The 278,310-nt window shown below is 35.7% G+C and overlaps 40 protein-coding genes, 1 long non-coding RNA gene, 1 other non-coding gene and 1 pseudogene across 60 annotated transcripts in view; 19 read left to right on the top strand and 24 right to left on the bottom strand.

Moving 5' to 3' along the window:
• Nucleotides 1-1,287, top strand: part of LOC111783377 (cell division cycle protein 123 homolog) — a 1,370-nt gene extending 83 nt beyond the window's left edge. Inside the window, exon 1 of the mRNA XM_023664304.1 lies at nt 1-1,287. This exon is cut by the window's left edge and continues 83 nt beyond it. Coding sequence (XP_023520072.1) covers nt 1-1,009 — 1,009 coding nt within the window. The 3' untranslated portion in view covers nt 1,010-1,287.
• Nucleotides 1,288-1,639: 352 nt separating this feature from the next.
• LOC111783375 (DNA damage-binding protein 1a) lies at nt 1,640-11,175 on the bottom strand. 2 transcript variants are annotated; one of them, XM_023664303.1, is made up of 20 exons: nt 11,159-11,175; nt 10,851-11,073; nt 10,156-10,204; nt 9,600-9,659; nt 9,398-9,489; nt 8,794-8,845; nt 8,569-8,631; nt 8,316-8,365; nt 7,960-8,035; nt 7,220-7,429; nt 6,990-7,096; nt 6,770-6,878; nt 6,230-6,430; nt 5,887-6,102; nt 5,102-5,212; nt 4,263-4,538; nt 3,570-3,850; nt 3,025-3,376; nt 2,654-2,938; nt 1,640-2,526 (listed from the first exon to the last, which is right to left on the bottom strand). In XM_023664303.1, exons 2-20 carry the CDS (start codon nt 10,952-10,954, stop codon nt 1,945-1,947), a joined length of 3,276 nt encoding a protein of 1,091 aa, XP_023520071.1. In that variant the 5' UTR covers nt 10,955-11,073; nt 11,159-11,175; the 3' UTR covers nt 1,640-1,944. The 2 variants fall into 2 exon arrangements, with proteins under 2 accessions (XP_023520071.1, XP_023520070.1); XM_023664302.1 differs by lacking the exon at nt 11,159-11,175 and having other exon boundaries at nt 10,851-11,152.
• Nucleotides 11,176-12,695: 1,520 nt separating this feature from the next.
• On the bottom strand, nt 12,696-14,164 carry LOC111783374. Its single transcript, XM_023664301.1, has one exon. The coding sequence runs from the start codon at nt 13,871-13,873 to the stop codon at nt 12,923-12,925; it is 951 nt and encodes a 316-aa protein (XP_023520069.1). The 5' UTR covers nt 13,874-14,164; the 3' UTR covers nt 12,696-12,922.
• Nucleotides 14,165-15,306: 1,142 nt separating this feature from the next.
• On the bottom strand, nt 15,307-16,599 carry LOC111783373 (glucan endo-1,3-beta-glucosidase 13-like). Of its 2 annotated transcripts, none has more exons than XM_023664299.1 (4): nt 16,473-16,599; nt 16,028-16,357; nt 15,609-15,639; nt 15,307-15,513 (listed from the first exon to the last, which is right to left on the bottom strand). In XM_023664299.1, the coding sequence occupies exons 1-4, from the start codon at nt 16,528-16,530 to the stop codon at nt 15,414-15,416; spliced, it is 519 nt and encodes a 172-aa protein (XP_023520067.1). In that variant the 5' UTR covers nt 16,531-16,599; the 3' UTR covers nt 15,307-15,413. The 2 variants fall into 2 exon arrangements, with proteins under 2 accessions (XP_023520067.1, XP_023520068.1); XM_023664300.1 differs by having other exon boundaries at nt 15,307-15,510.
• A 12,725-nt stretch (nt 16,600-29,324) lies between these two features.
• Nucleotides 29,325-31,425, top strand: LOC111782539 (protein kinase PINOID-like). The gene is made up of 2 exons (XM_023663304.1): nt 29,325-30,108; nt 30,407-31,425. The coding sequence occupies exons 1-2, from the start codon at nt 29,513-29,515 to the stop codon at nt 31,221-31,223; spliced, it is 1,413 nt and encodes a 470-aa protein (XP_023519072.1). The 5' UTR covers nt 29,325-29,512; the 3' UTR covers nt 31,224-31,425.
• Nucleotides 31,426-36,363: 4,938 nt separating this feature from the next.
• LOC111782578 lies at nt 36,364-37,411 on the top strand. Its single transcript, XM_023663350.1, has 2 exons — nt 36,364-36,503; nt 36,559-37,411. The coding sequence occupies exons 1-2, from the start codon at nt 36,401-36,403 to the stop codon at nt 37,392-37,394; spliced, it is 939 nt and encodes a 312-aa protein (XP_023519118.1). The 5' UTR covers nt 36,364-36,400; the 3' UTR covers nt 37,395-37,411.
• Nucleotides 37,412-37,516: 105 nt separating this feature from the next.
• LOC111782579 (BAG family molecular chaperone regulator 3-like) lies at nt 37,517-39,882 on the bottom strand. Its single transcript, XM_023663351.1, has 4 exons — nt 39,281-39,882; nt 38,844-39,099; nt 37,948-38,094; nt 37,517-37,804 (listed from the first exon to the last, which is right to left on the bottom strand). Exons 1-4 carry the CDS (start codon nt 39,553-39,555, stop codon nt 37,667-37,669), a joined length of 816 nt encoding a protein of 271 aa, XP_023519119.1. The 5' UTR covers nt 39,556-39,882; the 3' UTR covers nt 37,517-37,666.
• Nucleotides 39,883-40,754: 872 nt separating this feature from the next.
• Nucleotides 40,755-42,638, bottom strand: LOC111783387 (annotated as a pseudogene).
• Nucleotides 42,639-46,774: 4,136 nt separating this feature from the next.
• LOC111783313 (tyrosine/DOPA decarboxylase 1-like) lies at nt 46,775-49,276 on the top strand. The gene is made up of 2 exons (XM_023664235.1): nt 46,775-47,453; nt 48,232-49,276. The coding sequence occupies exons 1-2, from the start codon at nt 46,805-46,807 to the stop codon at nt 49,086-49,088; spliced, it is 1,506 nt and encodes a 501-aa protein (XP_023520003.1). The 5' UTR covers nt 46,775-46,804; the 3' UTR covers nt 49,089-49,276.
• Nucleotides 49,277-53,184: 3,908 nt separating this feature from the next.
• Nucleotides 53,185-55,033, top strand: LOC111782666 (phospholipase A1-Igamma1, chloroplastic-like). Its single transcript, XM_023663464.1, has one exon. The coding sequence runs from the start codon at nt 53,322-53,324 to the stop codon at nt 54,912-54,914; it is 1,593 nt and encodes a 530-aa protein (XP_023519232.1). The 5' UTR covers nt 53,185-53,321; the 3' UTR covers nt 54,915-55,033.
• A 9,141-nt stretch (nt 55,034-64,174) lies between these two features.
• On the top strand, nt 64,175-77,278 carry LOC111782545 (auxin response factor 6-like). 3 transcript variants are annotated; one of them, XM_023663311.1, is made up of 15 exons: nt 64,175-65,342; nt 65,642-65,754; nt 65,930-66,028; nt 70,704-70,760; nt 70,848-71,003; nt 71,085-71,169; nt 71,287-71,377; nt 72,104-72,268; nt 72,347-72,469; nt 72,633-72,708; nt 72,807-72,951; nt 73,086-73,752; nt 75,950-76,391; nt 76,493-76,683; nt 76,804-77,278. In XM_023663311.1, the coding sequence occupies exons 1-15, from the start codon at nt 65,300-65,302 to the stop codon at nt 77,000-77,002; spliced, it is 2,652 nt and encodes an 883-aa protein (XP_023519079.1). In that variant the 5' UTR covers nt 64,175-65,299; the 3' UTR covers nt 77,003-77,278. The 3 variants fall into 3 exon arrangements, with proteins under 3 accessions (XP_023519079.1, XP_023519080.1, XP_023519078.1); XM_023663312.1 differs by having other exon boundaries at nt 73,086-73,828; nt 76,026-76,391; XM_023663310.1 differs by lacking the exons at nt 75,950-76,391; nt 76,493-76,683; nt 76,804-77,278 and adding exons at nt 74,296-74,486; nt 74,607-75,081 and having other exon boundaries at nt 73,086-74,194.
• LOC111783741 lies at nt 66,774-66,909 on the top strand. The gene has a single exon (XR_002813423.1). It is a non-coding gene; the product is annotated as a small nucleolar RNA Z247 (small nucleolar RNA).
• A 1,999-nt stretch (nt 77,279-79,277) lies between the features above and the next one.
• LOC111783503 lies at nt 79,278-81,314 on the bottom strand. 2 transcript variants are annotated; one of them, XM_023664431.1, is made up of 3 exons: nt 80,765-81,314; nt 80,009-80,074; nt 79,278-79,929 (listed from the first exon to the last, which is right to left on the bottom strand). In XM_023664431.1, exons 1-3 carry the CDS (start codon nt 80,939-80,941, stop codon nt 79,447-79,449), a joined length of 726 nt encoding a protein of 241 aa, XP_023520199.1. In that variant the 5' UTR covers nt 80,942-81,314; the 3' UTR covers nt 79,278-79,446. The 2 variants fall into 2 exon arrangements, with proteins under 2 accessions (XP_023520199.1, XP_023520200.1); XM_023664432.1 differs by having other exon boundaries at nt 80,906-81,314.
• An 805-nt stretch (nt 81,315-82,119) lies between these two features.
• Nucleotides 82,120-89,853, bottom strand: LOC111783719 (putative hydrolase C777.06c). Of its 3 annotated transcripts, none has more exons than XR_002813404.1 (11): nt 89,517-89,853; nt 88,821-88,956; nt 87,651-87,778; nt 86,800-86,947; nt 86,608-86,713; nt 85,459-85,517; nt 84,779-84,814; nt 84,592-84,701; nt 84,231-84,292; nt 82,479-82,661; nt 82,120-82,375 (listed from the first exon to the last, which is right to left on the bottom strand). XR_002813404.1 is itself a non-coding variant. In XM_023664637.1 (10 exons), exons 1-9 carry the CDS (start codon nt 89,708-89,710, stop codon nt 84,235-84,237), a joined length of 975 nt encoding a protein of 324 aa, XP_023520405.1. In that variant the 5' UTR covers nt 89,711-89,853; the 3' UTR covers nt 82,120-82,661; nt 84,231-84,234. The 3 variants fall into 3 exon arrangements, 1 of the variants encoding a protein (XP_023520405.1); XR_002813405.1 differs by having other exon boundaries at nt 82,544-82,661; XM_023664637.1 differs by having other exon boundaries at nt 82,120-82,661.
• Nucleotides 89,854-100,010: 10,157 nt separating this feature from the next.
• Nucleotides 100,011-103,453, top strand: LOC111782633. The gene is made up of 7 exons (XM_023663415.1): nt 100,011-100,565; nt 100,916-101,406; nt 101,515-101,582; nt 101,739-101,792; nt 102,625-102,714; nt 102,816-102,992; nt 103,103-103,453. The coding sequence occupies exons 1-7, from the start codon at nt 100,102-100,104 to the stop codon at nt 103,145-103,147; spliced, it is 1,389 nt and encodes a 462-aa protein (XP_023519183.1). The 5' UTR covers nt 100,011-100,101; the 3' UTR covers nt 103,148-103,453.
• Nucleotides 103,454-104,381: 928 nt separating this feature from the next.
• Nucleotides 104,382-105,594, bottom strand: LOC111782601 (transcription termination factor MTEF1, chloroplastic-like). Its single transcript, XM_023663382.1, has one exon. It carries the CDS (start codon nt 105,428-105,430, stop codon nt 104,528-104,530), a length of 903 nt encoding a protein of 300 aa, XP_023519150.1. The 5' UTR covers nt 105,431-105,594; the 3' UTR covers nt 104,382-104,527.
• A 465-nt stretch (nt 105,595-106,059) lies between these two features.
• On the bottom strand, nt 106,060-113,111 carry LOC111782733. 2 transcript variants are annotated; one of them, XM_023663526.1, is made up of 8 exons: nt 112,971-113,111; nt 112,174-112,423; nt 111,381-111,504; nt 110,829-111,172; nt 109,020-110,721; nt 108,447-108,688; nt 106,579-106,664; nt 106,060-106,506 (listed from the first exon to the last, which is right to left on the bottom strand). In XM_023663526.1, exons 1-7 carry the CDS (start codon nt 113,024-113,026, stop codon nt 106,593-106,595), a joined length of 2,790 nt encoding a protein of 929 aa, XP_023519294.1. In that variant the 5' UTR covers nt 113,027-113,111; the 3' UTR covers nt 106,060-106,506; nt 106,579-106,592. The 2 variants fall into 2 exon arrangements, with proteins under 2 accessions (XP_023519294.1, XP_023519293.1); XM_023663525.1 differs by having other exon boundaries at nt 106,060-106,664.
• A 2,352-nt stretch (nt 113,112-115,463) lies between these two features.
• Nucleotides 115,464-121,838, bottom strand: LOC111782947 (CBL-interacting serine/threonine-protein kinase 23-like). 5 transcript variants are annotated; one of them, XM_023663802.1, is made up of 16 exons: nt 121,003-121,838; nt 119,984-120,046; nt 119,769-119,840; nt 119,548-119,655; nt 119,357-119,437; nt 119,108-119,161; nt 118,905-119,030; nt 117,927-118,016; nt 117,506-117,625; nt 117,308-117,433; nt 116,987-117,103; nt 116,734-116,790; nt 116,578-116,652; nt 116,186-116,262; nt 115,714-115,740; nt 115,464-115,596 (listed from the first exon to the last, which is right to left on the bottom strand). In XM_023663802.1, the coding sequence occupies exons 1-16, from the start codon at nt 121,204-121,206 to the stop codon at nt 115,572-115,574; spliced, it is 1,422 nt and encodes a 473-aa protein (XP_023519570.1). In that variant the 5' UTR covers nt 121,207-121,838; the 3' UTR covers nt 115,464-115,571. The 5 variants fall into 5 exon arrangements, with proteins under 5 accessions (XP_023519570.1, XP_023519569.1, XP_023519573.1 ...); XM_023663801.1 differs by having other exon boundaries at nt 115,714-115,747; nt 116,187-116,262; XM_023663805.1 differs by having other exon boundaries at nt 115,714-115,747; nt 116,187-116,262; nt 119,769-119,853; nt 121,003-121,054.
• A 10,207-nt stretch (nt 121,839-132,045) lies between these two features.
• LOC111783367 (endochitinase EP3) lies at nt 132,046-134,040 on the bottom strand. Its single transcript, XM_023664295.1, has 2 exons — nt 133,629-134,040; nt 132,046-132,511 (listed from the first exon to the last, which is right to left on the bottom strand). The coding sequence occupies exons 1-2, from the start codon at nt 134,026-134,028 to the stop codon at nt 132,105-132,107; spliced, it is 807 nt and encodes a 268-aa protein (XP_023520063.1). The 5' UTR covers nt 134,029-134,040; the 3' UTR covers nt 132,046-132,104.
• A 2,209-nt stretch (nt 134,041-136,249) lies between these two features.
• On the bottom strand, nt 136,250-139,559 carry LOC111782679 (signal recognition particle 14 kDa protein-like). Its single transcript, XM_023663475.1, has 4 exons — nt 139,403-139,559; nt 137,212-137,305; nt 137,001-137,110; nt 136,250-136,647 (listed from the first exon to the last, which is right to left on the bottom strand). The coding sequence occupies exons 1-4, from the start codon at nt 139,403-139,405 to the stop codon at nt 136,498-136,500; spliced, it is 357 nt and encodes a 118-aa protein (XP_023519243.1). The 5' UTR covers nt 139,406-139,559; the 3' UTR covers nt 136,250-136,497.
• A 3,093-nt stretch (nt 139,560-142,652) lies between these two features.
• LOC111782811 (probable inositol transporter 2) lies at nt 142,653-146,743 on the top strand. Its single transcript, XM_023663615.1, has 5 exons — nt 142,653-143,004; nt 143,097-143,167; nt 144,142-144,585; nt 144,659-145,258; nt 145,908-146,743. Exons 1-5 carry the CDS (start codon nt 142,869-142,871, stop codon nt 146,379-146,381), a joined length of 1,725 nt encoding a protein of 574 aa, XP_023519383.1. The 5' UTR covers nt 142,653-142,868; the 3' UTR covers nt 146,382-146,743.
• Nucleotides 146,744-148,460: 1,717 nt separating this feature from the next.
• On the bottom strand, nt 148,461-151,025 carry LOC111782812 (F-box protein At5g46170-like). The gene is made up of 2 exons (XM_023663616.1): nt 149,362-151,025; nt 148,461-148,898 (listed from the first exon to the last, which is right to left on the bottom strand). Exon 1 carries the CDS (start codon nt 150,597-150,599, stop codon nt 149,382-149,384), a length of 1,218 nt encoding a protein of 405 aa, XP_023519384.1. The 5' UTR covers nt 150,600-151,025; the 3' UTR covers nt 148,461-148,898; nt 149,362-149,381.
• A 5,795-nt stretch (nt 151,026-156,820) lies between these two features.
• On the bottom strand, nt 156,821-163,519 carry LOC111783359 (ornithine aminotransferase, mitochondrial-like). Its single transcript, XM_023664284.1, has 10 exons — nt 163,083-163,519; nt 162,310-162,418; nt 161,811-162,041; nt 161,375-161,534; nt 160,903-160,958; nt 160,544-160,696; nt 158,703-158,800; nt 158,443-158,523; nt 158,116-158,349; nt 156,821-157,180 (listed from the first exon to the last, which is right to left on the bottom strand). The coding sequence occupies exons 1-10, from the start codon at nt 163,226-163,228 to the stop codon at nt 157,027-157,029; spliced, it is 1,422 nt and encodes a 473-aa protein (XP_023520052.1). The 5' UTR covers nt 163,229-163,519; the 3' UTR covers nt 156,821-157,026.
• A 405-nt stretch (nt 163,520-163,924) lies between these two features.
• Nucleotides 163,925-167,708, top strand: LOC111783348. Its single transcript, XM_023664274.1, has 2 exons — nt 163,925-164,060; nt 167,257-167,708. The coding sequence occupies exon 2, from the start codon at nt 167,279-167,281 to the stop codon at nt 167,615-167,617; it is 339 nt and encodes a 112-aa protein (XP_023520042.1). The 5' UTR covers nt 163,925-164,060; nt 167,257-167,278; the 3' UTR covers nt 167,618-167,708.
• A 111-nt stretch (nt 167,709-167,819) lies between these two features.
• LOC111783347 (protease Do-like 5, chloroplastic) lies at nt 167,820-170,926 on the bottom strand. Of its 2 annotated transcripts, XM_023664272.1 has the most exons (8): nt 170,603-170,922; nt 170,346-170,498; nt 170,194-170,256; nt 170,000-170,089; nt 169,004-169,126; nt 168,650-168,737; nt 168,370-168,444; nt 167,820-168,148 (listed from the first exon to the last, which is right to left on the bottom strand). In XM_023664272.1, the coding sequence occupies exons 1-8, from the start codon at nt 170,819-170,821 to the stop codon at nt 168,042-168,044; spliced, it is 918 nt and encodes a 305-aa protein (XP_023520040.1). In that variant the 5' UTR covers nt 170,822-170,922; the 3' UTR covers nt 167,820-168,041. The 2 variants fall into 2 exon arrangements, with proteins under 2 accessions (XP_023520040.1, XP_023520041.1); XM_023664273.1 differs by lacking the exon at nt 170,194-170,256 and having other exon boundaries at nt 170,603-170,926.
• A 4,843-nt stretch (nt 170,927-175,769) lies between these two features.
• Nucleotides 175,770-176,474, bottom strand: LOC111783708. 2 transcript variants are annotated; one of them, XM_023664627.1, is made up of 2 exons: nt 176,141-176,474; nt 175,770-176,062 (listed from the first exon to the last, which is right to left on the bottom strand). In XM_023664627.1, exons 1-2 carry the CDS (start codon nt 176,454-176,456, stop codon nt 175,782-175,784), a joined length of 597 nt encoding a protein of 198 aa, XP_023520395.1. In that variant the 5' UTR covers nt 176,457-176,474; the 3' UTR covers nt 175,770-175,781. The 2 variants fall into 2 exon arrangements, with proteins under 2 accessions (XP_023520395.1, XP_023520396.1); XM_023664628.1 differs by having other exon boundaries at nt 175,770-176,032.
• Nucleotides 176,475-177,599: 1,125 nt separating this feature from the next.
• Nucleotides 177,600-180,758, top strand: LOC111782676. Of its 2 annotated transcripts, none has more exons than XM_023663472.1 (8): nt 177,600-178,040; nt 178,250-178,294; nt 178,388-178,517; nt 179,141-179,210; nt 179,291-179,339; nt 179,769-179,866; nt 180,243-180,381; nt 180,488-180,758. In XM_023663472.1, the coding sequence occupies exons 1-8, from the start codon at nt 177,696-177,698 to the stop codon at nt 180,632-180,634; spliced, it is 1,023 nt and encodes a 340-aa protein (XP_023519240.1). In that variant the 5' UTR covers nt 177,600-177,695; the 3' UTR covers nt 180,635-180,758. The 2 variants fall into 2 exon arrangements, with proteins under 2 accessions (XP_023519240.1, XP_023519241.1); XM_023663473.1 differs by having other exon boundaries at nt 179,147-179,210; nt 180,488-180,684.
• A 767-nt stretch (nt 180,759-181,525) lies between these two features.
• LOC111783479 (protein TIFY 5A-like) lies at nt 181,526-182,416 on the bottom strand. Its single transcript, XM_023664410.1, has 2 exons — nt 182,052-182,416; nt 181,526-181,961 (listed from the first exon to the last, which is right to left on the bottom strand). The coding sequence occupies exons 1-2, from the start codon at nt 182,177-182,179 to the stop codon at nt 181,670-181,672; spliced, it is 420 nt and encodes a 139-aa protein (XP_023520178.1). The 5' UTR covers nt 182,180-182,416; the 3' UTR covers nt 181,526-181,669.
• Nucleotides 182,417-187,227: 4,811 nt separating this feature from the next.
• LOC111783358 (probable 9-cis-epoxycarotenoid dioxygenase NCED5, chloroplastic) lies at nt 187,228-189,222 on the bottom strand. The gene has a single exon (XM_023664283.1). It carries the CDS (start codon nt 189,209-189,211, stop codon nt 187,445-187,447), a length of 1,767 nt encoding a protein of 588 aa, XP_023520051.1. The 5' UTR covers nt 189,212-189,222; the 3' UTR covers nt 187,228-187,444.
• A 7,511-nt stretch (nt 189,223-196,733) lies between these two features.
• Nucleotides 196,734-199,080, top strand: LOC111783043 (F-box/kelch-repeat protein At1g30090). Its single transcript, XM_023663917.1, has 2 exons — nt 196,734-197,253; nt 197,334-199,080. Exon 2 carries the CDS (start codon nt 197,618-197,620, stop codon nt 198,830-198,832), a length of 1,215 nt encoding a protein of 404 aa, XP_023519685.1. The 5' UTR covers nt 196,734-197,253; nt 197,334-197,617; the 3' UTR covers nt 198,833-199,080.
• A 3,836-nt stretch (nt 199,081-202,916) lies between these two features.
• On the top strand, nt 202,917-203,464 carry LOC111783630 (protein TIFY 5A-like). The gene is made up of 2 exons (XM_023664548.1): nt 202,917-203,087; nt 203,178-203,464. The coding sequence occupies exons 1-2, from the start codon at nt 202,932-202,934 to the stop codon at nt 203,367-203,369; spliced, it is 348 nt and encodes a 115-aa protein (XP_023520316.1). The 5' UTR covers nt 202,917-202,931; the 3' UTR covers nt 203,370-203,464.
• Nucleotides 203,465-205,492: 2,028 nt separating this feature from the next.
• Nucleotides 205,493-208,515, bottom strand: LOC111783351 (piriformospora indica-insensitive protein 2-like). Its single transcript, XM_023664276.1, has 2 exons — nt 208,474-208,515; nt 205,493-207,260 (listed from the first exon to the last, which is right to left on the bottom strand). The coding sequence occupies exon 2, from the start codon at nt 206,927-206,929 to the stop codon at nt 205,538-205,540; it is 1,392 nt and encodes a 463-aa protein (XP_023520044.1). The 5' UTR covers nt 206,930-207,260; nt 208,474-208,515; the 3' UTR covers nt 205,493-205,537.
• A 3,709-nt stretch (nt 208,516-212,224) lies between these two features.
• Nucleotides 212,225-212,815, top strand: LOC111783530. The gene has a single exon (XM_023664457.1). It carries the CDS (start codon nt 212,225-212,227, stop codon nt 212,813-212,815), a length of 591 nt encoding a protein of 196 aa, XP_023520225.1.
• A 564-nt stretch (nt 212,816-213,379) lies between these two features.
• Nucleotides 213,380-226,290, bottom strand: LOC111783061 (cullin-4-like). The gene is made up of 17 exons (XM_023663937.1): nt 225,812-226,290; nt 224,848-224,963; nt 224,355-224,701; nt 222,133-222,313; nt 220,818-220,940; nt 220,425-220,712; nt 219,662-219,787; nt 219,409-219,510; nt 219,215-219,268; nt 215,403-215,509; nt 215,249-215,309; nt 215,036-215,167; nt 214,747-214,884; nt 214,556-214,636; nt 214,383-214,463; nt 214,061-214,141; nt 213,380-213,759 (listed from the first exon to the last, which is right to left on the bottom strand). The coding sequence occupies exons 1-17, from the start codon at nt 226,185-226,187 to the stop codon at nt 213,646-213,648; spliced, it is 2,508 nt and encodes an 835-aa protein (XP_023519705.1). The 5' UTR covers nt 226,188-226,290; the 3' UTR covers nt 213,380-213,645.
• A 2,412-nt stretch (nt 226,291-228,702) lies between these two features.
• On the top strand, nt 228,703-230,409 carry LOC111783062 (glucan endo-1,3-beta-glucosidase 11-like). Its single transcript, XM_023663938.1, has 4 exons — nt 228,703-228,932; nt 229,023-229,312; nt 229,382-230,110; nt 230,253-230,409. The coding sequence occupies exons 1-4, from the start codon at nt 228,890-228,892 to the stop codon at nt 230,340-230,342; spliced, it is 1,152 nt and encodes a 383-aa protein (XP_023519706.1). The 5' UTR covers nt 228,703-228,889; the 3' UTR covers nt 230,343-230,409.
• A 3,326-nt stretch (nt 230,410-233,735) lies between these two features.
• On the top strand, nt 233,736-236,026 carry LOC111783579 (calcyclin-binding protein). The gene is made up of 5 exons (XM_023664506.1): nt 233,736-233,998; nt 234,273-234,410; nt 234,525-234,764; nt 234,854-234,913; nt 235,714-236,026. The coding sequence occupies exons 1-5, from the start codon at nt 233,888-233,890 to the stop codon at nt 235,816-235,818; spliced, it is 654 nt and encodes a 217-aa protein (XP_023520274.1). The 5' UTR covers nt 233,736-233,887; the 3' UTR covers nt 235,819-236,026.
• A 1,365-nt stretch (nt 236,027-237,391) lies between these two features.
• On the bottom strand, nt 237,392-239,062 carry LOC111782673 (gibberellin 2-beta-dioxygenase-like). The gene is made up of 3 exons (XM_023663470.1): nt 238,580-239,062; nt 238,128-238,473; nt 237,392-238,037 (listed from the first exon to the last, which is right to left on the bottom strand). Exons 1-3 carry the CDS (start codon nt 238,978-238,980, stop codon nt 237,774-237,776), a joined length of 1,011 nt encoding a protein of 336 aa, XP_023519238.1. The 5' UTR covers nt 238,981-239,062; the 3' UTR covers nt 237,392-237,773.
• An 11,136-nt stretch (nt 239,063-250,198) lies between these two features.
• Nucleotides 250,199-254,508, bottom strand: LOC111783284 (nuclear intron maturase 1, mitochondrial). Its single transcript, XM_023664206.1, has 3 exons — nt 252,108-254,508; nt 251,883-251,957; nt 250,199-250,718 (listed from the first exon to the last, which is right to left on the bottom strand). Exon 1 carries the CDS (start codon nt 254,321-254,323, stop codon nt 252,239-252,241), a length of 2,085 nt encoding a protein of 694 aa, XP_023519974.1. The 5' UTR covers nt 254,324-254,508; the 3' UTR covers nt 250,199-250,718; nt 251,883-251,957; nt 252,108-252,238.
• A 1,151-nt stretch (nt 254,509-255,659) lies between these two features.
• LOC111783109 (protein REDUCED WALL ACETYLATION 3-like) lies at nt 255,660-262,143 on the top strand. Its single transcript, XM_023663994.1, has 17 exons — nt 255,660-255,941; nt 256,071-256,120; nt 257,022-257,116; nt 257,513-257,650; nt 257,746-257,802; nt 257,881-257,953; nt 258,317-258,475; nt 258,951-259,100; nt 259,247-259,502; nt 259,956-260,071; nt 260,204-260,290; nt 260,387-260,475; nt 260,588-260,650; nt 260,746-260,802; nt 261,091-261,187; nt 261,291-261,448; nt 261,764-262,143. The coding sequence occupies exons 2-16, from the start codon at nt 256,091-256,093 to the stop codon at nt 261,444-261,446; spliced, it is 1,623 nt and encodes a 540-aa protein (XP_023519762.1). The 5' UTR covers nt 255,660-255,941; nt 256,071-256,090; the 3' UTR covers nt 261,447-261,448; nt 261,764-262,143.
• Nucleotides 262,144-263,172: 1,029 nt separating this feature from the next.
• Nucleotides 263,173-265,103, top strand: LOC111782550 (probable purine permease 10). The gene is made up of 2 exons (XM_023663314.1): nt 263,173-263,610; nt 263,784-265,103. The coding sequence occupies exons 1-2, from the start codon at nt 263,508-263,510 to the stop codon at nt 264,896-264,898; spliced, it is 1,218 nt and encodes a 405-aa protein (XP_023519082.1). The 5' UTR covers nt 263,173-263,507; the 3' UTR covers nt 264,899-265,103.
• Nucleotides 263,512-266,434, bottom strand: LOC111782551. Its single transcript, XR_002813143.1, has 3 exons — nt 266,203-266,434; nt 265,789-266,000; nt 263,512-263,597 (listed from the first exon to the last, which is right to left on the bottom strand). It is a non-coding gene; the product is annotated as an uncharacterized LOC111782551 (long non-coding RNA).
• Nucleotides 266,435-272,446: 6,012 nt separating this feature from the next.
• On the top strand, nt 272,447-274,258 carry LOC111783268 (purine permease 21-like). 4 transcript variants are annotated; one of them, XM_023664183.1, is made up of 3 exons: nt 272,447-272,548; nt 273,019-273,627; nt 273,714-274,258. In XM_023664183.1, exons 1-3 carry the CDS (start codon nt 272,512-272,514, stop codon nt 274,232-274,234), a joined length of 1,167 nt encoding a protein of 388 aa, XP_023519951.1. In that variant the 5' UTR covers nt 272,447-272,511; the 3' UTR covers nt 274,235-274,258. The 4 variants fall into 4 exon arrangements, with proteins under 4 accessions (XP_023519951.1, XP_023519952.1, XP_023519953.1 ...); XM_023664184.1 differs by having other exon boundaries at nt 272,450-272,548; nt 273,022-273,627; XM_023664185.1 differs by having other exon boundaries at nt 272,493-272,548; nt 272,692-273,627.
• Nucleotides 274,259-275,130: 872 nt separating this feature from the next.
• On the bottom strand, nt 275,131-277,866 carry LOC111783310 (chlorophyll a-b binding protein of LHCII type I, chloroplastic-like). The gene is made up of 3 exons (XM_023664231.1): nt 277,617-277,866; nt 276,624-276,969; nt 275,131-275,386 (listed from the first exon to the last, which is right to left on the bottom strand). The coding sequence occupies exons 1-3, from the start codon at nt 277,820-277,822 to the stop codon at nt 275,243-275,245; spliced, it is 696 nt and encodes a 231-aa protein (XP_023519999.1). The 5' UTR covers nt 277,823-277,866; the 3' UTR covers nt 275,131-275,242.
• Nucleotides 277,867-278,310: the final 444 nt, after the last annotated feature.

Here is a 278,310-nt window from a genome sequence, read left to right as displayed (position 1 = left end):
GCAAGAAGAAGTTAATCGCTGCCAAATTCAAGAATGGTATCCAAAATTCAAATCCTTTTCTATCAAAACCCTAATTCACGAGCTTCCAGAATCTTTCGTTCAGTACCTTCTCGACGATTCTGGGCCTTTCCTCCTTCCACTTTCCATCTCCAACGAGGATGCTCTTCCTAACAGAGTCGTTAATCCCGAGGATGAAGAGGATTACCAGTTGAAACAAGGATCCGATGATGAATCGGAGCAATCGACTTCTCCTCCTTCGTTTCCGGAGCTTGAATCTGACGTTAAACAGTCGATTTTGTCTCTTGGCGGTTCCGTCTTCCCTAAGTTGAACTGGAGCGCACCGAAAGACTCTGCGTGGATTAGCTCTACCGGAACTTTGAAGTGCTGTTCGTTCAGTGAGATTGCGCTCTTGCTTCGATCGTCTGATTCTCTTGTTCATGATCTCTGTCACGCGTATGATTCCTGCACCGACAAATCGTCGTCGAGGCCGTCGAGATTCTTCCTTGCGCTGCGCAAGTGGTACCCGTCACTTCGGCCAGAGATGGAGTTTCGTTGCTTCGTGAGGAATCGGGACCTGGTTGGCATTTCCCAGCGTGAGGTCACAACGTTCTATCCTGCTTTAGTGGAGAAGACGGAGAGCCTGCTAGAAGTCATCCGAGAATTCTTCATCGACCATGTGAAGTCAAGCTTCGAATCGGAGAATTACACGTTCGATGTGTACGTGACGAAAAATGAAGCTGTTAAGATAGTGGATTTCAATCCATGGGGTGCATTCACACTTCCATTGCTGTTCAATTGGGAGGAATTGGAGGAGCAGAATGAAGAGGTTGATTTCAGAATCGTCGAGAGCCGGAGGGCGGTGAGGCCAGGATTGAAGACTGCGGTTCCATTCGATTACTTGGACACGAGCCCGGGAAGTGGTTGGGACCAGTTTTTGAAAAATGCCGATCAAGAATTGCAGCAGCAAACCAGGGATGATGATGATGGATTGAATCCCCATCTCCATTGAAGAACATGAATGAGCTTTAAATTTGTTTCCTATTATTGAAATGAGGAAACGGAGACATGTTTGATAGGGTTTTGTTCTTGTATTATGGCCTTAAGTAAGTTTAATAACCCAAAGTCGGAGAACAATTTGAGAGCTTTTTGCATTTTAGACAAAATGCAAAAAATTGAAAAGGTTATGTGCTAGTGTCGCAGTTGCATGATAGCGGGACAGTGATTGTGCGTCAAAACTGTGTGAAATGTGTGATATTTGGACTTAGCAAACAATGTTGGTCTGCTCAAGACTTTGAGTCTCGTGTGAGAAAAATGTTTTAAAAAGAATGTTATATAAGCTAAAAGGGAATATAAAAAGAATGTTATATAAGCTAAAAGGGAATATATCATATCATGTCGAGTAGAAAGAATAAGAAGAATGGATATAATTAGTCACATTCCCTATAATACGTTTTGGTATATTTTTATATCAATTTTGACATAATTTTGATGATCGGTCATACACTCCTATATTGACACAACAAAAAAATAGTAATATTCTATCTAACATGAAGTCAAGTAAAAGGGGTTTATAATGAGTATACAACTATAGACAACACGTCCAACGGACATCAAACAAAGACAAGAACATTAAAGCTGGTAGTTATCAAACTAAAGCTGCTGCTTTCACCAAATATTGAAAATAAAGTTTGCATAAATTCCAATACTGAAGTTGCCAAAGGTCTTTTAGCATCTTGAACACTATGCTTTGGGATAAAGCAGAGCAGAAGAACCGGCTCTATGAACAAGGATGAACAAGATAAACAGCACATCAGTATAGGATTCTTGTACCAAAAGACTAAACACGGGTAAACCCAACAGTGATCTCAAATCCAAGCGTGTAATTCTGGGGAGATCAGAAACAATGAATAAATAAAATTGATTTGAAGTGCAGACCCGTTCGAATCAATGTAGCCTTGTCAACTCTTCTACTCTCTTGCAAAGCTCCTCAGCCGAAACGCCCATTGCCCGAGACACATCTTCCATTTTACTGCGGTTGAGGTCAAGGAACGACTCTATTAGATCTCCGTCCAAGAAATTTTTAGCTTCTGCAGTTCTCTTCTCGTTGTTGAAAGACCTCCACTGCTCATGGCTTAGTCCTCCCACACCCTTAATCACTTTCCTCAAGATGGATTGGAGTTTCTCCAAGAACACGTATTGCTCGCGAGGTAGTGAAGCGATGACCCCAATTACGCCATTGACAGAGCCAAAAATAACGGTTGGAATCTGACCCACTTCGGAATCTGGTAAGCGCATTACAAGAGAGCCATGTCGGAACCGGTTAACAAATTCACCAAGGTGGTATTCACCAACCACCTCTAGGCGGCTGCGCTCCTCGTCAGTTGCTCCTTCGCTGTTCTTTCGAACAGTGAAGAGGTTGAAGTAATTTTCAGCACCGAGGTAAATGTCGTCGTCGAGAATTTCAACTGCTGACATCCAATTTGCATTGTAGTCACGAGCTCTCTCCTCAATAGCACCTTCCTCATGCTGGTGCAGAAGTAACAACAATCAGCATTCAGAATTACACAAACAAATAAAGCTACCAAATTTATGCTTCTCTTTTGTTCTTGCAGCTAAATTGAAGACGAGCACGAGTTACGGGATAGTGTCTAACCTTGTAGATTAACAGGGATATGGACTTCATCAAATCTCCGACAACAATGAAATCGCCACGAGTTTGCACATAGAGAGCAAGTATGTGTCCATGGTGCCCACATTCAGATTGTAACTCACGAGTACCGTCATCTCGAAGTGTCCATTTGTATAATTGAATTTTTTGGTTAATAGCAGCCAGCAACTTTCCATTGAAAGCATTCAAGGAATAAACAGATCCCTTGGTTTCCTTCTCAGCAATAAGCTGTAGCTTACCTTCCTCCACAACAAACACCAATATCCGGCCCTGGAATTGAGAACAGATAACAAGAGATTAGAATAGATATAAAGCTCCTACTCTCAGGTTTTAAAATATACAGCCCGTGCTAATACCTTGGTTGGTTCGTTTTCTTCCGGCATAACATATGCAGTTCCAACACAGTAATACACATTACTATCGTCTGAGAATGAGCAACTAAGAATAGAACACCCATACTCATAAGTGTCAAGTGCATAGGTTGAGATGGACTCAAAGGTTTGGTCATCTAATAAGCGAATAAAATGCATTTCAGTGTCTTCGGTGCCCGATTGGTTATATCTCAGACTGCAAATAGCAAATGTTCTGGACTGCTCCTGATGGCAAATACGGCGTGCATGCTCCCCAAGCGGGATAGAGCGGATATGAAGCTTTTGAATATCATCGATGGTGCCGATTGTGAGTTCCCCTTCTTTTGCAATTGCAAGGCTGATAACCAAAACAAGAATAGTTGGGACAAAAAGGCATTAACCGACAATCCTCGAACTTATTTCTACACATCGTATTACTTTTAAACAAAATTACAAACAAGTTCATAAAATTTTAGAGACAGATTCTGAAACTTGAGAGCCCTACATACAGAGACTGAAATTCTTCAGCAAACAACACAACCAAGAAGTACCTGTCAGGAAAAGCAGCAGAGTTGAAAGGACACATATGGCTAACTTCCTTCAGATTAACATTGCTGTAAAGTAGTTTCTTGTTACTGCTATAAATGACTGTAGGTCTATCTGATGCAGCAAATACATGTGTAGCATTCTTGGACGAAAAGGTACGGAGTGTTATAGGTTGGGTTCCAAGAGAAACCTTTTTCCTGTCCATTAGCTCACAAGCATTTGAATTTGTGTTCAATATAAAGTTCAACAGATGACCATCTCCAAGAGCGCACAGCAAGTAAGATATCTGAAAACAAAATGACACACAAACTTCATAAACAGAAAGTAAGCAAGTCCGCAAGTTATTTCCTTAGAGCTCGAGGATAGTGTTCAACATAATGAATAGATCCAATTCAAGTTAGGTCGTAAACGTCAAAAAATTATTGGATAACATGGGTTTTTAGTTAGCATAGGCAAGACTTGATAATACAAAATCTTCAATTAACACAGGATAAAATCTAAAGAAATAAAATTCCCTCCGGCCAAAAAGTAGGTGACACGATTCCATAATAAGTTTCGGAATACATCAAGAGCATGAATCTTCTTCCATCCCACAACAACTCGTCCATTATAATAATCATTCACATTACAGAAGCAGATTTGACCTAACCAAACCAAATAAACCAAGGTAGAAACAAGGGAAGAGTAAGCACACATACCCCTTCAAAAGTACAAAGAAGAACTGAACGAGGTATTATCTCTCCTCCCAAATGTTCCTTTGTAAGGAGATTCAGGTCAGGTAGCGAAAATATTCTGACACTTATATCTGTCCACATTCCAACTGCAGCAAGCTGACTATAATTTGGGTTGTCACCAATTGGGTTGATGTCGAGACAGGAAATCTCATGCTCTAACTGTATATGTTTCTTTTCAACCAATAATCCGTCGCAAATTTCTAAATGAACTAAAACACCACCGCCTGTTGCCAATAAAACCTGGTGTTTAAGAGATAAGAAATCATTAATCACCTTTTCTATAAATGACAAGACTTAATATTAGAAAACATAGTATTAAAAGATAGAAACATGTGCGAGATAGATATGTACAATTTTTAAGAGTTAAAATGCATACCTAGAAGAAGGATCGTTTTGCTGATGGTTCTCATATTGTACTAGCTTGCACAACTTTAAATATTTTGCTAAGAATCTAAATTTGAACATGCTTCAACAAATGTAATCCAAAAGAAGATGGTAAAAAGCATATCGATGAAAATGATGTAATCTAAAAATCACTATTCCTGACAAGCCTCTCTGTATATTTGTTCTTGTAACTGGGAAGTTGAGATGTCAAAAGCCCAAAATGAAGGACTTTCATAACTCGTCGACCACAAAAGTTTCTCTGAGTTTCTATTTTGTAATAATGATTTTTCCCTTAAATAGCTATCCAAAGTTGAGGCATAAAGGGGAACAGCAAAACGGCTTGTGCAACACTTCCACAAAATTCATTCAAGCATAAAGAGAAATGACTTAATTAAAGTGACAAAAATAAATTAACACACCTGGGAAGCATTAGCAGTGGCAACATTGATTGAGTAGTTAGATGGTGCATTCCATTCATTGCGAAGTTCTCTAGTGGTAGAACTAACTAATCTTACAGAACTTGAAGTAACCTGACATAGCATTTGCTTGTAATTAGCAGATATCTCAAGTTCAAACTTCAGTGATTGAGGAAAAAAAATCCAACATCTAAGAAAGCAATATGATAGAATTTAGATGATACATGGGAAAGAACCAATTTTGACCATCAGCTGGATTCATCATTGCATACACCATTAAAACGGCAATGAAGAATGACCAACCATGAGAAATATATCTGGGTAAGTATGTAAATAAAAGTGACAGACATAATCAATTTCCAATTAGGATTATGTAGGCCTGATGAGCTAAGAGTCAAGAGGAATTGTTTTTTAGACATTGACCCATTCCTGCCTCCAATCACAAATTTATAAAATATTGTCAGTTTTAATGTCATAATTACAGGAAACTAACAAAATATATGTTCGTCTTACCACATGACATTGAATCACAACCTAAGTAAAACGTCTTTCAGCTTGATTAGAATTTTAATTTAAAAAAGAACACCGCAAGGCATTCCAGACCCTGTCCCCACCAGATTTTGTTCAGACGAGAGATGACTTGGAGTATAGGCCAGGGACAGGGGTTTCAACATGCACCTATTAGAAACAGTGATTAAAGAAATCCATGTATAACACCTAACCAAGTAATTTTTAATGAAAAATTGCCAGTTTAGTCAATTCTTTAGTTACTCAGAGAAAAAATTTACCTGAACAAGTTGATTAAATAATGCATCATGGCAGAACAGTGTCTGCACTTGGGAGTTGAAACCTTCTATCTCTGTTTCCTCCAATTCATCCTCAAGATTCATTGCCAAAATTCTAGTTTCACTGATAAAGCTTACAACGAGAAATGTATCAAATGGATCATCAGTAGAAGATCTCAATGACCACATTCCTTTTATTCCTTGAAGTTCCACAGATGCCTACAAAGGCCACACATAATTATCACATGACATCCATCTGGATTTTCGTGACATGAAACAGAGAAATTTGTATGGATTGAATGAAGATTTATCACAAACATTAACATAACTGATAAAATTGGCAAACCTGTTCGTTAATTCCAATTCCGTTGCGAACTACACGAAGAGAACCGTCCTTATAAGCACCAGAGCAGGTTACAACCTGACCTTGGCCTTGCCTCTCAAGGTCTACCACACAAAAATCAACAATAGGCCCCAAGTTGACATACCTCTCCAAAACTTCTACATATGATCCTTTGGCATCAGGTTGTACATTTAGCTTAACAAGCTGCATTTGCACCATCACACAAAAATATGTTATCATCTATCCAACAACCCAAACTAATTACCCATTTCAATGTGCGCTATGCCAAAAAACTATCGAACTGTATATAACTGAGATGGATACATCATATCAATCCCTGTATGCATTCTCAGTCAATCAGTTGTATACATTCCTATCAAATTCGGAGGTAGCACCGACCTATGTTGGGCAACATCCCATAACATGAAAATATTCTAGTTAAAAAGTGATGATGAGTCAAGAATTTAGAGCAAAATCTATAAGAATAGTTTTACCAAAATTTACACTAGAGAAGGTTGATAGATACATTTATGTCTACCATACCTGAGAATCCCCATAGCTTGACCCAATATATACAAAAGCGTTATCAAGATATGATATGGTAGAGGCAATAGATGTTTCCCCCAACAATTCAATCTTAAGTCCAGTAACCCTACAAATAGATACAAATGGAAAGGTCAAGATCCACAGAAACAAACATGAAACTTTGAACAATTAAGGATGTCACGAAAACGCCATGAAACTTTGAATAAGGATTAGTTACCTTTCTTTTTCATGAGTTATGACAAGAAGGTGAAGTAGACCAGCATGATCACCAAGCAAGTACCTTGAACCATCAGCATCAACCCTTCCATATGCTCTGGTGATGGACTAGAAGTGAAAAACTTATAAGAAAGTAGGTCAAGGAAAAAAGGTATCAAAAGTCACAGCTTAGAACTACAGAGATTTAGTATTAGATATCTAAAATACTAATAAATTTTAGCAACAGCATACAGGTCTAATAGGTATTGCTTTAAATGCTGTGGCACTGCAGTAAACAATTGTCTCCTCTCCAATAATGATGACACCACACAGTGGTGGAGGCACAGGTATCAGGACAGCAGCCCCATTATCGAGATTGTTCTGGGACCATGGACCTTCAACAAAATCCTTATCCTTTAGAACAACCTCATAGGTTTTAACATGCCTAGCATCTTTGTTATCCTGAAAACATAAAAAAGAACAGTAAGCACCACAAAATCTTGCCAAGGTACATTAGAACATGTGGATAAAATATGTAANAAAAAAAAAAAAAAAAAAAAAAAAAAAAAAAAAAAAAAAAAAAAAAAAAAAAAAAAAAAGAAGCTGCCTCTTTATTGCGCCTATCACACCGAGTTCTTCAAGTAGACTGTTCACTCAAATTATGACAGAAACAACAGAAGACCATAAACGTCCCCTTAGGAAATGATTTTACAAATCTCACCCATCACAGCCAGCATCATACCACACGCAGGCTTGTTCAAGATGTGTTTTGCATTGTGCAATAATTAAAACCAACCAACCAAGACATGAAAATATTTCAACCACTTTCATCCCAAACAGCATTATATACCTGCAAATTTTTTCTACTAACGTTGTGTTATCTTCAATTCATAGTATACATGTAGAGATAGAGAGAGAGAAAACTGAATAGAAAAAAAAAATTTAATCCATTACCTCTGTTATAAGGGAGATGAGAAAGGTAGAATAGATACCTGGTAAAGAACTACAATTGTAGGCCTTGAACAACCATAAAGAAACTTGATATCCAAAACTTGAAGTTCCTCAAGCCTGAAATAAATAGCCACAAAAGAATAAGCAGTAGCCAAATGAATCAAGACAACAAAACCTTACCTTACCAACTAACAAAATAAATAAACAAGAAACGTAACAAATTATCACACAACTATCACTAGTTATTTCATAAATAATAAGTTGCACAAAACAGGAATAGATGGCAGATGTAGAGAAAATAATGGCAAAAAATAACCGCCTCCCCCCCAGGAATGTCTTGATTTTATTTGAAGGAAATTTCATAATTAACCCAAGGCCAGTAATCTAAATTGAGTACCTAATGTTAAATGCTTCTTTGAGCTGTCCTTTATTGTCAAAAGGAATTACCTGGCAAAAGAACAGATGACTTTGTTCATAATCCAAAGTGGTCAAAGTGTAACAGATATTTGAAAGCCATGGTGAGTATTTCGTGAAAAGCCAGAACATAACAGGTATTTGGAAATTGAAAACTATGTTGAGTGTTTATTTGAAAAGTCCCAACACAAATAAAAGACAAGGATATCTCATTGACATCTATTAAAATTACACACCTTGAACAAGCCATCATATAAATGAAGTCCAATCAATCTACAGTCTGGGTCTATAATACCAATCTGCAGATGAAAGAAAAACCATAACCAAAACATGAAAGAAACTCTTCACATGTTCTGAACTGTGTTGAAATACTATAAACTTGTAAAGAAAAAACTAATAAATTAGAAAACATGACAAAACAAATGAGCAACAGTTTGAAATGAATCCTAGACTGGAGGTACCTGACCACTGTCAGTAGGACGCCCAATGCGATCTGAGACGTCCCCCATTGCCCTGCCAGACATGCCAAAAAAATTGTAAAGATAGAACACTTTGAAGCATATTACATATACAACAATCCAAGTTTAATAAATTTTATTGAGCAAGTAGAAAATTAAAATTTCATTTTAGGCCTATTACTCATATTCTAACTTTCTTCAAGGATCAATGGATTAGGCCTATATCCACGGAAGTAATATTCTGATCAATTATACAAAAAATAAAATCTTTTTGGTAGGATGCAATTTCAATCTATTATTTAAAATAACTAAATAAATAACTCAAAAGACATTTAATAATCAGAGATACGAGAGTCTTTATTAATTATTAGACACATCCAAAACTTGCAGAACTTCTTAAATCCCACTTCACAAAATGAAAGAAATGTAAATAGGAAAGCAACATGCTCTTTAGGTTTTTTTATAGTTTAAACAAACGGACTCGCATGAAAAGAAGATAATGAAAAAAACATGAAACTAATTTACAAAAACTAGAATAAATACAATCACATTAAAGGAAGAATAAAGGGGGGAGGATGGGGAAAAACAACTATAGAAGTACTTGAACCTTGTAATAAGCTCCGAACTCTCGGTATCCCATTGAAGAACACAGAACTTGTACCGCTCAGTTGCTATGAAAAGAAAATCTTGTGCTTCCCCCTATTTAATACATGGAAAAGAAAGTCACAAAAAAAAAAAAAAAGAAAAAAAGAAAAAAGGAAATGTACATTGAATATTGATAATCAGGGCTTGGAAAAGATATAGCTCACGTGTGGGCGAAAAAGTTCCAGTGTTGCAATCCTCCCGTATATTGGAACATCCAACATAGGCTGCAGAGAAGATGCAGCTAGTGAGGATGGACCATGTGACCAAACCAAGGTACACAACTTCAAAATAGTATTCATTCAGAGCTTTCAATCCTTGCACTTGTGGTGAGTAACTCAGAAAAATTGATAAATCATTTCTTTCTTTCATATGACCCTTGTATTTGTCACATGAAGTATGAAAAGTTTTATACAATATCGAAAACTTCGTACCATTACTAACCAAATGAAGTAGGTGGCAGTTTCATGGTTCAAAATGGGCAATAACTATTGATAACTTGACGTAGATATAAACTTATATGGACTATATCGTTTCATATCAATTGACATAACTTATTTCAACTTCAAACTAAGATAAATGAGCATATCATAAATAAAAGTTTTAGGAATCAAAAATTCAAAGCCAAAAGGAGAAAAAGAAAAACTGAAACTCTTGAAATTGAAAAATCTTCAGTTCCCTATAATTGAATCGTTAAAGAAGCAAGAGAAAGAAGGGTGATACCTGCAGGCCTTGAGCAGTAAGCAAATGAATTTCTATGCGGGTACATTTCCTGAGACCAAAATTTAGGTGTGTATAACTTAATCCGCATCGCATTTCATTCTTAAAGTAAGTCACAACGACAATAAGAAAGCCTTATACGACAATGAAATCAAATAACATGAACCCCGGCCAATCTGAAGCATCTATGGTAGTTGTTTCATTCTGAAAATTGAATTATTAAACCGAAGAAACCCAAACACACAAAAAGTCTACCGTGTACATACCAAAAATAAACCAGGAAACCATAGACCGGGCCAAATGGAGAAGGAATTCATTGTACATAATGACGAACAAACGAGTATTAGCGGAAATTAAGAAGCCTAGAGAGTAAGAAACTGAATTTCTAAACTTGTTGGGCCCAATTTGAGAAGCATAAACCCTAACTCGTGGAAAAAAAAAAAAAAAACATATTTCCGACTAGCTTGGTTTATTACCAATTTCCATATGATCTGCATAAACCCTAGCTCCTATTTCGACTATCCGCACAAAAAAAAAAACTCAACTGACCAAAAAAAAAAAAATCGAACTTGGTACGATAGAATCAACAGATTAAGATAAGAACATACAAACAGAACATGTGATCCAATTCAAGCCCTTCAAAAAGAACCGTATGAGTATGAATTAGAGACGGTGAAAGTAGAGAAAAGGAGGCATACGCTATAATGAGGTTGAGCTCCTGGGGGCCGGTGAAGTTGCCGACGCAGGAGTGAGTGACGTTGGTAGGTTTGTGAGCGGTGACGACATAGTTCCAGACACTCATCTTTAACCTATGAAGGTTGCGATTGTTCCGTAGGCCAAAACCCTACCTAACAGTTGCCGCTCGATAATGGCTCTTTATTGTGCGTTACAGAGAAAATGGCCGGACGGCTCAGCCGACGCCTACAGAAGAAGTAACTACCAAATCAGCGATCAGAGGTTTCAGGCGAGAAGAAAGAACCAAAAGAAAAAGTATATAAGAACTAACAAATTAAGTTGTCATCAATGAAATCATACGGAAAAAGAAGGTTTATATATATATATATATATATATATATATATATATATATAATTTTTAACCATATTTGAGGGCTAAAATCGTCTGACTTAAACAAAAATTTGAATCGTTACTCCGTCGTCTTGATCATTGTTATATAGTTCTATATCTTCATTTTCGTTTAAATAGTAATATTTTTTTATTAAATTTTTGCACTTTTTATATTTTATCTACTTATTTAGAGAATAATAATTTTTATTTAGGTGATTTTGAGTCGATTTTAAATACAATCCAAAGAAAATGGATATATATATGGAGTAGTTTCTACTCTAATGCAATTAGGGTTTTCCTATCCTTCTCCATTGCTTCGACCCGAGGAAGGTTGGCTCTCCAATGCGAGAGGTCGACAAGGCTTTTGTGGTAACGAGTTGGGAGGTCGTGCATTGGCTCATAAGATCATTTGACAAGAGTATTATTGGTTAATATTGGACAACAACTAGAAGGCATTCAAGTGGAAATGTTACAAGCATCGGTGCTTTGCCAACATACCTCGACAAACTCTTGACTCACTGAGCACATGCGTGGTCTCCGCATAGTTGGGGTATTGATCTTCTTGGATTGTTACTCCCAAGGTACTCAATTCTACGCAACTAAGTACAAGAGCCAGGTAGTACGTTACTACAATGCTTACATAAAGCTACAAAGATTTAAGATAAGGGTTTCATCTTTTAGAAGGTCATTGTCACAACGTGCAAGTAGACTAGGTGAGCCCTCAGGCCAACCTAGGAAGGATCGTACAATATGACCATGCTTGGCAATGACACTTATCGTTTAGGAGACCTTTGTGATTAGGACTATCGCTTCCCTAGACTGTCAAGCACCTCATACTAGCATTACTTAGCATTCTACTTGTTGTTCGACTTAAATATTTTTTATTATCGAGAATGAAAGAGCGACCCTTGAAAACTTTCTTATCTCTACCATTGCTCCGTACTGCCTTAAATTAATCGACTAAGTCTGCAAGGGCTCCAAATTGCCTTATAACGAAGCCACTCAACCCTAGGCTAGTGAGATAAATGTCAAAGAGGTTGAGTCAAACAAACAAAACGTGTGATAATATAAAGTAATCAATCGACTAAGCTTGCAAAGGTTGCGAAAGCCACTAGACCTTTGACACGCGTTTGGGCATGTGGGTGGCTATGAATTGGTTATCCAAAAGATGACTTAACACGAGCTGAGAAAACAATGACAAGAAACCTAGAACCAATTCACGTATTTTTAAAATATTGAAGGACTAAATTACAACACCTTCGTAAATTTATACCAACGAAGGTAATCTTTTACAAATATAGATAAATCAAGCATTACACACGAGTAATAAAACCACTAATCAAGAGACTAAAAACATAATTAATATATATTCTAAAGTTTAGGGATATTATAATATAAGTTGATTTTGTGTAACAAGGTTTAATTATTAATGAAATTAATGACGTCATAATTTAAATAAATTTCTACACATTAAATAAGATAAATTGGATTACATATGAATCTAATCCACGAAACCAAACGCTCCAGATACATTGTCAACTGTCATGATGCATGGTCAATCAATACATACATACATGTGTACTATGTAGAAGGCACGTGACATGCACGGTATAATTAAATGAATGAATGAATCAATTAATTAATTAATTAATTAATTAATTAATAGGCTAGTTTTGGAATTAATTAATGTAATTATTATTTAAATTATTCCAATTTCCACGCATAAAGGAAAAGGCAGAACTCGGACTGGTGAGACGAATTCATGCTCCGAGTCGAGTAGTAAATACTGCCGTCGTCGCTCGGCTCCAAGCCGCCGCCGCCGCCGCCGCCGCCGCTGCCGCTACCTTCCATGTCGCTCTCGGATTCCGGTGGGGCGGGTTTGAAAATGAACAATCCGTGACCCGTACCCGGATTGGTGAAAAGCCAATCGTGGACGTCCCAGAGGACCTGAACCGATCGCTGGTTGACGACAACCGTTTGATTGCCGCGAAATTTCCACTGCAAATTCTTGACCTGAACCAGAACGATGCCGTCGATGCTGATCCACATCTCGGGATCTTTAGCGCCGGAGGAGGAAATCTCGACGACAATATCGCATTCCTTACGGCGATCGTCGAATCTAGCCCTAGTGGAAAAGCATTTCTTAGCGAACACGTTTTCCTTTTTGTAAATCAAGAACGCTTCAACGAGCGCAGGTCTGGATTTGGTTCTTTTGTAGGCTTTCTTCTTGTAATCGCCTAAGAGCAAGACGACTTCCTCTTCGGCGACTAAGGCGACGTAGAAATCGGAGTAAGGTTCAGGTCCGGAGGAGAATTTGGCGGAGCGGACATCCCAATAAATGTCGATTTGACATCCGTCTAAATCTAGGGATTTGTAGCCCTTTTTGCTCCAGAAGTTCCAAGGCTTAACGTCGATTTTGTAATTGCAATGGAAATCGCCTCGGAGACTATGGATGGTGACGTTTAAGGTGTGGTTCATGAGATTCTTGCACCATAGAACGGTGACGTTGCGCCAGAATCCGGCGATGTTGGCCTGGTAGAAACAGGTGACGGTGCTCTGAGCGGTTTTGGTGGTGATTGGTTCTTCGGTGATTTTCTCGGCTAATGGAGGGGGATTAGAGAGGGATTGGGAGCGCATTGAGCGGCTAAACGACATGGCTGGAAGTGGAAGAAGAACAGGAACAGAGGAACAATTGCATGGAGGAGGGATTGGGAATGATTCATTCAAGCTTGGATTTGGATTTGGATTTGGAATTGGAATTGGATTTGGATTTGGAGTGGCTGATTTCTTGGTTTGGTTCTGGTTTTTGGGGGAAGAAAGGGGATATGACAGAGTGAAGATTAGGGTTTTGTGGAGAAATTTTCTGAAGCTCTGAGGTGGAGAAGGAGGAGGGAGGTTACGGGGGAAGAAAGGGGATTGACCTTTGACAGATGTTTTTTTTTATTTTTTTATTTTTTTATTTTTTATTTTTTTATTTTTTATTTTTTATTTTTAATGTTTATCCATTTCATCCTAAAATTGCAGCTTCTACTTTTTACCTACTTTTTCCACCTCAAATCTCAAAATTTTCCTTCTAATTTTAATTTTTTATTTATAAATAATTTAGATTAACAAAATCCAATTTAAACCGTATGAAATTAATCAAAGATTAAAACTATACATTAAACTTCAAATAAAAATTAATATATTCTTCTATAAAATCAAATAGTTTTGGATAGGAATTATTAATACTGTGTTTAAAAAATATTTTAAATTTTTTAAAGATTTAAAAGTTTTTTAAAAATTACCCAAAGTTTCATTAAATTCTTAATTTTTTAAAAAAAATTAAAAAAAATTGCAAAAAACACGTTGAACTTATTTTTAAAATTTTAAAATAACAATATTACCTTAGTCTTTGTGCTATATTTAAAAAATATTCATTAATTTTAAAAAACAACATAAAATAATTTGAAAAAAAACATTTTAAATTTTTTTTATCGTTAATATATGAACAACGAGCGTCTTATAGATTATTTCCAAACTTTTTAATATTATTTTAAAAGCTCATTGTATTTTTGAAACATGATACTAATAGCAATGATATTTTTTAATTTTTTAAAAAAGTTTTAAGTATTTTTGAAATAATCTCCAAAGTTAAAAGAGTTTTTTTTAAATATTTTAAAAATTAAAAGAGTATTTTTGAAACTCTTTTAAAAATTTAAAGGTATTTTTAAAACACTTCTAAATAAAAATTCAAGAATATATTTTAAACTAATATTAGTAATTTTTATTCAAAACTAACGGGAACACTATTTTCTTTTAAAAATTTAGAGATATTATTGAAATTTTATAAAAATTGCATCTTTAAAAAAAAAAAAAAAGTTTTTCTTAGTATATTCAAAGCCACTTTTAAATATTCAGCCAAGAAAATTAAAAAAATAATTTAATGGGCTAAAAATAACACTCTAAATTATATATATATTATATATATAAAAGAAAGAAAAAGAAAAAAAAAAAGAAAAAAAATGAGAATAATGTTGAAAATGGTAGAGAGAGAGAGAGAGAGAGAGAGAGAGAGAGGATTCCTAAACCATAGACAAAGAGAAGAATAAAAATAAAAAGAAAATTTACAATTAACTAATGTTGTCTGCTTTCACCACCTGTCCTCCCTTAATTAACTTAATTAATCATACTTAACCCCTAAGTACCTTTATTATTAGCTCCCTAAATACAAATTAAGAATAACCACCAAAATCCCACAAATCTTGTCTAGACGCCTTCCACTCTTCTTCTTCCCTTCTCCAGATGCTGACCTGCTTCAACTCAAATAATTATAAACAAACCCTCATTATTATTTTACACTTCATTTTAAAATAATAATTAGTTAATTAATTATCATTATTATTATTACCTCGATGCTGAATAGTCACATTTTCCATAACCTGTACAAACAAAACAAAAAAAATCCATTCTTTATAAGGGTGTGAGAAAACAGTAAGGTTTAAGACACGTAAGGGGCGAAAATAGACAATATCTACTGGCGGTGGATTTGGGGCTGTTACAAATGCTATCAGAGCAAGACACAGGGTGGTGTGCTAATGAGGACACTAGACCCCTACACGAGTGGATTGTGAGATTACACATCAGTAGAGCTAGACACGAGGTAGTGTGCGAGTGAGGATGCTGACCCCCAAAGGGATGGATTATGAGATTCAACGTGAGCTAGAGAGGGAATGAAACATTCATTTATAATGGTGTGAAAACTCCTCTCTAATAAACACGTCTATAACCCAGCAAAGCCAATGTTAAACATAAAGAGAGAGATATTACTTGGATCTTTATTAGTCAAAGTGGCAGAGCCACCGAAATTGCAAGCCATATCGGAGTTGGCATTCTGTTTATAGAAGCGATTGAATGCATAAGAAGCATGAGACAAGAGCGTGTCGGGTTGATAGCAAGGGCCCCCCTTTTGAATGGCTCGGCAATCCGCTTTCCCCAATCCACACGCCCAATCCAGCGCATTCTGCAGATCGATCTGCGAAACTCCAGGCTTCGCCACGCACCACGAACCCCCCTCTGCACCCGTCGCGTTCCCTTCCGACGGCGTCCACGTCCTCGTCACTGGCACACCCGCCGCCGCCGCCGCCGCTGTCACCTCCCCTAACAAAACCCACAACACTTGAGAGTCAATATTCGGCTGCAAAAACAGAGGCCGTTACAAGACCCATGCTCTGTTTCAGATAAAGATGAGATTTTGATTAGAAAAAAAACATACCCAGAAAGAAATGTTGGAGTAGAAGGAGGATCTCCAAAACCCAGATTTTTGTTCTCATTTTTTCTTCCTATTTTTTTGTTTATGGGTTTGAAGCAAGCTGAAGGGGGTGCAAGTTTTAAATGCAAGTTTTTTTTTTTTTTTGGGTGAAGAATCATTGGTTTCTTCGAGTGAAGTTATCTTCTTTTTCTCTCTTTTAATTTTGGAATTTTTGTTGTTTTTTTGTTTTTTTGTTTTTTTTTTAAATAATGGAGATGAGATTTTAACATTTATGGAGAAGCTAAGGAGCTGCTTTTGGACAGAACTACAGCAGTGGATTCCATCAGCCCTTCATCCAAGCTTTTTTCACAAGCTGGTTTCCTTTGTACAGTGTAATCTTCCTTGTTCCTTCCACTTTTCATAGATTAACACGAGTTATTCAACATGTTTTATCTTTTAGAAAAATTTATAAGAGATCATCCAACATACAATGAAGTTCTTATGGTTGAGTTACTGAAAAGAAAGGTACACATGATTGGTATAAGTAGTTCAATTCTTTTAAGTTTTTCTTAATCAATCTATCGTTATGATCACTCTAATTTAAATGTGATTTTGGTTCATTTATTTACTTAGAGGCGTCCGTCTTTCTGTTTGATGTATGAAGCTCATAGATAATGTTTGTTTATTATCATCTCCGCCCATAATAACTTCCAAATATGTCTTAGACGTCTCTCCATCGTACAAATGTTTGATCTGGAACAATGATATTATTTTGTGAACATACGACCACGAAAAAGATGAGGGCAGGATTACCGAAAACTCGGCATTCAAGCGTCTTCATTCTTGAACCTATTTAATTTCGTTTGGAAAATATGGGTATACAAAATCTAAAAAATCTGTGAGTTCCCAATTTTAAAAAAAAAAATCTTGTTGTAGGTGCCTCTACTAAGATATGACAAGTCAGGGGGAGGGAGAAAGACTTCTTCGTCCGGTTAGTTATATTCTTAAGGATATTCAGTAATAAATTATAGTCTACCATATATATTATATTTGATATTTTATTATAAGGCAAATATCTAATATTTGCCTTATTACCATAGGTATCTTTCCCTTTATTGTTATTTATATTTATTACTGTTTCTATATCCTTGTAATTTATTTGATTATAAATAAGATAACTTTCACACTATTTAGGTATGGTGGATTAATCAAACATTCATATGGTATCAGAGCCATTTTGGTTTAGCAACCCGGATCCTTTCTTTTCAATGGCTTTTGAAATCTTCTACTGTTCTTCTCCACCACCACTGCTGGCTTTGACGCCGCAGGGGCAGTCGTCATGGCTGCCACATGCAGAGCCGATTGATTACTCTTCGGCTCCACCCTTTTGACCTCCAAATCATCCTTCGTCATACTTTGTACATACAACCTCACCTTTTCCAAACATAGCCTCTTTCATTTTCTTTCCAATTTTCCCTTCATCCTTCACATAAACCCTAATCTTAGGATCTTCATCAGTGTTCTCTTTGAAAATATATAGAATCTCGATAAGCCCATCGACCTTATGCAGAGGTTTACCTTTGGAATCTGGGCGCCGCACTGGCCTCTTCGCCAACCAAGTTGCCGCCCCCCTTCTCGCCAAAATTGGCTCATTTGCCCAATGTGGCTACTCTTCCGGCTTCAACATTGTCTTTGTCCCTTGCTCTAGATTTCCCCTTCTACTTCTTGGGGTTAAACATATTCTCACTAGAGCCAAGGCAGCATCGTCGCTAAGCGACAATCCCTCTTCGTGAGTTAGACATATTCTCGCCGAAGCCAAGACATCATCGCCACTGAGTGGCGATCCCTCTGCAATTTTCGATGGCCAAGAAAGTGTTTCTCTACGCCTCCTCTGAACCAGGTTGTTGACATCTTGACGAAAAGTGTTTCTCAACCTCTTTGAATTTTTTAGATCCAAGCTTCACGTTCGTTCAAATCCGACGCTCAGCTTGCGGTGGGGTGTTAAGGATATTTAGTAATAAATTATAGTTTACCATATATATTATATTTGATATTTTATTATAAGACAAATATCTAATATTTGCTTTATTAGCATAAGTATCTTTCCCTTTATTGTTATTTCCATTTATTACTATTTCTATATCCTTGTAATTTATTTGATTATAAATAAGATAACTTTCACACCATTTAGGTATGGTGGATTAATCAAACATTCACATATATGCTGTGTATTATCAACGATTTTCACAGAAAGTGGTAAGATGATGAATTCTAGAGCAGCATGGAGCGAAAGCTCTCCGCTGGCCTTAATCATTTTCCGATCATTTTAAGCTCTCGGGTCGAAAGTTTTAGGGCCGTAAACAACTCAAGTCTCTTTGAAAAAGAAAAGATTGAGCTTTATTGAGCAGCGTTCTCTTCTTAGAGTATCCTTAAGTTTTCTTTTCGATGCTTAAGTCGTAAAGTGAACACATGAAATAAGATTTAGTTTGGGAGTGACGAATGAACTTAGTTTCAAAAGGATCGAAACCAGACCCATTTGGGACAATTTCGAGTAGGTTGACCATGAAAAAGTTAAGGTTGACCTTGCATCTCGAACTTTAGTCGAATATGGTTTTATACTGTGATAATTATCTCTCTATCTAATTTTAATTTTATGAAATTATTGTGTTATTTAACAATAATTTATCATTTTCACCGTTAATTGTTGAACATAGCCCACCAAAAATATTCAATTTTAATGGATTGGGCTTTGGGCCTAACTTTGAGATGTTGGGCCTTCCTAGGCCCTTCCCCCATCCCATTTACTCTTTGCCACGTCACCATACCATACCATACTTTAAGTGTCACCCCGGACCAACACAAGTCCTTTCAACATGTTTTTTAAAAATCTCGGAGGATCACCAACCCATTTGACAAAGCAATCTTAGACCATCGAAACCTAATACAATTTCTTAACTTTACTAGAAGTTGCAAAACCAAAAGTTCTGCATCGAACTTCAACCCCTAAGAGTTGGCCACGAGGCAACAACTTTTAGAGGCAAAAGGCCATGGGGAGATATCGTCCGTGATCCATGAATCTCTGATCGAGAAACCATATTCAATCTTCGTGGCTATTCTACGCTCTTTAAACATTTTAAACTTAGCACACTGAAAAATCTGAGTAAGTAAAGGAAGGAGAATCAACCGAGACCCGTTAATAGCGACGAGCAAAGAACAAACTGGGCGTTTGAAAAAAAAACAAAGACAAACAAAACTAAACACGCTTAACTTTAGAGGTCACGTGCTTAAACCTTCAGGGAAAAAATGCAACTTGTTGATATATATATATAGTAACTATCAATTCTTTTAAACTGATATGATATCGGTTCATTCATGCATTCATTCTACACATGGACATTACAATGTCAATCATCGTCATTTAAAAACTAAAATAAAATAAAATCCAAATAATTGATGTCATGAACATCCCGAACACAATAAAACATTACCATTTTTGTTTGTCATGATTATGAAAATAGGTTGAATGGGAAGTAAAGACAAGAGGATTTTTATTTTGGATTATGCTTTAATTATCACAAAAATATAATTATATTTTCGGATATTTAAAAATTAAATGAAACCAAATAATTGCTACCATCCTTGTCTCTCACCAAATTCTTTTTTTTTCTTAAATTATTCATTTTTAATTATTTAAGGTTTCAATTTTGTATCCAAATTCAACTTGTGTTCTAACATTTTTTTTTTTAATTATTATCAAATTAGTTATCAAAATCATCTTTGATTTCTCATTTATTTTAATTTCGTTAAAATATAATTTTGGTTCGTTGTAGTTCGAGATTTATTCTATTTTAGTCCTTCTACTTTCATATATTTAAAATTTTTGTAATGATCCGAATTTTCAACGCTAATCAAATTATTATATTGGAAAACAACTTTAATTTTAGAAGAAAACTCAGTCTACGATCACACGCCTATGTACCTCCGACATGAATATATAAATACTTAGTAAGTAGCTCATTGAGTATATTCATTTCAAACAAACCCATATGTTCATAGCTCACTCATGACACACGGGAATAGAAATCAAGTCACAAACTATATGAGTTAAAATGATGTTTTAACAATGTGAGATCCCACATGGATTGGAAAGGGGAATGAAGTGTAAGAGTGTGGAAACCTCACTAGTAGACGCGTTTTAAAAATCTTAAGGGAAAACTTAAGGAAGACAATATTGGCTGGTAGTGAGTTTGGGCGGTTTCCAATGGTATTAGAGCCAAACTTCAGGTGGTGTGCGAGCAAAGACGCTGGCCTACAAAGCGGGTGACTTGTGAGATCCCACATCGACTGGGAAGGGAAAGAAGTACAAGGGTGTGGAAACCTCTCCCTAGTAGACGCGTTTTAAGAACTTTGAGGGGAAATCCGAAAGGAAAAGTCTAAAAAAGACAATATTTGCTAGTGATGAGCTTGAACTGTTACAAACAATGTCGTGGTTGATTCAACTTTTTTTTTTTTGGGTTATTTTTTTAATCAAATTGTGAATAGATTCCATGAGATGGGGATCTCAAGATCTCCAAGTAAAAGCTTTACCATTAAAAGTAAGCTTTGAAATGACCAAATCCAATTGCTTATAAACTATATAATAAATATTCCAAAACAACAAAAATAGATATGAATCAAACAAAATCATAATAAGTCTTTGATGGGTTTTCTTTATTGCTCAAGTTCCAATGAATCATTGAAACTTAATCCATGTGGTTGTTTATCTAAATTAGTCAACTCCAAATTAATTATACTTATTTGAACAATAAGAACGATAAGAACTTATAAACACGGCTACGTTAGTATAATAGTAAAAGTTGTAATTACTCGCTTTTTAAGAGATTCGAGCTATAGCTGACTCAGAAGTTTGAAAAGACATGATGATTTAAACCGTTTAAAACGTGCATTCATTATCGTACAAATTCGAACAAAATTTTGATTAGTTATCTATTAGTCTTGTTCATTATCCTCAACAACCCACTTCATTGATACTCGAAATGCAACTCTATCGCATGTTTCAATTCATACTTCTCATCATACTGTTATGAACATTGTAGGCTTTTTAATGTAAGAAGACGACCCTCATGCTTGCCAACGGTTGTTTACCTACGTGGTTTCTTGCTCTCCTTCAAACAATATCACAACTAGAGAGTGGTTAGATACCCGCAAATCGCACCCACAAGACTCTCACAGAAGGTTCATGCTGTTAGATAAACACGACTCTCCACAATGGTATGATATTGTCCACTTTGAGCATAAGCTCTCATGGCTTTGCTTTGGGCTTCCCCAAAAGGCCTCGTACCAATGGAGTTAGCATTCCTCACTTATAAACTCATGATTATTCCCTAAATTAGTCGATGTGGGACTTCCATCATCCAACACATGCATCTTCACAATTCATAATCATAAGGAATTAAATGTGAACCCTAATAGTCTCCTAATAGTCTCCAAGCCAACATAACCAGTTCTAAAAATGTCATACAAACCATCGGGAATCGACCTAGATTATGATTATGGGTTAGTTTGCAAACCCTTAATCGTCTTCATATAACAACATAAGCATATCATTCACGAAATATATCATCAATAAGAATATAATAAGATATTCTAATCATAGAAAAAATGTAGCCATTAGTTAGATAATTAGATAATATAATGAAATAATAATAATTTAATAAAAGGTATTTAAATTATAGTTGAAGTAGACACAAAGACAAGCAATGTGAACAGCTTTGGGGACATAAGGCATATGCTATATTTTTTCATACTACCAAGAAAAATATCTCAGATTCCTTTTCTTCAAATAAATAAATAAATATTTAATAAAATTTATTTGATAATCTTAAATATAATTAATCACTAATAAAAATAAATGTAAAAAAAAAAAAAAAAACGAAAAAGTATATTATATTATTAAATAAGGTAAGTTTGGGGTAGATTAATATTAAAAGTTGATGTCATGATTTTGAACTACAAAACTATATAGTATTAAATATAATATAAGGTTTTGAATGTGTAAATGTGACAAATTATGCCTAGGTGTTTGCCTATCAAAACACCGGGAATATTGGCTCTCTGTTTTCTTTTTCTTTTTCTTTTTCTTTTTCTTTTTTTTAATTAATTAATTAATTAACACTAATCAATAATTAATTATTTTGTTCCTTTGATTTTATAGTATATTGACATTGCCATTCCCTAGGCTTCTAGAAGAAGCCATTTTTAGGGTATTTATAAAAAAAAAAAAAAAAAAAATACATGTCTTCCTCTTTTATAATATTAATAATAATAATAATAGGATGAGGGTATAAATTTATTTATTTAATTAATTAAAAATTTAATATTGATTTTTTTTTTCTTTAAACCTCTTTTTGGCAAGCTTTCTAAAAAGAATCGTGAGTTATCTTCAGATCTTGGCAACTTTTTCTTTTATTTCTTTAATAATCTTATTATTTTTAAGTTAATTAGATTTATTATAAATTTAATATTTAGAAAAAAAAATCAATTTGAGCATAGTTTAGCTGATTAAGACATATATAAGTATAAGTCTCTTGTAATTACTCGTGGTCATGTTACCAACATACTTTGTCCTCCTAAGACAATTTTGAAGAGATCACCCAACATAAAATTGTTATAAGCAAAACACGTTTAACCACAAAAAAAATGTAGAATATTGGATCTTTAAATAAACTTAAAATTAAAAATAAATTAATAAATTTAGCAAAAATTTCTAAATATTTTTCTAAGAGTTAAATATGAATAAATCCAAAATTTAAATATGTAAAAGTAAAAAAAATTTATTAGGATATATATTATGGAATTTTGATTTTTAAAATAATTTATGGGTGGAATGAGTTGTTTGGTTTTCTTTTTTCTTTTTTTCTTTTTTTCTTTTTTTCTTTTTTTCTTTTTTTCTTTTTCATTTTTAAGTAATTTAATGATAATGCATTCACGTTGAATCTTAATACTTTTAAGATATAATTAATTTATGATAATTGAAATTAAAGTTAGAAAATGAAACCATTCCAATTCCAAAATTTATTTATTTATTTATGAGATTTTTACAATATGTGTTCAAAATTTAAAAGACAAATCGAATATTATTAGGGATTTGTTTTAATACATATCTTTTTTTCTCTTTTATTTGTCTATTCTTTATAACACAATTTTGTCAATATTTATTTTTCCTAAATTATTTTTTAAAAGTGTCTTTATAATATGCTCGATTTACTGATTTTGTGATTGTCACGCGTAAGTATCAGCAAAGGTATTTTTTAAGCAACCAATTTCAAGCAGAAATAACTATGATATCCTACATCAGTTAAAGAGAAGAACGAAACATTTCTTATAAGGGTGTGGAAACCTCTCTCTAACAAACACGTTTTAAAACCTTGAGGGAAAGCATGGAAGGGAAAGCCCAAAGAGAACAATCACGGCTAGCGGTGGCTTGAGCTGTTGTTACAAATGGTATCAGAGCCAACACTGGGCGGTGTGCCAATGGGGACGCTGGGCCTCCAAGGGGGTTGGATTGTGAGATCCCACATTAGTTGGAGAGGAGAACGAAGCAACCCTTATAAGGGCATGAGAACCTTCCCCTAACGGATGCGTTTTAAAACCTTATAAGGAGAAACTTAAAGAAGAAAAAATCGGACTTGAACTATTACATAATGGTAACAAAAATTTCTTGAATCACCAAAGTTTTAGGGTTCATAAAGTTTTTGTTGCTTTCTAGTTTTTGAAATTACCGCTATCAATTATGACTTGTAGTAAGATCTAAGAAACAATCTCACTAAGAGAATCAAAATCTCGAGTTTTTCTAGTTCAATAACAAATTGAGATTCGAACATCTAACCTCTTCGTAAAATAGAATCGAAACACTATCAAGAGAATTGAGATATTGCCTTTTTTTTAATCGAAATCTAAATATTTAACCCAGATTAATTTTCGGGTTTGGTGAGTTAAACGAGAATTTCATTACATGATTGAAAGAACCAGTCCAATTGAACTGATTAGATTTTTTGAACTCCTCTCGACACCGTCCTTACGAATATTATCAATCATCATTTCACAGTTCTTTGACAAGTGCGATGTACTTATGCTAGCACTCAACCAACCTAAGCAAACTTCGAATAGACATGACAACACGTACAATGCCATGTAACTTTCATCATTCCCAATTCGGTAAAGACTTGATTTGACCACACACACTACTCGACAATACTTAAAAGAAACCCTTAATCAACAATGTGGTCCAAGAAAAAGGCTCGAGCTAGTCTAGAACTTCAAACTCTCTAACTTATAATACTGTATTATTAGGTTTAGGAGACGTCTAATCCTCCTAGTAAGAAACTAAGTACGAGGCTATGTCTTTTTATCGTCTCTCGACACGTCATGGACGATCTTTGTTCGAATCTTGGAGTTGAAGCTAGAATTAGAGAGGACTACAAAGTAAATTCATCGAGAATTGAAGGACCCATAAGAAAAGTTATTGTTAGATGAAAGTGGGAGAAGCCCATGTGTGCAAATAGTGAAAGTTTGGCTTTGTAATGAGAGTTGACAAACACAATGGAAGGAAGGGTTTCTTTTGGGGGTAGAAATACAAATACCAATTCTTTTGGTGCACTTTTTGTTGGGCTTTTGAAAAACAACCAATTTCATGTGCAAATATCATGGGACCCTAAAAATAAATAAAATAAAATAAAAAATTGGACCCAGTTTTCAAATCAAAGTCCATTCAGACCCCAAATGAAGTGTCCACCTCATCCAATTGCTTGCAAAATTGATGACATGTCATGTACGTACTGTTGTCTTTGGCCATGTGGGTATCTATTATCTGTCCAATCTGTCTCCTCACTACCTCTTATGTTTCTTTCATATATTACTTTTTTCTTTTTTTAAATATAAAAATAATATTTCATCTTCCCGATATAATCGATAAGAAACACTTATAAGAATTGATAGTTACCGTTACGTATACCAACAAGTGTAATCTTAGTGTAACGGTCTGTACCCAAGATTCAGAATTCGAATTCGATACCTGATAGCCTCGACAATCCACATGAACCAACATGAGTACTTTCAGCATGTCTTTTCCAAACATGTGAGCTACTGGAAATGAATGTGCACTTTGTTCGTATAGATAATAACTTTTTCTTAGTCATCTAATCTTCAGGATTGCTCTCGTTCAGATATGATTTTGATTCATTTATATACTCTTACTCGAGTATCACACTAATGTTGGGTGATGTTTTAAAAATCTTTGTATAAGCGAGTTAATGTTGACAAAACAACGCAAAAGACTCGTGTTGATAGGTAGAGAATAGAGATAGTTTTGACTCGTAAAAGCATTTCAAGACAAGTAGATAACGTTGTCATGTTACATAGGATGCTAGAGAATGTCGAACCTCTTACGCTCTATTAAATTTTCGTCTAATGAAATAGATTTTAATTTATTTAAACATTTTATTGAAATGAATGTATAGTTCCTTAAAAGATTCCCATATATATATATAAAATAGATATTGGAAATAATTCATGTAGGGATGATCTCTCATTATTAGGTATTTATAATTTATTTGAACACTATTCATCCAATAATCATTTCTTAAATCTAATTTTAATAATTTGAAATATACATTTTTCTTTTTATAATATACAGAAATCTTTAATAGATTTCTTTCTATTAATAATAGAGTTGGATGAACTTAAATTTGATAGAAACAAGCATGGATAACGAACATAAATTTATTAAAAAAACTGAAACAACCGACCCTATCAAATCCATCCGTCGTATTAAATTATATGACCAAATGAGTTAAAGCCTAAAAATGACTAAACAACTCACGTCGTTTATCACTTTAAAAAATATTGAATTCCATCTACGTTTTCATATATGTTACGGGTATAGACGGAATTAAAATTTTGGCATTAAGATTAAACCTAATTTTAATAAAAAAAATTGGAGGTATTAATATGACTCGAGAACCCAACACTCTGATTGAGCTGAGAAATATGAGATCCCATATCGTTTGGAGAGAGAAATGAAACATTATTTATTAGGGTGTGAAAACATCTTCCGACAGCGATACGTAACGGGCCAAAATAGATAATATTTATGTTAAAAAAATAATTTGATTAAGATTAGGTTCCATTGTAGGAGGAAAAAAAAAAAAAAAAAAAAAAAAAAAACTTGGCCCTGCCACCATTCGTCCATGTTACTTAGTTGGGATACAGTTAACTCTGTTTCCAAACGGTCGGCTTAACTTCCACGAAGGTTCAAGCTTAATTAGGGTTTGAGATCCAATATTATTAATTCCACCATTGTCCCCTACAACCTTCTGCCAATTCTATATCACATGTTTCTTCTGCCCCTACCTTATTTTAATCTCTTGTTTTTTCTTTTAATAATTATTTTTAATTATTAAAAACACCGAAAAATTCAAACCACCCGATTCTTCATATAACCCAAGAACCTAAATAATTCCGACTATCCTATCTAACTCACAAAAGTTGGGTTGAATTATATTTTTTTATTTTCCAATTTAAATTGAATTGAATTTTCTGAAAACCGAAAATTTAGGTCTGTTCAAAAGTTGACATTTTTTATCGAGTCAACTCAACCCAACTCCACCAACTTGAAAATATAATTATAGACCCATTGAACTTAAAATTATTGTTAACCTCAAGAATATCTAACGTCTGTAACCAAAGTTAGTGATGCATTGTTACTGGTGAATATTTGATATTTAAATTTTATGAAATTTTAATTATTAATATAAAAAAAAGGAAAAAAAAACTAATTTTATAATGAATTTTTTTAAAAAAATAAATATTTAAAAAGGTTGCAGCTTGCAGGACGGCAAAGGGTTGACCCAGTAACCAACGGGGAGAAAAGAACTGCAAAATTCTTTCACTGGTAAAGCTTAAACACGGTTATTCACGCGCCTCGAGACTGCACGCGCTTTAATAATGTTTATTTATTTATTTATTATTATTATTAATATTAATAAATTGAGAAAGAAAATAATATGAAGCAACGTATGCCACGTGACAACAGCAGAAACTACCTCCTTCCACGTGCCGATTTGATTACGTCATCCACTCCTAAAAACCACTCACCGCTCCTCTAACGGATACAACTTCCCCAGCACGTGCTAAACTTTACCCATCCCTTCCTGGAGTCACGTGCCATTGTATATATAAATAATAGTTTATTTATAATTTGAGATGATATGAATCAAAAGACATCAATCATACAACGTACTTCAATGAAGACGTGAAGAAATTTTTGAGTGGATTACAATTTAGAGTAATTTAGAGTTATTGTATTTCATTGATGTATTTTAAGACTTTTTATTTACTTTAGGTTACAATCATAGTTAATTATGGTCATTAAGTATAAATGTTACAACTTTGTAATGGCTTCGATAGTTTCATTTTGATGCTATATAAGGTTATGTATGTTGTTTTGTAAGGAGACTTGGAAAATATAATAAAAGGAGCATTTGTGCTTTCTTTAGCCAATGACTAAGTTTCTTTGTAATTCTATGTAGTTTAGGTTGCGTGTAGAATCATTCAAGCTCAACATGATCAATCTTGCTTGTGGAGTGATTCGAATCTCAAACAAGTGTTCTTACCTTGAGATATTTGATCAACAAGAATCATTCAAGCTAGACATGATCGATCTTGCTTGTGGAATGATTCGAATCTCAAACAATGTTCTTGCATTGAGATATTGTATCAACAAGGTAATCCGAATCTTATTCTCCTTGTATTGATTCCTTATCATATCAAAAGATGTCTACTGAGCGTGACAGAGACGAGTTAACATCTTATTTCATTACTCATTTATGTGAAATGGGATAATTTTTTTTTAATATAATTTTTATTAGAAAAATGTAAAACATTTTAATAAATCTATTAATATTTCACCGCATCAATTTTAAATATTTGAATTAGAAATATTTTAATAAATCTTTTAGGGCCTATTTTATTTATTTATTAGGAGTCGTATTTATTACCCAATAAATACACGTCAGAATCTTATTTATTTCTATTAAATCACGACAAATATTTGACTCCCATCCTACTATTAATGTATCTACTTTTCCAAGAGAAATTTTTAAAAACTAAAATAAATTCATTTCATTTATCAATTTTCTCACCTTTAAAATGTGTCAAATATCATCATTTAATTTTAAATTTAATATGTCCTCCACCTTCAAAAGTTTTTTAATTTTTTATTTTTAATATATTTTCTATTTTTTAAATTAATGAGAAATTTTAATATTAAAATTTCAATTTATACAGAGCTCGACACAGGTGAGGATTGAAGTACAAAGCTGAAAAAATACACGAGCTAAAATTCCACTCACCCGTGATAAAATGATAAGGTGGAGAATCGCTTAAGAAATGAAGGAAAAATAAGATTGAAATAGGGATGTTCATTTATCGTGCACGATCCCACCTATCACAAAAAGGAGATTGAAATAGGAGGCCATAGGCTTAAGACACAAAGATGCTCATTTATCCTACAGGGTCCCACCCGCTCAAGCGAAGGAGCAAGAAAAGATTTCTCGATTCTTGTTCTTACCCAAATTCTCGTCTCTCTCACTCGAGATTGAAATAGAAGGCAAAGACACGTACGCTTCCCCGTCTCCACTCCTTGGTCAATTATATTCTCCATTCCTGTCCGTGCCCATTTTTTTTTTACCGGGATGAAAATTGAAATAGGTAAGGGTTAAAATGGGGAATTTGATTTTTAACCAAGATTGAGAATCAAAATCTCCGTACGCCCAACGCATAAATACCCCCACAACTACTTCCTCGCGCTTCCATCTCTCTTTTCAGCTCTCTCTCTCTCTCTCTCTAAGCATTGCTTCTGAGCGAGTTACAGAGTCAGATACAGTCCGGCTTCCCTTCTTCTTCTTCTTCTTCTGATTCGAATGCCCGCATTCATTGTTTCTATATTGGATTCGATTCGATTTTCGTATTTGATTTCTGGGTTTTGTTCTGTTTCTCCATAAGAAATGTTAGAACAGCTCGCACGAGTCTCAGACGGGGAGGACCTACCTTACGAATCCGCCATTAATTCCAATTCCAGTCAAAATTCCATGAGCAGTGACAGTTGTAGCAGTTTCAGTCGTCTCTCATTCGACGCCGCCACTGATTTACCCACTTCCCGATCCTCACCGGAGAGTCTCGATTTAAAGCCTCACCGATCATCTGATTTCGCTTACTCTGCTATTCGTCGTCGGAAATCCAAACTCACCTTCCGTGATTTTCGTCTCCTCCGCCGCATCGGCGCCGGTGACATTGGCACCGTCTACTTATGCCAGCTTAGAAACTCAACCGAAGGTTGTTATGAAGATGAAGATGACGATTCCTGTTTGTACGCCATGAAAGTAGTGGATAAGGATGCTCTGGAATTGAAGAAAAAGGTGCACAGAGCAGAAATGGAGAGGAAAATATTGAAAATGCTTGACCATCCGTTTTTGCCTACTCTTTACGCTGAATTTGAAGCTTCCCATTTCTCTTGCATCGTTATGGAGTTCTGTTCCGGCGGCGATTTGCATTCTCTCCGCCATAAACAGCCGCGGAAACGCTTCTCTCTCGCCTCTGCAAGGTACAGAAACAGAGCATCCTTAAAACTCTGTTTTATATTACTTATCCATTTTCATCATCACTGGAAACACACTGAGATTCTACGTAGATTCCTGGAAAGCTGCAACTCTTCTGGAACGATTGAAATTAAAATATTAATGTTTATATATATATTTATATAATTGAATTCACAGGTTTCAGTATGTTTTTTGTTTGCTTGTGATGTCAAAACCTGAGATGTTACAATCTTGTCTGCTTTAGCTTTCTGTGATGTCTCCTTCAATGGAAATTATTAAATTAATTTTGTGCATAATTTTCAGGTTTTACGCCGCTGAAGTTCTTGTTGCTTTAGAGTATCTTCACATGCTTGGAATTATTTACAGAGACCTTAAGCCGGAGAATGTTCTTGTCCGATCAGATGGTCATATTATGTTATCGGATTTCGATTTATCTCTCTGTTCCGACGCTACTCCTGCCGTTGAATCGCCGAATTCCTCCCCTAATCCGGCATTGCCTGACTCAACGGCGTTCCCCCGAACCAACGCCGCCGCTGCCGCCTCCACAGCTCCTTTTTCCTGCCTCTATAATCGGCTTTTCCGGTCACGGAAGGTTCAAACCTTGACACCCAACTGGCTCTTTGTTGCGGAGCCTGTCTCCGCTCGGTCGTGCTCCTTCGTCGGTACCCATGAATATGTCTCGCCGGAAGTTGCCGCCGGCGGTTCCCACGGCAACGCCGTCGACTGGTGGGCGTTCGGAGTATTTCTCTACGAGCTGATCTATGGCCGGACGCCTTTCGCAGCGTCATCGAACGAGACGACGCTAAGGAACATCATAAAGAAGCCGTTGACGTTTCCGACCACAGGGTCGTCTGGGACGCTTGAACACCACGCGCGGGACCTGATATCCGGGTTGCTAAACAAAGACCCGACCCGAAGACTCGGGTCGAAACGCGGATCCGCCGACATAAAAAAGCACCCGTTCTTCAAGAGCCTGAACTTCGCCCTCATCCGGTCGCTGACTCCGCCGGAAGTCCCCGGCGTTTTAATACCGCAGAAGCCAAAGCCGAAGCCGAAGCCGATAGCGTCAAGCAAAGCCAAGGTGAAGCCGGCTCATTCAGCTGGGTTCGATTACTTCTGAATGAATCGACGGTGGGTAGGAAGGCCACGTGGCACACCGAAACAGCCGGGTTTTTTAACTAGCAGATGACAGTCAAACGTGTATATTCGATCTGCTCCCATTTTCCACCTCTCCCCATCGACTTTGACGTATGTTTAAGTGACCTCCTCGTGATACTATATTATTTTCCCATTTTTATAACTTCCAAAAAAAAAAAAAAAAATTAATTTCATCCTTTTTGGTTAATTTTCAATAAATCAATCAAATCCTTTCATTAAAGGGGGAAGAAAAAAAGAAAAAAAGAAAAAAAGAGAGGAAATAATAAAACATAAATAATTATCTTTATTACCCAAAACAAAAAAGCCTTTCCCCTAATTTCGGTCTCCTTTTCACTACAAATCCCCAAGATTTTGCATAGCCTATATATTTCTTTTTTGAAATTAAAAAATAAATAATCTTATTTATTTATTTTTGTAAAAAGGGTCCCACCAATGGCAATGCTTAGACATTTAAGATATATTCATCATGTGGGGAATAAGTGGGGCAAAACCAAAGCATCAACGGCTAGGATTCTCCCATCAAACCCTTTTATTTAAAATTAAAAAAAAAATCTAAATATTATTTGAGTTTTAGAGGTAAAGCCGAAGCAAACATACCATGTAATAATAATAATAATAATAATAAAAATAAAAGATTCTTTTTTTCCTTTTCTTTTTGTTTATTTAAATAATAATAATAAATAAAATTTCATATAAGTCGAGGTTGTAAATGACGAACTTTGCGAGGGTTTTGGAAGGGGGTGTGAGGAAGCACGCGCGGGGTGGAAGAGGTAAGGTAGAGCGCGTGGTGTAGACGTGAGATGAGTGCGAAGGGGGGTTATGTGAGAAGGGATCAAGACGGGACCGTTTTGACAACACATGGAGTGTCCTGGACCTGGTGATCACCTGCCAACCAGGCAGCCCAAACAGGCATCTTTAAAGCACTGTCACCCTCCCCCTTCCTCTTCTTGTCTTAACACTGTACCCAAACAAGACAATTCCTTACCTGTCTCTACCCACCAATTCCCTTTCGCCACGTGTCCCCCCCTTTTTCCTCCTAATTCTCTCCCATTATAATCTTTCTAATCTATTATACTTCATACTATCTTCCAAAACAAACATATCCATTTACATTTTAAATTATTAACATTTTATACTTATAGACAAAGCTGTCCATTAAGTAGGACATATACGAGTAAGCTTTCCACATCTCCCGATCCCACCTATTTTATTGCTCACCACAGTAAAATTCTCCATTTATGTTTTGCAGGGATTGACGTGGAGATTTTCCGTCGACAATTGAGGATTTCCCAAGTAAGGTGAGATGGGGTTTAGAGCAGGTACAGGGTCATGGATGGAGATGCTGAATATAATCATTATCCCGACCCTTTTTAGCTCAAGAGACGACGAGTAAGTAATTCTCAAGTTAACAAAAATATTTATTTTTTAAAATTTGAACCATATTAAAAATTTAGCCTTACACTAACGTTAAAAAGGGACATTTTACATAGACCATAATAAATTAAGCTTGAATCTTACTCGAAAGTAAAAAGTAAAAAATAATAAAAATAATAAAAAGGAAGTTAGGGACAAAATTAAGAGCAAATGATGTGAGATTAGACAGAGTTAATTAAGAAAAATAATGAAGAGGGTAAAATAATTAGAACGTGGTAAAACTACAATCAGAAGTCAACCAGACAACTACCTACCAGTAAAACCGTAAAAAAGTAAAAAAAAAAATATATATATATATATATATATTATTTTGATACAATTAATTTTTCAACCATAATACATCAGATTGGCGTCAGAATTTGAACCCTAAGGTCGGGTGGGTCCCACACTGGCAATAAGTCCATTTCTTCTTCATTGCCAAAACGGCGTCGCAGACCTATACTATACTGACCCTAATTCTTTTCATTTATTTCCCAATAATTTTCATCTTTTTAATTATTTATCGTTCTTTAAAATACACCACTAAATTTATTATTATTATTTTTTAATTTCGAATTATAAGAACTTGGTTTGATATATATATATATATATATATATAAATAAAATAATAAAAAGAAAAAGAATTATATAAAAAGAAAAAAGCAATAAATGAGGGGGGGTCACGTGAGGTCGGCATGCAACGTAACTTGTGCCTAGAGAGAGAATGAGAGGTAGTCTGTAGCGTTACGCGGCTTATTTCTATGGATTTTTTATAATTAAAATAGAAAAAAAAGGAAAAAAGGAATAATAATTTGAAAATAATTCGGGAGAAAAGTAGGGAATAGGGAGTAGGCCTGCTAAAGTGACAGGTGGGGGATGTACTGTGAGCATTGATAGAAGGGAGAGGTGGGGCCCGCTAAGAAATCACTGTTACTGATTACCACGTCTGTAATTTTCATTGGTCATTTATGGTCCTATCACCAGGTACGTCCGTCACCCTACCACCTTTTCTTTATATTTATTTATTGTTGTTTTTTGAATTTTGTGTATTTGTACGTAAATCTGAGATTAATAATAATTTTTACATTTATTACAGAATTGGATGAAGCTTTTATTCGCCAGCTTTATACTTACAACAACACAGAGCTTGCTTTCTAATTAATTACCAATTATTTTAATATCTAAATTAATAAAGAATATATATTTTTCTCTTAAATAATATTTAAATCCTTTTAATTTGGATGAATTTATCTAAAACAATATTTTGATTTATGTGTTTTTAATATGGTTAATTTTAGTTCTTAAACATTGTATAATAATAATAATTTCATTTAAGAAAAACACGAATATGTATATGTTTAGGCTTTGAATAATATCTAAACATATTCAAATAAAAAAAAAAAAAAAAAAAATTTAACCAACAGAGTTACCATTAGATTTGGATAGAAATGGTTAATATTTTGTTTCAAAAATATTTTAAATTTTAAAAAAAATGTTTCAAAAGACGGTTGAATTTTCAAAAGTTTCATTTTAAGGGTATTTTTGAAATATTAAAAGTTTAAAAGTATTTTTCAAAATAAAATATTAACGATTTTCATTTCAAATTTTCCGTAAAAGTATTTTTTATTTTTTTAAAAAATAAGTATATTTTTTAGATTTTTTTTTATTAAAATACAAAATTTAAATGTTATTTATTTATTAATTTAGTCACATAATATTTGAAATTACTTATAATAATTAGCTTTTTCTTTATAAAAAAATATTTTTATGCAATTAAAAATTATAAAAATAATTTGTTAAAAATTGGCATAATAATTGAAAAAAAAAAAAGAAAAAAGAAAAAAAAAATGGAGGGACCATAGGCGGTGGAAAGGGTGGAGCATGGGACTAAGGCACACCGCGAAGGGGGGCCGTTGGGGGTCCGCTCTCAATTAAATCGGCTCTGAAATATTAATTTTATGCAAAATGTCTATATTTATTAAATCCATTTTTTATAGTAAAAAAATCTCTATATTTATTATTATTTTTTAAATATCTAAAAAACTTAGTAGACACGTCCATTTAAACACATATTATTAGATATAGACTTAAGGTTTAAAGTAGAGATGTCCATAAAGTGAGCGAGAATGAGGAAGCCTTTTGTGAGATCCCACGTCGGTTGAAGAAACATTCTTTATAACGGTGTAGAAACCTCTCCTTCGTAGATACGTTTTAAAATCATGAGGTTGAAGACAATACATAACTGAGCCAAAGTAAACAATATCTACTAGTCGTGGTCTTAGACTGTTTTAGCTTCACTGTCCTCGTCCCTATCCCTCTTGTTTCAATCAATATTCAAAATAATATATAAAAACTAACATTTCAATACTACAACATAGTGTTTTTGCCATAATTTGTTTTTTTTGGAGGGAGTGAGGACGGGAACAACCTCATTTAGTTGAGTGACAATGGAAATATAAATCGAATGAGGGAGGGGGCGAGGACGGGAACAAAGAATATAATTTCCGTCCCCAGCCTCATTTAGCTAGGGCGAGGACGGGAACAGAGAATATAATTTCCATCTCCAGCCTCATTTAGCTAGGACGAAGACGGGAACAAAGAATACAATTTCCGTCCCCAGCCTCATTTAGCTAGGCCGAGAACGGGAACAGAGAATATAATTTTCGTCTCCAGCCTCATTTAGCTACGGCAAGGACAGGAACAGAGAATATAATTTTCGTCTCCAGCCTCATTTAGCTACGGCAAGGACAGGAACAGAGAATATAATTTCTGTCTCCACTCTCATTTGGCTATGGCAAGGACGGGAACAGAGAATATAATTTCCGTTCCCAACCTCATTTAACTAGGGCGAGGATGGGAATAAACAATTTAATTTCCGTCTCTAGCCTCATTTAGCTACAGTAAGGACAAGAACGAAGAATATAATTTCCATCCCCAACCTCATTTAGCTAGGGCGAGGACGGGAACAGAGAATATAATTTTCATCCCCAAACCTTATTTAGCTAGGGCGAGAACGGGAACAAAGAATATAATTTCCGTCTCTAGCCTCATTTAGCTATGGCAAGGACAGGAACAGAGAATATAATTTCCGTCCCCAGCCTCATTTAACTATGGCAAGGACAGGAACAGAGAATATAATTTCCGTCCCCAACCTCATATAGCTATGGGAAGGACGGGAACAAAGAATATAATTTCCATCCTCAGTCTCATTTAGCTATGGTAAGGACAGGAACAAAGAATATAATTTCCATCTCTAGTCTCATTTAGCTAACGATGAGAAATCTCTCTCGACTCTCTCGTGCTAATTAGAGTAGATCCCTAGCTCCACAAAATAAATAAACATCTTTACGTGTAACCACTCATTCAACCTAAATTAAAAAGATTAAAAGAACATATCATATACATGTTCCAATACAAACGATCCAAGTAAATAGGGAGCAAAGAAAAAAAAAAAAACAGAAGACAAATGAAAAAGTCAATGGATGAGCAATGATTGCGGAGGATCACAGCAAAAACCGACCATTTTCAGACATGGATGCACAAACAAAACATAGAATATTTGTTGGATCCCAACACAAACAAAAGGCAATTAACCCATTGTTTTGCATACACAAAGAAGAAGGAAAGGAGAGATTGACCCAAAAACCAGTCTCTCTTTTTCTTCTAACCATTTCTAATTAGCATATTTGAATTCTTCTCCTCCTCCTCCTCCTCCTCCTCCTCCTCATGGACTCCGCCGGCATCACCCGCATTCGAGCATTGTCGTCCCCTGAATTAGTCGAGGGCTCCACAAGTCCACGACAACCCCATGTTGATCAAAACTTCATTGGTTTGTCGACTTNTTCTTTTCGAGATATATGATGAGTTTGTTTTTGATTGATTAGGAGTATCTACGAATGTGAGGAGTTTGTTGAAATTAATCCACGAGTACAAAGAGGCTTCCACGAAAGGAAATAATGGGAGTAGAGATCAAAGGATATCTGAAATGATGCTTATACTTGATGAAGTCAAATCCCAAATCCAAAGAGCACAAGTTCTTGGTAAGCGAAGGGAAGCCGGGCTTCGAAGGTGCAACACGGATCTTAGGCGAAACGTTCCGAGGGACAAAAAACCGTCGAACGAACCGATAACCGATGAGAAGGAGAAGTTGAGGAGAGAGCTGAATGCAAGCATAGCAGCTCGGAAAAGCCTCGAGAGCATATGCTCAAGCATCGGAAAGGAGAAGGAGATCATCGCGAAGGAGCTAGCGAGGACGGTTCAACAATTGCATGGAATGGAAGAACATGTGAATGATCTCAAAGCACAAAATGAAATGCTAATGTGCAAAGTTCAAGCTTGTGTTGCAGAGCATAGAGGGTTAAAAAACAACAATCTACCTGATGCCCAAGGCAGCATTGAAGCCCTCCAAAAACGAAACAAAGCCTTGACCGAACAGCTTCTCAAGTCGCTCGACGCCTACCGATCCTTGAAGCGAAAGCTCAAAGAATATCAAGAGAGAAGAAATGGGGCTAATGCAAGAATGGAAGAAATGGGACACCGAGTTCGAGTCGGACTCGATAGGATTCATAGTTTCAAAGAAATGATCATACAAAGCGACGACGACAATCAAATCGACATTGAGCATGAGATCTCTGAATTGGAACATATGTTCAAATGCTTCGACTCCGAGATATCCAAACACGTCAAGATCAAGAAACACGAGCGCGTCAATACCGATTAGTCACCGCTTCCTGCTCGAGTTTATACTAGAAACAGTAGCACACACCCATACTAACTCCTAATCCAAAACCTGCTTTTGTTTGGGATGGCCTTGAGAGTTGAGAAACATAGAAGTAATTGATTACTAGCTCAGTTGCTTTAGTTTTAGTGTACTGTTTGAACCTTAAACCATTCAATAATTCAGCAGGAACCTTAAACCATTCCAACTGTCCGTTTCGTCGTTCGGTTACCTCGAAAACTCGAAAAAAAAAACACATATGAAAAAAACAAGGATCAAAGATCAATAAGAGATGGCCAGTGATCAAACGTCTCCCATTTGGTTGTAACAATCACAGGCTTCACAACTTCCACCCCTGCATTTCTAACCTTCAAAACATCAAGCATTTCAACACATTTCTGCACTCTCTTCCCCTGCAATCAAAAAAGCAAGGTCGAATTGGTATCGTTTTTTGACGATTCGGGGTCGTATAGAACTCGACATCAAGAACATGGCGGGCTCTCGATTGGGTCGGGCTTGGTTTGGTTTTATGATGAACAGAGAGAGATGTTTTTACCTGCAAAATTTTCTGAGTGGAAGCAGCTCCTTCTGCAGCAATGGTGTCAAGCTTGATGGCTTGCATCATCAGCATCTCTATCAGTGTGGTGATCTGAATTTCAGGAACCTTGATTCCATTTGATATTGATTCTTCCATTACAGAAACCTGTTCATAATTCATGAGTTTTTCACTGTTTCATCGTGATGGACATTCAAATCGTTGCTATATTTTTGTTACTGTTCTTTGATTTCAACTTATTTGAGTTGAGTTAGATTCAAATAAATGAAAATGTTATGAATGAATTCGTTTATAGATTTTTCTAAAATTAAATTGAACGGAACTTAACCCATCTAAATTTATTATTAATTTTAAAATATACATTTTTACGTGTAATACAATTATATATACAATATTTATTTAATTTTTAAAAAATATTTATTCTCGTGTTTTAATTATTTTTAAAATATATATTGAAATTAAGTTATAAATTTTAATTAAATATTTTAAGAGTTATTTAATTTGAACCAGCAATACAATTTTTATTCCACTCATATAATTATAAATAATATTAAAATTTGATATAATTACTTATTTAGGATTTAAACGTACCAATCTAAATTTATGGTTAATTCTTATAATACAAGGCATATATTTATTTAATTTTTATTCTCCAATAACTTTGAGAATAAATTTTAAGGTAATTTTTAAAAATATATATATTAAATAGATACTTGAAGAGTTAATATTTAATAATTAAAATAAATGACTAGAATAATTGAAACCAAACCTAGGTTCATTTTTTAATAAATTTGTTTGAGTTTGGAAAAAAATTATAATTTATTTCTGCAATGAAATAATTAGAAATAATATTAAAATAATATTAAAAAAAACAGAGATTAAAAATAGAAGGTGACCTGGTCGGCGAGCTTATCAAGTTCCATGGAGACGGCGGAAATGGCCCGATGAGCGGTCTGTATCTTAGCGTTCCTTTTGGTTTCAGTGTATCTTCTTTCAATGCTGGCCGGATCCTCAACCAACACCACTTTCGATCTGTTTTTCACACCACAGCCCTCCAAATACTCCCCGTTTTCCCTCTCTCTCCCTCTGTAAATCACCTTCTGCTCCGCCGCCTCCAGCCCTGTCTCCGCCGTCAGCGCCCTCTTCAGCTCCNAAACAAAAAAAAAAAAAAAAAAAAACCATACCTATGTTTAATTTCCACTTTCTCCCGGATCTTGCAAAAACGAAGCAACCCCACATGTTATTTTATGTCAAATTATCGAAAGATTTGTTCTTTTTTACCAATTTATGATGAACAACACACTGTTTTTTTTTTTTTTTTTTTTTTTTTTTACCGAATGTGGCTTGGGAGCTGATGGGGATCTCGAATCGGACAGCGCCAAATGCGACTCTGAGGCGGAGAATCGGTGCCGGTGACTCGGATTTGTCAGTTCGCTTCTGAACCAGCATTCCGCCCGGCCTCATTTCCCAGTCGAGTGGCTCGTCGCCGGCAGCGGCAGAGGAAGAAGAAGAAAACGACGTCGTTGAGGATGATTGTGCGGCTTTACCATTAACCACATTGCGATTGCGATTGTGATTGTGATTGTGATTGGGTGTTCTCTTCATCATTTTCCGGCCTCCACGGACGGCGGCGGGAGCTCTGTTTTGGCCGGGAAATCTAAGTGGGGGGAAAAATGGAGAAAGATTGATCTTTTGAAAGTGGGATTTCTTGTTTTAAGAAGAGGAAAAAAGAAACTAATAATTTGATGAAATTGGAATGAGCGGAATGGATTTTTGTGCCGACAAAAAACAGAGTGTCAGTTGATGAATGAAAGTGGGGTTTTATACCGCCGGAGAACTGTCGTGTTCGTCAGACTTCCGGGGAAGCTGACTGGAAAGTTCCCATCTCCAATGGGAGACTGCCACGTCATCCGGTCAGCTAGATTGTTTTTCGATGACAGCTAAGCTGAAGATTCGTGCCGACATTTTAAGAAAGCATCCGAGAATAGAGAAAATATATATAAATAAATAAAGGCGGGGAACGTCGACACGTATACAGATTCCATTGGATGGTGACTGACTGTGTAAGACAGGCAGGTAACTTAATCTCTCTCTCTCTCGCTCTCTGATTTTTGTATGTTTTTTTATTTACTAATTTGCCATTAATTTTTCTTCTATTATTGTGATATGAAGTCTGAACATACATCTGTACTTTTATATATATATATATAAATAATAATAATATAGTTTGGATTAAAGATTGAAATTCAATAATCAAATTAAAATTAAGTTTTAATAATTAAAAAATTATATCTCAATCAATTTTAAGTTTGAATCTCTTGTTGTTGAACCGTTTTTACGAGTGAATATTTTCAAGAGGCAGCTCAACTTCAAGCCGAGTGTCAAGTGTTATGATCCCCGGTTTGTACGAATAAGACTCATGTTGGTTTGTACAGATAGTTTTCACTTTTAAAATCCGTTCGAGACAAGTAGATAGCATGAATGAGTTTTCAAAAGATGACATGGGTTACAAGAGTTATCAAAGCACGAATTCCATACCACAAAAAGAAATCGTCTCGTGATCCATTAGAATTGAAAGGAAGACTCATCAACCTACGAGAAACTTAGAGTTAATACCACGTGGTGAACCCAACAAACTAATAGAAGTATTTATTTACAAAGAGCGCCACGTTTAAGTGTACGATCGTTCCCTATCAAACAGTTCAAGCCAAAGGCAACCGAAGCTTTCGTTTGAACCGAATTACTAGCAAAATGTGCAACGTCAACCAGAGTTATTTATAAATCATAAACATGAAGGGTCGTGATATGCAAAAATTTGAGTATTTTCCCTAAATTCGATAGGTTATTGTAATACTATATAATACATAGAAAATAACATAAAATTAAATTATATTCTAATTTTAAAATTATAAATTTCACGACACGTGTTATGAGGTAATATTTTAGAAGGAAGAACAATTTCAATAAATTTGTAATTACATGAGCAACCTTACCACATTGGTAAAGATCAAAAGTCGAGTAGAGAAACTTGTTGGGCAATATGTCCGAGTTTATAGGCAAGCTCGATCGGCTTAGATATCATGACCATATGATCTGATCCTTTAATCTCCACAACAATATTAGGTGGGTTATTCTCAATCATCCACAACTGAAAATTCATCGTCGCCATCAAATCTCCCTCTGTAATAACGTAAGCCCTTTTCAAAGACCCGTATCTTTCTTTTGTGAACTCGAACTCAGAACCATTGATTTTCAATAGAGGAAAAGGTCTCACCAACGTGATTGCCAATGACAAATCCTGCATGTTACATACATATCGTAAAGTTTTAAGAGTCTTTTTCAATTGATTTTTTAAGTGGTTAAAAATTATTTCGGTTAAAAAGTCAGTTCAAACATATTGAATTAGAGAAGTGAAGGAGATTACCTCGGGTGGTGAGAGTGAGTAGAGATGTTTTGCCAACTTTAAAGGACCCAAAATATAAGACGTTGGAGGCTTGTCCTCTCCATTTTCGTACACATTATGACTGTCCAACGGTGGAGATCGTTCCTTTTCGTCATTCGATTTGTAAATATAGCAACAACAAAAAAAAAAAAGTTTAATCTAAGAAAATGCCTAGCCATCACTATAGGTTATTACTACGTCGATTTTATGGCCAACATTTTATTAAATTTTTCGAGAATAATTATGGTTAACAAAACATAATATCATTCGAAAAAAACAAAAGGTAATAGAGTATATCAAATCTAAACTTTGTGTCAAATTCGTCAATTTATGAGCCGATTGGTTTAGGGTCGGTTGTATGTTGACACTAAGTTGAGTATCAAAAACATAAAGTTATTCAAAATGTTGATCCGGTCGGAAACAATTTATCCCCAATTTGGCCATTAAAAAAACTGAAAATTTAATCAAATGTAGGAGAGGAGAACGAAACATTCTGGTGTGAAAATCTCTCACTAGCAGACATATTTTAGAAACCTTAAGAGGAAGCTTAGAAGAGAGCTAAAAAAACCATATTTGCTAGTTGTGGGTTTTGGACTATTACAAATATTATTAGAGCGAGACATCGGGCGATGTGTCAGCGAGGACACTGGACCTCGAAGAGGGTGGATTGGGAAGTCTTACACTGATTGAAGAAGGGAACTAGTGTCAGTAAGGACATAGGCACGAAATGGGTGGATTGTGATGAGTGCTAGCGAGGACGCAGGGTCCCGAAGAGGGTGAATTGAATTGTGAAATTTAAGAAGTACAACGAATAATTATGTGGAAACATTTCCTTAGCAGACTCGTTCTAAAAATTTACCTCGGCACGAACGGTGGAAACACTGAGATTGAGACCAGCCATGGAGGCAGCGACAAAGACACCAACAGAGATCCTTTCTGGGAATTCCTCCAAAGCAACGGCAACTCCCAGCCCGCCGAAGCTGTGGCCGACGAGGACCACCCTCTCGCCGGAGGGCAAACCGGCCAAGAACTCCGTCAACGGCTGAAAGTAGTGGAAGGCTGAGGATATTGTCTTGGGCTGCCTGGGGTCGAGAGCTTGTACCATGACCACGCCCCATGGCAGGAACCGTGCACCAGCACGAAGTGGTTCTTTTTGTTTGTGGGTTCGCCGGCCGCCGGAGAGGATAAGAAGATGAGAAGCAGCAGATGCCTCAGCAGAGATGAGGCGTTTTTCATTGGGCGGTGTGTGTGAGCCATTAGAATACCAATTTTTGGTGAATTATCCTATTCAAGTTTTTTTTTTCATCCATCCATACATATATACGTTCTCTAGTCCTCACCGGGTATCACAATTGCACTCTTTCAAAATTTAATTAACAGTTAAGTCACGTAATTAAGTTTAGGTCTCGATCAATACATGTATGCTCAAATCTTTGATCGAACTTATAAGGAAAAAATTTGAAAACTAGAGCAGAAAATATTTTCTAAGGATTTAAGAAATCAATGAAAAATACTAGGGAGTGTACATGGTCCCGGTTCAACTGATGAATTTACCCAAACAAAAAGTTAGGGTTGGTTGGATTGGTAACCCAATCCAACCCTTTATTTTCGAGTTCCGTTGTCAATTTTTGTTGAAGTTTTATTTATCCACCATTTATAACTCAATCCAACCTCAAACAAACACAAGTTAATGTATAATTATTAAAAAATAAAATAAAATAAATAATAATAATAATAAAAACAAGCAAAAATAGTAACATAGAAACTTAGTTCAATATTGTCATAAAATTAAATACAACTAAATACCGATCTTTGCTAAGAATTGATTAAAGTAACAAAAATAAAATATAAAGATAGATCATGAAATTAAATAAACAATAATGATTAGTTAATAATATAACAAAAATAAAAAACATAGAAAGTCTTAAACTATTAAGAAAATAAAAATAAATATAAATTGTGATATAATAGATAATAAATACAGAAAATAAAAATAAATAGAAATTATGATATAATAGATAATAAAAACGTTAAAATTTAGAATATGCTTTAAATTTAAAATTATAATACATATATAAAATTTATAAACATTGAACCTATAAGTCTTTGTTTCAAAAATAGTATAAATACCACTCTCGCAAACCCATTTTTGTAAGAGTATTATTCATATATTTTATATATTTTTATTTGATTTGGGTCAATTTGAAGGTTTTGTCTACGAACTCGAAATCGAACCGATTCAGTTCGGGTTTAGAAAAATGAACTCAACCCATCCGAAATGCTAATTCAACTCAACCCAAGTTTTATAGTTCGGATTGAATTGGTCCGGGTTGTCGGGTTGAATGTACACCCCTAAGAAATACGCTTCATATAATAATATTTCTTTTAATAAAAACTGAAATTGATATTGTTAAAGATTTTATTAATTTATGTACGTGGGTGGGTGAGTAGGATCAATCTTATTGTTAAATTTTTAGACAATCATAAATATTATTCAAAATGGGAAAATAAAAAAGCTTGATAACTTAATTTTTTTAAAATTAAAATTAAAACCTTTTATGAAACGTTAGGTTGGAGTCGAACCATGTTTGGTCAAAGTTTTTAAAATATAAATCTTCTTTTTCAATTATTTTTAATTATTCACAATTCATTTATTTCTAATTAATTTCTCAATTGTACGAATTATACATAATTAAATTTCTTTATAATTTTATAATATTTATTCATTTGAGGACAATAATTTTAATTAAACCAATTTTAAATTATATCATTTATTAATAAACGCAAATTAAATGAAAACTTAATTAGTCAAAATTATCGTAATAATTTCACTTAATAAAATCTAACCAAGTACAATTATTTATTTAAAATTAACTGATCTAATAAACTTTTGAAAATAATTGTGGAAACTAAATGGAAATATTATTTATTTATATAAAAATTTTATTGCATTATCAAACCTACGTATTTTGGACATTCTATTTCTATACATTTTATTTATAGACGTCTTAAAAAAAATCAATCAAATAAATAAATAAAATCTTATAATAAGAGATTTATACTTCTAATATATATATTTTAATTATTTGAATAGTTGTGAATTTAATTCTATTAAATTGGTATAATAAATACCTTCCACTGGCGTCATAAAAATTAGGCATAAATTCCACGTGAAAATATAAATTATTAAATATCTTCATTATTTCTTTTTCTAATTTAATTATGATGGGCCTACTTTTCTTGAATCAAAACGTTACACTATACGTTTTGAAATATTTTACTATTTTTAGTTTTATTTTTTAAAAAAATCATTTTTTTAGTTCGGTGATTATACTGAAGTTGAGAATTATCTGAATTTATAGTCACGAAATGTTATTATTGTATAATAGAAGGGTAGAAATGCAAACAAAAGTAGCACACTTAATCGAGTAGGGTCTCTTTAGCAATTATCATGTTTATTTTACACCCTAATGCATTATTGTAACAGGGAAGAAAAAAAACACCCAAAAAAAATAAATATTGGGTCTTTTGTTTGGTAGAATAGAAAATAAAATTGAAAATAAAAGAATTAACTGAAGAGAAAAAGAGAAAAAGAAAATAATTTATGACGTGTCATGAACTAAATTAGACCATCCATTACACAAAATTATTGAAATAAAATTAATGTTCTCCAGTAATCCTATTAAAATAATTTAGTAGAGAAAAATAGAAAATGACGGAAATATAAACACGAATCATTTTTGGATTATAATTCAGATTTTTTTTTTTCTTTTTGGATCCATTTCACATCAATTCCCGACCGCTTATAGGTAGTTTTAGATAGGTTTTTCTTTTGAAGTGGATACCTGATTGTCAAGTATGTTCGCAATAATCTATCTTCGGAGGCATACGATGATTCTTTCACCATCTCGGGCGTTAATTTACCTACTAAAATATCGCACCATCCCAACATCACAATTCTATTTTTGTCTATATTTCAGAGTAAGCAGGCTTTTGATCCAAGCATTTCTCTATGATATTATGTAATTTTTTACATTTAAAGAAATTGTATACGCGTAGAAAAATTATGGGTTATCAATTTTTAAACGGATTTTAGTTGATATAATTTTTAGATAAAAATTAAATTTATCGCAAAAACATGACTTGAATTAATGGTCCCTTGTAGTCACGCAACTTAGGAAAGCTCTGGTCATTGGTTCATATGCAATCTGTCAATCTTTGTCTAAAAAGTCACTAGATACCATGTGTCTAATCAATGTTCTATAATCCTCTATTCTATGGTTTTCTCATTTTCGAACTCCATTCGGGTTCCAATTGTTATCGAGTTTAAACTCATTGTTTTACAACATATGGTCCTATCGAGGCTCATATCGTTCTTTAGTTCTCATAAAAAGAAAGCTAATTCCTTGGAACTGATCAATTCTCATAATTAGACTATTTAGAGCTTATCGTATCTCATTGTCGAGCTCCTCTAGAGCTCATATAAGTGTTCAAGCTGCAACCTCGTCACGGTGCCAACTCATAATCTTAGCATATCGTAACGAATACTACCAATCGAGACATATTTCTTAGTAGGGATTAGCTAATGTCTCAATACGTCACATAGTTTCATCGCATCAAGGAGGGAACGACTCTCATACCTGCGAACCATCATTTACCTATGTGATCCCTTGCTCCCATTGAACACGTGCATGACGAAAGAACAATTAACGGTCCCTTATCCGCCCTCACATATTAATTATATAGTACTATAAGGTTCATACATTTTAGGTCTCAAACATGTCCATACCAATCATAATCATAAGAATACAAGAGCATATTCCAATCAAATGAGACATGCTCGCTACTAAAAATTAATTGACAACCCTAATACTCCATACATTACACAATCACATCTTAAACAAACTCAATCAATTTATCAAGCAAACAAGAACGAGCTTTCTTCTCTAAATTTCCTTTTTGAATCAACTTAAATCCTAAAGTACGTTACTGACTTAGAGTTCTCGAAAGCTTTATTTACAAGGGCTATGAAATACTCTAATAGCCAGCGCAGTCAGATTCCACGCCCCTGTCCCCACTCCTCCATATCTAGTATTACAAAACTAACTCGTAATATATTTATTTACTTAGTAAATAAATAAATACATATTGAGTGGAATTAAATATAAAAATAAAAGTTAATTAATAATTAAAACCGGTAGGTATGCATCTAAACTATTGAAAAAGGAATTGAATTAAATGAGTGGGTGGGTAAGAATTTAATTAGCATGTGAAATATGAAAGGCAATTAAATTAATGAGTTGGTATATGAATGGAATTCTTATTATAAAATCCACCATTTGGGTGAAGATGAACATCAAGAACCAAATTGAAATTTGGTATTGATTCATCAAATTTTGCATTGAATTTTTGAAAATGGGAAGCATCCATTATGAAAACAACAACAACAACAACATTCATATCACCAACCCATTAGATCCAGAGGAATTCAGAAACCAAGCATACAAAGTTGTTGATTTCATTGCAGATTATTACAAAAACATAGAACAATTCCCAGTTCTTAGCCAAGTTCATCCTGGTTATCTCCGAAAAACCCTTACGCAACAATCCGCTCCGGACGATCCTGAGTGTTTGGAATCCATTCTTCGGGACGTCGACCGATTTGTCGTTCCGGGTATTTCTCATTGGCAAAGTCCTAACTTTTTTGCTTACTTTCCTTCTAGTAGTAGCAGTGCCGGACTTCTCGGAGAAATGCTGAGTACCGGGTTTAATGTCGTCGGGTTCAATTGGGTGTCGTCGCCCGCGGCGACCGAGCTTGAAATGTTGGTGGTTGATTGGTTTGGTGAGATGCTTAAGCTGCCTAAGTCTTTCCTGTTTTCTGGCGGCGGCGGCAGCGGCGGCGGAGGGGTTCTTCAGGGAACCACTTGTGAAGCAATCTTGTCCACTCTGGTGGCTGCTAGGGACCAGAAGCTTAAAGTGATTGGAAGAGATATGTTTAGTAAGCTTGTTGTTTATGGCTCCGACCAAACACATATGTCCTTACAAAAGGCTGCACAGGTCGCAGGTCGGTAAATCCTAGATACAACATATCCTTCACCTCATGCATGTATATATATATATACACACACTTCAACATTGATTTATCTGACCAAAATAATATTAAAATTGAATGTTGGAGATGGAGATTATATTATACGTCTCCTTTTCTGATGTGAGATCTCACATCGGTTGGAGAGGGAAACAAAACACTTCTTATAACAGTGTGAAAACCTCTCCTTAATAGATACGTTTTAAAACCGTAAGGCTGAACGCGAATTCTACCGACTGTTACAAATGATGTCAAAGCTAGATACTGTTCGATGTGCTAGCAAGAACATTGGGCCCTTAAAGGAGATGGATTGTGAGATCGCACATCGGTTGGAGAAGGGAACGAAACATTTATTATAACGGTGTGGAAACCTCTTCCTAACATACGTGTTTTAAAACTGACAGACTAACAATAATACCTAACGGGTCGAAGTAGATAATATCCGTTAGCGGTGAGTTTCGACGGTTACATCTAACCCAATTCTATCCAAATGCTCCACTCACTTTTTACATATATATATATTTTTTTAAGGTAAAAGATTATGTGTAGTATTAAAATTATGTTGAAGATTATATTATAGAAATTTTTTACATTTTTTAATAGAATTTATATTGAAAAATGGAACTTATAAACAAAATATATATATATATATTAAATAGAAAATGATTTATGAAGTATAAATAAACTATATGATAACGGATGAGAGGAAGGTTATAGGTAATAATATGTTTGATCATTCAAATTTTGGGAGCAGGTTTTGGAGAAGAAAATTTCCGAGTGATCAAGACGACAAAATCGGATTCGTTCGGGCTATCCCCAACCTCCCTAAAAATGGCAATTCAATCCGACATAGAAAAAGGATTCGTGCCACTATACCTATGTGCAACCATCGGAACAACTTCCACCAACGCGGTGGATCCACTCGACTCACTCTGCGAGATAGCTCAACAAAACGGAATTTGGGTTCATGTTGACGCCGCATACGCCGGTAGCGTCTGCATTTGCCCGGAGTTTCGACATTTCCTCGACGGGGTCGAGAAGGCAAATTCATTCAGCTTGAATGCTCACAAGTGGTTCTTCACGGCGCCGGATTGTTGCTGTCTATGGCTGAAGGATCCGTCAGCATTGAGAAACTCTCTCTCAGTGAACCCTTCATATTTGAAGAACAAAGCAACGGATTCCGGCGAAGTTGTGGACTACAAAGACTGGCAAATTACATTGAGTAGAAGGTTTCGTGCCATGAAATTATGGGTTGTCATGAAAAGCTATGGAGTTGCTAATTTAAGGATGTTCTTGAGGAGCCATGTCAAAATGGCTAAGCTTTTCGAGGAGCTTGTGGGGAGGGACGAGAGGTTTGAGGTGGTGGTTCCGAGGAATTTCGGGTTGGTTTGTTTCCGTTTATCGTTTTCTGAAATCGATAAGTCGAACGCGATGAACTTGAAATTGTTGGAAAGGATTAACAAGTCAGGAAAAGCTTATATGACGCATACAATGGTTGCTGGAATGTATTTGATTCGATTTTCTGTGGGTGGGACGATGACGGAGGAACGACATGTCGTTTCAGCGTGGAAGTTGGTGCAGGAGCTAGCTGATGAAATATATTTAATGTAACGTTCATGGTAAGTTGATTGGGATAACGAGGACTTTGTCTTAATCCTACCCTATCTCTTCAGGGGCATTTACAACTTATTGTCATTTGAAAATGAGATTAATTTTATATTTTGAGATTTGAACGTTATGTTGTATTATTTAAAGTTTTTTTTTTGAGATTTCAAATAAAAGCATAATAAACTTTCTTTCGTAATTTTATTTAGGTATTTTCAAAAATTTATTGACACATAATTGATGAAGTTTAATATGTTATAGATGAATGAAGGTTTTTCTTACATCATAATTTATGCTATGCGACCTCATGCATATTTGTGTGTCATGTATATCAAGATACTTTCTCATTATGATAAGTACGAACATGTACATTATGACTTATAGTTTACAATATTTTATGTTTACCATGATATTATGCGGGCTCTTGTCCTGTGGTGTTTAGCACAATCCATTAGCAAGTACTAGCCCGAAGAGCCAAGCCTAAAGAGTGTGCAAGCCCGCGTAATGGACTCATACTCCTATGCATGAATCATATGAAAGAAAGTATTACACATCCAACCTTACCAAACTAAAACGCTGACCATGCTCGAAGGATTTTTGGAGAATTCGATGAATCCAAGTTGTTTAACTTTGCCATCAACGAAAGAACAAGGAAAATGCTTCAAAATTGACTTTGTTTTTTTTGTTTGGACTACGACCAATCAAATTTTTTCTTAGCTTTGGAGACAAGAAAGTAAATGTTGACTTCTTCCTAATCGCGTTGTCGGTCAACTTTTTCTTCCATTTTGTTTTCTATATGCCTAATTTATTTATACATATATACACATTAGTAAAAATATTCTTAAATTTTGTATTTTATTTAAAAAATATATTTTTAATCTTTCAAAAATTTAAATACTATTTTATAAAATCTAAAAAAATACTTTTGAAAGAGTCGCTACTTTGGTCCAAAAAAATTCTTGAACTTTTTTTTTATTAATATCATTAATGTTTTTATTATTATAAAGTTTAAAAATATAATTACCAAAAATACTTATTAAATTTTAAAAATAACGTTAATACTCTTAATACTTATAAAAAAAACAAGTTTAAAAAGGTTCTTACCGTCATCCGTCAATATATGGACATAAACTATATATTGACAATTCATAAAATTTTTAATATTACTTTTGAAGGTTCACGAGTATCCAATGTAGAAATGTAGAAATTTAAAAGTGTTTTTGAATTTTAAAACTTACAAAATTTATAATTTTTTTTTTTTAAAAAATTAGAATATCAATCCAAACTCAAAGTGAGTTTTGAAATAATTTTGGAAATTAAAAGGGAAAATTTTAAACACTTTCAAAATTAAAGAGTATTTTTTAAACAAATTATTAAAGACAATTTTTTTTATATATATTTAAATGCATTTTTAATTTTTATTTTTTTTTTTAAATTTAATTTAAGGATATTATTCCAATTTTAAAAGTTAGTAAGTATTTTTAAAATAGTGTGGAAAATTTAGAAATATTATATTAAGAAAGTTGGTAATTTTACCACTAAGTTATTTTTACTTATTAGATTACCATTTAAACTTAGATTAATATTATCATTTTTACTATATAGATTAGATTCTCAAATTTGAAGACTTGTTAATATAATATATATACGGGAAAAAACCATTTAAACTTTGAAATAATCCGTAAATAGAAAATAAGATAAACATAATACATATTCCAATCATTTAAAGTTTTTATCTTTTTAGTAAATTATTTAAATTTTAGAATAAAAATATAAAAAAAATTAAGATATGTTATCTGGAATGGGCTGGTTTTGGACCATTCAAATATTTTTACAATGCATTTTGTCGTTTTATCTATTTTAAAAATACATTTAATTCCAAATAATAGACTTGTCGGAGAAAATTTATTATTTTCAGATTTTATTTTATTTTATTTTATTTTTTTATTGAAAAGTATCTTGGAGTACTATAATTAAATTATTATATATGTAACTAGCATTACACAAAGTTAATGAAGCATCAATCAACATTATAACGACAATTACTTAGAAACAAAAGAAATATATATATATATATAAAATTAAATTAATATATTATGACCCGATTAAGTCGTTATTACATATATGTTAAAAACGGTTCAAGACGGCTACAAAGTTATAAAGAAAAATCATTTTCCTTCCTAATAATAATAAAAATTTAAGTTTATCACTTCATGCATGACATATCTAATATGTGAGAAAAATACTTTAAAACAATTTATTGAAACGTGGCCGTAGTTGACTCTCTGTTCAAGAGAGTTTTTTCGGTTGCCTAACTTTATAAGTTTTAGTGATATGAACCACGACCAAGGAATTTCCATACCTCAAAGTCCAATTACAAGGACGAGAGTCAAGAAGCTACAACAAACCTTGTACACTTATCTTCAAGGTATGGTGAGTTCATCAAAAGAAATTCTAGAAGACGTTTGAGACTTCCGTTATATGTTGTGCAAAGTTGAGCTTCAAAGAGATGCATTAAAAGTACTTTAAGTTGCATTTAATAAACTCAGTTAAATTTATGGAACTAGTCCAAGAATGACTCATAAGCACATTTCATTCATGGTACTATTTAATTATAATTTAAATATTTATTTGTCATATTTAACCTAATTTTTAATATAGGAGTTAAAGGCTATAATGTAACCTAGGTTACCATATTCCACCGTTAACTAGTCATTTTAATATGAAGGTTATGAGTATTTCTCATTTACTAGCCAATTTAATTTGGGAGTTACGTGTCACATATGTTCAGGCTGTAAATGCTATATAAAACCTTATTTTCCTGGATGAGAGACATGATATTTTGGAATATTTTTTTACCTTTGTTGAGAGCTGAGATTTTATTTGCAAATTCTTAGCACTTGTAGAGTCATTCTTGTAGAGTCATTCAAGTAGTATTGATCAAACCTCTTGTAGAGTGATTCGAATTACGAGTTTAGAAACGAATTTTCTTTACTTTTGATCTTGATCTTGATCTTGATCTTGATCATCAAAGTAATTTGTTTCATACTTTTCCTTTGATTGATTCTATGTCACTTAATCTTGGTTAGATAAGGTTATTTCTCTCGAGCATTCATATGCAAATATAAGAATTTTTGGTATATCTATAAATATATGTTTTAAAATTAAATGGAAGAAAAAATAGTAGAAATATAAGAATTTAATTTGTGTGGAAATATAAAATAAATATTGGATTAGATGGGGATGAAGGGAAGAATAATTTGGTATATCTATAAATATATATTTTAGTGAAACCATAGTCCGAAAATGGTGGCTTTACAATAATTGTACTTACTAAAAATATGGAGCAAGTACATTTTCCATCTTTATTAATTATAATATAAGATACGCCCAAATATAATTTTTAAATCACCCATTAATTATTATTTCACCAAAAATAAATTTGTCTCTATTACGCTTAAAATATAATTATATTTTCATCCATCATTTATATTCATTATTTCATCATTTTTAATATCTTTTATTTTTTTTGTGACACATATAAATATATTTCATTTTTATTCAAGATTAACACCATTTTGATTAATAAGAGTTTTGTACGGCTAGCCGCTCTCTGAGGTCAAAGACACGGTTGTACTACATTCAAAGTTGGGGGAGTTAAAAAATTTCGATGATCCAAAAAACTCAATCAACTCATTAGAATCTTCTTTCTCGAAATTTACTCGAAAACCGTCGAGTTCTTGGAAACTTCATAGGACCTAATCTGTCGGACCATTGGTCTCCAAGTCATATTAATTAATTATTACCAGCCAGCCAACCACGTCCAAAAAATAAATTAAATAAATTGAATAAATTTCAAAATTACTGAATTCTTACCCGGCGGCTTTGAATTTCTTCCCAAAATTTAGGCCCCATCTACATCTAATATTATTATATTTGCAAATTGACCTCATGTATTTATTACACATAAAATGACATGAACGCCCTTCTATAACCCACCAATAAGAATTCGCCACGTCTAACTACAGTTTCTTTGACCGTTTTACTAGCCTCCAATACCCTCCCTTCTCCTCGTTGACTTGACCACGTCATCCCTAACCCGTCCGTAAGGGGTTCATCTTCTATAAATTCTGAAGAAATCAATTCATTTCACCCCAAAGAAAAAGAAAATTATCCATTTTCTATCTCATTTTCTCTGCATTTTTTCTCGGCAACCAAACAGAAAGCTTGAGCTTAGCCATGGAGGGGAGAATCGTGACGCCGAGAGGAGTCCCACTGAAAAGAGTAACGATGTTAAGAAACGGAACGAAGAAGACGAAATGGTATTGGAAATTGAAATGGGGGATCCGATTAAGAGCCATAAAAAATGCTCTCTCTTCTTCCTTACACAACCAGCGCCGCCGTTTGACATGTGCTACCGCCACCGGCCAACTAACTCCCGTCAACGGTGCAGCGTCGCCGCTTGTAATTCAGCCATCGAAATCAACCTCTAAGAAAAACGACCTCCGTTTGGCAAAGCCACTCGCCTCGCTCCTCCGTATGCCACAACGCGCCGCTGACTTCGTCGACTACGGCAACCACATGACCCCAACATTCTCCCCTCGTGATAAAATCGCCGATGTATGGCGTGACCTCCACGGCGGTTCTAATTGGGAAGGTCTACTAGATCCCCTCCACCCCTTCCTCCGCCGCGAGCTTGTTAAATACGGCGAGTTCGCTCAAGCCACCTACGACGCTTTTGACTTCGACCCACTTTCTGAATTCCGCGGCAGCTGTAGATACAACCGCCATAAGCTCCTCCACGAATTGGGTCTGGCTCAAAACGGCTACAAAGTGACTAGATACATCTACGCCTTGTCCCCTGTTGACGGTCCGGATTGGTTCGAGAGTTCCAAAATCGGCGAGGTGTGGAGCAGAGATTCGAATTGGATGGGGTTTGTAGCCGTTAGTAACGACGAGGAGAGCGAGAGAATCGGGCGGCGGGATATCCTCGTGGCCTGGAGAGGAACGGTAACCCCAACGGAATGGTACATCGATCTGAAAACCAAGCTGAAAAAAATCGACCGGAGCGACAGGAAAATCAAAGTCCAACGTGGGTTCTTAACAATTTACAAATCGAAAGACGAGGAATCAAAATTCAACAAAACCAGCGCGTCAGAGCAGGTAATGGAGGAGCTACATAGACTAATCGATTTCTTCACACAAAAGGGCGACAGAGAAATCAGCCTAACAATTGTCGGACACAGCCTAGGCGGCGCGCTGTCGCTTCTGACAGCCTACGAGGCAGGGGCATCATTTCCCGACATCCACGTGAGCGTAATGTCATTCGGAGCGCCAAGAGTGGGGAATTTAGCATTCAGGGAGAAATTAAACGAGATGGGTGTGAAGACACTCCGCGTAGTGATACGACAGGACATTGTCCCCAAGCTTCCGGGGCTGTTCGTGAATTCGATTGTGAACAAGCTGAGCGCAGTGACAGGGAAGCTGAATTGGCTGTACAGACATGTGGGGACGCAGCTGAAAATGGACATGTACATGTCGCCGTACTTGAAGAGGGAGTCGGACATGTCGGGGAGCCATAATTTGGAGATATATTTGCATTTGGTGGATGGGTTTGTGAGTAGGAGGGGGAAGTTCAGGTGGAATTCGAGGAGGGATGTGGCGTTGGTGAACAAAGGGAGCGATATGCTTGTGGAAGAGCTGAGGATTCCGGAGTTTTGGTATCAGTTGCCGCATAAGGGATTGGTGAAGAACAGGTTTGGGAGATGGGTTAAGCCTGGGAGGAACGCTGAGGATATTCCTTCTCCCTTCTCTCGTCCTTCCAATATTTGATTGTTCTTTTGTTTTTCTCAATTGTTCATCAACTATATCATTCTTTTGTTTTCTTTATTGCTCCGTTTAACATCAAAAGGTTTAGATTCAAAATTTTACATAGTTGGGAAGATGTTCATTTAACTTACGAGATCCAGATTTTGTAGGGATTCCCAAGAAGAAATCTCCATAAAAAACTAAACACTGTTTAGGCCATGATAAGATGAACAGTTGCAAATAATGATATTCAGGCAAGGACCCACTTCTAATGAGTGTAGAATCTTAAATAAGAAAGGAAAGAGGGAGTGACCAGAGATTTTAAGAAATACTCAGTAAATAACATTTTTGTTAAGGTCGAGAAATGTAAACACGTGCGATATAGAGGGACCTATCCTTTTATAAAAACATTGTGGCATGACCTTACACAGTCTACGCACACACACATTGACCCACCATGTAGCTTCGTGTACGTACCTCCTAGTTCTAGCTCGTTGGGCTAGCGCACGCTCACGCTACCAACGCCACAAATTAAAAGTGCCCGCAAATAGTCATTTTATGAGCATATTAAAACATAAATATAAGAAATTTTAACACCCAAATAATCCATTTGTTTGAAGTTATCCTTTACGAAGAAAATTTAAAAAAAAAAAATAAAAAAAAAAATTAGTTCAACTGAATCCAACAAAATTGAGGCCAGGCCCATGTCTTTTCTTTTAGTTTCGGCCCAATCCCTGGCCTGCTTCATCAAATGGGCCTTATGCTTCCTTTTTCCTTCGCCTGATTTTTATCATTAATTAATGATAAAACCCAAACTAATAACTAAATCAATCAATTTAAACTCTACATTTTATAAATTAATCTATTTTTACTCTATTTTCATTTAAAATTAATTCAAAAACGTCTAATAATTTAACTCATTATACTTATTTAACTCTCTAATTTACACTAATCTCCACTAATCTCGACGTTTAAAGACGTGTTATTAGATGCGTAAAGATTATGTATCCGAGATTTTAAATTGATTTTTCTTTTCTGAAAAAAATATGGTTCTAACTTTCTAATATTGACCGAATCCCCGCTAAATTATTTTGAGGTGAATTTAATATATTTATAAAAAAAATATATAGTTTATGACTCAGCTTTGAATAAAAAAAAATATATTTTACCAAAAAAATAATAAATAAAAGAAAGACAATAATAAATAATAAACATATTCTCTTTCTGGCCTACACTCCTTTTATATAATATTGCTAAATATAATTTTTTTTATTTTTTTATTTTTACTCTTATTTTGACGGGTCAAACATTTAAATTCTTAAACATGATGTTTAGTTTTTTAAAATTAAGCTTATAAACACGGTTTTCTGCTTTTTCCTATACTTTTATTATAATATTTTTTAGAATTCAACTCGAAATTCAAATGTTTCTACCACATGTTGCAGTCTTCAGAACTTGGCTTCGATTTTCTCGAACATTATTGGTAGAAAATGATATGAAAACAAAGAAATTTATAATTTGAGCTCTACTTTTAACCTCTGACCCATATTGTTTTGTTTGAGCTCCCCTCAAGCCTACTGCTAACCTATATTGTATTTTTTGTTTTTTTACTAATAAACTTCCCTTTAAGATTTTAAAATAGGTCTACTATTTTCGTTCCTGTTTCCAAGCAACGTGAATCTCACTTTTAAATACTAAAAATAAAAAATAAAAAGGCGAGAAAAAAGAATAATAAAAAAAAATGAAGTATGATATAGTGGTGTATATAATTAAAGTGGGGTTGGTGTAAATTAAAGTAAATTAATAATCTCCAAAGTTGGGTTTAAATGAATAGATTAGTAGCTAAGATTAGCAAAAAAGTTATAATTAATCAATGCTTTAAGAGACCTAATGATGTGTATTTTAAAGTGGGTCCTCCATTAAGTAGTTGTTAATTAGATTCTTACTTGGACCTTAAATATTCTTCATGTTTACCTAATTAATCAAATCTTTTTAATTTAATAACCCATCTAAAACACTAAGGTTTTGCTTAATTTGTTATTATTAATTTCAACCCTTCAAAACAAACATATATACTATGTAAACATCATTAATAATTCAAAACATTATAATAATCCTCATAATCACAATAACTTTCAAACTTGGCCCACAACTCATACATTCGTTTACCAAAGGTTAATCCCTTGTATGTTGAATGAGACATCTGTGATTACATTTGAATGAGAGCGATTTTGATAATAGAATAGTTAAGAACGGCTCAACAAGATGCACATTTCTTTTCGGTAACCCAATCATTGGAACTTCAAAGTTAAACGTGTTTTTTGCTTGAAGCAAAACCAAATCTATGTTGGATGGCGTTTTGAAATTTTTTCTAAGATGCATATGAGTAAGGACAAATATGCTGAAAAAATTTCTTGTTGGTCGGTGGGGATAGTCGAAGTATGAAGTAATGTGATCATATTGAGACACTCAAGTGCCGAATATCCAAATCTTTAGCATAAAACGTTACACGATAGCTTGCTAAAATTGCATACTTATGCGAGGAGTAAGTTTCGATGGATATTTGTAGATTTGAAAGGGAGAAGAACTTAGTATTAATTCTGAAACGCTTCTAAAACCTGAACTAATTAAATTCCTAGTAACTCATTTTTTTCGTTTTTGAACTTCAAAACACCCTTGATCGTGCATCATCAAAACTAGGACAATCTCTACCAAGATTAAATATTTCTCCAGATTCAGGTATAATCGGTCAAATACCCACTCTTGGTTTACTCACGGACAACCTAGAGTGGTGCTTCACCGACGACAACGAAGATTAATAAATTATCTTAAAAATTAATAAAATTTTAGGGATGTGAGACCCTTTTCTTACACTCAGATTTAGGAACATGATACAAAAATGATTAGAAAATGGTGGGCAAAAAATTCACATTAAACCCAAAAAAAAAAAAAANCACAAAAAAAAAAAAAAAAAAAACATAATAATAATAATTCTAATAAAACTTTATCTTGTCACCCAAAACATTATCAAGCAAATGTCAACACTGTTTTGTTTTTGTTTTTGAAGGGAAAAAAAGAGAAAAAATTAATTAATTAATTAATTAAAAAAAGGTCAAAGTCAAAGTCAAAGGGTAATTGATATGTTTTTTGTTGATGTTTTTTCCAGCATGGCATGGTTTTGAGAATGTTTTGAGTAATGGCCAAACCCCCTCTTTTTAATCACTAATTATCATCATTAATGACCCACTTAATTAGGGCTCCACCACATAACCCCCCCCCCTCTCTCTCTTTCTCTCTCTAAATTACCACTTAATTAATCTAAATTAATCACATGTCCACGTCAAGGGAGCATTTAATCATTCCTTTTGTCTAAACAGCATTAAATAGAGACGTTTATTTAAGAGGTAGAACTTAGATGTTTATTTAGATTGGAATAAGAGAAAAAATTGGACCCGCTTCGTAGACAACTCTAGTATTACATACTGATCACGATATTTGCGTTAATTAATTGAATTATATTAAAATTAACTTTATTAAGTTTAAACAAATATTATTATTATTATTATTAGGAGTGTTGGATGATGGAAGTCCCACATCGACTAATTTAGGGAATGATCATGGGTTTATAAGTGAGGAATGCTAACTCCATTGGTATGAGGCATTTTGGGGAAACCCAAAGCAAAGCCATGAGAGCTTATGCTCAATGTGAACAATATCATACCATTGTAGAGAGTCGTGTTCGTCTAACATGGAGAATTAGAGGTTTCTCTCACATGTTGAATATGCAACTTTTTGTCTTTGTAGAGAGTTTCAATCTTTTGTTTGTAATTGAAACATCATAATTACATTTTTAAATGTATAAAAAAAAAAAACATCATAATTACATTATTGCTTTTTCTTTTTACAAATTATTTAAATTATATATTGTCGTCAGTTTCATAATTTTTAATACACTTCTGTTAGGAAGAGATTTTCAGTGTAAGAAGTGTTTCGTTCTCCTCTCCAACTAATATAAGATCTCACACGGAGACTCGCTCGACGAAGTAGAGAATCTTTGATAGAAAATAAGAGAGAACGCAAATAAATTTTTTCTTATTAATTAGACCGGACTTAAGACAAAAAACACAAAATTAAATTATTATAATTTATAATGTAGGCATATATTTCTTTTTTACTTATTTAGTATATATAAAAGGTATAATTTTACGCTGTAATATTAAAATTTTATTAATATTTTGATCGTATTTTTTTAACTTATGAAATATTATTAAATTTATTATGATATTTTATACTAAATGATTCATTAAAAAAGTGAAATAAGGACAAAATAAATAAATAAATTAATTTAATTTTTTTTTTTAATAAAAAAAGTCATTTTCTTGAAAGTCACTCTCGGCTCCGTCAAAAAAGGAGGAGCGATGAAATCTAGTGAACAAATTTCGTGGGGCCCGCAAATCTAAACCCTCCACGCTGTTCTTTTTTGACCTCCGCTTTTTTTTATTATTATTTTTTATCTAATTTAATTTTAGTTTTTATATTTTTAAATCCTTAATTTTATTGCTAATTTCAATACATCTTAAATTATAATTTATTACTATTTTCTTTTTTTCTTTTTTTTTTTATCATCTTAAATTATAATTTAACCATTTTTAAAATAATTTAAATATTATTATTAAAATCTCAAAATTAATTATTTTTTAATATAGCTAAAAAAAACATTATATATTAATGGGTTGAACGGAGCGAGGTGGAGACGGGGACGAGAATATAATCCCGTCCTCGACCCCATTTATCTAACGGGGAAAATGTTCCCCACTCCCTCCCCCATTCCCCATTCGTCGTTTGAGACGGGTCCCTACGTGCCCAATTCTGATTCATGAGACAATATTTTCGTCTTCTATTTCTTTTGGAAATAAATAAATAAATAAATATCCTTATCTTTTCAATTTCCACCCACGAGTCACCTCTCTCTCAATAATTTGAGGTAACCATTTTGAGCAATATTTACAATGCATGCCATGGTCGGTGTTGAGTTCTTGAGGATTGCATTCCGTTGTCGACTTCTCTTTCACTCGCTTTTTCAAAGTAAGAAGGGGTCGTTGTGACCTAGCTCGAGAGTAGTGCGCTCATTATCTAAAGGATTCCTTATGGGTTCTTTATTCAATACTGAAAAGATCCATTCTTCGTAACTCAAAACGTTTGAGATCTCTATAAATCTCATGAATTAGATGCGAAAAGTTTGGAGTTGGAAAATGGAATTTATTAATAGTTGAAATGAAGAGAAGGAGGTGAATGTTGGGAAATTAAAATATTGAGGACCCACTAAGATAAGAGGTATCAAAATGCATGGAACCCAGCTATAAGTGGTGACACATTTCCTCATTTAATACCATACTTTATCCAAAGGGGTCCATAACCCCATATCTCATGTTAAATCTTTTTCCCAATTACCCCTTTCTTAATTCTACGCTTCAATCTCTCGTTTTTACTTTTAAAATATCTATATTCGAACAATTTCTTTTGTTGTTTAAAAATCGTCGGTTACTCATTGACAGCCAAGCTATCTTGATTCTTGAGTATACGTGAATTCTAGTGCTTGAAAGGAGTAGTATGATTGATTCAAGAAAGCTTCTCACTACTCTTATGGAAGTCGATGGGTTTGTGTGAGATCCCAGGTTGGATGGAGAGAGAAACGAAATATTCCTCATAAGAGTGGAGAAACTTTAACCTAATAGACGCATTTTAAAACCGTGTGGCTGACGGCGATACGTAATGAGCCAAAGCGAATAATATCTACTAGCGGTGGGGTTGGACTGTTACAAATGGTATTAGAACTAGACACCGGGCGGTGTGCCAGCAAGAACACTGGGCCCCCAAAAGAGTTGGATTGTGAGATCCCACATAGGTTCGAGAAGGGAATAAAACACTCTTACAAGGGTGTGGAAACCTCTCCATAGTTGACGCATTTTAAAACCGTGAGACTGACGGTGGTACGAAATGAGCCAAAGCGAATAATATCTATTAGCGGTGGGCTTGGACTGTTACAAATGATATTAGAGCTAGACACCGGGTGGTGTGTCAGCAAGGACACTAGGCCCCCAAGAGGGTTGGATTGTGAGATCCCACATTGGTTGCAGAGAGAGAATGAAACACCCTTATAAAGATGTGGAAACCTCTCCATAGTTGACACGTTTTAAAACCGTGAGGCTAACAACAATACGTAACGAACCAAAACAAACAATATCGACTAGTGGTGGGCTTAGGCTGTTACAGTTTGACTCCTAGACGCAAGCCTTCACCTCCGAAGATGGCGTCCTAAATGCTCAAGCCAAATTCTTGATGATAGTAGTGATATGAATGTTGGATTTGTTTATGTCAAATAAGTCCCTGAACTTTCAAATTTGTATATAATATATTCTTGAATTTTCAACTTCTCACCTAATAAGTCATAGATCACGTAAACACAAAATCAAAAGTTCAAGAACATAGATGAAGTTCACGAACTAAATTTGAACCTAATTGAAAGTGAAAGGTTTAGTTGAAGAAAAAAGATAATAGAAGAACATGTGCTAGGGCCATTTTGTTTCCAATTCTCTTGGTTTAAGATATTAAGGCCAACTTTGGTTCCTATCCCAATCCACATGGGTGTAATCAATGAAAGCTTTTGATATGAAGCCCACTTTTTCCAACCATATCAATATACATTCATCTCAACACACAAATTAGGATATTAATTTATAATATCTCTATTTTCATTCAATATTCCACTTAATTATAAATACAAAAAACTATCAAATGGGTTCGACTACTTTCAATTTTTTTTAGGATACGAAGATTTAAACAATCGACCTTAAAAAAATAAATGGTATAGTTTGTGGGTTTTTTTTATTATTCAAACTTTTAACATTTTTATCGAAGCAATATATATCAATCGATTAAATTAGGTCGAGATTCATGTTCAAAGCGAGTGTGATTAGAGGCGTGGGGGCAAATTCTACCACAACCTACACCTGAGAAACGACCGATTCAAAAAGCAATAGTGCGTCACTCAGCCTCGGGTCCCGTCATAACTCTTTTGGGTCCCCCATTGTCCTCCCTATCATTTTTATTACTCATTCACTCCGTATTATTATATTAACAAAAGTAGTATTTTTCTAAAAATATCTCTATACTATCAAATATTTCCATAATAGCCATTTAATTTTAAAAAGTCTTATCGTTAACATATGAATAACCGTTTATCAATAACTCATAGATTATTTCAAAACTTTTTAATATTATTTTTGAAGGTTTATGAGCATTCTTGAAGCCCGATATGGAAAGGGTATTTTTTATTTTTTATTTTTAAAAAGTTCAAAAGTATTTTTTTTAAAGATTTTTAAAAAATTTAAAGTTTTTTTTTTTTTTTAAAAAATTAAGAGTATTAATAAAACTTTTGAAAATTTAAGAGTGTCCTTAAACATTTATGAAAGCAAAGAAGCATTTTTAAAACTATTTTGAAAAAGTATTTTCCAAACAAAATATTAATGGTTTCATCTAAAGTCAAAATTTAAAGGATTTTTTTTTAATTAATTTAACATATTTTTATTATTGTTGACTAAAAAAATTAAAAATACTTTTAATTTTTAAAATTTTGTCAAAATAACAATTTAGTCTTATTTCCATAATAGTTTACAAATAAAAAAGAAATTAAACAAAAAATTTATTTTAAAAAACATAATAGAAGTTGTTTGCAATATATTAATATATTAATAATCCATTAAATATAAAATTGAATTTTATGTTTAATAAAATTAATTAAAAAAAAAAGTAAATAACACAAAATAACAAAATAAAAAATTAAATAGTGTTAAAATTTAAATATATATATTTTAAATTCTATTTTTTACTAGATTCTTCTTTTTTAAGAAAAAAAAAAAGATACCACTCCACATATTTCCAAATATTAGGTAACAAAAATAATGACACATTTATAAAGAAAATTTGTGATTGGTGGGAATGAAAGGAGGAAGGGAGAAAATTGAATAAGAATTAATTATTAAAATGTTATGTCATTGTATGGTCCATTGACCCTATTAACATAGATAGACTAAGATTTGTATGAGGTAGACACCACACGCACCCAATCGCTAAGCAATAATAACTCAACAGGCCTTCCTGAAATACATCGCTACATTTCACAAATTTGACCTATGGTCCAACCACATCATTTAACCCGCTAAACTACGTTGCTCTCAAGTTGACAACTCTCGATTCTATTCAACACCCACAAACAGATTGGTCAGGTTGATCAAACTACAAAAATATTAACTTACGAACACGCTCGAGTTTAATTTAATATAAATTTTTTATGATTGAGCTACGAAAAATGAAGGTACACCTTGTTGAAATATGAAGTAAGTTTCAATTTTTTAAATTGAAGTGTCGATTTCTCAAAATAAAATTAAAAAAAATAGAGGGGTAAAAGTGGAAAAGTGGTGGGGACAAAGGGGAGAAGCAAGTTGCAAGCACGGCTCTCACTGTAGTTACTCGTTACTATGTATAGTGTAGATAGTACACCATCCTAATTATATCATCCACATTAATTACTATTTTATTTTTTTTATTTTAATTATGAGGGCTATTTTAGTAATTTACTTCACTCTCCTGTCCAATTCATTTATTTTGAATATTTTAATTCTAATTTTAATATGGTTAAATATTCTACCCATTTTAACAAAATATTTGAGTTAAATATATCAATTTTATACTCGATTTGAAAATAAATTATTCATAAATAGATTATTTTAATTATAACTTGTTTTTAATACAATCCATTGATAAAAATAAAATAAATGGATAAAATTAAAATCTTTAATAAAAATAATAAAAATGGTATTTATTAAAAAAGATTGTAAATGGATGTGTTGGAGTGGTTTGACCTATCATTCTAAGTCAAACCAACTTAATAATTATTAATAATTATTAGATGATGATGACAGTGATAACAATAATAGATAACAGTAGTCTTATAACGTTTTATATTCAAGATTTTGATCAGGATTAGAAATTTTGATTTAACTTAATGTTTTTAATTTATGTGTTTTTTTAAAAAAATTCAATTAGTTTGAACGTTTTCTTAGCCATCTTATTATTAAGACTGCTCTCATTCGGGATGGGATTTGGATTCATTTAGGTATGAGGGAGAATTTAATTAAAAAATAAAATTATATATAAAAAAAAGAGTGGAAATTTAGAAAATAAAGAGAGGAGGGTATTGCAGAAAGAATTCAGAAATCCTTGTTATCTCTTCTCGCCTTCCTTTTGTTCTCATCGTCCTCGCCATTAAAATTCTGACACTTTCTCTCTCATCCGAATAAAACCCTTTCTCTTTCTCTCTCTAGCTCGCTCTACAGTGCCCTTTCTGCTTTTTCTTCTCCCTCAGATGAAAAAGACAGCAAAAAATAATGGCGGTTGTGCGTTGATTGATTGGAGCAAAGCGTCCTGACCCATAAAGCAGGAAAATAAAAAGAGAAAAAAAATTAAATAAAGGAAACATTTGGAGCAGAGCAGAAACAGAGGAGTCAGAGGCAGAGTGAGAGAGAGCTTGGGAGAATGGTAAAGCAACAGTGGTTCTAGGAGAGAGCTTAGCTTAGCATAGCTCAGCCTGAAACATTTGTTTTAGTACTCTCAACACCATTATTCAACCCATTACCCCCTTCTATTTCCATTATCCAGAACAGAGCTGAGAAACCCCCGACCAGAGGAGCTTGTTTTGATGTTATTTCATATTTTGTTGTTTTTGTTTTGGTGGGTTTTCGTTTCTCTTACTAGTTCCTCATCCCCCTTTGTGTAGAACCCACTAATCGCCTAGTGCTTTATGGGTTCTTGTTAATATCAGAAATGAACATGGTGGGTGGGAGGGTTGCTATTCTTTGGTGTTCTTCTTCTTTGAGATCTGGGTTTTTTCCCCTTCTACTAAATATCGCAAGCTTTCATGTTCTTACCTGAAGATCTGGTGGTTCCTTGGCGTTTCTGGATCTTTAACTCTGTAATAATCCCAGTTCGAGAACCCTTTGAGAATCTGTAATCTCTGGGCCTGGACTTGGGTTTTGTGAAGCTCAATCTGCTGGGTTTTTCTTCTAATTGTAAATTAAAGATTGGTGAAATCTTGGGGGGAGCGTTGGCGCTGATTTGAAGCTTCGGATGAGGCCCAAAACCACTTTGTTCTGTTGCGAAACCGGCTTCGGTTGAGGATTCTAGAGTGGCCACCAAGTTTCTGTTACTGTACAATTTGCAGCTCGTTTAGCTTGAAATTGCAATGGCGCTTTAGTTTGAGTCTTCTGGGTTGCGGATGTGTTCTTGGAAACCGCATTAGCTCTTTATTTATCTCTTCCATTTAAGCTTTGAATTGAGTAGTTTCTTCGGGAATGAGGCTCTCTGCGGCTGGTTTTAGTCCTCAGCCGCCGGAAGGTACGCATACTTCGAACTGCTTTCCCTGAATTTTGTCTGCAACTCCTCATCGATTCATACCCTTAACGTTCTCATTCTTCCTTTTTGGACCAACTGCGGAGACTTTCATTTTATACTCGTTTTTTGACCTTGGATTTTGCAGCATCATGCTAGATTTATGTCATTTTCCTGCCCTTTGGAGTCTTGTTTAATATTTTCATTCTCTTTTCTCTTCTCTCTCTCCAATTGAGTGGTCCAGCCATGGGATTTCCCAATTGGAAGCATTGGCCTTTTTTATGAAATTGACATCAATTTTGCAGGCGAGAGAAGGGTCCTGAATTCCGAGCTTTGGCATGCGTGCGCGGGTCCTCTTGTTTCTCTGCCGGCTGTTGGCACTCGCGTTGTTTACTTCCCTCAAGGTCATAGTGAGCAGGTAACCAAACTCCTCCATGATATCAATCTGTTTTGCTTGCTATCTTCTGGAGATTCATATGATATCTCATCTGGGCTTTGACATAAGACACTTAACTATGCATTTGATTGTTGTTCATTGACAAATTCTTCATTTCTAATGCTTTTAAGCTTATACTCACTTGTTTTCTATCTAGGTTGCTGCATCTACCAACAAAGAGGTCGATGCCCAGATCCCGAATTACCCGAGTTTACCGCCACAACTCATCTGTCAGCTTCATAACCTCACAATGCATGTAAGGCTTGATATTTGGTTCCTCTGGGTCTGGTTATTGTTAGAATTGGTCAATCCATTAGAATAGCTTGAAGTTAGTCATGCCATAAGAATAGGCTTACTTCGTTAGTTTCCTATGAAATCGGATCTATTAGTTAATCTTTTGCCAATATAAATAGAATATGTCCTCAATAGTGTGAGGCACAGTTTTGCATAAACTTGATATGGTATCAGAGCCGAAATAAGATCCACGAGATCCATAGCCTCTGCTGTTAGACATGTCAATCCCAAACAACACAATGTCTTCTCCGTCGATCAGTCAGGTGATTAGTGTTAAGCTTACACAAGAAAATTATCTACTGTGGTCTACCCAAATCCTTCCCTACTTGCGTAGCCAAAACCTTGTTGGTTTTGTGGATGGATCCATGCCTGCACCAAGCCAGACGATCGCCGTTGAACCAAGTGAAGAAACAGGGAATCGCAAAATTATCATCAACCCTGAGTTCACAGTCTGGTACCCCCAGGACCAGCTGGTACTCAGCCTCATCAACTCATCAGTCACTGAGGAGGTTCTCAGCACGATGGTTGGAATCACCACTGCACGAGAAGCCTGGATTACGCTGGAGCGACAATTTGCTTCCACATCTCGAGCAAGAGCAATGCAGATCCGTATGGAACTCTCTACTATCCAGAAAAAGGACATGACAATTGCTGACTACTTTCGTAAAGTAAAACATCTTGGTGATACACTTGCTGCCATTGGCAAGCGAATAGAGGATGAAGAACTCATCGCCTACATGCTGCAAGGACTTGGTCCAGATTATGATCCTCTAGTCACAAGCATTACAACCAGAACAGATGTATACACTGTCAGCGACGTGTATGCTCACATGCTGAGCTATGAGATGCGGCACTTGCGTAAGGGTACATTTGAGCAACTTTCATCTGCTAACAATGTCAATAGGATATCCATTCGTGGAGGTGCCAATGGAGGTCGAGGTAGTCGCGGTCGTAGTCGTCAGTTAAATAGTGGTCATGGACAATCAAGGCGTACTGTGAACAATCCTGGACGTCAACCATCAAAGACACAAAGCAGCTCAGGCATTGTCTGTCAGATTTGTGGTAAGCCCAATCACGATGCTTTGCAATGCTGGCACAGATTTGATCAGGCATATCAAGCCGAAAATAATCTCAAACAAGCAGCTTTGGCAACAAGTGGATACACTAGTGACACAAACTGGTATGTTGACACTGGAGCCACAGATCATATCACCAATGACCTAGAGAGGCTTACCACCAGAGAACGCTACACTGGCACCGACCAAATTCAGGTTGCAAATGGCGCAGGTTTGTCTATCTCTCATATTGGGAATTCATTAATTTCTGGTTCATCTCTTGTTCTGAAACATATCCTATATGTTCCTAAAATCAATAAGCACCTAATTTCAGTACAAAGACTAGCATCTGATAATAATGCTGTTGTAGAATTTCACCCAAACTATTTTTTGGTTAAGGACCGAGTCACGAAGAAACTCCTGCTCCACGGTAGATGTAAGAATGGCCTATACGTTCTACCGCATAATTTCAGTCAAGCCTTGCTGACAGCCAAACTTTCGAAAGAACAATGGCACAGAAGGCTAGGGCACCCTGCATCTCCAATTACCATTAGAATTCTACAAGATAATAATTTAGCTATAGATACTAATATTCCCTCTTCCTCAATTTGTAATGCTTGTCAATTAGGGAAAGCACATCAATTGCCATTTGGTTCTTCTCAGCATGTATCTACAGCACCCCTTCAATTAATTCACACTGATGTATGGGGTCCATCCATTGCGTCAGTAAATAATTCCAAATATTATGTTTCCTTTGTTGATGATTTTAGTCGTTATGTTTGGATTTACTTTCTGAGATGCAAATCTGATGTTGAGTCTGTGTTCCTTCAATTTCAAAAACATGTTGAAACTATGCTAAATACCAAAATTCGCTCCGTCCAATCAGATTGGGGGGGTGAATACCATCGGTTACACAATTATTTCAAATCCACAGGCATTGAACATCATATCTCCTGTCCTCACACACACCAGCAGAATGGGTTAGTCGAAAGAAAACACAGACACATTGTAGAAACTGGCCTTGCTTTACTCGCTCAAGCCAACATGCCTCTATCCTACTGGGATGAAGCTTTCAACACAGCTTGCTTTCTTATAAATAGAATGCCCAGCCGAACCATACAACAAGACACACCACTTCATAAATTGTTTGGTAAAAGTCCAGACTACTCCATGCTTAGGGTGTTTGGCTGTGCTTGCTGGCCTAATTTAAGGCCTTACAACAACAAGAAACTGAGTTTCAGAACTACTAGATGTATATTCTTGGGTTATAGTTCTTCTCATAAGGGATATAAATGCTTAAATAGAAGTACAGGACGTATTTACATCTCTAGAGACGTGGTTTTCGATGAAAATATTTTTCCTTTTGAAGAATCTAAGCCACCAAACAAAACCACAAATCCACATCATCCTGTTCTACTTCCAGCCTTAGCCAAACTTGCTAGTTTTTACACTGAAAATGCTCTTACAGATATTGAACCAGTTGTTAGTAATTCCCATATGAATGATGGTCAAACTGATAATATTGCTAGTGACAACTTGTCTGGTGTCAGCTTATCTTCTGCAGATAATACAAGAAGTTCAGAGGAAATTGCAGAATATGAAGCTGAGAGCAGTTCGATCAATGCTCAAAACCAAACTCATGAACATGTGTCTGATCAACCAACTGAAGCAGCTAGTCAACATCCAATGCGAACAAGGTTGAGAAATAACATTGTACAAGCTAAACAATTCACTGATGGAACTATCAGATATTCAGAAACCTCAAGAAAATTCGCAAGCGCTGTAACTATCACAACTCCGATCATAGAGACTGCTACTGAACCTCGAAACCTGCAGGAAGCCATGCAACATCCAAGATGGAGAGGAGCAATGAATGATGAGCTCTCAGCGCTAAAACGAAATGCCACTTGGGATCTAGTTCCACCCAAACCTGGAATAAATCTCATTGATAGTAAATGGGTGTATAAAGTGAAAAGAAAAGCAGATGGGTCAGTTGAAAGATTAAAAGCAAGATTAGTTGCCAAAGGATTCAAGCAAAGATTTGGTGTTGATTACACTGATACTTTTAGCCCTGTGATCAAACCGTCAACAATCAGGGTCATTCTTTCGCTAGCAGTAACCAAGGGCTGGAATATGAGACAAGTTGATATCCAAAATGCATTTTTGCATGGAATTCTGAAAGAGGAAGTGTACATGCGACAACCACCAGGATTTCAAGACTCAGCCAAACCAAAGAATTACATATGCAAGCTCAAGAAAGCCCTTTATGGCCTGAAACAAGCCCCAAAAGCTTGGCATTCAAGGTTGACTGGAAAACTTATTGAGTTAGGCTTCAAGGCTTCAGTAGCTGATTCATCTCTTTTTATTCTCAAAAACAGAGAGATAACTATCTATATGCTCATCTATGTTGATGATATAATTATTGTGAGCTCCTCTGATCAAGCAACCGAAAGGTTGATTCAGAAATTGAAAATAGATTTTGCAGTAAAAGATTTGGGTGGTCTTGAGTATTTTCTGGGTATTGAAGTCAAGAAAACACGAGATGGTATCATACTGTCACAGAGACGATATGCCTTAGATTTGTTGAAAAGAGTAAACATGGAAAAATGCAAACCTATGTCTACACCAATGGGTTCTGCTGAAAAATTATTCAGAGAACAAGGAATACCCTTATCAGCTGAAGAACAATTCAAATACAGAAGTACAGTGGGAGCACTACAATATTTGACAATGACTAGGCCTGATTTGGCATTTGCTGTCAATAAAGTGTGTCAATATCTTCATACACCTACTGATGCTCATTGGGGTGCTGTGAAGAGAATTCTTCGTTATGTTAAAGGCACACTAGCATTAGGAGTGAAAATTCAGAAATCAACCATGATGTTGTCGGGGTTTTCTGATGCTGATTGGGCTGGTTGTCCCGATGATCGACGTTCAACTAGCGGCTTTGCTGTATTTCTTGGAGCAAATCTAATCTCATGGAGTTCCAGAAAACAGGCTACAGTGTCAAGATCAAGCACCGAAGCAGAATACAAGGCCATTGCGAATCTTACTGCAGAAATGATTTGGATCAAGTCATTACTGAAGGAACTGGGCGTGTATCAATCAAAGGCTCCTCGCCTCTGGTGTGACAACCTCGGAGCTACATATTTAACTTCAAATCCAGTATTTCATGCTAGAACGAAACATATTGAAGTTGATTTTCATTTTGTTCGAGAACAAGTAGCACGTAAAGCAATGGAAGTTCGGTTCATTTCATCAAGTGATCAAGTAGCTGATATCCTGACAAAACCACTGTCTAAAACTCCTTTTACTACACATTGTAACAATCTCAACATGTACAAGACTTGTTGGGATTGAAGGGGACTGTTAGAATTGGTCAATCCATTAGAATAGCTTGAAGTTAGTCATGCCATAAGAATAGGCTTACTTCGTTAGTTTCCTATGAAATCGGATCTATTAGTTAATCTTTTGCCAATATAAATAGAATATGTCCTCAATAGTGTGAGGCACAGTTTTGCATAAACTTGATAGTTATTATAGGCCATGCTTCATTTTAACTTATGAGCGTTTGAACTTCAGGCAGATGCTGAGACAGATGAAGTATATGCACAGATGACTCTGCAACCCTTGAGTGCTGTAGGACACTTTCTCATTTCTGGCATTTGATGATTACTTGGCCTCACAGTTTTGATTTTGAGTATGAATTATTACTTTGTTATGCAGCAAGAATTGAAAGAAGCCTACCTTCCAGCTGAGTTGGGGTCTCCAAGTAGGCAGCCAACGAATTACTTTTGCAAAACTTTGACAGCCAGTGATACGAGCACACATGGCGGTTTTTCTGTTCCTCGTCGTGCTGCCGAAAAAGTATTCCCCCCTTTGGTAAGGACACTTTAAAAGTCTTGCAGTGGTCATTGCAAATGATAGTTCATGATTTCTTCTGATGATATTGGTGCAATGCAGGACTTCTCCATGCAGCCCCCAGCTCAAGAGCTGATAGCGAGGGACTTACATGATAATGAATGGAAATTTAGACATATATTTCGTGGTGGGTATTCATTTCTTCTTTGCTTCAAATATATATGAAGTTGGGCTTGGTGAAATGGAGAGCTGGCTTCCATGTTTTAGCTTAATCGCCTCGACGTTCTTGATATCTTTGTTGCAGGCCAGCCTAAAAGACACCTTCTAACAACTGGATGGAGTGTGTTCGTGAGTGCTAAAAGACTTGTTGCTGGTGATGCTGTTCTTTTTATCTGGTATGCATGCAGTGTTAACTCATTTTTTTAGTTCTTTCTCTTGGTTTTTCATGGCATGATTGCTTAAACTTTTGGTTGGAGTGTGGTGAGATCATTGATCATGTACATTTCTTCTTGGTTCATTGTTTGTGTGAGATCCCACGTCAGTTGGAGAGGGGAACAAAACATTCCTTATAAGGGTGTGGAAACCTCTTCCTAGCATGCGCGGGAAGTCTGGAAGGGATAGCCCAAAAAAGACAATATCTGCTAGCGGTGGGCTTGGACTGTTACAAATGGTATTAGAGCCAGACATCGAACGGTGTCGTAGCTTTACTGATTAAGAGGATGAATGAATTGTCAGTATATAAGCCTGAAAGAGAAAGCCCAAAAAGGATAATATCTGCTAGCGGTGGGCTTGGGCCGTTACAAATAGTATAAAAGCAAGACACCAGGCGATATGCCAGCGAGAACGCTGGTCCCTAAGTGGGTGGATTGTGAGATCTCACATGAGTTGGAGAGAGGAATGAAACATTCCCTATAAGGGTGTGAAACCTCTCTCTAGCAGACGCGTTTATAACCTTGATGGGAACCCCAGAAAGGAAAGCCTAAAGAGGACAATATGCTTGCGGTGGGCTGTGCTGTGCTGTTACAATTCTTGATAATCATTTAATGTCAATCAACCAAAGATTTCTTATGCTATCTGCTATAAAATCATTATCTATGCAATGCTGACCTTATGTTCTTCAGGAATGAGAAGAATCAGTTACTCCTCGGAATCAGGCGTGCAAGTCGACCGCAAACCGTGATGCCTTCATCTGTTTTGTCAAGTGATAGTATGCATTTGGGGCTTCTTGCTGCAGCAGCTCATGCAGCTGCTACCAACAGTCGATTTACCATATTTTTTAACCCAAGGTCTGAAGTTTCTTTGAATACGAATTCTTGATCTTTTAGTCTACATGTTCTTACACTATAAGTTGGATTTCTTATCAGAGCTAGCCCTTCAGAGTTTGTCATACCACTCACTAAATACGTGAAGGCTGTCTACCATACTCGTGTTTCTGTTGGTATGCGCTTTAGGATGCTGTTTGAAACGGAAGAATCGAGTGTTCGTCGGTAGGTTCGGAATGTTAGATCTATATCCTCTATGTGTATCTTTCTAGCTGCATTTTAGTTTCGCTGCAGTTTGCTTTCAGCTTCTTTAGTTGAGTACCGACGTTTCGATAACTGGGATTCGATGCGTATTCATATTTTCGTAATATTTCTTCGGTGTATACAGCTACATGGGCACAATCACTGGCATTAGTGACTTGGATCCTGTAAGATGGCAAAACTCACATTGGCGCTCGGTCAAGGTTAGTAAGCACAGTTTCGATCTGATGTGGTCTCAACCAGTTTTTGAGTTTTCGATCTATAAATCACGAACTTCCCTTTAATAAGCTGACCTATGCAGGTTGGCTGGGACGAATCAACAGCAGGAGAGCGGCAGCCAAGAGTGTCCTTGTGGGAAATTGAACCACTGACAACATTTCCAATGTATCCATCTCCATTTCCACTTCGGCTGAAGCGACCATGGCCAACGGGACTGCCTTCGTTCGGTAAGTTAGCACCATCACTCCTGCATCAACAATGTGTCAACATGACTGCATTTTACTTTCTGTTCTTCCTGGTATTTTGATATAGGCAATGAAATCCATACTCATGTTAAGTCCTCTATATGTTTCTCTCTTAGGCATCAAGGATAGCGACCTCGGAATGAATTCTCCGTTCATGTGGCTACGGGGAGATAATTGTCTAAACTTTCAGGGAAACGGGGTGTCACCGTGGATGCAGCCAAGGCTTGATACATCCATGATGGCAATGCAACCTGACATGTACCAAGCCATGGCTACTGCAGCTCTTCAGGAGATGAGGGCAATCGATTATTCGAAAATAGCACCTGCATCTGTTCTGCAATTCCAGCAGTCCCAAGGGCTTCCTTGTCAGTCTTCTTCCTTAATGCAGCCTCAGATGATGCATCAGTCTCAACCCCAGCAGGCGTTTCTACAATCTATTCAAGAAAACCAGCAGCATCATCTTCAGCCACAATTGCAGCCCCAGCAATTCAATAATCAACAACAGCAACCAAGGCAGCCACAGCCACCGCAACTCGATCATCAGCAGATTCCTTGTACGATACCGGCGGCTATATCTCAGTTTGCTTCATGTTCTCAATCCCAGTTGCCGTCCCTGCAAACCATCCCTTCCCTTTGCCAACAACCGAGTTTTTCCGACTCCAATTGTAACCCTGTAACTACTACTGTTTCCCCATTGCATAGCCTTGCGGGGTCGTCATCTGTTCAAGACGAATCGTCTCAGCTGCTTAACCTTCAAAGAGCAAATTCAATAATTCCTTCAGCTGGCTGGCCAGCAAAGAGAGCTGCTATTGACCCTCTCACTACTGGAGCTTCTCAATATTTTCTGCCTCAAGGGGAAATTTTGGGAACATCACAGAGTAGTATTCCTCAGAATACAGTGGCATTGCCACCCTTCCCTGGAAGGGAGTGTTCTAACGGTGACCGAGACGACGGTTCTGATCCACAAAACCATGTTTTATTTGGTGTGAATATAGAGTCTTCATCCCTTCTAATGCAGAATGGGGCGTCACACCTTAGGGGAGTCGGCAACGACAGTGCTTCTACAACTCTACCTTTTTCTTCCAATTATATGAGCACTGCTGGTACCGATTTTTCTGTGAATCCAACCATGACATCCTCAAATTGCATCGACGAGTCGGGTTTCCTGCAGTCTCATGAAAATGTGGGCCAAGTAAACCACCCACCCAATGGAACCTTTGTCAAGGTGATACAACATTAGTTTACATACTTGTTTACATGGTGTACTATATAATGTGGCCTTGTTAGTATATGCTGAATCCATCTGGCCACACATTTTACGTACAGGTTCACAAGTCAGGGACCTACAGTAGGTCGTTAGATATAACCAAATTCAACAGCTATCCTGAGCTACGCAGCGAGCTTGCTTGCATGTTTGGCCTAGAAGGCGAGTTGGAGGATCCTTTGAGATCAGGCTGGCAGCTTGTATTCGTTGACCGGGAGAATGACGTTCTTCTCCTTGGTGATGGCCCGTGGCCGTAAGTGTTGCTTGGCCCTTCTCCATAACTTCCATCATTAGTATTTGGTTTATTTGTTGTTGCTTTTAGTGAATAATGTGGGGCATCTGTATGAAGCATGAATTCTTTTATGCATATCAGGGAGTTTGTAAGCAGTGTGTGGTGTATCAAAATACTTTCACCAGAAGAAGTTCATGAAATGGGCAAACGAGGTTTAGAACTTCTGAACTCTGTGCCAATTCAGAGGCTCTCAAACAGTACCTGTGACGACTACGGTAGCCGACAGGACTCGAGAAATTTAGTTTCAGGGATAACCTCTGTCGGGCCTCTCGACTACTGAATGACTTACCTGGTTACAATCTTTCTCTCCTTTAATTTTAGCAGTTTCTTTAAATTATTCTTCATATGAGGTTGTGGAAAAAGCTACAGAAATCTAGTTTGATGCTTATGAGCTAGTACTGTAATTATACATTTTCGTTTTTCTGTTCTGTACTATCTTATATTGACTATACACTAGTATTAGGACAATCCATATTTCATTCCAACAAGACTTGAGTTTCGTTTGTAATGACTCAAATTGTATAAGTAAGAGATTTCATATTTCATGTTGTTTTGAGAAACTCTTCACTAAAGGAATGCTATCAGTTGAACCATCTCTTGTGGTTTTTTGAGCTTCTAAGATTTGTTGAATTCCAAATCAAAAGTGTATGTGTAAGTGAGATTGTGAGATCACACGTCGATTGGAGAGGGAAAAGAAGTGCACAAGTGATGCATAAATGAGATCGTGAGATCCCATGTCGGTGGGGGAAAGAAGCATTCTTTATAAGGGTGTAGAAACCTTCCTAGCAGATGCGTTTTAAAAACCTTGAGGGAAAGTCCTAAGAGGACAATATCTCTTTCAATGACTAGTTGTCGGTTGTGAGCTTGAGCTGTTACAAATGGTATCAGAGCCAGACATCGGATGGTGTGCCAGCGAGGACACTGAGTCTCGAAGGGGGTGGACATTGGGCGGTGTGCCAGCGAGGATGCTGGGTGTCACAATCGCACTTTTGATGGCAGCGGACTTGCGATTGTGCGACACTCACTTTTCAACGACATGTGAGCTAAGCCAATTCGTTCGTGCGTCGCCTACGGCCAAGCAACGTATGCTCAAGCCTCTGGCCTCGGTTTTAAGAGAAGGTTTTAGAAAACGAGGGCAGAGAGATTTTTGAAAGAGACGTTATATAAGCAAGCAAGAGAGAAATAACAACGGCTCACAGTATATAACCTTGGGTAGGGAGAAGTTGACAACTAGTCGTAACCCCCTATAGTACATTCTGAGGCATTTCATGTCTGACAGGCCTAAACATGATGTTTCTGAAACGTCATACTTCCTAGAAATACAAAAGTAAAACATTAGAATATGAAAAGACATAAAGGGTTGGGCTTGTCATGGGCATGCGGCCATGAGCAACATGCCTTAGACGAGCATGACCGTGACACTNTGGCTGGCCAGCAAAGAGAGCTGCTATTGACCCTCTCACTACTGGAGCTTCTCAATATTTTCTGCCTCAAGGGGAAATTTTGGGAACATCACAGAGTAGTATTCCTCAGAATACAGTGGCATTGCCACCCTTCCCTGGAAGGGAGTGTTCTAACGGTGACCGAGACGACGGTTCTGATCCACAAAACCATGTTTTATTTGGTGTGAATATAGAGTCTTCATCCCTTCTAATGCAGAATGGGGCGTCACACCTTAGGGGAGTCGGCAACGACAGTGCTTCTACAACTCTACCTTTTTCTTCCAATTATATGAGCACTGCTGGTACCGATTTTTCTGTGAATCCAACCATGACATCCTCAAATTGCATCGACGAGTCGGGTTTCCTGCAGTCTCATGAAAATGTGGGCCAAGTAAACCACCCACCCAATGGAACCTTTGTCAAGGTGATACAACATTAGTTTACATACTTGTTTACATGGTGTACTATATAATGTGGCCTTGTTAGTATATGCTGAATCCATCTGGCCACACATTTTACGTACAGGTTCACAAGTCAGGGACCTACAGTAGGTCGTTAGATATAACCAAATTCAACAGCTATCCTGAGCTACGCAGCGAGCTTGCTTGCATGTTTGGCCTAGAAGGCGAGTTGGAGGATCCTTTGAGATCAGGCTGGCAGCTTGTATTCGTTGACCGGGAGAATGACGTTCTTCTCCTTGGTGATGGCCCGTGGCCGTAAGTGTTGCTTGGCCCTTCTCCATAACTTCCATCATTAGTATTTGGTTTATTTGTTGTTGCTTTTAGTGAATAATGTGGGGCATCTGTATGAAGCATGAATTCTTTTATGCATATCAGGGAGTTTGTAAGCAGTGTGTGGTGTATCAAAATACTTTCACCAGAAGAAGTTCATGAAATGGGCAAACGAGGTTTAGAACTTCTGAACTCTGTGCCAATTCAGAGGCTCTCAAACAGTACCTGTGACGACTACGGTAGCCGACAGGACTCGAGAAATTTAGTTTCAGGGATAACCTCTGTCGGGCCTCTCGACTACTGAATGACTTACCTGGTTACAATCTTTCTCTCCTTTAATTTTAGCAGTTTCTTTAAATTATTCTTCATATGAGGTTGTGGAAAAAGCTACAGAAATCTAGTTTGATGCTTATGAGCTAGTACTGTAATTATACATTTTCGTTTTTCTGTTCTGTACTATCTTATATTGACTATACACTAGTATTAGGACAATCCATATTTCATTCCAACAAGACTTGAGTTTCGTTTGTAATGACTCAAATTGTATAAGTAAGAGATTTCATATTTCATGTTGTTTTGAGAAACTCTTCACTAAAGGAATGCTATCAGTTGAACCATCTCTTGTGGTTTTTTGAGCTTCTAAGATTTGTTGAATTCCAAATCAAAAGTGTATGTGTAAGTGAGATTGTGAGATCACACGTCGATTGGAGAGGGAAAAGAAGTGCACAAGTGATGCATAAATGAGATCGTGAGATCCCATGTCGGTGGGGGAAAGAAGCATTCTTTATAAGGGTGTAGAAACCTTCCTAGCAGATGCGTTTTAAAAACCTTGAGGGAAAGTCCTAAGAGGACAATATCTCTTTCAATGACTAGTTGTCGGTTGTGAGCTTGAGCTGTTACAAATGGTATCAGAGCCAGACATCGGATGGTGTGCCAGCGAGGACACTGAGTCTCGAAGGGGGTGGACATTGGGCGGTGTGCCAGCGAGGATGCTGGGTGTCACAATCGCACTTTTGATGGCAGCGGACTTGCGATTGTGCGACACTCACTTTTCAACGACATGTGAGCTAAGCCAATTCGTTCGTGCGTCGCCTACGGCCAAGCAACGTATGCTCAAGCCTCTGGCCTCGGTTTTAAGAGAAGGTTTTAGAAAACGAGGGCAGAGAGATTTTTGAAAGAGACGTTATATAAGCAAGCAAGAGAGAAATAACAACGGCTCACAGTATATAACCTTGGGTAGGGAGAAGTTGACAACTAGTCGTAACCCCCTATAGTACATTCTGAGGCATTTCATGTCTGACAGGCCTAAACATGATGTTTCTGAAACGTCATACTTCCTAGAAATACAAAAGTAAAACATTAGAATATGAAAAGACATAAAGGGTTGGGCTTGTCATGGGCATGCGGCCATGAGCAACATGCCTTAGACGAGCATGACCGTGACACTGGGCTCCCCTGTGAGATCTTACATTGGTTGGAGAGGGGAACGAAGTATTCTTTACAAGGGTGTGGAGACCTCTTCCTAGTAGACGCGTTTTAAAACTTTGAGGGGAAGCTCGAAAAGGAAAACTCAAAAGGACAATGAGGAAACGAGGAGGAGAGGAATCAAACAAAAGTAATGGTACTTTATGCATAGTGGTAAAAGGGCATTGAAAGGAGATGTCTGCATCAAAATGAAAGTGAAGGTTGAAATCCAAATAAAATTTACCTCTTAGATTCCATCACCATGGTCCCTTTCCCTGAGAGCGAGCATTGTTTTAAATGCAGTTTTGTTGATAAGCTTAAAGATAGGTCCCAGGCCCACACTGTTTCTTAATCTCTTGGTCTGATGCTTTTGTAAATTCCTGATTCCCAGACAGCCTCTGCACTTTGTCTCAGCAGTGGTTTTAAGTTGAAAGCTACTACTGCAGTTCATAAACATGTTGGTTGAAAGAGATAGCATCCATATTGAGAACTTTCTAGTTATGTTTCATCTTACTTTAATCTTAGAAATTCTTTCTTAAAACTAAAAAGTGTGAGATCCCTCATCGGTTGGGGAGGAGAACAAAACACTCTTTCTAGCATACGCATGTTAAAAACCTTAAGAGGAAGCCCGAAAGAGAAAGTCCACAGAGAACAATATATGCTGGTGGTGGACTTGAACTGTTATAGATAGTATCAGAGTCAAACATCGGGCGGGGCGGTGTGTCAACGAGAATGCTGAGCTCTGAAGGGGTGGATTAAAAGAGAGGCACATGGTGGGACTTGGGATGGCCAAATTGTGTATAAAAGGTTGTGTAATTTGGATGCATGCTGAGCAAAAGTGACACTTTTTTTTCCCATTAAAAGGAAAAAAACATGAATGGAATGGTGACAATGTAGGGCACCATCTCCAAAAAAGAAAAGGCTTGTGGGGTTTGCTTCATAATGGTTCTCTCCCAACCTACCACACCCTTTTCACACTCTCAAATGCCATTCAACAATGAACCCAAGCTACCCAGGTCGAGAATTATTGAAAAGAGTAGTCCTACATTGACAAATTACGATGAAAATCACGAGTTTATAAGTAAGGAACACTATCTCTACTAATAAAAGATCTTTTGAATAAACCACGATAACTTATAATCAAAAGTGGACAATATCATACCAGAAGGTCGTGGTTTCTAACAACTCCAAACCAAAAGCAAAATCATGAGAGTTTATACTCAAATTGGACAATATCGTACCATTAACCTATGTACAACGAACACCGACCACAAAAAAAACCTACTATTGCACCGCGACGTTTGCTCTTTTCCCTTCTTCATGATGATCCAAATCAAGAAAATCAGCCACATTTGCATCCATTACATTCACCACTTGAAACACATCATATTTAATACAAAGAGAAAAACGATCGAGATAAGGCATCATGGAGTTCAAATGATCGGAGTTCAAGATCCATGAGTAACAATAAAAGGGGGAGTTCCAGACATAAAGTGACATAACAGTGGACCTATTCTGTGATTTCAAGCAAATCCCAGATATCACTCCTTCAATCTTCTGAAATCTGGACTTGAATATAGCCAAGCAAGCGTAGGACAGATCGTTCATGTCGCCGCCGGACTTTGCAGCCACTGAAATCATTGATATTACTCTGTTTCTTGACAACTTTGCAACGCAGGACCCATCCATGGAGTCTCCCCCATAGGCTTCGAAGAAGCTGATATCAATTATGGTTGCCATGTCTGATACCTTTGTCAAGTTCTTGAGCTGAAGAACATGAATACTGATTAACAACTGAAATAAGAACAAACCCATGAATGAAAATAGATTGTGTATTGCAACTTACGACTGCTTCTGATAATAATTCTGTGTTTTCAATTGATCTTTTTGCCCAAATTCCACACCATATGATCTGAAATATGTACAATCAAATGTTATTTTTAAAGATATAAATTTAGTCCACGAGCTAGAATTGATCGATATTTCTATATGTATACGTAACAAGATCTTTGATTATCCATCTCAATCGATCTCGTTTGCTAGCTTCTATATATATACATTTATTTATTTATTTATTGAGTGAGAGATCAGAAGTTCAAATTTTTCATGCTCAACTCGGAAAATAGAAAGCAAAAACTAATTCAAATCTAAAAGAAAATCAATATTAACGTAACAAGGCAAGTCCAGTGATAGTAGATAGTCTTTTTTGGATTTTTTTTCCCGAAAGGTTTTAAAACGAGTAGCTAGAAAAGGGTTTTCACGCACTTAAAAAGAATGTTTCGTTCCCTTTCCAACCGATGTGAGATACAATCCACCCCATTCGGGGCCAACGTTCATAGTGGCACACCAGATTGGCAGTCCCACATCACATTGGAGAGGGGAGCTAGTGCCACGCTGGCCATGAGAGAGGTGGATTGTGCGATCTCCCATCGATCGGAGAGAGGAACAAAACATTCTTTTTAAGAGTGGAGACTTCTTTCTAGCGGGTGTTGTTTTAAAATGTTAAAGGAAAACTCGGAAGGAAGAATCTAAAAAGAACAATATCCGATTGAAACTGTAAGGAGAAAAAGGAAAAGCATAAAAGAAAGTGAAAGTAAAAGACCATGTTTCCATGGATGCTCTTGAGGACAGAACTCTGAATGCAACCAAGATTTGTGGTGGAGAAAGAGAATTGTTTGAGAGCTTCAACGAAATGATCCATAACAAATACCAATGGCTTGAATACAACGAAGCATATACTCACTTCTCTGTCATTAAAACCCACACACCACTCCTCCATCTCTCTTCTCCTCTCTGCTGTTCCCTTGCTGCTTTCTTAGCTTCCAAGTGACACCTTTTTAAGAGAATTCAATGGTGGAACCAAAGCCACTTACAAAATGGGTTTAAACAAAGCTTAGCTTTGAGGTCAATGAAGACTTTTTTACCGATGTTCTGGAAATGGGTGTCGGAAGTTCAACATTTGGGCTTGAAATGGTGGTGGAAATTGCGTTATTCTACGCCTTGAAATTCCAGTCAAATGGGTTTTGTTGTTCCTTTCACATTGCCTTCAATTATGATCCACTCTTTATTTTAATTCAACTTCGACGTGCACGTATTGGTCCGGTATGTTTGTTTTTAAAATCAAGTTTCAACGTTTTCAAACTGAGACACACATTCATTACAATTAGAAAAATCTAGTTTTGCTTCCTTCAGTTACCACTATTTTAAGAATATGCATACTTCAATTAAATTACAAATTTTTAAATGAGAGGTGTACCAGAAATTATCCTATGGTTGACAGTGTTGTACGGTNAAAAAAAAAAAAAAAAAAAAAAAAAAAAAAAAAAAAAAAAAAAAAAAAAAAAAAATTATAAAAAAACATATGAGTTAACAGCCCAACCCCACTGTTTACGGGAGATACTTCAACACCCTTAAAACAATGTTTTGTTCTCCCCTCCAACCGATGGAATATTTCACAATCCAACCCCTTGGGGGCCGGCATCGTACATTGTCTGGTGTCTGGCTATGATACCATTTGTAACAGATTAACCCGTTACATATCGCAGTCAGTCTCACAGTTTTTAAAATGTATACTAAAGAAAGGTTTCCACACCATTCTAAGGAATGTTTTGTTCCCCTCTCCAATCAATGTGGGGTCTCATAATCCACTCCCTTTGAGGCCAACGTCCTCTCTAGCACACTATCTAATTTTTGGCTCTAATACCAGTTGTAACATCTCAAACCCACTTCTAGTAGGTATTGTCCACATTGGCCCATTACGTATCATCGTTAGCCTCACAATTTTAAAACGCACATGGCAGAGAGAGGTTTCCACACCCTTATAATCATATGTTTTGTTCTCCTCTCCAACCGATGTGAGATCTTATATCGAGCGACTATGATTTTGCAAATATAAGTGCCTCATTCAATCATTTTTTCAAATTTCCTTCACTGCCAAGGAAAATTAAAGGGATTTCAGAAAAAGTTGTGAATTTCTCACAGCTAAGTGAATTGAGTAATAGGGATCGTGTTTCCTGTCTCTTGCGTACAAAACTCAGTATCTTTTCACAAGATCAAAGGAAGTCAATGTCTTAACACAAAGAACAATCAAGGCATGGAAGAAACTGCCTTTAAAGCTAGATACGTTGCCTCTAAAACTTGTACAGCTTTTCAATTTATTGAAAGTTTACAATTCTAAATCCACAACGAGCTGCTGGATTCCCACTTCAACGAACTTCAACAAAAAGAAAACAAAAAAAAGCATATAGATCACCTGATGCTGGCTAGCTGATAACGCCCAAAATTATATGATCATTGAAGTAATGAAAAATAATAACCTTCTTAATCGCCTTGCCATTCTAATTCCATCACTCTCAATACCAAACTGTAAAATTTGCTTTACCTAAGACACAGCTATGGCTGTCAAACGTTTCCGGTATAGTTTCAAAAAGAATGAATTGTATCCTCCCAAAACACATGAGATGTATGTCAATCAGGTACTGACTCGTGGTCCGTATAGCCTGCATATAAGTATTCAAGTATTTGTAACATTGGAAACTAATGCTTCAACAACTATGATAAGCTTTAAACACATGNTTTTTTTTTTTTTTTTTTTTTTTTTTTTAATTTTATTTTGGAAATAGAAATTCAACTTTAAACGAAGACTGAAAGGGCGTTTTCGAGTGCACGAGCACCAATTTAGAACAATAATGGAGTGTTTATTGTGAATAAACACTCATCTTATCAATTGACATGCAACACAACATGATGTATGTTTCAAACTATGAGGTTTGTTAGAATATTGTATAAAATAAATAAGGAGGGTAAAATATACTTCTGGTCCTAAAGTTTGATGATAGACTTCTATTTGGTCTCTAGGTTTCTAAACCCGACAATTTAGTCCCCTAACATTTAAAAGATAGTTCTAATAGGTCTTTGGATAGTTAGTTGAATAACAGGACTACTTAGATTTTTTAGAAAAACCCCGCTATTTTGTCCACTTCCCTTCTTCCACTTTTCTCCTTTTTTCTTGGTGAGCCCACCATTTTGCCAAGTGCATGAAGAACACTCACCAAAAAAAAAAAATCATCTTACAAAAACATAGAAAAACATTCACATTTTCTCCCCTTTTTCTCTCACTAGAACCGGAGCTCATGTTCTCCTCTGCCAATAAACATAATACAATGAATCTTGTAATTATCATAGATTAGGGCATATTAAAAGCGCATTAAAATAGCTAAAATCTTCACAAACTCATCGAGATTTTAAGCTTCCACTTCTGAAAATTCTTAGAATCCAATTAATCAATGTCAATGGAGAAAAAACCAACAAACACATCCAAAGCAAGCAAATGATAATAATAATAATAAAGGCAAACGAGTTCACTCGAATCATCAACATCTCACACATTCATCATCTCTTGCGCCCCAATTGAAAGGCAAAACTAGAACTTTGAAAAATTAGCCAAAAAATCTTGAAAAACCAGCTATGAAAAAGAAATAATGATGCAGAAATTTAGATATATTTGAACAATGCAACAATCAAATTCTTCTGGATTATTCCTCTAAAAAATGGAATAGAAAATGGGAAAGAAAAGAGAAGAAGAATATATAACTTCATGTATTATGTAGAAAAACTTGAATATATAACTTCAGGGGAGAGAGAGAGAGAGAGAGAGAGAGAGAGGCTTTGCCAATTGGTTTACCCAAAAAACTTCATGTATTGTGTAGAAAAACTTGGATATGTTGGTTTTTTTTAGAGTTTTCTAAGATCAAGATTTGAATAATATATAACAGGGGATGGGGGGTTGGGTACATATTTTCCTTCGGAGTTGAAAGGTCTTTAGATTGAAGATTTCAGCCATTTGCAGAATGGTGGAGGAAGAAGGCTAGTGAAAACGTGAGAGGGAAAAGCCACATGAGCTAAAATAAAAACCTAGGCAGCAAGTTCACATGGGCCAAATCATCTTTCTGTTAGTCAACTAATGGTCGAAGGACCTTTTAGAACTTCAAGAACTATGTTCTAAAAATTATGGACTCAACTATCAGTCTTTGTAACGAGACTCGGGAGTTTCAAAGGGAATGAGTTACCTGTTTAAAGGCCTACAGGAATTCTTAACCCATCATGAGCAAGCTGCACTGGAATTCCTTCCCTGTATAAAATAAAAAAAAAAAAAAAAATTGGCGTCTTGAATTAAAAGATACTTGTGGCTAGATGATGTTAAAGCATACCTCTATTATTTGAATATATGACTTCAAATACATTCGACTACTAGGCCATGGTTGTAAATACCCAATATAAAAAATCAAATGTAGTTGAAGTCAAAATAGTATCTCACGTTCTCACCTTTTGGACGAGTCAAGCAGTTGCAGATAAAATCAGTATCTCACGTTCTCACAAATACCTAGACGCTCGTGAATTATGACAAAGATTAAGAGTTAGTTCTGTCACCTTTTGGACCAGTCAAGCAGGAACTCGTTGTCCTTATGGTGATCAAATTCATGCGTCATTCCAATTAACATGGCTTGTTTCGGGTTTAGCCTCTTCACAGCATCCAGGGTCTGCAAAAGCTTTCGTCAGTAGATCAAGTGTGCAAGGAATACAAACAAATTTAAATGCACAATAACTAGCAACAAACCTGTGGGAAGCAAAAGTGAGTGTTATGGGATCCAGTCTGCAGTCAACAAAAATCCACAATATAAGGTATAACATTTCTTTGCCAAAATACATAATCCCTTATATATTTTTAAATGAAAATTATTGAGTCGCCAATTATTTACAAGTGAAATAAAAAAAATCATTATAAGCGTCTGCAAAAAATAATAATAATAAATAAATAAATCTAGTTGCAGAAGCATTCGTATTTTTGGATGAGCAAAGAATAATAATCCAATATATTAAGTTTAACTATCATCTTGTTTAAATATATACACTTGCTAAGAGAACCCCAACCTCCTGCTCGCTAGTTCATTTTCAGATTTCCTTTTTATTACTGCATAAACATTACGTTATCTGAATTCTACACTCCATGGAACTGCTGTAGTCCTAGGATTTGAAATATGAATATGGTACATAATAACCTCAACATTCCTTTGTATCCTTTGTGATCTAGAAGTTACACATGGTAGCTCTAGCCTTGACATTAAATCGATTCCTATCTTAAGCCGAGTAGGTGGGGCAACCAAGTCATAGAGGATGCAGAAGAATGTCGAGGCTATAAAATGTCAAATCCAAATTCTGAATCTTAAACTTAGGATAGTCTACTCACAAATACATGATGAAATCAAAACCAAGGCATCTATTTAAATGTTTACTGACCTTATACAACGTGTCCAAGATAAGAAGATCCAACTGTCCAGCTCCATTTATTGAAATAACTAAGAACCGAATATTAAAAAATCAAATAAAAGCCTTGAAGTTTAACGATAGCAGCCATACAAGTTTACCTTTTTTTAAGTGGAAACATAATATCATGAATAAAATGAATTACATAAACAGAGGCTCGAGGAGTTCAAAAAGGCTCTTTAAAATTGAAATAGTAATTATAAAAAAGAGAAAAGAAACTCTTCAATATGCTAGAACAACCTCCCATTTCTTGCAATCCAAACTTCCCCACAATTCAAAAGAACTTTCTTTTATCCTTAGAAGTTACGGACTTTCTTCTCAGACAATTAATATGCGAGAACAATTTCTACACTTCCCTTTGAGAACAATGAGATCCTTGATTCTCAGTAGTCATGCATTAGGCCCCTAATACAAACCTTTTGAAACTTTTAAGTCTTTGTGCCAATGTTTTGAATATCTTAGTCTTTGAGCCATGTTTAATAGAATTTTAACACATTATGTCGTGTATTATCCTTGTCCATGCAAGTAACACATAGTCTCTACTTCATTATTTATACATGTATAAACTCCAAAAAGAAAAGATCATCAAATTTACTTTTGGCCATAATCTAGTTTTATGAAAAATTGGAGGAAGCATGAGCAAATTAACCGACTCTGAACTAGAGTAGAAAGATAAAGCATCCACAGAGGTGCAACATAGAGATAAGCATTGAAAACAATTCTAAAACATTTTGTCCAAGCATCGAAATGTTAGTTCATGGACTGAAATCCTGAAAATGATTGAAAAACTGATAAAGCTTTAGAGTAACTTGTGTATTTTATCTTGAAATCTCTAACATAATAGGAAATATTCTCATATTAAATGTTCTCAAAATCTTAATTACCTAATTACCAATATCATTCTTGTGTCACTAAATACAACCATTCAGCATTTCAATAACAACAAGCTCGAGAAATAAAATTTTGAACACACAGCCTCTAGGTTCAATCCAAGAACCATTATATCTAAAGAACCAATTCTTAGGTTTCATCAAGATTAGATGCCCCAGATTAAAAGACTTCTGGAATCTTTTGATGAGTATGAATGTGTACATACAACAAAGTTGACAGGACTATACTCACCATGTTCTGTACTTGCAGGAATTCGTGAAACGTCAGAAATATAAGCTACTCTATATTTTTCACCAAAAAGAAACCCCAGACATATATAATCTTCACCATGCATAACCTACAAATAGAAAATTACAAGTTAAATATATGAAGAAGAAAAAAAATGAACAAGAGACTTGTATCAATTAAGTATGTAAAACTGACAGGCAAAGGAGTAAATTGTAAGCCTGATGCAACAAAGGGCTTCTCATGATGATCCTCAACTATCTTCCAGTCAAGCTGTGCCACTCGTCTCACTTCTTGGCCTTCTTTAAGTTTCTTCTGGACTAGGTAAGGAAACTTCACTGAAATGCTGATTCACAGAACCATTTTTTTCAAAAATTACAAATTAGATAGAAAATCAGGTACATGTAATAATTCAAATTGGAAAAAAAATTTGGCATAGCTATTCTAGTCCAGTATGTTCTCACTAGCTAATCCCTTAATCACGTATTGAAAAAACAAGCACTTGCAGTTGTTCACTTCTCACATATAACTAAGATGTTAAATCAAGCAGAACAACAATATTCAACTTCCTTTTACATTTCAGACGTCTTAATAATATAAATAAACCTTTATCATCCAAACAGAGCAATGTGGTGCAGTTCTTCTGAAAAAGGTTAAAATACAAAGCATGATATTGGAACCAAGTCATGTTCATACTGCCTAAAAGAGTTTAATAAATCAGATGGAGCACCAAAAAATATTGAAGAGAAGAAGCATCAAGAAGACTATACTCAAGTCTCAGAGGGCAACATGTGTTGTTTTCTAAAAATAAAGGTATATAGATAGATAGAAGGAAGAGAGAGGTTGTACTGACTAATTGAGCAATATAATTACATGGAACAGTGATTACAGAGAATCTCAAAGAGATGGAACATCAAGCAAGAATAAATCAGGGAACCGGAGGGTAACACACATGTTTATGCTCCAAGAACAGAAACACCCTTGGGTGTAGCAATCAGGGTATATCTTGTGAGACAAAATTAGAACAATACAAGGACAGTTAGAACAACCTTTCCATTGAATGCTGGCTGAGGTAAATTGGTGTGGGATCAATATCGTTTACAGGGCTAAAAGGTTGTACTGCACGTACATCATCCAGGCCAAGAATCGCATCAGCATGTTCATGAGTCAAAATAATCTGCAGAAATACAGTCTTATTTCAAAGACTCCATCTCCAACTAAAATAGGCGTTTTGAATTTTAATAATAACAAATTTTGTTTCATAGCATACAATCAAGTAAATACAGATAAAAAAGGGCACCAAGATAAACTGATTGCCTTTTTCAGTGAGTAGCTACTCATATACGTATAATGGATTACCATACAAGCAACTTATTGACAATGATGGAAAAGTTTGCAGCTTAAAATTAATCACCTACAAAGCAAAAACACTACTGAAAGGGTAGATTATCACTGCCGAATCCCTCCCCATAGGACATAAAGAGATGCAAGCACACTGCACATCTAACTAAGTTGCAGTTAAATTAATTTCAGACATGGCTTTGGAAAATTCTATAATATTAAACTAAAATGGGGACATTATGGTATAGAGTGTTTAACGTAAAGTTGCTTGTCTCGTAGAGAATGGAAGCCCCAAGTTTCCAAGACACAGAAATCAAGCGCCTTCTGACATATTCAGTGATGCTCTCTTGAGAGAAATGCCCTTGGGCATTAGACAGCCGCAAATAGCCTAAGGGTTTCTTGTATTCATATGGTGCCAAGTCAGAGAATGGGTTAATGGGATCAGAAGTAACTAGTAAGTGTTCACATTACTCATCATAATAATAATTTTAAAAAAAAAAATAGACAATCATCAGAGGACTAAAATACTTGAAGCTTATAATAATTGTGGAAACCTTTTGGAACGAAGCTTATAACCATGTGTGTCTAGACCGGACTAATCTGAGGAGATAACCCCCTAATCAATATTTGATGTTGAAAACTTTATATGACATTCATATTCTCAGTTGGTAGTCACTGTGGCATAAATCCACGATTCTAAAGACATCTAGAGTAATGTTTCTATACTTGCGTTCGGCCATGAGATTTCTTAAAATGAGACATACATTATAGTGACTACATTTTTATCGGCTGTCAATATCAAATCTCAGAGGAAAGCTATTCCACTCTGTCATAATAGATTTTAGTCATATAAGAACAAGTGCACAAAAACAACTTACTGAATCCACTCTAGGAATCCTATGGTGAGTAAACCATCGTAGTACTTGCTCCCTAAATGTTTTCCCTACATCAATCAAAATATAATGGTGGCTGCCATCCACTTGGCAATAGTCAATGAGAAGAGACGTATTGCACCTGCAAATCAATACATCATAAATTAAACAAAGAATTAAGACCACATGCTTCCCAGGACAATGTATTGAGAAACAAAAAGTGCTGCATATGAGCAAATTTGACGTACAAATGTAGGATTGTAAAGGGGTACCACTGATCCGTTCATTTACTGATGTTAGGAAGAAAATAAGTAGAGACAGAAAGAGAAAATGGAAGAAGTAAAACGAGCTCGGAAATCATTACATTCAAAAACATCAATTCAACCTAACTTAATCGCTGCTCCAGATTCAAGAACATACAAGTAAGCTTTCCATATGGTACATTAGGTTTTCCATAACTCCGAAAATATTAGCTCCAGATCTAAAATCATGACAATTATCAACCAGTCCACGAATAACATGCCATGACCAAACTCCATTCCTAGAATTCCATATTCAAGAGCAGCCAAACAAAGAAGGCAGACAAAGTCGTAGACGAAAAGGAGCAACGCGCGCGATCTAGAATAGTCAACTATCCCTATACTAAGACGACATACACAAGCCTTCAATTGCACTAAAGATCGCAAAACGCAGCCAGATCACCTGTAATTAGGGTTTTTCTCAGGTGGAACGGAGAGGGCCTGGGAACAGATGCGGCAAGGAGGATCAGAGGGCTGGATCAGACACATTGCATTGGGGACGGCGCTGGAACAACCAGTTCCTAAGAAGATCAGAGCCGATTGATTATTAGCAACAGTGACAGAAGCTCCATTCTGAGAGACATCGAGGTCCGCCATTTTTCCCGGTGATTCTGAGTTGTTGACGTTGGTTGGAGAAAAACGGGGGCCAGAAGAATTGAGAACGTGAAAGCGCGATGACTCCTGAGACAACAGAAGATGGAATTTATAGGGGCCGTCGTCTTGGCACGCGAAAATGGTTAACGGTCTTGGCAGTTATCAACGTCATTGGTACGGACTCCTTCCAATAAATCGCTGCAAAATGAATGAATCCAAATGAAATTAGTCACCCGTTCAATCAAAGAGTTATCATAACGATTGTGTGACACTTATTATAACCTAGTAAATAAGTCAGTCGTGTGAAATTCGCACCTCATGGACAATACCGACGTCTGCTCGAACCTCGAGTCACGTTTGAGAAAAATATTTCGAAAAATGTGAGTAAGGAAATATGTTGAAAACAATTTAAAGAGAACAATGTTATAAACTAAAAACGAGTAGACAACTAGTCATATCTCTTGTAGTGGAGCATTTTAACCATAGCGAGTGTAGACATGAATTTGGTAACCGGTCATACACTCATGTATTGACAGAACAATAATAGTAAGAGTTTATCTAATATGAAAGCAAGTAAAAGGGATTTGAAATGGGTATGCGGCCATGGATAACACATTCTACACAAGCATGATCGGGACGTTCGACATGTGGCCATAGACAACACGTCTTGAACAAGCATGGGGTGAGGTGCTCCATAAAAGGGAACAAACCAACCAACCTAAATAAATAAATAAATAAAAGAATTGGCATAATCTCAAAATGAAGCTTAATTGGGCTTAGGCCCAAAATGAAGCTTAATTGGGCTTAGGCCCAAAATCAAGCCTATCGCTTCTTGAGAGAGGGCTCGCTTACAAGTCCATTATTACATTTTGTATTTGTAATTTCAATTTAATGTCAAATTAACTTTTTTTTTATTTCTTTCTAAATTTATTTTTCCCTATTAAAAGAATTGAAACAAAAATGTAAGAATCTTTTTAAGTCATTAATAAACAAGTTGACATAAAGATCGTTAATTATATTTAAATAATTCATTACGAAACTGTTTTAGATTCAATGTGATCTATATTTTAGAAATGCATATAGGACGGAGTGGAGACCGAGAAACCTCCCCGTCTTCATCTCGCCACCTCATTCAAAATAAGGTTCCACGAATTAAATAGATATCTCTAGAAGATGTTTTAACTATTAATAAAATTTAATATTATCGATCCAAAGTAAAAATACAAATACATTACAAAAAGAGAAAGAGAATATAGTCCAAAATATGTCGGGTCCAAAGTCGATGAATATTTGTTCTCAATGTCATTTATTCAATGCATTAGACAACATATATTATAAAAATGTGACATAATAATATCATTAGACACTAAAATAATAAATAAAAGTATGGTAGAGAATTTTTAATATATACTTTTAGTCATATCAATCATATGCATGTGGGAGCATATACATGTGTGACATGAACCCACCATCCTTTAGGTTCTCTTCCCTTTCACAAAATTTGGCTTCAAATATCCATACCCATAATTTAATGATTATTACATTATATTTATATATTTTTCCCCATATCCCTTCCAATTATGGGGGAAAAAATGTAAATCTTTTTATACTTTTTTAATTGAAAAACCTTTTTACACCGAGAAAAAACTTAAAAGAATTTAAAGTTATCTCTATACCAACAAGGTGCACCTTTCTGTTCGGTGGCTCAATAATAAGAACTTCATAGTTAAATGTGTTTTGCTTTGACTAATTCTAAGTTGGTGATCTCTTATAAATTTTTCTAGGATGCAAGTGAGTAACAACAAAGCATGCTGGAAGGACTCAGGTTGGTTTGTGGGATAGTCTTTACTCTTAGAGGTAAGAAGTAAATAATGTGACCTTGTTGCAGAGAATGCAGGGGAATGCCAGGGCCATCAGGTGCCAAATTCGGATTCTGAATCTTGAGTATGGACTGTAGCAAATGGTATGAGAATGGGTACCTCTCCTAGGAAGATATGGTTTCGAGTTGGATATTAAAATGAAGTTTGCATAATATGCTTTTTAACCCATGAGCTTGTTCCGTTGCATTTCTTGTGTTTAGGTTTGCATGCTAGAGTCATTCAAGTAGTCTTGATCAAGCTATCTTGTATAGTGATTCAAATAACAAGTTTAGAAATAAATTTTAGTCTTGATCATGAAGATAGTCCGTTCCAAAACTTTTCCTTGAGTTGATTCCTTATCATTTTTGGGGTTATGGATAATTTAGATCTAAAAGTCTTGTTTACATCACTATATTGTCGAATTACATCACAAAGATAAAGATACTTCATAATCTTTATAACGTACATGAATAACTCGTCCAAAATCTTTGTCATGTCATGCTATATTCTCTCCCCCGACAACGTACATATTGAAAATGAAAAACAACATAAGAGAACGAGTTGGTGAAGCGTGAAGGTCTATAAATCGATTGCGACAAACAAAGCATCCGAGTTCGGTGATAGCAATAATGAAGAAGGATAAGAAAGATTATAACCCTAATTTCCTCCTTCAAACACGGTGGTATGGTCTCAAGTCATCTCTAAACCAAAATTGTTTGTTGCAACCTTACAAAAGCGTGGTTAATGAACAGTGATTATAATGTATAATTGAGCCCCTTCTTCATCATCGCATTGATACCCATCCTTTGATGTGTTTACTGTTTAGTGTGTAGAAAAGTCATAGAAGAAGATCATATGGCGGCTACAAAACTAAGAGGGATTCATAGAATTCATTATCTTAAGAGAGAATGACATGTAGTTCATGCATTAGAGATAGAGCTAGGTTTCGTGTTTTGATCTCTTCGATCTTTCTTGTATATAGACTATGTATGTATATCGTATAATCTCTCTCTTTATGTTCGTGGTTTTTGTTTAGGTTGTATTATTGATCTCGACAATGAACAATCTTTGTCTTTGTTATGATACGATTTTGTTTATTTTAAGTAAATTGTTCGTGACAGTAATAAAGATGTGAGATCCAATATCGATTGGAGAGGGAAACAAAACATTTCTTTCAAGCGTGTGGAAACCTCTATCTAGTAGATGCATTTTAAAATCGTGAGGCTGACAGTGATACGTAATGGGCCAAAGCGGACAATATGTGTTAACGGTGGGTTTGGGCCATACAAATAGTATTAGAGTTAGATACCGAGCGGTGCCAGCGAGAACTTTGGCCCTCAAGGGGGGTGGATTGTGAGATCTCACATCGGTTAGAGAGGGGAATTAAACATTCCTTATAAGAGTGTGGAAACCCTCCCTAGTAGACGAGTTTTAAAACCGTGAGGCTGACAGCAATACGTAATGGATGGGGCCCATGGGTGGATACTGGATTGTGAGATCCCACGTTGGTTGGAGATGGGAACACCCACGTTCCTTATAAGACTGTAGGAACCTCCCCCTAGTAGACGCATTTTAAAATTGTGAGGTTTACGACGATACGTAATGAGCCAAAACGGACAATATCTACTAGTGGTAGGCTTGAGCCGTTACAAATGGTATTAGAGCTAAACACCGAGCAGTGTGCCAGATAGAACTCTGGACCCCAAGGGGGGTGGATTGTGAGATCTCACATCAGTTGGATAGAAGAACTAAACATTCCTTATAAGGGTGTGAAAATCTCTCCTAAGTCGACGTGTTTTAAAACCGTGAGGTTGATGACAATACGTAATGGGCCAAAACGAACAATATCGGTTAGCAATGGGCTTGGACAGTCACAAAAGACGTTATTACTCGTAGAATGTTTGTTCCTTGCTTAACTAGCTAATTTAGTACTTTATTTATACTCCCGAAAATCATCTTATCTAATCGTTGTTCAAATGTCTTAGATTCAAATACAAGTAGGAGGACACTATTCCCTTTGATAGAGCTCAATTACCAATCAATGTAAGGGTGGGATGAGTAGTCTATAAAGCATTCTATTCCCTTTGAAGCATACTCATGTTGATGTGACCATTATATGATGGTACTCTTTATAATCATCCCTTAAGACAAAAGCCAAAAAGACATGTTGTTCTTACTTGATAATCATGAGATTGTAACAAGGTTCTCAATTTATGAACTCCTATTTCATTATTCAAATTAATACATCAATCCCCTAGCATGACTATGAGCATGCACCAACTCATTAAAAGGACTCGACTACTATGGTAAGTCGAGCAATTTTGAAAAAGAAAAGAGACATTAATAGAAGAAAACTCGAACACGTAAAAGGGTTGAAATAATTAAAGTCTATCAAACATCATCTTGTATGTGACGTCTGAGTAAAGAATAGTACATGTGTGAATCCAGACACATCTCAGTGAAAATAGTCTTGATGATATGATCAAAGCTTGATCGTCTTCAAGTACTGTTTAGGGTTAGCTAACGTACAAAGTTTTCTTCCCTCGTATTTTGTGGTTCAACTCTTGTGATGCTTTTTCCTTGTCCTCGCTCCCATTCGCTCCAATTCCTTAAGCTAATCGAGAGTAAAAATCGAGGCAACCCTAATGAGAACATCGACACCCAAAGTCGAGGGTTGTTAGACGAGAATTTAAACTAGAAGTTCTGGGTTTAAAGAACCCTAATTTGTATCATTCCTCCTACGAGTGTCAATCTCCTCCTTCTATGGCTCCTCTTTCAAATCTCCTTTAGCAGTCGTTTCTTATAGCTTCATAGAAATGTCCTTTTAACTCGTGGAAACTTGCTTGAACATGGTAGAAAATCTTTGTTTAGATGGAGAACGAGGGAGGGAGTGAGGAGAAATTTATCTTTGCTACCTAACAGGGCTGGGAAGCCTTATCCTTCACGCGTTGAAGACTATATGAAGAAAATTTTCTCACAGGAACCTGATCCTCTCAAATTTCTCGCAAGAGAATCCTCGTCCCCATCCCTATAAAAATCAATGGAGGTAAGGACAAGGAAGCCTCGTGGACATCTCTAGTTTTATGTTCTTCCTTTCTAATGGTAATCTCTTCACCTAAACACATTCAATTCCTCAAATCTAAGTTTAAAATTGTATGAAATGTCTTCTACATTGAAATCGAGTGAAAACTCGATCATTTTTCCTTCTCTCATTTCTTGATGCATCGATAGCTATATCACTCACCTGTGTAGTTGACAACAATTATTTTTATATTATTATTATTATTATTTCGATATTATGTCACACAAACATGAAATACTTCGAGACAGCGAATTCAATAGGTACAATAAGAGGTACAATCAGGAAACCCAACAATACAATGAAGACATGTCCACATTTGTAGTGTCCAAGGAAAAGGAACATGTATATATATCCCTATAGTATGAGAGAACATGTCATTTTGTGTTGGACCTAAGTCCCATGATTTGGTTTTAAATCTAGAGATCATTTCATGCTTTAAACATATCATTTACCAATTTTGTGCCCTTTGAATAAAGCAACCTAAGATTATTTATTATTACTATTTTTTCAGATATTATCTACTTTAGCTCGTTAATATCACTGTCAGCTTCATAATCTTAAACCACGTTTACTAGAGAGAGGTTTCCACACCTTAATACAATTAACTTTTTTGTAGCTAAATTTGGTAAACTTTTACATTACAAAATTTAACTAAATTTATAGTTCAATACGATAAAATTGAACTTTGGTTAAAAATTGACATAACCTGGCAGGTGCGAAACTTTAACCAGAACTCAATACGGATTGAACAAATTATTGTGAATGTAATTTGAGAAAAATGAAGAGCACGGTAAATTTCAAACAAAATAGGTTAAATTATATGTTTAGTCCGTAAACTTTCGTGTCCATTAAATTTGACACTTTAACACGTGCGAAGCTTTAACTAGAACTTAACACTAACAAGATTCATTTATGATGTTCGGGTTAAGTTGGATTCAAACATTAATTAGGAACATTAAAACAAGGTTGTAGTGAACTAGGAATAAGATAGTTTAATGTAATGTAAATGAATTATATATTTCTCCGAAAAAAAAAAAGAATTCAAACATAATAATGATTCATATGAATCTTTGGCAAAACACGACATGGTGCATATTTGTTGTGTACAAGGTTACAAATTAGATGTCCTCTGCCTTGAAACTTCCAAGGAACTCTCTCTACTTTGGCTAACTTTTTGTGTTACAAACGCTTCAATCATCCATGTTTGAAAGGGAAATGACGTTTCAATCCACTGTTTTGATTCCCATGTCTTTCTGTAAATTCTCCTAGATTTTTAGGGTTTCTCCTAGATTTTTAGGGTTTGTTCATCGTCTCAATTATTTCTAGCTAAATAATACAACTCGAGTTTACTATCTCTTTTCTTATTTGGAAGAAAGGAAACAACGGAAGAATCTGGATTAGACCTAGCCGTTGGTACTCCACGTCTTCTCGAATAATTCAATTTCACCGAGTTCATATCCAAGACAGTGAAACAATCGTTATCATATATTTATGACATATTTAGATTCTTTGTTTACTATTTGGATGTCGGAAAATTAGTTCATATATGTTACAAAATCTTTTCGTAAATGTTTTTAGCCTTATTAATGTTAGTTTTGCCCTGATAGAACATATTGTGTAATAGCCCAAGCCCACCGAGCAGTGTGCCAGTAAAGACGCTGGGCCATCGGTTGGAGAGAGATTTTTTTTCGTGTTGTTGTATTGTTTTTGTCTTTTCAATCCAATTTTCATTATTTAATTCACATTTTGGATAACTCAAGAGGCCTACAACTGCATGCACAAATTTTAAGAAATGTTCAATCATTGACAAGTAAATCCTATAGTTGTTCAAACAAATAGCTAGAAGAGCTAACTATTAGTATATGTTGTCAGAAAAACATTCTAGGACTTCAACAAACTTTTTTCCTTGTTGGGTTCGAAGTAGCGAACATTTACTTTCGATTATATTCACATAATGCATCTCGAGCATACCATAAAACGTTGATTCATGAACATAGTCATGTGATTCATGTAGCATGAAAGGAGGAAAAAACAGGACAATAATAGTGCCCCAATGGCTGTACTGTTTCCCTCATTCATGAACCTACCATCAATACTCACCCATTTGGCTCATGAATTGAAAATGATACCTACAAAGTTAGGGTTTTGTGTGGGGAGTGCCCTTTTAGTATCAATTTGATGATACCCTTTATTGTTTTGAAGCTATTATTCAATTGTTTGGTTGGTGGGTTTTTAATATTTTGCCTCTTTTCTATATGCATTGAGAATTTGGTGTGCCTTTGTCGATTTGGACTCAAGGTCGTTTATAGCGCTCTATGTCCAAAGAGTGAACACTAGTCTAACAAACCAACACAAGTGTTTTCAGTATACTTTATCATCACTCACGTTCTTTTTAGGATTGAGCCACCAAAAAGGACATTCAATTCTTTTAAACCTTTTTTAATCATCCTATCTTCAGGATCACTGTATGGTCTTAGTTTATACATGTACTCCTCTTTTACTCGAGTATCACAGTTGTAGCTGTTGAATTCTCTAGTACACGAACGACACCGTGCATTCATGATGGGCTTACCGTTTTCTATGGTTACAAAAACATGTTTTTGCATGGGGATGAATGCTCAAATAATGGGAAATAGGATTGGCAATAATGAAATAGTTTCCATTTTTGTTTGTGTGAATAATGAAAGTGGGTTATGTGTTAAAAGGGAAACTAAAGCTTTAGATGCTGTCTCCACTTAAGGTATCAACCTCACCTTCCCACTTGCCCTATACCTAACCCTTTTTCTTTCCCCAATCTTCATTCATTTCTTCAAACACAACCATGATGATCCCCTTCCTCCTTCCCTACTTGTATAAGAAAGGGACATCACATTCATTATTGGGAAAAATCAAACTCGACCAAATAGAATCGTTGTTAAGTTCAAGAATCAAAACGGTAATGTGATACTCGAGTAAAGAAGGAGTATAGAAATGAACTGAGACCATACTAAGGATTGGAGTTTACTACCTATACCAACAAGGTGTACCAACTCAATCCTACGAACGGTTTTCCTTGAAACTGTAGGGATACTCTTCACTGTTAGAAGCAAGGAGTAAGTAATGTGACTGTTTCGTAGGGCATGTTAGGTACACTGTGTCGAATTCTGGACTAGGGTATTATAAGTGATTGTCGTGTTCTCGTTCTTTTAAGATTAGAGATTCAAATTTCTTGATCGGGTGGATAATATCGTTATTCTTTTTTTTGTGGAAATAAAAATGGAAGATATTTTTGCATGGGAATTGAAGTAATGAAAAAAGAAAAAAAAAAAAATCTAAGAGATATTGAGTTAGTGTGGGTTTTTCCAAATAGGTAATGACATGTGTATGAATGCATTTGGCTAAAGGGCTTTGAGTTTGGCAAGTACCACTCTGTCCTTTCCTGCCTTAAGTTGACTTCGATCAAACTCTTTCATTCACTTCCTTGTCACTCAACTTTATATTCCCATCTAATTCCTTTTAATCAAATGGCTTATCATGTAACGCGTCGAGGTCGAAGCCACCGCTAGCTGATATTGTCCTCTTTGAGCTTTCACTTTTTAGGCTTTTCCTTAAAGTTTTTAAAACGCGTCCGCTACTAAGAGCTTTTTCCATACCCTCGTAAAAAATGTTTCGTTCCCCTCTCCAACCGATGTGGGATCTCACAATCCACCCCTCTTCGGCTCAACATCATATCGCCCCTTTCTGACTCTAATACTATTTATAACCGCCAAGCCCACCATTGAAGATATTGTTTTTTTTTGTGCTCTTCCTCGCAATGTTCCCCTCCAAGCTTTTTAAAGCGCATATGCTAGAGAGAGATTTCTACACTCTTATAAAATAATGTTTTGTTCCCCTCTCCAACAGGTATCAGATCTCACAATCCACCCCTTCGAGGCCCAATTTTTTTTTTTTTTTTTAAGACTAAGATTCAAGCGTTTCTTTAAGGATAATAGCACCTTGTTTTTGTCTATTTAAACATTATTGAAAACGTGTAATCATTTCCCAAAAGTTAAATCGTCACCTTCCCAACACTTCCTTTTCTATGGTTTTTTCCAATGATTTCAACGAAAAAGTTAGCATGTTCATAACAATTTATAACACCCGAATAAAAAGAAAGTACATAAATGAACCAATACCACATCCGAATGAGAACGATCTTAATATTGGGATGGTTAAGAAAAGTTTAAACAAATCAAAAGTCAATACTTATACCACTAAGGTACACCTTCATTTTCGGTAGCTCAACCATAATAACTTCATAGTTAAACATGTTTTGCTTGGAGCAATTCTATGTTGGGGGATCTTTTAGGAATTTTTCTATGATGCATGCGTGTAAGGATAAAATATGTTAAAATGACTCATGTTGGTGTGTGGGAACAGTCTTCACCCTTATAAACAATAATGTAATTATGTCAGGGAAATGTCGTGACTATAAGATGCAAAATAAACCTTATTCCAAATTTTGATTTTTTTTTCTCTCTTTTTTTATTGCTAAAAAATAAAGATACTGTGTAAATACAATTTTCTGTTTTTAAAAAATATTTAATGAATTAGAAATTGACATAATCTTACTAAAAACAAATTACCATCTTATTAGAAAATTAAGTTTTTTTTTTATAATTATATTTGTGTTTAATGTCGTGGGCCCCAGATAACTAGGCTCCTCCTCCAGCTGGCCGACGCGTGTGCTGCTGTCGTGGGCCCCAGGTAACACGTCTTCTTTTCAGCACCTTTTTAAGATTTTTAATAATACTTTTAAAACTTTTTTTAAAAAAATCTCAGTTTAAATAAATTTAAAAACATTTTTACGATAATTAATATTTTATTTAAAAAAAATACTATTTTTTTAGCTTTCAAAAGTATTTAACTTTAAGTTTTCGTGTTATTAATACCAAAAAAAAAAACTTAAAAAAAACTTTTTTTTTTTTAAATACCATTTTCGTTAGTGAACTTTCAAAAATAACATTAAAAAATTGAAGATAATCTATGAGGTGTGGATAGATAATTTTCGTCTCTATATTGACAGTAATTTGTTTTTAACTTTTATTTATAAAAGTAAATTATGTTAAAAGAACCTTTAAACTATTTATTACATTTTTAATCTCTGTCCCAAAAAAAGAAAACAAAGGATATTACAAATATTATTTTTAAATTAAAAAGAAAAAGGTTTGAATATTTATAAAAATAATAAATAAACAAACAAATCATTTTTATTTTATTTTATTTTATTTATTTATTTATTTATTTAAAAAAAGTGACGGTAAAAAGTAGTTAACAGCTTTTTCCACTTCAGCCCACATTGTTGGATAAATATACATGAAGGCAGAGCTTCCATTTATTTTCATGGTGTTTTGCCACTGCCACTACCACCGCCGCCGCCACCACCACCACCTTATATTTCTTCATTCTCTTTTTCCTCAGAATCTCGCCGGGAAATGGACCATTGCTGGCGAGTCCGTTTTGGAATTCCACAGTTTCGTTCCCGGAGATCGGAACACGAAACCATGGCCAAACCTACATGTTCTCGTGCTGCAACTTTCGACGCCGATGACTTCTCCGATGTCTTCGGCGGTCCGCCACGGACCATCCTCTTCAGGCAATTTTCCGACACGATTGAGGGTAAAGACTCCACTTCCTTCTACGAAGAAGTATTCCAATCCCCCGAGTTAGTTTCTCAGCCGCAGAAGGGCGGCCGGAGCTTGCCGGCCTTCAGAATCCCTATTAAAGAGGATAGGTTTTATCGCTTTATTTTTGGATCGGAAGACGGCCGACAATCGAGAGATAGGTCAGAACCGAACTCCAAGGAATTCACCAGATCGAACTCGTCTTCGGTATCCAGCCCCTTTCGGCCGATCATCGGAGATGACGTGGCATTCCCTTCGTCGTCTTCAAATCTCAGGTTGGTTGTGTTCTGGAGAATGTGAGGGGGCCTAAACCCTATTTTGGATTATTCGATTGGACATGTATGCTCTTAAGGCTTAGGTCATTTTTCATTTGTTGTTTGATATCGTTTGGCTGTTTTATGGGCATAACTGAGAAAGAATTGATAATCAATATAGGTTTTGATTCATAGCAGTAACCAATTTTGTTTTATTGATGACTTTGCATAGACATTAATGATAAATCTTGAATGGTTTTCATTACAAATGTCTGTAAATTGATGCTGTTTTGAAGCTTGATTTGACCAGCATTGTCTAGCACTTGGTTTAACGTTGTTCATTGTTCCTTAATTTAATTTGATTGAAATAGGCCAAGCAATGTCCCAACAAAGTGGAGCTCATACAGAACCATGTTCAAGGAACAAGAAATGCCTCATATCGATAACCCGTATGTGGAAAATGAACATTATGATAGTTACAGAAGCTCGGGCCATGTGTTCGGAGTACCCGTGTCGTCCCCAGAAACCATTAGTCTGGAACCAAATTCATTTAGAAGCATCAAGATCTGTGTGGATGATTTGGAACAAAACTCCCCATCATCTGCTGGTTCTTCACACTGTGAGGATCCAGTTGACTATAGTGGAATTTACTGTAATGTTTTACCAGAAGACGACGAGGACGACGAAGATGCTATGAGTTCTTATGTCATTGAGATAACTTCCATCAATAGAGAAGAATATAGAGAAGAAGTTTCCATTGATGAAGCAATTGCTTGGGCTAAATCAAAGTATCAAAGTCCTGTATCTGAGACAGATTTGAGTGGTAGACAACAAGAAAGTGAGCAATCTGGGGAAGAAGAAGGTGAACTTCAGTAACAGCTCATGTATTTCCATGCAGGACCTGTTTTATATGAATGTATAAACTCAATAGTGAAAGTTCTAACAGTAGTGGCCTCTTTTTGTTTTGCAGGAAGACCTGTTTCATTTGAATCTTCAGGTCAGCAGTTGAATGGAAATGGATTGTCACAGCCCGCAGAGGTAACGTTCATACTGTTCATCTAATCTAAATATTGATGAAAAAACATTCTGGATTATGCTTGAAAGAATCTGTGCATTGAGTTCATTGAAGTTTTCTTGTGATGGTGTACTAAGTAAGGTGCTTTGCCTAACTGGTTGCTCTTGTTTCTGCCTCAGACACACCAGAAAGATGTAAAAGTTGAAGGAGGAAAGCCACGGGTTGACATTGATGTAAGTAATTGTCACAAGGCTTCATATTTGTAAGCAGGGCATCATTTCATTTTCACTCTAGGATATTTCCATTTTCACTCTAGGATATTTTCATTTTCACTATGGGATATTTTCCTGATTGATTGTGTGAGATCTCACACCAGTTGGAGAGGGGAATGAAACATTCTTTATAAGGGTGTGGGAACCTCTCCCTAGTAGACGCGTTTTAAAAACCTTGAGATGAAGCCCGAAAAGGAAAGCCCAAAGAGGACAATATCTGCTTACAAATGGTATTAGAGCCAGACACCGAGCAGTATGTCTGTGAGGACGGTGAGGCTCGAAGGAGGTGGACACCGGGCAGTGTGCTAGCGAGGATGGTGAACCCTGAAGGGGGTGGACATCGGGCGATGTGCCAGCGAGGACGCTAGGCCCCGAAGGCGGGTGTATTGTGAGATCCCACATCGATTGGAGAGAGGAACGAGTGTCAGCAAGGACGCTGGGCATGAAGGGGGTGGATTGTGAGATCCCACGTCGGTTTCACCCTAGCAGACGCGTTTTAAAAATCTTGAGGGGAAGCCCGAAAGAGAAAACCCAAAGAGGACAATATCTACTAGCAGTGGGCTTGGGCTGTAACATGGCTATGTGGCAGAAAAATTATCTCATCATGTACCAGGGACAAGACTTGAAATGGGTTAGTTTAATTTGAGGACTAAGTATTTATTCGGCTACCTACATGGTGGATGGAAGTAATACAATCCTCTATATCATGAAACTTAGGCATGTTGCTCATATTCTTTCTTACTAAGGAACCAGTTTTTGATCTCTGTTTATTCTCCTAATGTCAAAATTACAGAAAGAATTGGAAGGATTAGATGAGAAAATAAAGTTATGGTCAGCTGGCAAGGAGACCAACATCCGCTTGCTACTTTCTACGCTTCATTACGTAAGTTCTTCAGTGTTGAATAACATCGTTCACATCTCCCTCCTCTTCATGTTATAGCCTTTGATCTAACAACATGCAGCCATTGTGTGGGATTAATACAGATATTGTGGTCAAGTAGTGGGTGGTCTCCAATATCCTTGACAAACCTGATTGGAGGCTCACAAATGAAGAAGGCTTATCAAAAAGCAAGATTGTGTCTACACCCAGACAAGCTGCAGCAAAGAGGAGCGACAATGCTGCAAAAATATGTTGCGGAGAAGGCTTTTACCATCCTTCAGGTAACTTTTTGTTCATGCAACATAATTAATGGCTATCCTATGTAATCACGAACTTGAAATCAAACACCAGATCAACAGTTTTGATTTTGTTTGTCCCTGTTCTTTAATAGGAAGCGTGGGCTGTATATATATCCCAAGATGTTTTCCTCAACTAGAGCCTAATTTCAGTGTGAAGCTCAAGAAAGTAGCAGCAAATCTGGAACATTCACAAGGTGATACTCATTTTGCATTAAGAATTCGAGAGTGGACCTGATTATGTATTAAGAAAGTTGTGTAAAACAGAAAATCAGGTAAACTCCGGCCTGTTCTGTATGTAAGATATGTCTGCATATATGTGTAGTGTATGTGTAGACTTGTATTTCATTGTGCAGCTACATTCTAAAGATGATTGCTGAACACTTGCGCTTTGCATATGTACAAACACATTTCGATAGATTTATATAAATAGATGTTCAGACCCATGTTCTTTCCTTGTTCTTTCCTGGTTATGGAGAAGTTATGAGATCTCACATCGATTGGAGAGAGGAACGAGTGGTAGCGTGGGTTGCGAAGGAGGGTGGACTGTAAGATCCCACATCGGTTGGAGAGGGGAACGGAACATTCTTTATAAGAGAGTGTGGAAACCTCTCCCTAGCAGACACGTTTTAAAAACCTTGAGGGTAAACTCGAAAGAGAAAGCCCAAAGAGGACAATATTTGTTAGCGGTGAGCTTGAATGATTACAAATGGTATCAGAGCCAGACACCGGGCGGTGTGCCAGCAAGGACGCTGAGCCCCGAAGGGAGTGGATACCAAACGGTGTGTCAACGAGGACACTAGGTCCCGAAGAGGGGTGGACACCAAGTGGTGTGCCAATGAGAACGCTGGGCCCTAAAGACAGGTGGATTGTGAGATCTCACATCGATTGGAGAGAGGAACGAAATATTCTTTATAAGGGTGTAAAAGCTTCTCCCTAGCATTCCCTAGCAGACGCGTTTTAAAAACCTTGAGGGGAAGCTCGGAAGGAAAAGCTCAAAGAGAACAATATCTACTAGCAGTGGGCTTGGACCGTTATAGTTCTTCGTAGCTAAACAGAATCAAGAGGCCTCTGTTATTGCCATCTTGTGAACTAGTGATTTTTTGCATGCACAAACCTGAATTAAACGGGGCAAAGACAGGAATTCATACAGAAAATTTGACCATTGAGGAGCTGAAGTGAGTTTCATATGCTATGCTTAATCTTGCTTGAGCTATGATTAACTATAAACGTGAAAGATAACATTCATCAACTTAAAGAATGTCGATCAAAATGAGAACCATATCAGAAAAACCCATATCATGATGGAACCCAGATGAGTTTAGTTAGATCAACAGTGAAAGTATGGAGGATTAGGAGTATGAAACCCAGATCAGAAAAACCCATATCATGATGAACTGCCACTGCTCATGAAGCTTTTATAAGTCATAGTGATTTACAGAGTAAAACATAATGGGGCAAGAACAGAAAAGATCAGCCTCCCTTTCTATAAGCCACAAAGAAGAGAAAGAGAGAGAGATTCAACCACCCTCTTCTCTTAACAACTCTTTAAACTCATCATCAGTGGCCTTAAGCATAAGAGGCAAAGCCACGTTCTTTCCACTCTGCACTGTCTCCACATACCTTGGCTTTATCCTCTTCTCCAAGCTGAACCCAAAATACTGAGGGAAGTCCTTGAGCTCCTCCACTTTCCTCTGCATCTCCCCAGAGAAATACTCAAACTTAGGCTTTAAGTTATTTTCAATACTGAAAGTGAGCAGAGCCGGACACCTTAAAACCATCCCCACAGTTTCACTCCTCGAGAATCCCAAACTCTGCAAATACTTGAGTTTGGGAATCAAGGTCTTCTCCACACTTGAAACCAGCAAAGCAGAGTCCTGGTAAGCCAAGGCCTCCAAATCCTTAAACCCAAGTCTTTGTAGGTAAAACAAAGCTGGTTTCAGCTGGTCTTTGGCACTTGAAGCAAGCAATCTAGGGCACTTGTTAATGACCCTTCTGAAATTCTGATCTGGGATTTTAAGGTCTTCTGACAGGAAACTGAAAACTGGGATTAAGTCAGCTTTAACATCAGACGTGAGGATTTTGGGACACATTCCAAAGATCTTGGCGAAGTCCTTTTGGTGAATTCCTTTGGATTGGAGAAAGGATATCACAGAATGAATGGATTCAAGAGTTACAGAGTGGAGAGAAGGATTCTGGGAAAGAGCCTTTCCAGCATCCACACCCATGATTTCAAGGCAGAGGATTTTCTCTTTGATTTGGGAAGACAGAGTGGAATGAAGCGGCGTGTAGAGAGGATGCTTGTGGAAGAGGCTTTTGGGTTTGGCGGCCAAGAAAGTGTTCGGTTGCTGGGAATTTGAGGGAGAAGCAGAGAGTTCATGAGAGGAGAAGCAGAAAGAAGAAGGAAAAGCAGCTGCAGGCATGGTGGAGGGACAGAGATGGCCTGCTACTGTCCAGAAGGGACATCGATTCAGTGTAAGTATATATTTTATGGGAATTTTGTGGAAGATGATTGGCTGAGATTGGATTTCGAAGATTGTTTTTGTTTGGGTGAGGAATCGGCACAAAGGCCTCAAACTTTCTTGGTGGGTTTCATCACATTTTATCTCTGTTTTATCCCTGGAGCTGATACGATACCCATTCACATTCACTTTCTAAAGCTCGGGCAGTATTACCTAATTTAGCATGCTTATAATAATTTTCGAAATTGTAGATATAATGTTTATACTTTCGATTAGAACTCTCCGTTCTAGTTTCACTTCCATCCGTGCTAGTTCTTATACTGGTTCCCTCATCTGGAATCCTTGGGGAAGAGGATCAAGTTGCCCAACCGGATAGCGGACAGCTAATGCGTTTCAAGATCGAACCAATCGCCTACGCTTTTTTGAATTCAATTGAAAAGATCAACTAGTATTACTATAAATATATATGATTGTTGGTTTAGTGCTAGGTTTACTGCTTTAGAGAGTTCTTTTATTTCTTCCACACCATCAACAACAGAAGGAATTTAATGGTCATCTCCAGACCTTATCATTGACACTGATCGACAGAGTAGTGATAAATCTACTTCTAATACATATCTGTAAGAGCTACAACAGTTCCAGTATGTTTTCAAGACTACAATTATTTGAAATATAAATCCGTGATATCGACTCGGGATAATCACCTTCACGAAGACAGTGAAAAGCGTTTACAATTACAACAGACATAAACAGAGATGCTATAACTAGAAAAAAAACACTGCAAAACCAATCATTCTGCAACAAGAAACATAAAAAGTTATGAAGTTACTCGAGTGTTCTCCAAATGGAACACGAGCAAAACCAGCACTGGAAAAATTATAACTCGAGTCGGTTTTACTTGGCTCTGGAAAAAGAAATGAGGAAGGCTAAGTCAGAATCATGCTGCCCCGCATTGCCTGGTTTCCTTTCTCGCTTAAGCTCGAGACTGTGTTTCCTAAAACTAGATGTCCATTCATCATCAACAAACTAGCAGAGTGCTGACAAGAAATATGATATTCAGCAGATATTTCTTATAGTTAAGAGATGACAGTATGTGAGTTTGTGAATACTTTCAATTCGGAGCTCATGTCTCAAGGTTTCCCTGGCTTCTGCTGGCTGAGTGTTGTCGCAGCAGTTTTTTACCACGATGATCGTCCTGCAAGAGCGTATTCGAATTGATGTAGAGGATACTATATTCAGTGATTTAACATTCAGATACTGTTTTATTTTTGTTCCAATTTCCTGCAAGGTACTAAGAAAGTTGAAGTAAAAGACAGACAATGACGATAATAGAATCGAATCTAACCCTCGAGCAATACCCTTCACAAGGAGAGTTGATGTCTCCTTGGACCATTACCTACTGCTTATCCCTCCTCCAATACCAACTCCTTAGAGTTCTTGAGCGACTTGCTATACTTTTTAAGACAAAGAAAAAAATTCATAGACAACCCCAAGCCAAAGCAAAATAGAGAACAGGCTCTCAATTGAACAAGAGTGAATCAGAAACCATAGTTGTTGAAAAATATGAAGTGTATACCAAGATAGAGCTATAAAGAAAAAAAAATTAAGAGGCAACGATATGTCGTCTTCCTACTGCTTCCTACTGCGAAGATTCTATTGTTCCTTTCAAGCCACAAGCTCGAAGCGGAAAAATAATATATATTAAGTGAATTGAAGCCATAGGACTTCTTTTTGTCTTTAAGGAAACTTCTAGACGAGCAAGGTTATGAGGAAACTTCTATTTGTGATTCTATAATACAGCAACGTTTCTCAATGTATTACATTGTTCCTCCATTCTTTAATGCTACGTTCTAGATCATTTTTTGTGCTTCCTTCTTTCCCAATCTCTACCTCTTACTCCATATCAAAGGGTTCATGTCTTTGAGAAACTTTAGGGACCTAAAAAGATGATACTCTAAACCACAGATGTCATATTAAAAGGGAAGTTCCTCCATACCGTCTTTTCCGATTTTGCATTTTCAGCAAGCACATGCAGGTGGCTGAAGACATAGGTCACCACTGACTAGTTTATTATCAGTTCTATTCCTATATTTAGGCCACTTGTTACAGTGTTCTGATTTAAATCGGGACTGTGAGTTTCCTTGTCGACATTTGGCGAGGAGAGTTCCTCTATCATCCTTCATCCTTCATTGGTTGAGGCAAGGTTGTTCCTTCGGGGACATCCGATAAAATTGGAAGGTTCGTTGGCAGGGCATATGGTTCACAGTTGTTATGTGGGCTCTTTGGTTAAAAACATGAGTTTTCCTAAGATGTTAGAGATTTGTGCACTATGCCGCCCTCTAATGATTTCTCCATTTGGCGGAGAAAAGAAATTTATCATTTTCTCATTGCTGATGAAATGAGTGGTGTTTCTATGTTGTTCTTAAGTTTGGTTTCCTAAGGCAAACTAGCTCTACCACCCATATGATGGAAAAGAGTTATTTGCCTGACAGGACTTGCATAAGAAGACACATAAACTTGACTCTTGAGCTTCTGGCACTTAAGATGTCCCTTTAAGCCCACATTCGGAGGTTTGAAAGTCATCGACCCATATTACATTGGAGGTCGTGACAATATACGTGCTTCGATGAGGTTTCTTTTCTTACCCCCCAAAAAAGAAGGTTTTTTTTACCTTACCGAGTCGAGGTGATTTTCTCCCACAAAAGGCACGCACTGCACCCTTTTTAAACAGGGGACAAAATAAACTTCGCCAATAAGGTTATTGCACCATAGATTTCTACAATGATGATGACAACAACCCACAAAGTTAAGGAGTGCAATTTTAGGGTTATGCTATTGAGTGCCCTGCAGCCATAATTTTTAGCTTATATAGAATCAAGAACTCATGTATTGCTTCAATGAAAAGAGAAATCAGATCTGCTTTCATTTTTCTATGATTTGTAGAAAGACAAAATATGTATTATAGAAGGAAGCCAACCTTGTAAAGAGATGCTGCTGACTCAGATTGCAACGTCTGAACTCCTGTACGTTCGAGGGACTGCAGAGCATTGAGTGCATCTAACGTCAGCTGCCAGCCACTTAGAGCAACTGCATCGGCATTGGAGCCACTACTCGTACTGCCAGCAGCAGCAACATTTCCATTTACCCAGGGGCAAAATTGATTGTGATGGACAATCGGATCAAACTCTATTTCATAACTGCTTTCCCCTTTTTGTGGCTCTGAAAAAGAAGGGTTCAACATCACAAACAGAAGAAAATAGGAATAAAATGTTTCATGAGGTCAAATCGCTACGTCAGAGATTTAAGAAACAACACATACACCTTCCAATCAGCCCATATCAAATGGTAGATTAAGTTATAAATCCAGATTATCGCGTTAGTTTTCAAGATTCTACAGCCACAGTATCAGTAAACTATTCACAAGCTAAGTTATTTGAGGTAACGAGGACAATTGAAAACCGAAAGTAAAAGGACCGATGTTGAAGGAGGTAGTAGCTAGGTTTCTCGTTTACTACACCAGGTTCTACTATGCTGAATTCTAAAACTATACCTGCATTTGGATCGTCGATCTTATTTTGTCCATGAGTTGGTCGTGTATCAGCATTGTGACTGCTATTCACTAGGATTGTTTTGCAACTCTGACTTGTCTTTCCACCACTTTCAACAGAATCGTCTTTAGCAGAGCCATCGATTTTTGATCCACTATCAGCTCTTTCTACTGGCCGAGAAAACATCTCTTGGCTATCACCATGAGGGTCTTCCCTGATGATGTCCTCAGGCACAATCTCATCCATTAGTCCAGGATCAGGGGCAGACTCACCAGTTTGTCCCTGATTCTCGGCATCTTCTATTCTGGGTTCAACATCACCAACAACACTATCAGTCCTATGAACCGATGCATCAGCCCCATGAATTTCAGCCTCATGACTTGCACACATTCCAACACTTCCACCACTTATTCCAAAACTAAACACATCCCTTGCCTGAGTAGTGATGGTATCAGCATTGAATATTTCTTCACCGTTATTTGTACTACTCACACCCATTTCACCAGGAACTTCAGAAGCCGGTCGAAGAAAAACGCTCTGCTGAGCTTGATTGCTATGTATCAATTCTGAAGTTTCATTATTGTCTAAATTCCCATGTGTACTGGAAGAGGGGAAATGAACATCATCAACATCCCCAGGATAATTCTCAACACTTTCCATAGAGTCCTCACCATCATTATGACACAATGTGTCCATTGCAATGACAGATGATGCACGGGTCGAATCCCTAGCTGATTGAATTCCAGTACATTGATCACCTCCTTGCTGAAATGAATTAAATTTTTCCCCATCCATGCAAAGGTCTAAACCCATGGAATGACTTGGACCAGCACCTGCTGAATCTCTTTGATACGAACAAAAAGTGTCAAAAAATTCAGAATCGCGAGTACGTTTTGAAGGGCCAGCTGAATATTGTCTATCGTCTGTAACTTCATCACCGTCACGATCTATAACAGTTCCTTCAACACTATCGGCTTGATGCATCCTTACTAGTGCCCTGTCATCTGAACTCCCATCTTTATCCAAACTGCGTTTGCGGGAGCTAGGACCTCGTGATTCATATGAAGCAGCACGATCACCAACCTCACTGCCTGAAGGTTGCCCAATCATTAGATCCCTTCCCAAATCCCCGTTCAGAATATGTTCATTGGTTGTATTCTTATCTGATTGAGAAACATTTAAGCCCCCTGCCATTGTCAGATTCAAATCAACATCCATGTTCGGTAGTAAGCGTGCCTCATTTGTTGTTGCTACTTCATCACGATCTTCAATACGTTCTTTATCGGCATCATCCGCAGTCACCCATCCATTAATTCCACTAGCTGCACTTACTCCACGAGTCAGTCCCATTTTCTTACTTGAAGAAGGAATGTCAATGTTGTTAGGGGCAAAATGAGCCGGTCGAGAAATCGTTAGGAAGTCCAATATCCTAACTGTAGCACCACATATGCTACAATCTAGTATAGGTGATCTAAATTCACTTCTAGGGTCTTCAACCACCAATTTACCCTTTCCAGTGTCCTTTTTAACGGAAGTAGAGAGTGCTTTCTTGCTTCGAGATGCATCATGCGAAAGATGCAACTGAGCCTCAGTAGGACCAAAAGAACATCCATTTCGAGCTGATTGTGCAGAATGCTCTTCACAGTCTTGAACATCTAAGTGCCATCTTGGTTCCCATCCACAAAGGCTAATAATTTTCTGTGCCTGAAAAATGAAAAAACAAAAAATAATTAGATATGATAAAGCATCAGCTGAAGAATAAATGGGATTTAAAATATTGACCAAAAAATATCATAAACAAATTAGCCTACTTGAGAATACAAATAGAATGCTCTATCTTGAGAGCTTTCAAGAAGTTCACGTGTACCCTCCGGTTTTACACCTACTTCACCCATGGTGAAATTTGGGGATTGTGCCAAAAAGCGATCAAGCTGTGCACTCCGACAAATACGCATTTGTTCAATTGCAGAAGCAGCAACAGAAGGCAAAGATTGAAACTGCAGAAGTCCATCACATCTATCCTTAAATCCTCCAACTAAAGCAGACTGGGGTGTTGGAGGGAACTGCACCAAACTTTCAGGGCAGCTATTTCCTCTCCAAGGACAAGAGACTTTGTGCCCAGAATCCAGCTGCTTTGTAAACTCAGCAAGTTGAACTTCAATAACACCCAAAAAGGAGAATCAAGGGTCATTATTATCAGCCATTCAGAATTCACGAGTTAATTAGTGAACCATCAAAAAAAAAACTCAGAATTCACGTGTTGATATACTTTTTCCTTTTATGTGTGTGTTTGTGTGAGTGGGAGGGTGCCTAATAGATAACCATATATATTTTAGTAATGGCTCTCCATTAATGAATCTAACCTTCTGCAGATGTCCATGACTGTAGTAATTCAAAGCTCAAACTGTTACCACAAGATTCACATTCAATTTTATCAACATCGACGTTCATCCAACCTCTCTGTGCACATGCAAGTGAATTGACTACCTGCGAAAGTTCAAGAAAGAATAATATTCCTAAGCTTCAAAATGCATTGCCAGTCGAATATTTTTCATCGGTACTTTAAGTAGTTTAAGAGATAAAAATAACGTTGTAAGGAAAAAAAACTGAGATATAAAATCCCAAGCAGATTCCTAAGTTTCAATTAATTAATAAAAACTATTCTTATTTTATAAAAAATGACAACCTAAACCATCACTTTAGGTCGGTTCCACCTATAAACCAACTGAATTTATCAAGTAGTTAGAGAATTTTTCTTCACTTAAATTGCTCAAGAGATCATCTATGTACAAATTAACAAGATAAAGAGATGACCAGGTTCGAACTAATTCATGAAATATAATTGGATACAAGGTCAACTTTTATGAATTGTTAATACTTCCAAGAATAAGGCAACAAAGAAAGACTAAAATCTGCTCAATAATCCTCCCAATAAACCCAAGAGAACAAACAGTTTCCTGTTTAAGCGAGAGGTAACGAAAATCCTAATGCTCTAACAAGCTAGTTCTAGAACTGAGGTTTCCATATCAAACACAATCAGCTCCAGTTAAAATATGAGTTGAAAATTATATAATTGAGCTTCATGCAATGGGACCAAAGGTAGCCAAGTAAAACATATACTGCATGATTTATGTCAATAATCATAAAAATTATAACCTTAGGTTTTCCAAACCAATTTCCAGGTTTAAAGGTAGCCAAACGCCTTAGCAAATCCCCCCTTTCCCATGGTCTGCAAGAGTATCTCGACATGCCGAAAGCAGAACCACCAACACCAGTGCTCAAGGAAGGCTGAGGTGGTTGTGAACCAACACAAGATAAAGACGCAGCTTTTGAACCAAGTCCACGAATTGATCCATCAACACTTCCAATATTTGTTGGAACAGCAGGTGATGAAGCTCCAGCAGAACTGATAAGATTCAAAGAGCAACAAGAACTAAGCAAGACAATGTGAATTCAAATGATCAAACTGCATCTAACCCTTGGATTATTACCCACTCAGATAATAACATGTATACTCTTAGAGTTGTGTTGAATATTACCCTCGATATCATATACAGCTCCTAAAGCAAAATTTTATTCAACCCAAACATGTGATTTAAGCTCCCTCATTGAGCACAAAAATTCCTAGCCGTTGCTAATCATGTAACAAAAGAAACCCATAACCCTTTCGCACCCGCCTCACATTACGAGCATAAACACAGTAGATCTTCTTCCGCGCGACAAACACCTAACAACCGTAAATTAACCATTTCCCTCTTCCTAAAAAAAACAATTACGAGGGAAGATTTTCAAACTTCACTTTCATTCTAAACAACGAATTAGGGTTGGCGTCCCAAGTTGAACAATTTCCCACCACAAAATCGCCCCAAAACAGCGGACAAGAAGAAAATTGTAAAACCCTAGGTTGACCAAATACCAGAGACTCGTACAAGTAACGGAAGGCGGAGCGGTACCTGGCGGCCGGAGTTGGATCGACAGTTCCAGCTGAGCTGATTACCTCTTCCCTCATTCTCACGAATTGATTTTGTTCTGGAATTTTTCAGTAGCTGTGTTGAAAGAAAACAAACAGGTCCAGAAAAATTGAAACTTTCCTCGAGTCTTTGTTGCTTTTATAGTTGAGACCGCTAACTGACATTTGTGCCATTAATTAATTAAAATTTAAATTTAAAACTATCACGTGGATTTTATCATATCATATGGATAAGGTCAAAATTATTTTTTTTTTTCAAAAATTTTAATATTCATTTTTTTAAAACTTTCTTTAAATTAAAAATTCTTTCACATTTCCACACATATTATGTGATATAATATAAATCTTAATTTTCATTTAAATTTAAAAAATATATATATATTTCTTTTTATGGGTAATTTTGTAGAGTTTTAAATTTTCAAAATAATATTAAATTTTAGAATTATATTGAAAATTCAAAATTTTCATTGAGCTTTTAAAAATACTCTGAAATAGTAGCTACTTAACTATTGATGTGTGAATCCGAAGACCAGGTATGCCTCAAGTTGGCTACCCATGTCGGTCGTCGAGGGGTTGTTTTGTTCTATACAATCAATCCAACACTTTCTATGGTCTTATATATATTACGCTTAATGGGATTGATTCTCTCTATTACAACGAGCAAATAAGAATTAGCAATTCAATGAACACCTAGAATAGTAGGGTGCATCCCTTTCTTGGTAATCGATACTTTAGTTTGGTCTAAGAGATAGCTAGGAGACCTTTTTCTATTCGAGAGTGTATGCCCTAGGTGGGTCCCGATGGACCCGAGGCCATTCGCAACATAAAATTATTCTTTTAAAAAAATAAATATTTGTAATTTATTGTTTGTCATTACTTTAAAAAAAAAAATATTATGATTACATTTATGTTACCTATAAGTTTACAATCTTCATACATCTAAACTTTATCATTTATGTTTCAAATACCATTTGAACTTAAATAGTGTAACAAGTTTATAACTTTCAATTTTGTGTCTAATACACTCTTGTACGTTAAAAAAGTCTAATAATTCTTTAAACGGTTAATTTTGTATTTAAAATGTTCTTAGCAAAATTGAAATTTATAAGAATGAGTTGTTCTTTGGATAAAAATGCATATTTCTGTTAGAAACTTAAATTTTTAATTTTATATCTAACATAATTATATAAAATTAAATAATAGGTCAGATCCATTAGACACAACGATAAAAATTCAATAAAAATTCAATGATGTCTTAGATAGACAAGTTTTCAAAAAGAAGTTAAGTATCCTATCCTTGTGTGTTCCAAGTGTTCAAAAAGAAGTTAAATATCATTCTTAGGTTACCGTCCAATTCATAAAAGATATCTTGGTGTATGGTCTCTGATGAATCGCTTTTGATCACAATAGTATAGATGGTAGTTCAAAACTTATTTCATATGAATTTTCGAACAATACACTAAAGCTCAATGAAACAACAAGAAATGAAGGCCTTCATTCATCTCCACAACCAGAAGAAAGGTGTACATAGCTATGAGATCCCACATCGATTGGAGAGGAGAACAAAACATTCTTTATATGGATATAATAGACACATTATAAAATCGTGAGACTGACGACGATACGTAATGAGCCAAATCGAACAATATTTGCCAATGAGTTGGAGCTGTTACAATAACAAAATCACCGAGCTTTCATTACTCATCTCTATATGTGGCACCAAGCAGCATGGTTTGAGAGGCTCTCACAATACCTCCCCTACAACAGACTTTCTAACCCTAACTCTACTCCCTCTTTGTTCATAGAGATTCAATACACTAACATGGATCGCCATAACACAATCCAAAGATCTAAAAGTAGTCAAACGCATATTGAAATACATCAAAGGCACACTTGGAATGGTTTAATCTTAAACAAAAGGGGTTCACAGAATCTTTATGGTTTTTCTGATGTAGATTGGGTAGGGTGCCCCAACACTACAAGCACATCAGAAATCATATATATTCCTAAGAGAAAATTGCATATCGTGGAGCTCACCAAAGCAAACCACAATGGTGTCATGAGTTGAACTCACCTAGATTATGTTCTTACTAAGGGATGTCAGAATTCAACTGCTAAATCCTCCACAACTCCTATACATATGGTAAAGAATCCGTTCTTCCATACCATACACAGAAATTTTGTCGCTCGTGGCCACCTAATTACCAAATTTGTGTCATCCACAAATCATGTAGTTGTTATATTCACCAAAGCACTACCTAAGGCAAACTTCAAGGATCTACGGAGCAAATTAGGAGCGTATAAGATACCCACCGGAAAGATGCAATTTTGAGACTGTTATTTACAAACTGTCAAGACAAAATGGCAGTAAATTCCACGCAAATTAAACTTCTGAAATGAGAAGGATTGGATGAAGAAAAACAGAGTAAAACTCTTTTACCATTGTTCAGATATTTAGATATGGTATTAAGAATGAATAAAACACAGATACAATTATTATTCTGCAAAAACTTTATTCACGTATAGAAACAATATTTGATTATTTATGGATGGAACCACAATACATTGTTCAAATATGCTGCTGTCAGTAAGCAGGGAGAACTTCTTGGCTAAATCAAATGACAGAAAAAACACCATATGAGTTTAAAATCAAGGTACATGACTGTATTATCCACTATCTCAAACTTCAACCCAATATCAAACAACTTCCAGAGAAACATAATTACCTCGGCTTCGAGACACTCGCACTCGCACTCGCACCTGCAGCAATAGAGAGAGATGTTTATTCTTTTGTATTCCTTTTCTTCGATCACAACCAAAACCATTAATGTTATAATCAAGCCACAACAGCAGGGTGCTGCCATTTGTATGCACAGACTCAAGATAGCCTCATACTACCAAGTGAAATTAAATGTCTCCTAATTAGCTGTGCATCGTGAGGGAGGGGAGATTTGGTTTTGTATCCTTGTCTTTCGTTTTGTATTGGATGTGCATGTATGTGTGCGTCTATGTCTATTGGACCCAGATCCTGGTTATCAACCGTTCACTAAAATATATAGTGAACAGTCGGTTCTAAAGATGTCGATTTAGAATGCATATCAAATCTGTATGAATTTACAATATCTGAAGAGACAAACCTAGAGGATGCGAAAAGAAAGCACGAAAGAATCAAACGGAAGTTTATGAGTGAATTACAAACCACTATCTCCTTCGTCTCCATCCTCTTCATGTTTCCAGACAATGTCTTTCAGCCCAGTTTTGAGGTTCTTATAAAACTGAAAACAATGGCACATCACATTTAAATATTAAAAAGAATCAGTACTACACGGGCAAAATCCCAAAGCACTCAGCCAATTAAATAGGTTTCTTTCTACAGAGACTCTAGAATTGCTTATACTTCAAGGTTGCTGATAATTTTCATTTCACTTGGGATACATAATTGCTTGATTCAATGCACATGGACTTCTCAAAACACGTGAAGGTCAAAATCACTGGACCAAACAGAATCACGTTTATTAAGGAATCACATATACCTAAAGACAGATGTTTTAGTCTCTTAGATACCAAGAGTTCATTAATGGTGATCCTACCTTGTGAAATTCTAATGTATCTCCTCCCGCCTTGCGGAGCTCAACCATATACAGTGACGGAGCAACCTCGTAAATCTGTAAATAATACCATCATAACTCAACTAATTGGCATACAATAGAAGCTTCTAAAATATAAAGAAGTAAAAAGAGAAGCACCTCTGTTGCAACTGATAAATGCCCTTTACGACCTGTTTTTTCACCTTGAAGTTTCATCTGCAAGGAATGCATCAGATTAAGATATACTCGGAAGACAGAATTTTGGATGGAAATCAAATTTTAATGCATAAAAAATAATTATTAATGACTTCGATAAACTAAAGAGTCGAAATTGGTATCCATCATGTCCTCCACAACTTGCATTTCTTTTTCCAAATTTATCATCATCAACTTTATAAGGAAAAATATTTACCTTGTAGTTATTTTTCTTCACATCAAAACCCAAAGGTGCTGCAGTTTCCTCAATTTTAGAAAGGATCTCTTTTGCAGGTCGATTGGATGTGAACCTTGTTTCTCGTTTAACAAGCCCCTGGTACAACAATTTTCATCAACTCATTTCAAATTCAAAAGTAATGTTAGTGAACAAATCATCACAAAAGAAGTTGGTAGGTATGGATAGCTCAAATATTAGATTGCAGTTTAACATTTTTTATAGCTAGAAGTAAAAACTATTTCATTGAAGAGATACAATGTGAAAGCTTTTTCAATACTGAAGTACTAGAGGGAAACACACCATTTGTTTCTCAAAAAGAGAACTGAGGTTGAGGCCTTGAGATTTAGAGATGAGCTCGAATGCATTCATCGTAAGAGGGGCTGCAGGTCTTTCCTCTTTCCTTTCCACTACGAGATTACCCGAAACCTGAATGTCAAGGGCAATATGAAGATCCTGCTTAAATGATGGATTAGAAATACCCAATTGTACTTTGCTTACCCCTGTTTCATTGAAGATAGCATCCACATCATCCAGACTAATATCAGCTTGTTCAAAAGTGGGGGGCTTATAACCTTTTCTAAACCATTCATTTTCAATGACCTCTGGAATGGTAATTCTCTGTTGCAAAAGTCAAGCTGGTATATTAAACATTAAATAATGGAACACCCATTTATTAGTCGATAATCAGCAGCTGTAATTTTTTAGAAATACATAAACACATGAACTATAAAATTTTCTTATTGTATAATAATGATACATATTTTTTTAAAACGCGCCTTTTCTATGTCAGTGTCATAACTGTCTCATAACCATATCTATGCTTCTTAAAAATTCTGTCAATAAACTAGCATGGTTTTGGAATCTTTGTACTTGAAGAGGAAAAACACCAAACCAAATTGAGAAAGGGGTCAGAACTCACCGTAGCGGGATTGGGATCCAAAATTCTTTTGATTAATTTCTTTGCGTTTGTAGAGAACCATGGTGGACAAGTGAACTCAGCCTTGTGTATCTGATGATAGAATGAACGTGGAACTTAACAAAGAACAATTCAATGGCATACAATCAAGGAATTTGATGTATAGTCGGGGAACACTACAGAACTTGAAATCCTTTTCATCGTAGTTATCCAAAAAAGAACGTTACTCAAGAACAGAGAACCAGTCATACATACATGCGCATATACATAAACAAGTAGCAAATAAACATTGTAGCTGTCAAGGTAATTTTTTATCCCGGATTGATGCTTAACCAAGAATGGACAGTTGCAGGTTTAAGAGAGTAAAAGAACAATTGTCAAGTTTGAAGGATTCTTATCCCTAGTAAGAAAATTTTCAATCATGGTAACAGAAAGAAGTGTAAAGAGATAAAAAAAAGAAGGCAACATGATGATTTTACAGGAATACAACATGATTCAATTAAATTTTAGCAGAAAACCCATCAGAGGTACTAATCTGGTTGTACTTATGCCTAAAAATTAGACAATTCGAAGAGACAAAGGGTATATAACCATGTACTTAACTCTCAAATGGTTTTTTTATATTTACGGAAGGAACAAACATATTTTAATTCATCAATCCATTTTCCCATCCTATTTTTTTTAAAAATGGCACAGATCTATGTCAGCTAAGGGAAAACACCTGGAGTTATGATTCCTCCAAGAAATGCCAATGCCTGAAAGCCTAATTTAATCAAATTAGAATGGCTGACTAAGGACAAGACAGAGCGGTAAAAATAGTTTGGGTGAGTCCTAAAGTTACTTGAAAAAAACGTATTTATTTTCTTATTATTCAAGACAAAATATGAAAACAAATAAGGATTAAAGCTTTAGTGAAAATAAGTTCGTTTTATCTTTTCTTTTTCATGTTGCCTGTGGGAGGTTCAGGAAAGGGAGTCTTGCCTTCTTATACAAGGCAACCAGGTTGGAATCTTCAAAGGGTAAATAACCAGCCATCAAAACGAAAAGAATTACACCACATGACCATAAGTCAGCCTTTGCCCCGTCATAGCCTTTATTATTGATCACCTAAAATACACATTTAAATGGATTAGTTGTGTGTAAACGAACAAATTTTACTCAAACCAACATTTAATAGAATATACCTCTGGAGCAACATAGTTTGGTGTTCCACAAGTTGTGTGCAGTAATCCATCTTCCTGAAATAGAGTATCGAAAATCAGTTACCAATATTTCGATCACAAAATTAACGAAAGATGGCCATTACAGAAATTGAGAAGTAAACATTTCACGTAGTTGAGCATTTTTTAGTGCTAGGGATGCTTATTTTGGACTTCAAATAAGATCACAAAACTACAGTAACTATATAATAAATTAAATCTAGCCAAGCTCACCCGAACTTGCTGAGGTAGTGCACTCAAACCAAAATCTGAAACTTTAAGAACGCCATTAGCATCAAGCAGCAAATTCTCTGGCTGAGATTGTAAATCATATTAACATTTGAATCTAGTATCATCTAAAAAACTTTGCTTTCAATGTCTCAAGTCAGTTAAGAGGTTCTCATAAATATTTTAAAGAAATGCACCTTTAGATCTCTGTGAAAAACACCTCTGCTATGACAATAATCCACAGCATTAATAAGCTGCTGAAAATACTTTCTTGCTTCATCTTCCTTCATCCTGCCTCTGCTAACCTAATCCCAAAATAATAAACAAGAAATTAGGGGGAAGAAAAAAGAAGTAAAGCAACCACCCAAAGATTGTTGACATGCACGAAGGCAGAATACTGAAGCAATCACAATCTTACTATCTTATCAAATAGTTCCCCACCAGTGACAAACTCCAACACAATATATATTTTGGTCTTGCTAGCCATCACCTACACAAAAGATCTGCTAGATGTCATCTCAGATGCAAAATGTACATCAAATAACAGTCCAATAACATAAGTAACCTTAAGGAAAGAGTACGTAAAAATGAGAGAATTAAAATATAGTTTAAACAACAACACACGAGTCTAACCTCAAACATACGGATAACATTTGGATGCCTAATTAATTTCATTGTTGCTATCTCGCGTTTAATCTGCATAAAGCAACCAGAGGAATGAATAATAATAAAATGATCATAAACTTGTGTTACGAACTCATTCTAAATAAAATCTATAGACCTTCCAACGGTTAAAAGAAAATACATAAAGTAAAAGCTTAAGTTAGCATAAGTTGACAATACCGGTGGCACTGTAACAACTGCCCCCGAATTCAATCAGTTTCTAACAGCAAGATGTTTTTTCTTTAAAATCAGTGAGTTGAGATCAACTAATGCGTGGAACTACTCAAATTCTTTATTATTTACATTGGCTCTTATTAACCACCAGAAACAATCCTCGTGGTTACGATGCTCAAAAGTTCTCATCTCACGTGATGCTTTTACTCCTGTGTATTCCTTTTCCAGCCTACTCAAGTCCAAACCATGAGGGCCTCTTGAGGTTCTAACCGGAGAGCATACAATGCCAAAATCTCATAGTCTCTCCTCCAATTCTCTTGATATTAAGAATTAGAAATGAAGGAAAAAAAGGATTTCCATCAAGTAAAATCACAAATTGGCAAATGGCTCCATCCCGATGAAACAGATTCAGAATCAGCAAGGGATATGCCATGAAATTGCAATCAAATAACTTCTTTCTTGGAGTCGAGTTGATCGTCCCAGCACGCACGGTGTTCTTACAAACTTCAGAAAGTTAAGCGTCTGCTAATATATACAGATTGGTGCCATAAATTCGATGTTAACAAACAGAAGTTCCAAGTCAAAATTCCAAACCATGTTCTTTCAAATTCTTTAAGATCCAAAAAGAGAAATAGTAAACAATTACCCCAACTGGTTACTTCGTCAGAAAGAGACAAAAGCACAAGTTGGCGTTCGAACTTTTGACCTCTTCTAACTTTCTCCTCAATTTTCTCGGCAACCAAACATTAGATTAGACAAATAATCAAGCCATATGCTTAAACGATCAAGGGGAAAAAGGGATATCTTGTAAATACCTGACTGATCATCTTGTGCTTAAGAACTTTCTCCTTGTCGAGAATTTTGATCGCCACGTTGTCATCGGTCTCCGTGTTCCGAGCAAACTTGACCTTGGCGAAGTTTCCTTCACCTAGGGTTCTACCCAACTCGTATTTTCCCACGCGGGTTCTACCACCATTGCTCGAACTCGAGGCCTTCAACCTCCCACCGCCGCCGTCCATTTCCGATGATACTCTTCTCTCTCTGTATCCCCCTCTCTCGTTCTCTCTGTATCTCTCTCTCTCTCTGTCTCTCTAGATCCTTCCGATCAAGACCTCTTCTTCTTACAGGGTTGCCATATCTGAGACTTCATCATCCTCATATTTCCCTTTCCCTTCTTTAATAAGATTCTCTCTCTCCCCCCCAAAGTACAAGAATCAAAATCAGGCAAAAGCCGAGAAAGATTGGTGGAAGAAAACGAAAATCAATGATGGGGGAAAAGGAAAGAGATAATTATACCCACCGTCAGATCAGAAAAACCACCCATTGAATTCGGGGAGAATCGATGGACCATATAAAATCAAACAAGGAAAATGACCGGATTCGCAGCAGGCAACAACCCAAGAATCAAAAAAGAAGATAAAACAACAAGAATCAAAGTGGGAATTTCATCAACAGTAATTCCTAAAACAAAGAAACAACACCAAATTCAATAAGGAAAACGATTGAATTGAACCAGTAAATTCAAAAAACGGAATCGCCTTTGTGATGAACTCCAGAAAACTCTGTAATTTGTGACGAAAATTAATCTCATTGGGAACATGGAAGCCTGGAACAAGCTAGGTTTAGTAAGAAAAGTCAAATCCCCATTGTTCCACTCAAAATTATTTTAATATTTTTTTTATATAAAAAATTATTATAATTATTAAATACCATTAAAAAAAAATTTGAAACATTATTAGGTTAAAATATTATAAATTATTTTTTAAATCTTACCATGTTAGATTTGAAAAAGATACTCGTAAAAATATATTTATATTTATATATATAATGTCCTTGTTTATCCTTAAATAAATAAATAAATCATAATGGAATAAATCAACCAATAGAAATGAGACAGCTAGGAAATTAAAATTAATTGGATACAAATATTCAATATTATCTACTTTCATACATAAAAACAAAATATTATTGTAATTTTCTTTTATATATATATATATGATGATAGTTATCCAAAATACTTAAATTAATTTATTTATATTTTAATAATTAAATTTATATATTTTAAACATTCTTTTTGTCATATTATTAAAAATATATTTATTAATTGATTTGAAACTATTTTTATTAATAAGTGCAGTAAGATGTGAAGGAGTTGTTATATTTTATTGTTAAAATTGATATTTAATAAATTAAAGCCCATGCCGACCAATCAAGTTTCATATTTTATTTTTTTAATTTAAATAAATTCGACCAACGTGACTGAATTATTCATATAATAATAATTCTTTAATTAAATTATTAATTCGTATATGATAACCGAAATAAATGGCATACTTAGATTACAACACAAAATATTTAATTACTAATCTCAGAAGACTTTTGTTCAACCAGTTTTTATAATACTTTATAATTCTCACATTACCTACTAATACATTATTAATTTTATAATTAGAGAATTAAATACTATATGACAAATTTGCCCTTTTTTTCTTTGTTTTGACCATACTTTTAAAGGGTTATTTTCGTCTTTCTATTCTCAAAATGTTCTGATTCTTTTTTTTTTTTCTTTTTTATGTAAATTTTATCTGCAATGTGAGATTAACATGGAAACGAATCGACCAAAATAGTCATTTTTTTAAAAATTACGATACCGAAATTAACAAAAGGTTAAGAATATGTCGATCAAGACAACAAACCATTGCAATACGTACAAGTGTTGTCGTGCCTTGTGGTTTAGGCATGACCGTGGAAGTAATGAAAAAGAAAGTGTTATTTAGTTGGACCACATGCTCGAGATGTTCGAGTTTCGCTTCTCTAAAGAAGATGATACACTAAAAATATAAGTGGTCGGAACACATACAGAATATTCTAAAAGTATTGAACAGGAACCACACCAATATTTAAATTAGGTGACGTTTCTCGTAAATTTCTATGTTTATATTATGGATAAGTCAATAGTATACGATCCGATATTCAGATATTCATGTAAATATTAAAATTATGTCAAAATTAGAAGAAAAAAAATATATTAATAATGGAATGAGATATTTCATAAATGTTTAATAAAATACATAGACATTATATAAAAATTATTTAAGTCATTTATTAGAATTATTCTCTATAATTAATATTGCATATCTCTTGCTATTAATTTGTAACTTTTATCTCTCTCTAATTAATGTTATATATATTTTGATCTTTATTATCTTGTTTTCTCTAATATTAAAATAAAAAGTAGTTACCAAAAATTTTATTTTTATTTAAAGAAAAAATCAACCTCAAATACTAAAATGATTATCATATGAGACTAAATAAACAAGATTTAAGTATGTTCGGTCTTGTTCTTACTTATCTTGTCTGTAGTATAATATTAGGTACATTGATCCTCAAGGGTATTTTAGGTATAGTTTGAGGGTAGCTAGCGTTTAAATCCTTTTTTTTTTTAATGTCACACTCACCATTTTTTTTTCACAAACGCGCAATGGTTCTACAAATCTCATCCTACTCTCATCGTACAATCAACAAACGATCTATTCTTTTATTAATATTGGTCAATTGAAGCAACGTTATTTTTTACCGTCCGAGAATCAAATAGCTCCAATATTGTCTTGATCATTGGCGACACAAAGGACAGTATAAACAACTTTCGAATACCATAGAATTATTTGATTATAACAAAACCATAGAATTATTTGATTATAACAAAACCTAATTTCCAACCGGAGAATCTTAATGTAGAGAATATTCAAATTATGATAAATATTTTTAATAAAAAAAGAGTAAATATATATTAATTTAATGGGGGAGATAAACATGGACAAGAGCATAATGGTAAGAAAATATACATAAATAAATTCTCCTATTTATTTCATAAGATCTTATAGATTAGGTTTATTTATAATTTGTTAAATATTTAATTATTACTTATTTTGTTAAAATAAAAATATTTGTATTAGAACAATAATTAGTTAAGACAAAATCACATCAACTTTAAAAAAATGGTCAAAATATTTTTATTACTATTTTTAATTAAAAGTTAAAATTACATATTATTTGGCTTTTAATAAGTTAAAAATATATATAAAGAAAAATTGTATTCAAGTGTGCCTTGCCACGGTCAACTAGGATAATCTTGCCTTTAAGAGTAGCACATGACTTGAAAATTTTAAGAAATACTCCATAATGGTCAGAGAATGCAAACACATGCGAGAATATGGACTTATTATTTAAAATTATAGTCTCTTGAGTGGCCTCTAGTTCAAACAAATTGACTCATACATGCGAGCGTGGACCCACCAAGAAGGCTTGCACCCCCTTGGACCTACTCATCGGGCTAACTCTCTAAGCTGTAGCCAGACGCCGGGAGGTACAGCGACAATCATGCATCATACCAAACATAATGATCATCTCATCATCATAATGTACGTGTTTGTACTCATCGTAAAAAGAGAAATATCCTAACGCATGTGAACATATAATTATGCATGAGGTCTCTATACTTTTCATCTTAAACAAATCGGGTAGCACAACCTCGTTTATTCCTCGCATTTTACTCTAGGTAACATGCATGCACAAGTTTTCATAAATCATATCATTCGTAACATCACTTAGGGGTTGTGCATCGTAAAACTTCTCTGATTCGTAACATCACTTAGGGGTTGTGCATCGTAAAACTTCTCATTTACGTACATGTCGTAGCATGTCAAACCTTTCATTGCCAAGTATATTCATGTCATAGTATAACAAAGTTGTTGGTCTATCTCTCCAACTAGAACATCAAACTGTTTCCTTCGATCTCGTCAACTGTCGTACTCCAATGAGGAAAGTCGTTTGTCGTTGTCTTATCCTCTACATTCCAACGCTCTCAACATGTAAGGGGGATGATTTGGTGACCGAATCGTTACGTGGGGGTTTTGTAGGAACGTGGATCGTTTTGTTCCATGAGATCTCCGACGCCTAACCAAAAAATCTCGCAATTTCCGACGACTGATATTTTATTTATTATTTTTTCTGTACCGTTACAAATTATATATAATTTGTCCAAGAACAAGATGAATAACTGAAACACAATTGCTTGTCTTCACGCCATCTGAATCTCCAAGAATGAGTGCATTCGAAACTAAACCATTCTTGTAAGAATTCCTTTTACAAATATTTTCAATTTTATCTCTTATGATTATACTATGAATTCGTGTGCATCAAATGTGTAAACATTCTAAAATTTAATCTCCATGATGATAAAATTTCCGAATAAATACATAAAAATCACAAGTTATTTTATATTTTCTTAGAGTTTCATTGCATAAGACAATGGAGTACACAATACAGGACGACCACCATCACCGGCGGCATCCGATCCGCCGTCGATTCGATATCTACAACACCATTACCGGCCGGAATGGACCCGATCCGATTGGCGCAAAAACGAAAAGCAGATTCTGAAGGCCATTGAAACTAAAAATAGAAAGTAATTAAAAACCGAATCTCAGTGCTCGAAAAGGGAGAAGGACCTCAAGGGGACCTGATTGAGAAAGTATTTGGAACTAACGGCAGCGGAAGTTGCAGGAGACGGCGGCGAAGCAGCCATGGTAGACGGCAGCGAAGAAACAGAGAATTTGTCGATCTTCAAGGAGGAAGAGGAGGACAGAGCTTCTCTGTGATCTTCTTCGTTAATGGTGTCCAGAACTTTGGGGCTTCTGCGCCTCATTACAGAGACGAATTGGGGAGGGCAAGCTTCGCTTATGAATCTGGCCAATCGAGATGTGGCTGCCATTTTTGAAATTTAGGGTTTCGAATTTGAAAGGAAAAATGGAGATGAAAGAAGGTTATCTTGTTTCGTGGAAGGGGATTTTTGCTTGTGGAGACGGAAGCACGACGATGGGCTTTTATAGACGATGTGTATGGCTATGACGCTTCCACGTCATGTTTTTCAACGGTCAGGATTTAATCTTATGAAAAAAAATAACTGAGTGGATAATTCTGATTTATTTATTTATTTTATTCTTCATCTTTTAAAATTTATTAAAAATTCGCATTTTATTAGTCATTTAGAAATAAATAAATAAATAAATAAATTGTTAAACGAGGGTTAATATAAATTTAATTATTATGTTATTTCATATTTAAATACTTGAGCACGTCACTTTAGAAAAACATTAGTTAAAATATAGTCGTGTTGGATTTTTATTAATAAAATAATTATTCAACATAAGCATATATTTACTTATTTTTAAATAACTAATAAAAATTTGTCACTCATTTTAAATTAATTATTTTTAAGCAAAAATGTATATTTTGAAATTAAAAATAATTTTATTAGTTTGATTAGACTCAATCGAGTGATTTATTTGAACATTACCCAACTCATATATGTTCATAATCCAACTCAAATCGTAATGGCTGAGTTGAGTTGATCAAATTTTTCAACTTACCGAATTTTTGAATGGAACGGAGACGTTTTTCAATAACTATCCAACATTAAATGTATAAAGTAGTATTTTTGCAGTGCCATAGGCTTTAAATAAGGGCAAATGATGGTGATTTTTTTGAAGCATATGTGAAATTAGGTCGTAATAGGTCTTGGATATGCATGGGTGGGTTGAGATCGTTTAGGTAGTCTAAGTCAAAAGAGAGACTAGAAAACTCCTTTTTGAGTCTTAACGCCTTGTGCCGCCCTTTCTTGCTTTTCGTATTAATGGCAAGAATTGTTAACGTTAATGTAAGAATCCAAGTCCACCCGTACTAGATATTGTCTATTTACACGTTTGATAGGGAGAGATTTTCATACCCTTATAAAAAGAATGTTTCATTCCCCTTTAGGGTCATCACTGACACTTATTCCTCTCTCCAATTGATGTGAGATCTCACAATGATTATGTTATGAAAATGGTAGTGACTTTAAATTAGTTAAAATCTTGAGTCGTTACAGCTAAAATAAATCATCTCTGCAAAAGTATGCATAGTTTAACTAACATCAAATGTATACTTTATCAAAAGATCTATAGTGAGTCGCCCTTTTTGAAGATTTGCTTTTTAATGAACGAGATTTCTTTTTAGTCGATCCCTCCAAATTTTCACTTTATTTCGTAATCTTGTCTCACACACATCCACTTCGCTTCCACGTTTCTATCTCTCTTTGATGGCGAAAACCCATCGCCCATTTGCCAATATGTTTCATGTATTCTTCTCGACTCATCCTTTAATGCGCTAACATGTATGTCATAAGATGAGTTTGAACGACCTTTTGAGAATGTAGTTCTAATCAATTGCAAAAGTGCTTTTCTAAAAGCGTCATTTCCACTTCATTTTCAAAGCAACTAGGTCGTTTTAAAGTGCATTTAGAACAAACACTGATTTACTTACAAATAAGATTTTAGTGAGGTGAATGAATTCTCGAGAGATTAGAGCTAAGATAACTCGTTCTATACCTCTTAAGTTCTACGAGTGAATTTGAAGTTAAGCCCATATCTTGGAAACACCCCATAATTGTCTCATCGATCCTCGACTGACGAGGTTCAAAATAAATAGAAAAAAATCGATATTTCCGTTATCTGGAAACGCGTAATAAAAAAAATGAATGAGGCCATTGGGATTAGACGAGGAAGAGATAATCCAACACACTATCCTTCTGTCATCTAAATCTCTATGAGCCTTTGCCCTCCAATCCAAGGCATCAACCTTTCAACGTCCTTCTTCCAAACGAACACTTTCTATTTAATGCATCTTTTAGATTCTTCTATTTTTTGGATGGGACTAAGCAGCCACCGACCGTTCCAACGCGTCTTTGATCTATTTTAATTAAGACCAAAGACTATTAAAAAAAAAAATGGATTATGTTCAATCTGGTCTAAAACGCGTTAAAAAAGTTAATATGATTTGAAAGATTGAAAGACATTCTTAATCTCTTTTGCGTTTTTTTAATGTTAAATACCGAAAAGATTAATTTTTTTTTTTCTGTCGTTCTCAATCTCTTAAAAACTTTTGAAATTTCTAATTATTCTTTGATTCCATACGGTTGAAACTTGGCCGACCAAATTATTTTGACACTCTAATTTAATAAAAGTAAATATAAATAATTAATAAAATTGTTGAAAATACTTTATTTTATTTATATAAATTTCTGATAACATTTTTGGTATTTTTAAATATTTTTCATACATTTTTTAAACCTAAAGAAAATTTTCAAAAAAAAAAAATTTAATATATATATAAAAAAAAAAAAGAATATATGAGACGTAATTAACGTCTACTTGAAATTCTCATGCATAGTCTATAATTCATAAAATTGTAAAAATATTTAAATATTTATATTATTAAATTTATATAAAGTTTTAGTGTATTTAATAAATTAATATTTTATGATTTAGATTTCAATTAAAAATAAATTGACCTATATATATACCATTTAATTAGAGTTCTATATATATATATAAATAAAGGAACATAAATATAATTAGTTAATTGTATAAGATTGTTCATCATTAAATGAATAATATTGATTTATTTTAATTATAATACTATAATAAAGAAGAGTAATGAATATATAAAAGCTCGATGTTTTATTCATTTCGCTTGGTAAGTAAGTTGGATCGATATTCTTAGCCGAGCATCCCCCGGAGCCAGAACATAGGGGCTGATCTCCAAGCTTTTCATGAACACCGATACAAGTGAATAAAAGAGGATCACGTCTCCGAAAGTAGAAAAAACAATCACCAAAGTAACGAAAACATTGTTCGATCGATTTTTTTCTCGCGAGCTAATTCAATAAGAAACTGTATGGTTTAGGGATGAACAAAGAAGTATATGCTCTCCCTCGTTCGATAATAGGTTAGAGATGTTCAACTATGTCTCGCTAAGCTTTAAAAGAATTATTTTTCTTTAGAAAGTTTTAAAAAAATATTAGAACACGCAAATAATTGTAAGACATACATGACATCATTCACATGTCATCCAGACCAACCAGGTTAATAAGACAATAAAGCAGCCAAACATCCCCTATTGGCTATGCCCACTTGACATGGACGGGTGTGGCCGCCATAGCCTTCCGCCTGTCCACACATCCGCCGCTGATTTATCTATAAATTTGAATGTCAACATCGCACATGCCGTATTAACTATGCCACTCTAATTAATGCTTAAAGTTTTTCTTTTTTGAATTAATTTCTCTATTTCCTCATTTATCCACTCCAATTTATTTATTTTACTTTATTTTTAAGCCGAATAATGGATCAATTCATGAATTACGGTAATTTTGATACTCTTTCTATCTTAAATCATTACTGAACTCAAAAGTTAGTATGATGAGATATGATTTATACAAATTTGTAGTGGATTCCATTTTCGGTACCGACAGTTGGTACTTTTCAACTAATTTTGTGTTTGAACTGTGAATAAAACCATAAACGGTGAGAACGAGGCATAAATAGTGATGCTTTAGATCGTGAATGTCATTGAGACGGTCATCCTACCTAAACTCACCATCTCCCATCATCCCTGCCCTCCTCCTAGTGCCATGAAATTGGACGGGAACAACGAGATGAGCTCAGTTTTTGAAGTTCGTATCTATTTAGTCACTGAACTTCTAATTTTATATCAATAGGTCTCGACATGTATATTGTTGATTATATTCAATAGATTCTCGAATTCATCGATTTTGTATAAGTAATAGATCTTTAATTTATTTAACATTTATTAAAAATTTTAAGATTATTATACACAAACATCAAATCAAAATAATTTATTAAATACAAAATTAAAAGATTATATAATTTATATATGATACATTTTTTAAGTTTAAAGAATTGCCTTCAAAATTTAAAGAATAACTTATGATTTCTATATAAATAAAAAAAATAAAAATAAATAAACAATGAAAGAATTGTTAATTTATTTAATATTTTATGAAAAGAATTGTTAATAAATAATTTTTTTTTTCTATATATTATTCATATAGAGACTTAACCTTTAAAATAAACAATATTAGTATTCAAAGTGATATATTTATTATTATTAGATTAAAAACATATTAGGTCAAAAAAAAAAAAATCCATATTACAATAACATTGTAGGACTCCGCTTAGAAATGAGATTTGAAATCCAAATTTAGCACTTAATGACTCCGACATTTTTCAGCGACATGACCATATTACCAACCGTAGTCATTCCAACATGCTTTGTTCCCACTCACGTGCATTCTAGAAAAATTCTTAGGAGATCATCCAACATAAAATTGTTCAAAGTAAAACACATTTAACTATATAGTTTCTATGATTGAACCACTGAAAAAATGAAGGTGCACTTTGTCAGTATATGTAGTACCTTTCATTTCCTTTAAGTATTTCTTAGTCATCATATCGCGAGAACCAAGAACCGAAAGTGTCTTTTCTTTCATAATTTTTTAGTTCAACAATTATGAGGGTGAAAGATATTTAAATATCAATATTAATTAAGGATCGCTAAATGTTTTATTCACTAAGCTAAACTCGAACCAATTATTACCTAATAATCGAACTATTATAGCATTAAGTGTTAGGTTATGTCTAATAAAAGTACCGTGAGAGGGTGTCGACCTAAGCATCACTCGACAATAACGGACGTATATTGTTGAAACCTAAAAGGGTCTATATAATTGGCATTAGGCATTAGCCAAAAGAAACCCAAAATTGAGCCCCATGAGTCCAAGGCTCGTATACCCCATTTCACAAGAAATGCCCAACAACAACAATTCATCAAAACCCATCCTCCCTAACCCACCATCTTCCGGCCAAGCATCGCCGCCGCTAACCCGATTCTCTGCAATTGCGCCGCCACGCTCCGGCGGGATTTCCAGAACCCAAATCCAAGTTACTTTACAGACCGTTTATGAAGACGAAAGCGAGGACAGAATGTGCCGGCGCCGGCGCCGCCATTGTTATGAGCGTAAACCATCTTTCTCATTGGCGGCTCTCTCTTGCTTTCGGCCTCTTCGATCGTTGAAATGCTCTTGATTGAAGCCCCACCCATCTGTCTCTGTCTCCTTGGATTTAATCATATACTTCCAACTCTGTTTCATCTAATTTTGTAATTTTCTTCACCGGCGATGAACTTCCTTTTGGGTTTTGTTTTTGGATCTTCAATTCCCTTTTACTCTTCTTCTTTCCATAACTTTTCGCCTCCAAAATTGACAGATATTATCCATTTTAGCCTATTAGTATCACCCGTGCACTTACAACTCAAGCACACCGCTGACAAATATTATCTACTTTGGCCTATTAATATCACCAGCACACCTATGATCCAAGCCCACCGCTAAAACAGATATTATCCCGTTTGGCCTATTAGTATTACCAGCACACCTATAACCCAAATCCACCGCTAAAACACAGATATTATCCATTTTGGCCTATTAGTATCACCAGCACACCTATGACCCAAGCCCACTGCTAAAACAGATATTATCCATTTTAGCCTATTAGTATCACGAACACATCTATGACTCAAGCCCAATGCTAACCAATATTATCTATTTTGGCCTATTAATATCACCGCTTTAAAATACATCGAGAGAGGTTTTCGTACCCTTGTAGTAAATGTTTCGTTTTCCTCTACCACGAGGTAATATCTCACATTTTTAATTAAAAAAAAAAGATTATTATTAGTTTTTTTTATTATTGATCTCGCCTTATTTAAAAACAATAATATAATAATTTTTCTTCTTTAAACTTGTTACATGAAAGTTCAACGGATTCTGAAAATTGGTATGAATTTGTGAAAAATGCAACAAATTTTATTCAATTTTAATGAAAATAATAATAAAGTCTAAATTGATAAAAAAAAAAAAATATATATATATATATATATATATATATATATATATGGATTGTATGGATCATACAAATTTATTAATGTTCTAAGACAATTAAGAAACTTAATTAATGATCTAACAAGTCAAATTATCTCCAGGGGCAACTCCGAGTTGGTTACAGTACTGAGTGTAGTACTCGACCCGTCGTTGAACGGTGGCAGAGTTAGCGCCGTCGCATTCCAGGGCGCCATTGATGGCCCGAATGGTGGCGCCGAAGCCCTGGTTTATGACCGGCCTCACGAAGTTCATCCAGTACCAGAGAGCGGTCTTGAAGGACACCACGGGGTTGGTTGCCACTATTTCTGGGTTGTTGAGCCCATCGAACCCGATGCTCTCCCCTGCGGGCCCGTAGTTGAAGTTCCACGATAGCTGGATTGGGCCTCTCCCGAAATACCCCTTGTTTGGGTTGCACGGATATTGGGTGTTCTCTTCGTCGCAGTAATCCTTTGTTGCCCCATCTATTTCTTCAATGAAGCACAAATCTGCACACGAAACCCTCATAAATTGTATGAACTATGACTCACCGCAATGATATGATATTGTCTACGATATCCTTAAAAAGTTTATGGGTTCACCACGACTCTCCACAAAAATTCATGAGTTCGACTTAGTTTTAGAGATATTAGAAACCACGACTCTCCGCAATGATATGATATTGTCTATGACTCCCCACAAAAATTCATGGGTTTACTACGACTCTCCACAAAAATTCATGGGTTCATCTTAGTTTTAGAGATATTAGGAATCACGACTCTCTACAATGATATGATATTGCCCACGACTCTCAACAAAAATTCGTGGGTTCGTCTTAATTTTAGAGATGTTAGGAACCACGACTCTCTACAATGATATGATACTCTTCATGGCTCCACACAAAAATTTATGGGTTCACCACGACTTCCCACAAAAAATTCATAGGTTCACCACGACTCTCCACTAAAATTCATGGGTTCATCTTAGTTTTAGAGATGTTAGGAACCACAACTCTCTACAATGATATGATATTGTCCACTGCTCCCCCACAAAAATTTATGGGTTCACCACGACTTCCCGCAAAAAATCATAGGTTCACCACGACTCTCCACAAAAATTCATGGGTTCGTCTTAGTTTTAAAGATGTTAGGAACCACAACTCTTCGCAATGACATGATATTGTCCATGACTCTCCACAAAAATTAATGGGTTCATCTTAGTTTCAGATAGGTAGTTGGAAGGGGACGAAGAGAGTGTTTGGAACAACGACTCTTCACAGTGGAATGATATGTTGAGGATTGTTGGGAGGGAGTCCCACGTAGGCTAATTTAAGGAATGATCATGTGTTTATAATCAAGGAATGCATATTCATGAGACTTTTTGGGGAAACCAAAAGCAGACCTATGAGAGCTTACGCTCGAAGTCATGAGGCCTTTTGGGAAAGCATGATATTGTCCACTTTGAGCGTACACTCTAGTGACTTTGCTTTTGGTTTCCCCAAAAGGTGTTATGGTGACGTATTTCTTGGTAATAAAATCATGATCATCTAGTTAATTAGTCAAAGTCGAACATCATGAGCCAAAATGAGATTATTTCTTTCAATAATCCTTAACAGAGAATACTTACGTCCAGTCTCGTGAGTAACATGGCCGAAGAAGGCGGCGATTTCTCTCTTCGAATCGTCAACGGACCCGATTCTTCCAAATCGGTCAAACGATTGGAGGGCTTCAAGGAAAGTTGCTCTGCTGTAGAATCCCCGACCGGCGCAACCAGCATCCGCCTGGTTAATAATGCCGTTGAAGAACTCCTCCGTCACGAAATCAGCCACAACGACGTCGTTCACACTGGGGGTAAGAGGCGGGATGTTGCAGGGGCCTTCTCTGCATCCTGTCCCGCAGAAATCGTCACCGGTACCGCAGAATCCAAACCTACTGCAGCACAGCCCTGCCGCGCAGCCGCAGTTCTGCGCCGCTGCTCCGGCGATGATTCCGACCAAAGTCACCGTTAATAGCAGTGCCCTTTGCATGGCTGTGATCGTTGTTTAGAGATTGATGGGAGGGAAAGGAGAAGAGAAGAGGAGATTTATAAGGGAGAGTGAACTTTGACTTTTCAAACGAGAAGACATTTTTGGTCAATTTTGTAGTCTCAATAATTGAATTAGTCAACGCGTTTGGTCAACTTTTGGTGCGTTGAAAATTTAGGACCCGAACAATTAGATTAAGTCTAAAAAATGTCCTAACCCAATCCAACTCAACCCATAAACACAGCTAATTTCAGTAAAGTAATTTATTTTTTAAAATAAAATTTGTATTTATTGTATATACTTATCTAAACAATTAATTTCTAATATTTTAATTTAGTATTTAATAGATTTGTAAATTTAAAAAATGTGAAATAAATACGACTAATGTTACCTATTTTAATAAATAATTTAATTTATTTTATTTTATAAAAGAAAAGTCATGAATCCTAAGCAATGAAAGGTAGGGGAGATGGTAATGTCTAATTTTTGGATAAGTCAAAAGTGGAAATAAATAATCAACAAATGCATCTTATGAACCATATTTTCTCCAATTACATAATGGGTTCTCATTTGAAAAATATTTGAGCCACCCAAAAATGACTTTTCTAGATCAATATTATTGAAATTCATATCAACAAATTAATGAAATAATTATAATTCTTGTAATTCTTGTACTAAAAAATGAAAATTAATTTTGACCATAAATTTAAATAACTGTAATAAATATATATTTTAAACGTTTTAAAGTATAAGAATTTATGGAAAATTTTAACTCAGATCATCTCGAAAAAAAAATTTAACGAAAATAAGAAATGAAAATTATGTAAATTTAGATGACAATGTGGAGTGGAGTTGACCTAAAGACATCCATTATTAGAGAGTGTTATGGCAAACTTCTTCCAACTCTCTATTCAACTGTGCATTTTGTGGACTTCAAATATTAATTTTAATTAATTCAATAATTATGCCTGAATTATTGAACCATCTAACTTTTAAAATATTAATTGATATTTTTATATATTAAATTAGTTTCGGGTTGTCTGGTTAATTATCGTGCACGTTTTATCAATATTTATATCTACATTTTGTTGATATTCAAAACCTTACACCATTAAAACGTCACATAGCTTCCACCAAATCAATAAATCCATCATGTGCCTTGTTTCTAAGTCAATATATCCATCGTTTTAAAACGTGAGAAGTTTTCGCACCTTTACGAGGAATAAAATGTTTCGTTCCCTTCTCCAGCCGATGTGGGATCTCATAGTTACGAAGTGCTCTGGTGAACCTAAATGCAAATGCATCTTATTTCAAGCATGGTCTACTAGTTTTGAAGTATAAACATGGGAGGATTGGATTAAAACATGATCGGTATTGCTTCCTTATTTGGTAGCAAGGGAAAGAAGTGGTGATGGGGTGAGAACATCTCTTAGTTTGTGATCATTGGTTGTCTATTCTGTTCTATTCTTCGATCAGTAGAGGACAAAATGAAAACAAAGAGTTCTATGATGGTGGAGTGGTGATGGGGGCGGTGGCAGTGGTGGTGGCGGGGATAGCTCTAGTGGATGTGAGGATGATAGCAGCCTTGCAGGAATTATGGAAGAGACGCTGCAAGTGTGGTACCTCTAGACTAATTATTCATATGGTAACAAGAAGTTACAACAAAGCTTGGCTTATCTTTTCCTGTTTATTCATGGTAACATGAAGTATCTAGTTGGAGGAGGCAAGAGCGCTGGTTTGAAGCGATCAATGTACCAATGGGGAAGGTTTTACTAAAAACTCACTCAAAAGAAGCTATATGATGATGAGAATGTTCGAAACCACGACCCTCTATAATAGAATGATATTGTCCACCTTGAGTAAAAGTTCTCGTGCTTGGCCCTCTACAATGGTATGATATTGTCCACCTTGAGTAAAAGTTCTCATAGCTTGGCTCTCTACAATGGTATGATATTGTCCACCTTGAGTAAAAGTTCTCGTAGCTTTGCTTTTGGTTTACCCAAAAAGGCGCATACCAATGGAGTTAGTGTTCCTTACTTATAAACTCATGACTTTTCTCTTAACTAGCCAATGTGAGACATCTCCTCTCAATAATCCTCAACAAAATTCAACCCGTAAAAAATCAGGGGAAAGATACCGTTCAAATGAATTATCACAAGAACTATGAAACTCCTAACAGTTCCAAAAACCTTGACAAAACTGGGTTGGGAAGTCTGTATTCTGCTTAAATGAACCAAAAGTAGTTACTTCCAGACAATTCTACAGTAAAATTACATGTATATTATAAATCTTGTTGTAAGTAAAAAAAATGGCCAAGCAAAGGACAAGATCAAGTATTCTTCCCTCTTCATTCCAAGAAATTATGGGAAAGCATAACACTCATCATCAGGTCAAAGGATCATCGTGAAAACAAAGGTAACAAAGAAATAGTTACACTACCTTGAGGACCTACAGAAGCAAGAGAGCCTCTCTTTACACTTTCCTGGGTTTTTTCTTCAGACCCTTCTCTGCCTCTGCTGCCTTCTTCTTGTCCTTTCTCTCTCTCTTTTTGAGAGCAGTCATGTGGGCTTTAAGAATGGTTGAGTAGGAAGCTTGAAATCTCAGGTGATCTTTTGCTCCAACCTAGCCAGTTCATGGGAAAATGTTACAAATGCTTCGGATTCAAGTTCGAAACCTCCGAAATAATAAAGATAATAAGATCTGAAGCATGTGAAATGGCTACATGCTTATTGAAGTTCTAATAAAGGGTTTGGTTTATGATTGCCAAAAAGAATGAAAACGAATAAAAGATGATTCAAAACTCAAGCGGAAGAAAAAACTAGTTCATAAAGAAACGAGGTCTAAACACAGCATCCTTAGCTTGAGTAGATTTAGAATTTACTAGAAAAACTTGAATGCTGAAGCCAAATTTACAATTAAGAAGAGAGAGAGAAGAGGAGAGGGGGGAAGACTGTAGGAGATGAGTGAATACTTACAGAAGTTGAAATTGTCTTCTTTCCGTCAGTTGCACGAATGAGGCATCGATACTCGATGGGTTGACCAGCAGTGGTCATTTTATTTCTCTGCACTTTGGACTTCAGTGATGCTACAACAATATGAGATACAAGATAGTTTAAACCTAATCAGACTCCTAGATATTACCAAAAAAGTACATGAAACAAATCAACAACGCTGATATGCACATACAGCGTTTTAGAGTAACCCAGACTGAACCCTTCTCGGTACTGCGCTCAAACAGGCTGGTAAGTTCATTGAGAAAAGGGTCTAGCTGCAGTAGAACCTAAATCAAAAGAATAGGAACTTAACAACGTCAAAATCAAACTAAAGTATCTTGTTCTTGAATGAAACATATGATGTTAATTATGCATACATTTCAGAATTTGGATGGATAGATTCCATAAACATATGATTTTGATTGTTGTCCCAATATCAGTAAAACAAATAATGCCAATTATGCGCATCTCACTGTTCGGACAAATAAATTCCATAAATCAAGCCAGTTCAAGTATTGTTCAAATACCAGTGAGACAACAACTAAACCTGATACTGCAATTGTGTTCTTGCCACTTTTCCATTTACTTAATTTCTCGGTTGTTTGATGTTTCTTGTCATTTTCTGCGACATACAGTCAATCCTATCAAACCTTAGTTATTTTCAGACTCTACAAGCGTACATCTTCAATAGATTTGAAATCTTCTGCTAATCCTACACCGAAGTGATATGTAAGCACCATGATCCTGGTATGTACACATGACTTCCAAGTAGAATCTGCAAGATTTTAGCAACAACATTTCCGACTGCAGTAAATTTTTGGCAACTGTACACAATTCCAATAGTGAATCCTCTCTTTGGTGGAAACTCATGAGTGTATATGCCTGGGTGAGCTCATATAAACAGTGGGATCACTTCTCTTTGAACTCTTTGAAGAAAGAATTTGTACGTTCAGTGATCATTAATCAAACCATAAGGGTCGGTCGATCTGGCTTTTCGATTCAATGGAAGCTAAAATTTCAATCAAACAAAGTTAGAAAGAAAACATTGGGGAACCTATTACAGTGCTTAAAATATAAACACCTCAACATCAGGACTTATCCTTAGCTCAATACATATTCAAATTTAACAACAGGATAGTTGAGTCTATATATAAAGCCTTGAGTGAGAGAGATCCTAAAATTCTTTCTATTGGACCATTGGCAGAGAAAATTACAAGGTTGCATGAGGAAGTGTTGGGAGAAAAAAATCCCCAAGACTAATCCAAAATATGCAGAAGCTGCAAATAAACACAGGGACCATAGGACAGTGTGATGCAGCGAGTTTGGGTATGAGGCTAAATCCATGTCCAAACAGGAGAAATCCATCCCAAAAGTTGAGAGAAGACTTTAAGAACAAAGTTCTATTTCAAAATGATTCAAAAGCTTCCTATTACAATCCGAAAGTGGCTATTTATAGTCTTACAAGAAAATAAGATAATTAACTAATTAATCTAACAACTAAAGTAATGTTAAATTATGTATACAAATAACCTAACAATCCTTCTACATCACGGTATGTCTTGTCCAATAGGAATTTCTAACAAACTATGGATTCAAATACCATATAACTTACATACTTCTAAAGTTTAGCTACTCAAGACTTTGCGAAGTATCATGAACCATATGAATACGAATTGGCCGAATAAACTCAAAAGCGAGTGTAACATTCAAGGGAGCAAATGATGTGACATAGCACTTGAACCGTTTATCCTAGTTCAGCCAATACCATCAACCAGTCGATATATTCTTTTGTCATTTTCTACCATAAGGGAATAAGTCCATTGATTGGTAGTTTGTTACGGACCAAACTGCCATTGAAGAGTCTAACTTGACAAATTCGACAATTCTTTTTGCCAAATTTGAATGAGAGAACTAAAATTCGTGCAACAGAATTGATTCATACCAAGATTATCAGCCAATAAAAACCCAAAAATGTGATCAACTAGACATTATATCATGATTAAGATCAGAAACACACAACTAGGCCCAATTTTCTCCGCTCAAATAGAAAAACCAACCATTGAAAAGGAGACCCAGCTGAGTAGTGCCCGTGGAACTGGAGAAAGTGTGCAATGCAGTACACGCAACTTGAATTTGACAGACCCATAATTCCAATAATTAACAAGAAAAATCCTGAAAGAACATGTACACATATATCCAAACGGAAGTAAAAACTAATTTCTCCGACCGACATACACTCCGTTAATTAGGTCAAATTCTGTCATCAAGATCAATGATTAAAATGCAGATTAGAACAGCGTTTTCAACAATCGAGGTAGCTGTATCGTGAAAATGTAGAAGAGTTCAATCAAGACATGAGTAAGACGAAGAGAAAAGGAAACTACCATGGCGATGGCGATGGCGATGGCGATGGCGACGGCTATGGTATGGATCTTGAGAAGCACGATGGCCTGGTCCGATCGACGTCCGTTCAACGGAGTAGACGATCCAGTAGCGACAGAGAGAGGGAAAACAATTATACTTTTTGTCCGATAACAAAATCGGACCTCCTAGGGGTGTAAATCAGTTCGGTTTAATCGAACCGACCGATTTGGTTGTCTGTATGAGTGAACCAATCCGAACCAGTCGACCAGGTGGATCGAGTTGGTTCGGTACGTTTTCCGTTGGTCACTTGATCTGTAAAAGGGTAAAAGGGGGATTTTGATTTTGAAAATTCTCGACAGAAATGCTACTCAATTCATACACCTAATAATTAAAACTTTAAATTAATAATCGGATAAATTTAAATTTTAAAATTTTATAAATAAGTTAATTTAGACATTTACACCCAAACCGAAAAAAATACGGCTCAAGTAGCAATTTATGAACTCGAGTTACTCAAAAGGGTTAGTATTCGAGAATACATTTGGTTTTTTATTTGATTGGCTCGCCTTGACCTTTCTAGATTGTTCTCGAAGCGCTTTGATCGTTAGTGTAACGACTTAGGCCCATCGCTAGCAGATATTGTCCTCTTTGAGTTTTCCCTTTCGGGCTTCCCCTCAAGGCTTTAAAACGTGTTTGCTAGGGGAAGGTTTCCACACTCTTATAAATGGTGGTTTGTTCTCCTCCTCAACCAATGTGAGACATCACAATCCACCCCCTTTGAAGCCCAGTGTCCTCGCTAGCACTCTTTCCTTCCTCCAAGATGTGAGACCGCCCCCAAATCCACCCCCTTTGGGGCCAGCGTCCTTACTAGCACACCGCCTCGTGTCTACCCCCCTTCGGGGAATAGCGAGAAGGCTGACACATCGTCCAGTGTCTGGCTCTGAAACCATTTATAACGGGCCAGATCCACCGCTAGTAGATATTGTTCTCTTTGGGCTTTTGGGCTTTTCCTTTCGAGCTTCCTTTATGATGTCCCACATTCGTTGAGGAGGAGAACAAACCACCGTTTATAAGGGTGTGAAAACCTTCCCCTAGCACACGCGTTTGAAAGTGTTGAGGGGAAGCCCAAAAGGAAAGCCCAAAAACGACAATATCTGCTAGCGGTGGATCGCCCATTACAATTAGTATAGCCAATAACTGAAAGAATTTTTTTATTAATTTAGTGAATTGTCACTCAACTAAGTTACAAATGTCAAATATTCTTAATCTTTATAATAATTTTAAAAGTACTGTAGGGTTAGACTAGATTGAGTTATAACACTATTTTCGAGTTAGTTAGGTTGACCCAACCAAAAAAATGTCAACCCATGTATGGTTGAAGATTAGGTAGTCTTGATTGTTCGGATTCTTAGTCATAGGAATACTCTTACCTTTTTTAGTTCAACAGTATACACGAGTGCTGATTCGAACTTTGTATATACCTTAACCCAACTCCGTTCCTTCAACCAATAATTTTACTTAAACGACTCTCCTATCAATACAGTCAGAAATTACTATATATGAAAAATATTTTTTAAATCGGATGAGTTGATATCTATTATCTTCCATATATATACAAAAGAATATTAATTGGTTGGGTTTGCCATATATATACAAAAGATGAAAGTGTTCATCAATCATCGTCTTCTTTTGAATGAAGAATATCAATCCCACTTTAAGTAATTAAGCTTTTTCCCCCATTTTCCCATACCTCTTTTAAGTCATATTCATGTTCTTAATCAAATTCCAACCCTCTTTCTATTGGTGGATTCCAACCATTTTATATTCTCTACTTTTAAATTTCAATCGTCGGGATTAGATTAAAGATGTTCATCTATAATACCCGAGTAAAAGAGAGATATATGAACAAATTGAGACCACATATGAATGAAAGTTGTTAACTTTTGGTAGCTCAATCATACAAACTCCAAATTTAAACATAGTTGGGCGGTGAGAACAAGGCATCCTAACAATACTTGTGTGAGATCCCACATCGGTTGGAGAGGGGAATGAAGCATTTCTTATAAGGGTGCGGAGACCTCTCCCTAATAGACACGTTTTAAAACTTTGAGAGAAAACCCTTAAAGAAAAAACTCAAAGACAACAATATTTGCTAACACATTTCAAATCGTGGACGTGAAAATGGGTCGTTATTAGTATTGTTGGACTCGTAATCCACGAACTACAAACTAAAAATATCTTTATTCGTTGGAGGACATTATTTGCACTTATGGGAAAAAGGGTTTTGCATTTATCTTTGATTGAAGCACTTTATATGAAAGGAAACAATGCTTTTGGAGAAAATATTTGCATCAAATTGGAGTTTTGCATCAACTTTTTTAAAGCAACTTCCAAGAACCACACATCACACTTACCCGTTTTCACTTTCTAAATCGAACTAGTCATCCTATTACGTCCTTTTTTCTCCCCCTAAGAATTAGGTCATTATTCTTCGATACTTGTCACTCGTAATTATATTAACGTATTCTGAAGTATTTTTTGACTCTCCTTTTATAATTTGACGGAATATATTCCATTATATTTTGTTTTTTTTTTCTTCTTATTTTTAAGAATAACATCGATCATATTTTAAATATTTATATTCCGAGTTAATAATATTAAAAATAAAATATTAATAGTCTTTGTTAGATTTTTTTTAATTTAAAAATATAATAACTAATTTAATTGATATACCAAAACTCTTCTTTTTTTTTTAGTTCTAAAAATTATATATAATTTTTTTTGACAAATTCAAATAAAATTACAAAAAGTATTAATTTTTTTAATTAAAAATTAATATATACTTCTTTTCACTTTTTTTTAAAAAAAAATATAATGCACATGCTGCATTTTTTGACTAAACTTAACATAAATTATTATTTAAATTGTCATATCAATAAAATTATGATTAATGGGATTAATCAAGAAAACAAAAATTTTAAATTAATTTTTGTGTCATTCTGACGTCATCCCTAAGTTTGAAAAATAAAGCTGATAAGATATTTTTTTTAGTATAAAGTTTTTTTTTTTATTAAAAATCATCATTGTGCTATATTATTGGCCACAAAATTAATTTTTAAACACATGAAAAAAAAAATATTATTTATCGATGTATTTATATTTTCATTACAAAAAAAGAAAAAAAAAAAAAAAGAACATTTTAGAAAAATCATGAACTTTATTTTAAACATATCATGGACTGAAATTTCTCACGCGTTGACTTTAGTCAACGTCCCATCCCCTGCCATTTCTTTCTGCTCCTCTTATTTATTCACTTCTTTCTCTTCCATTTTCTTCTACCCAGAAACCAAAAAGGACAGAAGAAAAAGACCCATTTCCAGAATTTTCTTTTATGGGTTAAAGTTCTTAGCTTTTGCTAGAAAACCCTTAAAGAGTTTGGTTATTTCCTTTTGGTCCCTGTTTGTGTGTGGGTTCTTAGAAGGGGAAATGGAGGGAGGATTCCATGGAAGCAGTGATGGTTCAGCTTTCAAACAATGCTTCTCTCTGGCTTGGAAGAATCCTTATGTTCTTCGTCTTGCTTTCTCTGCTGGAATTGGTGGCCTTCTTTTTGGCTATGACACTGGTGATTATAATCTCAAACACTTTTCTTCTCCATTTTTGCTTGGATTGAAAATCAAACGGTGTTTTTTTAATGGGTTTTGTGTGGTTTTGCAGGAGTCATTTCTGGAGCTCTTCTTTACATCAGGGATGACTTCAAGGCTGTGGATGAAAGCACTGTTTTACAGGTGATTAGTTGATTTATAAGCTTGTTTAGTAAAGAATTTAAGGTTCATCCCATGGGGTATTAAGAATTTTGATCCTTTTTTGTTTACTTTTCTATAATTACAAGCTTGTTTAGATAAGTTGTGAGATCTAACTTCGTTTGGGAGGAAACGAAACACTCTTTATAAGGGTGTGGAATCCTCTAACAGACGCTGAGGGGAAGCTCGAAAGGCAAAACTCAAAGAGGACAATATCTGCTAGTGGTGGGCCTAGGCAATTATAAATGATATCAGAGTCAGATATCGAGTGATGTGCCAGCGAGGAGGCTATTCCCCGAAAGGGGGTGGGTAGACACGAGGCGGTGTGCCAGTAAAGACTCTGGGCCCCGAAGGGGGTGGATTTAGTAGTAGAGGTTCCAGATGGTGGGCCCCAAATGAGGTGGATTTAGTAGGGGTCCCACATCGATTGGAGAAAGGAACGAGGGTCAGCAAGGACGTTGGGCCCTGAAGGAGTGTAGATTTAGTAGGGGCCGCTGGGCCCTGAAGGAGGGTGGATTTAGTAGGGGCCTCGAAGGAGGTGGATTTAGTAGGGATCCCACATCGATTCAAGAAAGGAACGAGTGCCAACGAGAACACTGGGCCGTGAAGGGGATGAATTGTGAGATTCTACATCAGTTGGGGAGGAGAACGAAACACCCTTCGTAAGGACGTTTTAAAAACCTTGAGGGAAAGCGGATAGCGGTTACAAAAGTCTTCCAAGTAATTTTGTGATTAGTTTTGGGGACAAGTGTCAATAGCTGATTGTCTTCATCTTTCAACCTTCCTCTTATCCACTAGATTTCTGTATTGTTTCTAGATTAGTCAATACTTACCTTGATAAACAAAAGTTAATTAGATGTTTAATTTTTCATAAGCTTTCTAGAAAAAGTGTATGATAATTAAGAGTTTCTAGCAATGCAAGTGAAGCTCCTATTGATGATGGTATTAAAATCAAACAGGAAACCATAGTGAGCATGGCAATAGGAGGTGCCATAATAGGAGCAGCAATGGGAGGATGGATGAACGACAGATATGGGAGAAGAACTGTAATTCTCATAGCAGATTTGCTCTTCTTCATTGGAGCTGTGGTAATGGCAGCTTCACCCGCTCCTTCCCTTCTCATTGTCGGTCGAGTTCTCGTCGGACTTGGTGTGGGAATGGCTTCCATGACCTCCCCTCTCTACATCTCTGAGGCTTCCCCTTCAAGAATCCGTGGTGCCCTTGTCAGCACCAATGGTTTTCTCATCACTGGTGGCCAGTTTCTCTCCTATCTAATCAACCTCGCTTTTACAAAGGCACCAGGCCCATGGCGATGGATGCTTGGTGTTGCAGGCATTCCAGCTCTCTTGCAGTTTATCTTAATGTTCTTGCTTCCCGAGTCACCTAGATGGCTATACCGCAAGGTAATATCATCTTATCGCTTTTGAAAGTTCAAGGACCTAATAGACATGAACTAACCCGTTTCAAGTTGAACAGGGAAGATCAGAAGAGGCGGAAAGGATACTAAGAAAAATATATTCGGAAAACGAGGTAGAGGCAGAGATTCGAGATCTTAAGGAATCGGTTGAGGCCGAGATCAAGGAAAAGGAGTCTTGTGAGAGGGTTAGCTTGATGAAGATATTGAGAACCAAAACAGTGAGAAGGGGGCTTTATGCAGGGGTTGGGCTACAGATTTTCCAGCAATTTGTGGGCATAAACACAGTGATGTACTACAGCCCATCTATAGTTCAGCTGGCTGGCTTTGCTTCTAATGAGACAGCACTGCTGCTATCACTGGTCACAGCTGGGCTCAATGCATTGGGCTCCATTGTGAGCATATATTTCATTGATAGAACAGGGAGGAAAAAGCTTCTAGTGTTCAGCTTATTTGGTGTCATAGTTTCTCTTGGTGTGCTATCAGCAGTGTTTCATGAAACAACATCTCACTCTCCGTTAGTGAGCTCTGGAGCCAGTCCACTCAAAGCTTACACATGCCCTGACTACACTTTTGCTAGCAATGCTGCTTCTTGGGACTGTATGAAGTGTTTGAAAGCCTCATCTCCTGATTGTGGTTTCTGTGCTTCAGAAGCTAATAAGGTAACAAAAAACACAATACCAATCTAATCATTAACCTGTTTAGAATGATTTTTCGTAGCTAAAATCACGTCAAAATGCGAGAGGTCTTAAGAATATGCAATTTGAGTGATTTCTTGAGAACTTCCCGATGAAAGGACTAGAGTTCGGGTAGGAATAGTCTTCGCTCTCAGAAACAGTTCAGAGTTTGGATAGGTATAGTCTTCACTTTCAGAAACAGTTAGAAACCGTTCAAAGTTTGGGTAGGAATAGTCTTCACTCTTAGAAACAGTTCAAGACAAGTAGATAGTATGACTAGGTTGTAGGGAATGCAAGAAAATGCTAGGCTGTTGAGTACGAAATCTTGTAACAATCCTATTTGAGTGGTTTCTTGATAACTTTCCTACGAAGGGACTTGAGTTCGTCGAGAACTGTCTTTCACCCTCAGAAACAATTCAAGACAAGTATATAGCATGACTAAGTAGTATGAAATGCAAGAGATGTTAAGTACCGAATCTTGAAACAATCCTATTTGAGTGACTTCTTGAGAACATTCCTCTAAAAGAACTTGAGTTCGTCGGTAAGAATAGGGACATATAGATAGCGCAACTATGTCGTTAAGTATTGTGTTCATTCTTATTTTATTGATGTGTTTCAACATTGTTGTTTGCAGCTATTTCCTGGAGAATGTCTGGTAGCTAATGAGACCGTGAAGCATCTATGCCATAATGGAAACAGTCTATGGTACACCAGGGGATGTCCCAGCAGATTCGGGTGGCTTGCACTCATTGGCCTTGCTCTCTACATCATTTTCTTCTCTCCAGGAATGGGAACTGTGCCATGGATAGTGAACTCCGAGATATATCCTTTAAGGTATCGTGGAGTGTGTGGAGGAATAGCAGCCACAGCCAATTGGGTATCAAACCTTATTGTTGCTCAGTCCTTCCTATCATTAACCCAAGCAATAGGGCCTTCCTGGACGTTCCTGATATTTGGATTGATTTCAGTAGTAGCACTTATGTTTGTCCTCATATGTGTGCCTGAAACTAAGGGCCTTCCCATTGAGGAGATCGAGCAGATGCTTGAGAACAGGGCTTTGCATTTCAAGTTCTGGGAGAACAGGACAGATCTGTTGCCCAAAAGCTAAGACGCCTGAGAAAAACAGTACCATAAGTAGTGTTGTATAACATGTGTTCATACAAGAGTGGTTCGATTCTATAGTGTTCGTGTTTGTTAATGGTGTCAATCGTGGGTAATGTGTTAATTCACATAAAGAATTCTCCAAAAGGGTCGCTGTGATTGCTTCTGCCACTGTCTATCTTGCTGGAGGAGTGGAATCAGGCTTAGTCGGTGGCCTTGGTGCCAATCGCCGCCACTGGGATTCAGTTCTACGATCTTCAAGATCGCCCAGCAAAGCCGTCGAGTGGCTGATTGAAGCAGCTTCCGAACCCATCATCCAATCATCATATTTAATAATAATAATAAAAAAAATCCATTTTGTTTCCCTCTCTTTAAATCCATTTTTTAATGGCATGCCTGGTTCACGCTATTAAATAGGGTGCAATCTTATAGACATCGGTTAGTGTTGGATTTGAATTATTACAAGAGCTAGACATCAAGTAGTGCGCTAGTGAGGACATCAAGAAATGACATAAAAAAGTGAAGGGGTAGAGAGTGAAAGGAGAGGAGGGCGTGTGTTCGAGTTCAACGAAGACTTCATTTGACGTGCATTCTCAACTCTACCAAGCTAAGAAAAGAAGATGTTTCATGTGAGAAACAGCTAATTCATTCATTAATTATTGTTTATTTGATTAATCATTCTCATAATTGATGGATTCAAGCAGCAGCTAAGTCTGCATTATTTAAGCTGTAATTAGATGGATGATACTCATCTATGACAGGGAACCAAATATGACACGTGCATATAATATTATTCCATGTTTATGTATATACTATGATCATCCATCCAATGATATTAAAAATCCTGTTTTTTATTCCAGAAATAATTGACATACAATGATCATCCAATCTAAGAGAAACAACAAATTACCAGTTGTTCATGAAGGGTCAAGATTCTTCGGCCTAAACAATAACAAAATTGAAATTCGAACAACAAAAAAAAAAAAAAAAGAGTGAGTGGAAATGGACTCCCATTCATTAGATAGAGAAGATCGTCGAGATTTCATGATCCGCAGCCAAACTTCAACAACTTCGTGCCAGCCAGTTGCCAATAAACTTTTCAACCTCAAATAAGAAATGATACTCTAAATCATAGAACTATAATGAAATATACGACCAACTAACATTTATCAAATTTGAAAACGGGGCAAAAGAAATGATTCGATCCTCTTATTTTGATTTTTCGAACCGAGAGGTCCACGAATCACCACAACATGTGCAAAATAGGACCAGCCAGCCAAAGTAAGGAAGTGCTGCACTAGTCCAAGAGTTGAAAAAGCAACCCTACTTACAACGTTTTAAGCCGAGTAGCATGGGGCACGTGGGATACCGCGTGAATCAATCAACCTGCAATGCACCTAATGGTCACCCTAGAGTCTAGAGCTCAAGGAATTTTCTCTGGTCAAAACATTCCAACTCATTTTCTACACTATCATTGATCAATTAACAAGAAAAGTGAACAACTTTCTCAAGCTGAAGCAGTGGATAAGCCATGAACACACCTGACCTACCAAACAAAAAACACTAAAAAGCTGTTCGAATGGCTGAAAGCACAGACGACATATTAGGAACAAGATAAGGTCCATCGCAGACACGCCAAGGCCAGTTTTTGAGTGTCGCCATTCAATTTCAAAACATGGTCAATGAATTTGGCACTTACAACTCAGCTTTCTCATATTGTGCCAATATTCCATGCCCCACTCACATTCTACATCTAATGATATGCTCAGTTGCATCATTGCACAATAATGAGAAATAGCAGTGTACAAAGCCTGTTGCCTAATAATAGAGCCTTTTCCCCATTCCGTGTGTTTTTCTTTCCTATCCCTTCCCGGGGAATCCCAGATCCCATATCCGTTGGGGAGGAGAATGAAACATTTTCTTATAAGGGTGTGGAAACCTCAAACTAGCAGACGCGTTTTAAAAACCTTGAGGGAAAGCTAAAAAAGAACAATATCTGCTAGTGGTGAGCTTGGGCCGTTACATTACACTCATCATTCAGACACTAATCATACGAGTTAACAAGTTCCAGGCCAGCATGAAGAGATTATTTAACAAAGGCTTACATTTATAAACTTCAAACTATATCACATGAAATCATAATGAAGAGTCTTACCTACAGTATTCACATATACAGGATGGACAGAAGTTAAGGGACTACAAACTCAAAGCTTTTACAACATCATTCTAGCTGGCTGTTTGTCTGCACTCCAAATAGCAAATGCCTGTAACAAAAACAACCAGCAGATGCATTTTTCACTATTACCTTTACCAAAAACGGTCAATCGTTCGTATTATGATAATGCCAACGACGAATGAGTTCTCTTTCTTTCCCCCTTTTCGTGCCACTCCAGTCAGAAGTTCGTTTCATTGCCTTCCAGTTATCCGAGGCCGCACATCAATCAATAAGAATCGTTCTTCCTCATTCTCATTTTCTAAAGGTATGCAATTTTCTCCCGCCCTTTGCACCATTGTTCTTCTATACCTGAAAACCCAAACTCTATACAGTTACAGAATAAGAAAAGTTAAGGACTTTGAAGTAGCCTAAACAACTAGACGAGGTCGAGAAGTAAAATGTCGCCAAACTCACCATGATATCAGATAACTAAACTCGTTCGATGTACTTAATACACATATATAAGGAGCTGCTTTTGAAAAACAGTATGAAGTGGAGCTAGTTATGATCAAATTCACTTAGAAAGACCCAACCATTCACAATAATTGACCAATGTATTATTATCCCGTTATGAATCGAAAAACAATATGCACAAGGTTCAGTTCACCCAAAAAAGAATCCAAATTAGCATTCTATAAACCATGGGGTCGAAGCCATGGATGACGAGTAAATTCGGTTGTACATAGACATAATATAACGAAGAATCCAACATATGAACACTCCTTGAAGGAATCAAAAACTAGAACGATGCTTGTATGCATTAAAGATTTACCTCGAATTACTAATGTGCTTTTAGAAAGAGTTCATCTCAAGGCAGTACGTTCGCCTCTTAACTAACATCTTTGCAGCAGTCCTATATGGTTCTTCAAAAGCTGTTGAAGCCCAGGAGCAATCAGGAACATCCTTCTTGACCGCAGACTGTTCACTAGGCTGAATAGCAACCAGTGTAGCGCCTTTCAATATCAACCCATTGGGCAATTCTAAGTGCGTGGCATACCAAAGCCTCATATTCAGAGCTGGTACAAGGGTTCTCTTAGATGCCGAAGAAGCAGACAAGGGCTTCACCCTCAACTCCTCAAGTTGATCTTTGTTCATGCATAGCACCCCTTGTCCATCCGCATCAGTTAGAACCAAACTATCCAAGGTCTTGTGATCTGCTATTATTGGTTGCAGCAGATAGTGCCTGGCTGAAGCCGCAATAAGCGAACTAATCGTCCACACTACTCTCAATTTTAGACCTCCATTTGTGTAAAAGGATTCGGGTATACTCCCATTATCATCGCTAACGCCGCCATTGCCAATACAGAACCCCCCATCAGTCCCATTATCTTGAAAAATCGAAGGCTTGAAAGAGCCGGGGTGAATCACCGAAGAAGCACCCAAAATCACACAATTATCCAAAGTGGATCCGAAATCGGCTCGCCATCTCAACAATACCCCATCATCAATACCCAATTCCCCACTCGGAAGCTCGATCCGAAGGAGTCGAATCTCATTGAAATTCTTGAGAACTTGGGTCGGAGAGTGATGGGTCACTCCACCTTGATCAATTTCACCATCCTCTTCGGTCCCAACCGCAAGAGAGGTGGTAGAGGAAGAGGAAACCAAACTCGAGGACGCTCGTGTCTGACCCAAAAACTGGCTCAACGCTTGGAGGGGTTTGACAATGCCACCAAATACTAAACGGAAAATATTAAAAAAGGGACCACGAGATTTACCAGAAGAGGAAGAGGAAGAAGACGATTCATCATCAGAAATAACACAATCCACACGAACAACAACGTTCTCCACCTGCGGCACAAGGCAATGGAACCTTCGAGAAACAACGCAGCATCGACCAAGAGCCTTCACGTCACCGATCTTGTTGAAAATAAGAAGAAGAAGGGAATCAGGAAGACGATCGAAGTGGTCGATACAGGAAGAAGTGGAAATGGAGGCGGAATTAACAGAGAACGGAGAATCAGGTTCGGGGTAGATCTTAGATGTCAGATCTAGGCGCAAGGACGACATTATTAAAGGGAAACACACAGAGAGAGAAAGAATGGCAGAAATTGAGGAACAGAGAAGATGGGTAAGGCGGAAATCAAAAGGGATGGCAGAAAACAGAGATGGGATTTGCAGGGGAGGCGGAAATGTGCGTATAAACAAGATGGGGGAGGGTAGATCCGAGTGGAAGAAGAGAAGAACCAGAAATTAAAACCCTAATCTGTTGAAAATCAGAAGAAATTGGGAGATGGGGAAGGAGAGGGTGGGAGAGAAGAAGAGAAACGGAGTGGAAAGAGTCGAAGAGAGAGAGATTAGAAGGGGAAGAAGAGATTCATAGATCCACGGTTTTGTCTTTTCAGAGAAGAAGGCGACATGAAAATGATGGAAGAGAGAGAAAGCTTGAGAGAGAAAATAACTCTGTTTTTTAGACACTCTTACCTTCTCCTTCCATTTTCCCACATCTTACTCTTAAATTTATATTAAACTCTACTACCTTGCCCAACGCTACCATTCTATACTCAACCAGGTTCATATCGTACGCTCCAAGCTACGTGGCTCCACCACATCTTGCATATTTCGTTATCGTACAAGTCATCAACCGTCCTCAAGCCAGCCTAAGTAAGAAGCAGCATCACAACATTCTATTCTCAACGAGGCTCATGTTGCACGCCCAAAAGCACTCGACTCCGCTCCACTGTGCTGTTGTCAAACACCCTCGACCTCCGACCACCACACCCACACCCCAAGCATATGTTTAATTATGTTAAGCATAATAAGAAAGGTTCTTTGGGAAATAATTATGTTATGTCATATAATTTTCGATTGTGTCTCAAGAAAGTAATTCAAGAAATTTACTAAGTTAAGTAGGAGAGAGTGTCACAATCTCACCGAGAGAAAGTAGGTTGTGACCTCACATGCAAGACAGATAAGAGACGACTTTTAAGTGGCGCCCATCCGACCACATGAGGGTCAAGATTGAGAAGTATCATGATGTGACTGAAAAAATCGGTGCATCATCCAACATATTAAGAGTATGCATTAAAAAAGACACTACATTCAAAGTAGGACGAAAACCATATTTGAACCAAAATAATAATTAATGGAGAAGAAGGTGTGACAATTAAAATAAATAAATGTGAAAATATGTTTGATGGTAGAAAAATAATATATATTTAATATAAAGTAATGTAAATTTAGATGAATAATGTGAACATATAGTATATAAAATAAGGCAATAAATAAGCATTCAAATAATAGAAACTTTAGTTATTAATGAAATTAAAATGGTCACATCAACAATATTCATTCTATTCACTTCCAATTTTGTATGATCATCAATACAACTATTATTTTTCTAATATTTATATATAATATATAATAATAATAATAATAATAATAATAAAATGAAGAGAGAGGAAAAATAAACAATATATAATGGGAGTGTTAAGGTGGGGGCAACTACTGCATAACTTTGGTGTGGTGGGTCTAGGGTCATAGCCAAGTTGTGTTGGGCCAACTGGTCTAGAGCCTATCTTTTAATTATTTTTATATATATATATATATATATATATATATATATTTATTTATTTATTTATTACTACCTAAACCCCTATAATCCTAACTAATATTAAAGTGTCACTAATAATTAATATTGTTTTTTTTCTTCCAAAAATATTATTTTACTGAATGTAACTCAAGTGATATAAAATTTAGAAATAAAGGAGAATATATATATTTTCACTCAGCTCACGGTATATATATTCCGTCAAAATTTGAATTTTTAGAAATTATGTTAAATATTATTATATTTTTATTTATGATATATTATTAAATTAATTACGATCTCTTACTTTTTTTTTATATAGAAATTAATCGTAAAATTTGAAATTATTAAAAATAAAAAAAAATATTAAAAATAGTAAATTATTTCAGCTATGTTCTCTGAATTCCTCGTGGATAATTTTTGTCTCAAAATTTCTATAAACAATATATGTAGAGGTTAAATGTTTGAATCCTTTCTGCATTATGTTATTTAATGAAAACACAATAATTAAAGTGCGATTTGATAACGATAATTTTTTCACCTTCTTTTAAAAATCCGTCACATCATTTATAACTATAAAATCAAATTTGCTATATATAGTACGACAATACATAGAGTTGAAAGATTCAAAAATTTAATCTTTTTAACTAGAAGTATATACATAAATCAACTGAATTGAATTGTATTCAAGTTGATGAGATATAATAATTAGAGTAAGTCGAAAATGGAATATTTTGCTTAACTTTTTGTATGGACGTTCAACTATTTTACTTAATTCTCTATTAACTACGTATATATTTATTTTTTTATTATTTTTTTTTTGTTTCAAATTTTTGCAACAAGAAAAATCCCACGTGCCAAAAATAAAATATTTTTATTAGATGGAGTACTTCATATATATATATATAGCCATATATAGCCATATTTATGCATGTAAATAATTATAATATCCTATCCAATATAAATAATTTTAATTTTAATCTAATAAAAATATGTGTTTATTGTTTATTTAATTTTATAGCACATCAATAAATGTGGAATAAAAATTATTGAAAAACTAATGACCAATCCCATCCAGGTATCACCCACGAAGGGTTGATTGGATTAGATGACATAAAAAAGAATCAATGATAAAATCAAAATTATAAATAAATAAATGAAAAAAAAGGTATTTTTGCACGTGCCATATCTTGGAAGCAATTAATACAAAGTGAATAAAAACTTAAAAAAAAAATAAAAAATTGCCTAGAAAAAACAAAAATATAACATGATTGAATTCCATAAGGTATAAATCGTACTAAACGTACCTAACACGATCATAGTAATTTCAGAAATTTATGATATTAAATTCATGAATGAATAAAATAATTTGGGTACTTATAAGCTCGAGAAAAATTGAACAATTCTACTAGTTCAACCACTATAAACTGGTTTTATAGTGAGTTAAGTTTGATTTTGGTAGAAAAATTAAAATCTCTCCATTTTTTAAAAATTAAATATTAGCTCTAAAAATTAATTTATAGACTGATAAACTGACTTAAAAAAAAGTCATATTACTTATTAATTAAATAAATAAATAAATAATAAGAAAATGCTAAGTTAGCTTGAGAGTGAGAAAGATGACTAAATAAAAAAATAAATATACACGTAGATTAAATTATACGTCGGTCTAATATCTTTTTATTTTATATTAATTATTATCCTAACTTATCTTAATAATTATAAATAAAATGATAATTAATAAAAAGGGATAAAGGGAAAAATAATAAATAAGTTTAGGAATACATTTAATATAAATGGCGTAAGCCTAAAGAGGAAATAAAGACCAATAAGAACACGTGAAACAAAAATTTGGAGTGGCAATTCAAGTAATTATGTGGAAGTGAGGGGTGGATTTTATTTTTATTATTAAAAATAATTGAAGTTTGGAATTTATATATTTTTCAATTATATGTAAGTATTTGTCATGTCATTTGATTGGATAATTTTGAGTCAAATTGCTATAACATCTTAAAATTATATTTTGGAATATTTTATAACAATAATATTGATTTGATTCCATAACTAATTGATTATATTTATTAGTGCTCAAATGGCTCGAGAATTTGATCCACTCGGACTAAACAAGTCAAATCATAAAAGTTCATTTCGGTTATATTTTTTTTTTCTGGTTTGGGTTAGGTCGATTTTTTGAAATTAAAAAATTTAGATTAGTTCGTGGGTTGACATTTGTTTAGTTAAGTCAACCCAATCAATCTAAAACATGGCTTTTTAATATTATTATGAAAATTAAGAATATTTGACATTTGTAATCAATATTAGTGAGGCTGAGTTGTGAGTATTTGATATTTGAGTTTTATGACATTTTAGTTATTAAGGTGACGATAAACATAATTTTTTTTAAATAATTAAAAGAAAAGAATAATTCAACAACTCAACCCGAAAATAAAAAAGTTAGATTTGGTTTAGTTGTAAACTCTATATAGATTGATTCCGTCACCAATCTAACTACCTGACATTTTGGGTTAGTTCAAAAGATTGTCCAACTTAATTAGTTACGCCACTACACATAAATATACTATTAAAAATATGTATTTTTTCTTATGTTTAATAAAATTTTTGAATTTTAATATTTTATATCTAATAGATATTGTAATATATTTTTGAGTTTTGAATTTTATGTTTAATAAGGCACATAATTTTAAAAGTTTAAAATTAATTTTATTTTTAATAAAATGGGATCTACTATTATTTAAATAAAATACTAAATTCGTCAATAACAAAATTAAAAGTTTTTAAACCCTTGTCAAAATAGCACTTTGATAGCAGCGGATTGTACAACATCAACTTCTAATCAACAAGTGAGTTAAGCTTATTCGTTCTCACGTCGCCTACGGCCAAGCAACGTATGCTCGAACTTTGGCCCTGGTTCAAGAAAAAAGTTTTAGAAAGCGGGGCAGAGAGATTTTGAAAAATAATTTTGAAACAAGATTTGAGGAATTGAAACTGGTATTATATGAGAATGTAAGCAAAAGGCAACAACAACGACTTACTGCATATAAGTATTGGATAGGGAGAAGTTGACAACTAATTATATCCCATGTAGTACATTTTGGGGCATTTTAGCCCTGGTAGGTGTAGACATGATTTTGGTGAACGATCATACACCTTCATACTAACCCAATATGAAACCGTAAAGACCTATCTACGATGAAAGCATGTAAAAGGGGTTTGAAACGGGCATGCAACCATGGAAAAACACGTCCTGGACAAGCAAGACCGAGACATCTGTCATGCAGCCATTGATAACACGCCTTGAACATACATGACTGTGACATCCTTCCCTACTCAATTGATTGACGTCCTTGTCAACCAATCCAAACAAGCAAGACTAGGACATTTATCATGCAGCCATAAACAATATGCTTTGAACAAGCATGATCGTAACATACTTTTAAAAATTTAATAAATTTATTAGGTATAAAATTAAAAGTTTATGGATTTAAAACTTAAATTGTTTATTAACTTCTTTAATAAAAAAAAATGCAGCTAGCAAATAAAAAAAATAATAATTAAAGTACTCTTATTTCCCTTACGTCATAGCATAATTTAAATAATTCATGATCATGAACTTTATTAAAAATAAAACTCCAAGAAAGAAATAAATATTTACACGAATCATTCAAACAAATTTAAAAAAAAAAAAAAATGACGCCAAAAATAAAATTGTGGATATTTATAATTAGAGATATATAGCAAGAATAATTTGATACACTTGCATAAATAAATCCAAAATAAAAATTATTGCCTAAATATTATAATAATACAGCTAAGTTTATTTATTTATTTATTATTTCTATAAATTTTCAACATACATTAATGTAGTCCAGCTAACTTAGCATTATAAATATTTTAGGACATGACCCACAATATTTATTTATTTATTTATATTAAAATTTTCTAATAATAATAAAAAATTCAAATTATTGTGTCTCTAATATGTCCCTTCTCTTAGTGTAAAATGTGCATGTCTCTTATATTATATACTTCCTCTATTAATTATATATACAATTCTACATGATTTGAAAGAGTAACCATTAAATAAATCTAATTACTCCTTAAATTATATAATTTTCATTTAATTCAAAATTAAAATATTAAATATTAATGATTTCGATCATCTGTAAGTATCCGAATTGAGTTAGGTCAGATTGTTTTGAGTTAGTTCGAGTTATTTATTCAAATTTATTTATGTATTTGCAAATTTTGATGTAAAATTTATTACTCAGCTTTAATATATATTTTAAAAAATTATGCAGTTAAATAAATATACTCACAAATGTATCAATTTTATTTTAAGTGGACTCAAACTAACCTAAATAAGTTGATAATTCAGATAATTCAACTCAAACTAGACAAATTGGGTTGACTTGATCTCGTTGTTCGGGTTATCGAATTATTTGAACACCTCTGATTTATATTGATTTAAATAAGATATGTTTAGTGTAACAGCCCAAACTCTCCATTAGTATATTATCTTCTTTAGACTTTTCTTTTCGGGCTTCTCCAAAAATTTTAAAACGTTGCTGGTGAGGTTTTCACACATTTATAATAATTAGTTCCCTCTCCAACCGACGTGGGTCCCACAATATATATGTAATGCCCTATAAACCAAAGATTATTATTAAAATAAAGCCTATAGTAGCCTAAGCAACTGATATATCAACTTATAAATAGAACAGAACATTGTTGAAGCCATGCGTTGAACACATATCTATATCAAACAGATTGATAGCAATCCCACAGTGTGAGTCTACGGTACACAGTGTTTAAGAAAAGTTTCAGAGAAAACCCAGAATTTATTGGCTTAGGATTGGGGGGTTGAAGAACACAAGAAGTTGAGAGCTTTTAATCTTCAGAAGCATATAGGTTTCTTCCACAGCGATCACATATGTTGGGATCACTTGGGGAGGAACTGTGTGGCTTTTCCTTCATCAGCTGTGGAAGATCAATTTCCAGCACATCATGGAGTGCCTTGGACCCTTCTTTCACCTCATCCAAACTGCACAACAAATGCTTATTTATTATCACAACTGAGACGTACTAATATTGTTCGGGTTTTTAAACGTGTCTGCTAGGGAGAGGTTTCCATATCCTTATAAAGAATGTTTCGTTCTCCTCCCCAACCGACGTGAGATTTCACAATCCACCCCCTTCAGGGCTCAGTGTCCTCGCTGGCACTTGTTCCCCTCTCCAATCGAGGTAGGATCTCACAATCTTCCCCTCTTTGGGGCCCACGCTGGGCACTCGTTCCTCTCCATGGTCCAGTGTCCTCGCTGGCATTTGTTTCTCTCTCTAATTAATGTGTGATATCACAATCCACCCCCTTCAGGACTCAACACGCAATCAATGTCTGGCTCTGATACCATTTGTAACAACTCAGGCCCACCACTAGCACATATTGTTCTCTTTGCGCTTTCCTTTTTGGGTTTCCTTTCAAAGTTTTTAAAAAGCGTCTGTTAGGGAGAGGTTTCCACACCCTTATAAAGAATGTTTCGTTCTCCTCCCCAACCGATGTGAGATTTCACAATCCACCCCTTTCAGGCCCAGTGTCCTCACTGACACTTGTTCCCCTCTCCAATCAAGGTAGGATCTCATAATCCTCCCCTTTTTGGGGACCACGCTGGGCACTCGTTCCTCTCCATGGCCCAGCGTCCTCGCTAGCATTCGTTTCTCTCTCCAATCAATGTGTGATCTCACAATCCACCTCCCTTCAAGACTCAGCTCACAATCAATGTCTGGTTTTGATACCATTTGTAACAGTTCAGGCCACCGCTAGCACATATTGTCCTCTTTGCATTTTCCCTTTTGATACCATTTCCTTTCAAAGTTTTTAAAACGCGTCTACTAGAGAGATGTTTCCACACCCTTATAAAAAATGTTTCGTTCTCCACACCCTAAGCATATGTTACAACAGTTATAAAAGATTTGACATACCTTATGGAAAGTGGAGGAGTTAACCGAATTATAGAATCATGTGTCGGCTTAGCAAGAACTCCCCTCTCCTTCAACTTCATGCAAATATCATATGCAGAAACAGGAAATAAGGCTTTGCTTTTGAGCTCCACAGCATTAAACAAACCTCTTCCTCGAACGTTCTTGATGTATCGTGGGAATCGTTCCTGAATTTCGACGAGCTGTTTTCTGAGCTCCTCTCCTAATTTAGCTGATCTGTACATTATGTCGAAACCCGTGTTCAACATTTATAATATCATTAAGAGAACAAAAAACAAAGAGGAAAAAGAAGGCAACAATTCATCATACCTCTCAGCAAGTCTCTCATCTTTGATCACTTCAAGCGACGCAATAGCAACGGCACTCGCCAACGGATTACCCCCGAACGTACTACACATTGTAAGATAAAGGGCAAGGTCAGTTTTAATTGATATCACTACACAGCAGCTGTTCCACAAAATTTGAGAAGAAGAACAGGTAAAACACTGGCTTTAAAGAGACTTCAAACACGTTTTACTAGAAGTTCGATATGGACTATTCTATTGTTCGAGACAAAGTACGTTACAGACCTCCCATGCTCTCCGGGTTGGATACAAAGCATTACGTCTTTGTCAGCAAGAACAGCACTTACAGGTATTACTCCACCTCCCAATGCTTTTCCCAGAATCTGAAATGAACAACCATGTAGAAGTTTATTCGCTGACGAAATTCTCGTACTAACGAAACGTTTAGGTATCCATATCAAGCAGTTTAAGCTCGAGTGATTTCTTTTAAAGGGTGAAGGCTCGAAAAGAAAAAAGCTGGTATGAACAAATATAGACAGAAGTATGGTTAAGAAGCTCAGTATACCATTCCTCAATTAGTCCTTTTTCCTTTTTTTTTCCTCCTATTTTATGACTCGATCGTCAAAGCTATGAACGTTACACTTTTTATAGTCAAAACATGGCTAAGAATGTAGCAACCAACTTCAGCAGCACCGATACAGTCGACCCAAAAACATGCTTTAGATGCAACATTTCTTATCTTCATTCGACGTGCTTTCGAAACATTGCTATAACATATTCTAGTAAGAATCTTCCCACTCGCGACATTTGTTCAGAGTCAAATGACCTCGTACCAAACATACTTTCTCAACATGAAAGGATAACTTAAGTAAGAAACAAATTGTAACAACCCAAGCCCACATTAGCAGATATTGTCCTCGTTGGGCTTTCTCTTTTGGGCTTCCCCTCATGGTTTTTAAAACGCGTTTGCTATGGAGAGGCTTCCACACCCTTATAAAGAATGTTTTCGTTCCCCTCTCCAACCAATGTGGGATCTCACAATCCACCCCCTTGAGGGCCCAACGTCCCTGCTAGCACACCATTTGAAACCTGGCTCTGATATCATTTGTAATAGCTCAAGCCCATCGCTAGTAGATGTTGTCCTCTTTGGGTTTTCCCTTTCAGGTTTCCCCTCAAGGTTTTTAAAACGCGCCTGTTAAGGAGAGGTTTCCACACCTTTATAAGGAATGCTTCGTTCCCCTCTCCAACCAATGTGGGATCTCACAATCCACTCTTTTGGAGGCCCAACGTCCCCGCTGGCACACCATTTGGAACTTGGCTCTGATACCATCTGTAATAGCTCAAGCCCATCGCTAGTAGATATTGTCCTCTTCGGGTTTTCCCTTTCAGGCTTCCCCTCAAGGTTTTTAAAACGCGTCTGTTAGGGAGAGGTTTCTACACCCTTATAAGGAATGCTTAGTTCCCCTCTCCAACCAATGTGGGATCTCACAATCCACCCTTTCGGGGGCCCAACGTCCCTGCTAGCACACCATTTGGAACTTGGCTCTGATACCATCTGTAATAGCTCAAGCCCATCGCTAGTAGATATTGTCCTCTTTGGGCTTTCCCTTTCAGGCTTCCCCTCAAGGTTTTTAAAACGCGTCTGTTAGGGAGAGGTTTCTACACCCTTATAAGGAATGCTTAGTTCCCCTCTCCAACCAATGTGGGATCTCACAATCCACCCTTTCGGGGGCCCAACGTCCCTGCTAGCACACCATTTGGAACTTGGCTCTGATACCATCTGTAATAGCTCAAGCCCATCGCTAGTAGATATTGTCCTCTTTGGGCTTTCCCTTTCAGGCTTCCCCTCAAGGTTTTTAAAACGCGTCTGTTAGGGAGAGGTTTCCACACCCTTTTAAGGAATGCTTCGTTCCCCTCTCCAACGAACGTGGGATCTCACATGATCATTCCTACATTTGTTGGTTTTTCATTATTTCCATAACTAAAAGCTTTCAAAGCGAATTGGTAGATCTAATGCGTTTTACAAGAATATAAAACAAAAGAAGCTAATAGGCCATTGATTGTACTAAACCAGCCTAATCCAGAATGAAACAATATGAATGAGGTAAAGGGAGAGAATGCATTACCACTAAATCTGGTCTGACATTTTCCCAATCACAAGCCAATAATTTTCCTGACCTTGCTAAGCCAGATTGTATTTCATCAGCAATCATCAAGATATTATATTTCGTGCAAAGATCTCGCACGGCTTTCAAGTAACCATCGGGGGGGATAATAACCTAAAAGAATATCAAAATATCCTTATAAAAATGATTTCGAATTCAGAAAGGAAACAGTAAGAGTCCATAAATTAGGTAGCAATCCTAATTCATCAATGTAAGAACAGATAGGAACGATGTAAGATCCTTTTAACCCATTATTTTATTCACTATAGTTGGTGAAAACCCCCGATATAAATGCAGCTGAAAACATCGATCATACGTACCCCTGCCTCTCCTTGAATCGGCTCAAACAAAAACCCAGCTATTCGGTCTCCGTGTTCTGCATTCCATAAGAATGACAAGCAAGAAGTTAGACCAGATGCCTAAGTATAAATCCCCATTACCAAGCAAAATATATATATATGTAACGCCTCAAGCCCACCGCTAGCAAATATTGTCCTCTTTGGGCTTTCCCTTTCGAGCGTCCCCTCAAGATTTTTAAAATGGGTCTGTTAGGGAGAGATTTCTAGACCCTTATAAAGAATGGTTCGTTCTCCTCCCCAACCGATGTGGGATCTCACACACACACACTATATATATAGATACACACATACATATACACACGCACATATAGGGCCTCTTTCATAAATACATGAGCAAGATGCCTCTTTCATAATCCTTTTAGTAACAAATTTCTTGACATGTAAATCACAAACATGAGAGTAACCATGTCTTGGAATAATATATTCGCCTAACCTTTAAAGATTTTCTCAAGGGCAACTGCATCACCAAAATCAACTTTAAGATGTCCAGGCAACAATGGCCCGAATTCACGGGTTGCTTCATTGTCACAGCTCATGGATATAGCACCCAATGTTCGGCCATGAAAGCAACCACAACAAGAAACAATAATAGCCTGCATATGCAAGAGAAGAGATGAGACTTCAAGTGCTCCCAACTAAAATGGAGTACAAATAAACTTTCAAATTTTGAAGATCACGATCTGTAACAACCTTAACCAATCGATATCAGATATTGTCCTCTTCGGGTTTTCCCTCAAGGTTTTAAAACGCGTCTGCTAGGGAGAGGTTTCTACACCCTTATAAGGAATGTTTCGTTCCCCTCTCTGACCAATGTGGGATCTCACACGATCTAAATAAGAACATAAAAGTTCCTGATACCATTACCGTACCTCATCTTTGGGAATTTTCTTCTTCTTGTAACCCCATTTCCTTGCCAACTTCAAAGCAGTTTCCACTCCTTCTGCACCAGTGTTCATTGGAAGCACCATATCATAGCCAAAAATTTGTGTCAAGTACTCAGCAAACGGGGGAAATTTATCGTTATAGAAGGCTCGAGAGCTAAGAGTGAGTTTTTCTGCTTGTTCTTGGAACGCTTTGACAATCTTTGGATGACAATGTCCCTACACGAACAAGGCAATAAAAAAATCAATTAAACATTGAATAAATGATCAAACAAGACAGTTAATGTTGAGTAATTTCTAAAACAAACACCTATTATCAGAATTAATAATGCTAAAAAAGATCGACACGTTTAAGGAAACTTTTCGAATGAAGGTTACCATAACCAGCCCCCATTTACTTTGAGATGAAACGAGGAAACACGCCATCATTCAAATAACTTTCACATTTGATTCACATAATGCATGGAGGTCAATTACACTAATGTACCTGGTTGACAGCAGAATAAGCTGATAGAAAATCCAGATATCTCTTACCCTCTGGGTCCCATATAGATGATCCCTTTGCTTCAGAGAATACAACTGGAATTGGGTGGTAGCTGCATCGACGAAAAGTAGCCATCCATAACGGCAAAATCGACGTAAAGAAGCACATTCACAACTAACAAAGGATATAAGTATAGACAATTTACAGACAACAAACAGCAAATTCAAGGCTTTTGAAGGGCATTGGATATGGCATAGACTTATTTAAAATAATGTCTGTCGCAGAACTTCATGTTAGGAATCACGAATCTCCACAATGGTATGATATCGTCCACTTTGAGCATAAGCTCTCACGACTTTGCTTTGGACTTCCCCAAAAGGCCTCATACTAACGGAGATGTAATCCTTACTTATAAACTCATGATCATTCTTTAAATTAGCAAATGAAACTCCCTCCCAACAATCCTCAACACTTTGGCCATTTGATTAGTAACCAGACTACAAAAACTTATGTCTAACCAATAATTTAAGCATCAAACACTCTCTTACAAGCATTCATTTCGCAAGATGATAGATATCTTCTGATAGACAGCTTTCAAGCACGAAACTCAGAAGCATCTGATAGAATGAGACAGTCCACTAAAAACTAAGCATGTCAGGATTGAAACAATAGATATGGAGAGAAACAGAGAGAGCCCACAAGCTAAAACAACAAAAACCGACAGAATTCATTCAATTCAAGATAAGAGCAAGAGTTCAACAAGATAGGAAGCTCACTTATGGGCACTATGATCTTTTTCCATATGGATGAGCTTCTCAGAAGCAGGAAAAGAAGAGGCACTGCTTTCAGGGACCGTAGAAAATGGCCTCCTTCCCCTGCAAACCAACCCGACCAAACATTGCAGCTGCCTCCTGGACGCCATTAACGAAAGGGGTTTTTTCAGAAAAGCTTGTAATCTCAAACAAATTTCCCTTCTGGGTTTCTCCTCACAGCATCCACAGAAGGAAATATCCAAACCCCAGATCCCAAACTAAGGCCTTTTATGAAATGGAATCGAGTAGGTTAAACAACAGACTCTTAAAAGCGATTGAAATAGGGAACCGTTTTTTCTTAAAATGAGTGTCCCATTAGCTCAACGCTGTGAAATTTTGCTTGTCTTTACATCGCAGGCTGACAACCAACAAAAACGGACAACCTTGCCTGAAAAGAATTCGTATTGTACACGCAGCCCGTGAAGCGGCCCGGTATTCAAAGAATTCAGCTAAAAAAAGAATGCTTTAAAATTTATGAACATTTTGGTTGAGTTTATTAGTAATTTAATTAATTTTTTTTGTGTTAATTAAATGTTGTTAATGGGAAACTAATTTAACACTCTTTTTTAACTAAAAAAATAAGTTTTTATATATTTAAAAAATATATTTTTTTCTTTTTAAATATTAAATTTATATTTTCTTAAAAAAATATATAAAGTTAGCAATATGGCAAAAGATATAAAATTAGATGTTTTTTTTTATTTAATGAGATCAAATATAATTCTATAAATTTGTAATTAAAATTTATTAAATAGTTAGATAAAGATAAATTGGAAATTCAACAATTTATTAAAACATTATTTAAAAAGAAAACTAAATATTAAATTTTAACCCTTATTTCTCCGGTCTCATCCGCGACGGGAAGCTCAGAATTACAATCGGCCGCCAAGATCGCCTCAGTTCTGCCGACTCCCACCGTCTCTTTCTCTTCGTCCACTCCGGGTATGATTCTGGAGCTTTTATCTTATTGTTTTCCCTGTTTTAATGGCAGTAATCTTTCCTTAAATTGTAAACTCCACAATGGCGTCGCCGATGATGCCGATTCGTGGCTCTTTCCTCTGCGAAGTCCGTATTATGGATGATTCTATTGGGTGATATATTCGCTTTTCTTTCTAATTGTATTTGTTGTTTTATAAGCGAAGCAAAATGTTTTGAGTATTGTACTTACTCCATTTCGGTGGATCCTTCGAGCCTTCTAGGTAATTCAAAGTTGGTTTTCGTTTTTCCCTGCCTCAGATTATTGGGTTTCTGTTAGGTCTGAACATGAATTGGCTGACTGTTGGATTAGAAATTGTACCCTAATGCCACAACCATGATCCCCAATTGTTGCAGTGGAATGCTACAATAAAAAATGGTTTGATACCCAATTGCTGCCACAATAAAAAATGCTTTGATACCCAATTGTTGTACCAAAAGCACTGATACCACTTGTTGTGCAAAAAATGTCACAACCACAAAGCTCTGATACCAATTGTTGTACCAATAGTGGAAGTAAGATCGATTGTACTCACCCACCCACCAACTGAAATTAAACAAAAGACAAAGATTTACGTGGTTCGGAGAGAAGAAATTCCCCTACATATACGGGTAGCAACCAATCTCACTAATCAAAGTGTTGCAAAGTGTATATCTCACACTCTCACGTTACAAACTCTCTCAACAAATTAATATTAAATGGTTATAAACTAAATGGGAGTTATTAAATGAGATTTATGACAATTTACAATAATCTCCATCTTGTCAGAAGATCCCAAAGCAGATAATTGGTTTGGTTGTCACCCAGTCAACATACTACTTCTTCCTTCTAACATTGATAAGATTTTCTTGAATCTGCCTACCAAATCTCTAAACGATAGCATATGATTTCCCTAGGATTGTGGAGTTCCCACTACAAAGATGCTATTCAGAGCTCGGATAGTTTACACTGGCAAGTGGCTATGAATCAGGAGATAGAGTCATTGCAGATAAATCAAACTTGGGCCTTAGTACAACTTCCAAACGGTAAGAAGGAAATTGGTTGTAAATGGGTTTATGCAAAACAAGGAAGATTTCGTTATAAGGCGCAACTTGTGGCTAAAGGTTATGCGCAAAAGGAAGGTATTGATTACAATGAGATTTTCTCACCTGTGGTACAACATTCTTTCCTTCGAATTTTGTTGGCTTTGGTTGCTCAATTTAATCTTGAGCTTGCACAACTCGATGTAAAAACTGCTTTTTTGCATGGAGATTTGGGAGAAGAAATATATATGGTACAACCAATTGGGTTTTACATAGTTGGGCAACAACATTTGGCATGCAGATTGAAGAAATCTTTGTATGTGCTGAAGCAATCTCTTTGCCAATGGTATAAAAAGTTTGATCACTTCATGGTAGAGCATATGTACACTCATAGTCAATTTGATCATTGTGTGTATTATCGGTGCCTTGATGATGGATCGTTTACTGAGTCCCAAGTTTGATTTAACTGCAATGACTCTATCTCCGGATTCATATCCACTTGTCAGTGTAAACTATCCGAGCTCTAAATAGCATCTTTGTAGCTTGGAACTTCATCAATCATAGGGAAAGCATATGCTATCATTTGGAGATTTGGTAGGCAGATTGAAGAAAATCTGATCAATGTTAGAAGGAAGAAGTAGTTTGTTGACTTAGTGGCAACCAAACCAGTTATATGCTTGGAGATCTTCTGCTTGGCAGAGATTGTTGTAAATTGTCATAAATCTCAATTAATTTGGTTATTAACTCTCATTTAGTTTGTAACCATTTTGATTAAATAAGAATATTAATTTGGTTATTAATCCTCATCTAAGTTCATAACGCTTGATGATTCATATTATCATTTTGATACATGAATCATCCTTATATAAAAGGTTGTCTAGGATGATTGAGGGTATTGTTTTTTTATTGAGCTTGTGTTTCATTTTGTATTTGTTGAGTGTCATTTGGGAAGAATTTTTGTTGAGAGACTTTGTAGTGTGAGATATACACTTTGATTATTGAGATTGGTTGCTACCCGTGGATGCCGGGGAACTTCTTATCTCCAAACCACATAAATCTTTGTCTCTTTGTTTAATTTTAGTGGGTGAGTATGTGAGTACAATCGATCTTACTTCTGCTTTTGGTACAACACCTTAAACATACCAGCCTCTAGATGGGGAATTTGATATATTAACATGGGGATTAGGGGTTTAAGTTTCTGTAGATGCTTACTTGGATTGAATATTGTGTAAGTGGACTTAGAGATGGTACAATGGATTAATCTCAGGCGCTTGACTTGTAACGTTTGCATGTAAAAGTGAGATTCGTTTGCGTTGATTCAAAACTAGATAATCGAAGGTTCTAGTGAATGTGTATTCTAATTCCTTAACCAGAATTGCTATGAAATCCTGCCATAACCATTTTAATTTTTAACCATTTCCTCTAGTTTAAAGGAATAATGTGCTTGGACTTTACCTTGTCCTTGTCGAATCACTCATGCCTTAAGAGTCACAACTTGCATTAATCAGTCATGTCAAGAGCTCTAGACCACTTGCCTCCTCCCTCTGTACCTGCTACAGGGCCTCCTGCAATATCATCTGTAATGATGATCTTGAGAGACATTCGTTTGAGTTTTGACAAAATTGTTAGTATTAGCTGTATGCGAGTCTCTTCGATCAATTTACAGGTTCACCAGTATTGGTTTTCTGGGTTTGAGATAACTAGAGTACTAAAGTGGGGTTATTTCTCTTATATCATGATCTCTGGTAGAGTTATCATCATTTCCATCCATTACCTGTTGTTTGTATGCCCTTATTGTGGTGGAATGATGGTTGCTCTTATTGGGATTGTTCTTTTGGCAAATGCAGTTCTCTACATAATTAGAATACAGCTTTTAAGAACATTGTTTGTTATAATGAAATTATGTGAATTAAGACCTGATCTGTCCTACCATTAGTTTTCCATTGATGGATTCTGTGTCTGTTGTGTTTAGCATTCGTTACTTTTATGGATTTGATCTTTTCCTCATTTCACAAAATCCCAATCTCTCTTTCCGACAATTTTAACCCGTTTTTTTCACTCAGATTACAGTGACTTTAGTTGCAATTCTGATTATATAATTGGGCCTGTTCATCAATTACAACTACCTTTCCACTTATAGGGACCAATTGAAGTAACCATAGATGGAACAAGAATCAGGAGGATCCATGGTTCAGGTTGGTAGCAATGTTGAGTCTAATCCAGACAGTTTAGATCGTGTAGGAAAGGTGAGAAAGCTTCTGTTCCGTCGAATGCTCATAGGTATTAAAGATGGAAGGTTTTTCTTGGGCTCCTTTTACTGCATGGACAAGCAAGGAAATATCATCCTTCAAGATGCAGTAGAGTATCGTAGCACTCGACGTAGCTCGCCTTCTCCAATGGAACAACGATGCCTAGGTCTTATTCTTATCCCTAACTCTTGCCGTGTATCTTGTCATGTAGATAGTACCATTGATGAACAATTGGCGCTGTTATCTGTTTAGCTAATAAGATCAAGCCTTAGGCTAAGAGGGGAGGGGGGAAATTCTGCACACTTGTTTGAAGAGAATGTTTACGACAGTTTCTATTACTACAGAAAAATTCTAAAATAATATGATGTTTTAGTGGAAATATGGGCATTTTTTAAATTTGGTTTAGAACTCAAATGTGTTAACGTCAAAAGCTTAATGTAGACATTTAAACAAACACGAATCGCCACACTCTTCCCGTTGAATTTCATTAATCGTAGCTTCAATAATAGAATTACCCAACAGAGAGAAGAAGAATAATACTCGGACCAAGATCTTGAAATGCATATGGATAATACATTAGAGAAAGCAAATTCATTTACAGTGTGTTCTATGGTCTTGAAGAGGAGTTGGTTCTGCTTGAATGACTGCTGTGTTCCCTTAAGACAGTAAAACTCGTTCAAAATCTCTCACTGTAAGGCGTTCCATATACAATAAGATATGGCACAGTCCGTACAACTGTGTCTATTGGTATTGCAAAATTAACACCAGAAGACATTCCAGTTCCTGTAGTGAATAACCAAACATGAAACCGCAACTTTGAACTGAATAAGCACAAAAAATACCAATAAGACTGTTCTTTCAAGTGGCTATAAAAAGTTGAACTAGCTTTGATACTTAGGCAAAGAAATCAGCAGCCAGGTTTAAAGAAAAAGTGGGAAAGAAACATTATGGATTCATATTTCCACTGACAAACTAAGGCAGATGAAGAAATTTAGATCCTTCACCTTTGCGAGTGAAAGTTGCTGTGTTGACTCCAATTACATGGCCGTATAAGTCAACTAATGGCCCCCCTGAATTCCCTGTAAAACTTCTATGCATTATAATGGAGACTTGGGCAGCATAAACCAGAGACCGAATAGAAAGAACAAGATAAGCTGGAATCCATGAACACTTATAATATGAGTGATGAAAGGAGAATAGCTTTGAAAGGGAAGAAGAAAGAGCATGAAAAGATAACAGTGTTTGAAATGGAAAAATATTATTTCAGGAAGTTGAACCATGAACCTGCACTAATAGCAGCATCTGTCTGAATAGCTCCCCTGATGGCCCTTCCATTTGGGGATGGAATTTCTCTACCCAATCCGCTGATCACCTGCTATCCAAACCCTGAATGATTTACGGTTCTTAATTATTTAGTCAATCTGCTATATGACTCTGTGTTACTTGGTAAAGAACACCAGTACGAAACTTGATATGACACTTGAAGAAAGCATAAATGTGTGTGAGATGAGATATTATAAACTTCTATGATTAATATGTTCATTATAAGAGAGAAGTATTAGTTTTAGCTTTGGAATGGAAAACTCAAAGTGGGTTTCCCTATATTAAATGGAGGAAGTAACATTCTTGATGCCTTACTCCTGCTGTGAGTGTCTTCTCATAACCAAAAGGGTTGCCAATGGCATAGCAGCTCTGACCAACACGTAAACTTCGAGAGGTACCAAAGACTATGGGCTTTAGTTCATGTCCTTGAAGTTCCACCTGGATGTTACATGGAAACTTCAGAATCAGCCGATCATGGTTTCTAAGAAGCACAAACATTTTAGTTTGGGTAGTGTGTCCGTGTCCAACACGTTTCAAATACTTGGACACTCCGACACTTATTGGATACATAGAATACTTGTTAGCACATACTTTATGTGTTTGACACTAGCTGCACAAAAAGTCGATATAGGATCATCATTTGTGAGACATGCACTAAATATTTGATGAGTACTAAATAGATATATAATATATAGGACGAAAAATGTAACAGCTTAAACTCACTGCTAACAGATATTATCTTTTTTGGGCTTTTCCTTTCGGACTTCTCCTCAAGATTTTAAAACGCGTCTACTAGGGAGAGGTTTTCACATCCTTATAAGGAATCCTACGTTCCCCTTTCCAAACGAGGTGAGATCTCACATAAAATAATAAAGTTTGAGATCAAAATACATGACTCATTTTTTTAAATCATATAAACTGCACAATAAACTTATTGATTTTGAATTTTCTTCAATTAAAAGTTAGTATTCTTTCCACGTTTGTGCCTTAAATTTTTATAAAATCACATGTTGCTGTGTTCATGACGTATTTGTGTCTCATATCCATATATTTGCTTCTAGGAGATGAAGCTAAGAATGCTCTATACACAAATATAGAGCTAAATTAGCACATCGATAAAGAAGATAAAGAATTTAAATATTGGCACCAATTTCAGGAGGGATTTCATAAGTCGAAATTGAGAGAAGACATTCAACATTGTCACTGAATGTACAGCACATAGGTTTAACATAACAAAGCAAACCAGAAGCTTAAAGAAATTAAAGAAAAATAAAAAGAAAAAGAACAACACAAGCAAGCTTGATTCAATACCTTAAGAACAGCTAGATCATACTCAGGATCAAATCCTACAACTTTTGCATCTCTAGAGATTCCATTTCCTTTAACATCGAGCAAATTTACCTACAGAAGCAAACAAAACTGAGAAACCAAGACTAGAGACTGCTAGCATGTCTAGCCACTAAGAATGCTTAACAATCCAAAACACAGAAACTAACGAACAAAACCTTACAACGCTGTAATCCACTATTATCAGTAGCCAATGCAGAAACGACATGGTAATTAGTAACCTGTCACAAGCATACATTCTTAAGCTAAAAAATTTGCAGCAGCAGGGCGCTAGAAGAAATGTAAAGAATCAAAGAAGAGAAGAGCTTACGATATGCCCAAATTTATCCCAAATAAACCCCGAACCAGTCCCTTTGACCTTGGCGTTTTCATCATCCTCAATAAGCATGGCCTCTTCAGAAGGGTTTTGGGGTTTTTTAGCAATTTCAAGATTCTTTATACAAACAACCGAAGGTGAAGTTTCCTACATTGCAATCAGAACCAACAGAACAAAACAGATGAAGAAGACCTAATTTCAATCGAAACAGAAGAATTCTAGAGTTATTATCTAAGATTATGAGAAGGGACCTGGAAAAGACCAACGATTCGATCTTCTTCTTGTGGAACCTCGTCTTGCAGTTGGGGAAGAGCGGCAAAACTGGGAACAGGGAAGGCGAGCAGGGAAGCCATTAAAGCAGTCGGGGCAAACACTATGGCTCTTCGCGAAGTGAAGGGTAAGGAAATTTCCGACGAATTAGGGGGAGATGAAACTGGAAGAACACGAATTCCCAGCGAGCCCGACGCCATGGATTTCCACTTTTCTTCCAATGAATCTTCAACTGATCAATCTTATCGTTGTTTTTTAGAAATACAATTATCTTCCATGGATTTTTTCAAGCGAAAAAAAAAATCGTATTAAAATTTATTTTTCATACAAATATTAATTTTTCAAAGTATTTATTTATTGATTTATTTATGTACTGCTTCACTTTAGTCGTGTGTCACATTTATATATAACTATCTAAAATATAGTATCTCAAACTCAATGAATAAAGCTAGAGACTATATAACAGCTCAAGTCTACCGTTCTTAGAGATTATCCGTTTTCACTCATTACATATCGTCGGAAACAGGTATCCACACCCTAATAAGGAATTGATATGTGGAAATCATTACAAGTGGAGTAAGATTCGGATTACCTTGTTGATTGAATATCTCAAGACAAGAATATTGTTTGAGATTTGAATCACTCCACAAACAAGATCGATCATGTCGAGCTTGAATGATTCTTATTGATCAAATATCTCAACGCGAACACTTGTTTGAGATTCGAATCACTCCATAAGTAAGATTGATCATGTCAAGCTTGAATAATTCTACATGCAACCTAAATTACATAGAATTGCAAAGAAACTTAGTCATTAGCTAAAGAAAGCACAAGTGATTTTTTTACTACATTTTCTAAGTTTCCTTATAAATACAACTTACGTTTTATATAGCCTCAAAATGAAACTATTAAAGGCATTCGGAGTGTGGTAACATTCCTACTTAATGGTCATAATTAACATTATGTAATTGTAACCTAATGTAAATAAAAAGTCTTAAAATACATTAATGAAATACAATAAATCTAAATTACTCTAAATTGTAATCCACCCAAAATTTATAACATGAATCTTCGTTCTTCTTCAATTTGACATGAATTGAAATATCTTTTGATAATTTCAACAACATTTTATTCCCTTGTTCATTGAAGTATATTGTATGATTGATGTCTCTTGGTTCATATCTATTCATCTCTCCAATCGATGTGAGACCTCATGACTACTCTTATTTTTTATTTTTTTTAATCTTTGTAAAAGATTAAGACCCAACTCCAAACTCTTTCTTCACGGCTCATAGGTTAGCTTCTCGGGTAATAGTGTCTAATTCTATTTCTATCTATAAATTTGAGTTCCGATCGAGATTTCTTCATTTCTTCTTTATTTTATCGAATCATCGACCTTTAAAATGGTAATTCATGGCTTTATTTATCGAACTATATATCAGATTGGTCATTTCTTCGTCCGAAAGGTAGGGCAATTATATATTAAAAGAATTGAAATGAGAGGTGTCAAAATATTGGNTCTCAAGACAAGAATATTGTTTGAGATTTGAATCACTCCACAAACAAGATCGATCATGTCGAGCTTGAATGATTCTTATTGATCAAATATCTCAACGCGAACACTTGTTTGAGATTCGAATCACTCCATAAGTAAGATTGATCATGTCAAGCTTGAATAATTCTACATGCAACCTAAATTACATAGAATTGCAAAGAAACTTAGTCATTAGCTAAAGAAAGCACAAGTGATTTTTTTACTACATTTTCTAAGTTTCCTTATAAATACAACTTACGTTTTATATAGCCTCAAAATGAAACTATTAAAGGCATTCGGAGTGTGGTAACATTCCTACTTAATGGTCATAATTAACATTATGTAATTGTAACCTAATGTAAATAAAAAGTCTTAAAATACATTAATGAAATACAATAAATCTAAATTACTCTAAATTGTAATCCACCCAAAATTTATAACATGAATCTTCGTTCTTCTTCAATTTGACNTTTTTTTTTTTTTTTTTTTTTTTTTTTTTTTTTTTTTTTTTTTTTTTTTTTTTTTTTACCTTTTAATTCGTAGTGTGAAGGCTTTTCTTTATGGCCCTCCACAATCTTTTCCTTTGCAATTAAAGCAGCTACGTGGCACAATAAATTTACACTTCTTTTCCCACCCACTAAATTAAAGATTCAACACCTTTTTTTTTTTCCTTTTTTTCTTATGGAAAGTATTTTCGAGTACACATAAAAATAATTTATCTTATTCGGAAACGATCCCGAAGTCTATTGACTTTATGATATTATAATACACCGTGTCGAAATTTCATTGAAGTTTCGAACAATTTTGAAAAACGCATCTTTTTATAAAGATTACTGTCATAATTTGTGAGATCTCATATCGANATGAATTGAAATATCTTTTGATAATTTCAACAACATTTTATTCCCTNGTCTATTGACTTTATGATATTATAATACACCGTGTCGAAATTTCATTGAAGTTTCGAACAATTTTGAAAAACGCATCTTTTTATAAAGATTACTGTCATAATTTGTGAGATCTCATATCGATTGGAGAGGGGAATGAAACATTCCTTGTAAGGGTGTGGAAACCCCTCCCTAGTAGATTCATTTTAAAATCGTGAGACTGAAAGCGATTCGTAACTGGTCAAAGCGGACAAATGATATTAGAGAGCCAAACATGGGGTGGTGGTGCCAGTGAAGACGTTGGGCCTCCAAACGAGGGGGTGGATTGTGAGATCTCACATTGGTTGGAGAGGGGAACGAAGCATTCTGTATAAGGGTGTGGAAAGCTCTCCCTAATAGACGTTCGACTTCCAAGGGGGTGCCCTACGTTGGTTGGAGAGAGGAACCAAACATTCTATATAAAGATGTCAAAACCTATCCCTAACACACGCTGAGACTCCAAGGGGGGTGGATTGTGAGATTCACATTGGTTGAAGAGAGGAACGAAGCATTCTATATAAGGGTGTGGAAGTCTCTCCTACGTAACAGGCCAAAACTGACAATATCTACTAGCGATAGGCTTGAGCTATTACATAATCACACTTTTTTTGTAACTTACGACGCAATTGTGCAAAAGTAAACGTTATACGCTAGCAAGCAATAAGAGAGCACGATGACATCGATAGCATATATAACTTAGGTAGTCATTTGACAACCAGTTGTATTTCCTTCCGTTCCAAGCCTATCATTTCTCTCGTTCTTAAACGAGTTAGATCGATTATTTTTATTGCTTCCATTTCAGAAAGCTCGACTCTATATCACATCTTAGTATTGCTGGTAACTAAGATCGATCCAAGTCTAAGAAAAAAAAAAAAAATCTTAAAATAACATAACTTGTATTAACTATATTTTATGGAATTTAAACGAAGATTATTGGAGATCCCAATAACTTAAAAGCATACATTATTAAACAAAAAACAAAGTTTAATAAGATATTAATCATCACTTTAAGTTCCATCAAAGAAATAAAAAAATTATTAAGGATTGATTAAATGAATGGGAAATAGTTCCACGTGTAATTCTTGTAATTATATATATCATTTAATATAATTAAATTACAATCAGATCAATAAAAGCTTATTGGTATGTGGTTAAGTAAATTAATAGTATTGTTTTTAATATAAGATAAAATTCCGATTTTTAAAAATTGTTTTTAATTTATTTTATTTTACATTTTAGTCCTTATATTTCATCCTATCGTCAACTTTTTATTACTGTACACTTTTTTTTTATTTAAATAATATTTTTTTTCTCTCCTTTCATCGAAGGCCACGACGGCTTGTTGTCACAATCATGCTCTTACGGGATGTTTGTACGCAATTGTGCGGTACTCACTCTCATCATCGAGTGAGTCAGCCAGTTCGAAATCGTGTTGCCTTTAACCTGACGATGTATACCCAAGCCTTTTGCCCTACTTTGAGAAGAAGGTTTTAGAAAACGAGGTCATCGAGAGATTTTAGAAAGAGAATTTTGAAAGTAAGATGTAGAGAAATGAAGAAAGTAACGTTATATGGCTATAAGCAAATAAACAAATATCACGACGTAGATAGCATGTAACCCAGGGTAGGAAGAATTGACGATCAGTCGCATCCCCTATCTAAGGCACTTTTAGGTCTTCCAGACGTAAACATGATTCTTCCGAAACATCATACACTTAGAAAGTACAAAAGGGAAATTATATAAAAGCGGAGAAGGAAAACAATAAAGCCATACAACATAAGGGTTTTGGTATGCAATGGGCATACAGTCATGGAAAATACACCTTCGACACGCATGACTATCACACCGTCATAGTTTCCTATCGACTCCTTCTCCCTTGACCCGAAAGGACGGGAACCCTTCTTTTAAATTTGAGACAAAGCAAGATTGGGGGAGAAAGAGACGGTGGGCTGGGAGATAACGGTATTCAACGGATGGGAGGAAGGAGAAGGAAGTATTGGGAGATATTTTTATTTTTTATTTAATTTAAGAACGTGTCACGTTAGCGTCCTTCAATTATACAATTAATATAAGGGATCAATACCGTTCTTAAACTTCCACGATTAAGATGTCATGTTTAAAAATTTAGAGACTAAAACGTTACCAAACTCGGACTTTAAAAAGATATATATATATATATATATATATATATATATATAGTTAATTTAAATATATTTTGATTTTACGAGAAGATTAAAAACAACAAATATTATAAATAAATATGGCCGAACGTGGTTTGATTATGATATATGTGTTGTGAATTTACTTCATTAAAATTTCTTCTTTTATCAAATATATTATGGTGGAAAAGCTCGACGAAATTGTAACGTGTTATATCAACATCATTCATGAACAATTGAGTTTCTATAAGCTATTTTGTTCGATTGTTACGAAAGAAATGAATGACTAAATGAATCAAAATAAACGCACCCATTGTTAGAGGAAACCTCCTTGTTCTTCGTATTTCATAGTCTTGTCGTCATTCACCAACATAATTGATAAATTTTCGCTTATAACGATTTAGTTTACGTACGTTTAAATTTGTAAATCTTCTCAGGTAAACGAGTAAAAATAATTCATAATAACAAGATATTAACTAGTTGAACTATATTCGAGTTGATAGAACACTAATACATTAAACCGTCGTAATATTGGTCCATTCTACTCCTCATTGCTATCTCCAATCGCTTGAAGTCTCATTTGTCTATTGAATCGTTCAATAAACTCTTCAACTCTTTTGTTCAGTTCTTCATTTGACATCTCCGCTAACTCATTCTTCGTCTCTTCTTTCTCATTTCTCGTCATCGTCTTCGATCTCCTCATCGCCATCTTCGTTTCCTTAGCAACTCTTCTCATCGCTTTCTCCGACTTGCTTGGATCGTAAGATTTTCTCGAATTATTAATCGAAATTTCTGAAATAATTAACCCAAATTCAATTTGGCCTAAAACATATCTAAAAAATTAGAAGAAGGACAATAAAAATGTTAAAAATAGAAAAGAGAGAATCATTGTGTGTGTACCAGTGGGAAGTGGGATTTGTTGTTGTTGATGATTTTCAGTTGGGTTGCCGGAATTGAAGTTATTTTGTGGTGGGGTTGGGATGATTACGGCGGCGGAGTTGAAGGTGGGGGGCGGAGAGAAAGCGCGGGAATGGGCGGCGATGATGAAAATGAGAGTGTTGGAGAGGCAAAACCAGAAGGTGGTGTGGCGGAAGAGAGTGGAGAGAGAGAGATTGAAAGCAGAGAAGTAAATGAAGAGGGAGAGAAGGAAGGCGGAGAAACAGAGAGCTTCCTCTGCGTATAAATGGAGGAACTTTCTTCTGGGTTTCATGGCCATTGATCACTTAGCTGCTGATGGAACAAGAACACAGGGAGATCAGGCTTTTCAAAATTAGTTGATGCTAGTTTTAATTTGCAAAACACTCCTTTTTATAGTGTGGTTTACCACTTTTTGTTAATTAAATACCTTTCAAAATAAAAGTAAATAGATGTTGTACGTGGGTACACCAACACGACTCTCCACAATGGTATGATATTGTCCACTTTGAGCATAAGCTCTCATGGCTTTACTTTAGGCTTCCTCCAAAATGTCTCGTTTCAATAGAGTTAGTATTCCTCACTTATAAATCCCATGATCATTCTCTAAATTAACCGACGTGGACTTCCATCATCCAATCCAACCGTACGATCTAATATTTTATTTTTATTGAAATAAAAATTTGAATAAATGGTCAGAATAATCTGAATCAACTCAAAGAGTATTGTTTAAGTTAAATTTATTATTTACCGAGCGTTGTTTGGGTTGAAAAATTTACAACGACTGGATAGTGAGAATTAAGTGCGAAAGCTTTTTGGGTTATTTTATATTATAGCAAGTGGACAATTCAAATTGGTGAGAATTCATATCACTGTGCCACGTGTCCGACATATTTGAGGGAGACGTTATTAGCTTTGAGGGAGACGTTGGTAGTTAGTTAATATTTAGAGAATAAATTAATTATAAAATATATTATATATATTAATAATCTGTTAATATTTTTTTAATTTTATTTTTATTATTAAGATTGAGTTAGTTTATATTTTTTCTTTTGTATAGATATTAGTTGGTAGCTTGTATTCTATTTAAACTTGTGAATATGAAAGAAGAATGAATCTTCAATTCCAATTCTATTTCTCATTTTTAAATCTGCATTTCTTACTTGAGTAATAATATTTTTGAGATCTATTCACATAGATGTTGTGTCAATAAATTCTTGAATTTATTTGGAAAAGATCCCAATTAAATAATTAGATACATAATTTTATTTTATTTTTAACGAGAGACTTAAAGAATAATTTTGACATAGAAAATAACCCATTAATTTTAAAAAATCTAAAAGAATTAATTTAATTTAATTATTATTATTTCAATAGACTTAACTTACTAGTGTAAAGAATTATTAGTTTCGAAATGCACAATTTATCATTATCTCCCAAAAAAAAAATCTCTTTTATTTCAAGATCGAAATTGCAATTGCGAAAGGCAAAGGCGAAGGTTGAACTGTAAATGACCTGAAGGAAGAAAATTTTGGAATTCATGGCTGTTCTTGCCTCTATCCATCCCATCTCCCTCCTCCCTACTCCAAAACCCACCTTCAGGCCAAATGCCCAGCTCCTTAAACCCCATAAAATGCGAGTACCCTTCAAGCTGAAGGACCAACAGAACCGCATTTTCCATGAACTCCCCTCTGGTCTTCAAATGGAGGTGATTGTGCAAAAGGGTTCCGCGAAATCGGCCGAATCAATGGCTGCAAATGTGGAACGCCCACCTCTGCTCTTTGTCCATGGAAGCTACCACGCGGCTTGGTCTTGGGCAGAACACTGGCTGCCATTCTTTTCCGCTTCTGGGTTCGATTGCTATGCCATCAGCTTGTTGGGTCAGGTGGGTGTCCCTCGATTCCATTCCTTTTGCTAAAATGCTAGAATTTTGAGATATTTAGGGATTTGATTAGCATTCCTAAGAATTGGGATTTGGATGGCTATCTCAGTTCATGCCTAATTGTTGATTCTATGTATAAATTGCATCTTAATGTGTATAAAATTGCTGTTGTGAGCTATAAAAAGACTGCTAAACTGTTTACATCCAATCAGGGTGAAAGTGATGCACCATCTGCATCGGTGGCTGGTACTCTCCAGGTAATTTAGCTATCTATCTACCTGAAAGCTTCTCTGTTTTTTGGATGTATTGGTGGTGTTCTTATTTCTTCCTCATTCCAAATTTTGTAGTAGACACATGCGAGTGATATTGCTGACTTCATTCATACAAGTTTTAGTATACCACCAGTGTTGCTTGGGCACTCATTTGGAGGTCTTATTGTACAATATTACATAGCAAACAGCAAATATGATGGTTTTTCAGGTAGCTCGTTTTCATCAATCTTTTCTTGATAAAAGTGAAGCAAGTTCTAGTTCGTAATTGAATTGGTTTAGTAAAATGTGGAGATTTTATCTATCTACCAGTTTAGATTATATGGTCTTATGTAACGAGGTCAAATATTTTTGTGAGATCCCTCATCGATTGGAAAGGGGAATGAATCATTCTTTATAAGGGTGTAGAAACCTCTCTACCTAGAAACCTTGAGGGGATGCTCGTAAGGGAAACCCCAAAGGGGACAATATCTGCTAGTGGTGTGCCAACAAGAGTGTTGGGCTCCGAAAGAGGGTGGATTGTGAGATCTCACATCGATTGGAGAGGNTTGTGAGATCCCACATCGGTTGGAGAAGGATAACAAAACATTCTTTATAAGGTGTGGAAACCTCTCTCTAACAAACGCGTTTTAAAAACCTTGAGGGGAAGCTCGGGAGGGAAAGCACAAAGAAGACAATATCTGTTAGCGGTGGGATTGTGTTAGCGGTGGGATTGAGTTGTTATAATTTCTTATGTTAATTTCATATCTTATACTAAGAATCCATTACAACTTGCAATTGTCAAGGCTCAATTATTTTATACATATATGATTTCATACATAATGCATGATCTAGATACAGAAAGATTGTTCCCAAGGCTTACTGGAGCTGTTCTTGCCTGTTCTGTACCTCCTTCCGGCAACAGGTACATCCATACTGCTCAGTTCAAAATCATTTCTTCATGAACATAATCGACCTAACTCGGTATTTTCTTCTCTTCTCCAGTGGACTCGTAAAGCGCTATCTCTTTACCAAACCCATTGCTGCTTTTAAGGTACTTCCTCATGAATTTGAGACATAATAATTAGTGCTGGGTAGCTTCTGCATCCTTTTTTATGAGTCTATTGACTGTTCTTGGTTCATTGGGTATGTCATAAGTACAAACATGCCTTTGGTAGTGCCTTCTATTTCTCCACCTCAAATCTGTTCGATATAGGCATTCCACTTAAAGCATTAGCGATGTGAGATCCCATATTGGTTGGAGAGGGGAACGAAGCATTCCTTATAAGGGTGTGGAAATCTCTCCCTGGTAGATGCGTTTTAAAATCGTGAGGCTGACAGTGATACACAACGGGTCAAAGTGGACAATATCTGCTAGCGGTGGGCTTGGGCTATTACAAACGAACATGACATACTTTTACTAAACCTTGAATGCTCCCACGTATTTTAGCGATTCATGACTATCTTGTTTCACTTTGAGTAGGTGACACTCAGTTTGGCAGCAAAGGCTTTTCAAACATCTCTTCCTCTTTGCAAGGAGACATTTTTCTCTGCAACAATGGAGGATCGTCTTGTTTCACGGTTCGTATAGTTTGAAATACCTCAAGTTAATTTAGTTGTTGTGATCATTGTTCGGTTTCCAGTCCATAAATGCATTGGAAATTTGATAGCTAAGTTGGATAAGAAAAGTTATGGAATTATCGTAAGAAGAGTGATGTAACATTTGTGAGATTCCACATCGGTTGGAGAAAAGAACGAATCATTCTTTATAAACATGTGGAAACTTCTCCCTAGCAGACGCGTTTTATAAACCTTGAGGGAAAGCTAAAAAATGACAATATCTGGTAGTGATGGGCTTGGGCTGTTACTCGAGTTAGAACGCACGGCGAAGTATTTGCATTCCATGTTTAAATGTTAGTCTATAATCTGCTTCAAAATCTCTAAACTTCCTTTTCAGATATCAAGAGTTGATGAAAGAAAGCTCAAGGATGCCATTATTTGATCTAAGGAAGCTGAACGCATCCCTTCCAGTACCATCACTGCCCAAATCTTGCATGGAAGTACTAGTGCTTGGTGCAAGTGATGATTTCATTGTGGTATTCATTTATTTTTAAGAACTGGAATCAAAATTGTTCTGCAACAATTTGTTTAAACTTGAGCTCCTTTTGTAATGGATGAACACTGCTGTTTGTTCTTGTGTAGGATGCTGAAGGATTGAATGAAACAGGCAGGTTTTACAGTGTGACACCAATCTGTATACAAGGAGTTGCTCATGACATGATGTTGGATTGTTCTTGGCAAAAAGGTGCAGATGCTATCTTAACATGGCTTAATTGCTTAGGATCATAAACATCACCTACCTTCCAATTTTGTTATCAATATTCTCCTCTCTTGTTTCGAGATCGTATCGAACTTTTTGGATCTGTTCAATAGAATATCGGTATTTTATATGTGAGTTTCCCCGTACTTGAACCATTCTATAACTTGATTATGTAGAGGCTATGTGTAACCGTCCATGTCTACGGCTAGCAGATATTGTCTTATTTGAGCTTTTCCTTTCAAGTTTCCCCTCAAGGTTTTTAAAACGTGTCTGCTATGGAGAGGTTTCCACACCCTTATAAAGAATGTTTCGTTCTTCTCCCCAATCGATGTGGGATCTCACAATCACCCCCTTCGAGGCCAGCGTGTCCACCCCCCTTTGAAACTGCACACCACTAGGTGTCTAGCTCTAGTACCATTTATAACCGTCAAAGCCCACTGCTAGCAGATATTGTCCTCTTCGGGATTCCCTTTCGGGCTTCCCCTCAAGGTTTTTAAAACGTGTCTGCTAGAGAGAGGTTTCCATACCCTTGTAAAGAATGTTTCGTTCTTCTCTCCAATTGATGTGGGATCTCACAATCCACCTCTCTTCGGAGCCCAACGTCCTTTCTAGCATACTGCCTTATGTCTACTCCCCTTTGGGGCTCAGTTTCCTCGTTGACACATTGCCCGGTGTCTGGACCAATGTGGGATCTCACAATCCACCCCCATTCGAGGTCCAACGTGTCCACTCCCCTTTGAATTCAGTCTCCTCGTTGGCTAGGGAGAGGTTTTCACACTATATTACAAAAGCTTCACCGATTCTCAAGATCTAATATTCCCACATAGAATTTATAGTACTACTACGCATCATACACATCATACAAGTTCTAGATCTTGAGTTTGGAGGCAGATCTAAACAACCCAGATATCAAAAAATGATTTTTTTTTTCCAATTTTTCATTAAAGAAACTCCAAAAAAGTAAGTTCTCTACAAATTACATCTCTAAACATCGTTACATATTCAATCATCTGAAGGGAAAAAAAACCAATAAAAAGAAAGAAAGAAAGTGGAGCAATGGAAGGCTAATGATTGTAAGGTGAAGCAGATTGAACCCGATTCTTCCTTTTCTGCAAAAACCTCTGCAAAGATCTCTTCATGGACAGCCCAGAACCAGAACCACCTTCACCATTACACCGCTCGGGCGACATCGACCGTTCCAATTTCCGGCGACGATTAACCGATCGCTCCTCTACATGTCTTGTTGCAAGCATTATTATAGCTCTAGCCTGATCCTCTGTAAAATCCCCAACACAAACTCTCCCATTGTAGAAAATGGTCATCTGCTGCTGAGAATTTTTGCTCGATTCATCATCCCTGCCATAAAGAACAACCCAAAATCAATACACTTTCACAGACATACAAACATTCAAAGAGAAACAGAGATGATAAGAAACAGAAACTTACAAGAATTGGTGGAGACGAGGCTGGTGGTGGCGGTGGTCGCCGGAATCTTGATCGGAGAAAGACGTAGAAGGAGAGAGACGAAGCTCCAAGTTGCAGCTTTGCTCCATGGAAATGGGAAGAACCGCCATTAAAACAGAGCAATCGGAGAAGAATTGAGAGAAACAGAGAGACCCAGATGAAAAAGAATCAGATTTCGCCGGTGGGTAATTCGAATCGGAGAAAAAGATGAGATTTTGCACACAGAAATGGAAGAATCCGGCAAAGAATGAATGTTTATTTATATGTATGCGTGTAGAAGAAAAAGCAGAATTACGCACGTTTGAAATGCTTACGACATGGACGCCAACCTAAGGACCAAAACAATCCGCCGTTATTGATTGGAAGCTCCAAATTTCTCTTTATTTTAATTTTTCTGCCATTTTAATCACGTGCTTTAAGTCGGCAACATTTTCTCTCTCCTCTCTCCATTTTTTAGTGGTTGGTAGACTTATAAAAGTCAAGTTTTATTTTTTTATTTTCTTTTATGAATCACGTGATTTTTTTATTTTTAATTTTAATTAATACGCATTATATTTTCACCCCACCGTCACTGTCGGCTTATTTTTAATTTAAATATCGTGATCATATTCGAATTTGAGTTTGTCACTTAAAAGGGTAAATTAGTCTTTTTCTTTTAGTGACATCATTATGATCAAGTTCGTTATCACTCTTAATCATCAAACAAAACATATAGATGTTTATGGGACGAGACAAGGATATCGAGGCTCTTTCTATTCCCATCTACGTCCTTGTCTCCTCGTATTTCAACAAAAATTTTCATTTTATTTTTTAACAGTTTTGAAATCGTTTGCTCAAACATGTCTGAAGTTATACCTTGAGATCTTACATTAGTTGGAAATAGGAACAAAACATTTCTTATAACCGACATGCTTTAAAACTGTAAGCTGTTACTCGATACTTTTGACTAAATGAATATTTTTTACTATGACTATTCAATATTCCGAAATTAACCTCTTAATCAAAATTTAAAAACGTGTTACCTAAAATAAATTATTACGCTAAGTTTGAAAAGTATATTATAAAAAAAAAAGAGGGTGGAAAGTGGAGTCGTATTTGACAATGATAGCTAAAGCCAACCGTCTTATCTTTTGGTGGACAATTCTAATTTCCAACCATTTAATTGTTCTTATTATTATTTTCATTTTAATATTTATATTATTGTATGTTTTATTTTAAGCTCAATTATATCAAATAATATTAAATAAAAGATAATATCGATGGAATGAGAAATCTAGTGAAATTGGGAAGGGAGTGGAGAGAGATGTTTCTCAGTTAGATGTGCGGGGTCACGAACGAGAATTATATTCCTCATCCTCATCCCTGCCCCCAACTCCTCCAAATTCCTACTTTACCTACCCGTACACTTCATATTCTATATCCCTTTCTTGCTTTACTTTCCTTATTTAGTGAAACAAGAGAATGGTGAGACGTGAAACGCAGTCAAACTAACTGAGATCACATGGAGTAATCTTCGTAGCAAAGATAGTTCGAGTAGACTTTTTTTCTCGATGTTTTTTCTTCCCTACTTCCCTCGAGGTTACTGGCTGGTCTCGAACCAACGCTTAGTAAGCTAGGTCAAGGCCGCTTGTATAAGTTGGAGCTTCACTTGCTTAGTATAGTTCACAGCTAAATTGAGTCTTCCATACCCCACATATTATGCGTAACAAATTCTTATTAAATTCTTATTAAGTAATAGGTTTTTAAGAAGGTTAGCTTACAGGCTAGGTCTCTTTGACCTAAGAACTAGTCTCGCCTCTCTATCTAGCTCTATCAACATGCCTTTTTTTCTTTTTTTTTGGCCATAAAATTCACCTTGAGAGGTCAACCCGATAGCATGTCCTAGAAGGAGAAAACAGGTGGAGCCATCGACTTACAAAGACTGGGGTTGAGGTTTGGACCACATGGATTGCATAAACGTCTAACCATACTATCAAAACAAAACATGGGTTACTCTAAGGACTGAAATTTATAAATGTTTTGAAGTAACTACTTCTTGACGATTCTCTCCCTAAATTAGATTGAGATGAATCCTACAATCCAATCCTTTTTAAAATTCTTTTTTTTTTTCAACGCGACTATAACAAAATCATGTACCAATATATATATATATCTTAAATAAATATTTATTTTTGTGATTAGAATATAAAACTCAAAATGGAAAAAAGAAAAAAATAATAAAAGGTTAAATGTTCATAAACTAATATCCTAAGATAATAATAATAAATAAAAACCCATTGTTTTGTTTTATTTGTTTTTCTTTTTTAATGAATTTTTCTTCCACGTGCAAAAAATAAGTGATCACGTGGAAGTGAAACCAAACCCATGCCAGTGGGTTCGGCGTGTGGTTCTTCCAACTCATTTGTGGGCTGGAAAAAGGGCCCACAATTCCCCGACATTTCCCACCTCTTATTTGTTGACACGTAGATAATCCAATTGCCACCTCATTTTAAAATTTCATCCATTGAATTTGGAATTTTGGTTGTGCCCAATTTTATTAATTAATCCATTATTTTTAATAAAAAAACATAAATCTTATAAAGTCAATACCATATGGTTTATTTAATTCAACCGAAATTTTTTTATTGACTATTGTGCATCACGCTCACCTACCCTACTGAATTAATTAAGGCCCATTTTTTCAAACCATCAACATAAATAATTACAAATTATTTTTAGTCCCTAAACATTTATAAAGTTATAATTTAATTTCCGTAGTTTCAATTTTGTAACAATTTTATCTGTATGTTTAAAATTGTAACTATCCGTTCCTATTATGTTTTTCGACCATACAATAATCGTAAAATAATTTTATAACTTTTTAATAATAAAGGACATTATTAAATGGTTATAAAACTAAATTAAATCATTATAAACCAACCCTACTAATAAAGAAAAATTAAAAAAAAGTTAGGCGAAAGGCTACCAAATTAATCGGCTAAATCCTGATTTTAAATACTTTTCACTTTCCAATCAAAACCCTCCACGTCTCACAGAGGCAATTCGGTAATTTAACAAATCTCACCCATTAATGTAAACCATCTGTGGACACGTGTTGGGTACGCAGAAGTAAAATTTATCAAATCATATTTTGAAGTCTATCTAAATTTATTAGATATAAAACTCAAAATTATATTAACGGATTGAATTGATTTTGAGAAATTTTAAATATTTTGGAGTTATATTATGGACAAATTCGACCTATGTTTGAGCTTGTAGCGACTGACTTTTCTCTCAAAGAATTTCAAACACGTTTGATAAGGAGAGGTTTTCACACCATTGTAGAGAATGTTTATCCACCCTCTTTGAGATTAAGTGTCCTTGCTGATATTCGTTTCTTTCTCCAATCGAAGTAGGATCTCACAATTCAGGGCTTCGTCTTCGTTGGCACACTGTCCGGTGTCTGGCTCTGATACCATTTGTAACTGTTTATGCCAACAACTAATAGATGTTGTCTTGTTTGAGTTTGATTTCATTCGGCTCAAGAAAACTATTTTGAATACCTTTGATGACCAAGTTATTGAGGACATTAGCAGTGGCAACGAAGATAAAAGGGTTGACAGCGTTGTCTTGTATAAGCCCTTTTGATGGTAAGCCACATAAGCTGATTCATTGGGACTAATGGTGCCATAGAGAATGTCCTTGAGTCCGGTGGCTAAGTGCCTTAGAGATGGCTACAAGCCATAGAATTACATAGTTTGTATGAGAACCCACATCGGTTAGAAAGGAGAACGAAACATTCTTTATAAGGGTGTGAAAATCCCTCCCTAGCAAACGTGTTTTAAAACTTTGAGGGGAGGCTCGAAATGAAAAACCCAAAAAGGACAATATCGGCTAACGGTGGGCTTGGATTGATACAAATGGTATTAGGTCCAGACACTAGGCGGTGTGCCAGCGAGGACACTGAGCCCTGAAAGGGAGGCAGACACTGGACGATATGCCAGCAAGGACGATAAGCCCTAAAAGGGGGACAGTATGTCAGCAAGGAGGGTGGACACCGGACAGTGTGTCAACGAGGACGCTAAGCCCCAAAAAGAGGTAGATTTTGAGATCTATAAGTTGCTTTATTATTCTTCTCAGGTATGAACTCTTGCTTTTTGAAGCATTACGAGAAGGTTTGGAGGAAGAAATGGATCGTGACCGACACCGACGTGTTCGTGTCATGGGTTCTCCGGAGGGAACGAAGATGGTTAGAGCTGGGGAGCACATCCGATATGGACATATTCCCAGATGATGATCATGTGATGCAGGCAGCTAAAACTCTAGTTAACAAAGGTTACGATCCTGAACTAATCGACATCAGGTCGTTTAAACCGTTGAAACCGAGCCAACCCCTTATGCATCGACCATGGAAGATTGGACTGTGGTTCAGCCACCACAGATTGTGACTGCCGTTGAACAGCTTTGCCAATAATTAGTTCTAAGCAGCCATAGGCAGAGTGAGTCAGCGTCCAAGTTATGCAACAGTTTGTGGCTCTCCAAGGCCTGGATGACGACCAAAGAGACAGTGTCATAAAATCTCATCAGCTAAGCCATTTATGAAACTATTGCGACACATTTGTTTGTATGAGCAAATCTTCAATGGTTGGCTTTTTACTTGGAAAAGTTCTTGTTACTTGGGGAACACGTCGTTGCACCAAGTTTGTGGCGGCTGTCGGAGCCAAACACGACCATATCACCTTGCTGTTTGACTCTTTTAGCTAGTTTAATGAATGTTTACACCTGCCACTCCAACCGAAACAAATTTGATCCACGTTGGTTGTAGAGTAGAACAAAACATTCTTCATAAGGATCTAGAAAAAACCAAACATTCAAGGGTGTAAAAACCTCTCATAGACGTGTGGTAAAATCCTCGAGGAAAAATACAAAGAGGACAAAATCTGCTAGCTCTAAGTTATATCTTGAGTACAAGTATAAAGAAGACAATATCTGCTAGCTGTGGATTACTTTGAAGAGAAGTACAAAGAGGACAATGTCGACTAGCTGTGGATTACCCTGAGAGAAGTACAAATAAGACAATATTTGCTAGTGGTGAGATTAGGCTGTTTATAGCTTAATTGTTAATTGTACGGGTGTTTTTGTAAAACCCAGATTACGTTATTTCCTTCAAGGTCGAGTATACATTTAACACTTACCCAACAAGAAAACACTAACAACTAAGTAATCATCGAAATACAAGACTAACTACTAGCTTAGACGACTATATCAACATTCTAATACTATTTTTAAATGATTTATTTTCAATATCGACTTAACAAATAAACAAATCGATCCTACCAAAATTTGAATCTACATCCAACAGTTACTATGAGCGGATGGTTGTTCAATAATTTGTGCTAAGCCTGATCTGGTAAGTGGCTAGCATGAACAAACGTGCCATGAAAACCATAGGGTACTCTGGTTGGCAGCTCCACGGAAGCTTCGAGCTTCAAATCAATGGCATTCACAATCTGAAGCTCCGATCTCCATTTCTTCTCGTCGTGCACGAACACCATTATGAACCCATCGTCCTCTCTTTCACAATCGGAATATACATCTCTCCCCAAAAAGTATGGCTCTCCGCCGTACAGTTGATCGCCGTAAATGTACTTCTTTATCTCTCCCGACCAGAGATCCACTTTCGCGAACCCACACGCCTTCGGCCATGGCTCTGTAATAGCCAAATAAGCGTACCGGGTTTTCCTCCCGACAAGGCTCTGGTTCACCATTCCGACTTCCAGGTTCACCTCCTCTGATTTCGAAACGATCGGCCGGCGAGCTGAATCTCCGGTAACCAAATTGAACCGGATTTCCGTTAGAATCGCCTTCAAATCCTCGTCTTGTCCGTTGAAAATGGAATCCGGTGGGGTCATGCAGGACCCGATTACAACGACCTCGTTTGACTCTGTTTCTTCCCACGCATTCCACAGATGAAAACAGAACGTATCAGCCGGCGAATCAACCCATATGAGATTTGATGAATCCGTTGCGTTTTTCGGTAAGAACCCAAATCGGGGCGTCTTTTTCTCGTCGTACATTACCGGAGATCCGCCGTTGATCATTTTCCGAAGATTGAAAACGATTTGTTGATCTGGGATCACGACAAAATTCTCTGTTATGGCGAAATCGTGCATCATTGTCGGAATTTCCACCGGAATTTCGATTTTAGGCGACATTTTCCCATCCGGTGAGAATCGGAAGTGAGTTAAATACGGCTTGTGAGTAAAATTGTAGCTGAGGGCAAAGAGCTCACCGGAATCCGGGTCGATTTTGGGGTGAGCGACCATCGGAGAATCGAGCTGACCCTCGAAATTATACCGCCCGGCAGTGACCAGATCGCCGGAGGGGGTGATACGAACGTGATACGGAAGGTCTTCTTCTGACATAGCCAAAAGACGACCATTGAAGTAGACCAAGCCGGCGTTAGCGACTCCGGTGCCGTGACGGTGGTCAATTAACCCAAACAGTCCTCGAGCGTAGAAGAGAAGAAGACGAGCAATGCCGGAATGTCCATGGAGCTCACCAATGGTCTTGGGAAAAACCGGCCGGCCAATGGACCTTTCTTGAACAAGCCTCTCTGTTTCAGTGAACCTGCAGGCATAGCTGGCACATCCGCCGCCGATTGTGACAGCGTGAATCATACCGTCACCGTCAAACAAGTGATGACCTCCGAGCGGTTCGAATAATGGGTTTGCGCCGTTTCGGAGATAGACGCCATTGATGCAATCAGGGATGGCGCCAGTGACCGGAAGAGAGTGAGAAACCGATTGTTCCGGTACCGGAGCGTAGTTCCCAGCGATTTGGACATGTGGGTCAAAGTTTTTAGGAAGATTAAGGTTGTCGTAATTCAGCAAGGCTTGTTCGAGGATGTCAAAAGCCATGGAAGCTCCTTTTTGCAGTAAATTCCAGCGGGGAGGATGATGACGACATTTGGAAGCGTCGTCTTCCGTGATTCTCGGCCGTTTACTGGGCTGTTTCGGGTAATGGAACACAGACGGGGAGTTTAGTGCGCAGGAAATCACCTCGTTTCTCAGATTGGGCTTTTTCCTAATGGGCCTAGTAGGAAAGCCCAAACCAAAGCCCAAGTGGGGTGAGGCTGAACTTGAAGAGAGTGCCATAGCCATTTTTTAACGTTGAAAATAAATAATTAAAAAAATAATAAATGGAATTGGAATTTCTAGAGAGAGAATGGAAGAGAGAGAGAGAGGGAGAGATTTTTTGGAGGCAAAAATTGAGAGAAAGAAGAAGACATTTATATAGAGAAAGAAAGTATTCGGAATTCGAGTCCGTCTTAGACAAAAAAAAAACACATGTTTTTTCAAAGAAATTAATTAAATTAAATTAGGATGTCGGACATAAGCAAGTATAGTTTCGTGTTTACGAGTAAAGCTCTCTCGATGACGCCTATCAATTTTTACTAATGATATTATGTTCGGTAAATTCTATTAATAATTTTAAAAATATAAGGAATAAATTGTAATTAGAATTATTATAAAAGCACTAAAATGCAACCTGTGGTGTGAGTTTTATTTAAATGTCAAACTTTATTTATTTATTTATTTATTATTATTATTATTATTGTAAAGGAAGAGTCAAAATTAGTAAAATGGGGAAATGATTTTATTCTGTTATTTCTGTCCACAAAAAATTTGTAATATTCAACATTTAACAAATGAGGAAAAAAAAAAAAAAAATCTTCCAACACAAAATCAACTTTAACTTCCTCTTCTTTCTTTTTCTTTTTTTTTTCTTTACTTTATTTATTTATCTTTAATTAATGAACTCGCAAATTCTTGTAATATCATTTTTCGGGAACTTTCTAAAGTCGCCATCTTTAGATACACATTTTTTTGAACGGACATAAATCGACCGATGACAATTAGGTATACAAATTAGATTTTGTAAACAAATAAACATCTTCCGTTAATAAAAAATAAAAAATAAAATAAAAAACAGTGTTAATTTATTTTATAAATTAAAAGAAGGGAGTATACATAGATTTTAGAATAAATAATAAAAATGTATATTTTTTTTTTTTGGTTGAAAAAAAAAATATCTTTAAAATATATAAAAAAAGAACAACAAAACTTATGCTTTACCGAATTTGAAGGGGAAAAGGTGATGCTTTATATATATATATATATATTTATTTATTTTGACTAAAAGAATATTTTGATTTTTTTTTTGTACATAAAAAATAATTTTGTGATTACTTAAGTTTATTAAATCTCGTCTCTATTTATATATTACAAATTTCTTAAATTTTTAGTCGATAATTAAATATTATATTTATTTTTCTCACCACATGTTTATAAAAGGAAAATCTCGATTAATATAATCATATGCGGGAGAAAAACTAACTCGTTCATTCTAATATTTATTAATTTTCCAATCTAAACATAGCTTAACTCATTAAGATAACATTATATATACATTTATTTTCAAAGTCGGAAATGTTCGAATTCTCACCCTAATCATGTCGAACGTAAAAAAAGACATAAGACGGGAAAGAGTGGGAGATGGGGCTAGCTAAGTGGGAGGATGCATACAAAAACTTGGAACAAATTAAGGTTAATTCAATACTTACTTACGTTAAACATAACATCTTTTATTAATTTTCCAATCTAAACATAGCTCAACTCATTAAGATAACATTATATATACATCTATTTTGAAAGTTAGAAATGTTCGAATTCTCACCAGAACCATGTTGAACAAAACAAACACATAAAATGGGGACGAGGATGGGACGGGTGGGGAGCTAGTCAAGTGGGAGAATGAATACAAAAACTTGGAACACATTAGGGTTAATTCAATACTTACCTTAAACAACGTAACATCTTTTATTAATTTTCCAATTTAAACATAGCTCAACACATTAAGATAACATTATATATACATTTATTTTGAAAGTCAGAAATGTTTGAATTCTCACCGGAACCATGTTGAACAAAAAAAAACACATAAGATGAGGACGAAGATGGGACGGGTGGGGAAATAGCCAAGTGGGAGTATGAATACAAAAGCTTGGAATAAATTAGGGTTAATTCAATACTTGCTCCAAAAGCATTTACCTTAAACATAACATCTTTTATTAATTTTCCAATCTAAACATAGCTCAACTTCTTAAGATNAAACTTTTATAAAAAAAAAAAAAAAAAAAAAAAACACATAAGATGGGACGGGTGGGGAGATAGCCAAGTGGGAGTATGAATACAAAAGCTTGGAACAAATTAGGGTTAGTTCAATACTTACTCCAAAAACATTTACTTTAAACATACCCTGTTTTATTAATTTTCCAATCTAAACATAGCTCAACTGATTAAGACAACATTATATATACATCTATTATGAAAGTTAGAAATGTTCGAATTCTCACCCGAACCATGTTGAACAAAAAAAAACACCTAAGATGGGGACGAAGATGGGACGGGTGGGGGGCTAGCCAAGTGGGAGGATGCATACAAAAGCTTGGAACACATAGAGATAGAATGGTGTGAAAAACAAATGTGGCAGTGAATGAAAGATGAGTAGTAAAGTAAAGGGGTGGCACAGCTTTATAAAAGGGGAAATGAGAGTGTCTTGAAGCAAAAAATGGTAATATGCTCCATTCTCTCCACCCCACTTGTGCTATGCATACTTTTCTTTTCATCTTCTTTGTCAAATATACATAATGAATAATGAGTTCCATCAGTGCCCCCAAACGTAACCCTTCTCATCAAATCAATTCCCTATTCAAACGTCCATTTCTGTCCTAACTTTTTGGTTACATGTATGATAGTGGCGAAGAAAACCTCGAGCTCTTCTTAGCTGCTTCGACACTTACCTAACACACACACACCCGACCCCAACATCAAACAAACAGCATCTTAAGGATGTTACTTTTGCCGAATCTCTACGTTTTCGGCTTTCTAGTATCACGTGAAAACTAATCTATATACACTAGGAACGAGTGTGATGTTCTTGGTGATATCATATGTATAAGATATTTTATGTTCTAACTCCCACGTTGAATCGGTTTTTCGTGTCCTACTAACTCGTTTACTTCTAAACTTACATTTTGAGCTGAGATTCATGTTCATGCTTAGTGTTGTAAGTTGTCATGAAGAATAGGTTCATGCATCTTCTATGCATGTTCTAGTTCATAACTCTTTTTAGTTCATATTCCATTTTGATACATGAATGATCCTAATTCATGTATGACATAAAGGGTTAGTTACAGTGTAATTTTGTATTTGTTGAGCCGCATTTGGAAGAACTTTGTTGATAAACTTTGTAGTCAGAGAGTGAAATATACACTTTGTAAACACTTTGATTATTGAGATTGGTTACTACCCGTGGATGCAAGGAAATTTTTGCTCTCTGAACCACGTAAATCTTTGTTTAATTTTTGTTCGTGGATGTGTGAGTGCGATCGATCTTGCAACACTAAGTACATTACTTGACACTGATAGTCCTTCTCTAGTATAACAAAGTATAGTGTTTTGTTAAGGGTTATAGTGTTTTGTTAAGGGTTGAGCGGGATCTAACATCCCAAGCCCACAGCTAGCACATATTGTCCACTGTGGTCTGTTACATATCGTCGTCAGCCTCACAGTTTTAAAACTTACATGTTTGGGAGAAGTTTCTACACCTTTATAAGAAATATTTCATTCCCCTCTTCATCTGATGTGAGATCTTATATAAGAGCATCGAAACATTACGCCGAATGTCTCAACACTCGTTCTTCTTCCACTATTGCAACGCTCTCTTTAACATTATACCCTCGAGTCCACCGACTCGGCAAGCAATAACCGACGTTGAGGAGGAAGTTTGAAGCAATAATAGTGAAAAATTATTGCAATAATTGAAGGTGAAAAAAATAGAATAGTGGTGAAGTGCAAAGGACAGAGATGGGCACTTATAACTCTCACCAGTTTGAGGAAAATGTCAACAAAACTCACATCTCCTTCCTCTTCCTCTTCCTCTGTACTGTTTTTTGCCAGTTTTGAATCAAATCACTTTTGTTAAGGGTGGAGGTGGGAGAGGTCATTCATTGTTGTTTTAACGCCCACTTTTCGGTAACTGTCGAGTCTTGTTCGTCCTATATCCAAAAAAACGCTATTCAGAGTGTTTAAATTACTCGAAAATTTAAATTCTCTAACCTAAACCATAAGGTTGGGTTGGGTTAATTTTTTTTTTTTTTTGGTTCAATACTTTGTCAGATATGATAATCACTCCCGGACTATATCAACTGTTGAACATAACTCTCTGTCGGAAACACTCGCACACTTTATTAAGACCAATCGAGAAAAGATTTACAACAACTCTCGGTGGGAAACACTCGTACACTTTATTAAGATCAATCGTCTCTGTGGGAAACACTCACACACTTTATTAAGACCAATAAAAAAGAGATTTACAAGACAGTCCGTAGAAACTATCTTTTGTATTGCTTGTGATTTCTTGGGATTATAAACTAACTAGAGTGGAGGGGATGATAGTCAATCTATTCCTAAAATTTCTCCCGTTTTTTCTAAAATACCTATATCATTTTCTTACCTTTATTCCTAAAATCCTAAATCATAAATATAATTACTCATACAATGGTTGGGCTTAACCCTATTGGGCTAACGATGACATTTTAACACCAACAACCTACAAAGTGCACTTTCCTGTTCGATGACTTAATCATGGAACGTCCTATGCATGATTAGAGCAATTTATTGTTGGACGACCTATTAGAAATTTCTTAAGAAGCGTGTGAGTGAGAAGAAACTATATTGAAATGACACATATTGATCTATAAAGATGATCTTTACTCTCGTAAATCATTCGAGACATCTAGGTAGCTACGTGTATTATAACGTTAAATGCACGAGACAAAAATGAATAGTTTTCTCAAGTGAAGAATCTTACAACGTAATAAAAACACGTAGTAAGCAAGCCCCAACCACTAAATGCCTAAAAAAAGTTACAAACCTTGGATCCATCTTACGGGCCGACCCAATTTATAGAAGCCCATTATGAGGTTGGCTTGGAAGATTCAATTTACGGGCCGACCCAATTGAGCTAAATTACAAATTTGATCCCTAAAATTTGAAAGATTACCGTTTTAAATTTTTTTAATCGTAAGGACTAAAATTCAATTTTTTCGACCAATATAATCCAAATTTTGTAATTTAACCCACAAAATTAATAATTTAGTTAAATAGTAATGATGAGATATAGTGGTTGAGATATAGGTGAGATTTTATTGCAAAGAGATCCTTACTTTATTTCTTAATTCCTTTTGCTATTTATATTCTTATCCCAACTTTATTCCTTACATGGATTTTTAAGGCTTCATCCAAACACCTTATTTTATATATATATATAATATAAAAAATCTTTATTCGATGAATATTTGAAACGTAAAGATTTAAATGTCGGATCTCCAGTAAATGAATACACGTCAAGAACATTATTTTCAAACAAGTAAAGAATCTATATTTTATTAATTTTGAAAAAACTAAATTACTTTTGATTTATTTTAATAAAAAATTATTAATACTCAACTTTAAAGTTTTAAGTGGAATATATAATAAATAACTTTTTATTATTTTATTATTTTGTTTATAGAAAATGGAAGCAAATATATGACATACCCTTTTAAGTATTTTCTTTAATTAGTTAAATTTCATTACTAAAAATTTTGAAGTATAATTAATTAAACTATTAATAATACATGGTTAAAATAGTAAAAAAATAAATAAAAGGACCTTAATTGGATTTNAAAAAAAAAAAAAAAAAAAAAAAAAAAAAAAAAAAAAATCTTCACTTTTAAATTAGAATCTCACAATTTACCCTATTTTGGGGCTTAGCGTAGTTGTTCACACACAATTTGGTGTCAGACTCTGATACCATTTGTAATAGCCTAAGCTCACTGCTAGCATATATCGTCCGCTATGGCCCATTATATATCGTCATCACTATAGCGACCTTAAGCTCACTACTGACCGATATTGTTCTTAGGCTTTCTATTTCGGGCTTCTTCTAAAAAAAAATTTAAAACGTGAATGGTGGAGAAAAGCTTCTACACACTTATAAAGAATGCTTCGATCTCACAACCCATCTTCCTTCTCCTTTTCTTCTCTAATCGATGTGGGACTCANGAAAGATTTGATATTGTATTGGATTAAGTAATTGGGTATGGGTGCCAGTCTCTGATGGCAGGTATGGAAATGAAGCTCCTCCTTTGGGCCTAATTTTTATTAATATTCCCCGGGTGTGCCTTAGATTGCGCTTGCTTTTGGCTTCGAGTTTAAGCGTCTCTATTGATGTAGATTAGCAGCTTTGTTGCTTTAATCCACAATTTTTACATCTTCAAAACCCTTACTTTTTCTCTTTCTCAGCGGACGCGTACAGATCACGTCTCTTTGTTCTGTAGCTACATCTACAGTCCCTCTCGTGACATTTTGGGTTCAACTCCCTCTTCCTGCGCGTGGGTGCGAGACTAATCGAGATTTGAGGAGACCTACGTCTGCCACAAAATTAAATAATCTCTTGCTTTTCAAGGATAAATCGGGATTTTCAAGACTTACGTTTACATTACAGGTCACCGATCTTCTATTCTTCTTCTTCTTCTTCTTCTTCTTCTTCTGTATTGGAATTGCAACCCCAGAGCTCTAAATCTCATCACAAAGTCACCATCTCTGTGACTATTCCCCTGTAAATCCCCTTTTCTTGTAAGTACTTTCTGCCTTCCTGATTTCCCTTCCTCGCTTCGTTTTTCTTCAGANCTACAAAGGACAATATATTTGTAACAATGAATTTGGACGGGTATAAGTGAGGACTCCCCAATCTACCCTCTTTGAGAGGAAGCTCAAAAGGAAAAGTCTACAAAGGACAATATATTTGTAACAATGAATTTGGACGGGTATAAGTGAGGACTCCCCAATCTACCCTCTTTGAGAGGAAGCTCAAAAGGAAAAGTCTACAAAGGACAATATATTTGTAACAATGAATTTGGACGGGTATAAGTGAGGACTCCCCAATCTACCCTCTTTGAGAGGAAGCTCAAAAGGAAAAGTCTACAAAGGACAATATATTTGTAACAATGAATTTGGACGGGTATAAGTGAGGACTCCCCAATCTACCCTCTTTGAGAGGAAGCTCAAAAGGAAAAGTCTACAAAGGACAATATATTTGTAACAATGAATTTGGACGGGTATAAGTGAGGACTCCCCAATCTACCCTCTTTGAGAGGAAGCTCAAAAGGAAAAGTCTACAAAGGACAATATATTTGTAACAATGAATTTGGACGGGTATAAGTGAGCCTCACCGTTTTTACAACAACAAGTAATATAAGATAAGTGAGAGTTTTGTAATATTTAAATGAATGGAGAGGGAGGTTCCAACAAAAGAAATGAGTTAAAAAAGTGAAAGATTTGATATTGTATTGGATTAAGTAATTGGGTATGGGTGCCAGTCTCTGATGGCAGGTATGGAAATGAAGCTCCTCCTTTGGGCCTAATTTTTATTAATATTCCCCGGGTGTGCCTTAGATTGCGCTTGCTTTTGGCTTCGAGTTTAAGCGTCTCTATTGATGTAGATTAGCAGCTTTGTTGCTTTAATCCACAATTTTTACATCTTCAAAACCCTTACTTTTTCTCTTTCTCAGCGGACGCGTACAGATCACGTCTCTTTGTTCTGTAGCTACATCTACAGTCCCTCTCGTGACATTTTGGGTTCAACTCCCTCTTCCTGCGCGTGGGTGCGAGACTAATCGAGATTTGAGGAGACCTACGTCTGCCACAAAATTAAATAATCTCTTGCTTTTCAAGGATAAATCGGGATTTTCAAGACTTACGTTTACATTACAGGTCACCGATCTTCTATTCTTCTTCTTCTTCTTCTTCTTCTTCTTCTGTATTGGAATTGCAACCCCAGAGCTCTAAATCTCATCACAAAGTCACCATCTCTGTGACTATTCCCCTGTAAATCCCCTTTTCTTGTAAGTACTTTCTGCCTTCCTGATTTCCCTTCCTCGCTTCGTTTTTCTTCAGATGATTTGTGGCTGAGTTTTCTTCTGTTAAGGATCCTGGATTTTGGATTTCCCCCCTTCTATTTATCAACTGGGTCTTTGTAAATCGTTTCGTTTTGGCTATTTAAGGGTGTGATTGCTGCAATTTGGGCTTCTATTGAGGTATTTTCTTCTGGGTGTTTGTCTTTTCTGCTGTTTGCTGTGAAATTTGTAGCTTACCTCCATGATATCTGCTGTGGCAGACATGGATGATAAAATACAGTCGATGAACCAAAGGAGCGAGTATTGATTTCCATGACTAATGGGTTTAGATGAAGTTCTAGGTTGAGTTTATCTACAGTAGTAGCTTACAGGAACGCTCTTATGAGGATAATCAAGAGAGAAATCAGGTGGTTCTTTATTTGATTTTGGATTTAGAGCTGATTTGTTCTTCAAACTGAGCCACTTGAATAACCCCATTAGAAATCAACATAGTTTTTGTTGATTTGATTGTTTGAGAAGGCTTGGCGTTTTGTTAGAGATAGTTATGCAGAGGGTTCGATTGTCGTCCCAACAAACACCTGTTCTTAAGCTGGGTGATTCCCAAATGACATTATCCCCAAAGTTTAGGTTAGCAAACAAGTCTCATCTGTTGAATCCCTCATCAGACTTGGAATCATCTCTTTGTGGGGAACCCTTAATTCCTGGTCTTCCAGATGATGTTGCTTTTAATTGCCTCCTCAGGTTGCCAGTTCATAGCCACGCTGCGTGTCGGGCGGTTTGCAGGAGATGGCATCTTCTTCTGGGCAGTAAAGAGAGGTTCTTCACTAGAAGGAAAGAGTTAGGTTTCAAAGAGCCTTGGCTTTTTGTATTTGTTTTCCATAAATGCACTGGAAAGATTCAATGGCAGGTTCTTGATCTTACTCATTTCTCTTGGCATAGTATCCCACTCATGCCTTGTAAGGATAAGGTTTGCCCTCATGGGTTTAGGTGTGTCTCGATCCCTCACGAGGGCACTCTTTTTGTTTGTGGTGGCATGGTATCCGATGTCGATTGCCCCCTCGACTTGGTTTTGAAGTATGAGATGCAGAAAAATCGTTGGACTGTGATGAATCAAATGATTACAGCGAGGTCGTTTTTCGCCAGTGGAGTTATTGATGGTAAGATTTATGTGGCTGGAGGAAATAGCACTGATCTTTTCGAGCTCGACTCAGCTGAGGTTTTGGATCCTATCCAAGGGAGTTGGAACTCCATCGCAAGCATGGGAACGAATATGGCGTCGTATGATGCTGCAGTTCTCAACGGGAAGCTCTTAGTGACAGAAGGCTGGCTGTGGCCTTTTTATGTCGCTCCAAGAGGACAGGTTTACGATCCGACTACTAATAATTGGGAAACTATGGCCATTGGTTTGAGAGAAGGCTGGACTGGTTCAAGTGTAGTGGTTTATGGCCATTTGTTTGTTGTTTCAGAGCTTGAAAGAATGAAGCTTAAGGTTTATGATGCAGCTTCTGATTCCTGGGATGCTATTGAAGGGCCTCCTTTACCAGAGCAGATATGCAAGCCTTTTGCTGTGAATGCATGTGACTCGACCATATACGTCGTCGGCAGAAATCTACATGTAGCTGTCGGCCATATCTCTCGGCTCAGCAGAAAGGGGACGAGCGAAAAAAAGTGGAGCTTTAACGTAAGTTGGCATGTCGTTGATGCACCGGAATGCTTCTCTGATTTGACACCCTCAAGTTCTCAGGTGTTGTTCGCTTAGGTATCATCCTTTCTCGTCTCCCCCCTTAATGATATCTTGTATGATTTTGAATATGTTACAATCAAAGAGAATTAGCTATAGATCTGATTATAGATGTGTGGAAACGTGTTTGTTCAAAGTCGTGTGTATCAGAGTACTGACTTATAAGTACGTCAATCTTTCGTCGTTCTTCGTTTACTTTTTCTTCATGAATCGGATGCATAATCCACAACTTTAAACTGTTTTAGTTATATATATGCTTCTTAGTCTTTAGCTCAAAGCTTTGTCTCTGTTTAAAATGTTTCCTGATTTAGCTTAGCCTGAGAAAACTGCTACTTGTTTTGCTGTTTAGGCATCTAAGAATGGAATCTTTCATTTAGGAAACAAACTCCATTAGCTTACATAGAATTTGTGCGAATTCACCCATTGTGTCTCTTCAATTACAAGTCCTATATTAAGATACTGAAAGCAAGGATGCTTCTGACTTTCTATACTATTTGTAGTATCAATCTGTCCCGTCAAGTGCTACGTGTCTGTTCTCTTGTCGTTGGTGCCCGAAATCTTTCTTGCTCTTGTTTCAAACACCCATATGTGCAAGCTACATATATCAGAACAATGGAAACGTTCTTGCTAGGTTACCATAACCCCAGTTGCATTGGGAGTTTCCATCTTGTGATATCCCATATCAGTTGGAGAGGAGAACGAAGCATTCCTTATAAGAGTGAAGAAACCTCTCTTTAGTAGACACGTTTTAGCAACGGGTCAGATAGATTGTCCTAACCCGGAAGATTAAGCTTGTGTTGCCCATTACTGATGAATCATCTGCCTGTTTTGTTCTCACTGCTTGATTAAGTGCTTTCATTTGAAAGTGGGGTTTTGGTGTTTTCCTCCAAAACAACTTCCCATTGAGAAAGAACCAAATTCTTTGAGAATGATGATTCATTGTGATAAGGATGAAGAAGACTTTTGTATGAAAAGAATATCTTAGACGGTCTGGTTTGCAAGTGGAAGTGGAAGAGTTGCTAAGTGGGAAACTCTCCTTTCCCTTTCCTCCGACTCTTTTTTGATCCCTTAAGCCATTTTGGCGCACGTTCATTTCTCAATCCATTGAACGGAACTCGTGAACTTTTGACTTTTTGGTCGATGGTATATATCTAAATCAGCTGAGTTATGTTCAATTTAACGACTTGAAAGCTATCTGATAACGTGAAATGAGTAGTATATATCTAAATCTGTTGAGTTATGTTGAGTTTGATGACTTGAAAGCTATCCGACTGCGTGAAATGAGTAGTTTAGAAAGATCCATCGATGGAGTTTGTTTCTTTTTGACTAAAAAATCGTTGTCGAACTTCCAAATGAATTGAATATTGTTGGTTGAGTTGTTGTTTTCGAGGGACAAATAGTTTTATATTTCTATCAAAAGTTGAGCCAATTAAATCATGAAGTTTGTATTGCTTTTTAAAACTTTTTTATAATGAACTTCTAAAATATATTAAAACATTAAAAAAGAACGTAAAGTTTTATATACAATGGATAAGAGGGAGTGGAATAAAAAGAAACAAAAAGGAGAAGAATTATGAGTAACTTCGTTTAAGGGCTGATTCTTGTTCGAGGAAGTTTACGAACATATTTCGTGAAGGTTTAATAGGTTGAAGGCTAACTACCTTTGATCAAGGGAGCTTGAACGAGCAAAAATTTGGGTGAGAACCGATCCCTCACTCAAAGATACAAAATTTGCTCCTCAGCTTCGAGCTGAGAAGAGAAATAACGATGGTGAAGAACAGGAAGGCTGAAAAGCTCTGGAATGTGCTCCCCATTAAGTTAAAATGTTTGATTCCAAAATTCGGGTTATAAATGTCATGTTCTAAAATGGGTGTCCTTAGATTCAAAAGAAGATTGTGCACAACTTTGAGAGACAAGAACGTTTAACACCAAAATATGGTTCAAAGAGGCCACTCGACCCTCGGAAAAGTTCCAAGTGAGTGGCCAATATTCTTCAACTTTGATCATATCTTAATACCGATGCATAATTTATGAGCTTCCGGGTTTCTAATTATGTTTTTTTTTATTGAATTACTTGAATGATTGGGATTCTTATTGATATGCCTAATAGTAAAAGAATATACCTAAATTTGATTCGTAAAAAGCATGTTAGGCGATTAAACCTATAAGTATGTCCATGTATGATTGTTGGTTAACTTGTCATATTATCTAAAGGTTTTAAATGCATGTTAGTGACCCTAGCCTTATGTCTTATTATACTTTGGTGCATGAACCACATATAGGGTCGTTAGAGTTATATGGGTTGGCTAGTGCTACATAGGGACGATTACGGTGTAACTCCTAATCATGAACTTACATTGGCTAGTGAGTGTCACCCAACATAGAGGAATACAATGTCATCTATTTAAGGTCTGTCATATTAAAAGTTACTAGTCAGGGAACTTCAAACTAGGCTTAGGAACGATTACAATGTAACAGCTCAAGTCCACCGTCGTCAATCTCATGGTTTTAAAACATGTCTACTAGGGAGAGGTTTCATACCCTTATAAGAAATGTTTTATTCCTTTCTCCAACTAATGTGGAATCTCATAATTTTTCCTTGGGGTCCAACGTCCTCGAGTTTCATACTCTTAGAAGAAATGTTTTGTTCCATTCTCCAACCGACGTGGGAGTTCATAATTTTCCTTTGGGGGTCCAACGTCCTCGCTAGCACACTGCCCAGTATCTAGCTCTGATACCATTTGTAATAGTTTAAGTCCACCGCTAACAGATGTTGTCTATCCTTACTGGCAAATGCGTATGATAGGAATAAGTCTCCACACCCTTATAAGGAATGCTTCTCACCTGTCTACCGAATGTGAGATCTCACCTAATAAGAGTAAACGTTAATTTTAATCGAATGATTGACATAAAAATAATAAATAAATGGGGCAGCCCTAATTTTGGTGGGATATCAAATTATGAGGCATTGATCACATGGACACGACCCAAAAAGGGCCCTGCCTTCATTTTAATTATTTTTATTTTTATTTTTTTGTCCACCAAATCAATAGTAATATGAAACCTAAGTTTGTCCACTCACCCTATCCTTTTGGTCGTTTTGCTCCACGTGGAATTTTATTTATTTTCCTATTTCCTTTTTCTTTTTCTCCCCCATTTTATATTTCTCTTTAAATGTTTTTGTGTCTTTCTCCCCCAAAAAATAAAAATAAAAAAAATAATATTTTCTTTTAACTTATATAAAAAATAAAAAAAATGTAAAATCACTGGAAATGATGTGGTGGATGCGTGTTTATTACGTGGCTCATTCTTATTTGTCATTATATACAACAGATATACACATCAATCACGACCATTAACCACCACATAATATCCATTTCCATTAAATTAATAAGATTAAATAACTTTATTTATTAATGTTCCAAATAAGTTTATCAAATTTCTACTTTTATTTAATAATCTCATGACATTCACATTTTTTAAAAAGAAATTAATGAACATATTATACATAAATTATTATTATTATTATTTTTATTTTTATTTTTATTTTTTTGTTAATGGGACCATCATTTTTAAATTTGTAAATTTTAAAAATCGATTAATCTATTAGATATAAATTTAAAAGTGAGACATTTATTATTAGTTAATTTATTAAATATGAAAAACTTTTATCCCTAATTATTTGAAGTAAAATGTTAACTAATAAAAAAAATTAAAATTACTATTTTTTATTTTTAAAACTTTATTTGTAAAATATAAACAATAAAATAAAGAAATTAAAAGGAGTATAAGAAGTATTTATAGATTCAATTTTTAACAATAAAAAAATAAATCAAATAAATAAAATAATTATGAAACTAATTTTAAAGTAATACTTTTTGAAATTAATTAAGGCACCTTTAAATTAAGGAGAGTTTGCCGACGGTGGCGCGTGACGAAACCCAAAACTGGGCCCCACGCCCGTGTTCCTCGTGATTTATTTATTAATTTATTATATGATCCCGACTTTGCCAGTTGCCAGTTGCCACCCAAACACGCTTACTTTACAAACTTATATATATACACATTTCTTCCCTTCTCATCTTTCAAACCTTAATTCACATTTTCTTCCTCTCCAATGGAAAACATCCTCAACTGCAACTTGGAACTCTGTCTCTCTCCCCCTTCTTCCTCCCCTTCCACCGCCACCGCCACCGCCAATTCAACGTCGACATCTTGCCACAACCATATCGACCCTACTCGAGTCCCGATACCTGATCTTACAGAGCTCCAGGTATGTTTCTCTCGATGAAGTAGATATCTGTATTAATACGATGAATCCAATAGCTTTAGCTAATGAATTGTACGTGGTTGGGTATTGCAGGCAAGGGCAATAATCGTACGAGCGACAACACAAATGGAGGTCGAGAGAAGATTAACGACATGTCATATCAGTTCACCGAAGCAACGGGTGTCGATGAAGAGTGGGGCTAGCCCCTCCATGAGAAGATCGTTGCAAAGATTTCTTCAAAAGAGAAAGCATCGCATTCAAACACTTTCACCCTACTCTCACTAGCTTTTCCATTTTTAATTCATGCTTCTTCTCTTCCCTTTGTAAATATAATTTTCTTAATACATTATTACTTAGGTTTCTCTTTCTTGTTCTTCCATTTAAACTATATAATTAAAAGAATTATTCTTAGGACGAGCGCGGTCATGCTAGAAAAAAATAGGTTGCGATCCATTAAAGAAGACTGTGTTGAGAGACACAACTTCTCTTGACGGTAAACATCGTCGATAGGAGAACACGTCTCTTCTGACACCCTACATTTTCTTTCCTGACGTGAAAAACGTGGTTGAGAAAGGGTTCCATCTCTCTTATACCGCTACATCATCGATAGGAGAACACGTCTCTTCTAACACCGCTACATTTTCTTTCCTGACGTGAAGAACGTGGTCAAGAAAGGGTTCCATCTCTCTCGATGGTAATTAACGACCATTGAGAGAGTTTGTCTTTATGCATATTGTTGTATGTCGTGGGGTCATGAGAATTCCCATCAAGATTACACCTTAGGTGAAGAAGTCGGATAGTTTTGCTATCAAATTCAACAATGTTGTAGGTAGGTGGGGTTGGTGAACTCTCTAATTGATGAAGAACAATCTGAATAGAGTTCACAACCGAACACAACCGTATATTTTCGTGTATGATTGGGTTCGATTGTCAGATTGTTTTTTTAATTATTTAAAAAAAAAATCTTACTTATCTACCCTACATGTTACATTAATAAATAAAATATCATAAAACTCAAATATGTCTTGTTCGGTTGGTCAAATTGGCCATTCCAAAAAATGTCAACCCGTGTACCGACTCAAATTTTTTATTTTTCAAAAATTCAATCCAACCCAAATCGAAACAAAATCTAACATAACCCAATCTTTATTGTTTGAGTCAGGTAGTCCGAGTTGATCAAATTTTCGAGTCATATGAACACATCCACCGTGTAAAAGGAGAGAAGCTTTTCTACTGTGTAAAGGAGAGAAGCTTTTCTAGTATGGAGGAAAGAGTTTGTTAAAGGTTTTGAATTCAATTAAGTTGATCATGAAAAACTGGAGACACCAATAAGAGAAATCAGTAGTTGAAAGAAGTATGATTGTGATACTATACACGTTAAAAAGAATGCTCTAAATACGATACTCCAAGCTCCACTCTTCACCGTCTATCACGTTCGAGAAACAAGGCTAGCTAGTTTGGTCACGACCTCTCAACTCGAGCCAAGAAAGATATAGCTGCACCACAGCTAGTGAGCGCCAAGAAGGGCAGGAGACAAGATTCCACATTTTCCCCTTATCTCACCATACATATAGCATCTCCTTCTGTGCAATAATAGAACCTATACACCTTTCCCTAAGCAAGAAAAAGCTATGAGAAAGCTGATGTGATTTTAGACCTTTCATATAACACTATTTTAATAACCATCACATCAAAACGAAACTTTTACGAGATCCCACGTCGATTGGAGAGATAAATGAAACATTATATATAACTACTTAAAAACCTCAGTCTAACTAGGACAATATCTGCTAGCGGTAAGTTTAGACTGTTACGAATGGTATCGTAGCCAACAAGGACATTGAGTACTGAAAGGGGTGGACATCGGGAGACATCGATTGGAGAGAGAAACGAGTGCCAGTGAAAACGCTGGGTCTCGAAGGGGGTGAATTGTGAGATCCCATATTAATTGGAGAGAGGAACGAGTGTCAGCGAGAACGCTGAGCTCCGAAAGGGGTGGATTATGAGATCCCATATCAGTTGGAGAGGGAAACGAAACATTGTTTATCACTAATAGACGCGTGCTTATAATACCCTGATGCATATAATATCATAACATATCAGTAGTTCTCACTTCTGGGGGCTTCAGTCTCTCTTCTCTGACAAAGAACAAGCAGCTGCATAACAGAAAAGACTTGGCTTGGTAGCCAGTAGCATCCTTTCTCCTATTAGATACTCCTCAAAAACCAAAGAAAAAAGGTGTTTGCATGGAGATTGGTTCAACTTCGTGTCATATCAAGCCAACTCTGCACATCTTTGTCTTACTTTTACCATATGGAAATGACTGATGGAATAAATGAGCTCAGTTTCAGACACACCAACCAACCAACCAACACCTTTTCAAGTGACCCATCAGACACATATTAATAATAATAACGAATAAATAGTAAGCAAGTGAAAAGTAGTCCTCAGTTTTACTCAAACAAAACAGAACACAACACAACTGCAACAACAAAAGCACAAAAAACAAGCATAAGATCTTTGTCCCAACTTAGATTAGTTGAAGAGCAGCTGTTGTCTTCCCATTGGTTCCAAGCTGGCTGTATGCTCTTATAATCCTCTGTTCTTTCTTGTTTTTCACTCTCATTTCTTGCTCCATTCAAACAATATGGTGGTTCATCAGAATGCACTGAGAAATTCCTCCTTTGGCTTGAGCATAGCCCATAGTTCCCTCTTAAATCCAATCTTTTTCCTAGTTTGTTCATGAACTCATTTGGGAAAGAAAGCTCTCCACTTAGTTGATTGTGGCTTAAGTTCAACAGATCTAAGTTTGGGAGCTCCCCTAATTCTGGTGGAATTGGCCCACTTAGATTGTTGTTGGCTAAAGACAGAGCTGTGAGGGTTTTCAATGAAGTGAGTGAAGTGGGTATTGGACCTTCAATTCCACATTCTGATAGGCTTATTGATGCCAGCTTCTCAAGGCTGCCTAAGAACAATGGCACCGCAGCGTTCAAGGGATTGTGGTCTAATATCAAGTACTCCAAGTGCTCTAACCCTCCAAGTGATTCAGGGATTGGCCCATTTATGAAGTTGTGGCTCAAATCAAGCAATACCAACTTCTTCAACATGCCTAACTTTTGGGGTATCTTTCCCTGAAGCTTATTTGATCCCAAATCAAGCTTTTGGAGGAGCTGCAAGTTTCCTAAAGAAGAAGGTAGCTGACCCTTAAGTGCATTCCAGCTGAGATCCAAAATGCTCAAGCTTTTCAACCCACCAATGGCTTGAGGAACTTCGCCACTAAGATTGTTGTAGCTAAGATCAAGCTGTTGTAAATGAACCAACCCACCAATGGCTTGTGGAATCTCCCCATTTAGACTGTTCTGAGAGAGGCTCAGAACTCTCAAACTGGCTGCATTGCCCAAACTCGATGGAATCACCCCAGAAAGAGCTGGGTTGGATTGAAGAGCCAAATGCTCCAAATAAGACAATGACTCAAACAGAGCAGGAAACAGAGCAGCTGGGGAAGCTGTAAAACAGCTGAAGATTGAAAGGGACTTCAAGTAAGGGAGGTTGAGCAAGGCGTGGGATAAATTAGCAGAGATTTTGCAAGGTGGGTCTAGAATATCAGGGCCAATGTGAATCTGGGTGACATGAAAGAAAGGAGGGGCTTGACAAAGCTCACACTTAACCCCAGGCCATGGCGTGTCTGTGCATGGAAAAGGGTGAGCCTGAGGCCAGTCAGGGTAGTCTAAGAGAGAGCCCATGACTTCAAACAGAGCCAGAAGCTCTTCCTCTTCCATTTCCTCAGCCGCAAAGGTGTTGGTGGAAAGGAGAAATGCAAGGAGGAGAAGAGTGAAGGAAGCCATGGGAGGGGAGAACAGGGGAGATGGGTTTAGAGGGTATTTGTGGGGAAAGGAAGAGGTAGCTGTGTCAGTAGTGTAGGGAAGTGGAAGTGGAAGTGAAAGGGAGGGAAGAGAAAAGAGTTGCTAATAGAGGAAATATAAGTGCAAAAGGAGGTTCATTTATAGATATTAGTTGTTGGGTTAATGGAGAAATGTGTAAAATGATGGGACTTGGGCTTCGTTTCAGTACCTGTGTGAAGCAGACAGAACAATGATGCTTAGGCAGCACCATCAGCAGCACACAGCAGGCCTCCTCCTCCTCCTCCTCTTCCTATACCGAACAAAAAGCACACACCTATAGAGAACAATAGTTAAAAGAAATTAAATCTAAAACAAAACGATGAGATCTCATCTCGATTCGAGAGTAGAACGAAACATTATTTATAAGAGGGTGAAAATCTCTCCCTAATAGACGCAGACAAGTTTTAAAAATGTGAGGTTGACGACTATATGTAATAGGACATGAACAGTTAATGACAATTGATGTATACTTTCATGTTTGAGGTCCGAGGTTTTAAGGGGTACACAAGTTGAGCTAGGTTAATTGGAAAAATCTTTTAGATCAATCCAATATTTTGGGCTGGTTGGGTTAGTGATTCGAGTCATCCTAATATTGTTCATAATCTAACCTTCGACTTTTCAATGGGATTAGATTGGGTTGTCGGGTTTGTTACTATTTCTTTTAGTAATCTAAAAAAAACATATTATCTATGGTGCATGTTACATACTATCTATACTTCAAATATCAAACATTTACAAGTCAGAACATATCATTCCCATGAGTTACCAACGTTAAATATTCTTAATCATTTAGAAAGTAGGGTTGAGTTGCAACCCTACTTTCAAGTTGGTCAAATCATCCGACTAAAAAAAATCTTAACTTGCATACCGAACCGAACTTTTAATTTTTAAAAAATTTAACCCAACTAAAATCGGAAAAAAGAAAATAATTCAACCAACTTTTATGGTTTGGGTTGAATAATCCAGATCGGTCAAGATATTTGACCATATAAACATGAGTTCAAGTCGAGTTATCTCACATTTGTTGTACTAGAACCTCGTTTAAAATAAACATAAAAAAAATGTAGATGAAAATATATTTTGGAGTGTTCCACTTGTAAACTTCAAAAATCCTACCTTTAATTAACTTATTAGTCCACCTATGATTAAATTAATGTTGTATTTCAATCCACTGATCAGAACTTGCCATCTTTAATATAATATTTAAAATTTAAGTCGATAAATAGGTTGGTGGTCTTATTGATGCATAATACAGTGGACATTGTTTAGGTGGAGGCTGTGGGACTCGGACTAACTAAATGCAAGGAGTTGGAATCTCTCTCGCATGCAAATATTTCGATTAATTTTCTACTGCCACTAAAGAAACTGATGGTGTTAATATAACACATGCGGAAGCAATTTGGATCTTAGGCACTTTTAGAACATCAATTATTGTAAATGACTAGCATGTTCATAAGTATTAAAACTTAATGAGTTTAAATACTAACCTTTTGTAGTTCAAACTCCTTTTGCCTCACGAACCGATTTCGAACCACCACTAGTGTCTTCTCCACTATTCTCCGGCCTTAGAACGGGATTGTGGAATCCGGTGAGTGACTAAACTTGGGAGGGATTTTGTATACGTGAAAGAGAGTGCTTGTGAGAGGTTTTTCATCAAGATGAAGAAGAATCCCTTCCAAGTATCATGATCACTCTATTTAAAGAGTCAAGTTTGCATGTTCATGCAAACTTGAGATCACCAAATCTTGACACTTAAAATTCCACTCAAATGTTTGAGATTATGTGGCAAGCATGCATGTTTGAGTTAACCAAATTTTGACACTCAAAATTCCACTCAAACTTGTGGGGTTTATTTGGCAAACATGCAAGTTTGGTTAAACCAAATTTTGACACCTCAAAATTCCACTAACATGATTTTTCCATTAGATGAAAGTCAACATTTTGACTTTCTTCATTTTAATTAGATGAAAGTCAACATTTTGACTTTCTTCATTTTAATTCAACAATTAATTTGAATAATGAATTTCAAATTAAAGTAACATTAAATAATTAATTAAACTATTTAATTAATATTTAATATTAATTCAAATGCCAATCCCAGTCAATTCCGACACATAATTGATTAAGATATTTAAATCTTATTTAAATATCTCAGATTCTCTCTTTTCGTTTAATTCGTAAATAAAATAAAATTGCGGTTAAATATATCGTATATATGTAACGCATATTCCCTAATTTGAATTCGAACACTTCGAACTCACTCGTCACACTGTTCTATGGTTTAGTCCGATATGAGCTAGCAGAGGGACCTAATGGACCTATAGATCATGGGCTCCAACGATTCAAGATTAACCGATTAAACTCATTAACCTGGTTAACCAACATTCGTTAACTACTAGGACACTCCACTATAGCCTAGTAGTTGCACTCCCCTCACTATAGATATATTTCTGTCCATCTGATATAACCATGATTAGTAAGTCGATCCTTCACAGGTTGTTCGTAACTAGAGCTGGGTCAATTTACCGTTTTACCCCTGAAGTTACTTCTTGTTCCTTATGTCTCACTGATCCTCTAATAAACAATTGGTTTGTGGTCCAACCAGTAAACCGAATCCCTCTCAGGCCAATGAGAGGGTGGGGCCCCTTGTTCAAGACCTGGAGTCAGTGCTTAAGGGAACTACCTTTCTTCTATCCCTAAAAGTGGGTAGGAGTGAATTCCGTCTTGCACCCCACGTCCCCAGCCATTCACCCAGTCTTACCCCTGAAATGGGAGGCCTGTTGAGTCGGCGAACTAGAGCCACTCTCACCCATGCAAATCTAAGGATAATTCCGAATAAACAGGAGTTCATGGTTAGCTCAGGATTAAAACCGAGTTACCTAGGTTATCGAATGAAAAGAAAATCAGTCTCAACAGTAAACGACTTTATAAAGTGAGAGTGGTTTTCTTCATGGTCCGATCTTATGCAATACTCATTGCATAGGACGCCCCCACTCACATGTCTCCACATGCACAATTTAGTGATCGCATTGTTTATATCATATACAAAAGTGGGCCGCATCCATAGTGTCCCCAGAATAAGGTACTCAGCCTTATCCTTATACTATAGATCATTTTGACTATATACTTGAACTTGATCCACTCTTATGTCTCTACATATAGTTCAAGTAGTCATACTATAGCCAGAGTGTTCTTAGTTTATTGGATTTAGATTAATGATCGTAAAGTTCACTTTATTCAATAACAATTTTTTCTGAATAAACAACAATAATAACTTTATTGAAAATAGAATATATCTTTGTTTACAAACTATGAGTTTTAGGACATAAAACCCAACAGAAACACGGTCTGGTTTCCTCTTAGGAAACTGAGGTCCAACAAATATTTCTCCCTTGTTCGGTCCTTCGAGAGCTAATTAGGCAAAGGGTAAATGACTTTTTCTTTCTTCTCATCTTCGAGAAATTAAAAGATCTAATAGTGCCACATTAGTTTAGAATTTGATATTCTAACTCTGGAAGAAGGTAGACGTGACATTTTTTTTCTCATTCCATCCTATCATAAGCTACCACCACCTTACGTTATACATCAAAATTTAAAAAAATAATAATAATAAATTATTGAAAATTAAAAAAAATTGAGATGAATTAAACATTAAATATTCCACAAACACAAAAATTACCTTGGAAAACAAATGTTGTGTTTATCCACAATGTTCAACACGTGGCAGACATCAAATTGACTGATTAGCCAATCATGAGGCTCCATTTAACCTGAATTGTCCACGTGGAAAAGTAATAATATATTGAAATAACCCTAAAAACTTGAGCTGGTAGAGAGAGAGAGAGAACACCAGCCACATCATACATTATCGATTAAAACTATTATTTGGAAATTTTGACTTGTTTGCTACGGTTTAAATTTCTTTTTTCTTTTTTTCTTTTTTTGTGTTTTTTACAAAATAAAAAAAAAAAAGTTTTTAATTTATTTTATTTTTTCTTACCCATTGTTTACATCTTGAATATAAAAAATAAAACAAAATGAATAATAAGAAACAAATTTCGTAAAGACGGAAAAAAATATACAAAAGATAAGATCATTATACTCTGAGCTATGACACGAGCTCTGACACAAAATATGGCAAAAAAAAAAAAAAAAGTTTGATAATATTTAAAAAATTAAATAATTGTTTTTATATGATAACTCATTTTTTATGTTTTTTTTTTTTTTTTTGCACTCCCCATTAATTACTTGTAATTGAAATTGGAAATTCGAATATATTTTAAAATATAATAAATAAAGTAATATACAACCAAAAGCAAAATAATTTAAGACTATTCCTATTTACTTGTCATTTTGTGATGAGTTGGCATTATTTCTTGAGTTTCCATAAAAAATAAAATTACTTATCCATTATATATATATTAATATGGATAAACATTAGTGAGAGTAAATAATAAAATATCACAAGTTGACATCTCTTACCCTTCTATAAAATTCATTTTTAAAATATTTAATAATAACGTTATACGTATAAAATCTATTTATTTCAATAATTACAATATATTTTTTTTATTATATAAAATTCGGCACCCGATGACTTCGACATTCTCCTGTAATATTGTCACATTTACATCGCACTTCTAAGAGTGAAAACGATCTTCATAGACCAACACTAGTCCTTCTAACATGTTTTAATTTCACTCACATGCGTAGTAACCAAAACATGTTGAACTTTGGAGTTTCTGTGATTGAGTCACTAAAAAGGAAAGTACCCATTTTGTATCTTCAAGATCGTTTTCATTCAGGTGTAGTTTTCTGTTCATTCATGTATCATCTTTTGTTTGGGTGTCATATATCTAACTTCCTCGAATAATTTTAAAACTACGAACAACTAGATATGCACGGGAATAAAATATACAAAAAGGGTAAAATAGTAATTTGAGGTAATTCAATAATTAGCCACATATCTCACAACATCCCTAGACAAGAAGTAATCATGCATAATCCTTTGAAACTCACATCCAAGTGGCTATAAAAGGAAAAACCCTCTTGAAATCTCTGTCTCTCAAACCCCAACCATTCAATCTCTCAACTCAAAAACTCCATTGTTTTTCTTCTTTTTCTTCTGCAATCCACCAAATGTCATCTCATTCAAATCTTGTATCACTTGATAATCCATTTATGCCCTACAAACCCAAACCCAAACCAAACACTTATAATAAATATACAAATGATTACATGTTAGCCTTCTTCTCCTCCCTATTGTTCCTTCTCTTCTTTTGCATCATCTTCAAAAACCTCTCTTTTTCATCTCTCTTCAACAGCACAATGTTCTGGTTCTTCATTTCCAATGCCCTCATCTTCATCATTGCTGCTGATTATGCCTATTTCTCTCTCACCCAATACAAAAGATCCCATCTTTATGAACATTACTCACCTCCCAACCCAAAGATGACTCATTTTCAACGTCAAACTTCTTCATTTGTAGTATTTGATGAAAAGAGAGAATACCCAGATGGGAATTTGCGAAATTTTGTTCAAGAACGATGCGATTCTATGCCGCTGTTGAAGACGACTCCGGTGAGAACTTACGAGCGGAGCAAGTCGGAGAAACCCAAAAGAAGTGTGTCAAAGGAGAGCAAGAAAAAGATGGCGAAGAGATTAGAAAGTGGCATGTACGAAGAGAAGGAATTAGAAGAAAATGAGTATTCAAAGATGACAGATGAAGAACTGAACAGAAGGGTGGAAGAGTTTATTCAAAGATTTAACACACAAATGAGACTTGAAACTAAATCAGCTGAATTAAAGTCTCATAAAAAGGGCCACTAGGCTTTAATTTAGAATAATATTACGTCCAAAAGTTTTGTTTAGCTTTGTTTGTGTCTGTAATTATAGGCAATCTTTGAGCAATAAGAAAAATAAGAAAAATAAGACAGTAAAAAGTTGGGAAGGGAGGACTCTCTAAACGATAATTTAAATTCGTTGTTAACAGATAGATGAAAAAGTATCGTATGTATGATATGAATTAAGGGACGCTAAAAAAAAAATATAACTTATATACCAATATATTGATATATTGAGGAGATGAAAGGGCAATATCGAAATAATGTATCACATGTTACCTAACGTTAAAACGAGAAGATTAAACTCTCTTTGAACTCCCAAATGAAGAAGACGATGAGATGCAATATACAAAGAGGAAACAACGACATTTAGGTTTATATGAAACCGACCCCAACCAATTCAGCTTAGTTTTCCAGTAATCAAACCATAGGTAACTACTGCCTGAACCGAACCCCGAAAGCTTCGAGTGGCTTGGGCAGTTTGGTTGCGTCCTTACTAAACACAATGAGTTCAAATCAAGCATAGACTCTTCTACCCAAAGAATTTTGATGAAACTAAAATTGGGATCTTTGCTTTAATATAACTTTTTGTGTTGTAAGCTTGAGAAGATGATTTCATCAGGTACAGAACTTTTACCAGAGACCACAGACACTGAAAGAGATACAAAATTATGCTTTACAATCAACGTCCAACGCAGCCAAAAATATTGAAACTAAAATTCTTTCTGTACATTAATCTGACAAAGGGATCGATCCCTCCTCCCCTCCTTCCAACGGCCGAAATTTTCGTGTTGTTAGCGAGGAGAAAAGACTGTTTTAGGCAAGGTAATTGTATATCTGAGGGTTGTTCTTGTCACGTTCTAGGTACTCTCTATCAATAAGACTTTCAATCCGCTTCTTCAAATCAGCTGGCTTTATTGGAAACTTTAACTGTTCATCAACACACCACAATAATCCACTTCAACATCGTCAACAGTCAAATATATTACAACTAGTCACTTTCTTGCATGATCCATTCAAATTTTACCCAGAATCAAATTTTACTTTCATTTGCGCAGGCAGAAAAGCCTGCTTTCGTATCAGGGTAAATATAATAGGTAATATTATAACAAATTTGACTGTGGAGTAAAAGAATGCATGGGAAACGAAAAGATAAGAACAGTATACTATTATACCGGTTCAACACGAGAAGATGAATGCATGGAAATTAAAGAAAAAAAATGCCTTTTACCTGTTGGAAAAGTTCAGTTATCAGAAGAGTGTGACTTAGCACTTTTCGGGTTTTCATTATTCGAACAATAGCAGCATCGACCTGCAGGTACCACGCAAAACAAGTTTAAGGGTCCATGAATTTGGTAATCTACTGTTCATTCTGCTGTTTGGTCAGAAATAATAACAAGCCTTTCCAGCCTATTCTTCACTTACATTACACCACTGAACAAGTAACTATATCTAACTGTATGATCCAGTTAGTTTATATTTGAGTTCAAATTATATGAACTGACAGTCTCCATGTAAAGAAAGGGGGAAAATTAAAGAGAATAATGGCTAACCTGATATTGACGGTCCTGAAAGACTCTTTCAGTAGTGCTGGTATTCTCTTCTACCGTTTCCTTCATCTGAATTGCATTTACCTGCATCGCCCACAACAATACAATGAATTTTCAGCTATGGCGGGTTGAAGTAACACGATCGTTCCAGGTAGATAAAATGAAAATTGGCATACCTTAAGACGGTAGAGTGGAGCAGTAAATCCTTCATTGAACATAAATGAATCATTGTCCTCAACATCTCTGCCTTTTGGCATCTAAATATAAGATGGGGGGAGAGAGAACTCAGATTCAGAACTCTTGAGAGTATATTAAAATAATTTTATATCTTCAACAAATAAAGACATCAAATGAAGGTGCTATCCACCTTTTGTAATACTCGAACTTTTCCACAGGCAAGTGACTGTAAAGTTCTTCTGAGTTCTTTATCCTCAATTCCAGTAGATTCTCTAATATCTTGCAGGCTTAGTTTTTCAGCATCGTTGAAAAGCATTAAGACCACGGTCTGGATCACAATGCACAGATTAAATCTCTCCATATGGTAATAAAATAAAATGCTTTCCAACCCCATTTCATTAAAGAGATAGAGAAGAGGATAAAAGACAATGCCCCAAAGAATCCCTTAAAACAGCTATAATGCCTACGAATTAACTCACCTGAAATAGGGAAACTGCCAACTCCTTTTTACCTTTTGGGAACTCGGCTTTCAACACACAGTGGCCTAATGAATTATGCCACATTAGGCGTCTCCCACTGTACTTGCTCAAATAAAACTCCTTGAAAATGTCCTATAAAACAAAGCAAAGGAATCAAAGGACTACTCCAAGTTACATGTAAATTAAGATGCATACTATTATCTTGCTTTCAACCTGGTAGACATTCAACTCATGGGGAAGCCTAACATCCATGGGAGGATAAGTTGGCCAGTACCTACAGACAACCAATAGATTGTTAACATTCCTGTCAAAACCGAAGTAATCAATGAGAGTTAATCAGTAGATAATCACATTAATTACAACTTACCCAGTAGTCAGGACATGAACACTCATTTCAATCCCCATGGGAAGCTTTGTCCTCGCTTGGGATGATTGCTTGAAAGATTCGTTGATCTCTTTAGACAACTCAATGTCCTAATACAATACACCGTAAACTAAATTTCAGGAGATAGTCTGAGAAGTAATTCAAATACAGCATTAACTACACAACTAATTTGTGAAATTCAGACGGAAGACAAGTATAGTAGTTAGTAGACATGTGTGAAGGAAAAATTGAAAAAAAAAAACAATAGAGCGAGAGGGAGAGGAGAGGGAAGAAAATGAGGAATGATGAGATTTTCAGTTCATCAAAAGGACCTTCCTCTGAACATTAGCTCCGTATAACAGCAAAACTAAATCAACATTGTTGTTCTACCCTTTCCCCTGGCGTCAGGGATATGCACACAAGCCCACAGACTTTCTCGTAAATCCATATTCTACCACCTTAATACTAAAGGTTATCTGATTTGTAGACCTTAACACACTTTTGAAGCTTAAAATGCATAAGAAGGTGAAGTTTATTATTAGGTTCCATTTTGATAATGGAAAAATCAATTCCCATCACATCGAGATGAGGAATACAACTATTATGATAGGCTGTGGAACCTAATATCTTAGTAGTTTCTAAGATAGAATCTTATCCATTCTCCTATTTAGTTTCTGAGATAGAATCCGATTTAGTTTTTAAAAGGGTTTTCTTATCTGTAGCTACTTGAAGTCATCTATAGATAAATCCTAGCCACCATGGAGTTTTACATCTCGGTGTCTCTACGTATATTTGTACTTGCATCTTCTCTTTTTTGTTTTTCATGTCTTCATCTAGATCGAGTGGGTGAGTTGTACGATCCTAACAAATGGTATCAAAGCTAGGAAGAATTCACCACGATCTGTGAAGATGAGAAAAAGAAGAGGTCTCTAGTAGAATATGTTGACTGCCCTAGTCACGAAAAAACTGACACACCGTCGCCGACGAACGGAGTTGACTCGCAAGCTGAAATCTTGCCTGAGGTCGTGAATGGCGACGATCCAATTGCTAGAATCCCGCACGAGCTGACAATGAAGACGACCCAGATGAGGAAATTAAGGTGGCGGAGGAGGACAGCGGTGAGGAGATGCTAACAAAGATGACAGCATATAGTATAAAAATGGGCGGTTACGAAGTGCATATGATAATCAAAAAGAAGTTGATGGCGACAGATATGATGGCAGATCAAGGGCAGCTATCACTGCAGACGAAGGACCCAATCGATTTTCAAAGAAGCTCAATTCTAGCTTAGTTTAATAGATGAAATTTTTTGGTCAAAAAATTTGGAGAAAGAGTGGATCAGTATTGTTCGCTTTTGGGGGAAACAAAGAAAGAGAAGGTTCATTCTCGTATGGCAACTGCCGAAGAGAAGCTTGACGGATCAACAAGTTGGATCAAATTCGAAAAGATGCATATTGAAGATTATCTATACCGGAAAGATCTTCACGAACCCTTGTCTGGGGTGAGGCTGGATTCCATGACTACGAAGCAGTAAAAGCACAAGGATCGGGAGGCTCTAGGGTTGATCCAATTGATTCTGTTCATAAACACAATGGAAGATCAAGGATCGGTAAGCTCTAGCGTTGATCCAATTGATGCAGTCCAAAAACGCAGTAGAAGCTCAAGGATCGATAGGCTCTAGCATTGATCTGCAATGAAAGCTCAAGGATTGATAGGCTCCAAGGTTGATCCAATTGACGCTATTCAGAAACGCAATGGACGTTCAAGGTTCAACAAACTCTAGGGTTGATCCAGTTTACGTTGTCCAGAAACGTAATGGAAATTCAAGGATCAGCAGGCTCCAGGGTTGATCCAGTTGACATTATTCAGAAACGCAGTGGAAGCTCAAGGATCGGCAGGCTCTACGGTTGATCCAGTAGAAGTTTTTCAGAAACGCAGTGGAAATTCGGATCAGTAGGCTCTAGGATTCACCCAGTTGACGTTGTCCAGAAACGCAGTGGAACCTCAAGGATCGATAAACTCTAGGGTTAATCCAATTGACGTTGTCTAGAAACATGGCACCTTACGCATGTAGTCAAGGAGGATTCTGATTTAGAGGATTGGTGAAGGAGGCTGGCACAGTGGAGGCTCTGAGAGGAGTGAGCACGAGAGAGGCAACCGATGCCCATCAAAGCTCTCCAAGAAGTGAGCACACGTGTACTCCTTAAGCCATCGTGTGGAAGTGCTCTAAGAGGAGTGAACATAAGAGAGGCAAGCAACACTCATAGAAGTGCTCCAAAAAGTGAGTACACGTGTATTTCTTGAGCATCACCTCGTGCCTAAGGTGGATAGATAAACAAGAATTACCGACACTAGCATTCGCTCAAGATGAGAGCATAAGGCTGGACATGAGCAACACGAAGAATGAAGCTACAACAAGACCAGAGAAGCACTGAAGCAACAATTGCCATATGAAGGTGAATAAATAAAGAGTTGGCTTTAGTATAGTGCCAACAAGTGAAAGGACTATGTTACAAGTTTCTAGGCTTTGCTTCAATAAGGGATGTAACCACGACGGGGAAATATTGTGGTTAATCTGTGCAACTCAAAGAATACGAGTGTTAAGTCCAAGATGGCCACATTTAGCTTAAGCAAGAATATGTGATGCTAGAATATCATGGTTTGTGTGGCAAGTCCCATGTCGAGTCTAAGAGAAGGGCGAGGTAGGTCCCCGGTGGTACAACCCACAACCATTGGATAGTATGTCTGTGGAGCCTCATATCTTAATAGTTTCTAAGATAGAATCTATTTTATTCTCTTATTTAGTTTAAAAAATAGAGCCTTTATCTTCTCCTATTTAGAGTTTCAAAAGGGAATTTATCTTAACGGTAACTACTTGAAGTCATCTATAAATAAATCCTAGCATCCATGGAGTTTTACTTTCTGGTGTCTCTACGTATATTTCTCCTTACATATTGTCTTTTATTTTTCATGTTCTTCATCTAGATTGAGTGGGTGAGTTGTGTGATCCTAATGATTATTTCCCTAATTGCTGTGTTTGGGGCAAGAGAGCAAAATCAGACCATCATCTTTGTTCTGTGAGAGTTTACAATGAAGCAACGGTGGTCTATCCATCCAAAAACCAACGAAGGTATGGTGGTCCATCTTCAATCTATTCAACTACTACTAACAGCACTCTCCTCTTCAAATCAGCTCATTTCTGATTTAACTCAATCCAATCGCAGTTTTGTAGGAAGGTTAAGATAATTGGATGAAGGGTGACTACTATTGGGTCTATTCACTCGAAACAAATAACAGAAATTTTGTTTATCACTATGAAAAGTTATATGATATTAATCATCTCGGCGCGTTATAATTATTCTCCATTTTCTATACAATCCAATTGGAGAACGTTCAAGATATGCCCTGTCCACCCCTTCTCCCTTGCAATTTTGTCTAGAAAAATATTTAGTTTCATTTGTCCAACTTAAAAAATAAATAAATCAATCAAAATTTGATTTAAAATAAGAGCAAGGTAACATCACTGTCCAGTTGAGATAAGAGAAGAGACGTGCAAGATACTCTTCATAGTTTTAATGGTATGGAAACAAGCAAACTACCAATAAGGGACACCTTCAAACTCCAACCAGCATCATATAAAACCAATTTTTAAACGGAAAAAAAAGAAGAAAAAATTGAATAACCCCCAGATGCAGCCTACAAAAGAAAAACTAGGAGCAAGGATGCCATTTGAAGTCAATTGAAATCAATTCTTCATAACTAACCACAATTCACAAAAACATGAGAGATTGAAAATAAATTCCGGAAGTATGCACCTTAAACATTCCTTCAAGTTTGTTCGTAAACTGACTACCACACTCGGTCTTCAGCTGTGACAAAGCAAAAAGAACTAGTTAGGATTACATAATCAACTACGAGTTAAAGAATAATTTAAAAACTTGTTGGCATGATTAGTAAATAATTCACAATAACCACTATTGAATTTTGAATTAAGGAAAATTAATCTGACTTTGGAGATCATAGACTTCTCAGCATCGATAGAAGCACTCTTTCCTAGAAGTAGCCTTTTTGCTAGATCCTTCTTGTAAAAGGCTTCAAACACATCCTTACCCTACAATGAACAAATGAAGCAGAAGAATTGTTTCTCCATGTCAAGCATAAATGTGCTTAAGCTATGGCAAAATGAAATAAAAATTCAAGAAAAAATAATTCCAGATCAATTAGATCTTTCCATGACTCTTTCCACTGATAATGATGACTACCTGAATAAACCTGAACAGAACCAACACTTTGTCCAGTGTACCCTCCAATTCTTCTTCAGAAGTACCCTTGTTTCCAGCACGAAGCTTTTCATCCAGAAACTTTGCAATCAGTTCAGCAGGACGATTCTACAGGAGGAAAAGATTATGCTGTTAGATCACATAATTGAACATAGAGCAGCTGCCATAGACTGAAACAATGATACAAAAAAAATGTTGAATGTATGTTGAGACATGTAAAGCATTATGGAAGAACAAGACATGAACAGATGAGGCAACCGAACCTAGGTCTTGAAAGTAATATAGATCAGAAGAATTAATTTACACAGAGATAAAAGTTAGGTTCCTAGTTTTTACAAATTATGAATAAGATCAAAGTCCAAAGTTGATCACGTTATATCTGAAGAAAAAAGAAGACGTAAGTTGAAATCCTCGTGCCAATCATGCCTATAGCACTTGGCCGATCAAATAGTGTTGCTTCTTCCCCTTTATTCTCCGCTCAACGAGCTGAAACATTAATTCTCAACTTTTTTTTTTCTCTCTTAATAAATGGTGTGTCCTGTCTCGCCCCTCAACATCACCAGATATACATTTTTAAACACTGGCAATAAAGCACGCCAGACAGAATATTACCAATTACATGGTTATTATTTTAATTAGGCTGCAGTTTAAGAATGTATGTGCACCTCATATTCTAATTAACTACAATAAGTAATGGGAAAATTCTAAAAAGAAAACAAGAAAACAAACATGAAGAGAGAGGTACCTGACGAAGATTAATAAGATGCTCAAATGCATCCTTTATTGTATTGCTAAAAGCTTCATTCTTTGAAAAGCTTTCTTCCCATATTGTATCAAGAGAAGCCTTGAATTCTAAAAGTGATGAGACCATATCTTTGTCCTTCTCATCATCCATGACAATATTTTGCCCAGTTTTTCGTATATATGAACTAAGGGCTTGTCTAAGTGATTCAAGGGCATTGACCCTTGAAATAAGCGTGTACATCCTCAGAAGGTCTCCCATACGATTCCCATCCATCAGCAATGTAAAACCCTAAAGAAAAAAGTATGTCTAAATAAACATTGGAATTGTGCAAGAAAACAATATGGAAGAACAAGAATTTATGATAGAATATAAAATCTGAGTTATCAATGGAACCTTATCAAGAATTGCAGATATATGACGTTCAAGGAGTTGCCTTTCTGTGGTTGCTATCAGGGGCTTTCTTGTACTTGAATCAAGATAGTGCAAACATCTATCTTGCTCTGCCTGCAACCTTCCCTGGAACAACAGGTTAACATAAATGGATGGTTAGTAAGCAAAACAAGGAAGATGTCATACAGTTATTCAAAGGACATAATATCAATCTTTTAGGTACCAAGTAATCTACTAAGCTGTTCACATTCATTAACTATGATATTCAGAACTAAGAACTGCTGCTTAGCCTACAACTCAGATCAACTTTACACTTCACACAGCAAGAAGCCTTCAACATTTACCAAGCCATGTTCCCCCGATACTTTTACAATGAAGTGATATCCAACAGTTTGCTTCTTCTGTTTATTAATGCAGAATGTCTGCTGGTATTACAGAAGTTTATCACTAGGAGCGTGGGTTTAGGAAGGTTATAGAAGAAAGAGAAGAAGAGGAAATGAAGAAAAGGTCCACTTTGATGTCCAACCTAGAAAACTTCAGCCCCGCTATACCAGACCCAGGTTTTCTGATTTCCAGAACCTCGGGATCCTTCACAAGCCCTTCTTTACATCAAGAACAGCCAAGTTTTCAGACCAAACTTTGTCATATTCATTTTCGAAGGTGAAAATTATAAAGGTGGGTTTTGTTTCTTTCCAGTAGACAGTGGTTTCAAGAAAGGTTAGCATAGTAAAACCATTCAAAGAAAGATGCGCTTGGATGTGTCTTAACCATAAAGAAGGATGCTGGACAACAAGTAAATATGCATCCTTCATAATTTGTCCGTATAATGCCTCTTTTCCAGGTCTTTTTGGGACAATCTGAGCAAAGTCTTCAAATTATGCGGGATTGTCTGGCTTACAGTGGAAAAATTCCTCCTCACTATCATTGTCTATCAAGTCCTTCCTTGCATCATTTTCTAAGAAATCATGAAAAGAGTGAACAGGATTTATTTTATCAGGTTTGAGAAGAGGAAGAGAGTGGAAGATGAGTTAATTTTGGGGCATAACACATAAAAGTTCTATAACCCTTTTTATGTATGAGAGTTCTTAAACTCTTCATGAGCTACTAAAATCGATAGATTTCGTGATTAGCCCCTTTCTTCTTATTTTTACAATTAGGGGAGTATTTTTCTAATCTTCTTCCTTGGACTTGGGTCTGATTTCCAGTCATTGCTCCTTAGTTTCTTCTTTAATACTTTTTCTTTACTGTGGATATAATCAATTTATGAACATGGATAAGAAAATGAGCAAGTCTAATACAAGAAAAGAACAATGCAGACCTCTGCATGCTTTAAATATTCTGAAACATCGGACTGCTGCATGTGTTTCATGCCTTCAGCAGCATAAAACTCAGAAGTGTATTCAAGGAATGGCTTTTCAAAGCTCTCCGAGTAAATTCCTAGTGCAGTAAACATCTTCAGAAGGTGGTTGAGGAGAGTCCGATTAATTGCTTCACCTAACCTAAAAGACCAATACAAGATCCATGTTAGTCGAATATTTTACATAATAAGTTCTTTTAATATGGAAAAATCTAACAAATAAATCAATTGTATAAAGAAAGAAAGAAAAAAAAAACTGTTTATATTGTATGTCATAATGAATTGTTAGCCATCAGTAAAATCAGCTTGTGTGGTTTTATAAAATTCTGAAATTCTTATACATGGTGGAGAACAGCAAATTACAAAATTCCAATATGAAGCAATCTACACTTGCACACTTGCAATGTCTCACTTGGATTATAGGCCATTAATCAATGTGTCAACTTCAGAGAACCAAGAACCAAAAAATTCCCTTGCGCACATTGGGTCTCAACCATATAAGGGATCATATACCCAAACTTGACCCTACCAATAATATATCACTCCATGAATTGGACAAAACTCATCTTATACAAGGATATTTCACAATACGACAATGCATATTTATTTATTAGAATCTATGTACTAAGGATCCATCTTGCATTTACAAAGATTAAATAAATATCATATGGTGTTAGATTCATAAATTGAAAATTGATGGGAGAGAGAGGCCAAAGGTGAATGACTCAACGCGCAAAAGAAAGTTTTCACGAAGATATTGATTGACAAGGCATTTGTTTGATGGTTCCAATAGCTTTTATTGCAGCATGTCCAATATTTCCAAGCTTCCAATAGTTTTCAAAACAAGGCAGAAAAATGAGTTTGTAGTTTTCTCTCAGATTTAAATTTCACAAATATTTGATTTCAGTTACACCACAAATCAAGAAAAGACCAAAGTCCAAACTAATGAAGAAGCTTAGAAACATCATGACACAAATCAAAGTGTATGGAGCAAGTGCCCTTTCATTACTGGGTTTGCTGTAATAGTGTGGTCCAAATACGGCATCATCTGATCATACGTGACTTTCTAATGAGGAAAAAGATCAGAGAAATATATGAAGGAACACATTGACATGTGAACAACAAAGGAAACAAGATTGATTGCAACAAGTACGGCTAGAAAATGGAGGCAACAAACTTCTCCAATTGCAAGGTGGGGAATATTCTAAAGAAAGGAATAATTTTGAGGCTGAATGATTTAAAGCAACGACTGGTCTATGGCTAGAAAGGAATACAACCAAATCAATCAAGGAAAAATGGATGAGGTAATCATTGACCTAACCAAATTTCCTGTTTCATTTTCCTTTTGTACTAATCTCTATAACTAACTTGAATCGTGGTGTCCTTTTCTAAATTCTCAGTGGCAGGATATCACTTTGTATTCTTTCTTTGCTAAAACAACGAAAAAGTTTCCTATTAAACATTTCTATATAATGGACACAAAGATCTTTGAAAGAAAAGAGTATCATAACTGCTTGTCGATAACTCATTCTAAGTTGCAGAAACCTATATCAGGATCTGCTGAGGCCATTTTTTGTCAATAGCTTATATCATCCAAATAAACCAAGACTACTAACAACTTGTTGCAAGTAAGCAAGCTTTTTCATCAACAAATAGCTCAACTACTAATTTTAATAACTCAAAAAGTGCGTGAGTCANAAAAAAAAAAAAAAAAAAAAAAAACATGCAATACTATGTGCATAAGCAACATCCATTATACTCAATGTTTTAAAAGGCTATTTGAGGCTAATGTCTTGAGGCTCGCCTCGAGGCAAGGCTCTAACTTTTATCCTTGAGACTTACGCCTCCTTCAAACCACAAGGCTTAAAGTCTCTATGCCTCATGTAATGATTAGAAGAATACTATTAATTTGTCTTATTCTTAAAAATATAAAGGTTCGAGTTGTGACAATATGACCGGTTAAAGATATCATTTAACAATGGCAATTGACGGGTAGTTTTATTTTTGTTCTCTTATATGACTATTATGTTTAGCAATACTTGGTCATACTAAAATAGGACTTGTTAAATGTTTTAGTTTAATTTAAGGCTTACACCTCCTACCACCTCAAGACCGCCTTTAGCCTTTTAAAACATTGGTTAGACTTAAATAAAATTATTGCATCATTAAGAATAGAGATTGACCTTTCTTTCTCAATCATTCTTAATAGACCCGTAACAGTTTTGTGCTCAACTTCTGAAGATAAAGATAAATGTTTTCTGAAAAGTTGCAAGCCCATGTCCCATAATGAGCACACACTTGGTGTTTGTTTGACATACGTCCTGTCCAGATACAGAGCAATGCCACGAATCATCAACATCTGATCACAAAAATCTTGCCAGCATTTCTCAACATAAGCCAAGAAAACCACCAAATCTGGGCTTTGCCCAACCAAAGACTGTAATGCTGCAGATATGTGCACTTCACACTCCTTTTCAATCCGCCGATAAAGATTTCCACCCATTTTGTGCAAGCAAAGATCGTTAACAGCCTGCATATAATACAGCAATTGGTTGAGAAACCTCAGATATGAGGGGGGATCATGGTTGAGAAACCTCAGATATGAGGGGGGATCAGAAACTATGTCCTTTTTTATCAAATAAGTGGAGAGAAAAAAACAAGAATCATAAATATTACCTGATAAAGTTTCTCCAGATCACAAGAATTAGGTTGCTTCAAGAATATGGCACATATGGCTGATTTCAACTTTGCCCATGTATCCTCCTCAAAATTAGCAGGAAGTGTCGGTTTTGCTTCATAGAGAAAAATGGAAAATAAGAAATAAGAAATCGTAAGCCATTTTCAACAAGGGATATCAGTTCAACCAAGGCTATGATTCACATCTTCACAACCATTGACATTATCTACACCAGAAAAGGCAAGGCAGTAAACAAAAACAAAGCTGACACGGGGCATAGATGAGGCCTCACTGTAATAATACAAAGTTGAAAGTACATTTGCTTCAGCATAGCTAATTTTGGCAGTTGACTAAAAATCTTCCATTGCCATTAACTATAAATTAAGGCATTGGTATAAGAGTGTATATATCTGACTATAGATTTTATCCGAACATAAGGAAATGAACTTTCCCAATTTTACACGCCTCCTCCTCTTAATCTCCCAGTACAGTAAATGGTAATTCCTAATCCTGGAAGAGGTAATGAAATGACGTACGCATCAGAAAGTTGTACGTCATTACTCAATAGTTCTACCTTGGATTTCCATAGGACCCACGTGAAAATTTAAATGCCACTGTACAACTCAACGATCAGAAAGAAAATCAGCAGAAAACATGTCTACATTCGAAGAAATCTCGTAAGAATGGCCAAAAACCATAAGAAATCGAAATAAACCCGAGTGCCAATGTTCACTTACAGCATAATTCCCAGTAATTTCAAAACAAGAACAAGAAAACACCAATCAACACGAAAACCCCCAACTGGAAAAGCCAAACCTCCAAAATGCACAAAGAAGTCAAAAAGAACAAATAGAATCGATCACGGGAAAACAAAACCTAACCACACAATGAACAAAAACACCGAAAATGAATTCGCCTAAACCCCTTCGAAAAGAAACGCAGAACGAGATCGAAAGAACATACCTTTAACAAGCTTAATAACGAGTTTCTTGGCAGGCTGAGGGAGAGTGGCTTTCTTCCGCGACAAATTGGTTGCGACGGCGCGACTAGCGCCAATGAGAGGGGAATCGTCGGGCTTGAGATCTTCATCTAGGGCCATAGAGGAAGGGTCGAAATCAGCGTCATCAGCGGCGGCCGATGAAGTAATGTTGGAAAAAGGGCGGTCGTGGTGGTGGAGGCCGTTTTTATTGGGGTCAAGTGAGGTCGGAACAGCTTGGGATTTGGTTTTCTTCATAGGAGGGGATGAGATGGAGGCTTTGGAAGTTGGTGAAGAAGAGACGACGGAGCTGGCGGCGGTGTTGGCGGTGGCGCTAGCAGAGCGTTTGGTGGGGAGAGACATGAAAGTGATCAAGAGGAGGGCATTGTCCAGTGAAGCAGAAAAGAGGAAATTTTGTGCACAAAAAATTGAAGATTGATTTCTCTGAGGACGCCGAGACAGAGAATTCCCCTCCTACCAGAAATCCCTTTTTNTGCCCCTAGTCTGACTTTGATTTTTTTTTTCTTTTTTTTTTTTTTTTTAATTATTATTTTACTTATTTAATATTTAATATCTATTTCTAAAATTAATCGAATTGCAGTTTAATAATAATAAAAAGATAATTATTTTTAAATCTAAAGTATTAATTTCTTTATTACAAAACTCCATTTTTAAATTAAATTAACTAAAATATAAATCTCTTTTTTCCAATATTAGTTTATTAAATTAACTTAAATTTCCTTAAAATTAATAAATTATCAATTTATAATGAAACAAATAGATACAAAACTCCTATCATAATTATTTTTTTCTTTTTCTAAAATTAACCTAATTTGTTAATAATCTTTTAAAAATAGAAAAAAAAAATAAGGTATTTAGTTTTTCAAATTTAACTGACCTTTAAAATATTCTCTGACAAGTGAGATTATCCGTATATAAACAATAGGTATGTGATATTCGGACACTGTTAGGATTGGATATGCCGATAACGATTCTTAGTCTCCACTCTTTGTAACGCCCCTTAGCTCGAATCCCGACCAAAATTTAGAATTCATATTTGGTACTTGTTGCTCGTGACATTCTCCTACAACGCAGGACTTTTTAGTTGTTTATCTTCGCTCAAATAAATACAAGAGGAAATTAAATTATAATTTTCAAAAGTGGCTTGTACATAACTTTTTTTATGCATTAAATTAAATAAAATTATTGTTATTATTGAGATTTTAATAATTGCTGTATAATTATATTAATTAAAATATATATAAAATATGCACGTGTTAAAATAGATATATACCTTGAATCAATCAATTTGACACAAAGAAAACATATTATTCTTTACTTAGCAATGAACTTCTTTGAAAATGGAAGGCAAATATATATATATATATTTTTTAAATTAAGAAATTAATTAATTAATTAAAAAAACAAAACCCTTTCATATTTTACTGATAACAAAGATTAATTTTTTAAAATAAAAAGAAAAAAAAATTCCAACCATCGTGACATACACATAAGTAAAGTAGCTAATCAGTTCAACTTAAGGCCTCGTACCAAACCTCGGGAGCATATGCACAATAAACTTTGTAACTAGATGTCACACCTAACTTAGAGACCCGACCGGTCTGACCACGAGAACATACGGTGTCAACCTATATGAACCACTCAGTGGCTAGATAGGGTCATAACATGAAGGAACTAGGGTTAGAGTATTTAAAGCTAGAAGCTTGGGCAAGCTTGAAGGCTTAGGGTTAATTCCAGAAAAATTGGAACCAAGACACGTGGTATTAGCTAAGAGTTGGATTCGATTTAGAGTTCGTAAGTAGACTACCTACTAAGCATATTTTTATACTCATTCTTGCTAATTTATGTTTTTTTTTTTCTTCAGATAATAACAGAGGAGCTCGTCGAGGACGGGAGCGTTTCAAAGCTGTGCTAAAGAGGACCCTTAGATCCAAGTCTTCCTATATTTCATATTAGTTTATCTAGCTCTTGGTTGTTTTGTATGTCGTAACTCTCGAGTACACATTATGGTTTTTTTACTCACTTGTGTCTCATGTTTTAAAAAAGAAGAAGGTTATCGATTTTTTTCATACATCGCATATTAATACGTAGCAGTTCGTAATTCAAGTCTCTCAAAAGTGGGTCATTACCCACTTTTACGTATCTTATTTTTTCTCAAATTGGATTTCTACAAAGTTCTTGAAAAAGGATCCACGATGAATCGTAATGAAGTGATGGATCCATAAGTACGACCCACCTAATTTATCGAGACTCCCCCTTTATCCAAAAGGGCTAAAAACACCTGCCATGTTCACTTTTAAAGGGCGGTTTTTCTTACCAAATCAGACCCTTCTTTTGGTTTACCAAAAACTCCCCCCTTCACCCACTCATTATATACATGTATGTGTGACAAAGCTCTTTTGTTTTTATCTAACTTTTGCCTTTTTCCTTTTTTACCCACGACCCTGAATCCGAGCGAGGGTTAAGAAAAAAAGGGACTTCGTTGGATGTCGTCCCACTTAAACCGTTCGAAAAAATAAGAGTGACTTGCTATTTAACGAACATGAAATGATTCAAACTCTAGCTATCTGTCGTCGTTGGTCGATAATATATATTTTAATTAAAAAAATGTGATAATAAAGAAATAAAATATTGGTTTTGTTCCTTTCCCCCTCGTATATAATTTAACCACCCAATGGGATTTCCCTTTTGAAATTTGCTTTTTTGCGAAGAAAGTTGACAATGGACATTAATATTAGAATGGCCTATGCTTTGGCGTGGCTTTAAAGACAACTACACTCCAAATTCCCATTCTCGTACGACAATATATATACCAAATAACCTCAAATTCACAAGCCACACCAAATCCAAATCCACATCCATATCCAAAAAAACAGAAACAAGAAAAGAAAGGAATTGCGGCCCTCTCTTTAATTGCTCTTTCCCTACTCCTTTCTCTGCGTTTCCGGGCTTACGCTGCCCGACCGCACCTCTACCTCATCGCAATCCTACAACCCTTTGGTTGGTTCGATCCATTCTTTTCGAAATCGTGAGCAGGACGTACGATGCTCCTCCATCTCGCTCTTCTCTTTCTTCTCTTTATTTCAGGTATTCATGAGTTCGTGTTTTCTTATATTACCCATGATTTTAATTGCTTGAATTTTGAGAAATTTTGCATCTTTTTTTCCTTTTCATTAGGAGCTACATCGCTAGGTATAAACTATGGTCAAATTGGCAACAATTTACCACCACCCGACAAGGTTCTAGACATGTTGACAGCCTTAAGAATCACAAAAGTACGAATCTACGACACAAATCCACAGGTTTTATCAGCGTTTGCCAACTCCAAGGTTGACCTCATCGTCACAATCGAAAACCAAATGCTAGCTGAGCTAACGAATCCCCAACAAGCCCTCCAATGGGTCACGGCACGCATCAAGCCCTACGTCCCCGCAACTCGAATCACCGAGATTGCTGTCGGCAACGAGGTTCGTTACATCATTCAAACCCATTGAAAAAACAAACAGTTGAACTAAACTCAAATTGGAAAATTACAGGTGTTTTCAGAGAATGACATGACACTAGTGGAGACACTAGTCCCAGCCATGTTGAGTATCCACGCAGCATTAACTCAACTCGGGCTAAGCTTCATTAAGCTCTCGACGCCGAGCTCCCTAGCCGTGCTAGAAGAATCATACCCACCGTCGGCCGGGAGCTTCAAGCCAGAAATCACCGGAATCATGACGCAATTCTTGGAGTTTCTATCAAGAACAAAGGCGCCATTTTGGATAAACGCATACCCATATTTCGCATACAAGGACGACCCAAATGGGATCCCTTTAGAATACGTATTATTCAACCCAAACCCAGGGATGGTGGATCCATTCACGAGGCTCCATTATGACAACATGCTCTATGCTCAAGCCGACGCAGTCTATTTCGCGATGGCTAAAATGGGGTTCGAGGGGATCGAAGTTAGGATCTCGGAGACTGGATGGCCTTCCAAAGGGGACCCTAATGAAAATGGAGCCACCATCCAAAACGCCGCCAATTACAACAGGAACTTGCTTAGAAGACAAATGGCTAACGAAGGCACGCCCATGAGACCCAACGTCCGGCTCGAGATTTACCTCTTCGCTTTGTTTAACGAGAATTTGAAACCTGGCCCCACTTCTGAACGGAACTATGGCCTTTATCAACCCGATGGCACCATGGCCTACAATGTTGGCCTCTCCTCCTTTAAGGGCACTTCCTCCATTTCTCTCACCTCTTCCGCCCCTACCAAGGTAATTCGCCCCTTAAAAAAATAGAGCTTATGACTCATGTCTAATAAATTCTTAAACTTTTGTTTTGTAAATTGGAAATTTAAATAATTAGAATAAAAACCTGATTTTTTTTGTTGGGATGAATTTAAATTGAATTGAACAGGGTGGCATCATGGGATATTATCAAAGCTTGGTGTACTGGATGTTTGTGTATTTGATGACGTATCAAGTTTTTATGAGAAGACGATTTTAAGCTCTTGTGTATAATTGAATTTAGGGTTTAATAGTATTTTCGGGGTTTCGAGAATTATTTTATTTTTAAATATTTAAATTTAGTTCTTGTAATTTTAATAAATCTTAAAATTAGTCTCGGCTATTAATTTGAGATTATGTTTCATTATCGGAGAAATTGTTTGTCGTGTTATTCCCTTTCGATTAGGAAAAGACGTATTAAATTAATTAAATATTTTATAAGTAAAAAAAGATAGAAGTTTTTTTTTTTTTTTTTTTTTTTTTGAAAAACTAAAAATAAGAAACACGTATAAGAAGGAATAAATTAATTTTTGTTATTTCTAAAATTTGTATATAATTTTGAAAGTGTTTCTTAAAATCAAGAAATGGAAAAAATTATATTTTTTTAAATAATTAGAAACGAACCCTATCCAAATTTAAAACTAAAATTAAATTTTAATCTTAAAATTATTGCTTTTGATGGGGTATGAAAAGTCAAATCAACCCTTCCATTTCTGACCGTGGTCGGGTCTATTTCTCTACTTTCCCCGAACATAAGGGCTTTTTAGTCACTATGGTGCGTGCCACGTGGAATAATGTGGGCCATAAAGAATATTAATACTTTTTTTTAAGTAGACTAATATTTAATACCTAAAGTTATATATTACTCTTATTATATAAGTTTTGTCACTCAACTTTAACCCTAAGTGTTTTTTAATTATCAAATATTTTTTTAAACTTTAAGAATATCTAAATAATGTTATTTTTTTTATATTAGAAAAATGAAAACAAAAGATTTAATTATCTGATTATCTTATATCAACTTAAACGTTAATTTTTATTTTTTTGACGGGAGAATAATGAATATACTATAAATATGGATCTTTGAATAAAGAATCGTTGGTTCTATAAAAAGAATATCAAACTCTGGTTAGTTCTCTTCACGCCAAGGGACTTTTTTACAGTTTTAATTTCAGGGTCTACGTAAAAAGGCCTAATATCAATAAGATTTAGGTCATTTTTTATACACCGAACATAAGACATTCATTTTATAGGACTATTATCTCCGTAATCCCATGCCACACACTCGCCTTTTCTAAATTGAGTACTTTCTGACCTAACTCATAGGTCCAAGAATTTTCTATTTCTCCTATAAAATCTCGATCTTTCACCCGACCCATTGTTAAATTCTTTTTATAGAGATTAAAATTAGAATCGATGTATGACAAAAAGAAGCCAAAAGTGTGAAAAAGTGAAGGGACATTGCAGTGTATTTTTAATCATGTTTTAAGTGATAATGGTAGGCCAAAGTGCTTTATTATTGGAAAGGAGCTTCCTTTTAAAGCTCTCTCCTTTTGTTTTAGATGGATTTAGGGTTAGGGATTAAAGGGCAGACAATCTAGGGTCAGCCATTGAGGGTGGTGATGAGGATTGGGCTATCTATGTGATATCAACCAACATGGTGCACATGTGCCCTTCCACAAGTTTTATGGAACACCTCACCTATATCAACTTATATATCAATCATCTAATTAAGTAAAAGGGGTTGTTTTTTTTCTTTCTTTTTCTTGCGTACACGTGTGGTGCTATGCCCTGCCCAATACATTCTGATAGCGTAAAACTGAGTGTCATAATCACTCTTTTTGACAACGAAATAGCGATTGTGCGACATTTATTCTAACTTAGCGAACAAGCCAACCGTGTAAAAATTGTATTTGTAGACAATTCGGACGTAAGATTGAGGCTCGAGCTACGTTTTGAGAGAAAATGTATAAAATGTGGACGAGGAAAATCGATGAAAATAAGGTGAAAGAAAGCATTGTAAAAGTCAAATGCATTGAAAACATGTAGGCGTGAGAGATTACAATACTTGGTCGGGAGAGGTTTCATGACTACTTAGTCACATTATAATACATTTTGAGGTGATTCAAGTCTCGTAGGAGTAGACACGATTTCGCTGAATGGTCATACACATAGAAAATATAATAATAAAATAATACAACATGAGAGCAAGTAAAAGAGTAATCGTGACATTGAGCACAATAGAATTGTATACACTTCAAGGTGGGGTGTTCTCTTATTTATTTAACTATTTCTGACACTACCTTGGAGCCCACGTTGGGGCTCTATAGTATTAGCAAGAGGACACTAGATGAAGATCGGATGAATTGTCAGTCGACTCGGGACGTTATTACCCTTTTCCTTTTACAGAAGTACAAATGTGACGGGTCACATGTACTCGAGCCTAGAGTCCTTTGGACGATTATCTCCGCATCGTCCAAAAACGCTTCCTTTTCAAAATCAACATGTATAGAAGGTATACAAAAGCGATCTTGTAAAGACGTTAAAAGCACTATTTGTGAGAGAACTTTTGTCTAGTGCACTATTTTTTCTTATAAGAGCATAGAGCCAAATTACTTTTCCCCTATAGTACTTTTACTTAAAAAAAAAAAAAGGGTTCTTTTTATTAGACACATTGAAATGACACAAACAAATCAAATGCATTAGCCTTACGTTCCCATACATGTATTTTGACCATTTCCACAATGGCTGTCATGAAAAGTGAAGTTTTTCCATGTAGGGTAGCCCATATGGACATGGGATTTCGGGCGGAATTCTAAATACCTTCGACTCCAACTTTAATTCTGCTAGCAATCCCGAGACAAAATTGATGAAATTTGTGGATCTGATTGATTTGAAAGATTTTTTTCTTTGATTCTAGGTTATTAATGGTGACTCACGAAGTTCATACGAAACCGAGCATCTAAAAGTACCACAAAACATGAAAGAACGCATCAGTTCGTTCATGTGGAATAATGAACAACCCTAGAGCTTACGTTCCTACTTTGATTTTTTAAAAGTCTAGGACTGTTACTACTCGATTCTTCTTAAAAAAATATTGAATCGAGCAGTAACAACTTGAACTTTCGAATGGATCAAGGATATTTGAGTATAAATTATATATATATATATATATAAAAAAGTTCATACAGTAAATTAAGGTCAAATAAATAATTAAAATCAAAATGTACACTTGAATGGGGTATTGGGCTTAGTTAGTATAAGTTGGGCCGGCCCGACTTAGGCCTCAAGTTTGTTGGGCTTGGGCTTCAACTGATCCACAACTTTCTTTACCAATCCAATAATATTTAATATTTAAAAAAAAAACTAAAATAAATATTGATTTTCTTATTTTTTTTTTTACTAGTTTTTATATTAAGCAGTGAAATTATTTTAAAAATTCACAAATATCAATTTAAATCATTTAAATTCTTACCTGGTAATTATATCCCTTTAAGTCGAGTTTTATTTATGGTTATTCAAAATAAATACTTATTTTTAATTTAATCCAATTAAAAGTTTATTATAAAAAAAATTGCATACGTGGGTGTAAAGAGTAGAATCTAGAACCTTCGAGGCGAATCCAAAACCCTGGTTGGTTCTAGCAATTTCCGTTCCAAATAGCACACAGCACGATTAAACCTTCTGAACTTCCTTCATCTTCTTCTTCTTCGCTAAAATTCACGCTCTCACAGCTTCATTTCCACCTCGAGCAAGATTCTGTTCATGGCGGAAGACTTGTCTCTTGATTTGGAGGAGCTTCGCCACCTCCACAGCATTGCCAAGAGGCCTCGAGTCGTCTCTCTCATTTCCTCTGAGATTAGCAACTTAGAGAAGGTTCCTCTCTGTTTTCTCTTATTGATTTGGATTAGTTTGTGCCATTTTAATGATCTTATTGATACGTTTTTTGAATTTTTTTTAAAATTGTCGTTATCTAATGGTTTGTCATGCTGTATAACCTAGTTTACGGACTGAATTTGATATTTCGTTAGGGCTTATCTTCCGTCGCATTGAGATTATTGATACATCGCTTCAATCGTTTTATGCTACTACTGTATTAGGCTTCAGCATTTTCCTGTCTGACGAGAATTATGTTGCTATGTTCACTCAGTTGTCAAAAGAGACTGTCCTACAAACTCACGCTTCCATTCCTGTTTCAATTTCAACTGCTAAGGTGCCCATCAATTCAGGCATTGTTTACACTCCACTACCGGGATTCAGCTGGGATCAGGACAATGACAAAGTGAAGGTAACAAACTTTCAGCCTCCACTTCATGGCACAGCTAGATCCCATTGGTGAAAATTAGAGCATGTTAAGATTTTAAGCCTCATCCTGATGGATGTCATTATCATTGTCATGTAGATATATGTGTCGCTTGAAGGAATAGAGCAAGAAAAAGTTGAGGCTGACTACAAGAAACTATCGATCGACATCAAGTTCCATGATGTCAAAGGGAAGAATTACCGGTTTGCAATTCCTAAACTGAACAAGGAAATTGTTCCTGAGAAGTGCAAGTTGCTAGTGAAACCAACACGGGCTGTGATCACGTTGTACAAAGCTTCAAAGGGGAACTGGTTAGACTTGCATTTGAAGGAGGACAAAGTGAGTGATTTAAGAGAGTAATTGGTGATTTATAGTTGTATCTTAGAGGTATTTATTCAACTAACTTTGTTGTTATTTACATCTTACAGCTCAAGCCAGGTCTTGATAAGGAACGCGACCCAATGGCAGGAATCATGGATTTAATGAAGGTAACATCTTCTTAGCCTATGCATGGTTTGGAAAGGGAGGAATGTTTCTCTTTCTTTCCTATTCTTTGTTTTGTTGGGCGTTGGTGGTCATAAAATTTTCTTCCATATTTTTGCCTCATAGTCGTAGTTTATCTGCTTTGGTTGTTAGCAACTATTAGTTATGGTGAGAATAAAAAGTGGATAATGATGAGGATATGATGTGTTCTTTCAAGTGATAATGATGAGCTGGAAGTAGATAAAGTTAGGTTAAAATCCTATGCTTGTCATCTACTTAGGAGTACGAGTTTCTTGACAACTTAGTGGTGGGTCATATTATTGACTGCCCTGTGAATTAATCAGGTGCATGTTTCTAGATTTTTAAGTGTTGGGTCATATGGTTGAGATTGGTTGTTAGATTAGTTTGAGATACGGACTTTGTCGGCATGAACACTTTGAAAGAAAAAAGCAGTACCACGGCTGACATATATCTATGGAGGACAAGAAACCCCCATCTCGACAATTGGGCTGAAAAAAGGAGTCCATGAACCTGAATTGTTACATCAAGCCAGCCTAACGAACTGATTCTTGATCTTATCGCTGCTCTCTGTTGGTGTTTTGAACAAATTCAAATCCAAACTTTTGAATTGATTTTCAACTCATGACAGTATATGGGTATCTGTTCTGCTCTGTGTGAGATAGGTACACACGCCTCTGACAATGTTATATACAATTAGGATAAGCATAAAACTGCGTCTGTATTTAGGCTGAACACACTGATCTCTGCGATTGCTGATTTATTATGGCTGACATGGAAACTGCAGAATATGTACGACGAAGGAGATGATGAAATGAAAAGAACGATAGCAAAGGCATGGACTGATGCCAGATCCGGCAAGACCGCTGACCCACTTAAAGGGTTCCCATGAGCAAGCGCAGGGCAAATCTAGTTATCATCTTTTAGGAATGGTTTTCTGGTTGGATGAGATCATATTTGTTTTGATGATGTTCAGTGGACCGCGTTTTGTTGGCCTCCCTATTATGGTTTGATTCCTTTAGATGGCGTTAGTTCTGAAGGAGTTTGTATAAAAACCTATGGATTTTGATATCTATAAAAAGTTCATATTTTGCATTGTAGAGATGTGTGTTGAGGAACAATGGATGATGATTTTATTTTTTAATCTGGTGAAGTTTGAACTGTTTATCCAAACAAGCTCTATGAGTCTTTGGGTCGATTTTTGGAGGAAAATTTGTATTGCTGGAGAACGTTATTGTCATTGAAAAGTCTTTGGGTCACTTTTGATTATTGTCTCTTAAACAAGATTATTGTCTCACAATTTTATTGGATCTCTCAAGCCGAAAGATAGATTTCATCATAGCACTTACTTTTCTTTTTCTATCGATACTCATTCTCGTTCTTTTTTTGAGTCTCGAACCCGGAATCCAATTTGATTCTTGGACTTGTTCATGTCACTATTCATATAATCATAAGAAGTTCTTCATATAATCATAAGAAGTTCTTCCGTTAGACTTATTAACATAAAATCAAAACTTTAAAGACCTATTTCGATATTGACGTTAACGAGAATACTAAGCGTAGAAGAAACTACAAGCATGACATATTAAAGTGGTGGCGGAACAAAGACAGGAGCATCGACATAAATAGCTATGGAATAATGAGCGTTGTGAAACGAACGTTGAAAGGAAGGAAGGATGTGACCTTTCAGAAGTCCAAATTGGAAGGTGAAAGGCAGTGCCAATTAGCAAATACAATTAGCTATGGCCTTGGTGTCTGAAAATGACTCCATATTGTGCCTTTCCCCTTCACACACACACACACACTGTCTCACAGAATCTCTCTCTTTACCTTTACATTGGTTGGGCGTCCTCTTCCATCACCTTTTCCTCTTCAATAGGAATTCCATTTTGCTTCTTAAAACACTCCCCCTTTTGCTTTCACCCTCTTTCTAACCCTTCTTTATGTTCATATTTGGATATTCCTCCTCCTTTCTATTGCCTAAGAATATTCCTACAGCTAACATCTCCTATTATACATTCTCTTTGTCCACCGTCAAATCTAAACTATGTACTTATTGACGTTACTCCCACCCACGTTGCACCGACTAGTGAAATTCATAAACAAAGAAAATACCCGTGAGTTGAAACACTAATATCTTCATAACGTTACATTTCGATGATACATCAAATGTCTTAATATCCTTACATCCCAACTAGATGATTTTTTCTTCTTTTAAAACGGAGAGAATTTTCCTAAAGTAACAGGAGATGGTGTCTTTTTCTTCAACTTGTTTATAAGAGGAATTCCCGAGCCATTTTTTTAGTGAATAACAAAAGTAGAGAATTTAGACATAGCTTACATCGAATGAACCGTTTTAAACATAGTATCAACTTTTTATCAATTCTATTACACCGTGAACAAAAAAAAGCACGGATTTTTCCCTATCATAACAAGAAAAGATTAGATTTTGAGACATGGGAAAGTGTAAGAAGCATATATAACATTGAAATCCACAAGCTTTGATACAAAAGGGTAAGGGGAAGTTAAGTAAAAAAGTAGATTTACAAGGGAGGGGTATTTTGGGAAAGTACATGATCTAATGACAAGTGTAGTAATGGGATTGGAGGATGGAAGGTTGTTGTTCAACACACAAAAAAAAACCTGTTCTTCTATCTTTTCTTTCTTTTTAAAGCCAAAAATTCCTCACTATTTCCCCATTATTTGATCATATATGTGATTATGAATTACAAATCTTTTGCTCTCTCCAAACCATAACCACAACAAAGAACAAACAACGGAGAAATGACAGAAGAACTTCACATACTCTCTCTCTTGTTTATATTTCTTTGGGTTCTGTGGGGTTTTTCAGGTCAACAAAGGTGTAAGAGTTTTGATCTCAAAAGGGCCTAACCTACAATCAGCAAGCCTTGATTTATAAGCAGAGTTTTTATAATCCCACCAAGTGAACTCTCTGTACAAGCTCTGCTCTCCCTCCTCCATTAATGACGGTAAAGGTGCAATCTTTTCATTCAATGGCGGCCCACCGAAGTAGATCATTGAAAGCCTCGACTTTATTGGATCAGCTAAAACCTTGTGCTTCACACTCTTAAACCTCCCATTAGTCATCACCTGCAACATAAACACAGTCTATTACTTCTCCAAGAACAGAGGAGGGAGGAAAAAGAAGAAGAAGAAGAAGAAGAAGAAGGAGAACAGTACCTGCAATGAGTCACCGACATTGATGAAAAAGGAGGCGTTATCAGGAGGGACTGATACCCAATTCCCATCTCTCAAGCAGATATGGAGTCCGGCGGTGTTATTGGATTTCAAGACAGATATTATTTGTGGGTCTGTGTGTTCCCCAAACCCAATCAAATTTCTGCCACTCAAAGCTTCGAGCTCCGGGCATGGCGGATAATGGTTCAGCCTGAAACAACAGTCGCTTCTCTCATCCTTCAACAGCCTGCTCAATGCGCTTTTCTCTATCCTCAAGCCTAACGCCATGGCTTCCAGCACTTCACAAGCCATCTCCTTCACCGCCAATATATACTCCTCCACCGCACTCCTGCAACAAACCAACCCCATATTAATATCCTCTCTGTTTCAAAAACAGAGCAAAAAACAGAGCAAAAACAGACCAAAACAGAGCAATCTGTTTTCGTTAATCATACCGGAAAATCTCGGGATTTTCCCGCAAAATGAAGAGCGATTTTTCAGAAATGAGTTCATGATTGGTATTGAGAAGAACATATTCAATCCAACCCACATCGCCGTTTGGGCCAATTCTCTTACTGCCATATCCAAACGGGTCAGGTGGCCCTGCTTTTTCCTTCTCCGATTGAGGAAGTTGAAAAAATTTCAAAGCTTGGGCTTCAAGGTCACCGATGAGATGATCGGACACGCCATGGTTAATAACCTTAAAGAATCCAAAATCCTCGCAAGCTTTGACGATTTGGGTTTTGGCTTCTGGGTCTTTAAGGTCGATCACCGGAATTCCAGTGAACAGAGCGGTGCGTTTACAGGACTTAATCGGAGCAAAATGGTCAAACACGAGTTGAGATTGAACCACCATGGTTGAACAAAGAAGAAGGCTTTGAAAACAGAGGAAAGAAGAAGAAATGGATGTCAAGTGGATGAGGAGGCATCAGCCTTCGCTTCCGTTGGGTATTTATACCACCGGGGCTGACTTGAATTCCTTTTTTTTTTTCCTATATTTTTTTAATTAATTTTTATATTTTTCAAATTGAAAATACAAAAAGAAAGAAAAATCCTACACGGTTTTCTTTTTGAGAAATAACCAATGGGAATCAATATAAAAATATTTTTTGGAAAATTAAAATATTATTTTGTTAATTAAATTTAAAAAAAAAAAAAATGAATATTTTAAGTGAAAAATAAGTTGTGTTGATCTTGAAGGTGCTTTAAAGGGCTGTCCATTTTTTAGGCTTCAATGGCCTACGCCTATTTAATACTCATCATTTTCCTTTACTGTGTCTAAAATTAATTATTATTTTTAAATAATAATATTAATAAATAAATAAAATTAAAAAAAAAACATGAGCATGTGATGATTTTGTTTTATAAGAAAAATAATATTTTTTAAATTAAATACTCATATAAATTTGAAAAATGTAGAATCCATTTAACCACATTTTTAAAAAATAAAAAGAACAAAAGGTCGGGTTTTGCTTTAACATTAAATTTTATTATTATTATTATTATTATTGGCGTGGAGAAAACTAATTTTATATCAAAATGCTCGTGAGAATGAGAAACACAACTAGTTTCTAGATACTCTCGAGGATGTTAGGTCAAAGATCCCTTTGTCACCCCAGAATAAAAGGGGCGATCTAGTAGTTATTGGTCTGTGAAGATACGTTGTTAGGTGCTCCGTTTTATTTTCTCATTAAGGCCGAACCTAAACCTGTGCTCGAGAGATAGCTGTTCATATACTGATAAGAGATGTATGGATTCTCGAGAAGAGAGGAGCCGAGGTGGTCCCCCCAGACCGCCTGGATCCCACGAGTGAATAGAAAGTTGGATGTACATTGGATCTCACGTGAATCATCCCATCTATGAACCTAATAAAACTATGAACCTAAATAATAATAAATAACTTTTAAATATATCTATCTATCACGATATCTATATTTCAACCTCTTAGATCTGTCCTAAAAAGACAAGCTAGAAGCTACCAAATTAGAAAGGAAGATATTACGAGAATAACCCATAGCTATCATTTTTTTGGGTAGGAAACCAGATGTTCGATCATTTATGTATAAGCTGGTAAAAAACCTACGGCTTTAAAATAGCTCCATATACTAACACGATACTTCCTACGACGCTATGATTCTTCTATACCAACTTAGCTGTTCAGTGTTGAAGATTTGTTGGGAGAGGAGTCGTGCATCAGCTAGATAATATAATATCATTATGGAGAGTCGTGATTTCTAACTGTGTCGTACTAATATAAAATAAAATAAAATGATTGGGTGGATTTGTTTTTCTTCATGTGCAAGTGATTGAACTTCTCACCAATCCAAAAGTGGAAATAATGAGTTATTTCCCATACGAAATGTTGTTTAAATATCTTTAAATGGTAAGCTTTCCTATTTCATTTAAAAAAACAACATAATATTTGAGAGTGACCCTTTTAGGTCAAATTCCAAAATACCATCATTTTAAATCTTTTTAATATTCAAATTGGAGAGTAAAATATTATTTTATTTTATTTTATTTTAAAAAAATAAAATGACGTATATTCAATATTAATAAAGTCAACAAATACTCAACCCATCATTATTATAGGCAAACGTTCAACGACCGATGGTTAACATGTCTAATTCATTGCCTCTCATAACTTATAATCAATACCGACACTCGAATAATGATTGTTCATCCTTTCATTTAGAACAATATTTAAAACCCAACAAAAAAAATATATTTTTGAATATTCAATAGGAAGCTTCGAACTATTTGTGATATGAAATGTTAGAAGCATCGATAATATTAATTATCGATACCAATCAACAATTTTTATTTTTATTTTCTAATCCTTTTCTCTCCAATCATACATAATTATAATAATAATAATAAAATTCTACCCATACCTAACATAAAAATAATAATATATATTAAAATTGAATAATTATTAAAATGTCTAAAAGATGCTCGATGCTCGAAGGTGCTAACATATATTAAAATATTAAATATCTATTTCGCTTTAAATTACATTGATATTCTTAAATGTTCAAAAAAGGTGTTCGAAAAAATATTTTTTTAAGTACTTAAAAAGTCAACCCATAATAGATATTGACTCGGGATTCTCGGGAAGAATTGAAATTATCAGAGAAGTTGCGGTCAAGGTCGATGTTCGTTTTGGAAAATATTTGTTTTTTCAAAGCTAAGGGTTAGTTTGTGGAGAGCATGTCGTGCCACAAATTCAACCAGACAAAATTATGTAATTCCAACAACGTTGGTGTTGGAGAACCATTTATTTATTTATTTAAATTTATGACTCTTAATTCAACATTTAATAGCCTCGTCATTTCACCGTCCCCTGCAACATGGTCACTTTATCAATACGAGTTTTCTCAGTATCTAAGAAAAATTCTCCAAGTAAACCACACTTAACTATAAAATTTTTATGATGGATATATCAGAAAAAAGTTCACTGTTTCAGATGTGGTATCGATTCATTCATGTACTCTTATTTGATTCGGGTGTTACATTTAAAAGATTTATTATAATATTTTAATATTACTCGAGTATATAAACATCGAGTGAATTTAATAATTATTAGAAAATTAATAATAATNATTTTTTTTTTTTTTTTTTTTTGAAAAAGTAAATAAATGGTTATTAACTAGACAGCAAGGTCAGAAGACAGGTAGGACAGTTAGTAGTGGCAATCTAGTTGGTTTACCCAAATATTATCCCGATGCCATTCTTTTCTTGTTCAAACATTATTAAAGAAATAAAAACATACGACATATGATATGACCTTATTAATTTCATTATTCCATTATTTCATTTTATACCAAAGTTCAAACTTTCACTAAAATTTAAATAAATATCTATCCTATGATCATAATTTACGATCATTTCATTGGTGGGTTGCCGGCAATATTAAATAATACTATTCTCACTTCATCCCAAAAAGAAATCCAAACTGTCCATTCCTAAAAAAAATAAAAAAATAAAAAAAACTTAGCTTTCAATATCTATAGAATTTGGTCGTCGGAAGAGCTGATTGTAAAGATAACCTAAAATCAACTCAAGAATCAAACACGTTGATAATTGAAATCGACCCATTTGAAAACGACGTGTTTTGAGCTATGTTGAAAGTACGTTCAAAGGATTAAACATGTTTTTTTTATAGATACACTTCATCAGATGTTTTTGCGTTGTACATTCTCGTACTGATCTCTGCTTCTATATCATACTTTTTTTTATACTAATTTCTTTCTCCGTGCACACGGTCCGATTAAACCCTATACGTAAAGGGATTATTGGAAACGTAGGAAATGAGCATGTTCGTTTAATCAAACGAGGGGGGGCCAAAAGTGATGGCATTTTGTTTGCAAAACATATGGTGACCAAAGTACATAAAATTATATTTCATTACAAAACATTATTATAAAAGAGAAGAATTGAATAGGCAATATATATAGGGCATAGGGTAAGACAGCCTATATTTCTAATTTCCCTTTCTCAATTGTTTTTGGAAAAAGTGGGGTTTGATGATGAATGAGTGATGAGTTTTGGGTATGTTCTAACCTCTCGTTTTCTTTAGGGCCATAATAATGCAACCATTCTTCATCATCTTCATGCATAATTGATAGAGAAAAAAGGGAGTTGATGGGATATTTTGAGCTCACAAACGCCACTCGCTCCAACGAAATATGACGTTGTCTACAATATCTTTATGTTTTCGTGCGTGATTATGATAATTATCGCGCTTTTTATTACCAGTGATTTGATGTGATAGGATTTTGACGTTGTACTACTAGATCTTTTGTCCCCTCTCAGATAAAACAGGTCTAGCTGGAATTACGTCATAAGATATTTCTTTCGACGTACACGCTTCTTCAAAGAGGAGTTTTTATATCTATAAATTCAGCTCGGCTCGTCTCTAGGACAACCCTAGTAGTTATTTGACTATTTGGTTGTAACATTTCGAATTTTTTAAAAATAAAATTTAAAAAACAGGCTAAAGCGGACAATATCTGCCTTTGATTGTTACAAATGGTATCAGAGCCAGACACTGAGCAGTGTGCTTACAAGGATACTTGTCTCCAAGGGGGGATGGATTGTGAGATCGTATATTGGTTAGAGATGAGAACGAAATATTTCTTATAAGAGTGTAGAAACCTCTCCCTAACAGACACGTTTTAAAATCGTGAGGAAAGCGGACAATACTTTCGGACAGTAAGCTTAAGCGGTTACACAAGTCATCTAATTAGCTATCGAGTTTCTAGTAAATAGGGTTAAAAAAAAGAAGTAAATGCAAGCACCTTATTGATATATAGGCTATAGGTAGTACTTTTCTTATATAAAAAATCAACCTTCTTTCAAGTTTACGATCTTATCCATACACCGTCATATCATATACAAAAATATGCCTCTTTTTACAATTAAAAATAACCATAGAAGGAAAAATGTCATTTTAAACGACAAACAATAAACATCAATCAATCATCATACCTGTCATATTATTACATCCTGCTTCACTCAAAAGTCTGTTCTGTCTATAAAAATAATCCTTTTCAAGAAAATATTCAAAAAAATTTGGTCTCGTGTTCCATTATTACCCCTAGGCAGATAACGACTCTTTATCTGCCCAAATAACAAATTTACTTATATCCCTCGAAAATATTTTAGTCAACTATAGAACAGTTTTGTGATTCGTAATATTATTTTAGTCAACTATAGAACAGTTTTGTGATTCGTAGTATTATTTTAGTCCATTTTAGTCCATTTATCGTGTTATTATTATTTCTAGGTTGTATTTTTAAAATATAATATTGAAAAAAATAAGAATTAAAAATTTTGAAATATATATTTTGTGATGTTGTTGAGATGACACGTCACACCCTATAAAATATTCTCTCTCAAACTTTGGGCCAGGGTTTGGTATTTCGAAATTAACAGTTAATTAATAATAAAATAACATTTAAATAATTATTTAACTTAATGCCAAATTAATAATCATTGGTTTTTCAATTATTTACCAAATAAATCTTTATTTTATTTAAATCGAATTTAGTACTTAATAACTCCAATATTCTTCTGTAATATGATCACGTTATTTATTTGAATATACATTTATTTACTTGAATGTCATATTATTTTATTTTAAATAGTCACTTAATATTTCATTTAAAAGTGTGCGTATATATTTATTATATATATTATCATTATTAAAATAATTTAAATAAAATTAAATGACTAAATTAAAAATATATAAAATGAAATAAAACTCAAAATATCTAAATTAAAATATTATTTAAAGCAATGAAAATCTACTCTTTTTTCTTTTTTTACTAATATATGAACAATAATAGCGAATCATAGGTAGGTTGAACGAGGAAGGCGAAAAGGCAGTTATATATATATATATATATATATATTATATAATGAATAATAAATGAATTTTAGAAATAGAAATTAAAAAAAAAAAAGGAGAGGGAGAAACTCAGCTGCCACATCAGTAGTAATCTGTAGCCACGAGTGTAAAAGTAATAATAGGGGGCTTAGGTAAAAGAAATAATGGAAGCAAAGAGAAAAGGAGGACACGTGTAAGAGAGGGGTGAGTCAGAGGAAGAGAAGGGGTTGACGTGGTCGTTGGTAAGCGGTGAGTTTGAAAGTCGGTCAAATAATTGAGTGCGATTAAGATGCGCACCTTCCAGATGGGATCCCCTGTCGCCATCTGTCCCCCTTTCCATTTTTAACGTGCTCGTTTCTACTCCTAAGGTCCCGCACACGATTATAACCCAACGCCCCCCCCCCTTTCTCTTTTATTTATTTAATTAATTAATTAATTTACAATATTTGCATAAATAAACAAATAAAAAAATAAATAAAATTATCCCAATCGCCATCCCTCTCCACTCTCCTTTGATTCACTGATTCTGTTACAAGTATGTCCACATCTTTGTCTTCCTTTTTTGGTGGACTCAACATTTCAACTCTCTCTCTCTCTTTCTCTCACTATCTAATTCATATTTCTTCTTCTACTTCAGCCGTCCATCGTGCTATCTCGAGCTGTACTTATCTTTTTGTAGCTATGTAATCGTCTAATTACAGTTTGATACGTGATGAACCGTTATTTATAACGGAGTAGACTGAGACTGTAAGAATTAGAAATCTAAAAAGCTATCGTATCCAACAATGTCTCGTGAGGCTTCAGTAACTTTTCTTGTCCATCGAGCTGTATTTATCTTTTTGTTGCTATCTAATTATCTAATTACAGTTCGACACGTGATGAACCGTTATTTATAATGGAGTAGACGAAGACCGAAAGGATTAGATATGTAAAGGGCTACCATACTTAGCAATGTCGTGAGGCTCTAGTAACTTTTCTTGTCTATTGAGTGTATTTATCTTTTTGTAGCTATCTAATTATCTAGCTACAGTTCGATACGTAATGAACCGTTATTTATAATGAAGTAGATGGAGATTGGAAGTGTTAGATATGTTAAGGGCTACCAGATCCAGTAATGTCGTGAGGCTTTAGTAACTTTTCATGTCCATCGAGCTGTATTTATCTTTTTATAGCTTTCTAATTGTTTAATTATAATTCGACACGTGATGAACCGTTCTTTATAATGGAATAGCTTTCTATTGTCAGTATATAGATGGAACCGTCAATAGTTTTAGAAAGTAAAAAAAAAAAAATTCAAAAAATTTGTACCGTCCCTATTTTTAAAATTTCTTCGATGATAATAACCTTTTGTTATAATCCATGAATTTAACCGTAACAGTTTCATCTAAAATTAACCGTAAAAGTATTTAAAACTTTTAAAAATACGAGAATAATTTTAAAATTAACACAGACATAAGAGATGATTAAAAAGCAAAACATATTGGAACATTTGAAGAACGAATTCATTTACGAAATTTGCATGTGCTCGAAAAACTCGATTATTCCAATAATATTTGGGTACGTAAAACATATTTGGGTTCAATGTATATAATAATTTTGTAAAGCCATACTCGAAGTTGAATATGAGCTCTAGGGGCCATGGCCCCTCCAAATAAAATATATATATCAACTTCCCAAAATAATACATTATATAATATAATAAAATTAAAATTATAGTTAAAGGATTGTACTATGTTGCCTTTTTTAATTGAATTACACTACGTCGTTTTAAGAATATTTCTGCTTATGTTCTTCTGAATTTTCCATGTGATCTTGCATGCCTTAAAATGTGTTACATATATCAAGAAAATTATTATTATTATTTAATTTTTTTTTGTTAAAAAAATGTTTGCAAACTAAATTTGGAATAAAACCCAAAATTATATTTTTATTTATTTTTAAAAACAATTTAAAACACTTTGATTTTGATGTAAGATCTTATATTGACGAAGATACGTAACGACCCTTGTATTTTCGCCATCTACCATTTCGCTTATCTAACTCGAAACTTGTATTTCACGATTTAGATTGTTCTTATTTCGCTCGTCGAAAAATGCCCAAGTTAAAAAGTACGACAATAATTCATTTTAAGAAGAAGAAATAAAAACCGTATTTTTTAAAGAATTAAAAAGACAAGTCCCAGACACAAATATTTTTCTTTTGAAAAAAGAACACATTTTAACCCTCTAAAAAAAGACATATCCCAGACAAGATAAAATTCTTGTGCATGAACAATGACCATTATTTTGAAGAAGTAGATTCGAGAACAATGACTTCCAAGTTAGATCCGTATAGTTTAAAAAAAAATTATTCAATGAAACTGTTACGAGCATTTATGGACCATATTTGAGATGTGGTGTAGGGTGGAAGTATCGGGAGGGTGCAGTGTCGAGAGAGGAATGTCGTGGTTCTGCGAGAGTGACAGTAATGGCATGCAGAGATGACCCATTTACCGAAGCATTACGTCCATTTCCTCAATGCCCCCTCCACATGTCCTTGTTCCTCCATGCAACGTGCTTTTGCTTCCCTATGCCACACCCTCCTCCCTCGTTGACATAGGATTTTGGTCGCATTTTCAAACCAATTCGATAAACGAGAGCGAGTTTGTGATGGAAGAGTTATCGTCATAATTATGGTGTACGTAATTGATGATGAAATTATATGATGTTTGAACTACTTAAAATGGTTGAACGTTCATAATTAAACTGTTGGACGTATGAAAGAGAACGTAAGTGGATTTGAACAAGACGAAAGTGAGCTAACTCCAACCAGATGACATGTGATCTATTGATTATTTGAAACTGGACATAGTTGATGATGAAATTATACGATATTTGAGTTAGTGAATTGGATTGATATGTACGTAAGTACTTGAAGACGGGTTAACAGAAGAATGGTAAAATTAATTGATAATGGAAATGTTTGATGTATGAAAGAGAACGTAAGCGGGTTCAAACAAGACAAAAGTGAGCTAACTCCAAGACGACGTGTGATGTACTGATTGTGATCTATTGATTATTTGAAACTGTATGTAGTTGACGATGTTTGAGCTACTGAAAATGGTTGGATTTATGTAGGTAAGTATTTGAAGACGGGTTAAGAGAAGACTGGTAAAATTAATTGATAATTGAACGGTTGGATGTATGGAAGAGAACGTAAGCAGGCTCAAACAAGACGAAAGTGAGCTAACTCCAAGACGACGTGTGATGTACTGATTGTGATCTATTGATTATTTGAAACTGTATGTAGTTGACGATGTTTGAGCTACTGAAAATGGTTGGATTTATGTAGGTAAGTATTTGAAGACGGGTTAAGAGAAGACTGGTAAAATTAATTGATAATTGAACGGTTGGATGTATGGAAGAGAACGTAAGCAGGCTCAAACAAGACGAAAGTGAGCTAACTCCAAGACGACGTGTGACGTACTGATTGTGATCTATTGATTATTTGAAACTGTATGTAGTTGACGATGTTTGAGCTACTGAAAATGGTTGGATTTATGTACGTAAGTATTTGAAGACGGGTTAACCGAAGACTGATAAAATTAATTGGTAATTGAACTGTTGGATGTATGAAAGAGAACGTAAGCGAGTTCGAATAAGACGAAAGTGAGGTAAGTCCAACAGGACGACGTGTGGAGAAGAAAGTGGAGCCATGAGGCACCAAAATTGAGGGAGAGAGGGGGGTGGTCAAAGGAGGAGGGAAGGAGGTGAGAGGGTGAGGGAGATCACATGGAATGGGCCATGCGTGAGGCGTGGATTGGCGGAATGGTTACTGCAGCTCATGGGCTTGGCTTGCGCTCATCGGTTATGCCATCGCTTCCTCTCCCAGCCCCCTTCTGTACTCTGTCTTCTACCCCTGTGGGCTCTACTATCACTGTTTCCAAGCACCAATATAAACTTTATCGACGAAAATTGAGACATGAAACAGTGTGATCGTAGTAATTTGAGATGAAAATTGAAACTTGAACGCTACTATCTATACAATGTCATCGTCACACTGTTTTATATGCTCATTTTCGTACAACATTTTGATAGATCTCTCGATAAGAAATCAAACCAAAGGAAAGTTCTGCTACCAAACGATAAGAAATTGCTATAAAAGAAGTAAGAATGATCGATCTTGCTTGTGGAGTGATTCGAATCTCAGTTAAGTGTTTTTGTGTTGAGATATTTGATCAACAAGTTAATCCGAATTTTACTTTCCCTTGGAGTGATTCCTTATCATTAGGGCGGCTAAGTGTTCTTACCTCTTCTTTTAGCTAATGACTAAGTTTCTTTGCAATTTTATTTAGTTTTGATTGAAAATCATTCAAGCTAGACATGATCGATTTTGCTTATGGAGTGATTCGAATCTTAAACAATTGTTTTTAACTTGAGAGATTCGATCAACAAAGTAATCCGAATCTTACTTTCCTTATAGGGATTCCTTATCATCTCTACTTCAAAAATAGTTTTGAAACGTTTATGAAATATCGTAGAGTTCATAAATATTTTTGTAATTCAGCCTTCAATATATTATCCCGATGACTATTCTACCAACCTAATTTCTTTTACTTTAGCATTGATTAAGAGACCTAGCGACTCATAACTGGATTGAATTATTCGAGTTAAATTATTAGATTACAAACTTATTTCGATTCAATTCAAGTTGTATTGAATGAAATGTCTCTTTTGTAACGATCATCCTGCCAACTAAAACATAGCTCAAATGGTCGTGACAAAATAGAAGCCAAAAGGGGACACGGATCCACATTTATAGGTCTAATGGTCTAATGCTAACGTAGAATAGTACAATATATATGAAGGGATTGCAATCAATAGGGGGAGCTACTTGTTGCTTGTCCTTAAGGTACTCTTGTCTATCTACTTGCATTCATACAGACACTTGAAATTTCTCACATTTTAATTCTATCCTATTGCCTCTTTGACCACATCTAAAAACTGTTCATTTTTAATGAAAATTATTGAGATACATATTTCACGTAACTGTATTTTGACATTACGTGTGTAAATGTTTCAGAAAGAATACAAAAGAGGTTGGTAGAGGTCAACGATGACACAAGCCATTAAAAAAAGAGCGTATATAAAGGAAACTCGAGAAAGGAACAAAAGCCAGACTAATAAATTTTTTCTGTCACTCATGTTTTCTTATTTTATTTCGCTATTTCTGGCTTTTTAATTTTTTTTTCTTCTTGAGGTTAAGATATTTATGAAATTAATGATAATTAAAAATTATTAAATTTACAAATGGATATCGGGTCGAGGAAGTCAATTTTATTCAATTAGGTCAAAATATTTGAACCCATGTTTAAATAAGTCATAGAAAGAGCTCTCTTGCGTTTTGAGGTTCACTAATTTGAGAACCGAGAGAATTAAAAAGATATCTAAAAGCTCAGAACACTCGCTAGAGCTAATTTGAGAACCGAGAGAATTAAAAAGATATCTAAAAGCTCAAAACACTCGCTAGAGCTCTTGAAATCCGGATTGTTTACGCAAAACAACACAAATTGATGCTTTATTCTCACTCATACGATGATATAATCCAACATAAGATTTTAAAACAACACGAAGGAGATGAAGAGGATGAACTAATCCAACATAAGATTTTAAAACAACACGAAGGAGATGAAGAGGATGAACTGAGGGACTTAAAATCAAATGAAGTTTATTATTGTTATTACTCAGATTCTTCGAGTTATCGAATTTTTTGAAAACCCTTACAAGAAGTCATCATTCCGATGGTAACGGATGGTACCTTCAATGGAAATTTAGGTAGGGCAGTTCCTCGAAATAAAGACAATCTTCAATGGAAATGAATGATGTGGTCGCCAACATGAGCATAGCTCGGTCAATCTCCGTTCTCCAAAAGAAAAGAGAAAACTCTTAGATCGGTTTTCATATATACATCATCTTTGTTCATTATGATGCAAAATCAGAAAAAACACCAAAAAAGAATGGAAAAGAGATGAGGTTCATGAGTTTCACTTAAACTTCCACCCATGGAAGGGACAATTGTAAACTCAGCAACTGAAACAGAGTTCTTCTTTTTCTGACAAACACAATAGGAGTTGAGGGACAAGTTCTTGATCACTTCTTTACAACCAGATCTTGTCACTTAGGTGATCACTTCTTTACAACCAGATCTTGTCACTTAGGTTGTCCCTAAAGACAACAAAACCATGTTACATTTGAACACCGCAGTTATAAAAAATACTACTCAACTAAAATTAGATTACAATCATATGATGTCTCAGAACGGTTAAAAGTTTCATTTCTACTCTTCGAGTTTTCCATTAAAATGAAGACACAAATGTAACATAGTAATGACCTATTGAACAATGGAACATGCAGTAGTAATAAGTTTCGATTATACCCTTCACATTTCGATTTCTTCATTTTAACCCTTAACCATTAAAGTTGTTTTGAAGTGTAATCATTTCATTAGCTTTTCCACTTCAAATGAGGATAAAGACATATGATGGGTGGTGAACTGCAAATAGATAATAACAACAAAAGGAGAACATATGCTGAGGCTCCACATATTCTTGTACAGTTAAAAGAGGATCGATTCTGTAAAAGATGAGACGAGTAAATGAAAATTAACTGAAATTTTATCTTTGTAAGATCGTCAATATTGTACCAAGAGCAACGCACAAGAACAACCTTGTTGACGATCCTTTACTCCAACAGCATCATATAGAAAGAGTCTTAGTCACAGTCAAACTTGATAATTGATGATTCAGGTAGAATAATGTTTACCTCCCTCCTTTTACAATTAAAAAGATTTGAGAGACAAAATTTTTGAGTGGTAGCTAATGAAATGATTGAGATTTAAAACAATTTCAAAAGTTGTGAAATAAAACGAAGCTTTTGAAATAATGAGACATACAACAGTAAAAATAAAGCTTTTCAACGTTCAAGGGACATTATAGAAATCCACACTCTGTATAATTTAGCCCCCAACATAGGCAGTATTTCGAAACTAGATTTCTAACGAAACAATCAACCGACCACGAAACCAAATATCAACCAATAAATCAACCTTTATTTTGGGGAATCCGTCAATTACTCTTTGATAGTGCAATCTAGTTTTCTTAGGTTGCTATAACAAGTTGTTTCTTCCTTGAATCCAAGGAGATGAACTATTTTATCTTTGCAATTAAATGGTAAAAACTGAATTTCATAATCACTTCCTATGGTTATCTGGCTTGTGAATTCTCTTCTTATCAAGGCAAAATGAAAAAGTTACCAACACCTAGATAAATGGTAAATAATTAAATAGAATACGCACCAAAAGTTCTACACTACGCTGGTTTGAGGCAGTACCTTTTTCCACAAAACGCAGAGACATTTATCTCCCTTCCATTGTTATTGAGCTCCGTTGTCTCTTGCTTTCCTTCTCTGCAATTTCATTGTTAATATAATTAGTCTCTTGGTGAAAACCAATCGATGTGATCAGTGAACAAACGACCAAAAGAACTCGATGGTCTGATGAGTGTTTGCACTTCACATTTCGGGGATCTCATGTCTTAATGAAGGTAATATGCATACCTGTCGAAAGAATTGGGCCGAGCTCACTTGTCGATTGCCTCTGTGCCAGCCAACTAACTCTGGAAGCCACCTGATATTCGATTTAGTTCGTATTCTAAGGCAAACTTAGCAACATGGTTCCCATTTTTTCTTCAACCGCCTTCCATTTCGCTTCCTACATTAGTCTTAAAGTGACAAGCACCGAGGGTCTTGTAGCCCCATACAATTTCAGATATCTCATCTTGAGGCAAACTCAATCCCTTTCTCTTGACTACTTTACGCAATTCAGAATATAACTCTTGATCCTGTAACTTGATATATTCTCGCAAAACGTTCTCGTGATGTGGGACCCAATTTCGAGGGAGGGGAGTGTAATCACAAGAAGGAATCATAGACATGCGCGAGAACTGCACACCTTCAATTGAATCCACAAGTCCCATTCTCAGAAGATCAGAATACTCGGGTGCTGCATTATTACTGCTCTCTATCAATGGACGGCTTAAATTCCGTAAGGCAATCCTATACACCTTGGCTCGAGATTTTAATCGATACCTAGCAGCATAGAGTTTAGCCAAGGAGCTACGTATAACATAAGCACAAAACCCAACAATTTTCTTTCGGTTATCAGCATATCGATACCAATCAGCCATGGTCTCGAGGAATTTGTTCATCTGTGAATTTGTATGAGCTTGACTTGAATACAGCATTGGATTGCAAGGCAAAGGCTCGGGATCTCGATCTCCCTTAACGAGTTCAACATGCCTGAATTTGCGTATACATTGCTCCAAGCTGGCAGTAACAGAAAGCAAAGTTCCAACACACTTTTGGCTCACAATAGAACCTCCAGAGGATGTATATCTAAGAGTAGGGTGTATTATTCTACGACAAATTACATGGTCTAAGAATATAATTCCTCTGCTAATATGTTCAATCTCTATCTTTGAATTATCCAACCTTATTCCAAATATACTCTCACAAAACTCAATGATTTCCTTTCTAATTCTCACTGCATCCTCTCTAGGCCCTCGAATGCCCACCAAGAAATGTCCTCCATATCGTATGTAATCCATTTTTCTAGTTTTTTCCTTGCCACTGGCTGGAACGAACTCCGGCCAAGCTGGGTTATGACAGCCATCATTAATGGAGTCTCTCCAGATGGAATCAAGCTTGGAAGGCCTAAAGTATTCACTTATCTTATCTTCCATTACAATATCCAATTCATTAAGACATACATTAGCAAGTAAAGGACTCAAAATTCCACAGTGACCATAAGAAGGTACCTTGGCAGCTTCTTCTGGTGCGAAATTGAAGAATGTTCTTAACCAATATGGGTCAGGTTTGGGTTCATTCTCATTGAGAATCTTCTTCTTCTTCGTAGCCCCCTTTCTTTTCTTCTTCACGTCATTATCTTCAACTCGTGGCCGCTTCTGCCTCGGTGATTGGAGCGCGGACTTGACCAAACGCAAAATTGTTTTATCCTTGATAGCCTTCTCTAAGGAACCCATCACCACATTTTCATCAACATGCCTAAAAATTTCACTCAAATCAGCTTTTAAGAACCAGAGGTACCCAGCGAAGTTGCTTCTAATGGTTCGAATGAAAGAATGAGCATTCCGGCCCGGCCGAAATGCGTGCGATTTTGACGAAAACCGAGCCTCGAAAATGGGCTCTATGACCTTCAGCAACACTTCCTGAACGATCCTGTCCTGAAAGCAAGGCTCATCAGACTCAAGCATCGCTTGAAGCTTGCGCTTGGAAATGAGATGGGTCCGAGACTTGTCATTTGGGCTTCGAATTAACGGATTAGCCTTCCTGTTCCAAGAAAATTTCCCGCTGATGACAGCGTTACGAAGAGAAAGTAGGTCTTGTAGAACATGAGAATGAATAGCGTTGCGAGGAGGGAAACTACCGGTCACGTCCGCACACGAACGCTGATACGCCAATACCCACAAATCGAATTTCGACAGAAACCCAGATAGATCAGAGAACGAACTGTTGGGAAGGGAAGCGAAGGCTTTCACCCAAATAGAGGAACAAATTTCAATTGGGTCTTCTTTGAGGTAAGAGTAGGGATCTTGATCTTGCAGCTGGGGAACATTTTGGAACTGAAGAGAAATGGAAGAACGCCTTGATGGGTGCACGGCGGGGGCGGAGGAGTTGAAACGAGCAAGAGAGATGGAATCAATGAAGCTTCGGCGGTTGCATTGAAGGCGTTTGATGATTGTTCTGAATGACATTTTTCGAACAAATTTAGTTTCTGATAGCTTTAGGGTTTATGATTCGCCATTGAATTGAAGCCGCCCCTGCTTCTGTTCTGTACGAGGCTCACAAGCCGAAGCTTAGCTATTCCATCGTTACAGCTCCGATGCCTTTTTCCTCGGCCCGAGTTTTCGCGGGTCGCCGATAGATTTGGTGGCGAGTATTATCGGCGCGGCAGCTTCAATTTAATTAATTGCTATTTTTCTTTTATTTTTCATTTTATGAGAATTTTCAATTTATTTCTAAAATTTACAAAATTATTGTAATTAACCCTTTAAACATGGTAATTAAACAAGCCAATGTTGGTCTAAAACGAAAAATAATTAATAATTTAATTTTTCGTTGGATATTTAAAATTTTAATTACCAATTATAGTTTAAGATTTTAATTACCAACTAAATACACACTAAAATAAATTAGGTATAAATTTTTAATTTTTTAATTTGGAGTTAAAACTTGAATTAGTTATCTAATTTTTTTTAAATATGTACTTTTAGTTCGTATTAAATTATAATTGAAATAAAAATTATATTATAATTAATGAATTGCAATTTGAAATGTCATAAAAATCAATCAATTAAATTAAAAACTTAAATTTATAAAAATGAAGAAAATATGGTTATAAATAATTAATTTTAAAAAATTAAATTTCATTTTGAAAATATCTGGAGTAATACCACTAAAGTTTTAAGCCGAAAGATCAATTAAGCTTAAATCATAAATTAAATTTACAAAAATAGAAACCCAATAATAATTAATAAAATAATATTTTAAAATAAAAATTATAAAATAATTAATTACGAATATAACTAAATATAGATTCGAATTTATGATGGGCTCAATTTTATTTCCTTGTTTTAAAAGGAAAACGCGTTTTAAAACGCGTGGTGGACACCGACCCTAAAAAAAACATTTAATTCAGAAAAAAAAAGGAAAATTTAATATTTATTTTCCATTTTCTCTAATTTACTTTATAAAATGAAAAATGAAAAATTAAATTGGTACGATTATTAATTTTTAGATATATTCAAACTTTTTAATAATTAATCTCTTGTTAATTCAATTATAAATTTAATTTATGACCTTGATTTAATAAATATTTAAAATTTTCTTATAGTAAATTCGACTATTAATTTTGAATTTAAATATTAGATATAATTTTGAATTAAACTAAATTTTGAGTTGAATATATATAATTGGCTGACGTAAGAATTGTAATTCAATGAATGGAGATGATAATCTTGATTAATTAGTTAATTAATTTAGATTTGGTTATTAAAATTAAAAATTAAAATTTAATTGTCGCCATTAGGAGTGGAAGAGAGCGGCAACCACAACCAAAAGTATCGTCCCAACAGCAACAGCCTTCATCTTCATCAACCGCTCAGAACAGAGGTGGAGTCACAATTAAGGTTTTAAGAGAGAGAGAGAGAGAAGCTTAGAGAGAGAAAGAGAGGTTTAGAGAGAGTATTCTCGAAGCATTAGGCTTCTTCTTCAATCTGTCTGTGTTGGATCCTTATGATCTATCTCTCTTGCATTATATCTGATGTTTAGAGACTGACGTTTCAACAAACTCGATTCTTCATTTCGTCTCAGGTGTGTATCTGTCTCGATCTGCGGTTTATACTTTAGATTCTGCTTTTTTCGTGTGTGTTTTGTCGATTGTTCGTGGAATGTTGAAGTGATTTGTTTCTGTTTTTGTTGCTTTTCGTTTGCATTTTGCAGTTTTTTTTTTTTCAGGATTGATGATGGAGGCTTCTGTTATTACTCCTGGACNTTTTTTTTTTTTTTTTTTTTTTTTTTTTTTTTTTTTTTTTTTTTTTTTTTTTTTTTTGAGTTGTTATGTAATTCTTTGGCTCAGGATAGTTTTTAATTTTTGCGGTGTGTATAGCATTCTTTTACCGTGAAGTTCACTGGCACTTGAAGTTCATTTGATTGTTTGAATTTGGGTTTCGCATTTTCCCTGCACTGTCGGCTACTTGTTTTGGTGTAGTTGGCGACAATAATTCTCACCGACAAAGTTGCCCCTCGCCTTTGGATTTTTAAATTATTTTCACCCTTATGCTTCGTCCGCATGCTTTTCAAGAGTCAGATCACGGACTACCCCACGAATGCAGAACTATTGTTTTGTTAACCGGAAATTAACCCTTCTTCTTCCTGGAAATTTGTCCCGCTGTGACTGAGAAGATTGCATTCAAATTCAAGTCCAATTTTCTTAGATGGTTGTTGAACCAATAACGTGACTGCCCAGGATACTTAAAAAAAAAAAAAAAAAAAAAAAAAAAATNCTGAGTTTTTTTTTTTTTTTTTTGTCCCCAGAGGTTCATATCCTCACTTTCAATTCATCCTATATTTTTGAAATTTATCTTGGATTTGTAGATCTGTTAGATTATGTGTATCAATGTTCAAGGGGTATAATTTTCTAAGGTATTTGATTATTCACTGTATTCCGAGGCTTGAGTTTGAGAACAATACTGGGACAGACTGGTATTACTTTCAAACTTTTCTGACGTCTTGATATTAGTTAATGTTGATTTTCCTGTTACTAATTTGACATTAAATGATATCAGTCCTGTGTTATTTTTCTCTTTCTTATCTTTTCATATTGTTGCCTCAAGTATCTTACCTTTGTCGCATTTCAAGCCTGAACTAACTGACGAGGATACTTTCATGTCTCAGATATCGTTCCTTCTTGGAGTGTCTCCCATCATTGTTTCGTGGATATACTCAGAATTCCTTGAATATAGGAAATCTTCAGCTCTTTCTAAAGCGTGAGAAATTCTCTGCAATTTTTGTTGCTCTAGCTTTTTGCATTTTACTGCTAGCTGTTTTCATCATTTATCTTCGATTAACAATTTATGAAAAATGCCCCTCATCCCTATGTTTAAGAGTTAAAGTATCGCTAAGAGAATAGGAGCATTTAACAAGTAGGAGTAAGGAATACGTTAGGTTGAATTTTATTATTCAATTTGTGGTTGTTTGTTTTCGTCTGTTTTTTTACTTGTTGCAGTCAAAGGCAACCATTTACTTTTTTCTTTCTTCCTATCTCTCTTTTTTGTTCTTTTCTTTTTATTTATTATTATTTTTTTTTAATCTTTTGAATGGTATATATTCAGCATTTTTTTGCTTACGTTTCCTGTGGTTGATTGAAATTTCCTGGATTGCAGTCATTCAGACATCAATCTAGCTGACTTGGGAGGTGAGACAGTTAGAGAAGATGATCAAGCCGTTCTATTGGAAGGAGGTCTGGCTAGAACAGCATCTGCAAAGATACATAATTCATCCATCACAACGAATTTGATAAGGTCGTTTCCATTTTCTGTAGTACATTAATGCTCTCTTTTAAAGTACTCTGTTTCTTAAATGTCCTTTCTACTGTCTGAACCTTTCTGGTCTTTAGGTTTTTTACACTGGATGACACTTTCTTGCTAGAAAATCGAGCTACCTTGAGAGCAATGTGAGTTTTAACAGGATTAATCTCAACTTGATTAACCAATAATATTAAACCGTAACTCATTATTGCAGTCTTGTTTAGGTCTGAATTTGGAGTGATTCTTTTGTATTTCTTCGTATGTGACCGTACATCTATCCTGGCAGAATCGAAGAAGGTAGTTTTGTTTTCTCAGTGTATTCGTGCTTAACATTTTTCTTGAAATAATAATTTCATCTCGATCTATTAAAGAACTCTTTCTGCTGCAATGCTTTTGTTGTAGTATTTTAATTTTTCTCTATTATCTAAGACACGACCATTTGCCAGATATTGTTGTTGATAGCTAAGGTGAGCAGGAATTGAGCTCGAATTCCATAGATTTTCATTATTTCTCATGTATTGTGTCATCTATTATGCTTCTAAATGAATCCTCTAAAATTTACACTCTTACAGATACTCATCAATTTATTTAATTCCCTTTTTCTTACCTGCATTAGTAGAAACTTCTTTATACTGTTTAAATGGTTCTTTTCTTTGACAGAATTACAGCCGTGACCTCTTTCTCTTTCTCTACATTCTACTCATCATTGTTTCAGCAACAACATCATTAAAAAAGCACAGCGACAAGTCAGCTTTCTCTGGGAAATCTATTCTTTACCTTAATCGGCATCAGACAGAAGAGTGGAAAGGATGGATGCAGGCAAGTTCTATTTTAATGTAAATGTATATATGGATTGACATTCTTTTTGGGAAACATAGTCTTGTATTATTATCTTTATCATAAAATTTATGATTTTATGGTGTGTTGTTGTACTGTTAGCCTATTTTGATTTGTAATAACGTCCATTGTACGCATCAGATACTTACTGTTATAAGCTGATTATTCATTTTCTTCTGTCCATCACTTGTGTTCTCCCAGATATGTTTGGACTTTTGACTGTATTTTGTTTTGTAAAAATGTATGCACGTCTTTTATCCAAGTTATTAATTTGAGTGAGTTTATGTACCCTACACTTAATCTCCAAATGTTCTGATGTTCTTCACATGTATGTGATAGCATATCAACTACTATATTTTCTAGTTATTTTTCTCATGCCAATGGTCTTAGTTAAGTTTGATGTACTTGGTTGGCTTATAGTCAAGCCTAATACATTTTCCTTTTTGGGTTTCAACAGGTTCTTTTCTTAATGTACCATTATTTTGCTGCTGCAGAGATATACAATGCAATACGCATTTTTATTGCTGCATATGTTTGGATGACCGGATTTGGAAATTTTTCGTATTATTACATCAGAAAGGATTTTAGTGTTGCTCGCTTTGCTCAGGTTATTTTTATCTAAGTTTAAAATTCTTTCTACCTCCAAAGCTTTATGAATAAAACCACCAAACCCACCCCTCCCCCATCCCCCAGCACTGGCCGAAAAGAGATGGTGATCAAGTAACTTTTGTTAATATCTATCATTATATGCAGATGATGTGGCGGCTAAATTTCTTTGTTATCTTTTGCTGTATCGTTCTCAACAATGATTATATGCTGTACTACATCTGTCCAATGCATACACTTTTCACTCTGATGGTTTATGGAGCTCTCGGTATTTGTAATAAGTATAACGAGAAAAGATCAGTGATAGCAGTGAAGATTCTTGCTTGCTTTCTTGTGGTAATTCTCATTTGGGAAGTTCCTGGTGTTTTCGATGCATTTTGGAGTCCTTTGACAATCCTTTTAGGTAAGCACTGAATCACGCCCCTTGCCCAGAAGAAAAAAAAAGGAAAAATAAAATAGAAGTGCAGATAGTTGTTTCTTTGTCTCTAGGTATTTTGATCATCTTATGTTTTGTGGGGTGGCAAGGCCTTCCAGTTATTTTGATTTCATATATCAAGCTATTCTTTGTTTGTGGAAGTTATCTTTGTAGCTGACTGTTTAGCTTGGTTGTTTGTAAAGTTTCGGCTATACTACAAGTTCAATGGTAGGCTGTGGGTTTTTCTATTTGCATACTTGTTTGTCAACTTACTACTGGTGATATTTTTTTACTGGAAAACTTTTAGATAATTGGGTTTCTTTGAAGACTATAGCAACCTTTTAAACCATATGGTTTTCTGCATTTTGTTTTGTCTAATCCATATGTTGCTTAAGGATCGCTTTTCCTTTTCTTTTCTCTTCTTTTTTGGATATCTAACAGGTTATACTGATCCTGCAAAACCTCAACTCCCCAAATTGCATGAATGGCATTTCAGATCTGGACTCGACCGATATATTTGGATTATCGGAATGATCTATGCCTATTTTCATCCCAATGTAAACTGATGTGTCTAAATTTGTTATGTTTCTTTGCTTTGTTGCTGTTATTTNAAAAAAAAAAAAAAAAAAAAAAAAAAAAAAAATCTTTTTGTTCGCCATCCCTAAGAAAATCGTTTTTTTATGTCCTAGGTTGAGAAATGGATGGAGAAGTTAGAGGAAGCTGATACCAAGAAGAGAATCTCTATAAAAGCGTGCATAGTTACAGTTGCCCTATCCGTAAGTTGGTGGACTTGTGAATAGCAATATCTTTTGCGTGGCAACAATAGTCTACTTTCAGTAATTGTGTTTCTTAATGCCATCTGTTTTCTCCAGGTTGGTTATATGTGGTATGAGTGGATATATAAGCTGGACAAAATTACATATAACAAGTATCATCCTTACACATCATGGATTCCTATAACGTATGTACTGGAGAAGTGTTCTTTGTTTACTTTTCTTCTTCTTTTTTTTTTTTTTTTTTTTTTTTCTTTTTCTTTGTATCATATCGCTGATCTCGTCTTATTTTGATTGTAGTGTTTATATTTGCCTGCGGAATTTTACCCAGCAGATCCGAAACTACTCTCTGACGCTCTTGGCGTATGTATTTCTTTTCTACGGAGTACTATAAAATCTTTTAGATTTGAACTTTGGAATATTTTCTGTTGTGTTTTCTAACTATGTTATATCATTAGGTGGCTTGGCAAGATTACCCTTGAGACTTACATTTCACAGTTTCATATATGGCTGAGGTGAGGATTTTTTTAATTTTTAATTTTTTAATTTTATTATATTTTTGCAACTTTCTATTTAATCCATTCTTTCTAATGTGATGTGATAATAAATTCAGAATGCATCTTTGACTTGAACACTATGTTTTATAACTCTTATGCCAGTATCAATTTTCTTTATCTTTCTGAATAAGCTCACAAGTAATGATAAAAGTGGGGCTCTGTAGTGGAATAATTTATATGGAATTTAAAATACGTTTTCCAACTTCAAGACCATGCAATTTTTATTTTCTTGGTCTGTTTGTGCAGATCAAATGTACCCAATGGACAACCTAAGTGGCTTCTCTCTATCATTCCAGAATATCCTATGCTCAATTTCATGCTTACCACAGCAGTCTATGTATTTGTAAGAGAAAATCTACATGACCGTTTATTTTGGATGCAAGATATAGTACTTATAACATTTCATTTTCTTGCATGATGATTTGTAAATTTATTCTCTTTTGCAGCTCTCTCTTCGGGTATTTGAATTAACAAACACACTTAAGGCGGCCTTTATTCCCACAAAAGACGATCGGCGTCTACTGCATAATTTACTTGCCGCTGGTGCAATTGGTTTATGTTTATACAGCATCTCATTGATTTTCTACGGTTTCTTCATTTGACGGTAAGCCCTTTGCCCAACTTGCTTTGTCGTGGTAAATACATATGAGCTTATTTGATAAACCATAGTTCAATACTCATCACTAACCTCAAATTGTATATGTTAATCTCTACTCATCTAACTATTTTTTTGAACTCACATTCCAATTTTTATTTGCGGATTACTGAGGAACTGTCATTAGTGGATAGTATTTTCAGCTGTAGGGCATTCCCTTCCGTTTCTTGGAATTTTAAATTGGTTTTTTATTTTTTATTTTTGGCTTTTTATCCTGTTTAAACTTATCAGTTGATGAGTCGCTATTTCTAATTGATGATTCAGATATTATTGTGAATGCAAAGAGCCATTTCTATATTGTTTATTTCCAGTTGGAAATGTGCAAAAGTGAAAGGAGATGAATTCTTTTTGGTTGTATATCCAACTCGTTCGATAGGCTTCCTTCAGCTGGCCTTTTCCGCTTTGAAGCTTTAAAGACGAGTCTGTAGGAAACATAGCAAAAGTTCTTTTATGCTTTCAAATTTCAACTCCCCCCACAAAAGAAAAGAAGCATTGCCGATTTTGGTGAAGTAGCCTTGGCCTTTGATGTATTATAATTATTCAAAATTGAAGTTCTGCCGAAATTATTGATATGTTCGTCGTATAATAAATTCTTCTTAGTAGTTTGCCCCATTTTTTGTCTATGAAACACAACATTTTCCCTACTTTTGCGTTCTTGCAATCTTCACCAATGAGAAAATGTAAGAACTTGGAGAACTTTAGAGAAAAATAGAACAAGGTTCTTATTTCATGTGGTTTTTGCAGACTTTTTTGTACACTTTTTAGTCCCTTTGTTGTGGCAATTTGTATTTGGAAAGATATTGTTGTTTAGAGATCTAAAGCTCCTTCATGATCTCATTCTTATACATATAGATCCATAATATAGGTCATCTTGCTGCTACTCTACTGCTGTTAGGTGATGCAAGTTTCAATTAGATGTTGAATGATACTTTTAACTCAGATCAAGAGGTAATAGGTTCGATCCTCCACCTAATCTTAGCTTTAATTTTTTTTTTCTTCTATATATGCAAATCTAAAAATTCCTTAGCTAAATTTGCAAATAACCTAATGTTTGCTATTCATTACAATTTTTCTTTAATATATTAAATAGTTATCATTAGTTAATGTTAAATTAATTAAATTCTTAACAAGATTATAAATTTTCAAAATTTCTGAACATAAAACTTCAATCAGTAAGTCTGACTTAAGTCTTTCGAGCATACTTAAATGCTACTTTTCCAATTGACCTACCAACAATCAAATAAATTCATAAATATTTCGTTTGGTTGTTAGGAAGTCATTTTCAGTCCACCGATGCAATTCAAGAAGTCAATGTCGAGTAATGAGAAGGGACTAGTATGCAATGAGAAGGGACTAGTATGCAGAAACAATATACAATTTTTTTTAGTATCTTAAATAAAAATATGAAAGATGAAATTTAAAAATTATAAGATAGTTGATTGTCTATTCAAAGTCTCTATCGTTATTTCTATGTTTCGATAATCCCTTATCGAATAAGCCAAACCTCAGCATAATCCAAGAATCTTACACATATTTTATTTAAATTTCATTGAGTATTTCAAAGTTACAGAGATTTTTTTTATAAAAAAAATCACAATCAATACCAAATTATTCTTTTTAAAAAAACCAATTATTCTAGCTTAACTTGGTATTTTCATACCTTCAACAGAAGAAATGTTTTTCTAACTTGGTCTTATATTCTCTAAAAAGTGGATTCTACCACACATCAACTTGATCTCTCATAGCCCATCCAAGCAGAGTTGCTGTCACAGGAACTCTACACTATTTATTGAACTATTTTCTTCATATCATAAACAAATTGAAGTGTTTTTCTGTCTAATCAAAATTTTTGGTGCATTTGTAATTTACAGTCAACTGGGTCAACTTTTTTTGTCCAAGAAGGGGATAAAAGAGAAGAACATTGTTTTGGATTGTTCTTCACTGAGAAAAAAAAAAAAAAAAAGAAGTTGCAGACTTCTTATGATGAGTTATTGAATCAATCCTTTGAATGGTCTGTTCTTTCTTCTTCATAGGTTCCTCACCATCTCTCTCAGGAAGCTCTTCACTTTCAGCCATGGCAGAAGCTCAAGAAAAGTGCCTGCAAATTACAGGTAATTCCAGCAAATCAATAGCAGACTAAAAAGAAGATAGAAATTTTGTATGCTTCTTGTTCCATTCTGTATCAGTGGAAAAGAGCTTAAAGAAAAAGGGAGAATCAACTCGTCAGCAGCCATTGAAATATTTTATGTTCTCTCTTCTAATCTTATTTTATTTAAATTGTTAGATAACTTAGAAGCAGATCAGATAGCCAAAGGATCAAACTCCATGGAATCTTCAGAAACAATCACCAACCAAACAAGAATCACCCACAAAGCCAATTACAAGAAGTGGGTTAAGATCTTTCTCTACATAATCTTTCTCCTTCTAGGACAGTCGGTGGCTACCCTCCTTGGAAGACTCTACTTTGACAAAGGAGGCAAAAGCAAATGGCTTGGAACCTTGGTCCAAGTAGCAGGCTTCCCCATCTTCCTTCCTTATTACATCATAAGAGCAACCAAACGAAGAACAAACAGGAACAATATTTCCCACACAGAACAACAACCAACTCTGTTGAAGCTAGCTCTGGTTTATGTCTCATTGGGGCTGTTTTTAGCTGCAGATTGCTACTTATTCTCCATTGGTCTCATGTATCTCCCTGTCTCCACTTATTCCCTCCTCTCTTCCTCACAATTAGCCTTCAATGCCATCTTCTCCTTCTTCCTCAATTCCCAAAAGTTCACTCCTTCAATCATCAACTCCCTTGTTGTTCTTACCATCTCCTCAACCCTCCTTGTCTTTCAAACAGAATCAGAGGGCTCAGCCTACAACAAGGCCTCTAAGGCCAAATACATCATTGGCTTCATCTGCACCGTCGCTGGATCAGCATGCTATGGCCTAGTGCTTTCTTTAACGCAACTATTCTTCAACAAGCTCGTCAAAAACGAATCATTCAAGGCTATTGTGGACATGATTTGGTTCCGGTCGTTTTTTGCTTGTCTGGCCATTGTTGTGGGGCTTTTTGTGAGTGGAGAGTGGAGGGGTTTGAAGAAGGAAATGAATGAGTTTGAGTTGGGGAAAGTGTCTTACATTATGACAGTGGTTTGGACTGCCATTTTGTGGAAGGTTTTCACTCTTGGGTGTGTTGGTTTGATATTTGAGGTTTCTTCTCTGTTTTCCAATGCTGTTTGTGTACTGGGGTTTCCTATAGTTCCTGTTGCAGCGGTGTTCTTGTTTCATGATAAGATGAGTGGGCTGAAAGGTGTTGCCATGGCTTTGGCGGTTTGGGGTTTTGTTTCCTACGTTTATCAGCAGTATCATGATGATTTCAAGTCCAAGAAGGATCCCAGAAGTTCATTGTGAAGAAAAATGGACAAATATCAATACCAACAACTATAAGATCTCATCATTAGTATATATTATTCATATCAATAACTAACTGATTATGTTTTTTTCTTATCTTTCATGGATAGTTGTACAAGATATCAGAGATATCAATTGGTTAATAAAATCAACCTCAAATCTTTCCACAACAAATAGTTTAATTCCTAAATGATATTGTACTAAAGATTTTGAAGATTGAAGTAGAGGTTACTAGGAAGGTTAGGCATACTCTTGAGAGAGTATGCAAAAGTTCTCTTTTATTATATCTCATTGTAATCCACATTCTTATTGGTAGGAAATGTTTTAACCTAATGAAAGAGTGAATCCATACAAATCTTCGGTATAACTTCTCCACAGTTTACTTCTTTCACATCAAAACATAATTCAAACCTCTACAAAACTTCTCAACTTAGTGTCCAGTACGTTCTTAAATTTTGAAAGATACCAAATAAGTTGATAACCTATTAGACACAAAGTTAAAGGTTTAAGAACCTATTTGATACGAACTTAAAAGTTTATACACTAAATTTGTAATTTAATCTAGAAATTAAAATGGACCCGAAAAATCACATGTAAAGTAAGGCAAGCCATGTGTTGTTTTGAAGGAGTCACATATAGTTGACAAACATGAGCGCATCGCACTAGCACCAAGGAGAGACATCTAAATGCGCACGTAAACTATGTACTCCACATGCAACAGGACAAACCCCCCACCAAATGTAGTAAGGAAGGAATGAAGAATAAAGCCATACTCTAGCTTGTCAGCAATAAACCACACAACTTGCAGAATATGTTCCCACCAACACCATCGATGCCTTCCCATCAAAACCCACAATACCAAAAATATATATATACACATTTATACATACCTTTCAGGACATGGGCAGTTGCATTAACATTGCGCTCCAAAGCCCCCACGTCTCTTTGGCGCATTTCATCGAACACTTGAGGTGCCCCACTGACGTTTCGTCCAATCTTTGATTGGAAGATATAATAAAAAAAGCAGAGCACCACCGGCAGGCACATTCTGATTCTGCCCCACTGGCGTTTCGTTCGATCTTTCGTTGAGAGATCCTTGAATCTTCGTAATGATATGGCATTTCGTTGAGTTAGTGGTTTAATCATAAACCCAAAATGAATTATAGTGGTTTGACCTTAATATCACGAAATTCATCGTCGTGTTTGAACTTGAATTCATTAAACAAAATTAATAGAGACAAAAATATCAATCGAGGATCTATTATAAATATAAAATGAAATATAAAAGATTTTAAAAGACCGACAAGGGATTGACGCTCCGGAACGACACCCCTCATGATAGTGCACCTCTCGAACACCTCCCCGTATCAATTGGTACCTGAAAAAAAAAAAAAAAAAGGGGAGTATAAAAATATACTCAGTAACCACGTTATTTTCGCATCCTTATCTTAGTAGGTATCCACGGTCTTATCTCAGGGTCCTAATGAGAGGGAATAGGCTTGACCATCTTATGCAGTGAGATGATAAGTGTCCTGAGGTGAGGCATGACCTCACAAGTAAATTTGAGGGGATAGTATAGCTGGATCTAAATAAGTAACTCTATTTGAACATCAATCGTGGAGGTTAGCTGACAACCCCCCACGGGACCATACATCTGTTAAAATTGGGGGTTGTGAACCCCTGTGTGTCGGTCAGCCACTAAGTCATCCTACATGGTACCATGTTCCCCTGCTCAGGGACGGGTTTCTATGACTCAGGAGCCCTCTTCAGAAGACCCCTTAGCTATCACCACTAGGTATGGGCACCTGTCACACTTCCCTGTTCGGATCTGCCAAGCTCAACAATCTCTGTACTGGAGCTCTGTCTCCACGGTACGGTATCGGAGCATAGAGGAAAGTGGAGGTTCTTATGACACTATCCACACTGCTCGACTCTAGCGGGCTACCTACAATTACCGTGGTGTCTTACTATTCTTTCTAGGGTGGACTCTTGGTGGCTTAGACCTGATTCATTCATCTCTAGGATTCTCGTGCAAGGTCTCACAAACCTATCGTGGTTTGGAATTCTGGGCTCTGGATCGACTGATAATCATTTCGCGGGTCCAAATGCACTGTATTCTAGTGGTATCCCAATCTAGGATCCTGTCTAGCCTACATAATCTCAAGCGCCCTAGTCTAAGCTCGTAGTTCCTTCCTATTCAACAAGAAAGATAACACAAGTGATCATGCACTGGAGTTAACCTACAACAATTCATGTAATATAAACAAACATGCTCAACGGGAAGATAACATCCATCTTCACCTGGAGCGCAGATTTCACAAGTTTCCCTTCCTTCTCGTGTATACATACATCATCACAATCTCAAATCTAAACAGATACATAATCGTTCATATCTAGATTCCATTTATTTTCTTAACTATTTCATTTCCATGGTTTTCATACTCATATGTTAGGTTCAGCTAGCTAAGTTTATCGGTATGGTAGCATTCATGGTTATTCCAAGTGGTTCCTACAAGTACTGCTCGTGGGAATCCAAATGGTTACTTGGTTGACGCGTGCCTTCCCAAGCTCGAGTTTCTTGACGAAAAGGATTCCAAAAATTATGGAATTTCTTTGACATGTCCTAATTCACATAATAATAGGGTCAGTATCGAAACTGGGATGAAAAACAAGCAAACAGAGGAAAAAATGAGTACTCATGCGCCTACATGCGCGCTCTGGAGGGTGTATTACGCGCAACTTCCCGCGCAGTCGCGGGCTAGCGGTCGGTTCGGTTCGGTTTGCACGATTCGGACTCAGGCCGACCCGGTTGCGCGCGCTTGACGCGTCTTCCAGCTCGTAGTCGCCACGTGTCGCTCGTCGGTCCTACCGCGCTCCTACGTACGCCGATCGACGCGTGGCGGCGTTCTCTCTCTCCTCCTGTGTTTTTTTTCAAATTTTCCAGAAACGTGAGCTTTTCGCATTTTCAATCCGATTTTTATATCTTCCGATTCGTAATCCAAATCAAGAAGCTTTCTTGACGAATATTGTAGATCTCATATTCTATTTCTATAATATATTTTACTTTTATATATATATATATATTTATTGGTAATTATAGGTCTTATTATTTGAGTTCGAATTTGGAGAAAAACACTAGTTGTTACAATCATGTTTTCTTGAAATTTCGATTCCAACATAAATCTTGGCAGCTTTCACTCCAAGACTTGAGAAGATCACATTGCTGAGGTAAAAGTCCAAGAATCACTCAAAAACGCCACTAGTACACAAAAATCCTAATAAACATCTCGACCTAGTCATTCACAGACTAACCTTGAATTCTGGGATGTTTTTGACGAAATAGGAAGTGTCATTAGTGAAAGCACACTTCCTCAAACTACATCAGGTAAGGATTCTTGATTTTGCCATAAATTATTTTCCATCTATTTAGTGGTTTCTATCCTTACAGGGGAGGTCTAAGGGTTCGTTGAAGGCTGACATTTTCGAAGTCGCCGGAATACTTGCCGAAAAACTTCGGTGTTCTCCATCTCTATGTTTGTAACTTATTTGCTAAATTTTGTCTTTCATTCCTTTCTCTCTTCATTGAGTGGTTTTTAAAGGTGAAGTCTAAGGGTTTATTGGAGACTGACATTTTCATAATGGTTTGAGTTTGGGTTACGCTCTCAGTAAAACTGAGGTATTCTCTATTTTTCTCAATTTTTTCTTCTCGTTTTAACTTATTTGTAAATGAAATGACGTCTAACCTCTTGTTTACAAAGGTAAATGATAATGACATCGAACCACTTGTTTATAAATATAAACGAGAGTGAGGTGTAATTTTACCATGTAAATGAAAAAGGTCTAACTTGTTGTTGAGTGTAAATGAGAGAGATGTTTGTGTTTACAAATGTGAATAGATAGTGACCTGTAACTCTTTCCTCGGGAAGAAATGCACATTTTACACCTATATTTTATTTTTTCATTCTTCTCCTTCTCCATTTCTCCTCTTTCTCCTCCCACGGTAAATAAATTAAAGTTACTAAGAAACACACCGTACTATCAATATTTCTAGCCTAAATTTCAATATTTTCATCCATTTGTCTTTCAAAAGGTCTAGTTTTTTTCGCTTTTCTTTATTACGTCCATTTCTGCAATTTTGTATAACATTTCTTATAATATTACAGTGTCCTTAGATAGAAAAGGAGACTACTTAACCATTAGCAGCCGCACCGAATAACAGTAACTCTAGGTTTAACATTCATGTTAAACTGGCTTTGTAACATTTGCAACCTTCGTTAACCTTTACCAACATTTGCAACCTTAGGTAACATTTCAAAAAAATCCTGACAATAGCCTACCGAAGGTTGCAAATGTTCCAAAGACAGTGCCCTGGCTTCTATTACCAACTATCGTTGGTAGATGCATCGTCACACATTAATGTAATAAATGTTTTGGACGATTCAACTTTTATGTATTCATAATATACTCTAGGTTTAACACATGTTAAACCTAGAGTTACTGTTATTTGGTGTCGCTGTTATAGCGTCACCCATGTTACGTAGTCTTCCTTTCTATCTAAGGAGACTGTAATATTATAAGAAATGTGCCTTGTTCCAAAGAAAAATTATATGTCACTGTCTATTCACATGTGTAAATACAAGAATTTAGATATCTCTCTCATTTACATGGGTAAACACAAAAAGTTAGACATCACTCTCATTTACATTTCTAAACAAGAAGTTACATGTCATTATCATTTACAAATAAGTTAAAAGACAAAAAAGGAAAGAAAAAATTGAGAACATCGAAGTTTTCCGGCGAGTGTAACCTAAACTCCAACGACTTCGAAAACGTCAGCCTCCAACAAACCCTTAGACCTCACTTGTAAGACAAACAGTTTTGTCTCGTCGGACATAAACTCCGGCGAGACAAAGACCTTCGATCTAGCAAACGAAAGACGAACAAACATGCAGAGGATTAACACAACCATTATTCTAAGAAGAGAGGACTAACGAGTCGAGCCAAGGAACATCTTGATGCACACGAGTGATTACTAGCTTTGTCGGCCAAGAGGATGAAGTGATTGAAGAACCAGACGAAGAAATCTTTAGTCATCTCCTTCGATTCTCGGTAGCGGAAATTGATTGAAAATAAATTTTAGGGTCCATTCTTAACCGGAAGGAGCTCAAGTTGCAGAGCAATCAATTCAGTCATCCATGACCTGAGTTTGGAGGAGATTGATTTGTCTCGAAACGAGCAGATTGGTTTAGTTCCAGTAGGATCAAACAGACTATATGAGAAGCTCACAAGGAACAGATTAGAAAGGCAACTTCCTAACCGAAATGAGATTTCACATAAACTTGAGATACTTGAATCTCTCATGGAACAACATTAAAGCAAAGATTCCACCGAATTTGAATATGTTCAATTAAACAAATCATCTTTAGGTCTTACTTAGAATCTCACTTTCAAGGGATTTAATTACGTCTTTGCCCTTTAAATCTTATTTTTGTAACTAATTCTAATCTTGGTTTGGAACTGTTGCATAAATGCCTGAGGTATTCAATATTTGTAATTGAGTATTGAGTATTCAATATTATCATTAGATGTAATGAAATTGATTAGTTGTTGAACAATAATAGTTGAAGTATGTATAAATTGACTTGAACGTTAACAAATATTAAAATGAAAGAGTTAGCTATCTCGTACCCCGTGTTTAGAATTATTAAGAAGTAGAGGATGGTATGAATTAAATTTTATCAGTTATTTTGTTATTTATTTATTGTTTTAATATTTTTTAATCTTAAAATTTTATTTAATATTATTTAATACAAAATATTCATTAACTCATTAATATTGAAATTGAAATCCATAAAAATTTAAGATTAATACAAAATTTATGTGGTAATTGAAATTATATTGAATTATACAAAATAATAGATGAACTGAATTATGTCTCTCGTATTTAGAAAGTATTATTAAATTATGTCGATAAAAATAATTATAACGATTCGAAAATTATTTATAAACGTGCACTAAAATTATAGAAAAAAAATTAATTTTAATATTGAACTTGATCAAGCGTACCACTTTTTCCCTAATCTTTTAAATTTCATTATATTTACTTTAAACTTGGATATATATTATTAAATTCCTGATGGGCCTCGCACAAACCGAGCCTTGTATGTATAGCTCATTCTAAGAGGGCCATAACATAAGGCATTTGCGAAAGGTGCTCTCGACTTTCAGTTCTTTTAAGTTTTTTTTAGTCATTTTATCTTTATGATTGTTTTCATTCGGATGTGATCTTTGTTTATTCATATATTTCTCATTTACTCAAATGTCGTACTTTAACTTTCTCAATTTTTCTCTGATCAAATAGGGGTGAACATCAGTTGCGGTTGCTTGGTGTCCAAAACTGGTGTAAAAAATGGACTACTTTGTTTTAATTGGTTAGTGGTAGTCGGTTTGGATGGGTTGGTAAAGCTAGTCGACCGAACACATCAACAATTTGTAAATTTTTGTTGATTTTGTGATTTAGACAAACTAGATAACGAGACATATGTGAAAGAAGAAGAAGAGAAGATAACTTGACTGAATAAACTCGTGACCCATTTGAACTCGCAAACCGACCTACTAATTAATTTTACTTTTAACAAGATCGACTCTCGTCATTTTTGTACAAAAATCCATCGAATCAATTTGAGTCGGTTGTTCAATTTGATTTGTTCATCCAATACAAAGATATTGATTGAATAGTCTATTCATATAATCATAGATCGGTCAGAAATTATTGTGTTCATTTTGGCTCTATGCACATATGGGGTTGCCCAATCCAACAAGTGTTGTCCTTTGTTGCTTGAGATTAATTTGGCTTCTTTCTCTCCCCTCCATGAGCTTCATGGCCCAATCTTTATCTTTCTAGTTGTACAAAACTTATTGAGATTGATGATTACTTTATTCGAGATCAAGTGTTTCTGGTACTGATTTCATCTTCGTCGTACTTCACGAATAGATTAGATTGTCGATTATTTGACCAAATCATAACCTTTTAATATTGTTTTCATCGTTTTGGTGACCAACTCGATCTTCAATGCTCCCATGTACCTGATTTAAAGAGAACAATCTATTTTGATTTATGGGTAATTGTCGTATTTCATATTTGCTAACGTATTCCACTTTTGAAACTTAATACCAAACTTTAACCTTGATATTACGATGATATCAACTTAGTTCGTGTCAGATAATTTCTATAAAATTAATTCGGAATTTGTTTTTTTTTTTTTTATGAAATAAAAATAAGAAAAGAAAGATTAGGAATTTAATGTTAATTAGTAACACAATAGTAGTTGTTACATCAGTGATCGTTTTCATATACGAGAAAATCAAAGCAAAGAGGTACATGAATTAATTAATCCAATGTTTTTAATTTAGGACAAAAATCACTGTCTTTTTGCCTGTGACAGCTAATATTTTTCTTTTCCTTTTTTCTTATTGGACTGTTACTAAAATAGCATCACCGCTCAAGTACTTTAATTTGTGTCCCATCCCCTTCCCTATTTAAGACCTTCCATCTCTCATCTCTCTCCATTCTCTCATTTTTCTCTCTACAAAATTTCTTCCAACTTTAGGGCATGGGAGATGTTGGGGAATTGAGGCTTCAATTTGGTGGTAAGTCTTAGTCAACTCAAATTTAAATATATATCTATAAATTTTGGTTTTCCGCTATGTGCACGAGCGGTGGGGTCCCCTGGTTCCTATACCGTTGCATTTCCTCGTCCTTTTTTTTAGTGTTTCGACTCGATAACTTCTAGCTAGCTTAGTGGATAAGATGGTTCTGCTCCATCTCACTCAAGAATTGGACACCAATGGTCTACGACAGCTCGAGAAGAACTGCTTGCAGGCGACCTAGCTGAGGGACGAAGAGGAGCAATTCCGCTCAAATAGTCATCCATGGATCAAACTTTCCCAAACCTCCACCAAGACCCAAAGGCGGGAGTAATTAACATGATAGCTGTTAACTGTTACGTTAATTTACGTGAATGATGTCATGTGTATCTTTCGATTTTTACACGTTAATTGTTTGTATCGATTTTGAAACATCTGACATGTTTTGTAATTGTTGTTGTTGTATGAAAAAGAAGACGAGAAAGCGAGTCCGAGAAAGCAAACGAGCTCCATTAACCTAAGACAACCGAGGAGAAACCCGAGAATTAAAGTAAATTACAAAAGATGGCTAAGAGTTGGTGTGTACACGGTGCTGCTCATTGCAGGCCAATCCGTGGGAACTATGCTTGGGAGGCTCTACTTTGACAAAGGTGGCAAAAGCAAATGGTTGGCAACTCTAGTTACATTGATAGGCTTTCCCATTCTCCTCCCACTCTACATGATAAAGTCACCCAAAACCCCATCCTCAAACATCACCCTCCAATCAAACCCACCCACGGCTACAAAACTTGCCTTTCTCTATGTCTCTCTCGGTCTCCTTGTTGCCATTGGTTGCTTTCTTTACTCCGTGGGCCTCATGTACCTTCCTGTGTCAACCTACTCCCTTATTTGTGCCTCACAATTGGCCTTCAATGCCTTCTTTTCTTACTTCCTTAACTCCCTTATCTTCACCCCTTTCATCCTCAATTCTCTTGTTCTTCTCACCATCTCCTCCTCTCTCCTCATGTTTCAACCCGAGCCCGTCTCCGACGGTGTCTCTAATGGCCCTAACCACCCCGCTTCTCGAGCTAAGTTCATTACAGGTAAGATTCTAAATCACCGTCGATGTATATCATTTAACCTACATAAGCGTGGAATTCAAATATTGACATGTTCACGTTGATTACAGGATTTGTTTGCACGGTGGCGGCCTCGGCCGGGTACGGGTTGATGTTGTCATTAACCCAACTAGCCTTCAAGAAAGTAATAAAAAAGGAGACTTTCAAGGCAGTTATGGACATGATAATTTACCAATCAATTGTTTCAAGCTCAGCCATATTGATAGGCTTCTTTGCAAGTGGGGAATGGAGAAGTTTGAAAGGGGAAATGGATGGGTTCCATTTGGGTAAGGCTTCGTACGTAATGACTTTGGTTTGGACAGCCATAAGTTGGCAGCTTTTCTCGGTTGGCTGTGTGGGCCTCATTTTTGAAGTTTCTTCTCTCTTTTCCAACGCCATAAGCGCTTTGGGTTTGCCCGTTGTGCCTGTTTTTGCTGTCGTTTTCTTTCATGACAAAATGGATGGCATCAAAATTGTGTCCATGATTTTGGCTGTGTGGGGGTTTGTTTCTTATGGTTATCAGAATTATCTTGATGATTTGAACCTGTCCTCTACGGTTGAAAATCGTGATGCGAATGCGATTCGTGAATGAATATGATATGGTTAGTTTAATGAATATTGATCGTATACCATATTACGAATGTTCTTTTGTATTTATTAGGTTTATGAATTTTAAAAAATAAATATTATATATAACGACCCAGATCCACCACTACCGGATGTCATATTTGGGCTTCCCCTTTTGGCGTCTTCAAGGAAAGTCCAAAGAGGACAATATCTGCTAGCAGTGGATCTTGATCGTTACAAATGATATCAAAGTCAAACACCGGACGATGTGTCAACTTTCTTACTACTCCCCGAAGGGGGTAGACACAAGGCGGTGTGCCAGTAAGGACGCTGGACCCTGAAGAAGGGTAGATTTGGGGGTGGTCCCACATCGATCGGAGGAAAGAAAGAGTACCAACGAGGACGCTGGGCCCCGAAGGGGGTAGATTGTGATGTCCCACATTGGTTGCGGAGGAAAACAAAACATCATGTATAAGCGTGTGGAAACCTTCCCCTAGTAGACACGTTTTAAAGTCTTGAGGCGAAGCCCAAAAGAGAGAGCCCAATGAAAACAATATCTGGTAGCGGTGGATCTGAGTTGTTACACTATATGAGATACAATATTGAAACTTTAAGAGTTTATAGGACACTCAATTTGATTTAATCACTCATTACATAACATTGAAACTTTAAGAGTTTATAGGACACTCAATTTGATTTAATCACTCATTACATAACATAAAATTTAAATTAAATTTTTATGTAATAGTAGCCTTTTGCTAGTACATATTGTTCACTCTTATAATGAATGTTTTTGTTCATTTCTCCATTGGATGTGTCACAATTTAAAAATCTATCATTCAATTTTAAAAGTTTTATAAACTAGAGAGACAAATGAACTAAACTTATAATTTAGTACGGATTGTCATCGAATTAATTTTGATATAGAACCACATGTTATTTCATTTGATTTTGGTTTAAAGATGAAGAACTAAACTTAACAAAGCACAGTCGTTTCGTTCTCGAAAGCACTCTAGGAACAAACAATTGTAACTTATTTTCCAGGGGCAAAGTTGGTGGCGTAAGCCCAAGCATTGTTGTTGACTGGGTCAGCAAGGTGATCGGCAAGATTCTCCAATGGGCCCTTTCCCGTCACGATGGCCAAGAAGCCAAACATAACATGGAGAACATGGCCAGTCTTTTGTGCGAATGTTTGATTAATCCACCCCACTTAAATGGTGTGAAAGTTATCTAATTTATAATCAAATAAATTACAAGGATATGGAAATAGTAATAAATGGAAAGATACCCATGGCAATAACGCAAATATCTAATATTTGCCTTATAATAAAATATCAAATATAATATATATGGTAAACTATAATTTATTACTAAATATCCTTAACACCCCACCGCAAGCTGAACGTCGGATTTGAACGAACGTGAAGCTTGAATCTGAAAAATTCAAAGAGGTTGAGAAACACTTTTCGTGAAGATGTCAACAACCTGGTTCAGAGGAGGCGTAAAGAAACACTTTCTTGGCCATCGAAAATTGCAGAGGGATCGCCGCTCAGCGGCGATGCTGCCTTGGCTTCGACGAGAATATGTCTAACCCATAAACAGGGATTGTCGCTTAGCGACGATGCTACCTTGGCTCTGGTGAGAATATGTCTAACCCCAAGAAGTAGAAGGGGAAACCTAGAGCAAGGGACAAAGACAATGTTGAAGCCGGAAGAGTCGCCACATTGGGCGAAGGAGCCAATTTTGGCAAAAAGGGCAGCCGGAAGAGTCGCCACATTGGGGCGAAGGAGCCAATTTTGGCGAGAAGGGCGGCAGCAACTTGGTTGGCGAAGATGCCAGTGCGGCGCCTAGATTCCAAAGGTGAATCTCTGCAAAAGGTCGATAGGCTTATCGAGATTCTGTATATTTCCGAAGAGAAATGCTGATGAAGATCCTAAGATTAGGGTTTCTGTGAAGGATGAAGGATAAAGGGAAAATTGAGAAGAAAATGAAAGAGACTATGTTTGGAAAAGGTGAGGTTGTATGTACAGAGTAGGGTGAAGGATGATTTGGAGGTCAATAGGGTGGAGCCGAAGAGTAATTAATCGGCTCCGCTTGCGGTAGCCATGAAGACTGCTCCTGCGGCGTCAAAGCCAGCAGGGTGGTGGAGAAGAACAGTAGAAGATTTCAAAAGCCATTGAAAAGAAAGGATACTGATTGCTAAACCAAAATGACTCTGATACCATGTGAATGTTTGATTAATCCACCACGTGTGAAAGTTATCTTATTTATAATCAAATAAATTACGAGAGTAATAAATGGAAATAACAATAAATGGGAAGATACCCAGGGTAATAAGCTAATATTTGCCTTATAATAAAATATCAAATATAATATATATGGTAAACTATAATTTATTACTAAATATCCTTAACACTTTCATTCTTAAGCTCCTTCACCTTCAGCTCTGCAAAGCCTTTCGGGTCATCTGTAAGTCCCAACGGGTCGAAGCTCCCACCCGGGTATATCGAATCCCTCACCTCCCCCAATGGCCCACTGGCAATACGGTATCCCTCGACCGCCCCCATCAGAACCACCTGCGATGCCCAAATGGCTAGAATGCTTTGAGCGTGGATCAAGCTCGGGTTCCCCAAGTAGTCGAGCCCACCTTCGTTGAAGATCTGTGAACCTGCCTTGAACCACACCGCTTCCCCAAACTTCACGCCGTTGCGGGATAGAAGCTCCGAGAACACGCACCCCAGGGCTCCGAGCATAGCCCACCTGTAAAAAGGAGGACCCAAGAAAAGAAAAAAGTGTTAGGAATCATGGATCTCATATAGATGGGAGTTAGTATTTTTTACTTATAAATATATGATTATTCAGCGTGAGACTCTCTCCCAACCATCCTTCTATGGTAGACTATTTATTTGAAATTTGAGATACTTTTGACTAGACTCTCATTTTTTATTCCATAGAGGATTTTATTGATATGACTAAGTTAAAAGACATGATCCTGATAATCTACCCGGTGAAAATTGTTTTATTTATAATAAAATAAACGGAAATAATAATAAATGGAAATATACCTATGGTAAGAAGGCAACTATCTAGATATTTATCCTATAATAAAATATCCAATATGATATATACGGTAAACTATAATTTATGGCTAAATATTCTTAACAGACACTTTCAAACAAATTACACTATAGAGCCTCTAATGAGGTTGATGGATCTCTTGAACAGTCTCCTTTTAATTGAGGCTCGACTTTATTTTCTTGAGTCCTCGAACAAACTCCACCTTTATTTGAATCACTTTTGATTACACTTTCCTTTTTTTATTGGACATNTTATATATTTTGTTTATATTACTTAGTTTTTTTTTTATTATTTATTTAATTTCAAAATTTTGTTTATTGAGTTCTTACCTGGAGTGGATAACTTCGAGCTCACGGTTCTTGGCGAAGGTCTCAGGGTCAGCAGCAAGTCCGGCAGTGTCCCAGCCATAGTCACCGGGAAACTCCACGGTGAGGTAGGACGGAGACTCGCCAGAGAATGGACCCAAATACTTGACACGGTCAGGTCCGTACCATAGGCTTCCAGAAGAAACAGATTTGGCGGCGGATTTCCTCATGCTGACTCTGCCATTGCCGACAATCTCCGAGGAGGAGGGAGTGACTACACATATCGTGTTGTCCTAGTTGTCAGCCAATCAAGAACCATCGGCAGCTGCGGCACCAGATATTGTAATCTTTAGCTGAGTGAAGTTTCATGGTATTGAAGATTTATTTGAGATATTGGATAAGATATCATGATCTAGAGTTCCTTATCCCAATTATCTTGTCTTATGGAACAAAGATTCCAACCACCGTCATCAAAGTTACAAACCCGACTCTCAAAAGTAGGATCCATGTGAAAACTAATGAATTTTTCGTTGTGGCTATTAACAATGACAAGTGTGAAAAAGATTTAGTTTTATTGAAAATTTTGAACTAGACTAAGATGCAAGCAAAAATAGAAAGAAAAAAAAAACAATGATTGATAAACAACACTCACGAACGCAATAAATTAGTTGTAACCAACATTGTTGGTGTGAGATCATACATTGGTTGGAGAGGCGGA

Source organism: Cucurbita pepo, chromosome LG20, assembly GCF_002806865.2.
Source record: "Cucurbita pepo subsp. pepo cultivar mu-cu-16 chromosome LG20, ASM280686v2, whole genome shotgun sequence".
Taxonomy (NCBI): domain Eukaryota; kingdom Viridiplantae; phylum Streptophyta; class Magnoliopsida; order Cucurbitales; family Cucurbitaceae; genus Cucurbita; species Cucurbita pepo.
This window is presented reverse-complemented; position numbering and strand designations above follow the sequence as displayed.

Bases quoted from the DNA above. Each gene is read 5' to 3' on its own strand.
- LOC111783375 (XM_023664303.1), bottom strand. From the start codon at position 10,954: ATGAGTGTCTGGAACTATGTCGTCACCGCTCACAAACCTACCAACGTC. The intron at 9,490-9,599 runs GTGAGCTATATC...TGTATTAAATAG, and splicing joins TGGAACTTTTTCGCCCACAC to GGGGAAGCACAAGATTTTCT. The intron at 4,539-5,101 runs GTGTGTTAATTT...CTTAAACACCAG, and splicing joins CCACTGCTAATGCTTCCCAG to GTTTTATTGGCAACAGGCGG.
- LOC111783374 (XM_023664301.1), bottom strand. From the start codon at position 13,873: ATGTCGTTTAGCCGCTCAATGCGCTCCCAATCCCTCTCTAATCCCCCT.
- LOC111783373 (XM_023664299.1), bottom strand. From the start codon at position 16,530: ATGAGAACAAAAATCTGGGTTTTGGAGATCCTCCTTCTACTCCAACAT. The intron at 16,358-16,472 runs GTATGTTTTTTT...GGGTTTTGTTAG, and splicing joins ACTCCAACATTTCTTTCTGG to GGGAGGTGACAGCGGCGGCG. The intron at 15,514-15,608 runs GTAATAATAATA...TTTGAGTTGAAG, and splicing joins TGTGACTATTCAGCATCGAG to CAGGTCAGCATCTGGAGAAG.
- LOC111782539 (XM_023663304.1), top strand. From the start codon at position 29,513: ATGTTAGAACAGCTCGCACGAGTCTCAGACGGGGAGGACCTACCTTAC. The intron at 30,109-30,406 runs GTACAGAAACAG...CATAATTTTCAG, and splicing joins TTCTCTCTCGCCTCTGCAAG to GTTTTACGCCGCTGAAGTTC.
- LOC111782578 (XM_023663350.1), top strand. From the start codon at position 36,401: ATGGACTCCGCCGGCATCACCCGCATTCGAGCATTGTCGTCCCCTGAA. The intron at 36,504-36,558 runs GTTTGTCGACTT...TTGATTGATTAG, and splicing joins TGTTGATCAAAACTTCATTG to GAGTATCTACGAATGTGAGG.
- LOC111782579 (XM_023663351.1), bottom strand. From the start codon at position 39,555: ATGATGAAGAGAACACCCAATCACAATCACAATCACAATCGCAATCGC. The intron at 38,095-38,843 runs GTCACCTTCTAT...AATTATGAACAG, and splicing joins TTGATAAGCTCGCCGACCAG to GTTTCTGTAATGGAAGAATC. The intron at 37,805-37,947 runs GTAAAAACATCT...TTTTGATTGCAG, and splicing joins CCACTCAGAAAATTTTGCAG to GGGAAGAGAGTGCAGAAATG.
- LOC111783313 (XM_023664235.1), top strand. From the start codon at position 46,805: ATGGGAAGCATCCATTATGAAAACAACAACAACAACAACATTCATATC. The intron at 47,454-48,231 runs GTCGGTAAATCC...TTTTGGGAGCAG, and splicing joins AAAGGCTGCACAGGTCGCAG to GTTTTGGAGAAGAAAATTTC.
- LOC111782666 (XM_023663464.1), top strand. From the start codon at position 53,322: ATGGAGGGGAGAATCGTGACGCCGAGAGGAGTCCCACTGAAAAGAGTA.
- LOC111782545 (XM_023663311.1), top strand. From the start codon at position 65,300: ATGAGGCTCTCTGCGGCTGGTTTTAGTCCTCAGCCGCCGGAAG. The intron at 65,755-65,929 runs GTAACCAAACTC...TTTTCTATCTAG, and splicing joins CTCAAGGTCATAGTGAGCAG to GTTGCTGCATCTACCAACAA. The intron at 71,378-72,103 runs GTATGCATGCAG...TATGTTCTTCAG, and splicing joins GATGCTGTTCTTTTTATCTG to GAATGAGAAGAATCAGTTAC.
- LOC111783503 (XM_023664431.1), bottom strand. From the start codon at position 80,941: ATGGAGGAGTGGTGTGTGGGTTTTAATGACAGAGAAGTGAGTATATGC. The intron at 80,075-80,764 runs GTCTTTTACTTT...TACATATTTCAG, and splicing joins AGAGCATCCATGGAAACATG to ATCATATGGTGTGGAATTTG. The intron at 79,930-80,008 runs GTAAGTTGCAAT...CATGTTCTTCAG, and splicing joins AATTATTATCAGAAGCAGTC to CTCAAGAACTTGACAAAGGT.
- LOC111783719 (XM_023664637.1), bottom strand. From the start codon at position 89,710: ATGGCGGACCTCGATGTCTCTCAGAATGGAGCTTCTGTCACTGTTGCT. The intron at 86,948-87,650 runs GTTGTTCTAACT...TCTGTGAATCAG, and splicing joins AGCCAGCATTCAATGGAAAG to CATTTCAGTGAAGTTTCCTT. The intron at 84,815-85,458 runs GTCAGTAAACAT...TGTTGACTGCAG, and splicing joins TCTTGGACACGTTGTATAAG to ACTGGATCCCATAACACTCA.
- LOC111782633 (XM_023663415.1), top strand. From the start codon at position 100,102: ATGGACCATTGCTGGCGAGTCCGTTTTGGAATTCCACAGTTTCGTTCC. The intron at 100,566-100,915 runs GTTGGTTGTGTT...TGATTGAAATAG, and splicing joins TCGTCGTCTTCAAATCTCAG to GCCAAGCAATGTCCCAACAA. The intron at 101,793-102,624 runs GTAAGTAATTGT...TCAAAATTACAG, and splicing joins AGCCACGGGTTGACATTGAT to AAAGAATTGGAAGGATTAGA.
- LOC111782601 (XM_023663382.1), bottom strand. From the start codon at position 105,430: ATGCCTGCAGCTGCTTTTCCTTCTTCTTTCTGCTTCTCCTCTCATGAA.
- LOC111782733 (XM_023663525.1), bottom strand. From the start codon at position 113,026: ATGAGGGAAGAGGTAATCAGCTCAGCTGGAACTGTCGATCCAACTCCG. The intron at 112,424-112,970 runs GTACCGCTCCGC...GAATCTTATCAG, and splicing joins GATCCAACTCCGGCCGCCAG to TTCTGCTGGAGCTTCATCAC. The intron at 111,173-111,380 runs GTTAGATTCATT...GTGTTATTGAAG, and splicing joins GTCATGGACATCTGCAGAAG to TTCAACTTGCTGAGTTTACA.
- LOC111782947 (XM_023663801.1), bottom strand. From the start codon at position 121,206: ATGGACGGCGGCGGTGGGAGGTTGAAGGCCTCGAGTTCGAGCAATGGT. The intron at 117,434-117,505 runs GTAAGCAAAGTA...CTTGACATTCAG, and splicing joins CTATCTTCAATGAAACAGGG to GTTTCGGGTAATCTCGTAGT. The intron at 116,653-116,733 runs GTGCTTCTCTTT...TATTATTTACAG, and splicing joins ATTTATCAGTTGCAACAGAG to ATTTACGAGGTTGCTCCGTC.
- LOC111783367 (XM_023664295.1), bottom strand. From the start codon at position 134,028: ATGCAAAGGGCACTGCTATTAACGGTGACTTTGGTCGGAATCATCGCC. The intron at 132,512-133,628 runs GTAAGTATTCTC...TTTCGTGTGCAG, and splicing joins TGTTACTCACGAGACTGGAC to ATTTGTGCTTCATTGAAGAA.
- LOC111782679 (XM_023663475.1), bottom strand. The intron at 137,111-137,211 runs GTATGTGCATAT...ATATTGTTGTAG, and splicing joins CTGGGTTACTCTAAAACGCT to CATCACTGAAGTCCAAAGTG. The intron at 136,648-137,000 runs GTAAGTATTCAC...TGAACTGGCTAG, and splicing joins AGAAGACAATTTCAACTTCT to GTTGGAGCAAAAGATCACCT.
- LOC111782811 (XM_023663615.1), top strand. From the start codon at position 142,869: ATGGAGGGAGGATTCCATGGAAGCAGTGATGGTTCAGCTTTCAAACAA. The intron at 143,005-143,096 runs GTGATTATAATC...GTGGTTTTGCAG, and splicing joins TCTTTTTGGCTATGACACTG to GAGTCATTTCTGGAGCTCTT. The intron at 144,586-144,658 runs GTAATATCATCT...CAAGTTGAACAG, and splicing joins CTAGATGGCTATACCGCAAG to GGAAGATCAGAAGAGGCGGA.
- LOC111782812 (XM_023663616.1), bottom strand. From the start codon at position 150,599: ATGTCGTCCTTGCGCCTAGATCTGACATCTAAGATCTACCCCGAACCT.
- LOC111783359 (XM_023664284.1), bottom strand. From the start codon at position 163,228: ATGGCGTCCAGGAGGCAGCTGCAATGTTTGGTCGGGTTGGTTTGCAGG. The intron at 160,697-160,902 runs GTACGTATGATC...ATATTCTTTTAG, and splicing joins CGATTCAAGGAGAGGCAGGG to GTTATTATCCCCCCCGATGG. The intron at 158,801-160,543 runs GTAATGCATTCT...TGTTCATTTCAG, and splicing joins ATGTCAGACCAGATTTAGTG to ATTCTGGGAAAAGCATTGGG.
- LOC111783348 (XM_023664274.1), top strand. From the start codon at position 167,279: ATGGAACAAGAATCAGGAGGATCCATGGTTCAGGTTGGTAGCAATGTT.
- LOC111783347 (XM_023664272.1), bottom strand. From the start codon at position 170,821: ATGGCGTCGGGCTCGCTGGGAATTCGTGTTCTTCCAGTTTCATCTCCC. The intron at 170,090-170,193 runs GTTTTGTTCGTT...TTGCTTCTGTAG, and splicing joins GTGGATTACAGCGTTGTAAG to GTAAATTTGCTCGATGTTAA. The intron at 168,149-168,369 runs GTGAAGGATCTA...TATTCACTACAG, and splicing joins AGCAACTTTCACTCGCAAAG to GAACTGGAATGTCTTCTGGT.
- LOC111783708 (XM_023664627.1), bottom strand. From the start codon at position 176,456: ATGGCCATGAAACCCAGAAGAAAGTTCCTCCATTTATACGCAGAGGAA. The intron at 176,063-176,140 runs GTACACACACAA...GATATGTTTTAG, and splicing joins ACAAATCCCACTTCCCACTG to GCCAAATTGAATTTGGGTTA.
- LOC111782676 (XM_023663472.1), top strand. From the start codon at position 177,696: ATGGCTGTTCTTGCCTCTATCCATCCCATCTCCCTCCTCCCTACTCCA. The intron at 179,211-179,290 runs GTACATCCATAC...TCTCTTCTCCAG, and splicing joins GTACCTCCTTCCGGCAACAG to TGGACTCGTAAAGCGCTATC. The intron at 179,867-180,242 runs GTTCGTATAGTT...CTTCCTTTTCAG, and splicing joins GAGGATCGTCTTGTTTCACG to ATATCAAGAGTTGATGAAAG.
- LOC111783479 (XM_023664410.1), bottom strand. From the start codon at position 182,179: ATGGCGGTTCTTCCCATTTCCATGGAGCAAAGCTGCAACTTGGAGCTT. The intron at 181,962-182,051 runs GTAAGTTTCTGT...TCTTTATGGCAG, and splicing joins CCTCGTCTCCACCAATTCTT to GGATGATGAATCGAGCAAAA.
- LOC111783358 (XM_023664283.1), bottom strand. From the start codon at position 189,211: ATGGCTATGGCACTCTCTTCAAGTTCAGCCTCACCCCACTTGGGCTTT.
- LOC111783043 (XM_023663917.1), top strand. From the start codon at position 197,618: ATGCAGAGGGTTCGATTGTCGTCCCAACAAACACCTGTTCTTAAGCTG.
- LOC111783630 (XM_023664548.1), top strand. From the start codon at position 202,932: ATGGAAAACATCCTCAACTGCAACTTGGAACTCTGTCTCTCTCCCCCT. The intron at 203,088-203,177 runs GTATGTTTCTCT...TGGGTATTGCAG, and splicing joins CTGATCTTACAGAGCTCCAG to GCAAGGGCAATAATCGTACG.
- LOC111783351 (XM_023664276.1), bottom strand. From the start codon at position 206,929: ATGGCTTCCTTCACTCTTCTCCTCCTTGCATTTCTCCTTTCCACCAAC.
- LOC111783530 (XM_023664457.1), top strand. From the start codon at position 212,225: ATGTTAGCCTTCTTCTCCTCCCTATTGTTCCTTCTCTTCTTTTGCATC.
- LOC111783061 (XM_023663937.1), bottom strand. From the start codon at position 226,187: ATGTCTCTCCCCACCAAACGCTCTGCTAGCGCCACCGCCAACACCGCC. The intron at 215,168-215,248 runs GTTGAAAGCAAG...TTTGTTTTATAG, and splicing joins ATGAGTTGAATGTCTACCAG to GACATTTTCAAGGAGTTTTA. The intron at 214,637-214,746 runs GTGGATAGCACC...TCTTATATTTAG, and splicing joins AAGTTCGAGTATTACAAAAG to ATGCCAAAAGGCAGAGATGT.
- LOC111783062 (XM_023663938.1), top strand. From the start codon at position 228,890: ATGCTCCTCCATCTCGCTCTTCTCTTTCTTCTCTTTATTTCAG. The intron at 228,933-229,022 runs GTATTCATGAGT...CCTTTTCATTAG, and splicing joins CTTTCTTCTCTTTATTTCAG to GAGCTACATCGCTAGGTATA. The intron at 229,313-229,381 runs GTTCGTTACATC...GGAAAATTACAG, and splicing joins AGATTGCTGTCGGCAACGAG to GTGTTTTCAGAGAATGACAT.
- LOC111783579 (XM_023664506.1), top strand. From the start codon at position 233,888: ATGGCGGAAGACTTGTCTCTTGATTTGGAGGAGCTTCGCCACCTCCAC. The intron at 234,765-234,853 runs GTGAGTGATTTA...TACATCTTACAG, and splicing joins TGCATTTGAAGGAGGACAAA to CTCAAGCCAGGTCTTGATAA. The intron at 234,914-235,713 runs GTAACATCTTCT...TGGAAACTGCAG, and splicing joins GAATCATGGATTTAATGAAG to AATATGTACGACGAAGGAGA.
- LOC111782673 (XM_023663470.1), bottom strand. From the start codon at position 238,980: ATGGTGGTTCAATCTCAACTCGTGTTTGACCATTTTGCTCCGATTAAG. The intron at 238,474-238,579 runs GTATGATTAACG...GGTTTGTTGCAG, and splicing joins GAAAATCCCGAGATTTTCCG to GAGTGCGGTGGAGGAGTATA. The intron at 238,038-238,127 runs GTACTGTTCTCC...TTTATGTTGCAG, and splicing joins ATGTCGGTGACTCATTGCAG to GTGATGACTAATGGGAGGTT.
- LOC111783284 (XM_023664206.1), bottom strand. From the start codon at position 254,323: ATGTCATTCAGAACAATCATCAAACGCCTTCAATGCAACCGCCGAAGC.
- LOC111783109 (XM_023663994.1), top strand. From the start codon at position 256,091: ATGATGGAGGCTTCTGTTATTACTCCTGGA. The intron at 260,291-260,386 runs GTAAGTTGGTGG...TGTTTTCTCCAG, and splicing joins TAGTTACAGTTGCCCTATCC to GTTGGTTATATGTGGTATGA. The intron at 260,651-260,745 runs GTATGTATTTCT...TTATATCATTAG, and splicing joins TACTCTCTGACGCTCTTGGC to GTGGCTTGGCAAGATTACCC.
- LOC111782550 (XM_023663314.1), top strand. From the start codon at position 263,508: ATGGTCTGTTCTTTCTTCTTCATAGGTTCCTCACCATCTCTCTCAGGA. The intron at 263,611-263,783 runs GTAATTCCAGCA...TTAAATTGTTAG, and splicing joins AAAGTGCCTGCAAATTACAG to ATAACTTAGAAGCAGATCAG.
- LOC111783268 (XM_023664183.1), top strand. From the start codon at position 272,512: ATGGGAGATGTTGGGGAATTGAGGCTTCAATTTGGTG. The intron at 272,549-273,018 runs GTAAGTCTTAGT...TGTATGAAAAAG, and splicing joins ATTGAGGCTTCAATTTGGTG to AAGACGAGAAAGCGAGTCCG. The intron at 273,628-273,713 runs GTAAGATTCTAA...CGTTGATTACAG, and splicing joins TCGAGCTAAGTTCATTACAG to GATTTGTTTGCACGGTGGCG.
- LOC111783310 (XM_023664231.1), bottom strand. From the start codon at position 277,822: ATGAGGAAATCCGCCGCCAAATCTGTTTCTTCTGGAAGCCTATGGTAC. The intron at 276,970-277,616 runs GTAAGAACTCAA...TCCTTTTTACAG, and splicing joins CTCGAAGTTATCCACTCCAG to GTGGGCTATGCTCGGAGCCC. The intron at 275,387-276,623 runs GTTAAGGATATT...TTCGCACAAAAG, and splicing joins AGGAGCTTAAGAATGAAAGT to ACTGGCCATGTTCTCCATGT.